This window comes from Plasmodium relictum (genome assembly GCF_900005765.1).
Source record: "Plasmodium relictum strain SGS1 genome assembly, chromosome: 9".
Taxonomy (NCBI): Eukaryota; Apicomplexa; class Aconoidasida; order Haemosporida; family Plasmodiidae; genus Plasmodium; species Plasmodium relictum.
The window spans coordinates 998438-1262302 of NC_041687.1; the positions used below are offsets into that span (position 1 = coordinate 998438).

The 263865-nt window shown below is 18.1% G+C and overlaps 66 protein-coding genes and 1 non-coding gene across 67 annotated transcripts; 34 read left to right on the top strand and 33 right to left on the bottom strand.

The window, feature by feature from the left end:
• Window positions 1-2306: 2306 nt before the first annotated feature.
• Window positions 2307-10676, top strand: PRELSG_0929000 (conserved Plasmodium protein, unknown function; the record flags this gene model as incomplete). Its single annotated transcript, XM_028676731.1, has 1 exon — window positions 2307-10676. The coding sequence occupies one exon, from the start codon at window positions 2307-2309 to the stop codon at window positions 10674-10676; it is 8370 nt and encodes a 2789-aa protein (XP_028533191.1).
• A 1444-nt stretch (window positions 10677-12120) lies between these two features.
• Window positions 12121-12914, bottom strand: PRELSG_0929100 (conserved Plasmodium protein, unknown function; the record flags this gene model as incomplete). Its single annotated transcript, XM_028676732.1, has 5 exons — window positions 12121-12252; window positions 12375-12443; window positions 12505-12555; window positions 12612-12774; window positions 12862-12914. The coding sequence occupies 5 exons, from the start codon at window positions 12912-12914 to the stop codon at window positions 12121-12123; spliced, it is 468 nt and encodes a 155-aa protein (XP_028533192.1).
• Window positions 12915-13844: 930 nt separating this feature from the next.
• Window positions 13845-17534, bottom strand: PRELSG_0929200 (oxysterol-binding protein-related protein 2; the record flags this gene model as incomplete). Its single annotated transcript, XM_028676733.1, has 1 exon — window positions 13845-17534. One exon carries the CDS (start codon window positions 17532-17534, stop codon window positions 13845-13847), a length of 3690 nt encoding a protein of 1229 aa, XP_028533193.1.
• A 2160-nt stretch (window positions 17535-19694) lies between these two features.
• On the bottom strand, window positions 19695-21626 carry PRELSG_0929300 (conserved Plasmodium protein, unknown function; the record flags this gene model as incomplete). The annotated part of the gene is made up of 1 exon (XM_028676735.1): window positions 19695-21626. One exon carries the CDS (start codon window positions 21624-21626, stop codon window positions 19695-19697), a length of 1932 nt encoding a protein of 643 aa, XP_028533194.1.
• Window positions 21627-24979: 3353 nt separating this feature from the next.
• PRELSG_0929400 (ubiquitin-like protein, putative) lies at window positions 24980-27601 on the top strand (the record flags this gene model as incomplete). The annotated part of the gene is made up of 1 exon (XM_028676736.1): window positions 24980-27601. The coding sequence occupies one exon, from the start codon at window positions 24980-24982 to the stop codon at window positions 27599-27601; it is 2622 nt and encodes an 873-aa protein (XP_028533195.1).
• A 1647-nt stretch (window positions 27602-29248) lies between these two features.
• On the bottom strand, window positions 29249-32524 carry PRELSG_0929500 (conserved Plasmodium protein, unknown function; the record flags this gene model as incomplete). The annotated part of the gene is made up of 1 exon (XM_028676737.1): window positions 29249-32524. One exon carries the CDS (start codon window positions 32522-32524, stop codon window positions 29249-29251), a length of 3276 nt encoding a protein of 1091 aa, XP_028533196.1.
• Window positions 32525-37327: 4803 nt separating this feature from the next.
• On the top strand, window positions 37328-39373 carry PRELSG_0929600 (formin 2, putative; the record flags this gene model as incomplete). The annotated part of the gene is made up of 1 exon (XM_028676738.1): window positions 37328-39373. The coding sequence occupies one exon, from the start codon at window positions 37328-37330 to the stop codon at window positions 39371-39373; it is 2046 nt and encodes a 681-aa protein (XP_028533197.1).
• A 1413-nt stretch (window positions 39374-40786) lies between these two features.
• Window positions 40787-42613, bottom strand: TCP1 (T-complex protein 1 subunit alpha, putative; the record flags this gene model as incomplete). The annotated part of the gene is made up of 2 exons (XM_028676739.1): window positions 40787-42360; window positions 42556-42613. The coding sequence occupies 2 exons, from the start codon at window positions 42611-42613 to the stop codon at window positions 40787-40789; spliced, it is 1632 nt and encodes a 543-aa protein (XP_028533198.1).
• A 2718-nt stretch (window positions 42614-45331) lies between these two features.
• PRELSG_0929800 (nucleic acid binding protein, putative) lies at window positions 45332-46150 on the top strand (the record flags this gene model as incomplete). The annotated part of the gene is made up of 1 exon (XM_028676740.1): window positions 45332-46150. One exon carries the CDS (start codon window positions 45332-45334, stop codon window positions 46148-46150), a length of 819 nt encoding a protein of 272 aa, XP_028533199.1.
• A 726-nt stretch (window positions 46151-46876) lies between these two features.
• PRELSG_0929900 (conserved Plasmodium protein, unknown function) lies at window positions 46877-50056 on the bottom strand (the record flags this gene model as incomplete). The annotated part of the gene is made up of 1 exon (XM_028676741.1): window positions 46877-50056. The coding sequence occupies one exon, from the start codon at window positions 50054-50056 to the stop codon at window positions 46877-46879; it is 3180 nt and encodes a 1059-aa protein (XP_028533200.1).
• Window positions 50057-52201: 2145 nt separating this feature from the next.
• On the top strand, window positions 52202-56524 carry PRELSG_0930000 (amino acid transporter, putative; the record flags this gene model as incomplete). The annotated part of the gene is made up of 1 exon (XM_028676742.1): window positions 52202-56524. The coding sequence occupies one exon, from the start codon at window positions 52202-52204 to the stop codon at window positions 56522-56524; it is 4323 nt and encodes a 1440-aa protein (XP_028533201.1).
• A 550-nt stretch (window positions 56525-57074) lies between these two features.
• Window positions 57075-58429, bottom strand: PRP38A (pre-mRNA-splicing factor 38A, putative; the record flags this gene model as incomplete). Its single annotated transcript, XM_028676743.1, has 2 exons — window positions 57075-58186; window positions 58300-58429. 2 exons carry the CDS (start codon window positions 58427-58429, stop codon window positions 57075-57077), a joined length of 1242 nt encoding a protein of 413 aa, XP_028533202.1.
• A 714-nt stretch (window positions 58430-59143) lies between these two features.
• PRELSG_0930200 (mitochondrial ribosomal protein L2 precursor, putative) lies at window positions 59144-60145 on the top strand (the record flags this gene model as incomplete). The annotated part of the gene is made up of 1 exon (XM_028676744.1): window positions 59144-60145. The coding sequence occupies one exon, from the start codon at window positions 59144-59146 to the stop codon at window positions 60143-60145; it is 1002 nt and encodes a 333-aa protein (XP_028533203.1).
• Window positions 60146-61974: 1829 nt separating this feature from the next.
• Window positions 61975-62751, top strand: AQP (aquaglyceroporin, putative; the record flags this gene model as incomplete). Its single annotated transcript, XM_028676746.1, has 1 exon — window positions 61975-62751. The coding sequence occupies one exon, from the start codon at window positions 61975-61977 to the stop codon at window positions 62749-62751; it is 777 nt and encodes a 258-aa protein (XP_028533204.1).
• A 1292-nt stretch (window positions 62752-64043) lies between these two features.
• Window positions 64044-64640, top strand: GCVH (glycine cleavage H protein, putative; the record flags this gene model as incomplete). The annotated part of the gene is made up of 1 exon (XM_028676747.1): window positions 64044-64640. One exon carries the CDS (start codon window positions 64044-64046, stop codon window positions 64638-64640), a length of 597 nt encoding a protein of 198 aa, XP_028533205.1.
• Window positions 64641-65832: 1192 nt separating this feature from the next.
• PRELSG_0930500 (conserved Plasmodium protein, unknown function) lies at window positions 65833-65922 on the top strand (the record flags this gene model as incomplete). Its single annotated transcript, XM_028676748.1, has 1 exon — window positions 65833-65922. The coding sequence occupies one exon, from the start codon at window positions 65833-65835 to the stop codon at window positions 65920-65922; it is 90 nt and encodes a 29-aa protein (XP_028533206.1).
• Window positions 65923-67062: 1140 nt separating this feature from the next.
• Window positions 67063-70662, top strand: PRELSG_0930600 (conserved Plasmodium protein, unknown function; the record flags this gene model as incomplete). The annotated part of the gene is made up of 2 exons (XM_028676749.1): window positions 67063-70311; window positions 70513-70662. The coding sequence occupies 2 exons, from the start codon at window positions 67063-67065 to the stop codon at window positions 70660-70662; spliced, it is 3399 nt and encodes a 1132-aa protein (XP_028533207.1).
• Window positions 70663-71297: 635 nt separating this feature from the next.
• On the bottom strand, window positions 71298-75734 carry PRELSG_0930700 (conserved Plasmodium protein, unknown function; the record flags this gene model as incomplete). The annotated part of the gene is made up of 2 exons (XM_028676750.1): window positions 71298-71617; window positions 71723-75734. The coding sequence occupies 2 exons, from the start codon at window positions 75732-75734 to the stop codon at window positions 71298-71300; spliced, it is 4332 nt and encodes a 1443-aa protein (XP_028533208.1).
• A 2507-nt stretch (window positions 75735-78241) lies between these two features.
• Window positions 78242-79339, top strand: PRELSG_0930800 (LEM3/CDC50 family protein, putative; the record flags this gene model as incomplete). Its single annotated transcript, XM_028676751.1, has 1 exon — window positions 78242-79339. The coding sequence occupies one exon, from the start codon at window positions 78242-78244 to the stop codon at window positions 79337-79339; it is 1098 nt and encodes a 365-aa protein (XP_028533209.1).
• A 2745-nt stretch (window positions 79340-82084) lies between these two features.
• AMA1 (apical membrane antigen 1, putative) lies at window positions 82085-83755 on the top strand (the record flags this gene model as incomplete). The annotated part of the gene is made up of 1 exon (XM_028676752.1): window positions 82085-83755. The coding sequence occupies one exon, from the start codon at window positions 82085-82087 to the stop codon at window positions 83753-83755; it is 1671 nt and encodes a 556-aa protein (XP_028533210.1).
• Window positions 83756-85121: 1366 nt separating this feature from the next.
• PRELSG_0931000 (conserved Plasmodium protein, unknown function) lies at window positions 85122-86481 on the top strand (the record flags this gene model as incomplete). Its single annotated transcript, XM_028676753.1, has 2 exons — window positions 85122-85877; window positions 85963-86481. 2 exons carry the CDS (start codon window positions 85122-85124, stop codon window positions 86479-86481), a joined length of 1275 nt encoding a protein of 424 aa, XP_028533211.1.
• A 177-nt stretch (window positions 86482-86658) lies between these two features.
• On the bottom strand, window positions 86659-88326 carry PRELSG_0931100 (conserved Plasmodium protein, unknown function; the record flags this gene model as incomplete). The annotated part of the gene is made up of 1 exon (XM_028676754.1): window positions 86659-88326. The coding sequence occupies one exon, from the start codon at window positions 88324-88326 to the stop codon at window positions 86659-86661; it is 1668 nt and encodes a 555-aa protein (XP_028533212.1).
• Window positions 88327-88819: 493 nt separating this feature from the next.
• PRELSG_0931200 (conserved Plasmodium protein, unknown function) lies at window positions 88820-91122 on the top strand (the record flags this gene model as incomplete). The annotated part of the gene is made up of 2 exons (XM_028676755.1): window positions 88820-89251; window positions 89395-91122. 2 exons carry the CDS (start codon window positions 88820-88822, stop codon window positions 91120-91122), a joined length of 2160 nt encoding a protein of 719 aa, XP_028533213.1.
• Window positions 91123-92743: 1621 nt separating this feature from the next.
• On the top strand, window positions 92744-95139 carry PRELSG_0931300 (RNA (uracil-5-)methyltransferase, putative; the record flags this gene model as incomplete). The annotated part of the gene is made up of 2 exons (XM_028676757.1): window positions 92744-94172; window positions 94289-95139. 2 exons carry the CDS (start codon window positions 92744-92746, stop codon window positions 95137-95139), a joined length of 2280 nt encoding a protein of 759 aa, XP_028533214.1.
• Window positions 95140-96003: 864 nt separating this feature from the next.
• PRELSG_0931400 (conserved Plasmodium protein, unknown function) lies at window positions 96004-99778 on the top strand (the record flags this gene model as incomplete). Its single annotated transcript, XM_028676758.1, has 2 exons — window positions 96004-96292; window positions 96456-99778. 2 exons carry the CDS (start codon window positions 96004-96006, stop codon window positions 99776-99778), a joined length of 3612 nt encoding a protein of 1203 aa, XP_028533215.1.
• Window positions 99779-102186: 2408 nt separating this feature from the next.
• On the top strand, window positions 102187-104178 carry HSP70-3 (heat shock protein 70, putative; the record flags this gene model as incomplete). The annotated part of the gene is made up of 1 exon (XM_028676759.1): window positions 102187-104178. The coding sequence occupies one exon, from the start codon at window positions 102187-102189 to the stop codon at window positions 104176-104178; it is 1992 nt and encodes a 663-aa protein (XP_028533216.1).
• A 1403-nt stretch (window positions 104179-105581) lies between these two features.
• On the bottom strand, window positions 105582-106847 carry PDI-11 (protein disulfide isomerase, putative; the record flags this gene model as incomplete). The annotated part of the gene is made up of 1 exon (XM_028676760.1): window positions 105582-106847. The coding sequence occupies one exon, from the start codon at window positions 106845-106847 to the stop codon at window positions 105582-105584; it is 1266 nt and encodes a 421-aa protein (XP_028533217.1).
• Window positions 106848-109103: 2256 nt separating this feature from the next.
• On the top strand, window positions 109104-114416 carry PRELSG_0931700 (conserved Plasmodium protein, unknown function; the record flags this gene model as incomplete). The annotated part of the gene is made up of 1 exon (XM_028676761.1): window positions 109104-114416. One exon carries the CDS (start codon window positions 109104-109106, stop codon window positions 114414-114416), a length of 5313 nt encoding a protein of 1770 aa, XP_028533218.1.
• A 1214-nt stretch (window positions 114417-115630) lies between these two features.
• PRELSG_0931800 (conserved Plasmodium protein, unknown function) lies at window positions 115631-121639 on the top strand (the record flags this gene model as incomplete). Its single annotated transcript, XM_028676762.1, has 1 exon — window positions 115631-121639. The coding sequence occupies one exon, from the start codon at window positions 115631-115633 to the stop codon at window positions 121637-121639; it is 6009 nt and encodes a 2002-aa protein (XP_028533219.1).
• A 373-nt stretch (window positions 121640-122012) lies between these two features.
• PRELSG_0931900 (conserved Plasmodium protein, unknown function) lies at window positions 122013-123117 on the bottom strand (the record flags this gene model as incomplete). Its single annotated transcript, XM_028676763.1, has 6 exons — window positions 122013-122150; window positions 122279-122338; window positions 122420-122524; window positions 122604-122696; window positions 122842-122906; window positions 123054-123117. The coding sequence occupies 6 exons, from the start codon at window positions 123115-123117 to the stop codon at window positions 122013-122015; spliced, it is 525 nt and encodes a 174-aa protein (XP_028533220.1).
• A 3037-nt stretch (window positions 123118-126154) lies between these two features.
• Window positions 126155-130517, top strand: PRELSG_0932000 (alpha/beta hydrolase, putative; the record flags this gene model as incomplete). The annotated part of the gene is made up of 2 exons (XM_028676764.1): window positions 126155-130079; window positions 130348-130517. The coding sequence occupies 2 exons, from the start codon at window positions 126155-126157 to the stop codon at window positions 130515-130517; spliced, it is 4095 nt and encodes a 1364-aa protein (XP_028533221.1).
• A 1467-nt stretch (window positions 130518-131984) lies between these two features.
• On the bottom strand, window positions 131985-136571 carry PRELSG_0932100 (zinc finger protein, putative; the record flags this gene model as incomplete). Its single annotated transcript, XM_028676765.1, has 1 exon — window positions 131985-136571. The coding sequence occupies one exon, from the start codon at window positions 136569-136571 to the stop codon at window positions 131985-131987; it is 4587 nt and encodes a 1528-aa protein (XP_028533222.1).
• Window positions 136572-140776: 4205 nt separating this feature from the next.
• RPA2 (DNA-directed RNA polymerase I subunit RPA2, putative) lies at window positions 140777-145293 on the bottom strand (the record flags this gene model as incomplete). The annotated part of the gene is made up of 2 exons (XM_028676766.1): window positions 140777-143682; window positions 143775-145293. 2 exons carry the CDS (start codon window positions 145291-145293, stop codon window positions 140777-140779), a joined length of 4425 nt encoding a protein of 1474 aa, XP_028533223.1.
• Window positions 145294-147542: 2249 nt separating this feature from the next.
• PRELSG_0932300 (coatomer delta subunit, putative) lies at window positions 147543-149076 on the top strand (the record flags this gene model as incomplete). The annotated part of the gene is made up of 2 exons (XM_028676768.1): window positions 147543-148913; window positions 148987-149076. 2 exons carry the CDS (start codon window positions 147543-147545, stop codon window positions 149074-149076), a joined length of 1461 nt encoding a protein of 486 aa, XP_028533224.1.
• Window positions 149077-150401: 1325 nt separating this feature from the next.
• Window positions 150402-152249, top strand: PRELSG_0932400 (conserved Plasmodium protein, unknown function; the record flags this gene model as incomplete). Its single annotated transcript, XM_028676769.1, has 1 exon — window positions 150402-152249. The coding sequence occupies one exon, from the start codon at window positions 150402-150404 to the stop codon at window positions 152247-152249; it is 1848 nt and encodes a 615-aa protein (XP_028533225.1).
• A 474-nt stretch (window positions 152250-152723) lies between these two features.
• On the top strand, window positions 152724-154016 carry PRELSG_0932500 (conserved Plasmodium protein, unknown function; the record flags this gene model as incomplete). The annotated part of the gene is made up of 6 exons (XM_028676770.1): window positions 152724-152786; window positions 152890-153015; window positions 153170-153251; window positions 153391-153558; window positions 153705-153853; window positions 153960-154016. 6 exons carry the CDS (start codon window positions 152724-152726, stop codon window positions 154014-154016), a joined length of 645 nt encoding a protein of 214 aa, XP_028533226.1.
• A 176-nt stretch (window positions 154017-154192) lies between these two features.
• PRELSG_0932600 (major facilitator superfamily protein, putative) lies at window positions 154193-157809 on the bottom strand (the record flags this gene model as incomplete). Its single annotated transcript, XM_028676771.1, has 7 exons — window positions 154193-154273; window positions 154508-154569; window positions 154665-154754; window positions 154850-154945; window positions 155013-155129; window positions 155277-155440; window positions 155543-157809. 7 exons carry the CDS (start codon window positions 157807-157809, stop codon window positions 154193-154195), a joined length of 2877 nt encoding a protein of 958 aa, XP_028533227.1.
• Window positions 157810-159469: 1660 nt separating this feature from the next.
• On the bottom strand, window positions 159470-161176 carry PPM8 (protein phosphatase PPM8, putative; the record flags this gene model as incomplete). Its single annotated transcript, XM_028676772.1, has 1 exon — window positions 159470-161176. One exon carries the CDS (start codon window positions 161174-161176, stop codon window positions 159470-159472), a length of 1707 nt encoding a protein of 568 aa, XP_028533228.1.
• Window positions 161177-162156: 980 nt separating this feature from the next.
• Window positions 162157-165412, bottom strand: PRELSG_0932800 (regulator of chromosome condensation, putative; the record flags this gene model as incomplete). Its single annotated transcript, XM_028676773.1, has 2 exons — window positions 162157-165012; window positions 165365-165412. 2 exons carry the CDS (start codon window positions 165410-165412, stop codon window positions 162157-162159), a joined length of 2904 nt encoding a protein of 967 aa, XP_028533229.1.
• A 916-nt stretch (window positions 165413-166328) lies between these two features.
• PRELSG_0932900 (conserved Plasmodium protein, unknown function) lies at window positions 166329-167507 on the bottom strand (the record flags this gene model as incomplete). Its single annotated transcript, XM_028676774.1, has 1 exon — window positions 166329-167507. The coding sequence occupies one exon, from the start codon at window positions 167505-167507 to the stop codon at window positions 166329-166331; it is 1179 nt and encodes a 392-aa protein (XP_028533230.1).
• Window positions 167508-168659: 1152 nt separating this feature from the next.
• Window positions 168660-169361, bottom strand: PRELSG_0933000 (conserved Plasmodium protein, unknown function; the record flags this gene model as incomplete). Its single annotated transcript, XM_028676775.1, has 1 exon — window positions 168660-169361. The coding sequence occupies one exon, from the start codon at window positions 169359-169361 to the stop codon at window positions 168660-168662; it is 702 nt and encodes a 233-aa protein (XP_028533231.1).
• A 670-nt stretch (window positions 169362-170031) lies between these two features.
• PRELSG_0933100 (conserved Plasmodium protein, unknown function) lies at window positions 170032-171757 on the bottom strand (the record flags this gene model as incomplete). Its single annotated transcript, XM_028676776.1, has 5 exons — window positions 170032-170059; window positions 170263-170322; window positions 170395-170481; window positions 170788-171477; window positions 171591-171757. The coding sequence occupies 5 exons, from the start codon at window positions 171755-171757 to the stop codon at window positions 170032-170034; spliced, it is 1032 nt and encodes a 343-aa protein (XP_028533232.1).
• Window positions 171758-172686: 929 nt separating this feature from the next.
• On the top strand, window positions 172687-178517 carry PRELSG_0933200 (conserved Plasmodium protein, unknown function; the record flags this gene model as incomplete). The annotated part of the gene is made up of 5 exons (XM_028676777.1): window positions 172687-173100; window positions 173434-173613; window positions 173705-173849; window positions 173992-174549; window positions 174718-178517. 5 exons carry the CDS (start codon window positions 172687-172689, stop codon window positions 178515-178517), a joined length of 5097 nt encoding a protein of 1698 aa, XP_028533233.1.
• Window positions 178518-178631: 114 nt separating this feature from the next.
• PRELSG_0933300 (conserved Plasmodium protein, unknown function) lies at window positions 178632-178976 on the bottom strand (the record flags this gene model as incomplete). The annotated part of the gene is made up of 2 exons (XM_028676780.1): window positions 178632-178736; window positions 178863-178976. The coding sequence occupies 2 exons, from the start codon at window positions 178974-178976 to the stop codon at window positions 178632-178634; spliced, it is 219 nt and encodes a 72-aa protein (XP_028533234.1).
• A 416-nt stretch (window positions 178977-179392) lies between these two features.
• Window positions 179393-179833, top strand: PRELSG_0933400 (conserved Plasmodium protein, unknown function; the record flags this gene model as incomplete). Its single annotated transcript, XM_028676781.1, has 1 exon — window positions 179393-179833. One exon carries the CDS (start codon window positions 179393-179395, stop codon window positions 179831-179833), a length of 441 nt encoding a protein of 146 aa, XP_028533235.1.
• Window positions 179834-180754: 921 nt separating this feature from the next.
• On the bottom strand, window positions 180755-182833 carry PRELSG_0933500 (3-oxo-5-alpha-steroid 4-dehydrogenase, putative; the record flags this gene model as incomplete). The annotated part of the gene is made up of 10 exons (XM_028676782.1): window positions 180755-180788; window positions 180867-180960; window positions 181071-181187; window positions 181287-181344; window positions 181509-181617; window positions 181718-181840; window positions 181932-182061; window positions 182159-182239; window positions 182564-182605; window positions 182731-182833. 10 exons carry the CDS (start codon window positions 182831-182833, stop codon window positions 180755-180757), a joined length of 891 nt encoding a protein of 296 aa, XP_028533236.1.
• A 3019-nt stretch (window positions 182834-185852) lies between these two features.
• PRELSG_0933600 (conserved Plasmodium protein, unknown function) lies at window positions 185853-194390 on the top strand (the record flags this gene model as incomplete). Its single annotated transcript, XM_028676783.1, has 2 exons — window positions 185853-186006; window positions 186121-194390. The coding sequence occupies 2 exons, from the start codon at window positions 185853-185855 to the stop codon at window positions 194388-194390; spliced, it is 8424 nt and encodes a 2807-aa protein (XP_028533237.1).
• A 1107-nt stretch (window positions 194391-195497) lies between these two features.
• On the top strand, window positions 195498-197144 carry PRELSG_0933700 (conserved Plasmodium protein, unknown function; the record flags this gene model as incomplete). Its single annotated transcript, XM_028676784.1, has 1 exon — window positions 195498-197144. The coding sequence occupies one exon, from the start codon at window positions 195498-195500 to the stop codon at window positions 197142-197144; it is 1647 nt and encodes a 548-aa protein (XP_028533238.1).
• Window positions 197145-197464: 320 nt separating this feature from the next.
• Window positions 197465-199869, bottom strand: PRELSG_0933800 (conserved Plasmodium protein, unknown function; the record flags this gene model as incomplete). The annotated part of the gene is made up of 5 exons (XM_028676785.1): window positions 197465-197834; window positions 197928-198174; window positions 198339-198462; window positions 198567-198694; window positions 198783-199869. 5 exons carry the CDS (start codon window positions 199867-199869, stop codon window positions 197465-197467), a joined length of 1956 nt encoding a protein of 651 aa, XP_028533239.1.
• Window positions 199870-201792: 1923 nt separating this feature from the next.
• TSN (tudor staphylococcal nuclease, putative) lies at window positions 201793-205143 on the top strand (the record flags this gene model as incomplete). Its single annotated transcript, XM_028676786.1, has 2 exons — window positions 201793-201865; window positions 202217-205143. The coding sequence occupies 2 exons, from the start codon at window positions 201793-201795 to the stop codon at window positions 205141-205143; spliced, it is 3000 nt and encodes a 999-aa protein (XP_028533240.1).
• A 701-nt stretch (window positions 205144-205844) lies between these two features.
• PRELSG_0934000 (conserved Plasmodium protein, unknown function) lies at window positions 205845-207983 on the bottom strand (the record flags this gene model as incomplete). Its single annotated transcript, XM_028676787.1, has 1 exon — window positions 205845-207983. The coding sequence occupies one exon, from the start codon at window positions 207981-207983 to the stop codon at window positions 205845-205847; it is 2139 nt and encodes a 712-aa protein (XP_028533241.1).
• A 2417-nt stretch (window positions 207984-210400) lies between these two features.
• PRELSG_0934100 (casein kinase 1, putative) lies at window positions 210401-212390 on the bottom strand (the record flags this gene model as incomplete). The annotated part of the gene is made up of 9 exons (XM_028676788.1): window positions 210401-210536; window positions 210649-210748; window positions 210984-211160; window positions 211272-211421; window positions 211497-211569; window positions 211668-211816; window positions 211959-212028; window positions 212146-212186; window positions 212315-212390. The coding sequence occupies 9 exons, from the start codon at window positions 212388-212390 to the stop codon at window positions 210401-210403; spliced, it is 972 nt and encodes a 323-aa protein (XP_028533242.1).
• Window positions 212391-216388: 3998 nt separating this feature from the next.
• PRELSG_0934200 (conserved Plasmodium protein, unknown function) lies at window positions 216389-220387 on the top strand (the record flags this gene model as incomplete). The annotated part of the gene is made up of 1 exon (XM_028676789.1): window positions 216389-220387. The coding sequence occupies one exon, from the start codon at window positions 216389-216391 to the stop codon at window positions 220385-220387; it is 3999 nt and encodes a 1332-aa protein (XP_028533243.1).
• A 644-nt stretch (window positions 220388-221031) lies between these two features.
• On the top strand, window positions 221032-223028 carry PRELSG_0934300 (conserved Plasmodium protein, unknown function; the record flags this gene model as incomplete). Its single annotated transcript, XM_028676791.1, has 7 exons — window positions 221032-221089; window positions 221172-221418; window positions 221543-221599; window positions 221786-221886; window positions 222012-222098; window positions 222281-222359; window positions 222437-223028. 7 exons carry the CDS (start codon window positions 221032-221034, stop codon window positions 223026-223028), a joined length of 1221 nt encoding a protein of 406 aa, XP_028533244.1.
• A 1130-nt stretch (window positions 223029-224158) lies between these two features.
• On the bottom strand, window positions 224159-225775 carry PRELSG_0934400 (DnaJ protein, putative; the record flags this gene model as incomplete). Its single annotated transcript, XM_028676792.1, has 5 exons — window positions 224159-224200; window positions 224317-224375; window positions 224483-224579; window positions 224661-224789; window positions 225017-225775. The coding sequence occupies 5 exons, from the start codon at window positions 225773-225775 to the stop codon at window positions 224159-224161; spliced, it is 1086 nt and encodes a 361-aa protein (XP_028533245.1).
• Window positions 225776-229242: 3467 nt separating this feature from the next.
• On the top strand, window positions 229243-232577 carry SUB2 (subtilisin-like protease 2, putative; the record flags this gene model as incomplete). Its single annotated transcript, XM_028676793.1, has 2 exons — window positions 229243-231380; window positions 231533-232577. The coding sequence occupies 2 exons, from the start codon at window positions 229243-229245 to the stop codon at window positions 232575-232577; spliced, it is 3183 nt and encodes a 1060-aa protein (XP_028533246.1).
• Window positions 232578-233363: 786 nt separating this feature from the next.
• Window positions 233364-233564, bottom strand: PRELSG_0934600. Its single transcript, XR_003699270.1, has one exon. It is a non-coding gene; the product is annotated as a U2 spliceosomal RNA (small nuclear RNA).
• Window positions 233565-234134: 570 nt separating this feature from the next.
• On the top strand, window positions 234135-235013 carry PRELSG_0934700 (mitochondrial ribosomal protein S9 precursor, putative; the record flags this gene model as incomplete). Its single annotated transcript, XM_028676794.1, has 1 exon — window positions 234135-235013. One exon carries the CDS (start codon window positions 234135-234137, stop codon window positions 235011-235013), a length of 879 nt encoding a protein of 292 aa, XP_028533247.1.
• A 511-nt stretch (window positions 235014-235524) lies between these two features.
• PRELSG_0934800 (conserved Plasmodium protein, unknown function) lies at window positions 235525-236796 on the bottom strand (the record flags this gene model as incomplete). The annotated part of the gene is made up of 1 exon (XM_028676795.1): window positions 235525-236796. One exon carries the CDS (start codon window positions 236794-236796, stop codon window positions 235525-235527), a length of 1272 nt encoding a protein of 423 aa, XP_028533248.1.
• A 722-nt stretch (window positions 236797-237518) lies between these two features.
• On the bottom strand, window positions 237519-242986 carry PRELSG_0934900 (hypothetical protein; the record flags this gene model as incomplete). Its single annotated transcript, XM_028676796.1, has 2 exons — window positions 237519-241129; window positions 241249-242986. 2 exons carry the CDS (start codon window positions 242984-242986, stop codon window positions 237519-237521), a joined length of 5349 nt encoding a protein of 1782 aa, XP_028533249.1.
• A 2169-nt stretch (window positions 242987-245155) lies between these two features.
• Window positions 245156-247099, bottom strand: PRELSG_0935000 (conserved Plasmodium protein, unknown function; the record flags this gene model as incomplete). Its single annotated transcript, XM_028676797.1, has 1 exon — window positions 245156-247099. One exon carries the CDS (start codon window positions 247097-247099, stop codon window positions 245156-245158), a length of 1944 nt encoding a protein of 647 aa, XP_028533250.1.
• Window positions 247100-249378: 2279 nt separating this feature from the next.
• On the bottom strand, window positions 249379-250647 carry PRELSG_0935100 (UVB-resistance protein UVR8 homologue, putative; the record flags this gene model as incomplete). The annotated part of the gene is made up of 1 exon (XM_028676798.1): window positions 249379-250647. One exon carries the CDS (start codon window positions 250645-250647, stop codon window positions 249379-249381), a length of 1269 nt encoding a protein of 422 aa, XP_028533251.1.
• Window positions 250648-251654: 1007 nt separating this feature from the next.
• Window positions 251655-252282, bottom strand: PRELSG_0935200 (apicoplast ribosomal protein S14p/S29e precursor, putative; the record flags this gene model as incomplete). Its single annotated transcript, XM_028676799.1, has 2 exons — window positions 251655-251758; window positions 251877-252282. The coding sequence occupies 2 exons, from the start codon at window positions 252280-252282 to the stop codon at window positions 251655-251657; spliced, it is 510 nt and encodes a 169-aa protein (XP_028533252.1).
• A 560-nt stretch (window positions 252283-252842) lies between these two features.
• PRELSG_0935300 (conserved Plasmodium protein, unknown function) lies at window positions 252843-254441 on the bottom strand (the record flags this gene model as incomplete). Its single annotated transcript, XM_028676800.1, has 2 exons — window positions 252843-253952; window positions 254115-254441. The coding sequence occupies 2 exons, from the start codon at window positions 254439-254441 to the stop codon at window positions 252843-252845; spliced, it is 1437 nt and encodes a 478-aa protein (XP_028533253.1).
• Window positions 254442-254923: 482 nt separating this feature from the next.
• Window positions 254924-257014, top strand: PRELSG_0935400 (conserved Plasmodium protein, unknown function; the record flags this gene model as incomplete). The annotated part of the gene is made up of 1 exon (XM_028676802.1): window positions 254924-257014. One exon carries the CDS (start codon window positions 254924-254926, stop codon window positions 257012-257014), a length of 2091 nt encoding a protein of 696 aa, XP_028533254.1.
• A 1085-nt stretch (window positions 257015-258099) lies between these two features.
• Window positions 258100-258842, bottom strand: PRELSG_0935500 (conserved Plasmodium protein, unknown function; the record flags this gene model as incomplete). Its single annotated transcript, XM_028676803.1, has 2 exons — window positions 258100-258458; window positions 258782-258842. The coding sequence occupies 2 exons, from the start codon at window positions 258840-258842 to the stop codon at window positions 258100-258102; spliced, it is 420 nt and encodes a 139-aa protein (XP_028533255.1).
• Window positions 258843-260590: 1748 nt separating this feature from the next.
• PRELSG_0935600 (conserved Plasmodium protein, unknown function) lies at window positions 260591-263009 on the top strand (the record flags this gene model as incomplete). Its single annotated transcript, XM_028676804.1, has 2 exons — window positions 260591-262449; window positions 262706-263009. The coding sequence occupies 2 exons, from the start codon at window positions 260591-260593 to the stop codon at window positions 263007-263009; spliced, it is 2163 nt and encodes a 720-aa protein (XP_028533256.1).
• Between the last annotated feature and the right edge of the window lie 856 nt (window positions 263010-263865).

Below are 263865 nucleotides of genomic sequence, written 5' to 3' on the forward strand. Positions count from 1 at the left end.
AGAAAAAAAAATTTATTATTTTTTCATTATTTGAATGAAAAACATAACGAAGATATGTTAAAAAAATAAAAATCTATGTTTACACTGAATGTAAAATATAAAATAAGATAGAAAAATGAATTCCTTTATAGTGAATTTATTTTATAACTTTTTTTATTTAATTTGTATCTACTTTATTTCTTTTATTTTTTCTCAATATCAAAGTTATGTAAATATTATCTATATTACATTATGTAAAAAAATTAGTGTTGTTTAAGATATTTAAATTCTAAAAAAAATTTATAATTAACTTTAAAATGCATACACATTTATAAAAATTTTTTTCTTAAATTACCATACATATTTATAATTTTATATATATATATATATTTATTTATTTATGTGTTCAGTATTAATGTTACTTATATATTGTTTTTCTTTCTTTTTTATTTTTCTCCCGTTATATTTATTTGTCAAAATGAATATATTTTAACATAAAATTATACATACAAATATTTTTATTATAAAAAGAAAAAAAAATATTTACACATTTTCATTTTCTTTTTACATAAATTTTTTTTTTAATTTCCATATAAAATTTACCCAAAATAATTTTATTTTGGAGTTTATTACATCACCAAAGCACTCCTAACTTCATTTGAATATAAATACAAATTGAAATTTTTATATTATTATCTATTTGATAATTCACTGAAAATATTCTTGTAGAATATAGAAAAAAAAAAAAAAAAAGATAAGTTTATAATCTAAACATGTGTATAGAGGAGTATTTATGTTGAAAATTTTTCATGTTATATAATGAGAATATTATTTCGTTTCTTTACTCTTTTTCTCTAAAAAATTTAATTATATAGATAATAGTTTATACATTTTTTAGTAATTACACTATGCACATATTAACATAAGTTTGATAGTTATCTTAAGGTGCGCTTAATTTTTTTTTTTTACCCGTTTCTAATATTAATAGCTATTTATTTTTTTTTTTTTATTTTACTTTAATTATTTATTTAATTTTATTTTATTTTTATTTTATTTTTATTTTTTATTTTTTATTTTTTATTTTTTTTTTTTTTTTTTTTTGTTAAATTACCTTCACATCTATTATATTTTGATTTTATGATAAATCATTATGAATAAGAATATTCTTTCATTTTTATGAAATGATGTTATAAAAAAAAATTATAGAAAAGAGATATAAGAAAATAAAATACATTCCTTTATATATAATAACTTATAAATTAGGAAATACATATATATATTTTTTTTTTATATTAGTACTTTTATATATATATATATAAACTTACATATTACGTAAAATGATTTAAGCCTATATTATACATAAAACTATATTTGTAACATTTGAAATGTAAATTTATTATTTGTTTGATATAAATAACCATAATTTTGAATTTACGTAAAGCTTTTTTTCTTTATATTATTAAATGTGTAATAATAAAAAAGAAAAAAATACATAATAGATTTAATGTTAATCAGAAATAAACAGAAGTCTACTAGACTTTTAACAAAATAGTTATTTTATTTTTATATATCTATTTTTTTTTTTTTTTTCTAAAATAACTAATATTCATGAATTATATAATAATCTTTACAAACAAAAAAAAAAAAAAATAGAAGAAAAAAAAACATATTTATTTTTCATTCTAAACATTGCGTTTGAACAATTAATTTTCTATATTTTTTGTTAAATTTTTGTATATAGAATTATTCATATAAAAATTTTTTTTTATTATCATTATTTTATATCCTTTTTTTTTACGAAAAACTTAGAAAAAATGATTAGAAGCAAATTATTTATATAGATATTGAAATTCAAAATTTAAAGTTTATTTTGCTGAATTTCATATTTCTAATTCTTTGTAAAAATAAACATCTGTTTAAGAAAATTTAGAAAATAAAATGAAATATTTTATATGTTAAAAAGAAAAGATACATATTTATACAATAAAAGTTAAACTTAAAAATCATTATTAGTATATGTATTGTAAATTTAAAAAAAAAAATTAAATATTTACAAAAAAAGTAATAAATATATAATTATAAGTAAATATATATATTATTTGATATTAAACATTTGATATACCTTCATATATTGCATTATAGCATTAAATTTTATTAAAAGACAAAAAAAAAAGTAAAAAAAATTAACAAAAAAAGTTAAAAAAAAAAGCATATATATTTTATTATACAATACATATATATATATATGTATACTTTTAATTAAAAATTTTTATAGAATCAAAAATTAAAATAATATTTTTTTTAATATAAAAAATTCTGTTAATAAAATGAGTTACATTGAAAATTTTTCTAAAAATGAAAATGCTAGTTTAAGTTATATAAATATTTTAAGAAATAATACAAATACTTCAAATAATATTTTATATAAAAATTATTCAAATAATAAAAATAAAAATAAATCTAAAAATATTCCAGAAAATTGTAAAATAAAATATAAAAATATTTTATTAAGTAATACTATAAATGATAATAAAGTCAGCAATCAGAGTAATACAAAAAATACAGTAGATCAAAAAAAGGATTCATTTAATAAAAATGAAGAGGTTATTTCATTCACGCAAGAAAAAAATTTTGCTGACATAAATGAAAATCCAAATAATACATTTATTAATGAAAAAGAAGATTCTTTAATAAATGATAAAAGTATAAATTTTTACTCTGAATTTACAAGAGGATCAAGTCTTTTATCTAATGAAAATTATAAGGAAGAAAAAAGTGATGCTTCTATAAAATCGAAAAATAATAATTTAAATGAAAATAAAATATCTCTTAGTAAAATTTCCAAAAATAGTTCATGCTATTCAACTGATTTTATAAATCAACCTCAAGAATCAAATGAAATGATAAATAAAAAAAAAAGTAGTAGTTCTTATTTAAATATTTTAAACAATGAAAATTGTAACGATTACATGGCACATTCAGAATATAATCAATCAAATAAAAATATTAATTTGGCCTTTGATAAAAAAAAAAAGACAAATGAAATTGTTAAGAATGAAAATAATGAAGAAGAAAAAAGCAAAATTAATGCTTTGAATTATTTCTTTAATACACACTTAGCATCTGATAAAAAAAAAATAGATGACTTTTCTCTCAATCCTAATGAAAACATGAATATTAATTTAATGCAAAATAAAAAACAGAACTATGATGATGTAAATAAGGAAGATAATTATGATAAACTGAATGAAAAAAAGCAAAGTGATAATTTAAATTATTCTACAAACATGTTAAATTTTCATTCAGAAAACAATAAAAAAAATAATATGAATCAAAATAAAAATTTTGCAAATATTTTCTATCATGAAAATATAGAAGATTTAACAGATATTACAAAAAATAATGAATTTTCAATTTTTAATATTGATGATAATGCAGAAGATGATTCAACAAAAAAACAAACTATATTAAGCAATAAGGATATGTATTTAAATAAAATAAGTGATGATTTATGCATAAATAAGTTCAATACTATGTGCGGCAGGGAGAATAATAATACATCCGTTGAAAAAAGCCCTAATAATAATGAAAACTATGACATATACAATGATGAAAGAAAAAGGAATATTGTTAACAATATAAATAATTATATTATGTCTATAACTGACGTTAATTATATGAATAACTTTATTAATATGACTAATGGGACTTCTATAAATAATATTAATAATATAAATGGTACCAATTGTTGTACTGATAATAAGAAGATTTATAATAAAATTGAATTAAAACTTAGTGAAGATAATAAAGATTTAAATAAATATATGAACCATGATTATAATTTTGTGCATCATATAAATAATGATAAAGATATAAATTGTAATATAGTAAAAGAAGAGAAAAAAACATATTCTTCTTTAAAAAACAAACAAATTAACCTTAATGATAAAAGTGATATTAGTATTAATTGTAATAATATCAGCAGTTACAACACATATATCACTGATACAACGAAAGACGATTTTTATGCATCACAAATTGGAAGCATTAAGAAAATAAATAGTCCTATTATTGATAATAATAGTAATAAACACAATGATGTAAAAAATATCAATAATGATATAAATAATTTTGATTATAATAATTCAAATAGATCAGACTATTTTTCAAATAAAGAAAAAAGTTCTAAGGATTTTGAAAGTATCCATCATGACTTAGATAAAAAATATATTGAAAACGATAAATATAATTATATTTTTAAAAAATGTATGTCTAATATAATAAAAAATGATAATTTTAATAATATTATGATTGAAATAAATAATGATAAGAACATAAATGAAATTAATAATATAAATCATATATATGAAACTCAAAATGTTCATAATGAAAATAATGTAAAGGACGTAGATATAATAAGAGATGCATGCAAAAATAGTATTGATAAGGAAATAAATTGCATAAACAATAAAAAATATATTAATAATTTAAATAATGTAAACGAAACTAATCCTACAAATGATTTTAGTTACATAAAAGATGATAATAATATAAATGATATAAAAAATGTAGATAATATAAAAAATAATTTAAATGGAATAAGTGCATTAAATGAATTAGATAGTGTAAATGATATAGGGTGTATAAATAATGTAAATAGTAACTTTATTAATGATATAACTTGTATAGAAAATGGAAATACTATAAATAATATGAATGATAACTATATGAAAGAGGTCAGTTTAATAGATAAAATAAGTAAAATAAACGATAAAAATTCTAATGAAATAAACAATAACATAAAATATTGCGATACTAAAAATATTTTAAGCATGAATATAAATAATAAGTCTAATAATTGCATTGATTTTTACAATAAAAATCTCTATCATGATTTAGAATGTGAAAATGGTGACATGAATATGAATAAAAATATCACAAAAGAAAATGAAATTTTTAATAACAAAAAATGGTTAAAATTTTTCAGTGAAAGGACAAATAAGACATACTTTGAAGAAATCGTAAATGGAAATGAATCATTTAGTAAAAATACTGAAAACGATAAAAAAAAAAATTGCTTAAATTTTTCTAACAATGAAAATATGAAACTACCCAATTGCTGTAACAATGATAACTTTTTAAATAATTGGAATGATAATATGAAAGATATAAAGATTAATGAAAAAAAAGAATTTATAATAAAAGATATTAATAATGAAAATTTACTTAGTTTAAATTTAAAAAATGATATAATTAATGAAGTAGAACCTCAAAATGAGAATAAAGACTTAAAAAATAATGATACAAAAACGGATTCAAATACATCATTTGATATATGTGAAGAAAAAATATTCCTAAAAAAAGAAAAGGATAAAACTAATGATTTCAATGAAATGAATTTTGTAAATTTTCCTTTAGATAAAAAAGAGAAATTATCCCAAATAAATGAAGTAAAAAATTTAATTGATAACATTAATAATAAAACAAACAATGAAAAAATGTTAAAAAAGGAAAATATTTATAATAGCAATTTTAATATTCATATAAATGGAAATATAAAAAATAATGAAAATGTAAGTGGTGAAAAAATGGAAAGTTTATATAAATGGTTATCAGAAAAAAATATTTCTGAAAGAGATTTGTATTTTAAAGAAGGATACTCACTACAAGATCATGAAATGGAGTTTAAAAAAATGAGTAAAGAAACCTTAAATAAAAATCCAAATGATCATTTAGGTAATATAATAAAATTTAAATGTGATATTAATAAATATTCAGTAGATAAAAATGTTGAAATGAAAAAAGTAAATGAATATTTTTATAATATTAATAATAATAACAATCAAAATAGTAACTATAACAATGACAATAATAATTGTGTAGATAATGATAATAAAAATATAAATAATACCTGTAGTAGTAATAAAGTAAATAATAGCAAAAATGTATGCAATATTGATATGAATAACTTTGGTGGTAGTAATAATAATATTGATATTTACAAAAATAGTGATAATAAAAATAATAATATTAACAATAATGTCTATAGTGATATAAATAACATTGATAATAATAATAATAATGTTTCCAGTGACGATAATAGTGATAAAGAAGAAATGGAGAATAATAGTGAGATTCATGATATTCAAAACAATAGATATAGTACTACCAAAAAGCATAATGAAAATGAACAAGTTAATTTTTCTACTAATAAGAATTTTAATAATATTAAAAAATTTTATAAAAATATTCATACTAATAAAAATTCTATAATAAATAATAGGTATAATTATTATTATGATAATTTAAATAATATCAATATTTGTTATGATGAAAGTACATATTATATTGAAAAAACAAACCAATGCAATATAGAAGGCAGCATAGGCGATTTTCCTACATCGTATGATAAATTAAAAGAAATGAATCCATTATATTGTAATGTAAATGTAGAAAAAATAAATATGAATACTAATATTAATACTGATTTCATAGAAAATGAAGAAAATGATGAGAAAAAGATAAAAACTAAAGATATAAGTTATTTGAGAAATAATTACAAATGGAGTTATTTGGAATTAAATTATCCCAAGAATATAAATTTTAAAAAGGCTTTTTTTTTTAGTTATAAAAATGATATTTATATTTTTGGTGCAAAACAAAATAATTTTATAATTCCAGATAAAATTTTTAAAATAAATAAAAATGAAATCGAAACAATACGTACTAAAGGAGTACAACCTCAAATATATTTAAAAATTTATTTTTTATATGACGTAGGTGATAATTCATTATGGGATTTTAAATTAACTAATAATTACACGAATGACAATTTATATAAATATAATAATGATGAAGAGAGAGAAGACAAAAATAAATATGATAATAATTTGATAAACTTAATTCATAAAAATAAATATTTTTTATTTTCAGATCAACATAATTATAATAAAGATAATAATTTATGTAGTAATTTAATAGAAGGAATTGACAATGAATATGATAAGGAAAAAAAATATTTTTATATTTTAGGATGTAAAGAACAAAGAACAGTTGATTTTTATACTATATATAAATTGGATATGAATAATTTCCAATGGGAAGAAATAAAAATTACATATAATAGATTACTAAATCTATCAAGAGAAGACTTTTCAATTATCTTAATAAATAATTGTTTGTATTTATTTGGAGGAGTAATATTATCAAATGATAAATGGAATTGCTGTAATGAATTCTGGAAATGCAACATAAAAAAGAGAAAATGGAAACTTTTGAAACTAAATAAAAAAAAAAAAAAAGAGGATGATTTATATTACAATTTTAATACACCATATTCATTAAAATACCTAATAAATTTAAAAAAAATAAACGAAGATCAAATTGATAGTAATAATCAAATTGAAAATGAAAACAAAGACATAATGAAAAATGGAAATGAAAATAATAGTTCAAGTCCTAATGATAATAAAAATTTTATTGAAAAATGGCCAACTAGTAGAGCATGCCATTTATGTGCTTTTTATAACAATAAAATTTTTATTCATGGTGGTACAAATTTAATAGAAGAAAAAGGTGACTTTTATTTCTTCGATTTAAAAAAAAAAAAATGGTATGAAATTTTATGTAATAGTCAGGATTATCCTTCAAACAGATATGGACATTCAGGATTTTTTATAAAAAATAAATTATATATTTATGGTGGATATACAAAGTATATGAATTATGGTGTTCTTAAAAATGATTTCTTTGAATATGATTTTGAAGAAAACAAATGGAAACAAATATTTACCATTGATGATTTACTTTATTTAAAAATTGATTTAATTAAAAAAAAAAAAAGTTATATTAAATTTTTACAACTATTAATTTTAAAAAATTACTATAAAAGTCAATTAGTAAATAGTTTTAACTTAAGTAATGATCAATATGACAAAAGTACTATTGATAATGACATAAACTTCAAAGAAAATATTTCTAATAATGATAATAGTAATAATCACAAAACTAAATTAAACACTTACATAATAGATGATACTAAAATAAATGATGAAGCAAAAAAAAGTGAATGTATAAAAATAATGAATGAGAAAGAAACTTATGAAAAAAATTCCTTTGAAAGTTATTTACCAAACAATGGCATTTTAATAAAATATAATTATAACCCATTTTTTCAAGAAATTGCATCAAAAACAAGTTTTAATAATTCTTTTTTATTTAGTGATTATTTTTGTGCCAATAATTTATATGCATCAAAAGAATTTGATATATTTTTCAAAAACAATAAAATACAAAGAAATTTATATTGCAATTTTTTATGTATAGAGGAATCAGAATTATGGAAAAAGATTATAATACCATATAATAATTTTAGAAATAATTGTCTTTATTTTAACAATTCTTTATATTTTTTTGGTGGTTGTGGTTTAGATAATAATACCCAAGAAAATACATATAACAGTTTTATTTATTATGATAATATTTTAAAAATTCAAATAAATAAATCATATATTGATTTTATATTACACTATTTATTTTATGTTGACAACTTTTTTTTTGAATTTATTGAAAATTTAAAAAATAATATTTTAAAAGATATAAGAATTGGTAAAAAAAATGAAATACAACATGTAGATGAAAGAAGTAAGATAAGTTGTGATTATAAAACAAATGCAACTTATAAAAAAAATGATGTAAACATAGGAAATTGTGAATTAAAAAAAGATCAAAATACTTATGAGGTATATATGAATATTAAAATAATTGATGATGAATTACATAACACGTATATGAATATATATGAAAAAGGAGATTACAATGAGAAAAATGAAAGAAATTCTTGTGAAAATCAAATAGTGGAGCAAAATTATACAGAAGATAAAAATATATCAAAGTTAGAAAATCAAAAATTAGGGAATATTTTTCTATCTGTTCAAAAAAAAAAGATGTATGAACTTTTAACTTTTTTATTTGATTTATATGAAAATATTTATTCTAAAAATATGATACCAGAAAGATATCATGATCAAAATGAAAAGATAAATATTCACAGTAAAAATGATCTCTATGATGATTTATATGAAAAAACATATATAGAGCAAAACGATCTTAATTATAATATTAGTCATGGTATGTTCACAAAAAAAAATGTAGAGATTAAAATAAATGACGATAAATTATCAGAAGAGGTAGAAAAAAATAAAAGCTTACTTTTCCAAACAAGTAAAAGCGAAGATCAAGAAAAAAATATATTCCAAGGAAATAGAGAATATGAAATAGACAATTATAATAAAAATGAAAATTCTTTTAAAAATATTTATGATATCAGTGGGATACAGTATTCTAATGAAATAAAAAAATATCAAAATGAAAATAAAAGTTATAATATACTAGAAAAAGATGCCTTTAATAATATTGAGAGTAATAATAAAAATGTAAATTCAATTATGAATGATAACAATGTGAGTAATAATTTAAATTATGAGGAGATTCGTAGTGAAAACTACAATGAAAGTTTTAATGTAATAAGTAATGAGAACTATAAAACAAATTATAATGAAGTAAACAATGAAAATTACAATGATAATTACGATATAAATGGTTATTATAATGAAAACTATAACAATAATTATAATCAAGATTTTAATAAAAGTTATTATGAAAATAACGGTGATGTTTTATACACAAATCATTTGCCTTTAAATGAATCATCCATTACAAATAATAATATTATTATTAAAAATTATGAAAATATTAATTTAAATGATAATATAAATGAAATCAACAATTTCAAAGAATATGAACACTTTAGTTCATCTGAAATGGAAAATATTTACAATAGTAATATTTATAGTAATATGAATAAAACCAATGTTTATGGATATAACAAAAAAAATTTTAATTACAACGAGGAAAATATAAATAAGAATAATTTCACTTCTTATTGTAATAGTTCAAATATAGAAAGTAGAAGAATGCATAATGAACAAAGAAACTGTGAAGATTTTTATAATTGTTATGAAAGTAACGAAAATAATTTTATAATACAAAAATACTTCAACAATAATCAGATAAACTTAAATATTGATAAGTCAATAATATACAATTATTTAGAAAATTTTCATGAGTTAAATGATGAAAAATATGCAATTAAAATGAAAATAAAAAGAAACGATATATATAAATTGATTTATACATATACAAAAAATGTAGAAATAGAAAACAGTATTTATTTTAGAAAAATTGAAAAATTAGAAGCGCAAGTTAAAGATTTATTGGAAGAAAAAAATTCCTTAGATAAAAGTAACAAAATGAAGGAAACAGAAAATACTGAATATCCTTTTAATGAAGTACATTTTGACAAATTAAAAAATGAAGTTACTTATTTGAAAAAAAAATTAAATCATTTTTATGACATCATAAATATATATAGTATAAAATTACAAAAACAAAATTTATATATCAAAATTATTGAAAATAAGTATGAATATTTAATGAACTATTTATTAAAACTTAAATCAGTTTTATATAAGGAAAGTATTAGTAATGACATTTGTAAGTTTTTCTATGAAGACAACTTTTTTATTCATGAAAAAAATAATGCATACACCGAAAATAGCAAAAACGTTACTTTTAATAATAGTAAAATTAGAGATAGTTCTAATTTTAACGAAGTAGATTATATAAGTCATATATAAAAAAATATTCAGAAAAATGCATATATTGAAAATATATTAAAAATATGAGTATTAAATATATATAATATTATAAAATATAATAGTATATATAGCAGTATATTTTCTAAATTATCATAAAGAATGTTTTTAATATATAACCAAATGAAACAGTATATTTAAAAAAAAAAAATACAATAAAAATATATATAATATATATATAAAATAAAAAGAATAATATAAAAAAATGAGCTTATTGCTATTATTTTATAACATATTTAAACACATGATTATATTTATGAATATGATTTTTATTCTTTTAATTATACATATCACATATAAATAAATATTTGTAAAAATGTTTTTCGGTAATTCGTAATATTTTGAATATTAAAACTTATAGAGAATTGTGTAATAATTTCCTATTAGTTAATATTAAAATTATTTATTTATTTTATTTTTTCATTTGTATTTTTTCCTTTTCTTTAAATAAGCAGAAATATCTATGAAACTATTTTGAAGAGTTATTCTCTTTATAAAAGTGTTTAGAATTCATATATATATTTGTCATGTGCTACAAAAATTTTATTTTTAATAAAATTATCTATATTAATATATATTATTTCCATAATTAAATTATTTGTGATATTATTTTAATATTATAATTTTTTGTTTAATATAAAATCCTATATTTTTGTTAATTAAAAACTTGCATAATTAAAAAAATGTAATTTTATGTACAATCATAAATTGGTTTTTTTTTCTTTTTTACACTTTTTATTTTATACAGTGATAATTCTACATTTTTATATTGATATATAATAATTAAGACTAATTTATTTATACATCTTTTAATTATTATGTTGCATATAAAATATAAAATAAGAAATTTTCTTCAACTATTGAACATTTTTTTTCTATGTTATATATTAACATTAAACAATAATTACAATTCATATATTTAAAAATAATAATATAATATAATATAAAAAAAATTTTTAAAGATAAAATGGTATTTTAAATTTATCATAAAAATCAGTATTTATATATCACATTAATGAAAAGATATTTAAAACTTTAAAAAATAAAATGAACTTAAACAAATATAATCATTACAAGTATAACTTATACACATAATATATTATCAAGTAAAAAAAAAAAAAGTTGAATTTTGGTTTTTTAAAAAATATATTTCCTTTTATATAAATAAATAAAATATGAAAAATCATGTTAATTAAAAATTTCAAGTAAAATTAAAATTTATAATATGCAACTTTGCTAAAAGTTGTAAGAATCTTATTTTCAGTAGAATATTTTTAAAAAAAAACCTAATTATGAATTAATTACTATGAAGATTATTTATAAATATAATTTTTTTTCCTAATTCTTTGTCTATCTGTATAATTACTATAAATAAATGGGGAAAAAAAAGATATAAAATAATTATAAGAATATTGTAAATTTTTATTTATTTTATTATTTCTATTTTTTCTTTTTTTTTTGACGTCGAATATGTTGTCTTATGATCATGAATCCACAACATTGGAATTTTGTGGCATTTCTCTTGGTCTTTATAATTTAAAAAGTTTTTGAAATCATGCTATAAAATATATAAAATAAAAAAAAGAAAAAACCATGTTTTATTCATATTAATATTTTTAATTAAAACCTTTTAATAAAAAAAAAGAATAAATGTTTCTTTTATTCTTGTTTCATTTTTACTTTTGCGATTAGATTTAGCTTGCTTTGTAAAAAGTTTAATGAGTAAAAAACAGTTAATTCTTCTTTATTCTGTATAGAAAAAGAAAAAATAAATAAGTTTAAATATGCATAATATAAAAATTTATTTGACTCTTATATTTAATAAATCAATATAGAATTTATTGCATTTAGTTGAAAGTTTCTAAAATTTTTTTAAAAAAGGGAAAAAATGATAGAAAATAATATTTTTGTTTTTACTTGTAATTTTATTAAACTATCGTAATTAAATTCTATTTTATCTTTAGAAGACCACTTATCCAATTTGCTTTTCCCATTTAAACTTTTATGAGACTGAAAATCTAAAGTTCTTTTTCTAACAAGCTCTTCTGAATAATCATAACAGAAGTTTTTATAATTTATCCTAAATGTAAAATTTTGACACAGAGATAATGAAAAAACAAAATAATAATATTATATGTATATTTGTCAGTTTTTTTTTTTTTTATACTCATTTTCTCCTTCGAACAATATAAAACTTTTGGATTTTGATTTATTTATCATTTTAGAATTTTTAATTTCTTAATTCTATAAGGAAATAATACTTTAGCTTTAGGCATATTATTATCTTAGTATTTTAGTTCTTTTATATTTGATGATAAATTTTATTTTATATAAATGTAAAGAAATTTTTTTAATATTTAGATAAAGATAGAAATTTCAAAAAATTTTCTTTTTTTTTTTTCTTAAATAAATTACATAGTTTATTTTATTTTGATCAATTGTAATAAAATGACATAAATGTTACCCCCAAAAGTTGATTTATGGAAATATCTATAACAATATTTTAAAGAAATTAAAATTTTGATAGAGCAATAAAAATTAGACAAAAAAACAAAAAAAGACTTTAAATTTTAAATTTTCATAAAGGTTAAATTTAATCAGCACAAATTATGAATAAATTTCTTTTTATTATGTATATATAATATAGATAAAATTTTGTTTACAGATATATTAAGGAAAAATATATATATTAAAAAATTTATGATAAAATATATAAATTTTTTTTTTTTTTTACAACATTATGTAAGGCAGATAATATAGGCAAAAAAAAAAAAAAAAAATAATAAAACTTAGAATCCATAAATTTTATATGAATTACTTCTTTAAAAATAAATAGTTATTAAAGAGATTGATAAAAAAAAAAAAAAAAATTATATAAATATATATATCAAAAAAATATATTTTCATTTTTTTTTTTTTTAATTTAAAAAATTTAAACAAAGATTATATTTATCTTTTAATTCTGGAAATACATATGTTATTTAACAAGTTATATTTTTTAAATAATCATAAATTATGAATCCATCATAAATAAGATATATTGTTTTTAAGATATTGCACACAAACAAATAAAACAAATATTTGAGAATGTTCTAAAAATTGGGATCAGAAAATATGCATATATATATATTATTAATTATGAATTTCCACTTAAAATATATCAGGTGAATCTGAAAACTCCTTATTTTTTTTGGCAAGCCAATATTTATGATTAAATAAATAAATATCATTGTCTTTATATATTGGGTCTTTATGCTTATAAAACCATTTTGGCTTATAAGAATCATTTGTTCCATAATTTTTCCAGTTCTGTCTTTGTTTATTTTCAAGTCTCTGTTTTTCATGCATAGCAATTTCTATGTTTCCATTTTCATAATTTCTCTGATCTGGACGAAATCTGCTGTCTGTACATGCTATGGATGCGCCAGATGACCTGTCATATTCAGGTGTTATTTCATTTAATTCTACTGTCATATAATTAAATCCATAATACATATCACTATTTTTAGGTCTTTTTTGTGCTCTCCATACGCACACACCTTTTAAATTTTCTATATTACTCTCATAAAATTGCCAGTCAAAATTGTTAATAAAATCATTTAGAGTATTTCTATTAAAGTATTGTGTATTTTCTGTCCCATCTTCGTTAAAGAAATACGTATCATATTGCTGTTTTTTCAAATTTTTTACGTAAGCTATGTAAATTTCTTGGGACCATTTCCCATAAAGAAAAAAAATAACATTTTTAAATCTGTCACATACAATTCCTTGTACCTTGTGTATTTCTTTATCAAACCATCCTTTTCTTATATAACGAACTATAGAAAAATCTCCGTTATTATGATTTCTTATTAATATATTTCCATGCAATTCTACCCATAATTTTCCAAATATAATATTGTGAATAATCATATTTGCTCTTTGATAGGTATAGTGCTCATAACCATATTCATTTTTTCCTCCACTATTATAATTCTTTGTTTTTTTCTTCTCTTTTCCTCCTTCCTTTTTTTTTTTTTTTATATATTCACTACTTTCTATTTCATTTTCTATTATGCTATTTTTATTTAATAAATTTACTTCTTTGATGTTATCTTCATTTAATTTATTCATATTTTGTGTACTAGGGAAATTATTATCACAATCATTATATTCACAATTCTTATTTTCATTCATATCATTATTTCCATAATTTTTTATTTCATTTTTATTTTGTTGCTTCGATAAAGAAATTTTATTATTTTCTTCAACACTTTCCTCTGATTTATATTTTTTATCTGTTGTATTTTCATGATTTTCTATATATTTCTCGAATAGATAATTTTTATTTAAATCTTCTTTTTTTTCAATCGGACAAAAATTAGACTTTTGAACATAATTTTTTACATTATTGTTATTATTAGAAGTTTCATTACAAATATGATTATCATTTATTTCAATATGGGATTTTGTGTTAACTTCTTTTTTGATTAAGTTTTTTTCATGATGTTCTATTTCGTTTTGATAGTAAATATTTTTATCAGAACTACTTTTATTTGGTTTCAATTTTGTAACTTTGTTCAAACTTTTTCTATTGCTACATTTTTTTTTATATTTTAATATAAGATGATTTGACCCAGGTATAGTTACTTCTATAGATTTTCCTAATATTTGTACATTTACTATTATGCTAGCAAAGTTTTCCATATAATCATTATGGCAATGATAAGCAGTAATAGGTGGATGATGAACAACTTGTTCTGATATAAAATAAAATTTCCGGTGAGTCAATTCATATGTTTCACCTAATAATGGATTAAAGGGTTTGAATGTTCGGCCAATTACTGATGCATAAGGTGATATAGTAAATGCCGTTACAAATGCTAGTCGGCTTGTACTTTCTACCTGTTTTGATGCATATTTTAACAAATAAATATACTGAAAATCTTCAGCAAGCCTTTGAAGAAATGAAGATGGTTCATTCAGATAAATGGGCATACCTATACGGGAAAGATCTTTACCTATACAATCTTTTAGTAAAGACCACAAGCTTATTTTTATTTCAGTTCTGGGGCTTGGTAATTTTTTTCTTCTTTTAATTGTTTTATCCGTATAAACATCTATTTTACCAAAATTTATTGATTTGTTTTCTTCTGTACTGCATAAACGGATAAGACTATAATCATTTTTCTCATTATCGTTATCATTACTATGAATATCAGATTCATGACTATTTTGAGAGTAAATATCTGTTTTATCTTCATCTTTATTATTATAATCTACAATGCCATCATTTTTATTCTTAACAATAGATACATTATTTTTTTTTTTATTACTTTGGTAATCATTTATGTTCTCTTCTTCCTCTCTTTGAATGCTATTATATTTATTTTCTAAGTTTTCTGGAGTGTTATTAAACATTTTATTCTTTTTTTGTGTTTTATATGCCCTTTCTAAACCTTGATCATCAAAACTTTCATGAGCATTAATTTTTTTTTTATATCCAATGTCATTATTTACAGAATCACCACTTAATTCCAATTTACCTTTTAAAGCATTTATATTTTTTTCTTTTTTTTTCTTTTTATTTATTGCATGTTTTTTCATATTTTCTTCAGTATCACCTATATCAATCGAGCTTCTTGAAGAGTCATTTTCAATAGAGAAATTTGATTTAATATTTTTATCAGAAAATTCTTCATCGCAATCAAAAAACAAATCTTCACTTTCCTGATCACTTTCGTAAATATTTAATTTTTCCAATTTATTTTTTACTTTTATGTCCAAATCACCAAATATTTTCTTTTCTTGAGATTTTTCAAGGAAATAATTTTGTTTAGCTAATAGTTTTAATGATTTGTTCATACATTTTGATTGAATATTTTCTTCTTTAAGTAGCATTTCACTACAACCGATATACTTTTCTATTATTATATCAATATATTCTATAGAACTAGTTAATTGAGATAGTAATGAACTCATGTAATTAAAACTTATTTTATCTGGGTCAGATAATTTTATTTTATTTAAAATTGATTTAGCTTGATTATATTGAGAATTTTTTATGATATCTCTAGTTATTTCTTTTAAAGATACAATATTTTCCATTAAACATAAAGTAGGGCTTTTATCTTCAAAATCAGTACAGCATATAAAAATTTCGTCTAAATTTAATTTTTTACTACTATCTGTTTTTAAAATGCTATTAGAATGATCAAAAGTAGATCCTGAAGCTTCTTTATCAAATTTCTCCACCTTCTGTATGCCATTATTTTGTATCATGTCACCAAAAGTGCTGTTACTTTTACTTTCATTAAAATCATTTGTATTTTTTATAATGCTAGTTAAAAATGAAGAATTTTTTGACATACTATTATTAAAATTATTAATGTCTATGTAACTTTTTTTATAACCCCCATGCAAATAATTTAACTGAGCCTTTTTAAATGAAATATACCACTTATGTTTTTGTTCAGGTAAATCTGCTTTTAAATATAAAATTCCTTGTTCACTTGTTTCAATTTCAAAATGCAATGGGTCATCAGGGCATACTCGAATTTTACAGTGAGATAAAACAAAAGTTTCTTTAGTTGGTGCATATTTGTCTATAGAATATCTTAAAATTCCATTTTCTAAAACAAAATATCTGGGTCTATAGCTACCAATAATATTTGTCCATTTATTTAACCATCCCTCATGTATAATTCTTTTATCTCTATAATTTTTTGTTTTTTCTTCATGATTTTCAAATTTGTTTTCATTTTGCAAACTATTGTTTATTGTATTTTCCAAAATATTATTTGTGAGGGAGTTTTTTTTTTCACTGAAAAGTCTTAAATTTAAATATTTTCCTCCTAACATAGTTTTAAGCTATTTACATCTGTTCATTATTTTTTTTTTGTATTCTAATATATATATATATATTAATTATGTATATTTAATTATTCAAAAAAATCTTTAAACAAATATTTGATTTGTAAATTAAAAGAAAAAAGTATTTAACAAAACAATTATATGCTTCTTTATTGGATTATTAAAAGAATTACAAAGCCACTAATATATTTTTTGTATTCAAAATAATTTTAATTTATCTTCAGTAAATTTTTTATGAAACTACAGTACCTTTTTTAAGATTTAAAAAAAAAATAATAAGAATGCAAGAAGAAAAAAAGATGTAATATGCAGCTTTATAAAAATAAGGGTGGAGTAAAAATAATGTTAAATGTATAAGGGAATATGTAAGAGTCAAAAAAAGATAAATATGAATAAGATATAAAGATATATAAAAAGAAAATATAGGCACAGATAATTTTAAATCAAATTCTTTGTAATTTCATTTAAAATTCAATGTCTCAATTAATTAACCTACAAATATTAATTATATATATTCCTAAACTATTAGATTTAAAGAAGAAAAAAAAAAAAAAAAATCATAAAAATCATAAAAAAAAATTTTTTTTAATATAAAAACAAACTAAAAAGTATATTAAATATAAAAATAGTTTCTTCTAAATTACTTCATATATATATTAAAAAAACTTGTTTATACACTATTTTAATTATAAATTTATATGAAAAGTATACCTTTATTATTTTTTACATTTTTTTTAATGGTCATTATTATTGCTGTATACAGGATGAACTCATATTTTTTAAGAAATGCATATATATATCATAATTTTTTAAAAAAACTGTAATGTCTATATTTTTTGTTCATAATAAAAATTAATGCTATGAGAAAATGAAATGATCAAAAAAATATTTACTTTATTTTAAAATTACGTAAAAAATTTATATCATATATTATTAAAAAAAAAAAAAAAAAAGTACACCAATTTTTTTTTTTTTTTGATAACAAAAAAGAAATTTCTATTTCAATATCAAAATTTTGTTATTCAAATGATAATTTTTTCCCATTCAAATGTGAAAAAAATAATAAAAAAAAAAATATATATATATATTAATAATAATATACTAATATATATATATATCTTTCTAAAAATTTTATCTCAAATTTGAAAAATTAAAATAAATTTATTTTCTTTTGAATTTAATAAAAAAATTATGAGTTTAAAAAAAAAAAAAATAAAACTAATTAAAATAATTAAAATTTTAAAGTTAAACGAAAAACAAAGAAAAGAAAAAATAATGAAATGCAAAAATAATAAGATAGATAAGCAATAAAAACATTATTAATGAAAAATATTAATAAAAATAAGCATAAATCTTTAAAATTTGAATTATAATTTTTATTGATTTATTAATTCTTTTATTTTAAAGGGGTAGTTCTGTAAGAAAAAAGGGATTCAAAATAAAATAAGCATTAGAAAGTGCATCTATTTCTATCAAACTTTTTTATACATACATTTTATTTTATTTTATTTTACTTTATTTTATTTTTCGTTTTAAGACAATTATAGATATCAAATTTTGTAAATAATTAAAATAAAATTAAATAAAAATAACATATACATAAATATATTTGATAATATAAATGCGTCGTAATAGGAAATTCATTTTTAACATATATCTTTTTTTTTAAATTTTCTCTATACAAGAATAAATGAAAGTATATAAAAAAAATGTAATTATGTTTTAAAAACAATAATTTATTCTTTTTTTTTCTAATGATATATCTTCGAAAATTCTTTTATTTACCATATTATGTGGTATTAACAAAAAAAATTATATAATTTAATAAAAGATATATAGTTTTTAAGTAGATACTATTATTTAATCTTTTATCTCAGTTTTATGTATTTTTTATTATTTTTCTTTTATATAATGCATATTATTTCTTTCAAAAAGTGTAAACATATATACCTTTTTTTTAGTCTATATTATATTATTTTCAATTATTTGTAGGTTTAATCTAAGCAGTTTCACTTTAATATTATTTTTTTCTTTTTTTCCATTTAAGGATATTTTTTTTTTCAAAATTTTTTTTAAATTTATCACAAGTATATATAGATATACATGTATATAATATACGCATTTATAGTATTTTTAATTTATTTAATATTAAGAGATAATACTGTTCTTACTAGATAAGCTTTTAGAAAATTTTTTACTGTAATAGGTTTTATAATTATTTTTAAATCCATTTTTCAAAACTGATCTTGCATGCTTAGAACTCAATTTCTTTCTGTATTTTCTGTTTAATCTTATATAATGATTTGAAGATGTTTTAACATAAAATAGTCTAGGATACGTTCGAGAAAAATTTTTTAAACAAGTATTTTTAGAATTTTTGTTTTTTGTTATTTTAAAGTAATAAATAATATAAAATAATATAAAAATAATTAAAGAAGGAACAACTGCAGCAATTAAAAGTGTTATATAATGATATTTTTGATATCTGCAAGCTTTGCAGTTTACCGGTTTAGGGATTTCCCTTGTACTGTCTACCAAATAATATATGACATAAAAATAATTGGAATTATTTAATTGGTTTTTTATTTCTTTTGTAGATACATAATGTAAATCATTTTTTTCTTTTTTTTTTGAATATATTTTTACATGTGCAATTATTTCATTTGGTTTCATTTTAATAATTACATTATTAATTAAATTATTATCAATACCTTCACCAAATTGTCCAATAAGTTTAATCATATCTGTATGTTTATATTTTACACAAGCTCCATAAAAATGAATATTATATAAATAACTAATATGCTTCGTATTTTTTAAAAGAGCTTTTTGAACTGAACTATATGTAAATTTTATCTTCTTATTAATTTTTAAAAACATGTGCAACGATAAATCTTCATATTTTTTTTCTTCCTCCTCAGATTTATTATTTTTTTGGTCCCCAAATATATATTTGGATGAATAAAAAGAGAGATCTTCATATGATAAAAAATTATCATTATAATGAAAATAATTAATTAAAATATTGTAAATATACTCTATAGTAAAATAAATATCATACTTATCTTGTATTTTTTCTTCACTTTCATATGAATGAGATAATAAAATTTGAATAATCATTTTATTTTTATTTTCATCTATTTTGAAGTAATTAGAAAAAAAATATTTTTTGTTATTTTCAAAGTGATATAATTTATATTCTTTTTTTGTTTGATAACCTATAACTTTTAATTCTGGGATATATACTTTAGTAAGATCATTAATTATAAAAGCAGAGTCTCCATTACCTATATATTTAGGATATAATTTATATATAAAATCATTTAATATATTTTTAAATGCTGTCTCAATATTCTTTATTTCTTCTTCAGTTGTTGTCTCTATGCCATTTTTTCTTTTTAATGATATATATAATAATATTTTATCTTTATTTAAGGATAATTTATATTTCATTATTTTTCTTAAAAAGTTTAAACTCATCCATTGATTTATTGTATTTTGATACATTAACATTAACATATCTCTCTTTGTTGCTTCATCTAGAACTTGATAACTTGTTATTATTGATACATATAATATATCTAAAATTAAATGAGTTTTTTTATAACTATCATTAGAATTAAAAATTTGTTTCTCTGAAAAAGGGACTAGAGACAATAATGTTTTTTTATGGATGCTATTTAATGTAAGCTTTTCTATTTCTATATCTATTTGATTTTTTTCATGCAAGTCTTTATATTGTTTGAGTGATATATCTTTTAGTTCATCGTATAATGTCATATATATATTGTCACTTTTTTGATTAACACCAAATTTTATTTTCTCTAATGTTTTAACTATATCATCTAATGTGTTATATTTATTTAAAAATTTTACTTTGATAAGAAACTTTAAAAATATTAAACGGAAAAAATGATAATCTTCTTTTTGAAATATTTTTGATAATTTATTATTATAAAATTTAGTTATAAAAAAATTGTTTTCTTTTAAATTACTTTTCATTAAAACATATTCATCCTTAAAAATTACCATAATTATGATATATATGCTATAGAAAAAATAGCATATATCCATTTTCATTTATATTAAGTTATATAACGTTGGATATGTAAAAAATATAATAGTGAAATTAACAGTAATTACATCATACTTATTTTTATTATTTTTTTTTTTTTAAAGAATCACAAAGTCTTTTCTTTTCTTTCATAATTTAATGATAAATGACAAAGACAAAAGAAAAGTTTTACATAATGTAAATTTAATTATTTATGATATTGTTCTTTCACTAATCCATATTCATAAATTATAATAAATTATAAAATTTTACTAGTATTTTCATTTTTTATAAATTTTTTTTTATTATCTTACCTTTTTTTATTTTTTCTATTTTTTTTTTTTTTTTTTGAATACTATTAAGTTAAAAATTTTATAAAATAAACATAAAATTTATAAGGAGAAAAAAAAAAGAAGAAAAATAAAAAAATTAAGTAACATCAAAATATTAGACATTATTAAATTAAGTAAATTATACTTAATAATAAAAAACATTTGCATGCAAAACTGTTCATTTTTATATATTTAATAACTTTTACTATTTTAAGAACTATTCTTTTCATACACTTAATAATTTTCTCATTTTAATTAACGGTGTAATTTAAAAAATATTATATAAATTATTCACATATGTTTAAGAATAAAAAAAAAATTTTTTCCTTGTTATTTTTTACTTTTTTTGTTTTTTTAATTTATAAATGATCTTTGTTCTTTTTAATTCTTAAATTTTCTATTAAATGTTTAAGAAAACACATCACTTTAAAAATTTTTTTAAATTACATACACTTTATTTTATTCATTTACATGAAAAGGGAAAAAAAAATTATTCATTAAATAACTTAATATTGATACAATCAATATCAAAAGATAAATCATAAAGGAGAAAAAAAGGTTTAAATTTTAAAGGAAAAAAATCTTCTATATAATATCATTCAAAGATTCTTGGGAATTAGTAGGAAACAATTTTGCTAATGAAAAAAAATTAAATTAAAAAAAATTTTTAATGAAAAATGAAAACGTAATATTTTTTATAAACTTCCGAAATTTAAAAAGATATTTGTAAATTTTGCACTTTATATTTCATTAAGTAAAAGCAGAAAAAAAATTTGAAGTAACATCATGTATATATAAAATGTAAATATTCTCTTAAAATTAAAATTTTTTTTTTGTTTATATTTACCCAGTTCTTTTGATATAACCTAATCTTAAAATATATACATTTGTGAAAGTGGCTTAAAAAGACGAAAAACTTAAGATGTTGAGTTTATTTCCTCTATATATCTTTTTTTTTTAATGATTTTAATTAATAAAATTAGAGTACTTTATTTAAATATAAAACATTATTATTTTAGTTTTATTTTATCAATAATATAAATAGAAGACTATTTTTTTTTTTTTTTATTCACATTTTTTATTTAAAATTTTATAAAATATTAAATTTAGGAATACACAAAGTTTCATAAAAGAAGGAAGTTTTATATTTTTGAGCTTCTACATACTTAAAATATAAATATCAAGACTAAAGTCTTCAAAAAAGGAAAACACATATAATTATAAAAAAAAAATATAGTAATATTTTATTATACTAAAAAAGTGAAATAATGAACGCTATTTTAATTGTGTATTACTTTTGTATTATTTAGATATAAAATTCAATTTCCTGTTAGATATTATTTATTACACAAGGTACAATATTATTATTAAATATCTGAATGCTTATTAATTCTTATGAACCTTAAAAAAAACTTAAAGTTGTATTTGCATTTGTATAAACAAGACAAATCTAATAATCGTAAAAAAAAAAAAAAATTAATAAATAAAAAAAAAAAAAAGGAAAAAAAAAGAGATGAGCCAAAGTAATAATATTGTAAAAAAGTAGAAAATCAAAAAGGGTAAAAATTCTTTAAAGGGAAAGATAGTATTTTATTTAAAAAATATATTTATTTGTTCATTTTATTATTTATCTAATTTCTAAATGTTTTCATCAAGTATATAAATCTATAATTAATATTTTAATATAAACTAAAAATATACAAATATATATGTATATATCTAAAGCATATTAATTTAAAATAAAATAAATAATTGCAATTTCATTTGTCTCTTTTTTTTTTTTTTTTTTGAATTATAATTTACTAAATCACACATCTTATTTGAACAGAAAAAAATAGTGCGCCATCATTTGCATGTAAAAAAAAAAAAAAAAAAAAAAACTTTGCTTATTGTTCAGATAATAAATGCTTTAAGATTTTATATATAAACTTTTATGTTATTTATAACAATTTTTTAACTTTATAATTTTCTGTTTTTTTTTCTTTTGTAATTTGTTACTTGTTTCATTTTTCACTTTTCGTTATTTTTTGTTTGTTTCTTTTTTTTTTTTAGTTTTTTTTATTGTTTTTATTTAATATTATTTGTTTCATGGCCATTGTTCTTTGATCTGTGTTATATTTTCTGTTTCTTTGTTCGCTAAAATTTTTTTTTTCATTATATATATTTAACTCTATTTACATAATATAAATGAAACGTTTCGTTTTTCTTTATAAAATATACTTCAATTACTTTTAAAAAACATACATAACTTTTTCCGTTATTTTTTTCTACCTTGAGTTTTATATAAGAAAAAAATAATTTTAATTAAAGGACATTTTCTATATTCACGTATTTTTTAAATGCATATGAATATTTTCTAATAGAAGTTTTAAATAATCAAAGATAAAATGCACAGAGAATTAAAATACCTCTAAAATTTTTATTTTATACAATTTAATATATGTACAATAAATAATAAACGAAATGTTTATAATTTATCTATTTAATCCTAATTTTTTTTTTTTTTTCCATTAAATTATTAGAATTTTTTTACTTTTAAATATCAAATAATTATCAATTTAATATTTAACTGTGTGAGCATAGCTTTTTTAGAAACATTTAAATTAAATAAGAATATTTTATTTGTATTTCCGATATAGGCTTTTATTCATATGAATAAAAAAATAAAAAAAAAAAAAAAATTCAACACACACAATTTTTAAGAATATATAAAATACAAATTCGTTTAAATAAAAATTAAAGAAGTCATGTGAAAAAAAAAAAAAAATTATATATTTATATGTTTGCATAATATACATACATAAAATTAAGGATACAAAATTTAAATAAAAAAAAAAAAATATATTTGGTAAATAATCTTTATTAATATTTGATTTAATTTTCATAGCTATATATAAATTGACATGCAAGTTTTTAATTGAAGAAAAATTATATAATAAATCTCATTTTAGAAATATTTTTTTCATTTATTTTTTCATAATTTTATATTTTTGTTAAATATAAATATATATATATATATATTTATATTTTTATTCAAAAATTTAAATATGGAAGAGTATAGAAATAATAGTGAAGAAAGAAAAAAATCAGAAGATATTTATAAAAAAAAATCAAGTGATTCAAAAAGTAATTTTTTTATTGATTATAAAAACTCTAAGCATGAGTTTACTTTTTTAAAAGAAAACGAAAATAAAAAAAGAGAGATTGATGAAGATAATTTTTATGTTGAAAAAAAAATGAAAGATAATAAAATGACTGATACAATAAATAATAAAGAAAAAAATGAGTCATTTAATGACTTCGATAATATTGATGTTAGTGAATACAAAAATATTATAAGTAATTCATTTAGTTCAGATGAATGTGATGATCACTTAGATGATATAAGTCAAGATGGAGATCTATTTGAAAGTTATAGCAAAAATAAATCAAATATTTTTCATGTACATAGTAATAATGCTAAAGATATATTTGATATGAATTCTCAAAATATATATATCAATAATAAGGAAAATAGTGAAACACATAATTTAAGTAATGAAAAAAAGAAAAATAATCAATGTGAAAATATAAAAATATTTGAAAAAGACGAAAAAATGAAAATAGATGATGTGAATAATGAAAATAATAAAATAAACTTAAATACATATATATATGTTAGATTAAAAACCAACGATTCCACGAATAATATTTATAAATGTAGGATAGATAAAAATATAACAGTAAAAAAATTAAAAAAGTGCTTGAAAAAGATGTTGAATAATGAAAACGAGTACAGGATTATATATAGAGGTAGATTATTAAAAGATATGGAAAATTTGTCAAAGTATAATATAAAATTTAATGATATTATATATGTAATAAAACTTAATAAAAAAAAAAATGGAAATGATGTTGCTTTAGATTCGGGAATCACAAGTTCACAGTTAAGTACAATAAAAGATGAATATAATGATTTAGGAAAATTTTCTGATAATGATAACATATCTAAATTAATTTCTTATATGTTTGATCATAGTGACTTTATTAAATCGATAATGGATTCAAATAAACAACTTCAAAAGTTAAGAGAAAAAAATCCGGATTTAAATCATATGTTAAATGATTCACAAGCTTTAAAACAGTCATTTGAAATGATTAAAAATCCATCCTTAATGAAAGAATTAATGAGAAATACTGATAGAGCAATAAGTAATATTGAAGCTATACCTGGTGGATTTAATACATTGAGAAGAATGTATCATAATATTCAAGAGCCAATGTATTCATCAAGTGATAGGTCAAATGAAAAAAAAATGAATAAAGTTAAGCATTATGATTTAAACTCTTCTTCACCTCCTACGAGTGAAGCTTTTCCAAATCCATGGGCTTCAAAAGAAAAAATTTCTAAGAATCAAAATAACTATAATAATTTGGAAAAATGCTTTCTTATGAATAATAATCCTTTTAATAATAGTAATGATATGCTTAAAATTAATAATAAAAATAACGAATATAATTTGAATAATAATATTTTTAAAAATAATATTATGGATATATTACAGAAGTATCAAGATTCTCCAAATAAATCAAATAAAATAATATACGATAAAAAGAATAATTTAAAGAACAATAAGGTTGAGAATAATAAAAATATTCCCAATAACAAAAATTATCAGAATAATTTAAACTTATTTAATAATGCACTTTTCAATAATAATCTTATAAATAACCTAATGGAACAAAATAAGAAAAATGAAAATGTAAACACTAATAAACCTAACGATTCTAAACAACAAACGACGAATGCAACAAATTTATTAAATCAAATAATATTAAATTTAAATAAAAATTTGAATATAAATAATTCAAGATTTAATATGAATTCATATAATAATGTAAACAACCTGAATATATTTAATTCTCCAAATAATAATGCTAATTCTATTTTTGCTAACATTAGTAATAATAAAAATGATATTATTAACGAAAATGACAATAATGGTGATAATAAGAATGATAATAAGATTGATAATACTACTTTTACGAATAATAATAATGATTCTGGGGAAAATGTTGCTACATTAGATCAAAAAATTTTATATGATTCAATGAATTTTTCAACAGATGATAATAATATACATAATCAAAATATTATGCCGTTTATGAATAAAATTCACAATAAAGATGACAAAAATAAGGGTAAAAAAAACTTTGGTAATTATGAAGATATATTAAATGAAAATGTGAATGTAAATAATGTTAATGAAAGTATAAATACTACTAATGAAAATTATAAAAATGAAAAATCAGTAAATGAAAATAAATCTGATTTAAAAACCAATGATATGAATAATGAAAACTCAAAAGATGAAATTTCTAAGAATTCTAATTTAATTGAAAGTAAGGATAATGAAGGCAATAAAAATTTATGTGATTTAAGTTTAGTTAATCAAATGAATAATATTGACCTAAAAGATATTGCCGAAACTATAAAATTATTAAGATATGGTAATAATAACATGAATGAACAAAATATTTATAAATTATATTCTGAAGAATTGAATTCATTAAAATTAATGGGATTTACAGACACACAAAAATGTATAAAGGCATTAGTTGATACAAAAGGAAATATAGAAAGGGCTATTGATTTATTATTAGACGATATTAATACAAATAAAAATTAGAAATTTTTTTTTTTTTTTTTTTTTGTATAATTCATTTTAAAAAATTATATTTTTAAGATAAGTGTTTAAATAAAATTATTTGTTTTGGAGAACGTAAGTTATTTTTTATTTGACATATACATTATTTTTTTTTCAAAGTAGATATTACACATTTCTATAAAAATTAAAGGATTAACGATTAAGATAATCATTTTAGTGAATCTTATATATGATATCACTTAACATTTTTTCTTAAATGCATAAAATATACCTATTCGAGTACAAAGATAGAAAAAGTATGCATCTGCATTAAAAGAATTTTTTTTAATTTAATTGATTTTGAGATATAATTCCAAAAGTTGATTTTTAAAAGTAAAAAATCCATTAAATTTTATTAATATTTATTTTTTACAAATATAGGGCTTGTTTTTTTCATTTATTTTAAAAAAAAAAAAATTTTTTAAAGAAAGAAAAGCTACATTCATAAATTTGATTTTTCATTATTTGTTCTATTATATTTTATTCATATAAATTTTTATAATTAAGTTTTATGTACTTTTAATTTTTCTAATTTTATAAAATATTTAATATTTTAAAATTGATTTTTATTTTCAGATTAAAAAGATAATATACATGCATAAATATATACATATTTCTTTTTTTAAGACGTTGTTTTTATTATATTTACAAAAGAATTACACTATTTTTTTTATGAAAAGAGCATCCTTATATTTATTAAAAAAAAAATAAACTTAGAATAAATATAGTTTATATAATTATATTATTGAAGTATAAGAAATATAACACTATTAAAAAATAAAGAATTGAGTAAGACTTTTTTTTTCTCATTTTATTTTGAAATTATATCTAAAGAAAAAGTATCATTACTTAAAATAAGTGGTTTTAATTCGTAAGTTTTAAAAATTGCAAACTGTAAAATATTGTTAATTTTTTTTAAGAATTAAAAAAAAAAAAATAGAAAATAATGTGTAATTTTATATCAAATTAAAAATAATGAAAAATACTGAAAAAAAAGGAAATAAAATTTAAAAGTAGAAAAAAAAAAATATTTTTATGATTGAAGACACCAAAAAAAAAAAAAAATCAAAAATCAAAAAAGAGTATAAAAAAAAAAGAAAACAAGTTGCAAAAAAAAATTTTTTTTTTCAAAAGACCTAAGGTTATTATGAATAACATATGTGTATTTAATTTTAAGATATTTCTAAATATTTGAGAATGAAATTTTTTTATAATTAAAAGCGTTAAAAATATGAATTCTTAAGAAATAAAAATAAAAAAGAATTATTTAATTACTTTTGTAATTATACAAGGTGTTTTAAAATAGGAGATGATGTATTAAAAAAAATATTAAATTAATTTGATTTTATAACATATATAGATAAAATTAATTACTGTTTATTTTATGGTAAATCATCTCCTTTATAATAATGAAATGTTTATTCCTTTGCATAATTACAAAAATGATATAGATTTTATTGAATTAAAAAGTTATATAAAATATTAATTTTTAATTTAATAATTTTTCATTACATTAATGTATTACTCATTTTATAAAATAATTTTTATTTTATTTTATTTTTTTTTTTTTGAGAAAGTGTAACATAACAAATTGGAACAAAATTATTTTATGATAATGGGATATATATATTATGTTTGATTAAACTTGCATGAAAGGATATGATTTAAATACTGATATTGAAAACCAATCCATTTGCAACATTCATTTGGACACCTGACTTTAATATTACAGTGAAATTTATATAATAATGCCATTGCACCTTTTGAATTTTTATCGATTTTAATAATTCTCTCAGAAAAGGATAAAGAACAGTTAGGACATTTTATATTTTCTTGATTTTCTTCATTCATAATATAACTTCTTAAACAATCAGAGCAGCATGAAGCGTAACAACAAGGAAATAATCTAGGTTCATATGATAAATTGGTTTTACAAATAGAACAAATAAATTCTTCTACATTTATAATAAGAATAGAAGAAGGTATTTTAAAGGTAGTTTCTTTTTCTCTTTTTGAGTAAGAATCTTTTTTTGCCCAAGTGGCTCTAACTCTACTGCCTCTAATTCTAACTAAACCTGAAGTAGTTGCATTTAAAGTTCTTTGTGCTTCTAAATTGGTAGCGAAACGAACAAATGCATATCCTGATGTTGCTGTCCATTCTTTATTAGGATGTCTTGATTGTTTATCACATACAACCATAGTTAAATCAACGTTTCCAAATTTACTGAAAACTGCCATTAAATCTTTTCTTGTAGTATTAGGTGGAACATTAACTATTAATGTAAATTTAGCTAAAGAATTTCTACTTTTACTATCTGTATCTTTGGAGTTTGTTTCTTCAATATTATCATGGCTATTAATATTATTATTATTTACTGAGTAATCAAAATATTTCATTATATCCTCATATTTGTCGTTTTTTTCGTCTATAAAATTATCTGAAAAAAAGTAATCATCATAAAATTTATTTTTAAAATTAAATTTGCTATTTGTATATGAATTTATGAAATCATCATTTTTACTGCTCAAACTTGAAAGTATATTATTATATGAATTCAAATCTTCAGATATAAATAATTTCTCATTAGATATATGTTTGTTGTGATTGATATTATATATATCCATTATATCTTTATCTAAATTTTTATCACTTAAATCTTTTGAATTCATTTTGTTATCTAAAAATATGTTTTCATCTGTATTATCCATAAATATCAATTTCTTTTTATTCATTGTCTCAGGGTTACTTAAATTATCTATTACAGTAAAAGAATTATAATTTTCATTATTCATAATAGACGAATTGTTATTTCCTTTATCATTTAACAATTCCGATATATATAAATTTTTATTGCTTTTTAATGTTCTTTTAGTACTTATTTTATCTATACTGCTTAACTTGTCAAAGTTCTCATTATTATTATATATACTATTCAGCATTTTCTCTTGTATAAAAATGTTATTATTTTCTTTACAATTTTGATAATTATTATAATTAGATCCCCCATCTATATTGAGTTCTACACATTCATTAGTTTTATTAAAAGGAAAATTATTATACAAAATATTTTCTTTTAACAAATTTTTTTCTAAAAGTTTAAAATTTACTTTGCTTATCATCAAATTATTTTCATGCTCATAAGTATAATTATTTTTATGTTCATTATCATATTCACTAAAGTTAACGGATGCTTCACTGCAATTGTTAGTATTATTTATTATTACACCACTTAAATATTTAAAATTTTCTTCTATATTAGAATTAAAAATTTTGTTATCTCTCTCTTTTTCAAAAAATAGAATTTCGTTGCTTTTTAAATCATAAAAATAATTTTCATCAAAGCTTTCCATTTCCTTTGTTTCGTTCATATCCGTAATTGTATTATCAAATGTATTGTTAAAGTAATTTTGTTCTGAAAGTTTGTTCACTGTTGTATCGGAAATATTATAAGAATTTTTATTTACTTTTTTCAAATTAATAAATGGAAGTTTAATTTTACTTATGTCACTTTCAATAATTTCCTCATCTCTCTTATTTGATTTCATGCAATTATTTATGTTATTTTTGTCAATATAATTTGAATTTTCGTTTTCCACTTTTTCAAAGAATTCCTTTAAGTTATTTTTAAATGAAGAATCTTTTATATTACGGGATACATTTATTAAATTATCACTCATTTTAAAGTTAAAATTATCATTACTATCTTTATTTATACTCTGTTCATTTGTTATTTTTTCTGTAGCATTAAAAAGAATACTATTTTTGTTGCAATTAAATTTAAATTTATTATTTTTAGGAATATTTTCACTATTATTAATACTTAATACTTCATTTTCATGTTTCTCCAGTAATACGTTGTAATTATTATAATTACCATTATTATTCTCACCAATGTCAACTTTATTATTATAACTGTCTTCATTATTATTAATATTATAACTTCCTTCATCTTTATTACTATTATTATAATTATTTTTATTCTCATTATTAGCAACATTATTATTATAAATGTCTTCATCAACAGTAACATTTACTACATTTTCATCAAATGTATCACTTATATTATTATTAGTTATATTTTTAATAAGCTTATTCTCAATATCTTGATTAGTATTTACTAATTTTTTTTCTTTTTTCTTTTCCATTGTATCTTTCACATTAATTTTTTTGATATTATTATTATTATTATTTTTCATATTTTCGGATACCTTAATCATGTTATTATATACATTATTACTTATACTAAATGAATTAATTTGTACTTCATCAGAATTTTGTTCGTTTATTTTTTCAAAGTAAGGTAATAATTTTACTTTACTATTAATTGGAATATTTTCATATATGTTGTTCTCATTACATAGGTTATGTTTAATTTCATTTTTTTCAAATGTATACAAATTTAATTTATTTGTATCAGGGCATACTGATAAATATTTTTGTTCATCATCATTTTTCGTATTACTTACTAAAATATTATTTTCGTTATTTTTATCTTTTTCTTGACTAAAAAGATATGTCTCCCCATTTATATTTTGTTCAGTTATTTTATTATCATATATTATACTGCATGGCTTTAAATTAAGTAAAGAAGAATTACTTTTAAAATCTTTGTTTGTTTTATAATTATTACCTAATTCTTTTAAAGCATTTAATATATAATCATTCTCACTGTAACTTGTAGATGAAAAATTAATGTTGTAATTATTAATATTATTTGAATTTAACATATTTGAAAGAGAATTAGTTGAACATCTATGAGAGTCTGCTTCTGTCGAAACACTAAGTATTTTCAACCTATTACAGTGTTTCATATTTTTATCAAAAAATGCACTATTATCTAAAGAATTTTTATTTAGATTATTATTTGTTGAAAATATATCATTATTACGTTCTTTACCCTGCATTTTTTGTAAACTTTAATTAAAAAAATAAAACAAACTCAAAACAAATAAAAGGTTGGAACATAAAAAAAAATTTATTCGAAAATTATTCAATTTTCTCTTAATATTCAATAGAGTTAAAAGAAAATTTGCAAGCATGCCTTTATAATATTAATTCGTCTTTATTTTATTATAAAAAATATGATATTCCTGGTGTATTTGAATTAACAAAAAAAAAAAAAAAAAAGGAATCCCAAAAAACATATATATTATAAAATTAAATATTAAAATAATAAATTACTTTGAAAAATTAAAAGTTGTCTAGAATAAATTTTTTTTTTTTATAAATTGATAAAATAATGTTTAAATATATTTGCTAAAACAAAAAAAAAAAAAGTGAAATAAAATAAACATATGTAGTAAACAATTTATAAATTAATATTATATTGTGAAAAACGAAAAAAAAAATAAAACAAAATAAAAGGCTGGACATAAGCAAACATTATTATAGAAAAGTAGAAAGGATTTATATTAAAAATTAAAATATGTACATATGTAAAAATAATGCATTGAATTAAATAAAAGAATCAATAAAAAAATAAAATAAAACAGCTGAAAATTTTAATAATTTCTAAAATGTCTATTATAAATGAAGTAAGGAAAATTCTATATATCATGAGTGAAAAAAAGAAAAATAGGTTAATAAATATATGAATCTAATGAAGAAAAAAAAAATTATAAAGATATATATCTAATATTAAAATAATTATCCTTTTTATTTTTTATTAGATTTTTTTTGTCATTATTTCGTTAATTTATCTTTCAAAAAAGTTAAAAGACATGAAATAATAAAAATAAATATAACAAAGTATCATATCATGTGAAACAAATAGAATGTATTGAGATTTTTATTATAGTGTAAATAAGAAAAAAAAAAAAAAAATCAAAATGGTTTGAATTTAATTAAACATATATACTTTAAAATATCTTTTCTAAATATATATATTACACAAAAAAAAAATAATAATGAGGGGAAAAAAAAAGTAGATCTAGTTGAAAACAAAACAGAATAGACAACATAAAAAAAAAAAAAAAAAAAAAAAAGACTTAAAAATGGGGCATTATAATATTACAAGAATATAATAAAGACATAAACATAAATATAAAAAGAAGTATTATATAAATAAAAAATTAATGAAATTATATACTTATATATGCACACATAAAGAATAATATTAGTACGTTAAAAATTCTATTAAAAAATTTTTTTTTCATTAATTAAAAGAGATACTAAACAACATCAAATAAAATTCCACATTGTGCACACATTAATTTCATCAAATAAAAAACAATATATTTTTTTAATAACAGAAAAAAAAAAAATAATAAAATAGAAGATTTTAATTATGCTGTACAATGATATGCAACTATATATATTAAAATGAACTTTTTATTTTATATTTTTAAATAAAATTAAAATTAAATAATTGTTTTTGTAGACTTTCATTAATGAATAGTTGAAGGCAGATTAAATAAAAAATAATAATTTCACCTTACTTTAATTAAATGTATCATTTCTGTATATTTTTTTAAAAATAAAATAAGAAATATACTTACATCCATTTTAATTGTTTATATGTAATTATAAAAATCAAAATTGTTAGTATTTTTTACTAATCTAATAATTTACAAACTATAACCAAGTAATTTTAATTAATCATACAAAAGGAAAAAAAATAAAAGTCATTTATATTTACATATATATATATATAACCAAAAAAAAAAAAAAAAATTAAAAGTACTACACAAAATTAATAAGCATGTATAAGATTTTAATTTATGTAATTTTTTTTAGATTTAATTATAGTTAAAGATGTTTTATAAATATATATATCTTAACAAAAAATAAATCAACAAAAAAAAAAAATGTTTAGTAGTGTCGTTTGCTCATGTAATTAATGTTGAAAAGAGGAGCAAACAAAAAAATTTTACATGCTCTCAAAAATGTTGTTAATCTTATTTTTAATTAAGAAACATTTTACTTTATTTTGAGGAAAAATAAAAATATACTAATATATTTCAAGATATTTACAAAATTAAATTCTTTTTTTAAGGTAAGAACTCAGATATATATTTTAAAAAAATGTATTTAAAAAAAAAAAAAAAGATGAAAAGAAAGATTCTAGATATAATTAATTATATGATATTAAAAAAAAAAGAAAGTATTTCATTATAAATAAACAAAATAATTACACTTGTAATATTATAGAATTAAGGGAAACTATATTTTTATTTTTAAACTTTCATAAACTAATTTGTGAATAACTTATTGCAATAAAAAGTATAAAAAATAATAAAAACATTTGGAACATTTTATTCTTTTGTGAACTAAAAAAAAATTAAAATAAAAGATACATTTTGGGGATTGAAAATGAATAAATAGAAATAAAAATAATGTATTAAATGATTAGATTTTTTTTCAAAATGTAAAATCTTTTTATAGATATTTATATTGTACTAAAAAAATATTATGAACAGTTCATAAATTTATAAGATTTTATCTAAAACACAAAGGGAATTCCAAGATTTTTATAAAAAATTCCTATTTTTTTATTAATTGCTTTCTTTATTTTATTTGTTATAACAAAAAAATACTAAAGCATATATACATCTAAACACTTAGAATAAAAACAAATAAATAAAAAATAGCTAAATGCGAAATAGATACTTTTAATGAGCATGTAAAATTAATAAAAAAAAGTGAACGATCTTAAATTTTCAAAAACATTTAGTGGCACATGCGATTATTACACTTTCATAATCCACTAAGAAACCTGTTTAATTAAAAAAAAAAAAAAAAAAAATTAATAATAAACTTATAATGTAGAAAGTTTAATCATTTTTATTATGAATTTTTTATATTTTTGTAATTGTGTTTCAAACGAATTTTATTTTTTTTATATTTACTTCTAGTAATAGAAAATATATTTCTCTATTCGTTTAAAATTATAGGATTGCACAAAATATATTTTTTATTCCATTTTTATAATTATTATCTATATTGTGATATTTTAGAATATTATTTTCGCTTAGATATCATCAAGAAATTACATTTTAAATCCTACAGCTTTGAAAATTAATATTGTGATTTATTTATAATTTACATCAATTTATATTTTTAATACCATTATTTCTAAATAAATTCCTTTATATAGCTACCTAAAGGTAATGGTATTTATATTTTTTTCAATATATCTTTATATGAAAATTCACTGAAATTTCATTTATACAATTTTTGAAGATTATATTTATACATATGTATAATATATTTTTTAAAAGGAAGACTATAAATTTAAATAATAAATAATTTACAATTTAATAATTTATGTGAATAATTTAAAGAAAATTTCATATCAAAAAAGAAAACATTTATGGAAAAAATTAATTTAATAGTAGTTTTGAACTAATATATTTATTTTATTTTTTTTAATAAAAGTGTAATCTTATAAAATTGAAAAATATAGTTATAATAAAACATTTTTTTAAATAAAAATTTATATTCATAAACTAAAACTTTATGTTAAATAAATAAGTGAACAAATAGATGAAAAAAAAAATGAAATATGAATATAAAATATTTATAGGGTTCAAAATTTTCAGAAAATGTGCCACTAAACAACAAAAAAAAATGTGTGCTATAAATGATTTACAATATGAAGTATAGAAAAAAAAATTATGTATGAACATTACAAATTCGTAAGATTTTCTTTAGTATTATTTAACATTTGTTTCTAAAGAGCAATGCATTATTTAAAAAAAATATAACACATGGAATATAATATATTTAAAAAGATGTGTAGAGAGATGTGTGCACATTTCTTTTTAATGAATTATCCTTAAAAAAAAATTTTGGGATATTATATAATATTTAGAAATTAGAGAATTATTATTAGAATTGAAAGACAATTTTTTTTATAAAAATCTAATTGTAACACCAATTGTTCTTAATTTCCAGATAAATTTATGGTACTCATTTTCAGAGAAAATAGAATCATATAACGTTAACATTTATATTTTTTATCTTTTAAAATTTTATTTTATTTTATTTTTTCATATTTTTAAAACAAAATGCATCTATATTGCTAATTATTTTGTTAAATATTTAATTAGTATAATAATTTTGAATGAAAAAAAAAAATAAAATAAAATAAAATGAGCAAGCAAAGTAAAATATATTTAAAAAATGTTGCACATATAATTGAAAAGGAAAGCACATTCGACATTTTTAATAATTTATTGAATAATCTATCCCGCGAAATTTTCAAATAATTAAAAGAGTAAATTAAATAAACTTTTAGTTATACAAATTCAATAAAAATTAAAATTTGTTTTTATTTGAACAAAGCTAATTAAGTGAAACTACATTGAACAAAATATAATTAAAGAAAATCTTATATTAAAAGGAAAATAAAAATTTTATGATTTTTAATTATGAAAAATTATTTTATAAAATAATAAATAGCAAAAACTTGTGTATAATTTTAATATATAGTATTAAATAAGTAGGGATTAATGAGAAAAAAAAAAAATTAAATAAATCCATGTAATAAAATAATTTAAAAAAATAAAATAAAATAACATTTAAAAATTATGTGAAATATATACATATATAATAAAATCAAATATAAGAATTTATATGATAAAACATGTAGTAATATCGAATTTCCCATATGTGTTGATAGAAGTAAAAGATATAAATAAAAAAAAAAAAAAATTATAAAAAATAAAAAATTATTAATTAAAAAATTTTGAAAAAATGAAATAAATATGAATTACAGTAATGAATGTTTTTCAAACTTAGATAAAAATAATGAAAATACACTATTGGAACAAATAAAATTAAAAAGTATATATAAAGACAGGGAAAAAAAAGAAATAATTCAGAAAACACGTTTAACGACATTTGAAGAGACTAGTTGTAAAACAGAAAAAAAGGAAATAAATCATAAAAAAATTATTAATAATTATGATAATGTTTTAAATAGTGAAAATAACAGTTCTTCTAATAAGAAAGATAATAGTGTAAAAGAAGAAAAAAATTTCAGTAAAATTAATGATGAAAATAGTATTAACACAATGATAGAAAAAATAATACAAGATGAAAATAAACAAATTGATTTAAAAATGACTGATGAAAATAAAAATTTTTATAATAATGTCTTAAATAATAAACTAAATAGTAATTTATTTACACAATTAAAAAAAGAGATTATTCAAATAAAAATTAAGAAAGAACAAGAAAAAAATAACAATAGCATTAATATTTATAATAATGTTTTAAGTGAAATTAATGATAAAAAAGAAACTTCAAATGAAGAAGTTAATATTAACAAAGAATTAAAAAAAAATGACTTTTTTTCTCTTACTCATGAAAGTAAGGATATAGAAGAAAATAAAGAATTATATATGTTAAAGGATGAAATAAAAAGAATTGGAGAAAATGATATTATTTTAAATAAAATTTACATGAAATCATTAAATTTAAATAATAAGAGTAATGTAAATGATACATTAAAACAAAAACCGGGTAAAAGATCAATAGGAATAAAAAGTTTACATTCATCCTTATTTAAAGAATCTATTTTTGAAAAAATATTTGAAAACCATTATGAACTAAAAAAATTTGATTTCCTAAAAGATAAAAATACTTATTTAAAGCTATTTGAATCAACAAAAAGTGGTATTAAAAAAAAAAGCTCTTTTTTAAAAAGAATTAATAGGGAATGTAATGATAGAGATGAGATAAAAATATTTGATGAAAATACATATAAAAATATATTTATAGTTATGAAAAAATTAAAAATATCTATGCAAGATTTGCATTATATCCTTTATAACATGAAAGAAAATAAAATATTTCAAGAAGAATTTGAATATATTGAAAATTTAATACCAAATGATAAATATATAAATGAATTAAAAAATCTACAAAATAAATCAAATTGGAGAGAAATTGAATTAAAGTTAAGAAACACAGAAAAGATATTACTGCCTATATGTAATATTAGTAGAATAAAAAATAGAATCAGAATTTTTAAATTTCATTACACTATTGAAAAATTAAAAAATAAACTACTCGAAATATTTAGTTTATTTGATAAAGTATGTTATGAATTAAAAAATAGCAAATTATTAATAGAAATATTTCAAGCAATTTTGATGTGGGTAAATTTCGTAAATAATGGTGATACGGAACATTTGGAAATTAAAAGTTTTGATTTGATTCATTTAAGCAAATTAAAATATTTTAAAACAACAGGAGGTAAATTTAATGCTTTAGATTATATTATAGTTAATATGATCTCTTTTAATTCGATAAGTAATATTAACGATATAATATATTTGCGTGAAATATTAAAAAAAATACATATAATAAAAGGTTGTGAAATAGTAGAAGAAATAAATTATATTGAGAAAGAAATAAATCACATAAATGAAGAAATAAAAAATTATAAAAATGAGTATTCCAATGTAATCGTTGTTTTAATGAAAATAATAGATAAAAGTAATAATATACTGAAGAAAATAAATAGTTCTTTAAAAAATTCCAAAGAAAATATATTATCACTTTCTTCGTATTATGGATTAGAGAAAACTCTATTAAATAAAGATATAATGAAATTTCCATCATCTGAGTTATTATTTAAAGAATTGTTTGTTTTCATTGATGATGTTTACAATATAATGAATGAAATTATTCGAAACCCAATTAAAATGAATATTTTATTAATAGATGAAAAAAGGAAATTAGGAAATTTTAAAAATATTGAATTTTATAAAGATAAAAAAATTTATCATAGTTCAACATTTTAAAAAAAACGATTTTGCTTTTTTTTTTTTTTAATCATTTTAAAATGTTAAAAGAAATAATATATTAAAACTCTTTAAAGTAGTCTGGAATATTTTTATTTTAAAGATTATATTATCCTTATTTATATATCTATCTATCTTTTAAATACTTAATTATTTCAATTTTATTTGATTAAATTATGAATATTAGCATTAGGGACATATTCCCTTTATTTTTGGTAAAAATGCAATGTTTTAATTTTCTTTTTTTGGTAATAATACTTTAGTTTTTTTTTAATTTACTAGTCGCTAATTGTTTATAATATATAGAATTACACATATTTTTAATTTAATTTTTTAAATAAATTTTAGTATTCTGTAAAGATATTTATCACTTGAATTTTTTCTTATTTGGTAAAATAAAATATTAAATATTTGTTTATCTTCTTAATAATTCTTAAAACATCTATAGGTTGTAACAAAAATGAATGTGAAAATATTTATAATAAGAAAATCTTACTATTCTCTTTTCTTTTTTTTATTATATGATAATGTAAAAAATTGATAAATAATTATTTTCTTGCTTAGGAAACCAAGTTTTTAATTTATATATGAAAAAAAAAAAAAAATACATATATGTGTAATTTCAAGTTAAATAGAAAAAATGTTTGAATGAAAATGCATTAGTCTCTTATTAAATAGGTGTTTTAAATATTAAAAATATAAAATAAAGTAAAATAAATAAATAACAGTAAAATACTTAAGTTTATTATAAATAATATAGAATGAATTTATTTCATAAATAAATTTTTATATAAATTATTTATATCGTAAATTATTTTTATATGCAATTTAATATTTCAATATATCAAAGAATTAATGTTCTTATAAAAAAAATATATATATACATATAAAATAGAGCAATTTAATTATAATTGAGAATTCATTATGAATAAAATAAAATAAAAAAAAAAAACATATAAATAAGGTATATTAAAATTCATAGAAGCAAAAACTTTATTTCTCTATGCTTTCATTACAAATAATTATCATTTCACAGGAATGTATACATTTAAATGCTTGTTATATTTAAATTTTTTTACTTTTCTACATATATAAAGTTTATATAATTTTTATTATATTTTTTTAATTTTATAACTCTGATTTCTGAATATGAGATTTATGTAATTAAAATACTTTGTATAGAATATGCAATGCTATAAATATGAATTATTTTAGCATATAAAGCATATATCTGTAATTGTTTTCTAATACGGTGTACTTTAAATTATTAAATTATAAATTTGAAATATAAATTTTTACAGCATTATTTTCTATTTATTTAGTTATAAACGTATATTTTTTACCTTATCAAGAAATGTGTATTTTTAATTAATTATTTATAATTTCATTTTATTATTTTTTTTTAAAATAATTTTAGTTTTGTTCCTCTTTGCGTTCTTCAGGAGATAATTTAATGAGATCATCAATTCTTAAAATAGTAATTGTTGCTTCTGTTGCAAATCTAATAGACTTAATCTTACTAATCATAGCTTCTAATACTCCATTTTTTAAATTATTAGCTACCTTTCCATTAACTAAATCTAATCCATACCATTTATAATCTTTTGAATCTTCTGTATTCATTACTTGAGATTTTGTATGATACGCACGTAATTTACAAACTAAATCAATAGAATCATATGAAGCATTTAAAGCTAAAATTTTAGGTATTACTAATAATGATTCAGCAAATTCTGCAATAGCTAGCTGCTCTCTTGAGCCTAATGTTTTTGCAAAATCTTCGAGGTAAACTGACAGGGCAACTTCAACACAGCCTCCACCTACTACTACATAATTACTTTCTAATGCTCTACTGACTGAGCACAAGGAATCATGAATAGATCTTTTCATTTCATCTAAAACAAAGTCATTAGCTCCTCTTAATAATATTGTGTTACATTTAGATGTTTTACATCCCTTAAAAAAAATAAGATCCCAATCCCCAACTTTTTCTTCATATACTTCATCACAGTATCCTAAAGACGATGCTTCAAATTTTTCTGTTCCATCAATAGATGATAATGTCAGACGTATTTGTCCATTTGTCAATTTTGCTATTCTTCTTAAATCATCCTTATTTACTCTTCTAACTGCTATAGCTCCAGCTTCTACGAAATATTTAAGTGGCATGTCATCTATACCTTGAGTAGTTAATATAACATTTGCACCTGATTCTAATATTTTATTAACTCTTTCTTTTGTTATATCTTTTTCTCTCTGTCTTATCTTTTCTAATTCGGTTGGATCATTTATATTTACTTGAACTCCTAAATGTAATCTATATTGTTTCAAAGGAAAATCCAGAAATGCGATTTTAGCATTTTTAATAGCAGATGGCATTGATTGTGATGCTCTACCACTCATAATTGCATAACCATCAATTAACTTTGAATCTAATGAGCTCATTCCATGTACTTTTATAACATTAACTGATGAAACTGGATATTTTACTTTACCTGCCTCGTTAATAATTTTCACAGATTGTATGGCATTAGCTACCATTTTGGCAAAATATTCGGATTCGTAACTAATAAATTTGGAAGATAAGGTAGTTTTTGCTATATTTATAATTACATCTTTTCCTAAATTATTTACTTTTTCACTTAATTTCTCCTTTATATATTTAACTGATTCTTTCATTGCTAATTTATAACCGCAAATAACTGTAGTTGGGTGAATATCCATTTTAATTAATTCATTTCCTCTCCTTAACAATTCAGAAGCCAATAAAACTACTGAAGTAGTTCCATCTCCAACTTCTTGATCTTGCAATTCGGATAAATTTACTAAAATTTTGGCAGCAGGATGTTGAACTTCTAATTGTTTTAAAATTGTTGCACCGTCATTTGTTATTGTAACATCTCCTATATTATCCACTAACATTTTATCTAATCCTTGTGGCCCTAAACTAGATTTCAATATATTTGACAAAGCTTGAACAGCAGTAACTAAAAAAAAAAATATATATACACATTGTATAAGATATATTACATACATAAATTATTACAAAAAATTCGTTAAGGAAAATATTCTACTAGAGATATACAATATCAAATAAATATTATGAAATTCTACATAAAAAAAAATAAATTATTAAGCATATATATATCAATAATAAAAAATTTTCTTTTTTCCTTTTTTACCATTCGCTGTTCTTACATCTTGGCCACTTTCTCTATTTCCATATATACTTAAAGACATTTTTACTTTACTACTTTTATTTCTTTATTATTTTAGTTTTTTTCAATATATTAGTTTAAATTTCTTTTTTTTTTATTGATTGTATATTATTTTACTAATATATTTTTCTTCATATATTTCTATTAATATATTTTTTTAATTTTAATAATATATATTTATTTATATATTTTTAATAGTATATCCTTATTTTTATATTTTAAGTATTCTTTTATACTCATATATGTATTTTTATTTATTTTTAACAGCAAGGTTTTATTGTATGTTTTTATATATATATATAAAATAAAAAAGATATAAAAAAAATTCAGTTTTTTTTTTTTTTTTAATTTATCTAAACAAAAAATTAATATAAATTTAGTGTAATATTATTTTTATGTTTTCTTTTAGGATGTTTTTATATTTTTTTTAATATTAATATATATATGTAAAAATACATATATAGTTTTAATATATTTTTTTTTTTTTTCATATATTTTTATACTTTAATATATTTATACATATTAAATGAAAAACAATATCTACATGAAAACAAAATTATTTTTTCTCTTTTTTTCTCATTTTGATATTTGTTGTTTCATTTCGTAGTGCATTTGAAGAACATTCATTTGGCATTATTTGAAAATTTTTTATCTCTTAAATGATTATAATTTCCGTTAAAAATATAGTTTTTTTTTTTATTCCTTTTTTCTTTTTTCTTTTTTTCTTTTATTTTTTTGTACGAAAAATCCTTTTAAAGTATATATTATCCAGTGAACATGATAAATGTGAAAATGCATATTTTTCATATGCATTTCGAAGATAGTTGAATTTTTTTATTTTTTTTTACTTTTAAGCCAGTTTTATTAGTAAAGAATAAAAGAAATGCTTAATTTTTTTTATAATAAAAGGATTCTCTAAATATGATATTAATATTTTAAAATTTATTTAAATTAAAAAGATTTCTTAAAATTGCGTTTATTATAAAATGCTGAGCACTTTTAAATGTATAATAATATATATGCAAAGCCATATATATGTATTTTTTTTTTGCATCCTATTACTTTATAAATGAAAATTTCAATAGTTTACCTTATTTTTAATTTGTTTTTAAGTTATTTTGAAAAATATATTATATATATTTTGATAATAAATAAATATTAGAATTTCTTAAGGTTATATATAGAAAATTAATATTAATTGATGGATATTGAAGAATATGAAAATAATAAAATAGTAGTTGTAGACTTTTAATTTTTCTTAAAGTTCATAAAAAATAAAAGTTTCTAAATACAATGTAAAAATTAAAGATTATATCTTATTAAAAAAAACTTTTAGTATATTAAATATATAAAATTTCTTTTTTTATGCTATTTTTTTCAAATATATGTAAATGTATTATCAATTAAGATTTATGCAAAAATAAAAAAGAATACATATAATCCTTATAGATAAAAATAAATAAATATAAAAAGGTATTAAAGTAATATACCTGTAATGCTTATTATTTACATAACATTTTATAAGGACAAGATACGATATCATAAAAATATGCGAATATGCAAATATGCAAATATGAAAATATAAACATTTATTTTATTTTTTCCTTAAACTTCAGTTATGAATTATTATATATGAGCATCTGTCTTTATAATTTATATTATATATAGTTTCTAGATATTTAAAATTTTTATAACATACATAATAAGAAGACTGTTTTTATTGCAATTTATATTACCATTAGAAAATAGTTAAATTTTTTAATGTTATGGCAAGTACATATTTCCTTTTTTACTTTTTTTTTTAAAATTTTTTTTTAAAATTTCCAAAAAATAATATTTATAAAAAAAAGAGAAAAAACAGCTAGTTTCATTGTCTTTTTTTTATTTTGTAAAATTAAAAAAATATATATAAAATTTAGAAAAAAGTAAAATTCAGACATAATTAAAAATTTGTTAGCTCGTAGAAGGCTATTAAAAATTTTTGGCTTATGATAAAACTTTTTTTTTTAAATATAGTTAACTTAAATTTCCGTTTGTAACAAATTTACATAAACATTTTAAAGTGTTTAACTTAATCATAATATGCATTTTAAGAGATAATAAAAATATTAAAAAAGCTTGAAATCTTCGAATTTTTTTATTTTATATTAATAATTTATAAAAATGACTAAAAAGTAAAAAAATAATTAAGTTTAAATACAAAAAAAGAGAAAAAAAAAAAAAAAATTTGATATATAACTTAAAACATTAAAGATTATTTAAATCTTTGTTTACCAAAAAAAAAAAAAAAATTCAATTTAGTTTTATAATCTTTTAAATATATTTTTATTATTAAAAATCTCTTATTTTTTAATTAGATAATATACACATATTAAATTTAGAAGTTTTGCATAAAATTGAAATATGTTATATTGAAGAGTTATAAAAATAAAGAATAAAAATTTAAAATGAATAAAAAAGTGAAATCAGTATCTATTTATATTTTATTTGAAAAAAAAAAAAAAAAATAAATATATAAAGGATATATATATCTTAAAAATAAAAAATTATAATAAAGTGATGATATATATCACTATATTAAAAAAATGTAAACAGTACTTATATTAACATATAAATATATATATATTAATTTTTGAAAAAAAAATAAAATACATATATATATATATATATATATATATATTTTTGTTTTAAAAACATAATTATATATTTATATATATTTTCTTAACATATAAATGTTAAAATGGATATGAATTTCGGTTTTTGTGATGATACATTCTTTGAGCAAGGGAATAAATCAACAGATAAAGAGATAGAAGAAATAAAAAAAAATGAGTCAATAGAAACAATAACAAAAAACAAAGAAATAGAAGAAGAAAAAGCATTACCCAAAGAATTATGTGTACCTGTTACTATTAAATTATTATTAAATAAAATGAAGAATAGTGAAGAATTTAAAATTCACGATTTTCAAATTAGCGGTATTATTGTATTTGGAAAAGTGTGTAAAATTAAGGAATTAGCTAGTGCAATTATCTTTGAAATTTGTGATTACACAGGTAATATTGAAGCAAAATATAATAAAGACGCAAAAAATGAAAAAGTTCAAAATCATATAGAAAATATAAAAGTAAATGATCATATTAAAGTAGTTGGTGTTGTTTATTCTCCTGAAAGTAAAAGTGAATCTATACAAATTAGCGTTTCATATATAAACAAAGTAGATGATTGGCTCTCTTATTTTTCATATTTCACCTCTGATGTAATATATTGTTACTTAAAACTATTAAAATTAAAAAATATTTACACTCCTAATGGAATTAACAATGAGGAAAAGCCGTGGTCTCATATAACTTTAGATTCTTACTATAACCATTTAGATGACATTGATACTGATATTATAAAATATTTACATACAAGAGATGAGAAATATGCAAATCAGCAAGATATTTTTAATAATCTTCAAAAATATCATTCAGAAATTAATATAAAAAAATCATTAACAAAACTTATTGAGCAGTACGATTTAGCTCAATATGAAGATATCATAAGTATACCATAAAGTGATAATAATAAAATAAAATAAATAAGTAAAGAAAAAAATAATGTAAGAAAAAAAGACATCCATAAAATGAAGTGATAAGTAGAAATCTCAAAAAAAAGAAGAAAAAAAAATGTATAATATATAAATGAAAATTGAAACATACGAAAGTAAAAAAATAAATAAAAATATAAATATCAAAAGTAAAAACATTTCTAAAATAGAAATATATTTACTTATTGATAACCAAATATTTGTCAATTATTATTTTATTTTTTTTTTTTTCTCAAATCTTTTTATAAAAATTATTTTATTATTTATTTGAAACAGTAATTTTAAATAACAATATATAACTTTATTTTTATTTTTATGATTTTTTTTTTATTCGTATATTTTAATGTAAAATTAAAATATATTTTCTCAATATTTAGTTTTTAAAAAGTGCGTTTTTTTTTTTTTTTTTAAATAAAATTGTATATTTTCTTTAGAACTATATTTTATTATTTATTATTTCTAAAGAAATTAAAAAAGAGTTTACAATAAATGATTTTGACAAATTAAAGAATTATATTTAAAAAGTATGTGTGAATATATATGGAAATGTGTATAAATATAATTATTAAAAAAAATACTATAAAAATTATGCATTTTTTTTTTAAGTTATATACTTAAAATTTTATTTTATTATTTCAAAGACTATTGCTTTTAGGCACATAAAACTTTGTATATATTATACATGATAATTATCTAAGGCATTTTTTTTTTTTCTGATAATATAGTTTGATAAAAAAAGTAACATACTCCGGTAAAAACAACTACTATACTAATAACAAAATAAATAGAAAAATATTTATCATTATCTGTGATAAATGGGAAATTAAAAAAATATAAAACTAATAGAGTAATAGGAGTAGACGATTTTAAAATTAAAAAACATTCTGCAGAAGAGTAATTGCTGTAAAATGAAGTGACACTTATATTAAATAATGAATTTATAATTATATAAAGAGCATAAACAACGAATGCATATTTACAACTTTGATTATTTTCAGTTACATATCCTGAAAAACACTTGAGGCTATCCTTTATATATAATAAATATGACACATTTTGATTTTTATTAAATAACAACTGAAAATATATAATTAATGGTAGCAAAATAATTTGAATAAAAGAAACATTAAATGATAATAATATAACACTTATTTTATTATCTGTATTATTATATCCTTTATTTGCTTTTAGGTTTTCTTTATAAGGAAAATTATTTTCTGTTTTTTTATCTTTTGAATTATATGTAAATTTTGACGAATGAAATTTATAGAAAATGTTATCATCACAATAATTACATGTATCATTTATATCTGTTGATAGAATTCCTGTTTTTTTATCACTATTTAATGTATTTAATTTGTTTGAATATTTAACTTGGCTTTCTTCATTTATAAAAAAAATATTTTCAATATTATTTGAGATATATTCATTTTTTTTGTTTACTTCTATGTCTGTATCTGAGAAATACATATTTTTAATTGCTTCTTTTTCTTTGCCAAGGCAACTATTTTCTATTTTATTTTTTTCCATTTTTTTTTTATTAATTTGCTTTTTTCCATTGATTTGTATTGATGCAAGTTTATTATTGTTCATATCATAATAATTTTTCTGTGACCCTAAATCTGATATATCACATGAATTATCTATTTCCATGCACTCCTTTCTTATGGAATCCTTGATCATTTGTCGTTTTTTTATATATTCAGAAAAAAATAATTCTCTCAATATTCCACCAAAAGAAGTTAAAAAAATAGATAAAATGCAAAAAATAATAGATAGTATTAAGCCAAATGGTGCTGCACACACAGGTTCATTGCAAAGATGAAAATTATTAAAATAATTATAATCATATACATAATTTAAATTTATATAAAAAGTTAAATTCATATAATAATTAACAACATTTTGCTTTAATGTACTTATAGTTTCTTTATATATAAATGGTACATAAAAAAAAAGGAAGCCTACTAAAACAATTATAACAGAAATTACATGATGGATATTATATTTCCTTTTTAAAACTAAGTATGATAATATAATTGAGAAAATAAAATTTAATTGATTTAACAATAACAGTATCGTTAAAGGAATAGCTAACTGTGATACAAAATATAGAGTATTGGATATAATATCAAGTAAAGCTATCATAATAACATACTTATAAGCTCCCATATTTTCCCATCTACTTTTTATAGTAGTAAACTTTTTGTGTTCTGTATATTTATCATTATTCTTATTATGTTTTATTCCTTGAATTTTTTTTTTTTGAAAAACACTTTTGATTTCGTTGGAGAAATTTTTTTTCTCATAAAATTTATAATTTCCTATAATTTCTTTTAATTCTTGTTCATCAAATGAATTTACTTCCTGATCTGAGATTTCTTCATTAATATAATCATAATTGCTGCAGGTTTTTAGGGATGCTTTCTTATTGTTATTGTTAATCAAAAAACTTTCACTCCTATTTTTATTTAAACAAAATTTTTTTACTTTCTGATTATTCTCCAAAGAATAGTTGCTGCAACTATTATATAAGTTGCACTTCTCTTTGTCTAAAGTATTTTCATTTTTACTAGATAAATTATTACAATTAAAATTCATGACATTTGTATCTTCCGTCAATAATGGTTCATATATTTTTTTTTTGTGTATATAATAAAATTTCAAAAGTTTTTTTTTTTTTTTTTCTGAGTTTTTAGATTTGGTATCAATTGCATAATTATTCCCTGAGTCTTCTTCATTTTTATTGTTTTTATTTTTTGATTTAAAAAAATTATTTATACATGGATATATATAGCACCAATGAATCTTTTTTATATATTTTGATTTACTATAAATAATGCATAAAATTAAATAAATCGTTACATATGCTATAGCATTATATGAAGCAGTTAAACTGTCAAAATTTTTGAGAACTCTATTTCTCATTCTACCACAAATATTGTTACTAACCCCTAAAAAAACAACTAAACATCCATTACATAAAATCAAAAAAAATTTCTTTTTTTTGCTAACATTTGATGAATTATTTAATATACTTTTACTATCTGAATTTTTTTCTAATATATCATTATTGTTAAAAAAATCATTATCTATATAAATATTATTTAAATCATTCTTACTTCTAAAATTATCATTTCTTTCATTTATGCTACTAAAAACTTTTAATTTTTTATTTTTCTTCATAAAACTATTATTCATATTATTTAAATTATATTTTTCATTTTCCATTATCATGTAAATCTTTTTATGATTCTCTTTTTCCCTTTTTTTTTTTATTTCATTGAATTGTTTTTCCTTAGATATTCCTCTCTGAAATTTATATATATCTCTTTTTTTTTTTAAAAAATTTTCATCACATATTATTTTTCTATAATCTATAAATTTTGATATATCATTATCATCTTTTATTTTATTTTCTATTTTAAAATTTTCTTTGTTTCCATACTCAAATTCCCATTTTTCACATCCAATTATTTTTTTTTGAGAGTTAATTTTTTTTTTTTTCTCAATACATTCTCTTTTTTCCTCAACTTTTTTCTTTCCTTCTTTAACAGTGTTTTTTGTTTCTTGCATATATATTTTTTCTTCTCCAGCATGCATTTTTTTTTCCTTTGCATTATTTTTCTGTACTTCGATATCTTGTACATCTATCATATTCTTTTTTTTTTCACTTGAATTGCCACTTATTCCATTACTATTTTCACTTTCATTTAATAATTTTTTTTTGTTTTCATGTTTTTCTTCTTCATTATTATTAACTTTTACAAAAGATAAGTCTTCTTTATTATTTGAATTACTTACATCATTTTTAACATTTGCAACTTCACATCTCTCAACTAGTTCTGAATTTTTTGAATTATCCACATCCATTTTATTTTCTACCTTTAAATTAAAAAAAAAATTCTTTTCTTAATTATAAAGAAATAAATTAAAATATTTTTTTTTTGTAGATATTGATATTCAAAATTTTACGAGATTTATCTTATTTTGCTCAATAAAAATAAACTAATTCTTTTAAAAAATAGTGATTTTTAACCACAGATCATAAAATCTATCAAAGTTTATTTTTGTATTAAAAAAAAAAAAATATTAAAAGATAATGTAAAACACAATACAATTATTAAAAGCATTCTCCAAATATATTTAGAAAAAAAAAGTATAAAAAAGGAAAATTGATAAATCCCCTCGTGTTGTAAAGAAATATGCTAAAATAATGCTTTATATTAAGAATAAAAAATGTTTTAAAATATTATTTTCATTCTTGATTTCTTTTTAAATAGTTTTAAAATGATTTTAAAGTATATAAAGCTTTACAACATGCTAAAATGTTTTTATTAAAAAATTGATAATTAAGATGTCATAAAAAAAAATTAAACGCAACTCTTTTCCTTATACATATATATATATATATATTTTTACCAGCTCTTTCATTAATTATATGTTAATAATATTTTTTTTTTAATTATAAAAAAAAAAAAAGTGCATACTCTCTAAATTGAAAAAGGATGATTAATTTACAGAAAATATGAAAATGCGTAATTCTAATAATAGCATATTTTTTAAAGGAAAATTTTTCATAAATATAATTTTTTAGAAAAAAAAAAAGGAAACAATCAGTATCTTACATTAAATACCCTAGATCTAATAAAAAAAAATTTTTATTTTTATAAAATTATAAAAAAAAAAAAATATATATATATATACTTATTTTTTCACATTACTCCATAGCATTGAATCTACGTGGAAATAAATTTTTATAACACTATTTTATATTTATATAGTCTTAATCATTCTCTAATAAATTATTTTTCTTTATTATTTTATTTACACACTATTTTATTATATATTAAATAAAAAATTGATACTGGTTTTTTAAATTTAGTTTTAAATTTATAATTAAAATAAAAGAAAAAAAGGAAATTTGAATAATCTATAAAATAATGTAATGATATGTTATCTTTATGAAAAGAATCATATAAAAATTTTAATCAATATTAATTTTTTAAAAGAAAATTATACATGTACAAAAGGGAACTTAGTATACAACATAGCCCAACTTTTTTCTTTTTTTACAAGTTGCAACTTTAATATATTTCTCAAAAAAAAATTATAGAAATACAGAAAAATGACTTTTAGTAAAATAATTAAAAAGATTTTTATTATAAAGTAATTATTTATATAAATAAATGTAAATATTTTTTTAAATAAAAATGTGTAAAAAATTTTAAATTTTACTATGAAGGAAAAAAAAAAAGAATTTAGTTGTATATTAAATCTTTTTGTTTGTAATTTATTTCATTTTTTTTTTAAGGATTTTTTTTTGAACTATATTTTATAATTCTATTATTTACTTCAAGTCTTTATTTTATTTAATTATGTAAGTTTCATTTAATATATTATTATTGCTTATTTTAGATTGTTTTTTTATGTTGCTAATTCATTATTAAAGTTATTGAATGAAAAAAAGTTAGATATCTCTAATTTTAGTTTTATAAAGAAATTTAAATTATTTTTTCAATAATTCTGTTTTCTTTTTTGTTTAGTTCTTCTAAATTTAATTTTCATTTTAATATAAAAAATGTAAAAAATAAACATAAGAAGAAAAAAATATTTCTTATAGATTAATGAATGTATAAAGAAGATAAGTCTCAAAAACTAAGGAATAAAAATATTGAGAACTAAAAATATAAAAAATTTAACAAAAATACAGAATTTTAAAACTTTGAAGTGTAATTAATAGAATATTAAAAAAAGAAAATAGAAAATTACAATTATATTCACTTTGTAATTTCACAAGAAAGTAAATAAGTAAAAAAAAATTTATTTATGCTACTATTTCTGCAAGAATTAATCTTTATATACGCAATTTTAATTAGTTATATTAAATATAAATTTATTGAAAAGAAAAAGAAAATGTCTAAATATTAAAATCTTATATGAAATTAATCAAAAAAAAAAAATAAAAAATAAAAAATAAAAAAAAAGTATGTATATATAATATGCATTTATAAAAAAATGTTAAAATATTATCCAGAAAAATATGAGAGTAATGCAAAAGAATATGATTACATTGAAAGAAAAAAAAAAAAACTGAAAAAGTTAAATACACCTTATACTAAGCAACCTAATGATTTAAGAACATGTTTATATAATGCTTGTATTAATTTTTCATATACTGATATTTATCAAGAATATATAAGAAGATTTAACCTTAATTCATATAACAATTGTGATTATGATCAAATAAGAAGAAATTCTTTTATATCTAAAGAGGAATTTTTAAAATATTACAACTTCAATTACTATAATAAAAACTTTGAATTAGAATCAGAAGTAGCTTATGATGAAGAATTTTCTGAAGATTCAGATGGAGACAGTGGCATAGAAGAAATAGGAAACTATATGATAAAAAAATATAAAAATAAAACAAAAAATAAAATAAAAAATATATTATTATTGAAAAGAGAATATAAAAATGTAAGTTCAATTGAAAAAATAGAAGAGGACAAAAAATCAATAGAAAAATGGAGCAATAAAGAAATAGAATCAAAAAAGGAATATAATGATTTCCTTTCAAAATCTTATACTTCTAAAATGTTATCAATAATTAGCCATGAAAACCTCAGTAATAGTTCTGATGAATTATTAAGAACAAATAAAAAGAAGAAAAATATTTTCTATACTGAGAATTATGTAAGAAAAAATTTTTTTTTGAATTTATTCAAAGATTCAGAAGAATCTTCTTTTGCTTCTAATTTTAATTTTCCCTTTTTAAATTGTAACGATATTAATAAAAGAAAAATAAAAAATTCAGGAAACGAAGATTATTTTTACATGTTAAATAATTTGATAGAAGCTCAGAACGATCCATTTTTTGAAAAGTATCATAAGGATATTAATAAAATATTAGCAAACAAAAACTTAATTATTTCAAAGAAAGAAAAAGTAAAATACGAGGAAGAAATACATGGACAAATAAAAAATCAAGGTGAAAAAAAAAAGGTAAAAAATAACTTAAGATTAACAAGTGATAAAAATAAAAGAGAAGAAAAAAAGGATGAACAATTAAAAATAAAAGAAAAAAGTGAAAAAATAAAAGATGAAAGATTGCAAAGTAAGGAACAAAAGAGTGAACAATTAAAAAGTAAAGAAAGAAAAGGTGAAAGATTAAGAAGTAAAGAGCATAAGAGTGAACAATTAAAAAGTAAAGAAAGAAAAGGTGAAAGATTAAGAAGTAAAGAGCAAAAGATTGAACAATTAAAAAATAAAGAAAGAAAAGGTGAAAGATTAAAAAGTAAAGAGCAAAAGATTGAACAGTTAAAAAATAAAGAAAGAAAAGGTGAACCAAGAAAAGACAAAATTTTAAAAATTGAAGATAAAAAGGATAATATACACATAAAGGAAGAAGAAAAATGTGAAAGGCTAGCAAATGAAGAAATTAATACATATTATGATGATACAATGAATAAAAAACAAATGAAGGAATCAAAGATTTTAAAACATGATACATATAAAAGCATAGAACCTCTAACTCCTGAAAACATGCATATATATTTAAAAAAAATTTTTAAAAATGAAAATATAAATTTTAATCAAAAGAGGATTAATAAAAGAGACAGATGGAATTCCTTATCTCAATTTATTTGTGCATGTATAGGTGCATCTTTGAGTGTTCATTGTTATTTAGATATGCCAGAACTAAAATCCGAATCTGACATTATTATAATTTCTCTACTTTTTTTATTTTGCTATTTATTTATTGGGTGGCCATTACTTCAATTAGAATTTGCTTTAGGTCAAATATCACAAAGTTGCATAGTAAACAGCTTAAGTTTTTTAAAAAAGACATTTAGGGGTATTGGTCTTATTTCTTTAATAATATCATTTTACATTTTATCAAAAAATATTAATAATAGTGTTGATACATTCATAATTGTTACAAATACATTTTGGAATCCTTTACCATGGAATTTAAAAGAATGTGAAAAAATAAATGATAAAATGAAATGCATTAATAATAATAAATGTAAGTGGGTAACTAATAATGATATTGATAATAAAATTAATAATTTATTTAATGAAAATAAAAATTCAAGTGCGAATATGAAAAATTCAAATAAAAGAGAAATAAGTAATAATAACACTTTTATAAATGATAATGAAAATATTGATAATAAAGAAGTTTGTGCATCTATTGGAGTTTTAGAAGTGATAAATTTTTTTTCTGAAAAAGTAAAATTTTTATGGAAATTTGGGTCCCTATTTTTTATTATATTAATAATATATTTTTTATTAAGAATAGAAGATATGTCATTAAACCAAAGCTTACATTATTCCTTTTTATTTTTTTTTATGGTTATTTTATTTCAAATATTTATATTATATTACGAATTACAGCCGAAAATTATGAAGAATATATTCATTAAATATAACCAAAACATCTTGTTTAATAAAGATTTTTTTCTTTACATTAACTCTCCTTTAATAGCAAAAATAATTACAATTGTATTAATTTCTATTAATTGTTCAACTGGACTGAATTATATGTTTTCGTCTTATACGAATATAGGAGAAAATATAATTTTTCCTTCTTTTTATGTTATTTTAGGTTCATTTATAGGAATATTAATGTATTTAGTGTATTATTACTTATGTATTCAAAGCATAAGTAATTATCCCTTTATTTATGATAAAATAGCACTAAACATCTTATTGGATAATTTTAAAACAATGACTATCAATTATTCTTCTATTCAGGAATTTTTAAAAAAGAAGAATTCAATAAATCATTACATCATTTATGTAGTAGCACTATCAAGGATAAAGTTTCCAAATATTATGAGTTTTATATTTTTTCTTTCTTGTATTTTGGTCATTATTACTTCTTCTGCTATATATTTAAAAGGAGTAATATTAATATTAAAAGAAAGTAGAAAATTTAAAATTCTAAAGAAAAAAACAATTACCCTATTTATAATCACTCTATATTTATTTATAGGAATTTTCAATTTATTCAATTTTGGACATAACATCATTTTGTTGATAAATTTCGTTACATCAAACTATATTTATTTATTTACTGCTATTCTTCAAATTATTTGTATAACATGGGTATATGGTTGTACACATGTAGGAAAAATAATAAATCATAAAAAATTATATTTTTATTTTTCTCTAAATTTTTTTATTACAATTTCAATTATACCTATGATACTATATTTTTATAAGCATGTTGTTCAAAACATTTTTTTTATATTATTATTGTTTTTGTTTCTGTTTATAGTATTCATTTCGATTAATGTAATTTTATTGTATTTAATTAAAGGGGATATTGTGTTAAAAGAAAAAATGTATTTTTTATATATATTTAACATTGATTTATTAAGGAGAAAGTTAAATAATATAATATATGGAAAGAGAAGGACCTACGATTTAAAGATAAAAAAATTTAAGTGTGTCTTATTTAGGAAATTTACATTAACATGGTGTTATATAGTGAAGTATTTTATTCCTTTTATTTTAATTTTTATATTTTTAACTAACATTTTATATTATATTCATTTCTTTATATCCATCAGAAATCATGGAAGCAGAGACCCTTCTTATTATAAATCTCTTAATAAAGCAAATGGGCATTCATATTTAAGAAAAACTATTAATAAAAATGGGTATACGAAGGATAAATGGGGAAGAGCAATAGGATTTAATAGTGTAGATGACACTTATAACAATGATAATTATAATTATAATACTTTTCGTTTATACAATAATATCAAGGATAATATTGGTAGTACCAATTATAATAATTTGAATAATGATGAAAATGGAATACATGCTCAACTAGGAACAAGGAATGAAAATAAAGATATTAACATACAAAAAAATGAATCTCCATATTTATTTAGTTTATATATATTTTTTTTTATAACAGTAATATTATTATTGTTCGTTGCAGTTATTGCATTAATCTCTTTTATACAACCAAGTAGATTGAGAATTTTTATTTATCCTCCAACTTACATGTGGAATATTAATGATGTTCATTATAAAAAAAAAAATCCTATGAATTTTTTATATACAAGATATATATTCTTTTTTGAAGAAATTTTTCCTATTGAAAAAATTATGCCTTTTTATATATGGAATCATATTAAGAAACATATAAAAAAGGAAAGCTTCACAAATTCTCTACAAGAAGATAATGAAGATAATGAAACCATTTATGACAAGAAATTTACTTATATGAGTAAATTTGATTATGAGAATTACATTTTTAGATTAATTGACCACGGTTCAAAACTTTATGATTTAAATGAAATGAAAAACTATAATTTATAATTTCTTTGTGTTGACATATAATGCTAAATCATTTTTTTTTTTTTCAAAGATAAAAACTTAGCTAATAAAAAAAAAAATAATAATAATAATAGTTAAAATTATATAAAATGAAAACTTCAAATTAATTCTTCTAATTATAAAATAGTTAATATTTTAAGAGTATGATTTGAACTATTTAAAAAAGAATTTTTGAAATATATTGTTTACAAATGCTAATAAGTTTATTTTACTTTTTTATATATATATATCTTTACTTATTTTTTACTTTATTATGTTTTTTTTTTTTAATTAATAAAATAAAACAATATTTTTTCATTCTTTTTATTTAAAATATATATATATATATACAAAATAAGTTTAGTTTTTTAAGAATATAAAAAGAAATAAATATAGACATATACATAAATTATTATATATATATTATTAATTTTTTGATGTTTTTCAGAACGATATGCTTTATAAAATAAGATAAATTAAAAATACTATACTAAAAAATTAAATACATAAAAAAAAAAAAAAATGTTTTTTTTTATCTCTTGTTTCTTATATTCTACTTAAGTGGCTTCATACCTAAATCTTTCCTAATTTTGTTCCATTGGCCAATGGACATATCTTCCTTTTTATTTTCATCATAAATAGATACATTTTTGTTATTTTCTTTTTTTTTTATGTATTTTTCATATGATGTATCACTTTCTCTATATGATTCTATATCTTTATCTTTTTTTAGACTAAGATATTTGCTTTTTTCTCTTTTTTTTTCATCTTTTTTTACTTTTAAAATTTTTTCTTTTTTTTCCTTTTTTTCCTTTTTTTTTTTATGAGAATCCTTAAATGAATAATATTTTTCCTTCTTTTTAAAATATTCGCATGAATCAGAAGTACTATATGAATCTTGATTTCCAGATGAATATTTTTTTTTCTTACCATGGTAATAAGTATGATTATTTTTCTTTTTACTTATAATCTTTCTTCTTTTTTCTTTTTCTTTTTCTTTTTCTCTTTTACTTCTTCTTTCTTCTTTTTTTCTTAGTTCCTTTCTATTATATCTTTCTTTTTCCTTCCCTTTTTCTGTTTTATTTTCATTTTCATTTTCATCATCTGTACAAATTTTATTAAATGTATGACTACAGTTTGAATCACTTTCTTGGTTATCACTTTGCAGCAAATTTTTTTTTTCCTTATCCTTTTCATTTTCTAATAGTTCATTATCTGAAGAAATATTTAATAATTCTTTATAATATTCTAAATTTCTTTTTTCTAATAAATCATTTTCTTCTAAAATTTGCCTTTTTGTTAATGTTGGAAAATCTACATCTAAAAAGTTATTTAGAATTAAGCAATTATCAACAAATTCATCCATATATATTTTTTGAAATGTTCCATCTTGAAGTCTTATTCTAATTTTTCTATAATCATATAAAATAGGTTCTAAGTTCTTGTAAATTTCTAAACTTTTTCCTATCAATCTTAAATAAAAAATTCCCAAAGCTCTTAAATAAATGAACTCTTCATTTTTTATATATTCATATACTATATCTTTATCAGGTTGAATTTGTAACAATTTTAAAATCAAGCATAAGAAACGAGTTGGTTTTCTATTACCCCCATATGTTCCTCCTACATATTTTAAATTTATTGCTTGATCTATAATTGATTCAGCTAAATAATAAAAAGAAAAAAGAAAAAAATTTATATGTATTTTTTTTTTAAATAAAAGAAGATAATTTATTTAAAAATGTATAATAGTAAAACGATATTTTTCTTAAATATACATGTTAAAGCAAAACATTTTTCTTTCCAGTATTGGCTTTCATATATTTTGCTTCTTATAATATTTGAAATTAAATATTGAGGATTAGAACCAAAAATTTTTATAGCAGTCACGTCTGTACGATTAGCCATGTTTTAAGTTCCTTAATCATTATTTATTTGTTCTTTTAAATATATATAAAACAAGAAAAATAATAAAAAGTATATATATAACTAAAAACTCGTAAAATGAAATTTTAATTTTTTTTACTTCATATTGTATAGTTGTTAATTAAAAATCTTTTTTGTATTTTATTTTAAAGTATCTTTTGCTTAATTTGATGCTCATTTTAGTATATTAGTACTTTCATTTATGTTTTTTTTTTTTTTTATTTCCATTTTTATTTATATTTTTTATGTATTTTATTTATTTTATTTTTTTTTTTTTCTTGTTATACATCTTATTTTTTAATTTATTTTATTTTATTATTTTTTTTTTTTTTCATTATGACGTAAACTTTTTATATTGTTTTATTTTTTTTATTTTAATATTTTTGGTAGTAAATATTTTTTTTAATAAAAAAATATCTATATAAATTTGTGACACATCAGCTATGGTTAAATTATAAAATGCAGACTATCCATTATATGAAATTTTTTTTTTTCAAAATCATAACAAAGTGAATTTAAAGAAAATGCCTTAAAATTAATATATTCTTTTTTTTATATTTATTGATTAAAAGTTTGAAAATTTTATGCTTTTCTTTTTTTTGTAATATGTGCATACACTTTTCTTTTTTTAATAATTAAAGGTGTACATATATACTTGAAATATAAAAGTAAATTTGTTAATTTTTAATTTATATAATGAATAAATTAATTTGGGGGTTAAAAAATAATTTATTAGTTAAAAGATTTTTCTCTAATCATTACTCTCCTAATATTAAAAGAAATGTACCTGAATATATAGATTTTGAAACATTTTTCCCAAAAAGGGATATAAAACCAGATGTTTTATCAGCATTTACAATGGCAAAACAACAAAGATTAGAAAAACTTTTAGAAAACAATCCGTTAGTGTTATATAAAGGAAGAGTAATAAAAAAACTATCTTGCCCTAAGATTAAAAATTCAGGAAGAAATAATGTAGGAAAAATTACTACTCGTCATAGAGGAGGAGGCCATGTGCAAAGGTTGAGATTTATTGATTTCAAAAGATCTAGAAAAGATATTTATAGCACTGTATTAAGAATAGAATACGACCCATCTAGAAGTGCACACATAGCTTTAATTCAATATGAAGATGGTGTATTATCGTATATTTTGGCTCCTCTTTTATTGAGACCAGGAGATAAGGTTATTGCAAGTAAATATGCTAATATTAACCCAGGAAATTGTTTACCTTTAAAAAATATTCCTGTTGGTAGTATAATTCACAATATTGAATTAAGACCAGGGGCAGGGGGCCAATTAATAAGAGCAGCAGGAACATATGCAACAGTATTAAGTAAAGACAATCAATATGCAACCATTAAATTAAAATCTACGGAAATTCGAAAATTTCCTTTGGAATGTTGGGCTACTATTGGGCAAGTTTCCAATTTACAAAGGCATATGAGAATTTTGGGGAAAGCGGGAGTTAACAGATGGTTAGGTAAGAGGCCGGTAGTTAGAGGAGTGGCCATGAACCCTTCAAAGCATCCTCATGGAGGAGGTACTAGTAAGAAGCATACTAAAAGACCAAAATGTTCTCTATGGGGAAAATGCAGAGATGGATTTAAAACAAGAAGCAAAAAAAAACCACTTGGATTAATTATTAGAAGAAATATATGTGGTCGTTTACAAAAAAAATATGGTGTTACTGCTTAGTCTTAAATCTTTTCATTTTATTAACAAGAAAAAAACTATTTCATATAACAAAAATAAAAGAAGAAATAAGTATATAAATTTATATAAAGACACCAATATATATATATATATATATATATATATATAATGTCAAATAAATAGGTATAGGATTAATTACATGAATAAATGAATAATAAATTTTAAATAATTAAAAAAAAATTTATAAAAATTTAGGAAAATATATTAATCTATTTCAAAAAAAAGTAACTAAATGGAAAATTTATCCCTTTTAATTAAAATATTGAGATAATTATTATGAGAAAGAACAGTATATTATATATTTGAAAAAGGAAAAAAATACTAAGAAAATAATGAGACAAAATAATAGAATTTATCCTTTAATTATAAAAAAAGGTATTATTTTAGTTAATTATTATTAAATATACATATATATATTTATTCTTTTCATTAAAAGAAAAAAAATAGCGTAAAAAGAACGTAAAACCTTAATTTTATAATGGATACAAAATACTATTTGGAAATTATTTTTACTTAAAAATTATCACTAATATTCAAACAAACATATGTATTAAAATTTTGATAAGATATATATTCCACTAAATTTCGAATATTTGTTTTTTAAATTTCAGTATGCAACATTTAGCACAATATGACTACATGGTTTTTTTTTTAAGAATTATTAGATAATTTTATGTTATATATTATGTTATTTAATACTATTTACTTTTTGAATTTTTTTGTATAAATTTTCCTTCTTTTACCCTCTTTTTAATATATATGTTTTTATAGTTTTAATATTTTTTTAAATTTCGACACTATAAAATTATTCAGGTAAAATAATTTTATCTTTTTAATGATAATAATTTTTTTCAGTTTTTTAAAATATTCCATTACATTATAATGTCGCTGCTAAAAAGCTTGATATAGATTTAAAATAATAATGCACTAATTTTAATTTTTAAATAAAAAAAGTTAATAGATTTTAAATATATTACAAATATTTTATGAAATTTCTTTTATTAATATAAAATTATGTTGAAAATTTAATATAGTGAATTTTTTACGACTCACATAAATACTGTATTTTTAATAAAAAAAGAAGAAATTATATATATATATATATATATATATATATATATATATATATATATACATAAATTTTAATATTTCACTTCCTATTAAAATTCTTTTCATATATTCATTTTATTAAAATTAGCTATTTTTATTTTTTATTTTTATTTTTATTTTTTGAATCGCATTTGAATATATTTTCATAGGTATTTTAATACATTTATTTGTTTATAATAATTTTATATTAAAAATTCATATATTCTAATTTTTTTGTTTCAAGAGAAAAAATTAAAATTTTTTTTTTTTTAAATATCATAACATTTAAGATATTTCGTAAACTTTTTTTTTATTTGATTGATAATTTTTTTTTTCTTTATATTGCTATATTTATGATTAATTTATATCTTTTTTCTTTTTTTTCTGTGTTTTTTTTGCAAACTGTATTATTAATAGTTTTGTAGCATAAGCCCTAAAAAGGTGATTATCTTTATTTTCTGTCATTTTAAATCTCCTGCATGTAAATTTTTTCTATAATCTAAGCTTTTATATTGATGTATTTTATTTTTTCTACTTGCTATATTAAATATCTATATATTCTATTTATTTAATTTTATTTTGGCATACATTTTTACCTTATCTCTAATTTAAAAAATTTTTTTTTTATTTCTAATTTATTTGCTTTTTTTCTCTGATTTTCGTTTTTCTCTTGTTTTTTGTTCCTTTTATTTTTAATAATATTTCACCTTAATTTATTAAAGATGCAAATACAGCCTTACAAAGTACCTCTTAAAGAATTCTTAGGCGAATTTTTGGGAACTTTTGTACTTATGTTTTTTGGTGAAGGTGCAACAGCTAACTATTATACAGTAGGTGCCTCAAATGATTGGCTTAAATTATGTTTGGGTTGGAGTTTGGGTGTGTTCTTTGGAATATTAGTATCAGCAAAATTAAGTGGTGCACATTTAAATTTGGCTGTTACTTTAGGTTTATCTTCTATTAAAAAATTTGAATATAAAAAGGTTCCTATATATTTTTTGGGGCAAATTTTAGGAGCATTATTAGGAACATTTACTGTCTATAGATTATTCTATGGATTTGTTAATGCCAATCAAATTCCTAAATTTGCTTGGGAAACTGGTAGAAACAAATTACTTAGTTTGCAATGTGCTTTTATGAATGAATTTTTACTAACAGGATTATTACTTCTTGTAATATTAGTAGTAATAGATGAAAACATATGTGGGAAATTTCATGTATTAAAAGTTAGTACTATAGTTGGATTAACTATTTTATGTATTGGTATAAGTTTCGGTGGAAATACAGGATTTGCTCTTAACCCTTCAAGAGATTTAGGCGCTAGAATTCTCTCCTTTTTGGCATATGGAAGCCAAGCTTTTTCAGGAGATCATTTTTATTTTTGGATTCCTTTTATAGCTCCCATTTTAGGTGCTACTGTTTTCTGTCAATTTTATGATAAAATAATTTGCCCATTACTTGATATTCCATCAAGCGAAAAAGATGTTATAGATGTGTGATTTTAAAAAGAGTAATGATTTCTAATTATTCATAGTGATTAAAGATATATTTATTAAAACAGTATATTATTATAATATCTTCTTATATTTATATATATTTTTATATCTTAATTTTTTAAATTTATGCTTTTATAATGTAATTTTTTTTTAATGTGGCATTTATTATTTTTTACTGCTGTCTTTTTTTTTTATTCTTTAAAAGAACCTTCATAGTTACAGAAGTATTTATAATTTAATTAGTTGATATGAAAAAGAGAAATAAAAAAAAGTGTTCTGAATTTTTTTTGATGTATATGATTATAAAAATTTTTTAAGTACGAAAAAACTAAAAGAAAATATTTATTTTAATTCTTAATTGTACCTATGAACAATTACTTTTCAGTATATTTATTTTTTATAACTATTTAGTTACATATTCATTTAAAAAGACATATATCGAATATTTTAGGAAAAAGGTATATATAAAAAAAAAATTCCTTAAGGTAGATGCAATAATACTTATATTTTGAACTTGAGATTTTTCATGATGATTAATTTAATTATTATAAAAAAGAAATACAATAAAAAGGTATATTTTGCCACAAAAAGGCTAATTAAAATAAAAAAAAAAATATAAAAAATTATATATATTTAAATAAAATTTAGGGTGAACTAAAAAAAAAAAAGAAAAGAAAAATAATTTCTTTGTTTCATTTTATTTAATCTAGTTATAAAAAGATCTTTTTGGAAATTATTTATATAAATTTTTGTAGGATAAAATTAATATTTCGATCAATTTTTAGTAATTTTTATTTAGGGAATATTTTTTATATATTGAATGATTCATAAAATTAATATTTTCTTCATTAAAAATAATCCAATTTAATCCTTAAAAATTATTGCCCTCAAATTTATAAATTTAATGGAATTTTTTTTTTTATCATTAGCTTGTATTATTGAATTTATTTTTTCTGTTTTTTTTTTTTGTTATGTTTTATTATTTCTTCCCCTTCTATCTTTAATTTTTTATTTAAATTTAATATAAGAAAATATATACCAGTGATTTTATTGTATCGAAATTAAAAAAAATAAAAAAAAATGAAAAATATTTAAAGAATTATTATTAATATTTTTAATAAATATGAATATTTTCTTAATTTTTTAATGTAAAAGAAAAAAATTCTTTTGTATTTTCTTGTTTTGTGTCCGAATAATTTTTTACTTAAATTTATATAAATTTAAAATTTTATTATAAAATTTTTCATTTTTAATTCTTTTTTGTTTCCAAAACAGAAATAATTTTAAAACAAAAAATGTTAAAGTTTTATAGAGGATTTCCTCATAATCGTTTTAATTCGTTTTATGTTCAAAAAATTTTTAAAAAATTTTTGACATATTACACGAAAACTCATGAGTATATTAAAATAAGTGAAGAAAATTTAAAAGATTTAAAAAATAAAAGTGGTATAAAGTGCAAAATAGGTATAAGCAACTATGCAACTGAAAAATTAGGAGAAATTGTATATATAGATATAATATATAACATAAATGATTATGTAAAAAAAGGAGATTGCATAGCAACTATTGAAAGTGTTAAAAGTGTAGGTGATGTTTATACCCCAATAAGTGGTAAAATTACTAATATTAATAATAAAATAATAGAAAATGTTAATTTAATGAACAAAAGTTCTGAATCAGAAGGATGGGTTATGGAATTATTAACAAATGATATAGATGAAAAAGAAATATTGAACATTTCTGAATATAAAAAAATATGTGATGAAGAAGAGAAAAAGGAGGAAACAAAAATGCAACAAAATGAAATTAATTCTCTAGAAGAAAAAAACAAGAATAAGATATTTGATATAAATGATATTAAAAACATTGAAGATAAGGGAAAATATGATTAAAAATAATGCATACACGAAAATGTCATTAATATATAGTACTATTTGTTTATCAAATTTCATATAAGGGAATAATATATAAAAAACTTCAAGAATTAATCAAGATACAAAAAAAAATTATGGATTATTTTATTTTAAAAATATGTAGAACAAAAAAGAAAAAATCATTTTTTTTTTTTTTTACTTTTAGTTTTTTTCTTATAAAAAAAAGAAAGACTTTTGAATATAATATCTTATTAAAGAGAAACAACAGAAATTAAATATGAAATATAATTTCATATTAGTCTAGAAAAAATTCCTTTTTTACTTAACTTTTAAAAAGTATATATATTATATTTTCGTAATTCAATAAATAAGAACAAAAAAACAAAAAATGAAAGTAAAATATAAATATTACTAATAAATTTTGCATGAGGCTATTGCTAAAATTATAACTAGAAGTATAATATAAAATTATTTTATTTTTTTTTTTTTCAGGTTTCAGTTGATGCAACACCTTTTTATGCTATTTTTCAGAGTTGAAATTTTATTTACTTTTTAAGTAAAAATAGGGAAATATAACAATCTCATTTCAAATAAAGAAAAAAACAATCTTTTACTATAATAGGAAGTTATTTCATCAGTAAATCGTTTTATATATATAAATTAAAAATTTTTTCCTTATATGTGCAAATTATGTTTTTTATTGTATGAACAATTAAGAATTTTTAAAAGAATTGTTGCGAGCATTAACAGAAATAAATAAAAAAAAACATGCATATGCAAAATAACTTTCTGATTATAATTTTCACTTATTGTTCAATTTTGTATAAGAAAAAAAAATTTTTTTTTTTTTTTATATTGTTAATAATTTATTTTGAATAGCAAAATTGAGAGTGATTGATAAATAATCTTTTAAAACTTTATCTATTATTATAGTACATTATTTTTTTTAAAAAAAAAAAAAAAAAAAAAAAGATAAAAAATATAGTATCCAGAGAATATATATTAAAAAATTAAAATATTTTTATTTTATTTTATATTAACTGAAAAGAAAAGATTTCTTTAAAGTTATTAAGGTAAAAAAAACATATAAAAAAAAACTAAAAAAATAAAAAGAAAATTTAATAATTATAAATTTATATTTATATTTATAATTATGATATTGTTTTAATTTTTTCAGACAAGTATTAAAACAGTTTCTTAAAGGATCAAAATGTGTTGCTGTATTTGTGGTTTCCTATTTTTAGCATTAGTTGCTGTAATTGTTTTGTTAATTATAAAAGGAATTATAAAATTATCTTAAAAATGCATGGAAATATAAAAAAGGCAAATATTTATATGAAATCAATTTCTTCATTTCTTTCCATAGAGCAAATTTATATAAGCTTATCATATTTTTAATTTTACAAAGAACTATTATGTGAATAAATTTTTTTTTTCTCAAACATTATAAAAATAGAAGATATATTTATCTCTTTAAACATAATTTGGAAATAGACCAAAAAAATATTAAATAGCTTTTATAAAATATTTAGAATCACAAAAAAAATATTATATCACATGGAATTGTTTTTTTTTTTTTTGTAGAATTCATTTTTTTAGCAACTTTATTATATATTTTTGTGCTATATTTTTCTTTATCCTATTCATTATTATTTTATTTTAACTTATATATATATATTTTAATTATTTGCATTTTAATAAAGATAATTCTATTAAAAGAAGGCTTACGTATAATTTATGTAGCAAATTTATATTATTAAAAAATTTAAACATTTTTTTAAAAAGAAAAATTAGTAATAAAGTTTTAAGAATATAGAAAAAAATAAAATAAAATATTAATAAATATTTAAGTAAAATTTTTATTAATTTTTAAACAATTTTAATTATTCGAATTTAGAGATCAGCATGAATTATTAGCATAACTTTATTTTGTAGAAAGAATGAAATTAAAAAAAATTTTATAGAAAAGTAAAAACTCCTTTTAATACAATTATTTATAATTTTTTTTTTTTTTTATATGCATATAGAAAAAAGTTCTGTTAACATTATTAAATTTTTTTTTTTATTATTTAAATAAAAAGCACTGCAAAATCTGAAAATTATGAACTATATTTTTTTATCCATATAATTTGTGTTTGAATATAAAAATATTTTATTTTAAATTTCACCATAAATTTTTTTATAAAATTTAAATGGTATAACTGTGAGCAGAAAAATTCAAAATTCTTTTTTTGTTTTGTATAAAGGAAATATATAAGTTGTTTTTTACTTAAAACTAAAAACAACATAAAACTATTAAATATTTTTTTTTAATTTATTTGTTAAAAAAATTACAATGAAATACGATTGAATACATCTGAAATAAAAGTATATTTAATAAACAAACATAAAAAAAATATATAATAGAAAATAATATTGAAGAATTAACTTTTACATTAAAATGAAAACAAACACATTTGAAACAAAAGCAAAGAGTAATAAAAAGAGGAATATTATAAGAGCAAAAAAATATAAAATAAATTTACCTCCAGATTCCAATAATAGATATGAAAATATTTTAAATTATTATAAAAATGAAAAAAAAACAAACAAATTTATTGATAAAAGAAAAAATAAAAGTTTTTTTAAAAATAGAAAATATGAAAAAAATATTTTTAATTTAAATGATGACGTCTCTTTAAAAGATAATCATTTAAGTACAAATGATATACATTCAGAAAATGTTAATTATGCCAATTCAGAAATTAATGATGGGAAGTTAAAGGATAATTCAAACTACATGAAGAAAAGTAATATAAAAAATTTAATACAAGAGAGAATAGAGCAAAAAGAATTAAAGAAAATAAAAAAATACGAAATAAAAGAAAAATTACGTAAAATAGATGAGAATTTTGAAGATATTAAAAAAAGAATTCTTTGTTTAAATAACAAAAGTGATCATATAAAAAATGGACATTCAGAAAATATAGAAAAAAAATCAAATGATATTTTACATAAATCAGAAGAACGAAAAAAACCTTTAGAAAAGGAAAAAGAAAATTATGATGAAAATAATATTAATGCATATATAAAGAACAAAGAAGATCAATTAAAATATTCAAATAATAAATATATGGAAAAAAGAATTCACAAAATTGAAAAGGAAGAAAATAAAAAGGACTTTGAGAATTTAAAAAAAAATGAGAAAAGGATAAATATTAATGAATATAAAAAAAGAAAAGTGCAAAATAAGGAAGAAGAAGAGGAGAAAAAAGAAGAAAAAGTAGAGGAAGAGGAAGAGAAAAAAGAAGAGGAAGAGAAAAAAGAAGAGGAAGAGAAAAAAGAAGAGGAAGAGAAAAAAGAAGAGGAAGAGAAAAAAGAAGAGGAGGAAGAAGAGGAAGAGAAAAAAGAAGAGGAGGAAGAAGTAGAAGAGGAAGAAGAGAAAAGAGAAGAAAAGGAAGAAAAAGAAAAACAAGAAAATAAAGAGGAAGGAGAAAAAGAAGATAAAAATGAAGATACTGAGAAATATAAATATGAAGAAGGAAGTGCAACAAAGAATTATAAAGAAGAAAAAAAAGAGAAAGAGGATGGAAAAATAAAGGATAATAAATACTTCAAATATAAAAAACAATTACAAGTGAATGAATTGTTTAATAATAAAAATAATAATGATGATTTACATATGTATGATAATCAGAATGATATGAATAAAGAATCAAGCTTATTTTCTGAAGAAAAAAAAGAATTGAAAGATTCACATGATTATGATTCTGTTTATTATTTTTCTGATGAAAGCGATAATGAAATTATAAATGATATATTTAAAAAAGAATTGTTGATAACTAAAAAAGAAGCAAAAAATATATCAAGAGATAAAATAGAAAAAATATTAGGGAAATTTTTGAGTGATTATAATAAGAATATTTGTAACTATTTTTTTAATGATTTAGATGAAGAAACGAATAACTTACCTATATATATATCTATACAAAATAAAGAATATGAACTGAAAGACATTATACATTTGCTAGATTCTCACAGCTTTAGCTCACAAAAAAAATTATTATATAGAATATACTATATAAATATATTTAACAATAAAAATAAAGAGAACTTGTTTCTTTCGTTCTTTTTTTTTTCTCTAATGGATTACTTCATACTAAATATATACAAATGTTTAAAATATAATTTGAAATTATTAGATTTAATTAGAAATTATAAAGATATAATTTTAGATTTTTCTCGCGAAATAAAAATAGAGTTACATTTATATATTTCCTTTTTATTATTAATTCTTTTTTGTAAAACTCAAAAAAAAATTAAAACAAGTGAATTTTATAAGAATAAAAAAAAAATTTTAGAAGATTATATAGAATTAAATAAATACAACCAAGACAAGGAATATAATGTTAAAGTATATTCACGAATATTGAAAAGTGTTGAACTATTTAATTGCATATTTGAAAAAGAAAGTGAAACTCATAATATATCATATATTCACTTTTCTATTATTTTTTTAACATTAACCATATACCCAATAAATAAGTATAATGTTATTTTTTCTAATAATCAAAATGATTCCATGAATACTATGAATAATGATTATTTATTAAATATAAATAAAAACAATGTAGGAGATGAGAAAATTTTGAATAAATGTCTTAATTTGAAAGAGAATGATTATGCGGAGTATGATGAAAAGCATCCTTTCATTACTTATATTATTGAATTAATTGAATTTATGTTTTTTAATTATTTTTACTCATATAATACCAACTTAGCTCATGTAAACGTTTTTCAAAATTATGACTATTTATTTAATGATGCCACATATTTTAATATTAATAATATTGAAGAATGTATAAAAAATATTGAAAAAAATTTTTCATATAAATGCTTTGAAAATGAAGTAAGCAATATTGGAGATGAAGAAAAAGAAGAAATGAAAAGGGAAAAGGAAATAATAAATCACCTAGGGATATTTAATAAAAAAAAAGTATTAAAGAACGCAGTTATTTTATTAAACATTTATAATATAGTTATAGAAAATAGTAAAAAATACAGTCAGAGTTTTTTTTATTTATCATTTAAAATTTTAAATACCCTTCTATATAATATTATATATGAAAAGAAAAAAAAAAATGAAAGTATAGAGAAGGAAGAGAAATGCGATATAAAAAAAAAAAAATACAAGAAGAATAAAAATTATTTATATAACCTATCCTTTTTTACTTTAAGAAATTTAATTTTCTTTTTAAAAATATTTATAGATAATGAAATTAATATTTACATTTTAATAAATCATATAATTATTCCATGTTTATTCTATTTGTATATTAATTTTCTAAATTTTACAATCAAATTTAATATAAAAATTGATTTTATAAAGACAATTAATAAATTTAAAAGTGTGAGTACTACAGAAGATTTATTTGAAAGTAATGATTTTATCAAATGCAAAAATAATCAAAAATATTTTATGTTGTTATTATATTTATATAAATTAATTCAGTATTCTCACATTTACGATATTAAGCCAATAATATACAAAGATAATAGTCGAAATATTATATCGTTATTTACTCCAAAATATGTCAACAATAAAAATCAAAAAGATTTCATGTTTATGCATAACAACCAAACAAAGTTGGCAGAAATGAAATCTTTAAAAAAAAAGATGAAACAACAAAAAAAATTAGATTACAATGAAGTAATATATGAGAATTACATATTACTTATAAGAGAGATCTTTTTATTCCTTTTATTTATTTTTTTTATTTTTGATAGTTTATATATTCCTATGTTTTTGCATTATTTATATTTATTTTGATATGAGAAGATATATACACATATATTTGTATGTTTTATTCTTATTTATTTAATTTATTAATTTTTTTTTTTTTTTTTTCAGTTAAGGAAGGAAAATAGTTTTATAATAAGCTTAAAAGCAAAAGAAGAATATGAAAGAAAAAGAAGAAATAAGGAAAGATATAAAAAAGTAAAATCGATAGCACAGCAAGATGTTGAAGAATATAATAAAATGAAAACTTACACCCATTAAAAGGAAAAAGAATTTAAAAAGCATTTTTAAGTATATTAAATAATTAAAATATTCACTTTTTTTTTATTTTTTATATTTTTATTACTTAGATTAATTTTTTAATTATTTTCATATCCACGAGATTTAATAATAAATATTAAGTCTGTTTTAGTAAACTTTAAATTTTAAAATAAAAAAAATAAAAAAATTAAACATATATGCATATATATTTGCTTAATTAATTATATGCAATATTAAAATTAACAATAAATGGAGATTTTTAATACATTTAAAAAAGTAAAACAAATTACAACTTTAATCATTGACATAATAAAATTTTGTTTTTGTCTAATACGAATAAATTTAAAGGAAAATAAAAATATGATGCAAATTTATAATAAAAATTCTTAGGAATAAAAAAAAAAAAAAAAAATGTTATATTTAATAATATAATTTTTAATAATTGAAGTGATATTTTTTAACTAATTATTCTGTTATTATATTTTATATGCTCACTTTTAAAAAATTGTATCATATACATATATATTTTATAATTTTTTTTTTTTTTTTTTTTTTAAATCATCTTTTAAAGTGATTTTTTCTTATATATATACATACTTTTCAAAAATATTTTTATTAATTTGTCAAAATAATTTTTATTTTTTTTTTGGTGATTCAAAATTGAAATCTTCGTTAATCATATTACGTATGTCTTTTAATTTTAATCCACACCATTCATATTTATTTATATAACTTGATGTATAATGTTTTTCATATATTTTATTTTGCATAGAAATGTGATCATATAAATTATTTATATTAGTTCTAATTTTTATTATACTAGAAATATTTTCTTTTATATCCTCATAAAATGTATTTGAAATTAAGTCCCTCCAACCTCTTCTTTTTAGTAATCCCAAACTTTCTCTTTCTTCTTTCTTAGGAATCATGTAATACATATATAATTCACTACAACCTGTTAAAAGATAAAAAAAAAAATATTCATATGACATTCCAAGTTATTTATTTATTCTGTTTATTTCTTTTTTTTTCTTTTTTCTTTTAATTTTTGAAAACATACCTATAATGCGCTCACAAGATTCCTCCAAAATGGATTCACAATTTTTGATAGAAGTGCATGGACAATTATTGGATAACTCAGTAGTTTTTCCTATATTTTCTTTTTGAATATTTTTTAAATTTATATCATAATGAATAAAATAATTATCCGTATCATAATGCATGTTTAAACACATATATTTATATGAACATAGTAATAAATAGCACTGTCTTGGAAATATGTCAATATCACTAAAAATTATATATAAAAACTTATAAGAGTTTTTATTATTATCTTTATTTTCATTTACTTCATTATTTTTTTTACTATTTCTATATATGTTATCACCATTAATCTCTTTAATATCATTAGTAATTTTATTGGTATCATCATGGATATTACTAACGTCATTGGAAGAACTGTTTAACAATGAAGCGCATTTTTTGTTGAAATTTAAAAAAAAAGTAGAAGGATATTGATATGCTGCAAAATTACTAAAATAATCATCTTCTGGATTTTTATTATAATCCTGAATTTGATCTAGTTTATCATAGAAACTAATTTTTTTCTTTTTCTTTTGCTTATCTATTTCCTTAATTTCATTAATTACATTTTTTTGAATTACATGTTCCTTATGGTTAGATGGATTCATTAATTCATTGTATACAATTTTATTTTCAGAGCATATATTATTATTTAAAAATGCTTCTAAAATAACTCTTGGCAAAAATGCACATAAAATATAGTAAGTTGATTTTGCACTTAAAAATGGATGAGCCCAAATCGATTTTATGTTCAGTTCAGATGTATTTAAATATTCGATTAAGCAGCCACATATTATTTTTGATATATGAATTGAATTACCATCAACAGCTGTAGCAAATGAATTAGTATTTAAAGTAATTATAATTCCTGAAAAATCATCTAATAATATATCATCATAACTATTTTGTATATTTTCTAATAGTCTTTTGTCTAATTCCAATAACTGAAAAGGTAAATTTCTATTTCTAATATCATTTTTTTTATTAATTAAATTTTCTACATAGCTCCAATTAATTAACATTTTTTCATGTAAAAAATGACGATGCCTATATATATTTGAATATTTAAAAAAATTTAAACTACTACTTAAAATTACATCAATTTTCTTTTCTTTTATTTTAATTTCTGTTATTACCTCTTTTAATTTTTTATATCTTAATTCTTCATTTTTTATTTTTTTGTATTTTATATAATTTTCTTCTTCATTATTATTTGCTGTTAAATCATTTATAAGATTATGTATGAACGTGCTCTTAGAATTTTTTTTTTGATTCTTAGTATTATTATCTACATTGTCATTTGTGTAGTTTTTCACTTTATCATTAGTGTTATTATTTATAATATAATTTTCTCCTTTATCATTTATTTCATCCTTGTTATCATTACATTTATTTTCACTAATGTCTTCGGTTTTAAGATCTTCGTTATTTTCATTCTGATTCATTTTTTCAAATAAATTCAAAAATTTTTTATGTTCTTTTTCTAAAACATCCTTAGTGCTATCACTTAAGTAATTTAAATTGTCGTAGCACTTGTTTTTTTCATATTTTTTTTCAATTTTTCTTTTTCTTTTTAATGGATTTTTATCATTTTTTTTTTCATTTTCCCCTTCAAAATTATCATGTAAGTAATTTATCTCATTATTTATAAAATTACTCTTTTCCTCTGAAATGAATGATAATTCGTTCTCATCAATAACTGTCTCACAGTTATTTATATCATAATCTCTTTTTTTATCTATTTCACTTATATTATCACTTTTAATATCATTGCTTTTATAATAATTTAAGTTAATATCATTTACTGTATTACTGTAGTTTTCTAATATGTTTATTCCCTCAATATCATTTTTATTTTCATTTTTATTTATATCTGTTTCAATTTTTGCATTAAAAGATTTTGTTTGTTCTTCATCTACAATCTCTTCTTTTGGTATTCCATTTTCATTTTTATTGTTTAATTTGATATTTTTTTCTTCTTTTTTTGAGTTTTCCTTTTTTAACTTTATTTCATTTTTGTAGTCATTAATTATATTTACAATTTTTTTTTTTTTTTGAATAAGTAGCTTTAAATCATTAGGAATATTAATAGGCAAATGCTCTATTTTAAGATTCAAATTATACCTTTTAAAAAACTCGTTTGTTTCATTAATTAATTTTTTTCTTTGATCAATTGCAAAATCAGGGAGTTTTAATCTCAAATCATTCATATAATTTTCATTTTTAATATCACTCATTTCAATCTCATTAGTCATTTTGTCGTTTTTTTTTACACTTTTATTTGTTTCACTATCATAATTTCTATTTTTTTTAATACTATTTTCAAAATTTAAATTTTTCATATCATTTTCCTCTTCGACATGGTTTGCATTAATTGATACATCGTTTTTGTTATTGGATTCTTTTACTTTAATATTATTTTTAATTGGACTTTTTATATAGTTGTGTGAATTTGAATTCGAATTGTGCTTATTTGGTGAATATTTGTGTATTTCATCTAAATCATTCTTCATTATTTTATTATTACTATTATCATGATTATCGTTACTTTTGATTTTATTATTATCACTATCATGGATTTCATAACCATTATAATTATTATCATTATTTAAATTTGTTTCTTCATTATTTTTATCCTCTTTAATATCCAATAATTCTTCACTTGAAGTTATATCTTCTTTGTTGCTTGCACCATTCTTTATATACTCAAGTTTATGTTGATTTTGTTCATTTCTAATGCTTTTATTTAAAGTATTGTTTTCTTTGTTTGATTTATGTGATTTATGGTTGCAACTATCATTTTCGTTGATTTTTTCATCTGAAATTTTATAAATATTATTATCAAAAAGTTCATTTCCTTTAATTTTATTATTATGTTTAACAATATATTTGTTTACAGTATGATCAAATGTTTTTTGATTTTTATTTAATTTATTTTTACTTAAGTTACTATTAAATTTCTCATTGTGCTCCTGTTCTTTATCATATTTTCCTATAATATTGTTTTCACTTCTTTCATCATTATTATCAATTTGATCTTTCTTATTTTCATCACTACTATCTTTTTCAATAGATGTATTTATGCTTTTATTGAAATTATCATATCTCTTTTCTTTTTTTTCATTTTTCTCTATTAAACTTTTAAAAATTTCATCAATTCTATTTACCTTTCTATCATTTTCATTGTTTTTTAAAATATTTAAATTATCTTTATCATTAATTATTTTATTATTCATTTTTTGTTTTTTTGATTTCTTTTTTTCACTCATTCCTTTTAATTTCTTTCTTGTGTTACTATCTACTTTTGCAGTGGAGTCTTTTTCATCTTCTTTATATTCCTCATAATCATTAGTATTATTCTTTATTTTTTCGCTCATATTATTTTTTTTTGCATCAATTAAATTATATCTTTTTCCCTTTTTTATACTTTCTGTTGGCCCGTATTTTTTATTAAATTCGTTATTTGATTTTTTTTCAAATATATTTAAGTTTTTTTCTTTGCCATTAAGCATGTAATCATCTAATGTTTTGTTTTTTTTTTCTTTCTGCTCTTTACTATTTGATATGAAATCACATATGTTGGGAGTATTTGAAGAATTTATATTTAAGGTATTACTATCTTTCTTTAAATGTTTTTTGTTTGCATAATTCATATCACAATTCTTTTTAATTTTAATGTAATTATCAATTAAATAAACATTTTCTTTATTGTGTAATTTTATTAATTTTCTTTTTTTATTAGAATTTTTATCATTATTCTGATCTAAACATTTATCATCATTTTTTATAATAATCTGTTTATAACTATTTGAATCTTCATTTACTTTTTTGTTATCATTATGGAAACAATTTAACACATCTTTATCCTTTTCTTTCGTATATTTATTAAGTTTATTATTCTCTATTAAATTTAATTTTTTTTCTTTAATATTATCTTTATTCAAAATTGCAAAAACATCCTTTACTTTTTTTTTAAAATAGTTTTCCATTATTATATGTTAATAAATTTTTTATTAGGTTTAATTTTTATTATTTGATAAAAATAAAAAATGATAATATTAGCATACTTTTCAATTAAAAAAATTTTTTTAATAAATAAAATTTTTTACAAAATTTTATAACTATTTATATATCTTATTTTTCGTATGATTCATTTACAATACATATATATAAGTGAATATAAAAAAAAAAAAAATATATATATATATATATATGTATGCTTGTTACATGATAAAATTTGTGTAAGAAAAAAATAAAAAATACATTAAAATAAAAAAAAAAAAATAAAATAAGGATAAGTGAAAAAAGATATGAAAAATATATTTATAATTAAAAATTAAAAATACATTTATGGTTATGCAATTTTTAAAGTTTTTTCATAATTAAACTACATATAGTTCTATAAAAAAAAAAAATAAAAAAAAAAATTAAATATGAATCCTTTTTATTTATTTCAAAAAAAAAATTTTAAATAAAAATTAAAATGAAAAACAATTAAAAATAATTGAATATGTGTAATGTAATTTTTAAATATTATTCTTAAAAATACATAAATACAATAAAAAAAAAAAAATCTGAAAATTGTGGTTAAATGTATTTTAAAAGTTCAAGAGTTTTATTCTAGTTTTTTCATTATTATTCTTCGCATTTATATAAACCTTTTTATTGTTCACAATTATGTATTTATAAAAATTTTAATAACAAACAAAATTTTAAGAAATTTGAAAACTCTATTTATTTGTATTAAAAAGAAAAAATGTAAGGATATAAAATATTATTTTAAATTATAAAATAATTTAGATTATAATAAAATTAACCTAATTTAATAATTTTATTAACACTTTTAATACGTATAAAATAATTAAATTATATAAATTAATATTAAATTATTTCTTATTCATTTAATATGTATATAAAAATATAGATACCGTTAAAGATAAAAAAAAAGAAAAGGAAATAATAGAAAAAAAAATTGTGTAATAATTTTTTGAATTTATGTATTCTAATAATAACAGTGATATTTCTTCTATAGGTACTATTATAAAAACTTCTTTCAAAATCTGTATATTTTTTTTTTCAGCATATAATTGCTGTTATTAAATAAAATAAAACAAAATATTTTAAATATTTTTAAAATATATATTTTATATTAAAAAAATAAAATAAGAACTAAATATAATAAATTCTCTTAAAATTATAAAAGTATCATTATCTTCATACATATATATGTATTATCATTTATATGTTTCTCAAATAAATATATATTAATTTTAAGAAATAACATAACATTTTTTTTTTTCTTAGTTATTAAATATATACTTCTTCATATACGAATTAACCTATAAAGTATTGTAAACATATATAAATCATATTTCATTTCATAAATATATTTCTTTTCATTAAAAATTATTTTGAAAGTGTATATAAAAAATTGTAATTAATTTAGTTTTACTATACGTATGATAATTTTTTCTTTTTTTTTCTTTTTTCTTTTGTTTATATATTTATTTATTTGTTCACTGAATGTATTATTAGTATTCCATTTAAAAACAAAAATAAATAAATAAAATATATAATTCTTCAAAATGCTTTAAAAAAAATATATATAATATGTTTATTTCAAGTTATATTTAATAAAAAAAAATTGAAAGAAAACATTGAATAAATCATCTATTCTAAAATAAAAATTTTTAAATATGTTAATAAAATAAATTTTAATAGAAAAAAATAATATAAATTAAATAAGACAATACATATAAGGAATTACAGCATAAAAAGAAAAAAAAAAAAAAATAAATAAATAAATAATTTTACTATAAATATACTGTTTTACATCTCGTCTGTTTCATTGAATAAAAAGTTATTAAAAATATATATATTAAGTATTTTTTATATTATAATAGACTAAAAAAAGGAAATACTTTGATATATGGAACTAATTAAAAAAAAAAAAGAATGAGGAAAAAGAATTCGTAGATCAAAATTTTTTTTAGATCAATTGCATTTTATTTTTTCTAATAATTTTTTCAGGATTTTGTTTATTTTTATAATTTTTTTTTTTTTTTGTTTTGTGAAAAATAAATAGTGCATTAATAATTTTTATACAAAAAATTTTTCAATAGTATGTTAAAAATGAAAATTATATATAATAAAAAAAGAAGAAAAAAAATATTTAAAAAAAAAAAATAAAAAGTATAATGTTCCTTAAAATATCAAGTAAATTTTGTTGAAAAATAATGGAAAAAAAATTAATGAAAACGTTTACAATTCTAGAATAAATTGAAATATAAACAAGAAAATTTAAAAAAAATTGCTGATTATAATTTATTTTTTCTTTGCTTAAAATTATTGGGATAAATATATTTTATTGTCTTTTATAAGGAGAACGAATTTTTTTTTAATTCATATATACTTGTATATATATATTATATATAAGTTTATATATAATGGATTTAGTTAAAGAAAATAGAAGAAAAAGGGAATAAAAAAGAAAAAGATGAATATTCTAAAAAAAAAAAATGAGAACTCTAAAAAGAAGAGAAATTTATATTATAAAAAATCTTCAAAATTTATAGGATTTTTATATAAATTTGTGAAATGGTATAGAATGGAAGAAGCATTTGGCCCCATACAGGCATATAAATATTCTTCAGTGATCATATTTTTAATATTTTTATTTTTATTTAATCTGATCGTTGGTATTTTAGTATTATTAATAAGTACTCAATATATAGAATGCAGAATTCCATATGAATATAAAAGCCAATCATATACAAAATATTCAATTGTTAGAGTAACTCCAGAACATTGTAAGGGTATAGGTAGCATGAAAGAACTTATAGGAACAATAAATGTTCATTATGAAATTCATGGATTACAACAAAATCATTACAGATTTGTAAGTAGCTTTAAAAAAGAACAATTAAGTGGACAAGTATTTTTAAAAAAAGAAGATGTTAGTGAATGCCATCCTTTTATTACATTTTCAGAAGGTGGAGTAAACAAAATACTACATCCCTGTGGTATATTCCCATGGAACGTTTTTAGTGACAGTTATATTTTTTATGATAAAGAACCAGATGAATCCCCATATCCTTCCCCTATACCAATAAAACAAAAAGTAGAAGATATAACAATAAAATATTATAGAAAATTTTTTAAAAATCCATCTAGTGATATTATTAATTCTAATAAAGAAAAAGTATATTTTTGGATGGACGAAGAATTACAATCTAAATCTTTACAGGAAAATAAAGAAACTAATGAAAAATTAGTTATTTTACCTCAAACCTTAAAATATGATGAAGCTGGAAAAGCTATAGAAAATAGTCATTTTATAAATTGGATGATTCCATCAGCACTTAATTATATTAAACGTTTATATGCTAAAATAGATGGGCCATTAGTGTTTCCTTTCTATATTTATATTGAAAATAGATTAAAAATTAATGACACTAAGATAGTTGTTATTTCTAATTCTACTCCTTATCCTGGAACTACTTTTATTGGATTCCTTTTTATTGTAATATCTCTTATTGCTTTTATTTTATCCATTCTATACCTAATAAGAATGAGGAAATATCAATTTACATAAGATAATTATATGCACATCTTATACCCAAATATTCATATATATATATATATATATACTCAATATAATGTGGAAAATAGAAAATATATAGTTATTAAATAATTGATATAAGGAACTTTAAAAAAGTAAAAAATGTTATAGAAGTGCTTAAAAAAAAGTGCTTTGTACTAAAAAATATGTATATATACATAACTTCATTCTTGTTTTTTCTAGTTTAAATATTAATTTTATTTTTTTAATTGTCAATACTAATTATTTATTTTTTTTTTTTTTTGAATTATTTTTTATGTCATTAAAATTTAATATTATAATTGATTTATACTAAATAAAATATTATGAAATTTTAAAAAAATAATTCTTTTTTAATTATATATTTAGAATTTTTCTAGTTTAAGCAATCACAATTTTTTTTTTTTTTCAGTATACAACTTTTTTAAAAAAAAATATTCATATTTATACTTTTATAATAAAATATTTTTAAAATAAATCTAATAAGAACGTTATATTTCTGAAAGAACAAACTTTTTTGTTTTTAATTTATTGAAAGGCAATTTAAAGTACCAAAAATTAAAGTATAAAAATATATATATATATATATATATATATATATATATATATATATATATATATATATATATGCTGTTACATTAACGACTTTAATATTTTTTTCTTTTTAATTATAAGAATTATTGATATTACATTATGTATTTCCATGATATTTTTATTAATTTCATATTTAAGCATTTTCTCAATTATTTTAATGAACATTTTTAAACTTATTGAAGTAAAAATATTATTCTTTTAAAATATATTTTAGTCTCTCTCTAAAAATACACTTCATTATTATATTAATTATTACAACAAATTCTCTTAAATATTTTCATTTGGATGCTTATGTTTCTTCTATACTTTTGATATTATTTTTTTATTTTTATTTTTTTTTTTTCCATCTACGTGTTTAATTTTCAAAAAAATTTATAAATATTTTTTTTTTTTTTATCTTTGTTTACATGAATTTAATCTTATAATATTTTTACGATACCTTTATTTTGTGTTATTTTTCCATAAAATTTTTAAATATTGATTAGAAAAAAAACAACTAAAAAAGTTTTTTTAATTAAAAGAATATGATAAAAAATAGATGATAAAGTGATAAAACTTTAAATAAATGAGAAAAAAACAATGACTGAATAAAGTAGGAATGACATAATTATATAAATGATTAAATTAAAAAAGAATTTCTCATTTTTTATTACACTTTTGAATTTATAATTTACTCTTTGTTCCTTAATTTGTTAGCTATAATGCTTGTTTAATTGATATATATACATATATATATTGACAATAAATTATTGTTTCTTGTAAAACCTTGCTTATAATGGTTTTTCTTTTTAATAAAAAAAAAAAAAAAGTAAATACTATTTAATATATTATTTTTTTATTTTTGGTCCTTTTTGATATTTAAAACTTTTTATTAAAGAATAAAAAAAAAAAAAAGAGCTAATTTATAAATCTTAATATTATGTTTTTTTTTCTGCATGTTCAATTTAAAGAATTTAAAAAAATATAACAAAATTTATAAGACCTCAAAAAAAAAATAGTGGAAAAATTTAATTATAATAAATATTTTTAAAATAAATCGAAATAAAAATGGATGTGTAAGAATTTATTTATATTTTTGAGTAAATATTTTATCTACACATTATATTACAGAGACTTAAAAAATTTTGTTATATTTAACACATTGCATATTGATTTATTTTTTTCACATACTTCATCATATTTTATAGATGTTCTAAATTATATCATATATTATAATTTTTAAATATTATTAATATTAATTTTTTTATTTTTGATTTTTGTGAAATTTTCTCTAATAGTTAAGATTTTTTCTATTTAAAAAAAAAAAAGTTACATAAGAAACAATACAGCCTAACAACATTTTTATTAAAAAAAATTCGTAAGTGTTAAAACATAAGATTATGTTTTTTTAAAAGTTTTATGTGAATATATTTTTATTTTATCTTTTAATTGGAATATTTTTTTTTTTTTAATTTTTCTTTTAATTATAAAGAATATTCAATGAACTTTTGTTTGATTTTGTTTTTTTTTTTTTTGTTTTTGGTGATTTAACGCTCACTCTAGCATGCAGAAGTTGAAAAAAAACAGAATCATTTTATTTTTTGTTTCTTGTGTATTATCCGTAAAAAAATATAATTTTTTTTTTTCTCTTTAAATATAACAATTAAAAAAAAAAAAAAAAAGAAAAAATTACATAAAAAAACTTAACACTAAACTTAAAAATTTAATTTTATATGAAAAGAGTTTTTTTCTTTTTTTCGAGCCTCTTATTGAGAATTATAAAAAATAAGAGAATAATTAACGGATCCATTTTTTGATTGTAATGCACAAAAAAAGAAATTTTACTTTTTATGATTTGTATATATTCTAGTACAGAAAAAATATATATACACATTATTTTACATAAAATAGTTTACGTATGTATATAAATAAATAAAATTATAAATTTGAAAAAATTTTATTTATTTTTACTTGTTTTTATATTTCTTATTTTTTTTTTTGTTATCATCATTGTCAAATCGAAAAGTATAATATATACTAATTAAAAAGTGATATATATATATATATATATTGTATGTATATACATGTATATATATGCATACTAAATTTATTATAGTTAAATTTATTAATATACATGCATATTTATTAAATTATAATTTACAAAATATGAGGAAATTATATTATATTCTAATTTTAAGTGCTCAACATTTTATATACCTAAGTAAATGTGGGAAACTTACAAAAAAGGGAGCAAATCCCCAGGATAATTTATTAGATAATGGAAAAGCAGTAGAACGAAGTCAAACTATACAAAACCCTTGGAGAGAGTACATGAAAAAATATGATATACAAAATAATCATGCTTCAGGTATAAGAGTTGATTTAGGTGGAGATGCAGAATTTAAAGATAAAACATATAGATTACCTATAGGAAAATGCCCAGTTTTCGGAAAAGGTATAACTATAGAGAATTCTAATAAAAGCTTTCTAGATAGTGTAGCTGTTGGGAATGAAAAAGTAAAATCAGGAGGATTTGCTTTTCCAAAATTTCCAAATGGTGAACATATTTCTCCCTTATCTTTAGAAGTATTAAGGGTACAATACAATCATATTGATGAACTTAAAAATTTAAATCCAATATCTTTATGTTCTAAGCATGCATCTAATATTCGTCCAGATGGTGATTTAAATTCAGAATATAGATATCCATCTGTTTATGATATTGAAAACAATATTTGTTATGTATTGTATATATCAGCGCAAGAAAATATGGGTCCTAGATATTGTGATAGTAATAAAAATAATGAAAATGCTTTGTTTTGTTTCAAACCGGAAAAGTTAGAAAAATATAAAAACTTGGTATACTTAACCAGGGACTTGAGAGATGATTGGGAAGAGTATTGTCCTCGTAAAAGTTTAGGAAACTCTAAATTTGGTTTATGGGTAGATGGAATATGTGAAGAAATACCCTTAACACATTCATATGACGCCGATAATATCATGAAATGTAATGAACTTGTTTTTCAATCTAGTGCTTGTGATCAGCCGAGAATTTATGAAGAAGAATTTAGTGATTACGAAAAATTATCACAAGGAATAAAAAACGGAAATGTAAATGCTATTCGTAATGTATTTTTTCCAAAAGGAGCTTTTGAATCTGATAGATATAAAAGTAACGGAAAAGGTTATAATTGGGCTAATTATGATACAGTAAATAAGAAGTGTTATATTTTTAATGTAAAACCTACATGCTTAATTAACGATAAAAATTATATCGCTACTACTGCTTTATCTCATCCAACTGAAATGGAAAATAATTTTCCTTGTGAAATTTATAAAGAAGCAATAGAAAAAGAAATAGGAATTCAATCTAAAAAGATGGAATTACAAAGTAATGAAAAATTAATTTTACCAAGAATATTTATATCTAATGATAAAGAAAGCTTAAAATGTCCATGCACTCCTGAAGAAGTAGTTAATTCAACTTGTAGATTCTTTGTCTGCAGATGTATTGAAAGAATGGAAGAATTAACAAAAAATAATGAGACGAAATTAAAAGATGAATATGTCACTAGCGATCCTAGTAGTGGAAATAAAAAAACGATGTTTATCATTGCAACTATTGTAGCTCTTGTCTTATTAGCAGCAGCATTTCTCATTTACTTTTATAGAAAAAAAAAATCAGATGACAAATTTGAAAAAATGGAGCAAACAGACGCTTACGGTAAATCAAATGAAAGGAAAGATGAACTGTTAGATCCTGAAGCATCCTTCTGGGGAGAAGAAAAAAGAGGATCTCATACTACTCCAGTTTTAATGGAAAAACCATATTATTAAAGATAATGAAATAAAATAGTTTGTAAATTAAATAAAATGAATTAGAATATTAATTGAATTGGATTATGTTCAATAAGATAAAATAAAAATTAATTAAAAATTATTGGTTTTTATAATTAATATACAAATTATGTAAGCATATAGTGTTTAATTAAAGTATAAATGAATTGTTTTTCAAAAAATATATATATATAAAAAAAAAAAATACATCTAAAATTATCTCCCAGGGGCATTTAAAAATATAAATATTATTTCTATAAATTGATTTATTTGTATTATTGTTATAATAACATATTTGAAAGAATATTCTCTTTTATATACGTTTTAAATATATTTAATACCTTTGTGCTATCTTATTTTTCTCCTTTTCTATTATTTTGTTTTAATTTTAAAATATATTTCATTAAATATTATTTTGGAAATATATATATAAATTTAACTTTCATATTTGAAAGGAATAAGGAATCAAAATTAAAAATTTTCTTTTTTATTTTTTTGAAAATAAATGATGATGGTACATTTAATTGTTCATCATATATCTGACATACTATATATTTTATAATTCATAATTTGCTGATGTTTCTTTAAAATTTTATATTTTTTTTCTTAAATTCATAATTTCTTTTAAATTGCATTTTTTTTAGTATAAATATTTTTCAACTATTTATTTTTTACCTTTATGTGATATTGTTTTATATGTATGCCAAATCATATTACTTTTTTTTTTTCAATTCTATATTACTAAAAACTTTTATTTTTATTATATTTTATTATTATTTTTTTTATTTCCTTTAGCCTTTTTAACATTATTTTCTATTATATATTATGAATTGTTCCTTTTTTTTTTTTGTTTTTCATTTTGATTTGTTTTATTATTTCTTACTTTATTTTATTTTATTTTATTTTTTTTTTAATAAAAAAAGTATATTATTTAAAGAAGATAAAAAAACCTTATGTTTAAACTTAAAATATTATATTACAATATATAAAGAATATTATATTGTTTCTGTTAAATTACAAGGAAAATATGATCCTACATTAATTATTATGTTATAAAAAAAAAATTAGAAAAATATTTTACTTTTACCTTAAAAATATTATAATTTTTTTATAAAAGTTTTTTTTATTTGTTCTTATTTATTTTTTTTTTAAAGTAACGGTCTTATAATTTTTAAATCTTAAAATACAATAAATAAACGAGAGTAAAAATGAAAAATTATAAAAAAGGAAAATTTGTATGATCCCAAATATTAATATTTTTATTAACATTTTTTCATATATGAAGCCAAAAGTAAATAACAACAAAAAAAAAAAAAAAAAAAATTAAAAGAATAGAAGAATATGATTTATGCTCATAAATGAAAAAATGCTTGCAAATTATAATGAAATAAAAAAATTATTTAATTATTATATTAGAGAATATTATTATCAAAAATCAAAAGGTACATATTTTGTTTATATTAAGAAACCAGGATTATTGTTTACTTCTTTAAAGTTTTATAAAAGAAAAAAAACATATTTTCCAAATATATATGATTGGTATTTTGATAATTTAAGTGATTTAAAACAAAACAAAGACATATTAAATTATGAAAATTATTACAATATAAAAAATATATATTCTTATAAAATAAATAAAGAAAAAATTAAAACAGAAAATTATGTTGAAACTAATAATATATATATAAATGATTCAGAGGAAAATTTAAAAAACATATATAAAACTAGTAATTTATACTTTAATATAAATCCAGTTTATTTATCTAAAATATGTTTATATGACTTAAATGATTATAATATTTTATTTTCAAATAATTATTATGATGCATTTATACACTTTTATTATAGTATTATATCATATAAAATTAATCTAAATGATATTCGAATTTTTCCAAATCTAAAAATATTAATTGGACATATTAAAAATTTAAGCAACATAATAAATGATGAATTAATAAAGAATACTTATTTCTATTTAATTAAACAAAAAAAAGTTTATGATGAAAAATATCTTTACAATATTTTTTTAAGTATATATACTATTATGCTAGACAATTCCCCTTTTTACTTATTTGTAGATAATAAAGAACAATTTATAAATATTCTTAATTTCATAAATAAAGTAAAATAAAAAAATTTATATATATAAAGAAATAATAATAATTATAATAAAGAAATTTTAAAAAAATATATATTTTTTTTTATAGGATGATATTAAAAATATGTTTGAAAGCGTCATACCTTTTCCATATTATTTAGTTGTAGATAATAGTGTAAATATATATAATTTACAAAGTTTTAATATTTTTTTAAAAAAAATTTTAAACGAAAATAAGAAAAACATTTTTTCTAGTGAAAAAAAAAGAAATATTTTTGTTTGTCCTGAAAACAACTTAAATCCATTTAGCTATAATACTAACAATAATAGTTATATTAATAGTAATACTATAAGTTGTAATAACATTAGCGGTAATCATATTAATAGTAATAACATCAGTAGTAGTCATATTAATAGAAATAATATCAATAATAGTAATGTCAGTAGTAATAATATTAATAGTAATAATAAAGATAAATATATTCATGAACAAACTAAATATAATTGTGAAAATGAAAAAATTTCAGAAAGAAGAATGTCAAATGCAAAAAATGAAAAAATATATTTTTTTAAATTAATAAAAATTTTTGTTACGAAGCCAAATTATCGTTTTAAAGAAAAAAAATAGAAAAAAAAAAAATTACATATTTTTTAATATTATTTTATATATCTTATATGTAATGTGCTTATGTATACATTTTTAATTTGCTTTAAATGAATTATATATATAAACAATATTTTAAATAAATCAATTCAAGAATTTAAAAAAATATATATTGTTTTTTTTATAATTTGTATCATACATTCAATATTTAATTTGTAAATGTTTCTCTAACTGGTTTATTTCATAATTAGAATACTGATCTATATCTTTAACAGTTTGAGCATATATAATATTTTTCGTCTCATTATAAATTATATCATAATTTGATAAAGAGTTGAGGAAATAAAATATTTGATATTTGTTTAATAAGCATAAACTATTATTTATTTGATTGAAAATATATGAAAACAATTTTTTGTTATATTTTATATAAGAAAATATTTCTAACACTTGTAGCAGATGATTATTATTCATTATTTCTTTATTTAGTAATAAATAATTTATTATCTGTTCAATTAATGAATATATTTTTTCCTGTAAAATATTCATAGTACTCTTTTCTCCAATCAATTTGTTATCTCTATCAGAATTTATATGAATATAAAAAGAATTAAAATTAGTTAAAAACGATTTGCCTTTCAAAAAAAAAATACAAGAATTTAATAAAATAATTAATGTACTAATATCTTTATACATTTTATTTTTCAAAAATAGAACTGGGAAATATGTAAAGAAATCAGTCACGAAGTGATTTGACATACTATATAAGTGAATTAGTAAACAATAGTTACTAAAACTCATTTTTTCAACATTATATTTATTTAATATTATATTTAAAAAATAATTTAAAAATGATTCACTTATATTGTATGACAATAAAATATTTTCTTTAGTATCAACGATATAAGTAGTTTTTTTACTTTCTTCTTCAAATTTGTGTATATAATCATATTCTTCTACATTACCCCTTTTATTATATATATGATAGTCCTCTTTTTCATAATTACTTAGATAGTGTATAACAAAAGAAATATCGCGTTCTTTTTCAAAAATGTTGTTTTCTTTAATATTCATTAAATAATCGTTTATTAATTTAAAGTTCAGGTTGCTAATGTTTACTTTTTTTTTAATTTTATATAAACTTAATCCATTTAAAAAATGTACAATATATTTGTAACCATATTTTAATTGAAAAAAATTATGAAAAATATTTGATATTAATAAAACAGATATCATTTCGTAACCACCTTTTTCTTCTTGATTCAAATTATTTAACATTTTAAAATTATATATGTATAAACAAATATTCTTTAAAATGTTTTCTAATATAAAACTATTGTAATTAATTGTTAAATCAAATATTTTAAAATTTTTATTACTGAGTTCATAAGAATTGTCAATATCTAAATTTGATTTTGATTCTAGTTCTTTTTTTTCATAACTTGTGTTAATTGGGATTTTCTTGTTTAGATTTCTTTTACTTCTCCCGTATATTTTTCTAACATTTTCTTGAGTTTTTATTAAACTTTCATTTAATTTGTTATTTTTATATTCTTTAAATTCATATATTTGTAAATTCTTATTATTTACTATTGTCCGAAGTAATAAATGATTGAAGTAAATTTTTTTTTTCAAAGATTTCAAATCTTCCTTTATCCTTACATTATTGCATATATTTCTTATAATTTTTTGTGGATCTATATGACTTATATTATTAATTATTTGTATATTTATATTATCCAAATCATCTTTCTTTACTTCTTTATTTTTATTTAGCAATTTAATTATTTCTGGAATTTTCAATCGATGCACATTTATTTTTCTTTCATTTTGTAACAAAAAATATAACGATTTTGTTAAATTAATCATTCAAAACAAATATTTATTTTTAATTAAAGAAATGGTAACTTAAAATTAAAAAAATATGATTTAAGTAATAGAAGTTAAATCTTATTATGATAATTATAATAAAATTTTGTCATATTGTTTTAATGAATATTAATTTTAATCCATATTTTTAAACTAATTAAAAATATAAATATATATATGTTTTTAATTTATAAATATACAAATAAATAATTCTTAAAAACTACTGTTTTGTTTTAATAATTATAAAAAAAAAAAAAAAAAATAGAATAAAAATAAAAATAAATTCGAATATATTTTTATATCTACAAAAATAATTTTCGGAATTTATAATTTTTTACTTTATTAATTTAAAAAAAAAAAAAAAATAGAAAAAATAAAATTTTATTTATATATTTGCAAAAAATCCTAGATGGTTTATTTAAAAAAAAAAAAAAAATAAGAGATATGGCTATATTAGAGAACTATGAATTAAAAAAATTAATTATAAAAAAAAATGAATAAAGTAGTCGAAAGTAATTTACCTGAAGATAATGAATATAAAGAAGAATGTATATTTACATCAATTGATATTTTTAGTGGCCCATATAATTATTTAAATTTTTATTTCATATGTGAAATACTATTTAATGATTTTAGTTTTATTTCTCCTTATCACTGCTATTTTTTTTTAAGAAATCAATTTGATAATCTAAAAGATGTTGAAACTAATTTTCTGAAAAATACAAATTGTAACACTTGTGAAAGTGATCCTTTAAATATAATAAATGAAAAAAAGGCAATTGAATTATTTCAAAATGAAAATGTAATTTATTATTGTGAAAATGAAATGACAGATTTAAAGAGAAAAGAATTTGAGAATATTATTGATATTATAAATAAATTAACTATACCTGATTTAATTGAGATATCTGTATATTTTAATGAGGTAGATTATAAATAAATTTACTAAGAATATATTTTTTTTTTTTTTTTTTTCAATAGCAATTTCATTCTTTTAATTTTGTCTATTTTTTGTGATATTTTCCATTTTTATTGTAATTTTTTTTTTTCTTTTTTTGTTATTTGTAGAATCCCAATTGGTCAAAGAATAAGTTGATATGGATGGATATGATACAAAGAGATAAATTTAGAAGATACGAAAAAATGAGAGAAAATTTAAAAGAGACAGGTAAACGTGAAATCATTTATAAGGTAAATACTGAAGAAATAGAAAGAATGAAAAATAAGAAGATGATAAAAGATTTTTTATTTTTTGGTGTTTATGAAAATAAAGGGCAAAATAATTTAGGTAGAATTTATATGAATATACGAAATGATTTATTAAAAAATAATGAAATTTATACATGGCTTTTAACTAATTGTAATATGCAAACAGATGAAAATTTACTAGCAGACATATTTATTGAAGAAACATATTTAGAAAAAAAATTAATTGATAGTAGTGTTATATATAATGATAAACTAATTGAAAAAACCAAAAAAGAGCTTTCAGGAAATATAAATTATACAAGTAATTGCTATTCAGTTGAGGAAAAAACAAAAAAATATTGCTTCGAAAAAAAGGAATTTATATCATTTGGTAAAAATGAAAAAAATGATATTATTTGTTTGAATCCGTCTATTTCAAGATTTCATTGTGTATTATATATTTGTAAAGATTATCATGTTTATCTAATAGATGTTGGTTCTAAATCTAAAACAAAATTAAACGATAATGTTTGCGAAATTCACAAAAAATATAAAATTTCAAATAATGATATGATTAGTCTAGGGGTATCCAAGAGAACGTATAAAATAAACATAAATATTGAAAAAGTTTTATCATATTTAGATAAAAAAAAAAGTGAAATAAATAAAAAAATGAAAATTATAAATGAAGAAATTGAAAATCCCTTAAAATGTAAAAATTTTTTAAAATTAAAAGTTTCTAATATATATTACAAATGCAATGAAAACGATATCTTGGATTTTTTTAAAAACTGTGGTCAAATAAAAAAAATACAAATGTATAATGTGCATTCTAAGAATTATTTTAATAATTCAAAAAAACCTAGATTTTTAAAAGAAGCATTAATAGAAGTTTACGACAAAGAAACTTCTTCGAAAATTATGCAAAATAATGAATGTTTTTTATATGGAAGAAAAATTTACATAACTTATCAGCCTATACAAAGTAATGATCATGATTCAACTTTTAAAAAAAATCCAAATTATAGCATTGAAATAACATGTAAAAATAGTAAATATAAAGGAGAAAAAATTATCATACCTAATGAAAAATATAATCATAGTAAAAATAAAAATGAAAAAATTTATGATGAAAAAAATAAGGACAAAAAAATAAATAGAGAAAAGAGTCAGTATAAAAAATTTAGAAGTGAAAGATATTATAAAAATAAGATAAAAAATAATAAAACATATAAAAAAAGAAGTGCATCTAGGAAAACCTTAAACAGTGAAAATGAAAGTAGAAGTGAAAGTATGAGTAAAAGAGAAAGTGAAAGTAAAAGCGAAAATGAAATAAGTGAAAAAGAAAGTGAACATTTTATAAATGTTCAAAAATATAAAAAAAAATATATGGATAAAAAAAATCAAAACATTAGTGTTAATAAAAGAAAGGAAAATAGATATTCAACCTCTAGTTCTCTTAGGACTTTTTATAGTGAAAGTAGTAGCTCTTATGAGAAATGCATAAAGAGCAAAAAAGAAAAACAAAAAAAAGGTAAAAAATATAAGAGAAATAATTCTGAAAGTAGAGAAATAAAAAAGAGAAAAAAAGCTGAAATCTCATTTTAATGCCTATGATGGATTCATAGAACTGTAATAGCATGAATAATCTAAGAAAAACTAGAAATGAATATACATAAAAAAAAAAAAAAATTTAATCAAAAATATAATCTTAGCAGATATTTAATTATTATGTAAATTAAAGTATTTAATATTTTATATATATATATATATATTTAAATCAGAAAAATAATTACAGTGATATTAAAAATTACTCTATTAAATGTATATGAGAAAAAATCAATTATTAAAATAAAGAAAAAAAAAAATAAATACATTATTAAATATAGTTTACTTACTATGAAGTAAAAGATAGATCAATGAAGTTGTATCATTATAGACAATATTAAAAAAAAATTAAAGTTCATTTATATATATTTATATATTCTTTTATTCACATTTATTGTTTTGTTTAAGATACAAATGTAATTTTACAAGAAAATTTTCATAAAATATACAAATCTTTTTGTAAATAAAAAATATAATAGATCAATGGATTTCAATTTAGTGCATGATATCTATTATTTTATTAAGATAATTATTGACCAAAAATTGTTAAATGATCAGATTAACAAAGAATATAGCAATATGTTATAGAAATAAAATTTTTATAGTATTTATATAATTGTTTGGTAGAAATAAGGGAAAATAATATTCCTTATATTTTTATTTCACAACTATGAATAATACATTATTATTTCGAAGAAATTATTTTATGATTATATATGAAAAAACTTTTTTTTTTAGTTGTAAAAATATTTGCTACTTTTTTTAATAAAAATATGAAGGTGTAATGAACTAATTTTTTAATTTAAATAAATATTAAATAAGTCATTGTAAGAATAAATTTTAATATAATCATTTGAAATTTCTCAAAATTTTTATATAAGTTTTATATTTAATGAATTATGAAATTTTAAATTTTTAAAAATGTCTTATTAGAAGTACAATAAAGTTAATGTGCTGATAATTGTTTTTTTCTTTTTTTTTTATATAATTTTAATGTTTCAATTAATGATAAAAATATAAATGAAATACATTTGTATTTTTATTTTTTTTATTTTATTATTATATTTTTTTTTCTTAAAATAAAGGTTATTTTAATTGCTATTATTTTTTCATTCCTTAGAGGTATTAGAAAATAAAAAAAATATAAAATAATCAAAAGAGTATGTCTTAAAGAAAATAAAGAAATATCTCGTTAAAAATTTAGAAAAAAAAAATATTTAAAAAATTTACTGTAACTGTTATATTCCAACTTTTTGCATATGGACTTGAAAAAATTTACAACTATATAAATGTTTTAATAAAGAATATTTAGTGCATTAGTAAAAAAAAAAAAAAAAATAAAATAATTTGTACATTATTTGTATACATATTTATGAGAATTATCAGAATACTAGAGCAGGGATCTATTTTATTATATTTTTTCTTTTTTCTTTTTTTTTTTTTTATTTTAATATTTTTTATAATTTTTATTTTTTTTTTTTTTTTTTTTTTTTTTATGCATGTGAGATATATTGTTTGAAAAAAGAGAAAGATTAAGGTATATTTGTATTAATTTTATTAATGTAAAATTTTCTTTCATATATATATTTAAATATCAATACAAATTTGTTTTTAATTTTGGATGAATAAATTATTATTTTTTTATATATTTTCTTTTGTTTTTTTTCACAAAAAAATTTTTTGTTCATACCGCATACGTAAAATAAAGAGTAAATCTTTCTGCACATTAAAAGAACTAATATTTTTAAAAATAATGAATTCCAATGATAAAAAAGTAATTATTGAAATGGCTTCAAAAAGCACAACAAAAAATAATAATGTTTATTTATCATTAAATAATTATGCTAAAAAATTAAAAGAAGAATATTCTAGTACAAAATTGATAAAGAATAATGTTTTAAGCATTTTCAGTTATTCTTTAAAATATATGGATAAAAAAGGTTTAAACAAATGGTTGAGAAATAATATAAAGGCCCCATTTTACGATACATTTATTCCTAAAAATAAACCATTTGCATATATCAGATTTAAAAGCTTTGAAGATTTAAAAATATTTGAAAAAATGATAGAAAATAAGCATTTTCATAAGAATGACAGCATGTCAATTATTAAAATAAATAAATCATCAAAATATTCGCAGAAAAGAAAATTCAATGAAAATATTGATTATATGAATGAAACAAAGAAATTAAAAATTGAAAACCTTCATGAAAATGATAAAAGGGAAGATGAAAAAGAATTATTAGATTTACAGAGTATTATAAAAATAAACAAAGCACAAAAAAGTAAAAGTGTTGAAAATTATGTAACTCCTTTTTATAAATATTCATATGAAGACCAAATTAACATAAAACATAAATTTTTAAAAAAATGTAAAGATCAAATTTTAAATAATTTAAAGAGTAAATTTATGAAACAGAACTTATTATTTGGAGAAATTGAAACAGGTCTGCTTGATGAAGAAATGAATATGAGTTATAATAAAAATATTATTGATAATAATGATAATTTAGAAAAAAAAAATAAAAAAAATGAGACAAGCAGTGATAGTTGCTTTAATAAAACTATATTGAGTAATATAAAATCAAATAATAATAAAAATAGAGAAATAACAATTGATGAAAAAATGAAGTATTATGAATTTGAAATAGATAAACCATTATATCCTAATGAAAAAGGAACAAATGGCTATAGAAATAAGTGTGAATTTACTATAGCTCACGACGAAAACAATAATATAGAAATAGGTTTTGTTGTTGGAAAAATGAAAACAGATTTAAATGAGAACAATATAGATAAAAATGCAAATGAGGATAATAGTTGTAATTTTAGTGAAAATAACATAAGTAATAATGCATCTCCAATCAATGAATCACAAAGTACTAGACTTAGAAATAAAAAGCAAAAGCAGTCATACTATTTAAATCCTGTTGTTAATGGTGTTGATGATTGTATTCATATTCATCCTTGTATGAAAAAAGTTGTTCATGAAATGAAAAATATCATAAAAGATTCAAATTATCCAGTTTTTGATAGAGTTTATAAGACAGGTGAGAGAAATAACTATAAAAAAAAAAAAAAAATAATAAATAATATTTAAATATTTCTATATAACAAAAAGTTATAAATATTAAAATATATATGTATATTTTTTTTTTATTTCTAGGTATATGGAGATTACTTATAGTACGTTTAAATAGCAAGAAAGAGTTGATGATTACGGTCCAGACTTATACATTAGATCAAAAAAAAAAAAAAGAAATAAAGAAATTATTAATAAATAGATTAACTAAAAAAAAAGATGAACAATTCATGAGTTTTTGTGATTTTAAAGTAGTTTCTTTATATTTACAAGAACATGATAATTCAAATGATTCTACTGATCAGTCATTAAATGAACATTTGTGGGGGGAAGAATATTTAGAGGAAATTATTTTAAATAATCGTTTTTTATTAACACCATCTTGTTTTTTTCAAGTGAATCACTCTAGCTGCGAATTATTATATAAAAAAGTTATTGATTATATAAATATAAATAAAAAAAAAAAAAATTACATATTTGATTTATGTTGTGGAACAGGTACTATTAGCATTTGTGCTTCTAATGAAATAAAAGAAGAAGTAAATATTATTGGTATAGATATATGTGAAGGTAGTATTATTTGTGCGAATAAAAATGCAGAAATAAATAAAATTAAAAATTATAAATTTATTCAAGGAAGAGTTGAAGAATTGTTTGCAAATGAAATTAAGAATGTGAAAGAAGACGATTCCAATATAATAGTCATAGTAGACCCTCCTAGGAGTGGCTTGGCTAATAGTGTTATTAATATTTTAAGTGCACACCATTTTATAAATCAAATAATTTATGTTTCATGTAACCCTATAACTTTAATAAATAATGTAACAAATATCTTATTTCAAAATGAAAATTTAAAAATTAAAAATTTGGCTTTTGTTGATATGTTTCCTCATACATTCCATGTTGAATGTATCACAAATATTATAAAAATGTAAAAATAGTTGTAATATTGTAAAAAACAAAAAATTATTAAGCTTTAACTTATAATCATTAAAATTTTTACTGTTTTCGTAAACAATATTTTTTTATGAAAGTTTATTTTAAGTAATAATTTAAAAAAAAATTAAAAAAAAAAAAATATAAAAAATAAAAACAAAAAAATAATTGTAAAAAATATTTAAATATTCATCTTTTTAAAAACATTCATATAAATTTTTTGTTTAAAATTTATTTTATAAATAGAAATATTGTAGAAATTTTATTAAATATTATGCTTGGTCATTTATTTTTTTTTTTTTCTTGACACATTTATATTTTTTTTTATTTTTTTTTTTTTTTTCACAAATCAATAGAAATTTTTTTTTTTTTTTTTTTTTTTTTTTTTTAAAAATTAATAAAAATTTTTTTTTTTTTATTTTTTTTTTTTTTTTTTTTTTAATATTGTTCAAATAATGCATCAATAAAAAAAAATGTTTGTTCATCAAATTCAAAATTTTAACACAATTTTAATTTTAATATGTTTGCATATACATATATATATATATTCATTTTTTATTTGTATAACATATTACATAATAAACATCTAGGCAATGAATAAAAGGCCAAAAAAAAAAAAAAAAATTAATATTAAGTATTTATAGTGATTTTTTTTAAATGTTTTTTTAGAGTAATAAACTTTTTAGATATAAATAATTTCAAATCTTAAAAATTATTTAGTTTTATGTATGTTTTTCAAGTATGAATTTGTTTAATATTTTTTAAAATAAAAAAAAAAGTAATTAAAATTAAAATTTTATGAATTTAATAACTTACAACTATGTATTTTTGTCTTATATTTCTTTTCTACATTTTTTAATAAAATGAAAATATTAAGAATTCTTATATTGTATGTTTTCTTTTTTTTTTGCAATTCTGAGGATACATCAGTAAATAACTCAGATAAATTTTTAAATAAGAGTCTTATAGATGCTTTAAATTATAAATTTAATATAAATGATGTAATGGATATTTTTGAAAAAATATTCAAGGACAATTTTGATGATTTCAAAATTGAAGAACAAAATAATGACACAAAAAATTTAGAATTTAAAAAATTTCTTTTTAATAAATCTAATTATGATTTTTCATATGAGTCATTTAAAGAATACTGTAATTTTTTTTTTTTATTATTTAATTGAACAATTAAGATTGTATTGATTTTATGAGTTATATATATAATATACAATTTTCGTTACTTAGGTTTATGCATATGAAATTACGAAATGACGATTATTTTACCAACGATTTCACTTTTTTTTTTTTTTTTTTTTAGGTTTAAATGAAGTTATAAATAATGATAGATGTAAAAAATTAAATAAGCACAATATAGCTCAAATAACTAGTAAAATTAGTAGTAAATTTCAATCAAAATTCTACAAAGAAGTAAATGAAATAAAATATTACATCTTTGAGATTATAAAATTACTAAATAAAAATGACGAATTAAATAACAATATTAAAACTACATTTGATAAAATAAAAAATTCTAAAAGTGGAATAAATAAAGTTATGAGTAAAAAATACAATAATACAAGTTCAATAGTTAAATATTTTGAAGAAATTTCTTATAATTTTAAACATGAAAACAAAAATTTAAGCCTCTATGAAATGCTGGTAGAATATGGAAAAGAATTAAATAAAGTAGTTAAGGATGCACTGATTGAATATGTGCATAGGTATAGAAAAACAAAAAAATATCAAAAAAAAATTGAAGGTGATATAAATAGGAATGCTAAAATGTTATCAAAACTGCATAGAAAGATTATTTTAAGTATTTATTATATGATTTCAGATATGAATAAAACTAATAAAAAAATTAGTAAGTTCATAGATAAAAAGGTTAAAGAATATCATGAATGGGTAAATGAAGAAAATGCTAATTATGCTAAAAATATAAATAATTTGAAGCTACATGCAGATTTTAACTTGGAGGAACTTAATAAAGTTATTAATATTTCAAAAGAAAAACTTAAAAAAAATAATATATCCTTCATTAATATGAGTAAATATTTAACTTTTCAAGATACAAGCAAAACTATTATGTCTATTATGCACTTTCTGAATAATAAATACTCCAAAGATGTTAAAATTATTCTTTTATACAATGAAGAATACAATAATTTTAAGTTTAGTAATATTATGAAAACCCCAAAACAATGTTCATGTGAAATAAACACTAAATCAGTAGATAATTACAATTTTGATCATTTAAATTATATTGAATCTAATAAATATGAAAAGATATTAAAGTCTAATATCAACGAAAAAAATGATTTTAAACATATAGACAAAAAAAAAATAGAAAATATTATGAATGAAATATTTTTTTTAGATAAAGAAAATGATAATTGTTGGATAAAAGAAAAAGAGTTAATATATGATAAAGACAATATTTCATATAGTGACTTAAATACAAAAATACAAAAATATACTAATACGATGGAGGAGAATATTAATACAGTTAAAGATGATTTTCTTTTTAAACCCACTATAAAAAGACACGTACTTAGTTTAAGAAACTTGCTTAATAGTATCATTTTTAATTTTAATAAATATATATATTCATTCGAAAAAAAATTCGATGTACATAGTATATATGATAAATACGATGAAATAGCCAAAAATAAATTAAAAACTGATGAAAAGGATTCTAGTGAAAATGAAAACGAAGATGAAAACAAAAATAAAAAAAAAGATGAGAATGAAACTGAAAAAAAGACCGAAAATGAAAATGAAAAGAAAGAGGAAGGTGAAACTGAAAAAAAGATCGAAAATGAAAATGAAAATGATAATGAAAAAAAAGAGGAAGGTGAAACTGAAAAAAAGACCGAAAATGAAAATGAAAATGAAAATGCAAAGAAAGAGGAAGGTGAAACTGAAAAAAAGACTGAAAATGAAAATGAAAATGAAAAGAAAGAGGGAGGTGAAACTGAAAAAAAGACCGAAAATGAAAATGAAAAGAAAGAGGAAGGTGAAACTGAAAAAAATACCGAAAATGAAAATGAAAATGAAAAGAAAGAGGAAGGTGAAACTGAAAAAAAGATCGAAAATGAAAATGAAAATGAAAAGAAAGAGGGAGGTGAAACTGAAAAAAAGATCGAAAATGAAAATGAAAATGAAAAGAAAGAGGGAGGTGAAACTGAAAAAAAGACCGAAAATGAAAATGAAAATGAAAAGAAAGATGAAGGTGAAAATGAAAAAGAAGGTGAAGGTGAAAGTGAAAGTGAAAAAGAAATTTCAGGTGAAAATGAAGATGATGATGATGATGACGATGATGGTGATGACGATGATAGTGATGAAAATGATTATGAAGAAAATAAGGGTCGCAATAAATATAAAAATAATACATCAAAACGTGGGATTGGAATCATAAAGCATCTATGGAGAATACCAATTCTTAAAAATTTATATAATAATTATTATAAAAAAAAGGTTCAGAAATATACTAAAGATATAAAAGAAGTTCATATATGTGAAAAAAAAAATTTTAATTTAGGAAAATCATATAATAAATTCAATACATTAAATTATGAAGAATTAATAAAAGAAATTAGTGAAAATTTATTATATGCCGTACCGGATGTTGATTATATATTAGAAGCTTTAGAAATATTTAACAAAAAAAAAAAGTCAAAAAAAAAAAGAAACGTTTTCTATGAAGCATTTTATGGGGATAATTATTTTGTTACAAAATCAAAAGGATTTCATATTGAATCGTTTATTTATCCTTACTTTGAAGCTTTAAATATACAATTAAAAAAATTGAAAACTTGCTTTATGGAGAATTATTATGAATGCATGAAAAAATATGTTAGAGAAAATCTTTCAAAAAAAAAGTTAGATCAAAAAATTTTAATTGTTTATTTAGGAAAGTTTAAGGAAGAAATATTCAAACTACCAACATCAACAATTTCAGAAGATTTAAAAAAAGAGCATTTGAAACTATTCTTAGAAAATGAAGAAGAACATAATTGCTTTAATAATTTTTTAATTAAAAAATATAGAGACGAATATACTTTTTTTGAAAGTATCAAAGCTTACGTACTATTACATTCTAAATACAAAGATTTAAATAAGAATAATATTAATTTTAATTTTTATGTTTCTTATATTTTTAAAAAGGAAATACAGTTTATGCCCTTATCTTATTATTACGATTCAATAATTTACTGTAAAGTAGTTCTTGCTACATCTAAATACGGAAATCAAGAGATTGTTCCAATTGACGATGAAATAATAAAAGTTATTTTACTTCTTTCATTAGATAATAAAGAAAAAAATGTTCATTACTTAATTTTGTCAGAAGTTACAAGTGATACAAATTTTCCCTTATTAAAAAATAAAAGAGGAATTATTAAACTTTATAGAGTATCTTTTGAAAAACCTCATTTGCATTTAATAAACAAAAGATATAAAATTAAAACAACAAAAAAAATGAAAGTTATTTTAGAAAAAGAAGTAATTCTTAATAATAATACAAAAAAAGTAAAAGATTATATAGATACATTTTATGAAATTATGAATAAAATAATGGAAAATAATATCAACTTAGAATTAGTAGGTAAATCTTTTTTTGTTCATTTAAATACAATATGAGGAAAACATATCATAAACAATTTTATTTTTTTATTTTTGTTTGTGTTTAAAAAAAAAAAAAATTTTTTTTGTTAATGATTTTTATTAAGCTAATTCATTATATTATTTGCTATTTGAATTTATTATATTATTGGCTATTTGATAAGTGCAATATCAAATTTTTATGTTGCATTTCCCCCTTTTTTTACATTTGCTAATTTTTTTTAATAAAAATATTTCTTTTTAATTAAATTAAAGAAATATCATTTAAAATTTTACTTTTTTTTTTTTTTTTTTTTAAATACCTATATATATAATAATTATTTTGGTGTTTCACTTTTTTATTTTTTTCATATTATTTAAATATGATTATATAAAGAAATAAAAAATATATATAATGTTCTCATTAATTTAAAAACATTTAATTTGTAGACAATTCTTTTATAAAACATTTTTATCTTACAATTTAAAAAAAACAAAATTAAATAAATATATTTATTAAAATATCTTAAAAATCAATTTATTTTTATAAGAAACTTTTGCTACTTGTATGCTAATTATTCTTTTTTTATAAAGTTTATTAATCTTATGAAAATAAAAGGAATAGAAAAAAAATATATCAAAAATTATACTACTTCTAAATTAAATTAAACATAATATTAAAAATACTATTCAACGCGTTATTTACATATACATAGAAAAGAAAAATTAGAAAAAGGGTTTCCTATTACTTTATGAAATTTAGTCAATACTACATTATTTTATATACCTATTTAATTTGGAAAAATAAAATAAAATATTATGTATCTTTAAGTGATAATTATTTTATATATGCATATGTTTTTTATTATTAAAATTTACATAAGTATATCTCTTGTAAAAGAAATTATGGAAATATAGAAGAGGGTGAGAATATTTAGAATTTAAACATTTTTATTTTCATTGTTTTATGTATAAAAAATTTCAATTTATGAATTTATTTAGACTTTTTTATTTTTATTATTTTATTTTATTTATTTTTTTTTTTCTTTAAAATATATGATGCTCAGTTCATCTTTATCTTTTTTTATGATACATTTTTTTTTATTTTTTTTTGTACATATATATGGTGCTATAAATAATTGCATGCTGCAATTTTTTTGCTTTTCATAATGGATATTCTGATTTTTTTTTTTTTATTTAGAAAAAAATGTAAAATACAAAAAAAATTGATTAAAAAAAAAAAATATAATTTTTTATGATGTTGTATTAATCAAAAATTTATCATTTTTTCAAAAATTATCAAATATATGTTAAATAATTTAAATAATAATAGCGATTAAATTAAGGTAAATTGTATACACCCAATTTATTTTTTTTTTTTTTTTTAATGTAAAAAAAAAAAAAAATATATATTTTTAATATAGATAAAAATTTTGAATCTGTATAATTTATTTGTTTTTATTTATTTTTAATTTAATTTTTTCTTATTTTATCTTTTTATAATCAGTTATTATATTTATTCCATATTATTTTTATTTTTACTTTATATAATGTATTACATGAAAAAAAAGTTTTTTCATTTATGTAATTAGATAAAAAAATAATAAAAACCAGTGTCATTTAGCTTATTTTTTCTTTTCTTTTATTTTTTTTTTAAAAAGTATAAATATTTTTTGAAAACTCAAATTTATCTCACAAAATTTTTTTTTTTACAATAAAAGGTTTAAGCTTAAATTTACATAATTTATTCAAAAGAGGAATAAAAGAAATATATATATTTTTTTTTAATATAGATGTACATGCAATAAAACCCCCAAAAAAAAAAAGAGATTAAATATATTTTATATTATGTAAAAATAATAAAGAATTACAATAAAGAAACATTTTTCAAAATAAACTTAATTTCAGTTAATTTTTATACATTCTTGTTATAAAAGGATTTATATGTAAGTATATTAATAAAATATAATATGAAATAATAAAGTACATATAATAAGATATATATATATATATATATATATTATATAGAAATTTTTTTTTTTAAATTTATAAAAATATATAAATGAAAATACGTATTGAATGCATATAACAAAAAGATTAATATAAAAAAAAAAAAAAATAAATAAATAAATAAATAAATTCTTTTTGATACAAAAATATAGATAAGAAATATTATGAAATATTCTTTTTTATTTTAAAAGGTTTCATAATATACATATATATATAAATTTATTATAATTATTTAATTTTTTTTTTTATTAGTTAACTACAAATACTCATTTCCTTTTAAAAAGAGAAGATTAATTTTTTCATTTTTGAATATATAATGTTTGTAAATTTTGCATATTTAAAGATATTTATAAATATATATTAGTTCTATAATAAATTTAGATTATAAATTGTTTATATATATATGTACATATTTTCTTTTTTAGAGAATAGCAAAAATGGCGACATTTAATAAAAAAGGTATTGTAAAAATTTTTGAAAAATGTGTAAAGAATAATTTGTTAAAAGATAAAAGCCGTTATTTAAGTACAAGTAAAATAAATTACAATAGAGCATCAGGAGATATAATAGGTATCGATTTAGGTACAACAAATAGTTGTGTTGCAATAATGGAAGGAAAACAAGGTAAAGTTATTGAAAATTCAGAAGGTTTTAGAACAACTCCATCTGTCGTTGCTTTTACAAATGACAATCAAAGATTAGTTGGTATAGTCGCAAAAAGACAAGCAATAACTAATCCAGAAAATACCGTTTATGCAACAAAAAGGTTCATAGGAAGAAAATTTGATGAAGAAGCAACTAAAAAAGAACAAAAAAATTTACCATACAAAATTGTTAGAGCACCAAATGGAGATGCATGGATAGAAGCACAAGGAAAGAAATACTCACCAAGTCAAATAGGTGCATGTGTTTTAGAAAAAATGAAAGAAACTGCTGAAAATTACTTAGGAAGAAAAGTACACCAAGCTGTTATTACAGTTCCAGCTTATTTTAATGATTCACAAAGACAAGCAACTAAAGATGCAGGAAAAATTGCAGGGTTAGATGTTTTAAGAATTATAAATGAGCCAACAGCAGCTGCATTAGCTTTTGGTTTAGAAAAAAGTGATGGAAAAGTTATTGCTGTGTATGATTTAGGAGGAGGTACTTTTGATATCTCTATTTTAGAGATTTTAGGTGGTGTTTTTGAAGTAAAAGCTACTAATGGTAATACTTCATTAGGAGGAGAAGATTTTGACCAAAGAATATTAGAATATTTCATTTCAGAATTCAAAAAAAAAGAAAACATTGATTTAAAAAATGATAAATTAGCTCTACAAAGATTAAGAGAAGCAGCAGAAACAGCAAAAATAGAATTATCGAGTAAAACACAAACAGAGATTAATTTGCCATTTATAACAGCTAATCAAACAGGACCAAAGCATTTGCAAATTAAATTAACACGTGCTAAATTAGAAGAATTATGTCATGATTTATTAAAAGGGACTATAGAACCATGTGAAAAATGTATTAAAGATGCAAATGTAAAAAAAGATGAAATTAATGAAATAATTTTAGTTGGTGGTATGACAAGAATGCCAAAGGTATCTGAAACAGTAAAACAAATTTTTCAAACTAATCCATCAAAAAGTGTCAATCCAGATGAAGCAGTTGCTTTAGGTGCAGCGATACAAGGAGGTGTATTAAAGGGAGAAATAAAAGATTTGTTATTATTAGACGTTATTCCTTTATCTTTAGGAATAGAAACATTAGGAGGTGTTTTTACTAAATTAATTAACAGAAATACAACAATTCCAACAAAAAAATCACAAATATTTTCTACAGCAGCTGATAATCAAACGCAAGTTAGTATTAAAGTATATCAAGGAGAAAGAGAAATGGCTTGTGATAATAAGTTGTTAGGTTCTTTTGATTTAGTTGGTATTCCACCAGCTCCTAGGGGAGTTCCTCAAATTGAAGTTACATTTGATGTTGATGCTAATGCAATTATTAATATATCAGCTATTGATAAAATGACTAATAAAAAACAGCAAATCACTATTCAAAGTAGCGGTGGTTTAAGTAAGGAAGAAATTGAAAGAATGGTTCAAGAAGCTGAATTAAATAGAGAAAAAGATCAACAAAAGAAAAACTTAACTGATGCAAAAAATGAAGCAGAAACTTTAATATATAGTTCTGAAAAGCAACTAGATGATTTCAAAGATAAAATTTCAGATGCCGATAAAGATGACTTGAGACAAAAAATATCTACTTTAAGAGAAAAATTAGCTTCTGAAGATCTAGACGCAATTAAAGAGACAACTAAGCAATTACAAGAAAAATCATGGGCTATTTCACAAGAAATGTATAAAAATAATGCAAATCAAAATTCACAACAGGAACAACCAAAAAATGAAAATAAGACAGAAGAAAATAAAGACAATGCATAATAAAAAAGCGAAAAAAAAAAAAAAAAATAGAAATTTTATAAATATGTTTTTATAAATAAAAAATATAAGGAAATATATATAAAAAAAAAAAAAACTAATAAAATAGATAGTATGTACAATATAATTGAAAAGATAAATTTTAAAATTTGCACGTTTGTATTTATATTTTTAAGGATAGATATAACAATTATGAAAATGTAAAAAAAAAAAAAAAAATATATATATATATATATATATTTATATTTGCAAATATTGTATATAATATAAATTATATTAAATTAATGAATCTACATAAAAATTAGAAGAAATTAATTTATAAAAAGAACTTATAAATTATTTTTTAATTCTGTGAATTAATGATTTAATGCTATAAATTAATGTTTAATTAAATTTTAATTAAAATTTATATATATATATAGGAAAAAAAAAAAAAAAGTAAAAAACAATATATTTTTAATTATATATTTTATTTTATTTTTTTAAGGCATATTGCAAAATAAATTATATGTAAAATTGTATATAATTATTGCTTTCAAAAATATTAAGCATAATGCTTATTGTTAAAAAAAAGAAATGTATATTTTTTTTTAAATATTTACAACAAACGAAACTTTTTATTTTTTATTTATATATATATGTATATATACATTTTTATATAAAACATTTTATTACTTTACACTTTTTTTTTATTTTCCCTTTTAATTTATAAAATTCAAGATTCTTGAAATAAACAGAAAAGATGGTACATAAAACTAATGTGTTTTTTAAAAATTATTAAGTTCATTTTATTAGAAAATAACTGTACTAATTAGCGTTAAACGTTTTTTTTTTTTAAGTATTAATAAAATTTAACTTTTTTTTTAAGAAAAGCTTTTCTATAAAAAAGTTGCATATTTAAAATTAAAACAAACATTATTAATACATAATATATAACCTTATTGCTTTCCCCAATCTCATTTTTTACCATCTTAATAATTTTAAAATGTTGAGAAAGAATATGTTTAATTTCACTTTATCAAAATATATATTTTAAGTTGCACTTTTTAAATAAATATTTATTTTCATTTTTTAATAATAATAAAAAAAAATTCTTTTATTGCATATATTCCTTCATATAATGTATATGTATATGCATTAGATAAACAAGCAAAATAAAATTATATAAAAAAAAAAAAGAGTTAAAATTGTGTAAATTGTGTATATCCTATGATAACAATATAAAATTTAATAGAATTATATAAGTGAATTACAAGTATTGTAAGAAGAAACAAATGGAATTAACATAAGGATATTTTTCTTTTTATCTTATATGAAAAATCTTTTCTAATGTTACATTTCTACTAAACAGCTTTATCAATAAAAAAAAAAAATTTTTTTTTTCTTTTTTTTTTTATTTGAATATTTTATAATTCTGTATTAATTTCATTCATATTATCAAAAATAAATTTAGGAGCATTTTTTACAGTAAAGGCCACTAAATTTTCAACTGAAGATTTTCCCATCATCATTTGAGTAATAAAACTTTTTATAGACTGTTCAGAATAATTTCCTTTTAAAACGGAATAAACATTTTTTGAAAAATTTAAGGCAATAACAGTAGGAAATCCAAACATTAAATTTAATTTCTGAATAATGTCTAATTGATCACCAGCTTGTGTCCATAGTAGTGTTACTGGTAAATTGTTCATATCTTTAAGAACATTTTTTAAAATATCGATATAAGATTTAAAATATATTGGTTCTGTGTCTTCTTTATTTGGTAAAAATGCTAGAAGACAAACACCTTTTTCACAATATTCATCAAACACTTGCTGAGAAGTTAATTGAATAACCTCTTTTTTTTCTACATAATATTTTAAAAAAAATTGATAGAAATCTTCTACTGTTCTTGATTCATTATAATCTATTGCACTAAATGAATTTTTATTTCCAGATGGAAATAATCTAAAAGATGGGTAATGACTTATACGATAAGTTTGAGCTGTTCTCTGTTCTACTGTTGCATCTATTTTGGCTATTTTTGCATTTTTTAAATGAGATACTTTTTTTGCCAACTCATCAAACATTGGATGTATTGGTTTACTGTGACCACACCATGGTGCATAAAAAAAAACAAACCAAACATTATCGTCATTTTGTAAAACATTTTTATCAAAGTTGTTATCATTTAATACAATTACTTTTCCATCACTTTTATGTTTAGACTTTTTCTTATAAGAACTTTTATTTTTACTAGTATCTACATTTAACTCTCTTAAGCGATAATTTTTTATTGAATCATATATAAAGGTAACTACATCTTTAATTCTATAAGTTCCATCAAATTTTTCAACTTCTTTCTTATCCCCATTTACAAAAAAAAGTTGTAAACTTGGAAATGATTCAATTTTATATTTATTAGCTATATCTTCATCTTTTATAGCTATAAAAGTTACATTATCTTTTAATGTTTTAGCAATACTTATAAAATCGTTTGCGAATCCTCTTGATACCCTACACCAAGTTGCGTAAAACTGAACAACGCATATTTTTTTTGAAGCTAATAATTCTTCAAATTTTTTAGGGCAATCTACTGTTTTAATTTCTTCAATATCCTTATATAAACAAAAACTTACTCTCAAAAAAAGAGAAATGAAAAATAAGAAAAAAAATTGATGAGAAATTTTCATTCTTTACAAAAAGGATAAAAAAAAATAAAAGGAATGAAAGAAAAAGAAAATTAAACAAATAGAGCCTTTTATATATGAGAATTATTTATTTTTAAAAATAAACAAAAAAAATAAAAAAAACTAAAAATATACTACAAAAAGTTTTTATTTCGAATTTTTAACATGTATAAAATAATTAAAATGTTCTTTTTATTATAAAAAGAAAAAAATATATACAAATTGTTTAAAAAAAAAAAAAAAAAAGATATTTAAATAATATAAAAAAAAAAAATATTCTAATATCTTAAAATAAAATGAATATATATATATATTATTATACGCATATAAAACTTATGTGTAATAACTGCTAGAAGAAAAATAATTCTAACACTTAGAATAGTCCATGTTTTATACTACTTATTTTATCAGTTGAGATTATGAATTAAAATTAAAAAAAATATACACATTTAAAAAAGTTAAAAATTTACTAGTATATAGAATTATTAGAGAAGAAAAGAGATAAAAATATAAAATATAAAAGATAAAAAAAAAGGAACTATAAAAGAAACAAAGGAAAAAAAAAAAAAAAAGAAATAAAAAGTAAAATAGAGAAATAATACATAAAAAAAAAGGAGAAATAATACAATAAAAAAAAAGAAGAAAAAAGAAATAATTTAAGTTAGAATTAAGTAAAAAATAAAAAAGGACTAAAAGGTGAAAACTAAAGAGATATATAAAAAAAAAATAAAAGACAAAGATTCATGCAAATTTTTTTTTAAAAATTAGAAAAAGTACATTAATAAAATATTTAAAAAAATAATGAATTAAGCTAATATAATAGTATATTTCTAAAAATAAAAATTTTAGGAAAATTTTATTTCCAAAAACATAGTTACAACATACTTATAATTTTTATTGTTCTTCATTTCTAATATATACATATATATGTACATAAAAAGAAAAAAAATTGTTTAAATATTTTTTCAATTTTTAAGTGAATAAACTTATATAAATTTAAATTATTATAAAAAAATTTATAGATATTACTAATTTGTCCATATTTAAAAACTTTTATATTTTATTTTTTTATTTTTTTTTTATATTTGGAATATAAATCTTTATTTAAATTCAAAATACTCATAAATTTTTTACTATCTTTATTTCAATAGAAGAGAAAATACTATTTAAATATCTTTAACAACCAAAAAATAAATTAAAATAAAAAAGCTAAAAAAAATTAATGGATCTCCCAATGAATAAGCAGAAAATTAAAATTTGCTTTTTTAAACTAAAAAAATTTTAAAATTAAACATAAAAAAACAAAATATTACAAAAATAGTAGAAAATAAAAAAGTATATTTGGAGTTAGAATCAAATTAACAAGTTTTAGTCATATTTCATTTATTGAAATTTTTTAAAAAATATCTCTTCTATAAAACATTTAAAAAAATATTTCTAATTTTAATAAAAATAAAGGGAAAATGAATATATGAAACTAACTAGAATAAAAAAATAAAAATTTCATAACCAATTGTGAATGTTTTTACCGAATAAAATATAGAAACAATTTTTATAATAGAATATTATTTTACTTTTTATATATTTTTCCTTTTTTCTGCTAATTTAAAACTTCATTATATTATAATATGTAAAATGTTTAATCTCTTTAGGTATATATTTTTTATATTAAATTATTTTAAATATCATTTTTGTTTTTCCACTAAAATATTCTTATAAACTACAATTAAATAAAAAGAAATATTATTTTTAAGATAATTATTTGAATTGATATTTAAAAAAATTTAAAAAAAAAAAAAAAACCGAAAATAAAAAAAATAATAACTTTGATTTTACAGAATGCCATTTTTTTTTTTTTTTCGAGTAAATTCTTGGTTATGCGTTTTTTATATAATTTCAATCTTTAAATTTTTTTTTAATTATCAAATTTTTATCAACATTTTATTTTATAACAAAGTTATCTTTAATTTATCTCATAAAATTTACATAATATATTTTTATGGATTTATTTTGTTTTAATACAATACATCATAAACAGCGTTAAATTAATATTTTTTATAAGGTTTTTGTATGAACTATATATTAAAAAAAAAAAAAAAAAAAAAATTATACTATATTTTTATGATAAATACAATTAGAAACTTTTAAAATATATAAACTGCAGAAGTGTATTTTTAAGCACGTATTTTTATGTAAATATTTCGCATAAAAAAATATCTTTAAATAGTTTATCATATATTGGCATTTTGCTTGTATTAAATGGATAAGTTTAAAAAATGCAGAAAAAGAAACTTTAGAAGTTTGAAAAAAAGTAGATTTATTAAGAAAAGAAGTGGCAAATCAAATGAAACAAATAGTAATTCACAGAATGATTTCATTACAAATATTATTATAAAATATTTGAATAATGAGAAAAATGAAAAAAAAAATAATGTAGATAATGCAAATGAATTTATTACAGAAAATGTAACTGAAAATTTGAAAGAAAAATTATTTATGGGAAAGAAGATTGTAGAAACTGATTTGATAAATAACTGTTTAACTTACAATAAAAATGAAACACTGAAAAAAATTAGTTATAAAATTTTGTATCATGTTATGAAGACATGCATTGATCATGAGAATGTTTTAATGAAAATAGAAGAATTAGGTTTTACAGCTGAAAATATAAAAGATAAAAATGATGAGAAGATAAATATTTGTTCGAAATATAAAATTGATACCTTTTTTAATTATATTTATAAAAATTTACAAGTTATAAAAACCACAAAGAATTTTAACCTTTTATGTAAATTAATTAATCTTATAAAATCAGTTATTATTATTATTCCATATATATATAAAATAAAATTTTTGTTTTATTTTTGTTCCATCTTAAATATATATCAAAAACACTGTGAAGATAATGATAGTACAAAATCAGAAAATGTAAATACAAAAAGTAGAAATAATTCCATACCTTTTAATATGAATGAAGAGGAATTTTTGAATCTATTTTTTGATATAATTAACGAGTTAGTTAATTTAAAGGATAATTACAATAATTATGATGATAATTTTAGCATATTTAATTATTTTATTTTACGCTGGATATTAGTTTATTTTAAAAATAAATACCATTTTTTTTTAAAAAAAAAAATGAATTCTTTAATTAAATCAAAGTATATCATTTTACTATTTAGCATACTAAAACATTTGCATGAAAGTACCAATTTTAATTTAGAACAAGGTGATGAAAAAAGGAAAAATATGTATAATGATGAAAGCAAAATGGAAGAATCAGAACAAGAATTAAGTAAAATAGAAAATTTAAATGATGAAGTAAGTAATTTTTATAAAAATAAATATTGTGGTGAGAGAAATATTTTAGAAAATTTGTGCATTAATCAAAATCTAAAAAATGAAAAAATAATAAAAAATAGAGATTCAATAAAAAATATGATAGAAAATTTTTATAATAAAGTAGATATGAATATAGAAAAAAGTACGAAAGAAGTGAAAGATACTATGAACACTTTAACTCAAAATATATTTATAACAGTTTTTAATTTATTTCCGAAATGTCATATTTTACACAAACACATGGTGTTGTTATATTTCTCATTTCATTTTTTAAAATTATCAAAATACGATTATTCATATTTTATTATTTTCAATTCATTTCAATTTCTAAATAAATTATTAACAGTTCATAATTTTTTAATTCATTCATTAATATTTTTGGCTATTCAAGAAGTTCTGACCCTTTATGAAAATGTAATTATACACTTATATAAAGAAAAAAATGATTTAAGTGAAGAATTTTATCAATTTTTTGATAAGTTTAATAATAAACATCAAAATTTGTATATGAATATTTTAACAAGAGTTTGGAACTTGTACATGTTATTAATTTCTGATGAATATATGAAAAAAGAAACAAGTAAACTTGATGAAAAAAAATATCCGAATATTAACACTATAAAAGAACAAATGAATACAACTAATACTAATAAATTAATATCTGTAATAAAAATTAATAATTTAGAATTTTCAAATGAATATAAAGAATTTTTGTTAAATAATATAGATGAGACATATAAAAATAATTTAACAAATTGCTTATCTAAATCTTTTCGTATTATAGGTTTAGGCTTTTTCTTGGAAGAATATTATTTTTTTTGTAGTAAAGAATTATTATCAAAAGATATATTTATCTTAAATAGAATCTTTAAGGATTCTAACAAAACATATTATGGTGGTAATTTTAAATTTTTAATGAACTTTTTTTATCCATTATTAATTTGTTATATTGATTTATATGAAAAAGAAGAGTATGCTATAAAAAAACAGCAATTTTTAACTTATATTAAAAATTTATTAATTCATTTTTCTTGCTCTTTAAATGATTGTATAAATTTATACTATTTCTTATCCACCAATATTGAAGATTTTTATGTATTAGCTACAAAGTTCATTAACTGTAATGATTTTAATTTGTTGCCTCTTTTTATTAATTTTTTCGAAAGATTTTATTTATCTACTATGAAAATAAAACAGGAACATAGCTTCTTACCAAATTTTTCAGACAATAAAATGAAAGATATAAAATGTAAATATACAAATATAAGTATAAAAAAAAATTATTTTTTTTTAGAGCAAGTTACGGATAATTTATTGAAAATTTTATTACCAAGATTTATTTCTATTCTATCAGTTAGTTTTGAAAAAAAGTTTTCATTTAATAAGGAGAAAGATAACAACACAAATATACACGCGACTATCGAAAATTTTTCAAATCTCATACATTTGTGTTTGCATTTTTCATCAAATACAAATTTTGATGAAATTTTAACTATAGTAGAGCAACTTATATCAAGAAATGAAATTGAAAAAGAAATATTTTCATTAATTAGCATGTTGACTGTCATGAAAATTTTTATTCCTTTTTTTTCATTCGATCAAATTAACATGTGCTCATTTTATTTTATAAAATTAATTCAATTAATAAACTTTATTTTGAATAATAAACTCTCTAATTTTAGTTTTATAAATACAGAAGAAATTTTCAGTAAAATAAATAACAATCAAAGTAAATGCTGGAATAATACAAACATAGATCAAATGAATACTGTAACAGATATAAATTATAATATAAATGATGTGAATCATATAAGTGATAACAATGTAAATAAATTAAATTGTTTGAATGGAAGTATAAATAATATTAATACATTAAATAATAATAATGTAAATAAATTAATTCATATAAATAATGACATAAATGATATTAATCAGTCAAATAATAATAATAATAATAATAATAACAATTTAGGTAATATAAACAGTAGTGTAGATTATAATATAAGTAACTTAAACAATTTTAATGTAAATAATTTAAATAATATAAATACAAATATAAATGATTTAAACCAATTTAATAACCAAGATAAATATTTAAATGAAGCAAACAAATGTAACATTAATAATGTAAATAATTTAAAAAATAAATATAAGCTTAATGATAAAAAAAATAAAAATTCGAAAAAAGAAAAGAGTAAAAATATAAATATTGGTATTAAAAGTAATTTTATAAAGAATAAAAAAAAGGATTCGTTAAAAAAAGAAAAATTAAGAAAAATGAAAATTAAGAAAAATATTAAAGAAGACATAGAAAAATTGAAATTTACTAGAATTTTAATATTTGACAATGTTTCTGTTTTATATAAATATTTTGGTAATATATTTTTAAAAAAAAAAAAGATGCTTTTTATCGATAATAATACTAAAAGAAGAAATAATTCAAGAAATGAACTATTCTATTTAAGTAACAATGAACAAAATATTTTGAATAATATATACGTTGATAACAAAATAATCGAAAATAAATTACCCCTAATGATGCAAAAAGAAAGTATTTTCCTTTTTTTTGAGAATATACCTAATTATAATATAAATAAATATATTAAAAAGTTTTATTTATATATAAATAGCTTAACATTTTATTTGAAGGAATGTAAAAATATAGATATTTCTTATTGCAGTAATTTGTTTTTTGAAATTTTACCAGTTATAATGAAGTCTTTATTTTACATAAATAAAAAATTTACATCAAAATTAAGAAAAAATTGTTTATTTGAAAATATAATTGAAATAGGAATGACAGATATTAAAAAATTATTTTTTCACATAACTCCTGGTTTGCTATTAGAAGAAAACAATTGCAAAAAAATAGCAATGTACATTTTATATTTATTAATAAAAAATTATAAAATTGAATATGATGATCAAGTAAAATTATTTGACATATGTTTAGCTTTATCAAATACAAATGAAAATAATTTATTAAAAACATATTTAAAATTTCTTTTATCTTGTATGCATATTTTTAATAACAACATTATTTTAAATAACATAAATGATATAATAAAACTTATAAATGATATATCATATAATAAATCATTTAGATTTTTAGTTGAGAAATTTCTTTTAAAATTAAATGGCATATTTGAAACAGACGTTTTAAAAAATTATTTGTCAAAGTTAAGTAGAAAATTTTTTAATAAATTAATAAAGAAAAAAAATGATGAAAATAATAAGGAAAATAAAAATAAAAGAGGAAGAATAGATAAGAAAAAAACAAAAATTCAAAATGGTTATATGTCTTCTTCATCAGAAGCTCCATCTTTTTTATCGTACTCTTCATCTCCATTTAGTTCAGATGAATCAGATAAAGAATGTAATTTAGATGATATTAAGGAAGAACACACTATAGATGAAACTTTAAAAAAGAAAGATAAAAAAAATATATTAATAAATAAAAACAAGAGAACAATTAAATCAAACAGCAAATCAAAGAATAATAAAAAAAAAAAAAATGAAAATAAAAATTTAAAAAACTTTTTTGAAACATTAAAAAAATCAAGAGGGGAAAAAGAGACAGATTATATAAAATCTATCTTAAAACAAATTCTAACAAATAAAAAAAGGGAGAGAAAAAATAAGAACTATAAACTAAAATATAATCAAAATATTAGTAATATACTTAACAATTTGCAAAAAAATGTTTTAAAAAAAAATAAAAATTTAGATTTATCTTTAACTAAGCAAAAAGAAATAAATGATTTATTTGGAGAACAATATTTTATTAAACAAAATAAAAATAAAGTAAAAAAAAATATAAAAGAAAATGTTAGCGATTCCTATGATGAAGATAACTTTGAAATAAATAATGAAGGAAAAATAGTTATACCTTTGGAAAATTCATCTTCATACTTAAAGAATAAAAAAAGAGATGAATTACTTAATAAAAAATATAAAGACATGAATGAAAAACAAAATATACATTCTAAATTTAAGTTAAATAGAAAATCAAAAAATCATAAGAAAAAAGATATTTTTGTTACAGCAGACAAAAACCTATATAAATCAAAGAAAGGAGAAGGTGATATTATAAAAAAAAATAAATTATTACCATATTCTTATGTCGCTTTAAAACCAATTATGACAAAAGATAAATTTAGAGCCAAAACATTACATGCTTTTCGATCAATTAAAAATAGTTCAAAAAGGAAAAATAAAAAAAAAAATTAAAGAAGAATTGGATAAATGAAAAAAGGGAAATATTTATTTTTCTCTTTTTTTTTTTTTTAAATCGAAAAAAAAGATACATATATATATATTTGACTGTATATAAAAAATTAAGTTACAAAATAAGCAAAGGAATATATTTAAATAGTTTATTATTTATTATTATTTTGTTATATCATATACAATTGTACTTTTATATTATTTTTATTTATAATTTTTTTCTTGTAATATAAATGTTTTAAGATTAATAAAAAAAATTTCTCAAATAATTGTAAAAGTTGTAAAATTTTTATTTTTATTTGTTTATTTATCTAATGATGGATATTTAATTTAAAATGGAACATTCTTTTATATTATTAATCTGTTTTGTTAAATTTAAAAATTTAAAGCAAAAGTAAGAAAAATAATTTATTATAATATTTTAATATGAAATGAAATAAATTTTTGATCGTACACATTTAATTAAAGACTTAAATTTTTTTTTTTTTTTTATTTCTTCATATAATTTGTGTAACAGTTTCTTAAATAATTAACTATATAATTATAATTAGTATTTTTATTAAAATTAATTTTGATATATTAATTTATTAATGAAATTTTTTTTTTATTAAAAAGTAGTATGATTTATTGCATTTTAGTATTCATTTCAATATGTGTATTTTTTTTTAAATGCAAAATACAATTTTTCCAATTTATATTTTTTTAAAACTAAAAAAAAAAAAAAAAATTAAAGTATATTAAAGTAAAACAAAACAAAAAAAAAAAAAAGATAAGAAAATAAATAATATAAAGTATAATGAAAAACTTTAAGTAATAAGAATACAATTTTTTTTAGAAAAAAAAAAAGAAAAAATATGGAAAAATTGTTTATTATATCATAAATTGATTAAATCTAAAAACTTGGAAAAAGAGAATGTAATAAATAATATTATTAGGAGTATTCATATTAAATAATGAAGACTATTTCTTTTTATTTAATATGAATAAAAATAAAAACTTGTATGAATATATATTTGTATGTTTATTATGTATTTTTTTCTTTTTTTTCTTATGTATTGTGAAAAATACATAAACATACATCCTAATAATAAAGAAATGTGTTTTTTTTTTTTTTTTTTATAAAGATTAAATTACATTAAAATAGAACTATTATATTTTTATTGTATTATTCTTTTATTTATAATATAAAAATAAAAAAAGAAAAATTAGATGAAAAAATGTTAGATAAAGTATCTCATGAAAAATCTAAGAAATGTGCACATAATAAAGTACGCTCTAAATCTATTTCTTTTTTGTTATTTTTTAAAAAAAATAAAAAAAAAAAAGATTCACCTAATTATGTGAGTGCTATCGATAGAAAATCTTATTTTCAAAATTCAGAGGAAGATGAAAAAAAAGAGATTAGTGAAAAGTCAAGCATAAAAATAATGGAAAATAGGAATAATGAAAGGCCATTACAAACAATACAAAAAAGTGAAAGTTTACTAAAAAATGAAATTAATGAGAATATAAATGATCATAATGAATTTCAAAAGAAAGATTTTCATTTAAAAAAGAAAAGAGAAAGTTTTTTTAAAAAAATTAATATATTACAAAAATTTAAGAATTACAAGATAAAAAAGACTACTAGTACATTCCACACATTTAATGATAAAATCTCTTATTCTGAAAATTATAATAAAAATGGAAAATCAAATAATTTAGAATATAAAGAGAATAATAATATGACTTCTGAATTTTACAATAACTTAAATAAGAGCAAGAGTTATAGTATAAAGCATGAATTTAACAGTATAAAATCTAAAGCACAAAGATTAAAAAAAAAAATTAATTTAAAAAAAAAATCAAAAAGCAAATTAATGTTTAACAAGGATTACAATAGTGAAATAATTCACAATGATAATATGGTAATTATGTTAAATGAAGCACACTCAATAAAAAATAATTTTAAAAGAGAAAATTCATTGGAATACGATGAAAAATCAAATAATTATGAATTTAAAGGAAATACCTTTTCTGATAAAAATAACATTAGTAATAGTAATGAAACCATTGATAAAAGTAAAAACAATGAAATGTGTAGTGATCTTTTATACAAGAAAACGATAGAAAATAATAATGAATATATTATGAATTCTAACAAAAATTCAATAGATATCAATGAACATTCTAGCAAAGTAAAAAGAGAAGATTTTATAATTTCTTATGATAATAAAAGTTCCCAAAATTCCATTGATAAAGCAAATGCCAATTTAAATTATAAATTCAACTGTATGAATGATAAAAATAGTGAAAAATACAAAAGAATAAAAGAAGATAGTTCGAAAAAAAATAATGATCAAATGATAAGAAATATAAAACATAATATTAGTAATAATCTAAATAGTATTAATAATTTCTTAATATATAAAAATAATGAAAATATCCATCTAAATGTTAATGAAAAAATAAATAAAATAGGAGATAAAAAAAATGAGGAATTTAACTGTAAAAAAGAAAGAAATATAGTTGATTTTCCTAATAAAAAAAAAGATATATTCGAATACGAAAATATAGAAAGGACATATAATGATTCTGTTTATAATTTAAATAAAACAAATAATGTTGATGAAAAAAATTTCTTCATATGTAATAAATTTGATAAAGAACAAACTAATGAAAAAGAAATTATATTAAAATTGATGTATAATAATAATGGTATTTATTTTAATAAAGATGAGCACATGAATAGTTCACTTTATTTTGAGGATAAAAAACCCAATTATGAATGTATCGAAAAAAATAAAAATGTAGCTTCATCTGAAAATATTAATAAGAATAAAGATATATATAAAAATACAAAAACAACTTTCCAAAAAAAATTACCTAAAAACACAAATAACAATTTTAACAAAAAATTTCATAGTGTTAATAATTTCCATAGAGATAAAATACAAGGAATAAATACAATCACAAATAATAGTGGGCTAAATAAAAATATTAATTTAAATATATTAAGCAAAAGTTATAATAAAAATATGAATAGACATTTTATTCAAAGTGTTAATAACGATAGTAATACAAACGAAATAAAAAATAATTTGCATAATGATTTTTTAAACTTAAAATATAAAAATAGCAGTAGTAGTAATATAATAAAAAAAAATAATCAAAATGACATAAGTAAGAATGAAAATTTAGGTGAAGAAAAAAGCAGTATAATTAGTAAGTATTTTATTAATCCTTTATATAATTTATTCCTACAATCAAGAGAAGATGTAGTAGATAATTCAAATATTAAAGAAAGTGAAAAAATTGATTCTTTTAAAATAACAAAAAATTATACTAATGAATTACAAAAAACATATAAAACAATGTATGATATATGTGATTCATCATATGCAAATAATCAATGTTACGGGATTAATAATAGGAAGTCAAATGAATTACAATACATTAATTCATACAATAACTATAATTTAAATTCTTGTATGACAAATAATAATTTAAAATCAAAAAATTACCTTTTTATCAATAATAAAATAAAAGATGAAAATGATAAAAGAATAAATTATTTAAGTAATTTTAATAAAAATATTGTTGAAAACAAAATCATACAAAATGATCATGTTAAAAATATTCCTACAAGTGATATAAATTATCTAAACAAAAATGCTCAAATTGTTTATTTAGATAATACATATTATAACAATGATAATTTTAATTCAAAAATTTTAAAGGAAGAGTATCTTAAATGTGTTGAAAATAGAAATTACAGTTGTATTAATACAGGAAATATAAATCATTTTAATACACCAATAAAAAACAATTCTATAATACTATATGATAATTCATCCATAAATAATGGTAATAAAAATTGTTATATTAAAAATAATATTACTGATAAAAGTAGTATTTTTAATAATATATTTACAAATAATAATAATTCAACAAATAATAAGGTAATCAATAATTATGAAAGTAATGGATTAAAAAAAGAATGTGCATCTGACTGGCATTTTAGTAATGAAAAAAGAAATTATAGTGGGAATAAAAATTCACATATATACAATATGAAAAATTGTAGCAATCATACTAATAGTATTTTAATAAATCATATAGATAATTTTAACGATGACAATCAGAAAAATTTTTATGTTAATGATTTTAACTTTCAAAAACCTTTTAATAATTTAAGAAAAGAAAATGATATTAATGAAAATATTAATTATAATAATAACATAATTGGGTATAATGGTAAAGTAAATGATAAAATGCCAGAAAATGATGAATACTTAAAAAAATTCGTATATTTACAAAAAAATAGACAATTATTAAATAAAAATTACTCAAATTATAATTGTGTTTATTCATCAGATCTTGAATCAAACCAAAGGTATGATAATAATATTATTCATAAATCAAGAAATGAATATATGAAAAATAATTTCAGTTCTGACTTAAATGATTTAAAGAATGAGAACAATTTAACAAAATTTCATAGTTTTTCAATAGATCATAGTAGTATTTGCCTATCAAAAGATAAAATGAAAACGGAAATATCAAGTGTATTTAAAAATAATCATAAGCATAATACTAAAAGAACAAAAAGCTTAAATCAAATAAGAATGTCTAATTTTAATCCTAATAGCTTAGATATTTATCAAGAATCATATATAAAAAGCAAAAATGAAAATAATAACTATATTAATTGTAATAATTGTAATGAAAGCAGTTATCACATAAATCACGAAAATATGATAAGAAGAGATGGAAAATTTTTTATAAATAATAGTAATAATGAATTAAAAGATTTCTCACAAAAAGATATTATAGTTTATTCTAAAGATAATATAATTAGTAAAAATTTTAAAAATGAGAATAAATATACTCAACAAAGAAATAAAAGTTGTAAATTATTCATTAAAAATAGAGATAGTGACGACAGTAATAGTAGTAATATTAAAAATGACAACAATTATAACAATGAGACTATTATAAAAAATGATAACATTCCATATGAAACTTATGAAGAGGGAGAAGCCTTATGGTTGAATAATTATACTCATATAGAAGAAGATTTATATGGTGAAAAAAATAACATGATTGCTAAAGATGCTGCTGCAGAAAAATACAATTATTTTAATTCATTAAATATAAAAAAAAATTCAGATTTTATAAATAATAAGATAATATTAGAAAAAAATAAAGAAAATGGGCTCTATAATATTGTAAGTGGCTTATCTGATAATTTAAAAAATGTAAAAGAAAATCAAGAAGATATTTTTATATCTCATCAGTATAATTTATCTAACGATAATGAAAAAGCAACAAGTGAAAATGATTATCTTAGAAATGAAATAATTAGATATTATAATAAAATAAAGAAGAAAAAAAATTATTATAGTTCACTAGAAATTAATACATATAGTGATATATCTCAATGTGAAAAATTGTATAGAAGTGATTACATTTCACAAAAAAAAAAAAAAAATACAAAATTAAAGAAAAAACATGCTCATGAAGAAAAAAGAATAAATAATAATACAAATATAAAATGTAATATGGTTAAAAAAGAAAATTGCACCCATGATAAATTAAAAAAAATGGAAATGAAAGAAAAAGAGAATAAAAAAATTAAGAATACAACCTTAAAAAAAAATATATCTATTGAAAATAATATAGTTGAAAAGAGGATTGATACAAAGAGTATGTTCCGAAGCTCTTCTCCTTTTAAAATTGGTAAGAATAATTTTATTTATAATAGCATAATTGATAATAATAAAAATAGAAATATAAAAAATTTAAATATAAATAAAATGAAATCAATAAAAAATAGTTGTAATTTTAAGGAGGAAATGGATTATAAAAAGGGTAACATCAATCCTGGTAATTCTAAACAAATTTATGATTCATCAAAATCAAAACAAACATGTTCAGAAGTAAATAAAAGTATTACAAAAGAAAAAAATGGAAACAATGAAATTAGAAAGCACGAAAGTTATTCTATATTAGTAAAAAAAGGAAATTATAATTCTGAAAATGGGTCTATAGCCAAATTTCATGAACAACTAAAGGAATATAATGAATTAAGAAATTCTACTAAAAAAGAGAATACGAGAAATATTATAAAAAAAAAAAAGAAAAAAAAAGAGATAAACCAAAAAATTATAGAAAAAATTGTTCTAACAAATTCTTCTAAATCTAATAAAATCGAAAAAAAGAAAAAAAAGAGAAAAGGAATTTTATACAAACAAATAAATGAATCAAATGCTAATTTAAAAGATAAAAGTGAAATAAATTTTTCTGATCAGAATGACTCTATTTTATCAAATAAATGTGTAAAGGATAAGTTAAATACAAATAGTTCTTTTTTAAATGAAAAATCAAGGGATTCAATACATGAGTGTAGTAATAGAAATAACAATAATTTGACAAACATAGAAGAAGATAGTATGTTGTATAAAAATTGTAATAAAAGAATTATTTACTTAAAAAATGAAAAGATAAACTCTGCTTTAAAGAAAAATGAATTATTAAATTTACCTGAAATTTCCTTTTTATATAAAGAAGTTAAAATAATGAATCATATATTAAGTAACATTAACAATTTTAATTTTTTAAACTCACTTAAAATAAGTGATTTAATTTATATTGAAAAGAATTTTATCAATAATAACATATACATTAATAAGCAAATAATTACTTCTAATACTAAAAATAATAAATTGAATGAAACTAGTGAGGATGACATAATGTATGATAATAATTTTAGTATAATTCATTTAAAGCAAGATATAATATATTTAAAAAAAAATTATCTCAAAATAATTTTAAATGTATTAATAAATAACATTTCTTCTTTTTATGAAATCAAAGCAGCAATTATATTATTAAAATTTTTTATCTCTATTGAAGATAGTTGTAAAGTTTTTCCAAGTTTATATCCACTTTCACTAATTAATGCATTAATACAAAAGTTCAGATTGAAAATACATAAAAAAAATAGAAAAAAAGATGATATTAGTAACGTTAACTTAGAATATAATTCAAAAAAGTTGCCTTTTAATTATCTTTTTATATGTGATGGTAAAAATTATTTATGCATAAATGACGATTCTTTAAAAAGTAAAACATATAAAAGTAAAATTAAACTAAACAATTTAATTGGTTATTACCATTATATCAATTTAAATAGATTAACATATTACCTTGAAAAAACAAACGACAATATAACCATTCAGTAAATCATTGTAGTAGATATATTTCCAATTTTAATAAAAAATTTAAGTTAATTTTTCAGAAACTATAATTTTCTTATATACTTTTTTTTTTTTTTTTAAATGATTAGAGCCATTTCTATATCGTGTATTATCGAATTATAAAAGAAAAAAAAAAAAAAAAAAGTTTATTAAAAAAAATGATTCTTATCCTGTTAAATATTATAGTATGTAATTACATTAAAATATATTTTTATATTATTAAATTTTTTTTTCTTTCTCAATATGAAAAAATTGATAAATTTATTATTAGAGAAAAAATTATAAACTAAAAATTTACTTTTTTTTTTTTCAAATAAAACATAAAAAAAAAAATTTATTTATAAAATGAATAAAAAGGTCATGTTTTTCTCTGTCTAAATACTCCTTTTTTCATTCCCCATGAATTATGTTCTCCCTTTTTTACTCTCTGCATACCGTACGTCTTGTTTAAATTATATTTTAACATTAAACCAAACTTCGTATCTAGATAGTTACTCTAAAAAAAAAAAAAAAAAAGGAAAAAAAAGTTATATATTTATTTAATTACCTTCTTGATTAAAACTTTTAATATATAGTAATATCAAATATAAATGTTTTTTTATGAATTTTATAAAAAAAATGAACCTTGTCTAATTGTTCTTCAATTCTTCTAAATCCTTCTTTTATTTTATCCATATTTGCTTGCTGTAATATTAAATTTTTATATAAATATTTTTATTTTTAATTTATAAAGTATATTTTATATTTTATTTTTTTTTTTTTAACCAATATTTTAAAATCTAAATAGTTTAAAAACATTAATGGCCTTTTTGCAAAATCACAAACACATAAAACAGTTTCTGAAGGAATTTTTTCATTATTTGAATTCATCTGGAAAAAAAAAAAAAAAGGTATCAAATAAAATAAAATCCAAATGTAAAATATAAAAAAAATAAAATTAAATATTAACCAATGGTGTAACAGTATTTGAAATTTCATTGTCAAATTTATTGTCTCTTTTAAAGGCATTAAAAATAAAAAATTGTTTTCCATACGGTTCTATCTAATATATATTAAAAAAAAAAAGTAAGAATAAAAACGGATTATCATAAATTCAATTATAATTAATATTACTAATAATGATCTTAATAATATATTATATAGTTAAACTAATAATTAAATAAATATAAAGTATATTTTTCTTTTACCGGATGTATAGTTGAACATTCTTTAGGTGGCCAATTAAATCTTCTCATACGATTATAAATAATCTCTGTTACAAAAAAAAAAAAAAAAATTTTAAATCATTATATCTATATTGTCAGAAATCATTTAATTTATTTATTATTATAATAAATATATCCCTTTTATATTTTTCATTTTATTTTATACTATATTATTTTCTTTTGCTTTATATTACTTTTATGTGCATTTAAACGAAAAACATTGTGTCTAACACCCGTTGCATTTTTTATAGAAGACATTTTTTTTTTTTCTAATTTGTATTTAAATTGATATAGAATAATATTAACGAAAATAATGTTTCATTTTTATTATAACTTAAATAGAGTATACAATAATATTATTTTTTTTTTTATGAATAAAAAAAAATAAAATAAAATTTAAAAGATAAAACTATAAATTATATTTTATTAACATTCTTAATTATGAAATCAATATGTAATATGGTTTTTAAAAAAATTTATTTAAAACGAAAAAAAAAAAAAGATAAAATTATAAGAAAATATATTAATAGATATAACTAGGTAAGCAAAACTTACATATTACTTGAAAATAATTGTATAAATGAATTAACGTATCTATTTTATTACAACAAAAATAACGTAAAAAAAAAAAAAATTTATACATGTATTATTTATTCAAAAATTTTATAATCATATTTATATATAATATTATGTAGTTCTATTAATTATTCATTTTTTTCTTATTTTTAATAATTATAATCAAAAAAAAAAAAAAAAGAATACATTTGAATTGCAAAAATATATAAAATAAAAAAAAGTAAATTAAAAAAATAGTTACAATTTAAAAAAAGTATAAAAGAACATTTATTTTTTATAAGAACGAAAAAATATCATGTAATATTTCGAAACTTATAATATTTTCTAACAATAACACAAAATTTGAAAAAAAAAATTTTTCATAATTCCAATATTTGTATTCATGATATTTTCGTTTTTGAAAAGAATTAAAAATAATTACATATGCCGCTTTTTTATTTTTTAATTTATTATATCATGTTATTTTTAACTTGAAATAAGTGAATTGTTAAAAGATTCTATAGATATATATCTTTTAATAAAAAAAAAAGAGACATATTTTATGCTTTTTAATTTTATAACAAAAAATATATCGATACTAGAAAAGTAAATCATAAAATAAAGTAATTATATTAATTCATTAAATTTATACTCATACACATAAAATGATAAAATAAAATTTTTTTTTTTATATTTCGTTGAAGATAATATTTTATTCTCAAAGATTTATAGATAGTACTGCAATGAAAACTAGAATAAATACATTTTAACATTATAAATGTTTTTTTTAATTATATCTTATGAATTATTAAGAAATTTTATTTATTAGCCTTTTAAATATATAATTTTTTTTTAATTTATCGTTTTTTTTTTTTTTTTTTTTTTCTGTTATTTAATACAATATACACATTATTTATTTAAAATGAATTATCTAATATATAAAAAAAATAAATAAATAATTTAAATTTTCTAAAATTTAAGTTAAAATTAATATATAAATTAGAAAAGAAATAAATTAATATTAATTATAGACACTTTTTTAATAAATACTTAAATTTTCTTTCATATGAGATAAATATATGTTTCTGATATATACCACTTCTATTCACGCATATTAAAGATCTTTTTTTTATCTTTAGAAAAATTCATAGACATATAAAATAATTAAAATGTAAAGGTAATAAAAGAAAATACATTATCTACTTTAAAACATCTTACCATTTCTAAAATTGAATTATTAAGTACTATATTTTCTTACATTTTTTTTAACGTAACGGTTGTTTATCGTATATTGATATTTTTTTTATAAAGAAAATTCAAGGTTATTTTCAAAATTAAAAAGAAAAAAAAAAAAAAAGAAGCAAGTTTTTTAAATATGTTAGAAATGGATACATAGACTAATTGTACTGTTAAAAAATTTAAATAATATATACAAATATATATTATATGTACAAACTTTTTTTAAATAGAAATATATCTTTATTATTGGCAAGAAAACTACATATTCTAATTATGTAAACTGAAAAAAATAAAATTATTACAATTATATGGCAAATAAAGGTTTTTTATAGTAACTTAGTCTTATTTATTAGCTTATATATTTTTAACAATCTGTTACTAAAATATGTTTAAAAAAAAAAAATGAAACATTTTCATTACTGTAATAAGAAAAATGAGATATTTTTTCATAAATAGCAAAAATAAAAAATTAAATATATGTTTAATAATTTATTTTATTATATATTTTTTAAGGTATCTTATTTTGCCTTTTATATAATGTAGCATTTTTATTAATAGAACATTTTGCAAGTGCATAATCCTGTTTAAATTTATAAAATAAGCATTTAATAATTTTATTTTATGTTTATTACTATAATTTTATTATAATCTTTTAATTAAATATTTTTATAAGTCTATTTTTAATTAAATATATATATTTTTTTTTTTTAAATTTTTTTTATATAAATAGAATTAAGTTTAAAAAAATGTATCCATGAAAAATGGAAAAAAATAAATGAATTGGAAATTTAAAATATAATATTTAGTTAGTAGAATTCATATATTTTTATAAAATAAATGAAAAAAAAAAATTATGATATACAAGCATATAAATATCCTATTTTCATTTCATACATGAAAATTAAAAAAGCATATCATTAAAATAAGAAGGGTTTACTGCATATATACAAAAAAAAAAAAAAAAAAACAGAATTATTATAAAAATTCTTTAACTCATAAGATGGCTTTTATCTTATAATAATGTTACAGTTATCTATTTAATTTTTTTTTATGCATTTACTAATTTGTTTATGTATTCATACATTTAATTTATTATCTTATTGTTTTACACAAAAATTACAAATTCTGAAATTATGAACATGTATAGTTTATTTTTTAATTTAAACCTTTAAAGGGTGAAATAGTGATTAATTTAATTTTGTTACCAAGTTTTTTTTTTCTTTATTTCTTATTTTATTTCATTTTATATATATGATACTTAAAATATCCTGAAAAGATAATTGTAAAAATTAGTTTATTTAATTTTTAGATTTAATAGTGTAAATTTTTTGTTCATATATTTTTTACATAATTTTTTTTTTTCTACTCATTACAATTTTTATTTAATCACTGCATAATTTTTTTTTTTAAATATATTTATATATAACTATAAAATGTAAAAAATATAGTAGAATCAAAAAATTAAAAAAAAAAAAAAAAACATGATAATTGAGTAATAAAAATGTTTGATAGAATACTGGATAAAATTAGTATTGCATCAGTTAATTTACTAGCAAATAATAATCTTGAAAATACTAAAAATATTGAAGAATTAAAAAAAAAAAAAGATAAGAAAGTTATTGGTTTCCCTTTATTATTAAATATTCAAGACAATAAAAAAAAGAGTATTCTATACTATTACAGTGCCAAAAAACAAGATGCATTCTTATATTTGTTGAAGAAAAAAAAATATTGGAAAATTAAACTTTTAATTAAGGATATTATTAACACATATAAGGATAAAGAGTTTTTAAGTGATTTTTCATTAAATTTCATTTATGAGCATATTAAAAATAAGAATAGTATTAAATTATTGAAAAATAGTGATGTGTTTAATTTATTATTAATTTTAAGTCAAGAACTTTTAAAATATAGTTATGATGATAATTCTATCATTAACGATAAAAATACAAAAATTTTAAAAATGAGCTGTTTTTTACTAAGATATATATGCTTGAATGAAACTAAAAGTACAATGTTAGATGACTGCTTTATTTTAATCTTTTTAATGAAATTGAATTATATTTTGAATAAAAAAAAAGTACAGAATAAATATATAAAAGGAAATCACAATTTTCATTTTTATCTTTTGTTACTATATTACTACATATATGTTTACAATAATACAAAAAGTATTGTTTTATTACCAAGCAAATTGATATTTAGGTGTGAATTTAACGATATAAATGAATTATCTTTAGTTTATAAAAAATATGACTTTTTAAAAAATAATCTTTATAACGTAAATAGATATGGCACTTATGCAATTAATGATTATAATAATTTTAGTATATTTGATAATTATATTAAGAAAAAGAAACATATTTTCTTTTTAAAAACAAATTACTTAATTAATTTTAATTGTTTAAAAGAAAATTTTAATGTATTTTTTAAATTTAATGATATTTCTAATGTACATTTTATAATTGATTTGAGCAAATTGAAAATTTTACAAATGAATTTACACGAGCATTCAGTAAAAAGTAAATTTGACGTAATAAATGAGTCTTTAAATAATTTTATGCAATTTTCTTTAAATACATTATTTAAACTAAATAATTACAATACTAAAGATAATGAAAAGTTCATATATGAAGAATCTAAAAAAAATAAAATCAATATTGTAAGAAATAATGATGATTCATTAAATAAAGCAATTAATAAAAGCAACAAGTTACGTAAAAATATTTTATTAAAAAATATAAATAATAAAAAGAAAAATGGGAATAACAAAATAATATTAACAGAATTAGTATATCAGCTATTAGATTATGTAACATTAAATGAGAAGATGTATTATAATAACAAAAACAACATAATTGAAAATTCATTAAATGAAATAATAAATTATATTGAGAAGAAGTATAAGTTAAAATATGTTAGTAATGCAAAAGACACTGGTATTTCTCATAATGAAAATAAAAAATACAAAGATGGAAAGAATTTAGATAATGAAGAAAATATACTATTCAATATAATTAATACAGAAAACAAATTAAAAAATAAGAATAATTTAAATTTAGAAAATTTACTAAAAAAAATAAATGAGTTATTGAATATAATTCAAAATTCATCCATTTTTATAAACACAGGTCTTCATATAATTTTAAGAAATATATTTATAAATAATTTAAACTCTTTAAATATGGATTTATTATTTCTTATAAATATGTATTCAAATAATAATTTTAAGAGAAAATTTTTTCATTATGATTTGAAATATGTAGAGGCCGAGGATAATTCATATGGAAATATTACCGAAAAGGAAGGAAAAGATTCTTATAAAAATGAAAATATAAAAAATGAACTGGAGAAAGATAATGAAAAGTTTAATACTACCTTAAATACACCATCTTTGAACCTGCCTTCATTAAATTTACCTTCATTAAATAAATCAGAAGAAGAAAATGATTTTAATTTAGAAATTAAAAAAAAATTGCATATTAAAAAAAGGCAAAATAGCAACATCTATAATGAATTAGCAATTATTATAAAAATTTTTGCTAATTGCTTCTCTGCAAGGGATTTATGTTTTAACTCTTTTTCTCTTTTATATTTTATGTATAAAAATTTACTTCAGAATGTATTGAGTATATCATTTAATTTTACATATTTTATTAGTGCTGAATTTTTCTTTTTTAATGATAGTATAAACTTTCACTCTTTGATAAATTTAAAAAAGGAATTAATACCAAGTTCTTTGTATTTTGATAGTATAAGAGCATTCACAAACATAAAATCTCATTATAAATATTTTATAAATGAAATAAAAAAAAGGAAAAGAAAAGATAAAAGGAAGAAGATCATTTTGTTAGAGAACTTAAATAGAGGAAATGAAGAAATGAAAATTTTGTGTGAAAATGAAAAAAAAAAAAAAAAAAATAAAAAAACATTTGAATCATTTTTAGAAGATGTAGATAAAATGTTGAAAGAAGAAATTTTAGAAAAAAAAATAAATGATAAAAATATACTATATAGTGAGGGAAAAAAAAAAAAAAAAAATGTTCTATTAGATGAACATATGTATATGATAAGTAAATATAATCATCATTTTTATAATTTACATGATAGATTTTTGCCTATATATACTTACTCAAAAAAATATAATATATATAAAAATAAAATATGGATTAAAAATAAGAAAAAAAAAAAAAAAAAAAAATGTGAGAAAAATGATGAAAAAAAAAAAAAAAAAATTGATATAGTTTTTGTTCATGGATTAAGAGGTAGTGCTCTACGTACTTGGAGATTTTCAAATTTGTATGACAATGGTTCATCATATTATTTTTATAATAAAAATAATAAATTAAAAAAAATAAATAATGAAAAAAATGTTATATATAATAATAATATAAAATTAAATGAAATTAATAGTAAAAATAGATTTAATTTTTTTGAGAACCTGAAAAAAGAAAATAAAAACTCAAATGAAACATATACTAATTCATTAAAAGAAAAGATAGAGAAAGGTAAAATAGAAATAAAAAAGAAAGATGAATTCTTCAATGTTAAAAATAATAATATGAGTAAGTTGAAAGAAAAAGAAAATGTAATTATTTTTGATGAAACAAGAAAGAAGATAAGACAATGTTTAAAAGTAAAAAATAATTTTCATTTCATAATAAATAAAAATATAATAAATAAATTAATGCTAAATTACAAGCATAACCAAAATATATTGCCAATGTATACCAATACTAATGTAATAAATAAAAATGTTTTTAAGTGTGTATTTTTACGTAATCAAAAATTAAAAAATGATCTTGACCTTTATAGTGATTTATTATCATATCAACTTTGGCCTATATATTTATTATATCCTCATAAAAAAAATTCAAATATATACATTTTTGATTACTATTCACCACTATATCCAGATAATACCTTTTATACTAAAAAATATTTAAAAAAAAAAGAAGAAAAAAAGAATAGGTATTCTTATGTAAATATATTAAACTATTTTTTTAATAAAAAAAGTGATGAGTATAATAAAAAAAAATACTTTTATACAGATAGGATGAATTTAGAAGAATTATCCAATTTTCTTCTAAAAAAATTAAAAAATATAAATCTAGGAAAAAATAATGATATCATATTTATAGCTCATTCCATGGGTGGTCTATTAACGCAATATGTACTTTTGAAAAATGATGATATTTTAAATAAAACAAAATTCATTTTTTTTTATGCATCTCCACATTTTGGCTCACCTTTATCTTCAACTGCACTTTTATTCAAAACATTTTTATCTCCATATGTGTATCAACTAAATGACTATGATTCAACATTAAGTTATTTACAATATTGTTTTCGAGAAAGAATAAAAAATAGAGGTATAAAAGTTTACTCCTTTTCAGAGTCAGAAAAAACTCCTTTGCCAATTATAGGTAACATATAATTTATTATATATTAAAAAAAAAAAAAAAAAAAAAAATTTTTTTTTTTTTTTTTATATTATTTTATTTTCAAAATCTTAAAAATGTGATTATTTTTAACAATTTTTGTTTTTATTTCTGTCTTTATTATTTTTTCTTACATTCCTTTAAAGATATTGATAAATATATATTTAAAAAATTATATCGTAAATTGGTGTTATTTGCCTATTCCAATTCTAATTTTTTTTTAACTTTACTGAATTTTTTTATTTTTTATTAGGTTTACATACAATGATAGTACCTAGTATGTTTGCTTACTTAAATTATTCTCAAATTTTTGCAATTATAAAGAACTGTAATCACGTAGAAATCAGTAAATTAAATAGTGAAGAAGATATAAAATATTATTATTTAAATAAAGCAATCAAAAAATTATTAAAGAAAGATTAAGAAGGATTATTATAAATATATTTCTTTTTAAAAATTCTTTCTTTAAAAATATTAAAGATTTGTAATTCAAATTAAATTATTGTTCTGTTTTGTTTTGTTTTATTATTTTTAAACCTTTTTAAATTAGTATTTTTTGTTTATATTTTCAAGAATTTTTTATATTTGTTATGAAAATATACATTTTGTACGACTGTCTTTTTTATTTTATAGTTTTTGTTAATACAACGCATTAATCTTTTTTTTAATTAACTTTATAGATTTTTATTTTTTTTTTTTTTTGTAACTTCTCTTTAATATTTTAATTTTGATTATTATTATTTTTCATTAAAATTTTAAAAATAAAATTAACGCTAGAAAAATATGTTATTCATTTTTTTTTTAGTTCATTGGATTAAAAGTAGACATAAATTTTTTTTTAAATATATTTTATATATGAATACTTCTATTTTTATATAAATAAGACATTTCAATTACAATTACAATAGAACAAGTATTATGATAATGAATCTTCAATTTCAGTAATATATTATTATAAATCATTATATATATATGGAATATTACTAATGATTTTTGAAAAATTTATCATTTTTCTTAGGAAAGATATATTCTCTACAAATTTTCTATAAATTCACATGAAAAAGCACAATTCTAAATCGTTATAAATTTTTTTTAAAGTGTTTATAAATGCTGAATGCCATATAAGCTAAATTACTTTTAAAATTGAAAAATGAATTTTTATACTATTAAAAGTTGAGATAATGTATAAAATGAAATAAATAAATATTTTATGTGTTTATTTTATTATTTATAGATATTGTAACTTTCTCTAATAATAATAAAAAATTAATTAAAAAAAAAAATAATAAAGACAATTGTTATTTATATATATTTTTAATAATATAAATTGTATAAATTTATAAAATAATAAAAAAAAAAAAAATTCCTGAAAATTCAGTTTAAATTCAGCTTTTAAGTAAAAATTTTTTTATATAAATCGTAAATAATTTAAATAAAATTTTTGAAAAAAAATAAGATATATACAAAATAAAAAAAAATATAAATAAACTTAGAAATGAAATTTAACAAAAATTTTATAGTAGTGTACCTACTTTTAAATAATTAATTCTTATTATTTTTAACTATAAAATGTATTTAATATTATTATCGCTTCTTTTTTTCAACTCTACACATTTAAATGTTTTATTAATTTTAGTTTAAATATTTTTAAGTATATATAAAATATTAAAATTATTTTAATTTTAATATATTTTTTTCTTTTCTAAAAATATATGAATATTATATTTTAATTCAAAACTTTTTTTTTAATCTTGAAATTCTACAAGATTATGCATAACAGCTGATTGTACTTCTTCAGGTGAAAATGTTTTCATTCTATCGATATAAGATGTTTTGCTCTTATAAGCAAAGCTGTGATTATTGCCGTTTTCATTATTATCATTACTATTATTAATCACTATCATTATCATTATTATTATCATAATTATTATTATTATTATTATTATTATTATTATTACTATCAGTATTGTTATTATCATAATTATTATTATTATTTATATTATTATTATCATTATTATTATTATTATTTATATTATTATTATCATTATTATTATTATTATTTATATTATTATTATCATTATTATTATTATTATCATTATTATTATTATTATTATTAGTAGTAGTAGTAGTAGTAGTAGTAGTATTAATATCAGTATTATTATCACTAATATCAATATTATTATCATTAATATCAGTATTGTTATTATCATAATAATTATTATTATTTATATTATTATTATTATTATTATCATTATTATTATTTATATTATTATTATTATTATTATTATTATTATTATTATTATTATTATTATTATTATTATTATTATTATTATTATTATTATTATTTTTTTTTTTTTTTTTATTGTCATATGTAATATTATTATTTTTATTATTTTTAATATTACTATTATTAATATTATTATTATCATTATTGATAGTATTATTTTTATTTATATCATTTTGCGCATTATTTTGATAATGCTTACAACTTAAGTTATTCATTTTTCTATCATAATTTTTATTTGATGAATTTGATGGCATATAATTTTGTTTCTTTATATCTTTTTTGTTGTTTTCAATGGCTAGTATTTCCCTTTGGATAGAGTTATCATAATTAATGTTAGAGTTATGTAATCCACCCATACTATCATTATTATTGCATAAATTATTTGAAGCATTTGATCTAATATTATTAAATACATGTGTTTGTGATTGTTGTGAATCTCTTTGATTTATTGGTAGTGTACTATTGAAATTGCTACTTAAAAAAGAATTATTTTTATTATTATTATTTGTAACTATATTTGCAGACATAGTATTTTGTTCATTTCCATTATACTTTGCCATATTAATATATTGATTTACATTGTATACATTAGAATCATTTATATTATGATTATTAAAATTTTTTTTTTGACAAGGATTTGCATAATGTTGTGATTGAATAGATTTATGTGATAAAATGTTAGAATGCAATAAGTTATTTGATGGTAATATATTAAAAATTTGCTGATAGTTTGAATTTGGTGAATTTAAAGGAAAATTAGAATGATGATTATTATTAATGGTTGATGCTTGATTCAATATATTTATATTATTCATTTCAAAATTTAAATAATTATAATAATCATTTCCATTTGAATAAATATTATTTACATTATAATTATAATAATTAACACTATTTATCAAAGTATTTATTGGAAATATTCCATGATTTATTAACATATCATTATTTATATTAGTAGAATTTTTTTCATAATTTAAATTTGATCTAAAAGTAGTGTTATGAAAAAAATTATTACAATTACTTAATCTTGTTAAATGATTATGCATATAAAGTGGACTTGTATTATTATAATTGGTAAAAAAGAACCTTGAAGAATCTTCGAAATTATAATTTGGTGAATTATGATGAGAGATTAAATACATATTATTAAATGATTTATTGAAATATTTGCAACTTAAATTATTTTGAATTGTATTGGAATCCTTTTTTTCTTCTTTAATTTTTAAATTATTATTAATATTCATATTCTGCTTAGTATTAACCTTTGCCAACGTATCCAGTACACTATTTTTATCACTTAACTCTTTAACCTTTGCATTGTCTTTATCAGGACTCTTAAAATTTTTCATAAATTTATTTATATTATGTTTTTTATATTTATAATTAAAAATTTTCGAATTATAATTACTAGATGTGGTAGTCGTTGTACAGTTAGAAGAATTATTTGTTGAGTGATTTTTAGTTATATTATTTTCTTTTCTATGTTTATTTTTTGATATAGAATTATTATCATTTTCAAAATTCCTATTTTCATTTAAATTTTTAATTTTAGAATATTTTTCATTTTTCTTTATATAACTATTTAAATAATAATTTCCATTATACCTCTTAACATAATCTTTCTCCAAATATTTATCATCTACTTCTTTCACTAATTTTGTATATGCAATTTCATTTTTAATATTATTATTTGATTTATTATCATTTTCATATTTGCTTAATTTTTTTTTAATAATGAGATTGTAACTTTTTTTTTTTTTTTCTTTTTCATTAGCTTCTAATTTCTTCTGTACACTAGAAGCTATATTTTCATTATCATATTGATTTTCTTCTATTTTTCTGAAAGTATCACCAATTTTTTCTTTTTCTCCCTCTTGTTCATTCTCACAATTTGTATTTTTCTCTGTTGTAAATATTTGTTCACATTCCTTTTCTTCCACTTTAGTTTTTCGTTTATAATTTTTTTCACTTCTTTTATTTTCATTGTCGACAAAATCACCTTTGGTATCTACTGCTTCTACTATTCTTAATTCCTTATTATCACTTAATTTTATTTCTTCATTTATATTTTCTCTATTACTCTTCTCTTCTTTATATTTTATGATTTGTTCATATTTTTTTTTTTTAATCACAGTTTCGTTTTTATCTTTTTCCTTTTTTATTTGTCTTTTATTAAAATCCTTACTTACATTATTACAATCAGTACTCAAAGCATGTAAGTTTAATTCATCGACCTTTCCTCTTTTTTCTTTTTCCTCTTTTAGATTTAAGATGCTGTCATCAATTATATTAATTCGTTCATGTGAATAATTGTAATTGGAGTTACTAATATTATTTCCTTCCTTTATATCTTCTATAATTTGCTCATTTACCTCATTAAAACTAGAAGAGTTATTATTTTCTTTTTCTTGGGAATTGAAATCAGACGAATGAAAGTTTTGTGTTTCTCTTTTATACTCATTATTTATAGTTTTTAATTCTTCATTTGAAACTATTTCTCTTTTTTCATTATTTGTTTTAAATTCTCTGCTATCATTAGAACTAAATAAATGGTTTTTGTCTTCACTTTGTTTATTGAGATTATATGAAATATATTCAGAAATATCCTTTTTATTTTTTACTTCATTATATAAAAATTTCACATTTATTTTATTTTTTAAAGCATATTTCTCTAATTCTGTTCTTCTATAATTTCTTTTTCTTAATTCTTCTTGTCCATGAGCATGTCTACATTTGTCTCCAGAAGGGCATTTTCCTTCTTTATCAAAATATTTACATAACTTTGTTTTGAAATAATCAGGTGTTGCTCTTAGTTCTAATTCTCCATGAGCATATACACAATTATCATTTTCACATTCATTTTTTATCCACAATTCACAAATTTTTGTTTTTGTTAAATTAATGGAACTTCTTAATTTATCAGTTGAATGTGCATAGGAACAGTTGTCTCCTTTTTGGCATAATCCCTTTTTTAAAAAGGGGCATAGCTTTATTCTGTAGTATTGATCATGTATTTTTTCCTTCATTTTCGTATATACGTAATTTTGTTGATATTTTGTGTTTCTCATAGATCCCTCTTTATTGGGGGTATTATTTATTGTGTTTATAGTTAAATTTTTAGGATTCATGTCAGTTAGATGAATATTATTAATGTGATTGTGTGTTGATATATGTGAAAGTGGTAAAGCAGAATGCTTCGAATTATTATAAGATTTTTGCTGCTCATAATGATTTATATTTTGATTATTTATTGTATTGTGAATTTGTTGGTGATTTAAATAACAGTAATCGTTGCAGTTATATGAATAAGGATTATTAAAATTATATATATCTCTTGCTATATTATTATCTAAATAATTTTTATTATAGGGGTAATATTTAAAATTATAAAAATGATTTCTATTCATTCCTTGATTAAAAAAATTTTCATCAATATAAGGCTTTTTTATATATATACTACTATTATCTACCTTTTTTTTATCATTATACATACAATTAGTAAATCTTTGATTGTAATATAAATTTTTATCATTTATTAAAAATTTTTTTTCCTTGTTTTGATTTTTAAAAGATTTATAATTTTGAAGCATTTTTCTTTCCTCTTTTTTATCACCATGTTTTATATATTCATTATTTTTTTCTTGTTTTGTAACATTTTCATTTATATCAGAAATACAATTAGTTGCTTGGTCTTTTATACATTTCTTATTTTTATTTTTTTCTATACTATTAATGTCACTAATATTCGAATATTTATGATTTATATTATTTGATTTATAATTTTCAACAATCATTCCATTCATGTTATATTCGCCAAAAAGATTTTTTTTTTTTTTTTTTTTTTTTATCTCTGTCAATTGATGCTCTAATACTTGTTCATTCTCATTTCCTAGAATTTGATCATTCTTAACCACTTCCTCCTTTGTGATCTCTGTCATATCATCTTTGACTTCTTTTTTATCTTCATCCATTTTTTTTTTATTTATTTTTTTTTTTTTTTTTTCATTTATACAATGATTAAAGTTTTCATTTTTATAGAAATTTTTCTCTTGAATATATTTTTTATTATCTATATTTAATTTATTAGATTTCATCAATTCTAAGTTAATTTCTGAGTAACGTACTACATTCTTTACCTCTGTTGAAGAATTACTGTTTTCATTTTTTTCATTTGAATTTATTTCAGTCATTTTAATTTTTTTACTTTTTTTTTAGTAAATATAATCAATGTGGTTAAATAAATATGCTTATATATATACTAGAACATGTATATATGCATAAATATGTATTTTTTCTAAAATTCAAATATTCTTACACATTTAGAAATATTCCTGTTATTTCCCATATATTCTTATTATAATTCGTTTTTTATTTAATTAAAAAAAAAAATAATTATAATAATAAATAAATAATAATGAAAATGAAATGATAATGATAATGATAATAATGATAAATATAGTGAACAATAATAAGAATGGTTATATTAAATAATAATTAAAAAAATATAAATATATATTTTATATTTGATAAATAACAAAAAGTATTTAGTAGATTAATAATAACAATTTCTTATTAGATAATATAATATTATTTAGAAACAGAGAGCATGTATGAAAACAAAATAAAATAAAGTAACTACGATAAAAATACTACATTATTAATAATAAAACTTATAAAATTAATAGACTGCTATGTTATTTTTCTATTTCTTTGGTAAATAACAAATAGAAGATTTATAATATTAATAAAAGATAAGAACAATTTATATTCTTTAGCTAATATGCAGGTGCCATATTTATTTATTTACATTTTTTTTTTTTTTTTTTGTATATATATTATTTACTTATTCTTTATTTTATTATTTTTATTTATTTATTTTTTTTTTATATAGAAATAAAAACATAATAAAAGATATTAATTTACAAAATCAATAACAATGAAATTCATAAATAAGTCATATATTATATATAAAAAAAAAAAAATAATAAATATATTTTATATAGTATATATAATATTAGTTTTTAAAAAAATACATTTTTTTAATATATCAAGATAAGTAATTTTTTATACGTAAGTCAAAGCATAAGACTTAAATAGAAATACGTAAAAAAAAAATTTATTATTATTAAGAAATCATAAGTAATTTATCATTAATATCACAAAACAATCTATTTATAATTACATACTTATATATTAAATGATAAGTAAAAAAAAAAAAAAAAAATAGGTGTATTGTATTAAATACCTTTTAATTATTATTTCTAAAGTCATAACTATTTTAATTCTTTTTTTTTTATTGACATAAAATTAAATATACATGTATAATATGTTATTATATAATAAACTTTATTATTATTTCTATATTTATAAATATACTTATGTTTCTAATATAGCAAAATATATATATATATATATATATATTCACATAAACATTATTATTTTTTATTCTTTTTTTTATATTGCTTCTAATTGAAAAATGTAAAATTAAAAGATACTACAAATAATCTTAAATAAATAAAGAAATAAATAAAATAAAAAAATAACAATAATATAATCGAACAAATATAAAAAGAACATATAAATACAAATTTATATGCAAAATCGATATGCATTTATGATTGGTGTAATATTAGTTCATGATGACATTTTAGGATATCAAAGAATATAAAATATTTTTCATAAACAAGATTAATATTTTTTATTTCTAAATATAAAATTTTAATTATCTTTTATTTTCATTTTATGAAAATTTTAAAGCCATTTATTAGTCCTTAAATATTATTTTTTTATATAAAAGTTTCTTCTATAAATATTTTATTTTTTTATATCTAATTTTTTTTGTCTTCTCTTTTCTTTTTCTTTTTTTTTTTTATTCTGTATACGTAAATTTATAAAGTATGCGTTTTTTTTAATATTTTTAGTTGGCACTCAAGTAAAAATAAATATTTGAAATATTAAATATAACTATAAAAATAAATAAAATAGAAATGCTACTAAAATGTTATTTTTAGAATAATTAAAATACATGTTATCTTCAAGTCTATTTTTTTTTTTATTTTTAAATATATGCTTTAATAATAATATATACATAATATATTATATATTTTTAAAATGGGAAAATAATAAAAATATATAAAAAAAAAAAGTATCTACATATATAACTTTTATTTCATTACCTTTAGATGTATCTTTGACGGTATCATTATTTTTTTTTTTAGTAAAGTTTTACTTTATCTTTTACTTTATTTCTAATTAAAATTTTTTTTGACAAAAGTAAAAATATAAATAAAATAGAATAAAAATACTAGATATATATATATACACAATTAAAATAAAATAATGAGATAAAAAAAAAAAATAAAATAAAAAATAAAAAAGTATATCAAAAGAAAAAAAAATAACTATTGAGTAAACTAACTCTTAAAGTGGATAAATAAAATCATTATCTTTTAGATACAAAAGTATTGAGGAAAATTTTAAACATTGCATAAGTAAGATGTATATATTAATTTCTTTAATTAATAGGTTTTTCTTTTTTTTTTTTCTTCTTATTTTTTTGGATTAGCATTAAAAAAAAATGTATTTTTATTATATATATATATATATATGTTTTTAATAATTGTATATATTTTGCGTGTAAAAAAAAAAAAATTAAAAGGTACACATTTTTCTTTATCTCACAGTAATATTTCTAAATTATGTAGAAAATAACGGAACACTTTTTAAATAATATTGTATGATATAATTTTTTTATTTATATATTTTTAATAAATTAATTATAATATTCTATAAAAGATTCTAAAAAGAAATATATAAATATTTCATTCAAAAAACATTTATATATTAGAAAAAAAAAAAAATAATTATATAAAAACATAAATACTTTAACAAAATGAATTTAATAGCCTAATAGTATAAATATAAAATAAAAACAAAATATTATAACATTTTTATGTGCATATACTTTTATTAAAAAAAAAAATAGAAAAAAAAAATTGATATGATAAAAAAAATATATACTTTGAAATTCATTAAAAACTTATTTTAATTTTGGATAACTTTAAAGTGAAATGAAAAATCATTGATAAAGAAATAAAATTTTAATCACAAAAAAACATTTTATTTTAGTATTTGCTATTAGAACTATATAATATTAAAATGAAAAAAAAAAAAAAAAACATAAAAAAAACCACATTTCTTATACCTTTATATTAATTATATTAAAATGTTTATTTCTTTTAAAAAATAAAGCAGGACAAAAATATGCATGCTTATTAAGAAATACATAATTTGTATCTATGTATTTTAGTATATTTATTTGTGTGTGCATATATAAATATACGTGTATTCACATATTTTAATTGTTTTTCTATTTTTTAAATGTATGCTTATTTTTTTATTTAATCCTATTTATTAGAACAGATCTTTTGTGATAGCAAAAAAAGAAATGTGTTTTTAATAAATATTTTTAATTTTTGCATTTATTATTGAATACTAAAATCAATCTTAAATATTTGTATTTTAGTTATAGTATATTTACTATAGGAAAATAAAATAATATATGAATTAATTATAAAAAACTAATTAATGTATTGAAATGCACATATGAAGTTCTTACTATAATTTTTTTTCTTATATTTTTAGAATAAATTTATTGTTTTTTTTGTTTATATAACTAAAAATACAACACTTTTATATATAATAATTTAAAAAAAAAAAAATAGCTCTTAATTTATTTTTAAAAATAAATTTTTATGCATTTAATATAACATTTAAATAAATACACAAATTTATATTTTATTTTATTCCTTTTAAACAAATAAAAGAGAATAAAATTACTACCTCTTTTCTTTTATAATAAAAAGTTTTTTTTTATACAGATTACTATTTTCAACATGGTTTTTTCCTTATTATTTATTTTTCAAATTGAATTTTTATATAATTAATTATGCTATTGAATAAATATAGAAATGTTAAAGCTATTTTTAATTATCAAATACTAGTTTAAAAAATTGCACAAGTTTATAAAAAAAAAAAAAATTAAAATACTTTTTTTTTTTGTAATTTCTATATATATTTTATTAACAAATAAAAGTGTATGCAAATTAATTTTTCTTTATTTTATTAATAATATTATAGTTAAAAAATATATGTATATATATATATATATATATATATATTGTTTTAATGATATTTTTATTGTATCTAAAGTATTTTTATATATTTAACATTGCAAATATAAAAACAAAATAATATTATTTCTTTTTAATTTTTATAAATTATTTTCAAAGGCATTTCACAAGAAGTACACTTGTACTATATTTGCTTTATCTAGTGCACTATGCATCATTATCTAAATTTTATTTATATATTAATATTTATAATTTTTTTTTCCTTATTTCAAATTAAACATACTTTCAACTGATTTTATATTTAATCTTATAGTTACATTTAAGCAAATTAATTCATTCAATAAATATCTTATAACATAAGGAATAAAAATAATTTTACATGATACATCACAGGATTTACAAATAGCCATTTTATTTTTTCCTCCAATAGATCTACCTTTTATTATTTTCCCACTCGCATTAAATTGTAAAATGGGTGATAAAATTAGTCCACATTTGGGGCACACAAAACATTCATGTCCATCTGAATTCATTAAAAATCTTTCATTAATTACAAAACTACAACCATGAGATATTATTCCATCTCTTTCCATTTCTCCTAATCTTATACCACCATGTTTTCTTTTACCTTTTAATGGTTGATGAGTTAAATTACAAACAGGTCCTGATCGTCTTACCTGAGCTTTATCATAAGCCATATGTCTTAATCTTTGATAATAAATTACACCAATAAATATATGAGCTTGTAATGGAACACCATATATACCACTATACAATAATTCAGTTCCATAATAATCATATCCCTTGTTTAATAATAATTTTGCAAAATAATCAATTTTATCATCATATGTTATATCTGAATATTTTTTCTTTTTTTTGCTTTGTTGAAAATTCAAATCTTTTGTATTATCTTCACTGTCATTTGATTTATTATGGATATAATTTTTTTTTTCTTTGCTCTCCTGTAAATATCCCTTAATACCACAATTATCAATCCATTGATTATTAAAACTTTTTTGTTGGGTATATTTTCTGAATGGTGTAGCATCAATTCTTTTACCATATACAGAAGCAACTTTTCCACATATACTTTCGATAAGCATCCCAATAGTCATACGTGATGGAATACCATGAGGATTAAAAATTATATCAGGAACTATTCCACTTTCTGAAAAAGGCATGTCCTCATGAGGAAATAATAAGGAAACAACTCCTTTTTGTCCATGTCTTGAAGCAAATTTGTCTCCTACTTGAGGTTTTCTTGTCGATCGTAATTTGACAATTGCAATTTGATTTGAATTATTTTTTGCAATACTTACAAAGTCTACATAATATTCTCCATGCCTTTTAAAATTTTCATATGTTGTTAATTCATTTTTTTTATTAATATATGAATATAAAGGTGTAGACTCTTTAATTTTTTGTTGTATACTAGGCAAACCATCATTATTTAGCTTTTTACCTATGTGGTCATGCTTAATATTATTGCTTTTGTAATTATTAGTATACCTAATGTTATTTCCAAATACAAAATCACCCGATCCTGCAACTTTCTCTAAATCTATTAATTCTGTTTTATATATATGTGTTTGAAAAATACCCCTATCTACACTTCCCTTATTTAATATTAAGGCATCTTCCATATCGTACCCTGTATATGATAATATTGCAACCACTGCATTTGTTCCACTTGGATAATTATCTACTCCATAAAATTCGTAATCTCTTGTTACAACTAAAGGAAGTTGAGGAGTTATCATTCTATATATTTTATTTGTAAATGTATACAATATATTTAAGCTTTGTATTCCCATTGTTTGTTTCAACATTTGACATTGATAAATATTACGTGGGCTTTGATTGTGATCAGAAAAAGGAGTTAAAGATGCTAAAAAAGATAAAAAGGATGTTTCCTTTAATTCCATATATTCAAATTTTTGTGGCATTTGCTCATAAATATCAATATTAACATTTTCATCACTATCAATAAAAGTTGTTGATGACATGTTATCGTTTTCTGAATCTATACCAGAATCACTACTAGTTTCATAATCAGAACTACTAACATAACCATCTGTACTGTTTTTACGATTATTTTCCGTCAAAATTTTAAATACATTTTTATTAATTTTTGATTCATCTAATTTGCAATTAGATGAATTATTGTTACATTTTTTTTTCATTTTAGAATTAATGTTTTTATCATTCATGTGAAATAAATACTGTTGCTTTAATGTGAACTTTTGTTCATTTTTCTTTTTAGAATTAACTACTTCTTCTCTTTTTTTTAAAAGCTTCCTTGCTAAATTATTCTTTTTAATATCTGCATAGTTTATGGCAATAGATACATATGGTTGATAAGAAGGGGAAATGTATTCAATTGATTTCATTTTCAAATTAAATAAAGGTCTAATTATCCTTCCTGGAAATGTATTAATTACTATACTATCCATTATTGAGGGTTCATCAAGATAAGCATTTATTTCGAAATATGACTTTAAATTATACAAATTGTGATTTTTTGCATATTTTAATTTATAAACAGTTCTGTTAAAATCTTTGTTAGCAATATATGTAATAGGAATTGAATCAACAATAATAGGAATATTTTCATCTTCATAAATAGTGTGTATCCCACTTGTTTCATCTAAATTAACACTAATACCAATTTTTTTTAAATACAATTTTATATTCATTTTATGTGAATCATTGTTAGCTAAATTATGAATATAACAAAATTGAGATAAATGATTTAGCAAACCACAAGGAGAACCGTCAGGTGTATGAACAGGACATATAAATCCCCATGATTCTCCTAATAATTTTCTAGGTGTTAATACTTTAACATCTTGGAAAAAGCAACCTCTATGTATAGCTCTAAAATTTGTAAGTAATCTTAAATTGTTAATTTCATCAGCTGAAATAACCCAGCCACTTTTTTGTTGATAATGTAAATTGTCTGATGAAATATTTCCTGTTTTAAAGAAGTATATTATTGCCAAACTTATTGTTGAAAATGTCTTTGCTTTTTCCATGAATATGATATTATCATTATACAATTCTTCTATATAACTTTCTATACTTGTAAATAATTTTTCTTTTTCATCTATGAATATTGATCTCAATTTTTTCTTTGACTCATTTTTATGATTTAAAATATTTGAATTATCTAAAAAGAAAAATAAGTTATATATATGTATATATAAAGTTATAATGGAAAAAAAAAAAAAAAATATGATTATAATATATGTAGGTAATTACCTTGATAGTTTAATTTTATATCTTTGTTCATATCTACTTCTAAAGGAATATGATTTAAATGGTCTTCATTCATCTCATTTGATATCATTTCTTTGTATCTTAAATATATTTGCTTTATACTTATTTTAAATGTATCATATTTTTTTTCTAATAATCTATAAAAGGTTCTAGAGTATTGATAATGAAAGCGATTTAAAGAAGTCATTATTTGATCTTTTAACATATTTGCTAATAAATGACTACATGTAGTAACAGCATGGTATTCTAAAGAATCTTTATTTGCACAATTAATTAATTTAAATTTGCTTAAAACTAATTTTTTAAACATTAAACACAATGTTTCGAATTTTTCTGTGTTATTTTGTATATGAGGAAGCACACAATACTTCAAAATATGTTTTCCTTTCTTTTCATGGGATACTTGATAAACTCTAAAAATGCCTCTTTTAAAATAAGAACTCTTTCCTAAATAACTTAAATTATATTTTTCAAAAATTTCTTTTTCATTAACGTCATTTTTTAAAAAGATAGAATTGATAAATTGCTCTACATATTTAATAGCATTTTCATTTTTTATTCCAATTTTTATTTTATTAAATATGTAATTTTTTTTTTTTATTGGGCTTAATAGTACTATTAAAATGTGAAAGGGTATAGTAATTACAGAATTTTGAAATTTAACACCATATGAATAAAAATTCTGTTTATAATAAGTTAAAAAATTAATAAAAACTGTATTATCATTCAATAAACAATTTATGTGGACTTTATTTTCTTCATTAAGAAGTAGAGTGTTATACTTTGGATATATTACAAATCTAATAACTTTCAAATGCCCTGATATAATAAAAAAGCCACCTAATAAATTTTCATCTTCTCCTTTTTTAATCAATTCTTTTTTACTTAAATTGCTTAAATTACAAAGATTTGATAAAACCATAATAGGAATATGACCGGCACTAACAACAGTGCTAGTTATTTCATCATTATATTGTTTATTTATTTTTATAAATATTTCCCCTTCATAATTTCTTGAGGATAATTTACATAAATAAGGATAATCGTTTCTTAATTCTCCTTTTTCATTTTTTATTACTGGATTTCTTATTTCTATATCACTTACATAAAATTTAACACATTTTGCTGAATTTCCGAAATTATTTAAGACAGAATAATTATTTAGTTGTGGTGAAAATTCCATCACGGGTATTGTTTCAGGCATATTTTTTATATATACGTTTATAAAAGAATTAAAATCATCTAAATGGGATTGTACTAAAAACTTTGTAAAAATATTATAACTACCATTAATTAATTTACCAATTTTTAATTTAAAATTAGGATATAAAGATTCTATAATTTTTAAATGTAATTTTATTTCTTCATCAGTAATTTTTAAATTTATATTTTTTAATGTATTTTGTTCTACACTGTTGTTATTAAAAATATATTTATTACTGTATCTCTTTACATTTTTTTCCTCATTTTCATGCTTAATTATGCATTTATCTGCTATCATTTTATTATTTATTTTCATTAAATTCTCAATTAAACTGATCAATGGTATTTACAATATTATACAATTTTTCCTTTTCTTTTTATTTTATATTTATAAAATTTTTAATTAAATAATATATACATACACATATATTTATAAAAGTTTAAGTTTTTTAATCCTTTAAATATTATAATTTTCATACCATTTTTTATTATCTTGACATAATTGTGCTTCTACTTTTTATGTGAAAGAAAAAAAAAAAAGGATTGTCATCCTAAAGGATTTTTCAAACACAATAAAAATTATTTTATTAAAACAAGCATAAGCTTAAATAAGAAGTTAAAGGCTTTTTTTTCATCCAATTTTTTTTAAGAGAGTAAAAAGAGCTTAATCATAAAAATTTGAATTCATCGTTAATAAAAAAAAAAAAATTTATAATTGCATTAAATTAATTTAATGAACAAATATATATTTGAAAACATAATAATTTAAAAAATATTATCAAAGAAAAGTTAATGCATGAAAAATTTATAAAAGATGTTGATAAATAGCTATCTGTTATGTAAAAATATATAACAATAATTCCAAAAATAATTGTTACATAAAAATATAACAGAAAATAAATTTTTTTTTTTTTTTTATTAAAATATTTTTAATACATCTTTGAAATAATACAAAGACTAAATTAAATTTATCTTATATATATTAATTCATTTTTATTTCTATTATAGTAAATTTCTGTTTTTTTTTTTAATATATGTTTAATTTTAATAGTTGTACTTTATAATTTAACTATTGCTTCAATATTTTTTTTTTTTTTTTTTTGTTATAAATTTTAATATAAATATTTCTTAACATATATCTAATGAAATTAATACTAATTTTTATACATCTTAAAACCTCAAAAAATCCTCTAACAATTTCTACATACAAGAAAATAGTCGAAAAATAAAAATGTAAATTTTTATTCAAATTGAAAAATGACATGTTTGATGGTTAGAATTTTATTTTCATATTATTTAGGAAAAAATTTAATAAATAAAGTATACTAAATATTTTATATTATTAATTCTAAAAAAAATTAGAATTAGTAATATATTTTTATATAAAAATAATTTTTTTTTTTCGGTATTATATTATGTATAAACAAATATAATCCTTAAAAATATTAAGTATAATAGTAAAAATAAAAACAAAATAAGTATATAAGGTTTAATAGCTTTAATTAATCATATATTTATCGGCATCTTTTAATTTTTATCATATAGAAAAAAAAAAGAAAAAAAAAAAGTTGATGTATTATTAGGACAAATATTAATACAAATTGTAAAAAGGCTTTTTATAGTAATTGAAACAATAATAACCATTTGTTAGATTTTAAATAATAATTAAATTAATATTATTAATAATTTAACTAATAGTATTAATATTATTTTTAATGATAGTTATAATAATTGTAGTAATAACCGTAACAGTATGATATTTTTTAAAATACAACAAAATAATACAATTTATAACAACTCATAGATTTAAATAATTAAATTAGAATAATTAAAAAAAATATTTCAAATTTAATTTTAAGAGGAAAAAGAAAAAAAAAATTAGTAATTGTGTTAATAAAATAGTTGAAAATGTTATTACCTTGTTATAAACAGGTGTTTTAAATATATAAAATATTTAACTGTAACAATATATAAATATTTTAGTTTATTTTCATATAGTTAAAGTAATTTATGAAAATAAACAAAATGTAAAAATGATATACTAGTAACCATATACACTCGTATATATGTCTATTACTTTTGTAATATATATCCTATTTTAATAAATTTTTTTTCAATTTTTTATGAATAATTTTATTTTTTTTCCTTATTTTACTTCGAACTATATATATTTATTTTATTTGGAATGAAATTAAATTTTATCTTTTTTTTTTTTTTTTTTTGACATGTTTTTTTTTATTATTTTTTTTTTTTACATATATATATATATATATTTTTATTGATAATGATAATTTTTTTTTTTTTTTTTAAATTATATGTACACATATTTTTATTGAAAAATTTTTTTTTTTCGATTATTTTTACATGTATTAGATTTTGTATGCATATTTTGATTAATTTCATATTTTTTAAATAATATTTACATTTTCATTATAAGTATATAATTTTTTTTATAATTATAAATTTTAATTATATGCATAATTTTTTTCTTCTTGGGTAATCATTCTTTTTTTTGTTTTATAATTAAAAGAAAAAAAAAAAAGGAAAATGACAGTTCTAAGTGCAGTAATAAGTACAAAAAGCAAGATACTTGTTTCCCGTCAATTTCGAAATATTAGTAAATGTGATTTAGATTCTTTAACTATTCCATTTCATAATCTAATTGAAAGAGAAAGAAGTGATCATACATATATAGAGACAGATAAAGTGAGATATGTATATCAACCTTTAGATAGCATATATATATTTTTAATAACAAATATAAATTCTAATATAATAGAAGATTTAGAAATAATAAAAGTACTAAGTCAAATAATACAAGATATATGTCAAGGAAATATTAATGAAAGCACAATTTTAAAGAAATGTTTTACTATAATTTTTTACATAGATGAATTAATTAAAAATGGAGTTAGAGAAATAGTGAACAGTAATCAAATAAAAACATATATTGAAATGGAATCCCACGAGGAAAAATTGCAAACAATAATTAGAGAAAACAAAGAAAAAGAAGAAAAAGAAAGAAGAAAATTTATTGCTTCAAAATTAGAAAAGAATAGGCAAAAACAAAATAAAGTTAGTAGCAACAGCTTTCTTTCAAATGACTTAATTAGCAATATAGATTATAATAGTAATATTGATATATATAAAAATGAAGAGATTAATATGATAGATGAAAATTTTAATTCTTATAAAGGAATGCAGTTATCTAATAAAAAAGAGAATGTTAGAATATTAAATGTTGTAGAGAATAAAGTAGAAAGTAAGCCAACTATAAATGTGAATTCTATTTTTGATAAATCAGTTAATGTAATTATAACGGAAAATATAATATGTACATTAAGTTCTGAAGGAACATTATGTGATTTAGATATTCAAGGTGCTTTTAATTTGCAAATAAATAATAATAAATATTCTAAGGTTATAGTAGAATTAGAAAATGATTATTCAGAAAAAGCAAAAATACATCCAATATTAGATAAAAATAAATATAATTCTAATATACTAGAACTAAAAGATAAAAGTAAAAGTTTTAGAACTAACACTATATATCCATTATTGAAATGGAAAATAAATCATTTAAACGATTCTTATATACCTTTGAATATAAGTTGTTGGCCATGTGAAGACAATGAAACAACATTATTAAATTTAGAAATTGAAAATAAAAGAAAAGGCAGTGATGAAATTATGTATGACTTAAATGTTAATATAATGTGTCCTTCTTCTAGCCAACCTCAAATTATAAGTAAAGATAAAGGTATAATTGAACATGATGGCATTTTATTAGCATGGAAAGTTGGTACTTTAAAGAATAATCAAAATTGTCAAATAGAAATCTCTATTCAGTCAAAATCCGAAAGTGTATTTCCCTTTTCTGTTGAAGCTAAATCAAATATTTTAGCTCACAAATTAAATGTAAAAATATATATATATACTTAATTCTTTTCACATATATATATATATATATATTTTATTTTCTCTTTTTTAGGTTTTAAAGATCTATGATGAAGATACAAAAGAAGATATAGAATATGAAGTAAAAAAAAATATAACTTATCTCTTTACTATAAACAAATAATTTTATATTATAATAATTTAAAAAAAAAGTTGTAAACGTATTTTTTCCTTTTTTTGTTACATTAAATAATTTTAATTTGTTTAAAAATGGCAAAATGTGCAAACTTAAAATTAGAGGTTATTTTGGTAAATTATTTGTAATTTAATATTTCTGTTCTCTCTCTTTTTTTTTATTTATCCAAAAATATAATGAAAAAGGTGGTTAAGAAGAATACTTTTATTTTAATATAAGTAAGAATATTATGTATATTACATCTTTAGAATTTTTATCAAAAAAAAGAAATAAATAAAAAAGAGGAAAATTATATATGGGATTTAAACAAATATAATACAAAATTTGAAATTTATAATGATTTTTTATTTAGATAATATGAATGTAGAACTGTATATAAATTGACATCCTATAGATAAATAAGCTTATATACTTAGAAATATAATTTTAATATAATTTTTATTTTTTTTTATTTTATTTATTTTTCCTATTTCATTTAATTTTTTAATATTTATTTTTTGTCGTTTCTTTTTTCACTAGTTTTTGTGCCTTTTTTTACATATTTTTTATATACAGATTTATATATGTAAAATTAAATGTATTTTACTTAAATAAATCTATTGATAGACATTCTATTCGATATATGTATATATATATATATATATATATATATATATATATATATATGTTTTTTAAAACGATGAATTCTTGTAATTAATTTTTAAAGAAAAAAAAAAATTGTATTTTTAAGATAAAAACAATTATTAATATATTCATTTTGATAATAAAATCAATGAATCTCAAAATTAAAATTAATTGAGGAAAGAATCAAAATCTTCGTAGAAAAATAGAATTCAAATATTATACATTTATGACTATTAATTATTGGTGAATAAATTAATATATATATATATATATATATATATATATATATATATATATGAAATAGTTTCAGACATAATATCTTTGTTCTTTTTTTATCATATAATATTATTTTATTAACCGAAGTATCTTATACTTTATTATATAAATTATTTAATAAAACTTTTAATATCATTTTACATTTATAGAAATATCTTTTTTTTTTTTTCCTTGTCTTTCACTTTTTCTAATATTAAAACATCTATTATAAAGTAGGAAATTTAATATTTTTATATTTTTTTTTAAAAAAATAAATTAAAATAAAGAAAGCATTATTAGCACATATAAATACATGCTAATTAAAAAGTTAAAAAAACAATGTTAGATAATCATTAAGAATAAAAGAATATCAATATAAAATAATAATAAAAGTATAAAATTTTTAAAATTAAAATTTTTTTTTAATTTCATAAATGTGTGAAAAGGTAGAAAGCGGTTTATTTTATAAAGATTGCAATTTATATATTGGTGAATATATTCTACAAGATAAAATACAGAAGGAAGATAATTTAGAAAAGAGTAAAGATGATATTAGTAAAAAGAAAAATGATTTACCAAAAGAAATTTCAAAAAATATATATGATGAAAAAGATTTATATAAATCAAATAAAAAAAATGAAGAAATTGATAAGGAAAAAAATAACAATGACAATAAAAATGATAGTAATATAATTTTTCATGGTTATGGAAAATATATTAAGAAAAATGAAATTTTTGTGGGAGTTTTTGAAAAAAATGCATATAGAAAAGGCATATGGATAAAATATAAAAATATTCATAATTTGTTTTTTTATATGAATATACATGAGATGATTTTAAAAGAAGAAAAGAACATAAATATAGAAAACTTCAAAAATTTATTATATTTACCTTTAAAAGAAATAAATATATACATTGGAGAATTTGATGATAATATGTTTAATGGATTTTCTTTATATTATTTCTATCCTTTTTTATATGTTGGTTATTTCATAAATAATTCAATGACTGGATATGGTTATATATTTCATATTTCATCCCTAAATGAAATTAATTACTCAAAAAAAAATAATATTTTTTCTTACAGTAATTTATTCAATTATTTGTTTGTAAGGGAAATGAAAAGTGAGAAAAGTACAAACGTAAAAGACAGTAAAAAGAAAAATGAGAAAAACAAATTGGAGGAAGAAAGTGTAGCAGAAATAAAAAGTGTAAATGAGAGAAAAAATGAAAAAATAGATATACAAAACAACAAAAATAGTGATGATATTAAGGATTCTGAAGATGATAATTTACAAAGAAAATTATTATTCGACAGAATATACGAACAATTAGAAAAAATGGTAAAAGAAATAAACTACAAAGAAAGTAATGATAATAAAAGTGAAAAAGAAAAAAATAAAGATAAGAATAATTTAATAGACAAAATTGAGAAAGACATATATAAAAATTTGAAATTAAATATTAAAAAAAAAAACAGAATAAATAAAATAAAAAAAATTTTGCAAGAAAATAAAAAAGAAAACTTCTTTGACATTTTTAATTATATTACTTATGATAATTTATTTTTTAAAGGTTTTTTTTATAAAAATAAATTTTCTAATAATGATAAGGAACAAACAATATACAAAAATATGTTTATTCAGTTGTATAAAGATAATATTATTAGTAAAATAGAAATGATTAGAAATAATATATTGAATGATTTAAAGCCTGATGATATACACATTAGTGAGCATAATGATTTGTACGTATTCGAAAAAAAAAGAAAAATTATCCTTAAAAAAAAAAAAACTGATATTAAAAATGAAGTAAGATATGATATCAGAAATAATATAAATGAAGATATAAAAGAAAATTTAATATATGAAAACTTAAAGAATCTCGTTGACTGGACTATATTAAAAAATATTTTTGAATTGACGTTAAAAAATAATATTGAATATTTTATAGATGTAATTACCGATGAAAAAATTTTTAAATATAAAAATAAATTTAGAGAATTAAATATTGAAGAAAAATACTTAAATAAGGCTACATTAAATTTAAATGGATATTTTCAATTAGTTATATTAAATTTTAAGTGTAAAGGTGAAATACTTTTTAATTTAAATACAAGTAAATGTAATTTTCAAAATATATATAAAATAAAGATATTTTTAGTCTCTTCTGATAAATCGTCTATTATTAAATATAACACATTTAACTTATATTATATCTTTGTTTATGTGAGAAACTTAGATAAAAAAAACAAAAATAAAATAAAAAAAAAAAAAAATTAATTATTTTTTTTCATTTTTGTTTTATTCTAATAAACTAATAAAGTTATGTGCAAACAGAAAAAAATAAAATAAAATTAAATAAAATAAAAATAAGAAAATAAATAAACAACGAAATGCTATAAAATAGAGAAAAATTGAAAATATTAGAAAAATAAAAAGAACTGAAAACTATTTTTACATATTTTTTACTTAAACTTATTTTTATAATTATATATATTATCAATAATAAATATATATATGAATAATTTATTTAATTAATATATTTCTTTTAAAATTTTAGAAAATTATATAACTAAAAAGAATAATTTTGAGATGTATTTTTTTTTTTTTTTTTAAATACAATGTAAATTTTATAACAAGATATTGGAAAATCATTTGAATTATAATATATTTTCAATGAAATATATATAATTTTTAAAAAATTTATTTTATATAGTTATTTTTTCCTTTTTAAATTATTTTATAAAATTTAAGATGAAAAACTTAAATCATAAAGTTGTTTCAGAAGATTTTTACGACAAACAAAATACAATTTCTGTTAGAAAAAAAAAAACAAAAAGTTTAAATTTTTTTATAAATACACATAATTAATGAAAAAAGAGTTATTTTTATATATATTTTTTTTTTATAATATTTTAAGGTGCTCAATAATATATTTATATACTCAATTATTGTTGGGTCTTGTTTAATAAAGTTTCCTCAAATAATAAAAATTATTAATAACAAAAACGTTGTTGGTATATCATTTGTAACGATATATTTAGAGGTAGTATTTAAAAAAGAAATATATATATATATATATATAATTATTATGAAAAGAATAAAAGTAAAATAAATGTAAAAAAATTTTTTGCTACAAATTATTTGATATTATAATAATAAATATCTAAATATAACAAATTTTTATCATAATTTTTTAGTTATTTATAGCAAGTTCGTTAATAGCATTTTCCATAAAAGAAAATATAAATATTAAATTATTCCTTGATGTTATTCTAATAAGTTAAATATATCGATAGATATGAATATAGATGATTAATAAAAATAATAAAAACTATAAATGAATGAAAAAAAAGTGAAAATTACTTAGACATTTATCTTTTTTCTTTCTTTTTTTCTTTTTTTGCATATATCTTTGTAGACACACAAAATATCTTTATAGTATTATTAATGTGGAGATATAGCAATAAATATTCAAAATTTACTAAATTCATTAAAATTTGTTTTTATGTATTCTTGAATTTATACTTGATTTTTGGTTTACCAAATGTGCTTGTTCCTTTTTTAGGCCTTGTATCAGCTCCAATAAGTAATTTATTAAAAAAAAAAAAAATAGTATTTTTAAGTATCATACTAGCTAAATAAATGTAAAATAAAAAATTCATGTTCCAATATGTTTAATTTATAATTTCTGTAAAAAGAGTAATTGTGTAAATATATTAATTTTATTTTTAGGTTGTTTTTCAAAAATACCACAAATTTATTTAAATCATAAAAATAAAAATACAGGAAATTTATCTCTTATAACATTTTTTTTTGTTTTTTTGGGAAACTTAGCAAGAATATTTACTATATTTTTTAGCTCAAATAACAAAATTTATTTAGTATCAATAAAAAAAAAAAAAAACTATAAAAATTTATTAGTATTATAATTATTTATAAACTTCCTTTTTTTTGCTTAATTATAATTTGTAATAATTCTTTTTTAAGGTTAACTGTATTTTTATCTGCACTTTAAATTTGACAATTTTGCTTCAAGTAAGATAACTGAATTAAATGTAATAATATATCAAAAAAACTTTTTTCATTTTTCTTTTTTTTTATAGATTGTTTATTATTGGAAGAATACAAAAAAGGTTTTAATTCAAATTAAAAAGGAAAAAAATATATGAATAGCTAATATTTTTTTTCCCCTAAGTAAAAACAATAACATTGGACAATTATTAATAAATTTCTTTTTTCTTTGCAAATAAAGTGGCAATACATAAGTTTATTAAACCAAAAAATGACCATAGATAAACAACCTTTAAAAAAAAAAATTTTATTATTATTTATTTTGTAAATTTTTTATTTTAATATTAATTTTTTTATTATTTATGTAAAAAAAATATATGATTGTTTATTAAATTTTAATGTTTCCTCTTTAAATATTTATTTATTTTTTTTTTTTTTTTTATTCTTTCTGTTAATTTATACTTATATACATTTATTAGTTTATTAACATATATATATATATGTTTTATTTTTTTCTATTATACCTTGATACTGACAACTTCGCTAACCCTGAAAAAATCAACAATGAATCCTGGAAAGAACGTTCCTAATAAAAATATAATCATATATTTATTTATATACACATATATATATGTTAATAAATACATTTTGAGTTTTCAAAAGTGGGCAATTTAATTTTACCTAATGCATATCCAAAAATATTGTACAAAAACATCGAAAAGGCTGAGGCAAAAGATCTTATTTCAGATTTAACAGTTGATAATATTATTCCTACAAAATAAAAAATAATACAATAAGACATATAAAAAAAAAAAAATGCATATTTTATTTTTAAATAAAAAAAAATAATATATTTTATATTAAACCTGTTATAGGTGGCAATAACATTGCACCAAATAACAAAATTATCCATGTAAACATTAACGTGAATTTATAGTTGTCAAAAATACAAATCATCAAAGCTAAAAAGAAAAATATATACATATAATTGTGCTTATTAATTCTTAAATTTTAAACTTATATATTTACCTAAAAGAAATGTTAAAAAAGAATTGAAAATACAAAAATATAAAGTTCTTAATCTATTTTTGTATTCTTTATATCCACCAATAAATTTATCTACAATTTTACTTCCTATTAATATTCCTAAAAGTGCATGCCATAAAAACCATTGTAAAAAATTATAATAATATTCTTTTGAAAGTTTGTAACACTATGCATATTATTTTTTAAATGTAAAAATTTTTTTTTTCTTTTTATGATTTTTATTTCATTTCATTTTTTTTCTTATACCTATAACTGGGGCGGTCAAAGAAGTACCAATAAAATAAAACATAGCTTCTAATGAACCAATATTTAAATAATTAATAAAAAAATTAGTTGACCAAAAAAATATTCCGATAACAACAAAAAAAAGGTTACATAATGAGAAAACTAGCCAAATATATAATGGACACCTAAAAAAAAAAAAAAAATTATATACATATAAATAAGAATACAGAAAAATAAATGTATTTTTAAAAAATATATATATAAATAATTATATAAATATAATTTACTTAAATATTGCTACAATGGATGAAAAAAAGTAAGTTTTTTTTATTTTATAGTAAACTCTTTTTAAGTAATTTAATTTCTGATTATTCATTATGCTTTTTTCATAATTCACATTTTCTGAAAAATTAATATTTTGCTCATTATATAAACTATTAAAATCACTATTATTTTTTGATACATAAATAATAATAGTATCATTATCGTATATATCTGTAGTTGTATCATTATCATTATTATTGAAAATACTATATTTAGAAATATTGTTTAATTTATGATTTTTTGATATATTAGATATGTTAATAAATTTTTTTGGTATAGTAAATAAAAGTATAGAAAAAAGAATTAAAAAAAAAGCTTGAATTAAAAGGGAATACATCCATGAAAAATTAAAAAAAATTAATAATCCAGTACATAAATATCCTACTGTTATTCCTATAATTGTTGATATATGAATTAGACCCAACCAAAAAGTTAAATTTAAAGATGGTGCATATTCATGAGTCCAAACAGGAAAGTAAATTATTAAAACAGAATGTGTAATTCCATATATAAATCTTAAAAAAATGAAAAAAAATTTATTAGTACAAAAAAAGCTTAATAATATATTTATGGTATTTAATAGCATTGATTTTAAAATAATTTTTTTTTGATCATATTTTTGTAATATAGTTGCTAAAAAAAAACTTGCTATGGTTAATCCTATATAAGGCATAGAACCTAATAAACCCTGTAATGTTATACTTAAATCAAAATCATCAGTAATTTTATTTAAGGATATTGGTAATATACCACTATCATAATTAATAAAAACATTTAAAAATAAGAAAATGACAAATGCAAAAACAAGAAGTTTCTTATTTTTTTTTTCATCTAAAGCTAATGCTTTTATAGTATGATATTTATTCCTCCATTTAAATAAATCTTCACTGTTATTTATACTTTTTAAAATACTCATCGATATTTTTTTCTTTTTTTTTTTTTCTTCCTTTTCATTGCTTTTACTTACATATCGTATTTTTTTTGCACTATTTATTATTTGATATTTTAAATTATTATTAAAACTATTCTTCCTATCATTTTTATTTTCATGTAATAATGAATTTATATTTTTATTCATGTGTCTTTTCTCTTTTTTAGTATTACAGAGAATGTAACTATAATTTTCTTTGTAATTATTATCAACAATCTCACAGCTACTATTTTTTTTTTTATGCTTTTTTTTTTTTTTTTTCTTTTTTAAAAAGTTATTTATTAAATCTATTTTCGATTTTCCATTATAATTATTTACATATATGCCAAGAATTTCATTTCTTTCATTTACATTACTATTATGTAAATCATTTATATTGATATTATTTAATATGTATGTATTACCATTTTGCTCATTAAAATCTTTAATATAACTTAAATTATTTTTTTCATTCTGTTTGCTATTCATTTCGTCATTATTTAAATTATTTTCTGTATCTTCATGCATTACATATTCAAAATTATTCATATTTTTTGTAGCAAACATTTTGTTAAATTTTTTTTTTTTATGACTATATTTATTATCATAACGATCATTATTACCGTTATTAATAATATTATTATTTTTATAATAATTATTATTACTACAGTAAGTGTTATCGCTATAATTGTTATCACTCATATCAAATATAGAAAGCTTTATATTTGTATTTTCTTTCTCAGATATGTTTTTATCTTTTTCTATACTTGTATTTCCATTATTAATGAATTCTGAACTTTTACTTTTTTTCACAAGTCTATGTACTTTAATGTTTTGGTTATATTTGTTATTTTTTATGCTTGACACAGATATATAATTTTTTTTTACAAAATTTGGAAAAACTTTCGAATTTTTTTTTTTTTTTTTTTTAATGCTTTCATTTTTATCACCTATGCTATTGTACTCGTTGAATTCATTACTTTTTAAAATTAAATCATCCTTCTTTATTATATTAAGAAAATTTTTTTTTTTTATATAACTATTATGTTTACTTTCTTTTGAAATTAATTCTTTTATATTTTCATAATTTTCATCTGATCTATATTCGTAATTTTTTTTATGGGATTCTTTATTTATTTCCTTTTTTAAATCATTTTTAATATCTTCAGAACATTCATCAATATTCACATTAAAAGTGTTTGATGATTTACTGTTATAATATTCTTCTCTAGTAATAAAATCGTCTACATTGTCTTTTATTAAACTTGAATAAACATTACCTTTATTTATCTTCAATTTTTTTTTTAAATTATCATTCATATTTTCATGAATAAAAAAAAAATTACTAAAGTATATTTTAATTTCAAAAAAAAAATGTTAAATTAATAAAAAAAAATGTAGAGAACAGTTGAGAATAACGAATTAAAATTAAATATGAGAAACGACAAAAAAAAGAAAAAAAAAATAATGAAATAAAAAAAATAAAAAATATATGAAAACGATAAATCATATTAAAATTAGTGTATTCATATATATGAATTATAATATTTATTTTAGACCATGAATAAAATAAAAAAAAGGAAAATAATGGATTTGTATTTAAGTAAAAATTATAACTTATAAAAAAAAAAAAATAATAATAAGGTGTAGACAACTAAAAAGTAATATTGTAGACTTGTTTTTTTGAATTTATTTTTGGATTTTAATTATAAAAAAAATTATAAAACAAGCAAATTAAAAAAAAAAATTTTTGGTGTATATTATAAAAATTAAAATTACTTTGTAATGAAAAAAAATATATTTATATAATTATTTCACAAAAAAAAGCCTTGCAAATATTTTTTTAAAAAAGAGTTTTTAAAATTTATATGGTGATGAAGCTCGTTTTTATTTCATTCTATGAGTATAGAAATTAATTTCAGAAATTTTCACTTAATAAATTCTTCACAAATAATATGAAAAAAAAAAAAAAAAATACAATATAAAAAGTTAAAGTGTATTATCAAGACTTCAAAATTTACTGCATATATTGATATAATAAAACATAGAATGAGTCTTTTTTTATTTTTATATATACTCTTTTATTTTTATTTTTATTTTTATTTTTTTTTTTTTTCGTGCTTGAAAAAAAAAGATTCCAAAATATTTGTGAAGTGTGCATTTTTTATTTTAAGAAAATAATTACCAAATAAAAATTGATTTCTTTTTTTTTTTTTATAATGAAAAATTAAAATAATTATCGGCACAAAAATAAACTCTATTTTTATTTTATTTTTTTTAGGGAGCTTTTCATAATATTTATTTTTATTTCTCTTTTGAAACATTAAATAATGCATAGATGTAAACTAAATTTTCTCAAAAAAACTTCACAGCTTTAATTTTTCAATGAAAATCAAACTTTTTGTAATTATAAAATAAATAATTTTTTTTTAAAATAAGTTATTGCTGTAACATACTATGCTTTGAAGATAATATCTTCATATATATGAAAAAGAAAATAAAAAAATATAAATAGGCTTTTTAACATACATTTTTATAGTTTTTTTTTTTAAGATTTAAAAACTTTTTTAACGTAAAAATTAAAAAAATAAAATAATATATTATACTATATTAAAAAATAATGAAAAAACATATTAGTATATTACATACACATAATAGAATATTTAATAATCTTAAAATTTTAATTATTAACGCAAAAAATTATGAAAAGTGTGTGTTAATTTATATTATATATTATTAATATAAATATTTATATATTTTTTTTTTTTTTTTTTGTAATTTTTCATATACATGATTCATTTTCTATAATTTTTTTGTATTTTTTTTTTTTTTTTTTTTATGAAGAATAATATTCACGAATGTAATGCTTTTGTGCGTAACCGTAGTTTTTTTTATTTTTGTTTTCATTAATCTAATAAGGAAATCGGAAAATCTTGTTTTATAAATAATTTACATATTGAAGATTTTCAACTTTTTTTTGCTAATCTTCGTTTAATTTAATAATAACTATAGACATATCATCATAAAGTCTTCTTTTATATTTCGGAAGAATATTTAAAAATTGTTCCATTGATAAATTAGCAGCATTTGCTGCTCTTTTTAAAACATTTTGAACAATTGCTTTTGAAGCTTTTTCAAGAGATGTTTTATTTTGTCTAACTATATTAACTATTTCTTTTTCTTTTAAAAAATCTCCAACTCCATCCGTCATCAAAATAATAAATTCATCAGAATCACTTTTCTTTATTTTTTGTATTTCCGGCTTTGCAGTAATATATGGAAAAGAATGAGGCTTATTAACAATGAATCTCTTGTGAATGTAATCATAAGCAAAATATTTATGTTTTAAATAGAAATCACCTAAATTTCTGGTTGGTTGTAATCTTCCTTTAACATAACAGTAATCATAATTATCTAATAAAAGTTTATTAATTTTATCTGATATGCTTAACATTTGAAAATTTTCTTCTTCTTTCTTCTTTATTTTTTTACATAATACTATATCATTTTCATTTGGATGATCTTCAAGTAACTTTTTTCTTTCACTTACTTGATTAGCATTGTGAATATTATTTAAAGGAATATAATCATCTTTTCTAACTAATAACCCTTTGGAATCACCTACATTACTTATATAATAATTGTTCTTATCTATTAGCACACTTAAACAACAAGCACCTATTCTTGAATATTTTATATAACCCTTAACAAAAAATTCTTTTACATTCTTTAAAATATCACTATCTAAATTTAAATATGCTTCCTCTAAACTTGATATAATGTCATTTTCATCTAGATTTTCTTTTTTTCCCTTTTTTATTTTTTCTATTAATTGCTTTTTTACATAATATCCTAATGATCTTTTTGCTATTTCTGCAATTGCACCTCCACCATGGCCATCAATAACACCAGCAAATAAAAAATCATTATTTAAATAATTGCTCATTTTAATAGATTTTGAATTATTTTCAAATATATCATTTATTAAATCATTTTTATTTTTATTGTAGGGAGTTCCTTCATCTTTCTTTTCATTTTCTACATTTTTGTTTAGCATTTCGTTATCGCAAGTTTCAATTTTTTGTTCCAAATCCGTTTCATTTTTTTCAATTATTAAACTAGTTTCAAATGAATCAACAAATTTTTCATCAAGTTCATTTCCTTTTTTGAGAGCAGTTTTTCTTTTTTCTAAATCTTTTGAATTAATATTTATATTATATATAAAGCATCTATCTTCTATTGGAGTATTAGCTGCATATTGAATCATATACATTTTTTCTTTATGTTTTAAAAAATAAAAGGCATCCACTTGATCAAGTTCTTCAAATTTTAATTCCAACTTATTTATATCCTCATCATTACTACTGGTAAAATCATTTACATTTTTTTTTGTAAATGCTGATTCATCACATGTTGCATATTTAACATCAACTGATATTGCCAATAAAGAAAAGGCTAAAATTATCAGAAATTTTCTTTTTCTCAATTCTCTTCCCAATATAAATGAAATATTATTTAGAAATTTCGTTTTTATTTTCACTTTCTTATATAAACTTAATGTATATACATTTTTTTCTTCTATATTTTGGTTATATTTTGGAATGCAAAAAAAAAAATTTCTTTTTTGCTTAAAAATATAGCTTCTTTTTAACAAGCATGGTACTGAAAAATAATTCTTGAAGTACATTTTAAATATATATTGTTTGTAAACAAAAAAATAAATAAAGACTAAATTGTATATATAAATTTGAAATAGTAATAATAAAAAAATTAAAAATAAAATAATATATTTAAATTCATTATTTAAAATTTTAACAAAAAAATGTCGTAAAAAAAAAAAAAAAAAATTCTAAATACTATCCAATACTATTTTATCATAAGGTGAAAAATAAAAAAAAAAAAAAAAAATACTATTTTTAACAATATCCTTGTATTTATGGATATTTTATTAAAATATAAGTGAGTATAGAAAAATATATGAAATCATTTTTTTAATTGATATATCTAATAATTTATTTTTCTATGAAACCACTATTATCTTAAAAGAAAAGTGTGCTAGAATGTACTATATATATAATCGAATAAGAGTAATTAAAAGAATAATTTTTTGTAACAAACTCTTTTTTATTTTTTAACATTTTCAACAAGTAGATAAATAAAAATAAAATATATTTGAAAAATAAATAATAAATAATAAATAATAAATAATAAATAATAAATATTATACATAACTTCCTGAAACAAAAAAGAATTTAAAAATATTTTATAAATTTTATTAATTTTTTTAAATATATTTATGAAAAATGTGTAATTAGAAATAAAAATCTTTATCCTCCATAGAATTCTTTTAATGAAATATTAAAAAAAATAAAAAAAGGGAAAAAAGAATAATTAAGAATGGTAGATAAAAAGAAAACATTTTTAATATTGTAATAAAAAAAAAAAAAATTTACTAGTCTTACAGTATAATAAAGAGAAATTATAATTAATCATATAAACTAATGATATAACATTTAAAAAAAAAAATTTTTTTTTTTTATATAAAAATTGATATGGACATTTACATTAAAAACTAATATATATATTTGTATAAATATATATTTTTAATGTTTATACTTACTGAATATACATATAAATACATAAAAACAATTATCAATATATTTCATTTTAATTATTTAAAAAAAAAATGGGTATACTATTTATTGTATTTTTATCCTCGTTTGTGTTACTAAACAAATCAGGGTTTAAATCATCTAAAACCAGTAAATTATTTGACTCTTTATGCACATTTTTCTTTTCTGTATTTATTAATTTATTAATGTTATTTAATGAAGACGTACTAATATTACTAGAACTACTTATATATTTACTATTTTTTTCTTGACAATTATAATCTCTGGGATTCAAGGATAAAGGAAATGTATACTTTTTTTTTAAACAAAAATTCAAGTTTTTTTTTTTTTTTTTTTCATATGCGTCTGTATTTTGTTTTGAATTATTAATTTTTAGTAAACAAGAAATTTTTTTTTTTAAATTTTTTTTTTCTTCTCTTAGGCAAATTGATTCATTTAAAAGTTTATTTAATAAATGATTATAAAAAATATTTATTTTTTTTTGTTTTTTTAATTCTTTTAATAACATAATGTTTAAATTGATATATTTATCACCTGAATTAGAACAAAAGCAATTCTGCTTCATATTTAAGTTATTGCATTTTCCAATTTGTTCATTGTTAATTGTTAAGTAATCTATATAATTTATATTACTATTAATGATTCCAGATGCTCTGTTTAGTAAGAAATTATTATCTATATAGATATCTTCAATATTTATCAAATCTAAATTGATATAATCTATGTTACTAATAAGATATTTTATATCCATTTTATTTTTCATACTTTTTTCAGTATCATTATGAATAAGAATGTTTTCTATTTGTTCGTCGCTACAAGATTTAATGCTTTTATTATTTATTTTTTTTCCTTCCCTTTTTTCTATATGTAGTCCATTATTAGAAAAAGAATGGAATTTTATATTTTCCTTTAAATCATTAGAATTCTCACATTCTTTTTTTAAATTATTTTTACTCCTTTTAAAATTATCATTTATATTTATATAATTTTTATTATTGTCGGAATTCGTTCTAAGCATATATAAATCAACATATTCTTCTTTTTCTATTTCTTCTTTTGCTCTTTCTTCCTTTGTTATTTCTTTTTCTTCTTTTTTTTTAATTTCTTGTTTTTCTTCTTCATTTTCTTTTATTAAATTTTTTTGTTTTTTTTCATCACATTTATTCTTAATGATCCATGGATTTTTTTCTACTTCTTTTATTTCTATTTTCTTATGAGTACCTTCTTTGAACTTCCCTTTTTCTTCTTCATTTATATCATTAATAATAGTCTTTAGATTTTGCATATCTTTATTCATATCATAATTTCTTAGTTCATTGTTATCTAGAAATAATGACGTTTCTTTTTCTACATTGATATTTTGTTTTGTTTCACGAGGATTAGAATTTGCATAATCTTTTTTATTTAAATTATTCATATTATTAATATCTTTATTTATGCTAATGTGAGCATATAAATAGTTATATCCATTTCCTATAAAATTATATTGAATATTGTTAATATTCTTTGCATCATTTGACAATTTTGTCTGTATTAATTTATTCAAATTTTGTATTTTTTTTAAGGAATCTAATAAAAATAACTTATGATCTTTTGTTAAAATTATAATATTATCTTCATTACAGCAGAAATCACTAATTTGAAGATTAGAAAAGTTAATTTTTTTCAATTTGAGAATATTATTTCCCCAAATGTAAAAATTATTATTCTTTGTTAAGCATGCAGAATATAATTTACTTAGACACACCTTTATAATTATATCATTTTCTAAATTTATTTTTTTTAATTTATGACTTGATATATTATTATTTATACCTAATTCTCCATTTTTATTATATCCCCATGTATATAATTTTCCATTTTTTGTTAATAAGGCATTGTGTTCGTAACTGGAATATATGCTACTTATTTTTAATTTTTTTTTTATCTCCATTTTTTTGGGAAAATATACATTTTCCTCACTTTTAAAACCTAATTTCCCATTTATACCTGAACCACATGAATAAATATTAAAATTTGATATTTTCCTATTTACAAATTTTTTTTTATTTGTTTTTATTATTTTTATTACATCGTTTACATAATTAATTTTGAAGTTTTTTTTATCATTTATTTCATTATTTTTTTCATGTTTATATTTCTCTTTATCTGCATCTTCATTTTCCTCTTCTTCCCCGTTGTTTTTTTCTTCTTCTTCTTCTTCTTCTTCCTCTTCTTCTTCTTCCTCTTCCTCTTCTTCTTCTTCCTCTTCACTTTCTTCTTTATTTTCCTTTCTAATGTTTTGCACTTCAAATTCAACACTGTAATCTTCAGTAAATTTGCTCTTCATTTTACTATCCATTTCATCATTAATATTTATTTCTAATTTGCTTAAGTAATTTTGCCTATCTTTTTTTTTTGTAACTGAATTATCTAGATTACCATTTTTTTTTATTTTAAAATTGTTGCAGTAATTATAATTTTCGCATTCTGATTCAGTTAAAAAAATAGAATGATTTTTTCCACAAGCAATATCAATAACTTTTTCATTAAAATAAATTAATAAAGGAGTATAAATTTCTACAGTATTTTCTCCTATACCTAGTTGACCATGATCATTATTTCCCCAAACAAAAATGTTGTGATTATACATTAAAGCAATTATATGTTCATATCCACATGATATTTTACTAATTTTTTGTTTTGATAAAATAGAATTAATTGTTAGTTTATTTCTATTTATTTTATCTCCTAAACCTAATTGGCCATAATTATTTAACCCCACTATTTCAAAATCATCATTTTCATAAATAATTATTATATTATTAGGGCCATTATATATATTCTTTATATTTATGGAATTCCTTATATTTAATAAACAAAATTCCTTTTTTTTATCTACTAAAAATTCCTATAAAAATATATACAACATAAATATTAAATAAAATTTACAATGTTTCTTTTTTTGTATATTAAATTAACTCATATAATTTATATTATTCTGTAACAAATTTTATGTAAAATTTAAATATGAATATGTATAACAGTTATATATCTTAAAATGAATTGAACTTAATTCATTAATGTTACATAAATTTTATAATATATATAGTATTTTAAATTTTTAATAAATTCATGTTGAACAAATAACTTTTAAAATTAAACTTTTAATTATGTTCAATAAAGGAATATTTTTATTATTTATTCAGTGAATATTATTTTTATTAATCTGCTTCAATTTTTTTTATTTTTTAATACCATACATTGGTTCCTTGAATAATAAGTTTATTTTTTCCATTTCCTTGCCCCATTTTATATAAAAAATATTTTTGTAACATTTTAAAAAAATTACGAATATTCAGGTATAATTTTTATATTTTATTTTTTATTCATGCATATATTTTCCACCTTATCTACTTAATAGTTCATAGTATTAATATAAGCTATTTATAATATTTTTTTTTCTTCTTTTTAATTTAATAAATCTACAATAGTTGCAAATAAAAGTATCTGCTTTATCTTTTATTTATACTCTCTTTAAATATGCATAAATAAAAAAAAAAAAAATGTGTATATTTTTTTTTGTGTAAATTTCAAAATATCCTATCCAAAGTAATATATTTTAAAATAAAATTAAAAATAATGTTTTCTATCATTATGCATTTTTATAAGTAATCATCTTTATATTAATTATACTATTTTTCAATACTTTTCTTTTTTTTTAGATACAATTATTAAAATATTTTCAATAAGTTCAAGCTTTTAGATAGAAAAGTAAAAAAAAAAAAAAAATGTGGATAAAATCTTGTACTTTTATTACATTTATATATATGTGTCATTAATAAAAATTATTACTTTAATTAAAATTAAAATTTTTAAAATTCTAAAATTTTTCACAGAAATCAATATTTATGTTTTACACTATTTTATTAAAATATAGTTTAATAAAAAAAAAAATGTAACAAAAAAAAAATAAATAAAATCATGCACTCTTTTGATACAGATTCATATTGTAATAATTGCAATATACATTCATATTAGACAAAAGAAATAATAAAATGATGACACTTATTTAATTCAAAAAAAATTAATTACATTTTAAATAATAGAAAAATAAAAAGTAAAATAATATAAGAAGATTATATAAAAAAAATTCAAACATATTTAAAAATTAAAGATACAAAAAAAAAAAGAGGAAAAAGGAAAAAAAAAAAGTTATAAATATTTTTAAGCAACTTTTGAAGAAAACTTCTTAGAAAATACCAGGTAAATTGAAACAAAAAAATCTACAACAAAAGCTAATAAGCTTGTAGTAATATTTGCAAAATATATATATAAAAAACTCTTTAAATTGCAAAACCATTTAGTTTCTATAATATCTGATGGTATATCCAGTGTACTCGAAGCTTTTTCTTTAAGGATTTTGCCGACTTCTATATACTCTTTATAAGAGCAGAAAAAAAAATTTTCTTCAAGTATATAAGTTGAAAAAAGTATTTGACTCAATATAACAATAATGGCACAAACGCTTATCAATACACCTACTAAAAGAAAAAATTTACACGCTTTTAAAATGGAGTACAAATCATAAAATCCAGATGCCCCGAAAAAAACTGCAGAGAAAAATGTACTAAATATGAGCAATTGAAAATAGTATAATTTTTGTTTTTGAGTAGCAAGTACTATAATTTTAATAGTTTCATTAAGATTTTCTAAGCTGAAATTACTATACTTTGAAAGTATATTATTAAAAAAATACTTGTTTTTTAAGTAAAAATAAAATAAAGCTAAAGAAATAAAAGCTGTTAATATTTTAATGTAGAATATAAAAAATTTCTTTCGAAAGGGTTTTTCCGTGTCAAGATATAATGCAAAAAACTCAACTAATAAAAACAATGAAAAACTTAAAGAAAAAAAATTTGCATATTTATGCATTATACATAAATTATTTCCTGAATTTATAAACAAACTAATTTTATTATTATAATTTTCAAACCAATATAAATATTCTTTTAAATTACAAAAGAATAGTTGATTATCAAAATTTTCCATAAAAATTAAAGAAATAACTAATATTTGTAAATTTAAATTTATCAATCTTACAATTTTTTTATATTTACTTAATTTTTTATTGATATTAAATAAAATATTAACTAAGCATAAAAAAATAAGAAAAGATCCGCACGTAAAATTTATTATATTAAATGACTTATTATAATTATGGAATATTTTATCATCTTTTAAAAGGTTTTCATTATCTATTTTATACAATTCTTTTTCTTCTGTACTTAATGATAAATTATTATCTGATATTACTTCCCAAAGTATCATATGTGCTATTGTAGTAATTATCCATAATACCCAAGGTCCGAAAGGAATAATTTTTGATTTCTTTAAGTGAGTCATCGTATATTTCAATGTAGTTAGATTCCCAATTATTTGTTTTTTTATTTTATTTTATTCTTTTTTTATTTATTTTACTAATATTTTAGATAATAATAAAATAAAATAAATGTCAATATATTTTAATTGTTTCTATTAAACAACTCACATTTTGTGAATATCATAATTTAAAAGCACTTTAATTTTTTATTTTCTTTTAAAAATAATAATCCATATTTTTTTAGTGCTTTATATTAACATTTTATTTTGATTAAAATAAGAAAATATATAATATTTTAATAAATGTGTGATTATAATTCTTTTTATACGAAATATAATTTAACTCAAAAATAAATAATTTTTTCTTTCTATAATATATATTTATATACTATACATAAAAGGTAAAAAAAAAAAAAAATTATTTTTAGAATATTTTTTTTAATGTTTTTTTTAATTTTTATTTTACTCTTTAGATATTATATATATATTTTAGCATTGAGCACAAAAAAGTTTTTTTTTTAAATATACCTATAGTAAATATATATTATTATGCATACAATACGAAACTATATATAATAATATGTTTGTATTATTTATTTTATACACTTCACATTTTTATTCAAAAACATAATGTTTCAAGTGTCACATTTTATAATTATAATATATATATATATATATATAATGAAATAAAAAAAAAATTAATTTAATATTGGGCATGCTTTTATACAATGCATACATATGAAACAAATACTTTTTTTTCTTTCATTGTTAGTACCTTTTTTTTTTTTTTATCTAATATAAAATGTCTTGAAAAAAAAAAAAAAAAAAGGGAATTAACTAACGTATATATTTCAAATAGTGAGAGCATTATAAATGTTTTTATGCTCCTATGGAATTACATCACTAATTTAAATTAAAAAGATTATCAGAAAGTTTTTAATGTTTTACAAAAAAAAAAGAAAATATATGAAATAATAAGGGATGAAATAAAAAATAAAAAAAAAAAGCTTGATTTTATTGTAGGTTTGAGTAGAAAATATAAAAATAATAATGTTGTGAACATAAAATCAGTAAGTTCAATTAAATTAAAATATCTACATCTAAAATGGAATTATTCCATGAAATATATAATAAATTTAAAAAAATGTGTGTATTTAATTTCTGAATAATTATTTTTTAACATAAAGCCTTAGCTAAATCTTCCACTTGTTCAACTTCCATTGGTAGATTTTCTTCCTTAAATTTAGATTTAATAGGTCTTTTTAATCCATTTTTATCTACTTTTACTAAAACATAATTAACTGAAAAATACACAACACAATTTTTCTCTTTTAATTTACTTATCTCTTGATTACTTAAATTAATTGAACTGCTATCATCATCTTCATCATAATTATCTAAAATTTTATGAATATTTTGTTCTTCATTTGCATCTGATTCTGAATTATTAAGCAATAAATTTGTAAAACTTGAGTTTTTGTTCATTTCATCACTACTTGATCCTACACCATATAAAGAAATCTTCATAGAGGTATTTCCATAATCAGTAATAGCACCAATTATTTTATATTTGTTGTTATATTTCAATACATTTTTATAAGTTATTTCTATATGTCTTACTACAAAGTTCATATGGAATATATCATTTGATGATAATTTAAGAAGATACTGAATAATTGAATTTCCGCAATGTTTCACATGGTTAGAATGATACATAACACTTAAAAGATCTAAATCAGAAAAGCTTACTTTTTTTTTAACATATAAAATAGTATGTAATTTTCCATCTATATTAAATTTTATATTTTTCGATTCTGCATTTTGTTGGTAAAAGAATAAAAAAGCTTGTATTAAAAGTAATATTGGAAATATCTTCATTTTTATATATATTTAAGATATATGAAAATATAATGTTTTAATTATTAAAAATTTGATATATTTAAATAATTTAAACAAATATATATTTTAAATAAACAACAAATTATGAAGAATTATGTTGACAAAAAATTATAATAATATCATTAATAAGAATAAAATTTTTATTACTCACTTTTTTAAAGATGAGTTTTAAAATATATATTGTATTTGTTATATATAATACATTATACTTTTATAAAAAGTACTAATTTAATTTTTTATAAATTTAAAGAAATAAAAGTATAAAATTTAAAAATAAAAAAAAAATTAAAAAAAAAGAAAAAAAAAATTTAATTTTTGGAATTTAAAAAAGAGAAAATTATTAAAAAAAAATTAATTTCTTTTCAGCATGCTTCACAAATGAGCGAATTTTCGATTGGAGTAACGAACAAAAAAAATATATAATATATATATATATATATATATAAATATATGTATATATATATATATAAAGATATTAATGCACTTTAACAACATACAAGGGTTACATGAAGTTATATATATATGAAGTAAAATAAATAAATCTTATGTGGATAAAAATAATTGATTAAATATAAAATATTTGTATGGTATTATAAAACAGATATTTTTCCTTATAACGTCAAAAAAAACTTATCTATTTCTTTACCTTTTATTTTTCATCTTTTTTTTTTAATAATCTAAAAAAAAAAAAGATATATGTAATATATATAAATAAATTAAATTTGCTTTTAAAATATATCTTTAAGAAAATATGTTTTAATTTTGGCTAATGAGAGCATATATTTAAAATTATTATATTACATAATTTTATTTTTATATATATTCATTTATTAAATATAAAAACAAAAATATATAAATAAAATGTTTTAATTCAGCTAACTTCTTTTCTTTTCGTTCTTTATTCAATTTTAATTTAAATAAGTGTCTCTCATCGTGAATTCTAAAAAAAATTAGAAAATTATAAATAAATGCATATTTGTGAATTTATTTATAATTTTCATTTTTTATTAACTTGTAAAAATCCTTGGTTTTCGATAAAAGTTGCAACTCTTCCTTTAGTTTTTTTGGATGATCGTTATTTATTCTATTTTCTATTTCCCTATTAAAAATAAAAAAGGAATTAAAATAATTTTTTTAGATTTTTTAAAATTTATTTTGTAATTATGTGTTAATGATTTTTTTTTTTTTTATGTAAGGATTCTTTAGATAGTATATATATATATATCTATTATCATTATTGAGTTATGTAAAAGATATCTATTTTTTTTTTTTTTTATGTAAGGATTCTCTATATTGTATATATATATTATTATTATTGAGCTATGTAGAAGATATCTATTTTTTTTTTTTTTGAATTTATATTCTTTTTAATTATATAATTATTTTATATTTATATAAATTATACTCAGGTAACTGTAAAGAATCGTTCCTCCAGTATTGAGAATTAGATAAATTTGTTTTTTTTTTTAATTCTATTAGTTTATTATTTAGATAAATACGTAAATTATGATCATCCATAATCTTTGCGCTTACAAAAATTTCATTATCTTTATTTATTTTCATAAATATATTATCAAAAAAATTAATAAAATTAATCCAATTATTAAATACTTTGTAAACTGATATTCCCGATGTAATGATTTTATGAGGATAAAAAGAATATTCGTATATATGCTTATAAATATTTTTTATATTTATAATACACTTATTAAATTGTAAATATTTAAATAAATTTAAAGCAACGTTTATAGAACTATAATTGTAATGTTCTTGTTTAAAAAAATAATTAAAATCATTAGTTTTATTAGTGTATAAACTTTTAAATTTTAATATTTTATATTGTAAGGATAATGGAAGCCTTATATTAACATTTCGTATACATTTATACATATCCTCCTTATTTAAAAAAGTAGCATAACATATATTATTATTTATATAAGGATCATTTTTATTGCTTAAACATCTAATAATTTTTAATCTTCCATATTTATTTAAACTTTTTCTCAATCTTTCTTGAATGTATTCATTAGTTTTATTATTAGGCAAATTTGTTATTTCTATTGTATTTTCACCATATATATACATATATTCATATCTAAGAAAATAAAAAAAATTATAAACATATTAAAAATAACAAAATATAAAATCTTTATACTAACTTTACAGTAAATTATCACAAAAAATTCATAAGTAATAATTCCAAATTACCCTGATTTAGGTGTGCAATATCTCCAATCAATGTAATTTTTAGAATATTTAGAATATAATGGTTGATGAAATAAACTAACATCTATCCTTTTTTTTTTTTTCTTTTCTATGTAACACTTTATTTTACTCCCACCTGGGTATTTATGAAAACATCTTTTAAAAATCATTCTTTTTTCATAAATTAAGGTCTTTTAAATATTTCATTATTTATATATATACATGAATTATTAAATCACATATAAATTATCATTGTGTATTTTAAAACATAATTATATAAGAATGTATTAATTTAAAAATTTTTTTTTTTCATATTTTTGTGTCAATAAATTTGTTCATTCTATTTAGAAAAAAAAATAAAAAAAGTTATGAAATAAAAGTTAGATATTGTTCCTTTAATTAAATTTTTTTTTTTTTTAATGTTTTAATTATTTTCACTAATAAAAGAGTTAATAAGAAAATAATTAAAGAAAAATTACTTTTTACAAATATAAAATAAATTAAAAAGCACTGCAAATGAAATTTTTTATTTTTTGCAAATTAATTCAAAATAAGAATAAAGAAAAAAAAAAAATAAATAAATAATTTGAGTTAAAAATGAAAAGGAAATTACTAAATATGAAAAAAAATGATTACAAAATAAAAGAAAAAAAATTCATATCTCTTAGAGACAACCTTATAATGATATAAAAAATTAAAAATGAATTTTCATGCTTATGAGCAGACATATATATGCCTATAAAAAAAAAAAATATATTATCTTAAAATCTGTGTGCATAAAAAAATTACTTTTTTAAATCCTTTAAAGAACAGATTTGATAATTTTTTATAAAATGAGAAATATATAATATAAAAAAAAGGAAAAAAATACTTATTTCTTATACCTTTTATATTATTTTCTTATTTAATTTATAAAAAAAAAAGAAAATGTAATATATATATATATATATCCATTTTTAATAAGAATTTATTTTTATGATGTTTCTATTTTATTTAGACAAAAAAATAATATTTATAAAAAAGTAAAAAATAAACATTTTTTTTTCTTTTTCTTTTTTATTCTATAAGACTTTTAAAATTAAATTCACAAATATAAAATATGGAGAAAATAGAAAGAAATAAAAGAAAACTAGATGATACTATTAACAAAGATGAATATGAAACTAATGAAAAAAAAAGGAAAAACAATAAGATGGAAAAGAAATCAATAAACGAAAAAATGGATAATAGTTTGCACATACAAAATAACATTTTCATAAAAAAAATAAAGGAAAATAAATTACAATTTGAGAAAAATGATAATATTGAAAGTATATATAGAAAACTAAAATCAAACATCATTTCATTAAATGTGTCATATATCAAAATGGAACATTACGATTCCTTTATTTTTTATGAAAAAAGCAAAATTGATTTCCTGTTGCCTGAATTAGATACAATACTGAATTCATCAAATATAGATATATTGAGGGAATTGTGTAATATATCATTTTATCCAATATATAATGAAACAGTTAAAAAAAAAAAAAAAAGAAAAAAAATATATTTAAATATTTAATGTATAAATTTATTAAAGTTTAAAGAAAGAGTTCAAATTATTGGTAGATCATTAGTTTAATTTTCTCAAAAATATTAAATTTTCAAAAGTATTTTTTAAAAGTTATGTATATGTATGCAAATATATATATTAATATGTATTAAAGAAAATTATAGTAATATAAAAAAAAAAAAAAAATATATTATTACTAATTTTTTTATATATATTTCTTATAATATTTATAATTGCTGTAAATAAAAATTTATAATCTTTAACAATTGATATATTCAAAAAAAAATTTCTTTGAAGCTAAGTAAAAGGATAATGGAATGGTTAATGAAAGATAGAAATAGAAATCAAAATAAAGAATATACTGGAAATATAAATATGTCCTATTTATTTAGTTTAAATATTATTCTAACTTATTTAATTTACAAAAATGATGATTATTCAAATTATTCTTGCTTGATTTACCTTAATATATTACAAGTAGAAAGAAGCATAATAAATTATATATATTATATTTATTTATTTATTTATTTTTATTTTTTTTTTTTAACAAATTTTCTAATATATATAGTGGATGCAAAATGAAAAAAAAGGTTTGAAATTTTGTCTTTTTATATTGAAGGGAATTCTTAAGAGATTTCTATTTTGTTCTTTTTATTTCAATGATAAAAAAATTAATAAATCCAAAAAAACTGATAATGAATATGAATTAAATGGTATAAATTTATAATGAATTTTGGGATGAAACTTTTTAATGTGCTTAAAAAAACTATGATTTTATATGTATAGACATATAAAAATTTATATATATATAAAATTTTTAACATTAATCTCTTTTTTTTTTTTTTTTTTTTCAAGAGGAAGCATTAGATGTTTTAAAAAGTATATTTGTTGCATTATATAATAGCTTAGAATATATAAATATAAGCAATTTGGTTAATATCAATGATAAAAATTGTATCTTTGAATTAATTAAATTTTTTATTGAATTAATTAAAAGGCCTTTAATTCATTCAGTTCATATATTATGTATTAACTACTTAATAAAAATTGTGAAAAAGTGTTATGATTTTCGATTTTATTATAATATAAATGTAGAATTGTACGATATTGGTCCGGAAGTAAATATTTTTGTTAAAATTGTAAATTTAATTTTTGCTAAAATTTTATCTATTTTTAAAGATACAAAAAATGAAGAAAATATATATTCTGCTGAAGAAATTAATAATATTAACAATTTAATTATTTTATTTTTTAAGAATATTCTAAATAGTTGTATTAGAATTATTATACCTCAAGTATTACTCAATAATAAATTAAAAAATAACTATTTATTAATTAATGAAAAGAAAAATAATACAGAGAAGAAAAATAAAGAAGAAATAAGTTTTGAAGATCAAATTGTTCTAAATGCATGTAATATAATTAATATTAGAAAAAAGAAGATAATAATATACAAGTCAATAAATTAAAATAATTTAAAAAAAAAAAAATTTTTTAAATTATATTACTGAGTATCAATTTTTAATTATCATTTCTTATTAATATTTCTGTTTTTTTCTTTTTTAATTTTGATTTTATTAGGTGATCCTATATTCTCCTTTATAGAAATATCGATAATTAATCATTGTGATAAATATGAAAAAAATATGTTCATAGATTTAATTAAAATATTAATTAAAGAATGCAGAAAAATTGAAAAAAAACATAATATAATGGAAATCATATGCGATGAGTTTATTCTATTTATCAAAGGAGATGATAATAAGAAAAAAGAGAAATTTTTAGATATAAATTATTTAAAAGTAAGAAAAATTAATAAGAAAAGAATTGATTCAAGTTTGTCATTTAATTTATCGGATGAATATAGCTCTTCAGTTTACTCTGAGACAGAAGAAGAAGAAAAAAATGATGATGAAGAAGAAGTTGAATGTGATAAAGAAGAAGATGAAGCAGAAAATGCATTAGAAAAAGAAATAGAAGGAAATGAATTAAACAAAAAAGGAAAGGAAAATGAAGAAGAGGAAAAAGAAGATATAGAAGAAAATAAGAGAATAAGGAAGAAAATAAAGAAAATAAAATTCATTAATAAGATAAAACATAAAAGAAAGTGCAGTTTAATTATTGATAACAAAAAATATCTAATTACTTATGAATCAGTTATGATTAGATATTTAAATTTATTACTAAAATACATGAATTGTGAAAGATATCAAATAAGAAATATAATACTTGATCTATTCTTAGCTTTAATTAAAAAAAAAAAAACAAATAAAAATGAATCAATTTTTCACAATTTATTTAAGTTATTTTTAGAAAGATTAGAGGATCCTAATATGATTGTAAAAGCAAAAGCTCTATCTATTTTAGTAATCTTAACTAATAGAAAATATCATGACAATTCACTAATACATAATTTTATATTTAATAAAACTAAGGAAAAAATAAATATGTATAAAATAATATCATCAAATGTATATAGTAATAGGAGTAATATAAGAAAATTAACTATACAATATATAGAAGCTATATTTGAAACATTAATAAATAAAAATTTAAATTACAAAATATTTTTAATTTTTATTTCTAATTATATTTATTCATTATCATTAGATTCTATGCCATCTGTACGCAGACAAGTTTTATTAACAGTTAATAATTTATTTATAAATGCTAATGCAAATACTCATATAACTAAAATATGGTTAACTATCATTTTTTCAGCTATAACTGATATAGAAGAAACAGTAAAAGATGAAGCTATTGGTATATTTTTAAATACATTTATTAAACCATCTTTTAATTGCTCTATTTTTAATGTAAAAGAAAAAAGAATTAAAGAGGTTTTAAAAAAAAATAATTTATCATATTTTAAAATAAGCGAATATCTAGATAAGACAGAAGAAAATTTTGTGAATAACAATAATGGTTTTTCTGATAGTAAATTGATCAATGAAATAACTAATGTTTCTAATAATGTAACAAATGTTGTAGAAACAAAACATAATAATGACAAAAACTTAGCTTTAAATAGGTTAATGTGTGATGATATCAATAATAGTGATAGCATTAATTTTATGAAAAAACCATCAATAAAAGAGAAAAACAAAAATGTAAAAAATAATATAGAAGAATATGATAGAAATAATGATGGTATTTTACATTTAATAAACATATGGGAATTATATTTTGAAAAAAATATAAATAATTATTTTCTTACTCTTTTAAAAGTTATGACTAAATATGATTTACTACATTTTAATCTTCTTATATTTTGTTTAAAAAAAAAGAAAAATAATACTCTTGAAGAATTTATAAATCTTTTGAATTCTTTTATTTATAACCTGAGATATTTTTCAATTAGAATGTGGAATACATTTATACTTGATTTTATAATTGAACTATCAAAACATTATCAAAATAAAATAAATATTGAAAATATTTTATTTCTTTTAAGTAGATGTTATAAAATTTATCTTATGAATCTGAGTGTGCAAGAAGATAAAAAAAATATAAATAATTTTGACAATAATAATAAAGAAGATAATAATGCAACAAATGATAATATAAATGAAAAGGGAGAGCATTTACAGAGAATAGTATCGATTAGAGATATGTCATTTAGTTGCAATTTTAGGGATGAATTATTAAATGATTATATTTTAAATAAAGATGATTTAATTGATGAAAAAAATAGTTGTTCTAGTGGAATTTTAAAAAATATTATGTTAAAACTATTTACTATAATTTACAATTTACTAGATAATATCAACGAATTGAGTGATGAATTTTTACAGAAAATGGAATATATGATTTTTCATTTCAATTGCCCCTTGTGCTTCATTTATATTATTTTAAATATATTAATTAAAAAAAAAAAAAATGTAAATGATTTCATAGAAAAATTAAAAAATAAAATAGTATATTTTTTTGAAAATATAGAATCTTTTTCCTACAATAATGTTTTTTGTAACATTTTAATAACATTTGTATTTTTAATAAATCATTTTAAAAAATGTGATACTTTTTTAACTTCAGTTTGTGAAAAATTAAAAAAAATTTATGACAATACAAGAAATAATGATATTAATAATATTATGATAAAAAACTGTATATATTTAACACAAAGTGTTTTACTAATTGATAAAGGCATTAATATTAAAAATGATTTATTTTCAAACATTGAAAAAGATTTGAAAAGTGGGAATATTTCTATGAGTATACTTAATAATTTAATTATATTAATATATTACATGGTTATTAATTTTGGTAGTTCATGTAATAAATTTGTCCTTATTCTTTTACGTTTTTTCAAACATGAAAATTCTTTTATTAGATATTTATCTTTTTATATTATATCTAAACTAATATCAGAAGACTATGTAAAATTTAACAATCAATTTTTTTTTGCCTTTTTATATTTACTAGCTGATAAGAATGAATTAATAAGAAAACAGTCATTATCAGTTTTTAAGCATATTCTTTTAATATATAATAAGACTAACTTAATAAACTACATAATAGAATTTATTTTTGTTTTAAATAATTTTTATAATTTCAAATTAGGCAAGCATTTAAGTAATATAGCAAATAGTTTTGAAATAAAAAATAAAGAAGATAGATATACAATTTATCGTTTTTTATTAGAAAATTTAACTAATAGTGAAAAATTTTCGTTGCAGCAAAAGTTAATTAATGAGTATTTAATTCAGTATGTATACAATTATGATAATTATTATTTTTCTGATGAAAACTTAAACGAAAAAAAAAATATAAAAAGCATTCTTCCTTTAAATGATGAAGATAATGAAGGATCTGTCTTACAAGATGTATTAAATATATTATGTTCGAAATTAATGAAAATAAAAATTAAAAAAGATTTTGCTAAATTAGAAGAAAAAAATAAAAACCTGAAAATAAAAAATGTAGAAAATAGTGTAAAAGTATTACATGATCTCATGAAAAATATTTTAAAAAAGAATACTCTTCCAATATTATTATCATTGCGTGCAATTATGCTAAAATCTAAATCCTTTTTTTTTAAATATATAAATAACCTAGTAATTTATTTGTGCTTAGATTACAAAGATTCTTTAGAAGATTTAATATCTGAAACACATGTTAAAAATGAAATTATAAGCGATATGCAAAATTTTATTTATGTAGATTTAATTCAGTTGCATACAGAACAAAGTGGTATATTTAATAAAAATATTAATATCAATTTTTTAGAATTTTCAGAAAAAGATATAAAAGATGACAATATAACAGATAATCAACTAGTTTATGAAAAAGATAGTTCAAGTGATTATGATGAGGTTACTAATGTTTTACATGGAATACATGATAGTGATGAGAAATCAAAGAAAAAAAAAAAAGCATAAAAAAACAGTGAGCAATGGAAAAAAAAAGAAAAAAAATAAATAAAAAAAAAAAAAAAATACTCAAATTTAAATTTATATATATATATATTTTGCCTTTAAAATCATAATTATATATTATTTATCAGCTTTTCCGTTTATAAATTTTAAATTATTATTAGTTGCTGAACATATTTTTTTCGCCATTTCTTCAATTTTATTAATTTTAACTAATTTGCTTTTCTATTAAAGAAAAAAAAATGTATTATTTTCATAGAAGACAATATATTAAAAATATGAAAGATTATACAATAAAAGAAAAAAAAAAAATTAACTACATAATATAGAATAAATATTAAATTATATTACCTTTCTTAAACTTTTCACTACTATTTTTTCTTTATTTTTTTTGGCCTTTTTTGACTTGTTCTTCCTTTCAGCAATTTTATTTTTTTTCACTTTAACTTTTAAATTTTGCACCATTTTTATATTATCTTTAAAAAAAATTTGAAAAGAAATATAATAAAATCTACCTTTAATTTATGAAAAATTATAAATTAAAAAAATCATAAATAGGAATGAATAAATAATAAAAGAATAAATTAAATAATTATTATGAAAAAAAATTAAAAAAATTAAATGAATAATCAAAGATATACAATAACAACGTTAATAAAAAAAAATATAAAAAAAAAATATATATATATATATATATATAAATAGATATACAGAAAAAAAGAAAAAAATTTTACAGCAAAAAAAAAAAATTTATAAATATTAAATGAAATAAGTAAATTTCAAAATTAAATATTAAATGAAAAATAAAAGTAAAAAATTTAATCTTTTTTTTTTTTTTTCTATTAAAGTAATAATAATTTTAAGAAAATTATAAAAAAATTATGAATGAGAATATTCCTGAATTAATATTAAAATATGAAAGGAAAGAAAAGGAAAGATTAAAAAAAAAAAAAAAAAAACGTAAAATATACAATATTAATTATAGTTTTATATATCTTATTTTTTTATATAATAAAAATAATTTAATCGAAATTACAACAAAAAATTTTGATTCATTAAAAGGTGAAATTATAGAAATTAAAAAGAATTCGAATAATAGCTTAAAAGGAATTGTTTTAATAAATGTAATAAAGAATAATCAGACTAATTTTTTATTTAAAAAATTATATATATCTTTGTTAAATATCTATACATGTATACCTATCAATAATTGTTTAAATAATAATATAAAAGAAAGAAATGTTTCCAAAGTTATTCTTAATGGATATAAAAATTTAATGCTTAATGAGATTTACGAAAAATTTAAAAAAATTGGGGGATAATTAAAAGAAAAAAAATAAATAATTAGAAGTTTTACCTATTAAAAAGAAAATCCAAATAGAAAAAAGATAATACATTCAAATTAAATGAAATATATTAGTTAATGATGTAAATTAGATAATATAGGATTGAATAAAATTTAATATAATACAAATCAAATATATATATTGTTATCATTTTTTTAATAATACAAAAAAAAAAAAAAATAAAATAAAAAAAAGACAATATATATAAGAATATTAAATATAAAATATAATTAAGATATAATTAAAATGTTGTAAAATTCATAAAACATACTTATTTTATTTTTTTGTATTGCATTATATATTCATTTTTAAAATACTTTTACTTTTTATAGTAATATTATAAAAAATTTAAAAAAATAAGGCAAATTTTATCAAGATTTGGTTGAATATTAAAAAGTAATATTCTATTTAACATTGCTAGCTAAATAAAATATATATTATTCCTAATTTTTAAATTTAGAATAGAAATTGATTACAGACAATTACAAATTAAAATATATATATTTTATAAGTTTATATAAATTAATTTATACAATTTTTTTAAAATTTCCATAATTTTATTTTAAAAATATTATTTTATTTTTATATTTTTTATTTTTTTTTTTTTTGATGTTTATTTTTTTATATGTATGAATTTTTTTTTTTTTTATCTTTTTAAAAAAATATATAAATATTAAAAAAAAGAAAAGAAAAGAAAAGATTAATTTTTATGGGTTATGAAAACAAAAGTATAACATAATTAATAAATTTTTTTTTTTTTCTTAACATTTATATTTTGTTTTTATGTTTTTAATTTTGTTGATTTAAGTTTAATAAACTTTTCTTTAAATAAATTCTATTTGATAATAAGTTAAAGAATATAAAACAACATTATAAATAGACAATTTTATTTTATGTTCATAAAATAAAAGGAAATATTGCTTTTCTTGATCTAAGAAAAAAAAAAAAAAAATGAATATGAAATAAGAAAAACAAAAACAAAAACAAAAAAAAATTATAAGGGAATTACTTTGGATAATTTGGAAATTCTCTTTTATAATTTTTGTGTTTTTTTATAGCCCATATTGCCATTTGTATGGTAGCAACTAAAGTAAAAATATAACCTTTAGTAAAAAAAAAAAATAACAATAAATTTTTAAAATAATATATATAAAAAAAAAAAATTCTCATAATTTTTTTTTTTATTATTAGTAATTTTTTTTTATTTCCTTACCTGTTAAAGTATTAGTTATGAGAGAAAATATAATCCAAATTAAAACTTCATAAAAATAATTTGCGCAAGAAATATAATTAAAACCATATCCATAAGGTATTCCTCTACTTTTTGTTCCTTTATAAAAAAAAAAAAAAAAAGTTAAAAGATAAAAAATTCAAGTAAATATTTAAAAATTATATGGAAAAAAAAGGGAAATTTTAAATTGTGCATTACCTCTTGGTCTTAAATTTCTTAATATCAAATGGCATTTTAAATTTAAAAATTCCAATATCTAAATAAAAAATAAATAAGCATATATTTTACAATAAAGTGAATATATAAAAATAAATGCACATATATAAAATAAAAATATATTTTAAAGTATTTAAAATAATAAAATACATAATACAAAGCTTTATCATGAAAAATTTGCAGTAACGTAAATATAGGCATTACTAGTAAAACAAAGAAAAGAGAATATACTAAAAATGGTTTTGATTCTATAGCATGAGGTTTATATAATGGATGAAATAAATAATATCCAATATTTACACCACATAATACCCTAAAAAAAAAAATATATATATATATATATACATAAATTTATATATAGGTAAATATATTGACAAATAGAGAAAAAAAGTAAGCATCAATTTTAAGGTTACCAGTAATGACCACAATTTATAGGAACCCTTATAATAGGCATTGTAGCATTACTAAAACGATGAACAAATAAAGATTCAAATTCTCTTTTTATAAAATGAAATAATAAAAACCACAATGATAATCTATATTCATTAAAAAAAAAAGATAAATCATTAAAAATATATTAGAATATTAATAAATTATTAAACTTAAAAAAAAAAAAAAAAAACATACATTTGTATTATATTTTTATTTTTATTTGTATGAGAATAAATATATTTATCGCAAAAATAAAAAAAAGGAAAAATTAAAATAGGTCCTAAATATTCTATAACATAAACTAATCTCCAAGATATTTGTACTCCTATAAAAAAAAAGAAACAATAATAAAATAAATAGAGTATTCAAAAAAAATACTAGTGTTTTTTTATTTAAAATAATTAAAAGAAAAAAAAAGTTACCAAGATCTTTAAATATTAGTATATCACTATCCTTGATTCCATTTTCTTCAAAAGTTCCACTTTTTAAAGTTTTTCCTGCGGCTTTAAAAAAAATAAAAATAAAACATTAATAAGTATTATAAAATTATTTGAATAAAAAGGAAATACATATATATATATATATATATATATATATATATATATATATATATATATATATATATATTAAATTGTGTTATTATAAAACAATATAATGTATTATAATTTTTTTATTATGCTTTATATTTAAATTATTTTTCTCTCTTCTCAAATGTTATATGCTCCTATTATTTAAATATCTACTAATATTTGCTAACATATTAATATATTTAATAATTTTTTTCTTTTTAAATATATATACTTCATTTGTATACATTTAATATTTACCACTATCTAAATTCCATTTTTGTCTTTCCGGATAATAATGATCTAAGAATAAAAAGGAAATTATTTCTATTTATAATTAATGATTTCTCATTTTCTTATTTAAAAGTTACAAATTTTTAATACATATATGCATAAACTATTATATTTCTTTTATTCTTTTTTTTAACATTTTTTATAAAAAATTTCTTTGAATTCTTCAACTGTTGTTAAAGGACTTGAATCAAAACAATCTATGAATTTTCCATTTCTTTTTTTTAAAATTACTTTCATTTTTTCTAACTTTTAAATTATCTTTCTTAAACTAAATAAAAAATATTTCTAAAATTATATTTTATTAATTCTATAGAGAATATTCATATATATTATAAACTTAAATAAATGTTTTATTTAGTTAGAATAAAAAGAGAAACATATATCTATTACATGAATTATATTATATATATACTTAAAAAATTCCATTAAGAATAAAAAACGGAAAAAAAATTTATGATAAATTAATATTTTGTAGTAAATATATATATAATATATATATGTATAATGCTATAAAATAAGTAAAAATATATTTAAATAAAAAAAAAATATTTTAATTACAAATGTATTTATGATTTGTTGCCTGTTTTTCTTACATCGCCAATTTTTTTTTTTTTTTCTCTTAGTATAAAGTTTTTTTTTTTTTAAAAGTGCAATGAAAAATATTAAAATATAAATTACATATCTTACGGAAATGCAAAAAAATATAAAAGATAATATAGGGTCAATATTTTTTTTTAATTTAATTTTAATTTAATAACTTCAAATGATAAATGTTTAAAAAAATATATATATATATATATTTATTTTTCGAAGTTTTTTTTTTGAATTTAATATAAACTAAAAAGATGTTTAATTTTCTATATAATTCATTAATTTATTTTATGTATTCTTTTTTTTTTTTTTAATATAAAATTAAGTATTAAAGAAATATTATTTTATTTTTACTTTATTATAATTTATTTTATTTATTTATTTTTATTTTTATTTTTATTTTTATTTTTTTTTAATTTTATATTACAAAAGTCTCTGTTTTTATCCATATGCTAAATTGATTGATTTTTTTTTTTTAGATTTTTATTCCAAATTTTTTTTTATTCCATGTATTTACTCATTCAGACTAACTTAAAATATAATTATTTTTTAAGCTTAGTATTGTTTTATAAAATTACTTATAATTCTTTTTTTTTTTTTTTACATTATTATGTTTTTTTTTCTTTATCTAGATTTTTGTCTTTTCTTTTTAAGAATTTATATTTATTAATTAAAAATAATATTGAACTTATAAAAACAGATAAAACTAGAATTATGATTTCTTTAAAAAGATGTGAAGCAATTAACATTTAGAAGCATTAAGAAATAACTCATTTTTTGATATTCTTAAGTAATCAAATGAGAAATAAGTTATTTCCAATAAATTTTAATAGAACATTACAATAAAAAATTATTTAAAAAAAAAAAATATATTTTGATTTTTTCTTTTAAGATAAATATTGAAATTTCATTACTATATTTTTTAAAAAACCTTTTTTTTTTTTTTTTTTACTTATACTCTTTTCTTTTTTAATAATACAAACAATTTATCGATAAAAAATAAAATATTAAAAAAGTATTAAATATTGGAATATAAATGTGAACTTAAAAATGAAGACATTTCTAGAATCATTTTATAATTTCTTATTTCTTTACACTAAATTAAAACAAGAAAAATTGAAATTATGTTTTAAATGACTTTATTTAACATAGAAATATAAAGGAAAAAGCCTTATAAATAGATAATTAGGAAAAAATTTAGATTGTAAAATATTTAATTTTTAACAAAGAAAAATCTTAGATATACATAAAAAAACATATATATACTTTTGTGAAAATTTACATATATTTTTTTTATAAATATATTTTTAAATATACTAAAAGCAACAAATATAAAATAAATGGAAAAATATATTTATAAATTGTTTTACACATTTTAAATTAAATATCTTGAATAAAGTTCTATTATTTTTTAATTTATTCATTTATGAACTTCTTTTTTATCTTTTTATTAAAAAAATAAAAAAAATGCTGTCTATTTTTATATTATCAATGTAACAAGCATACAGTTTAAATATAAATTTTATTTTATGATTGAGTAGTAATATTAGAATTTCATGAGAAACACACACTTTCTTTATATTCTTTTTTTGTCTTTTTATTATTTAAAATAAAAATTGAAGTTAGTATCAAAGCATAGAAAAAAAAAAGGAAATAGAAAACATATTCTAATATTATAAAAGAAAATATAAAAAATATTGATAATAGCATGCATAATAAAATTTTTTTTAAATAATTAAAAATCTTCAAAATAAATACACTTTTATTTTAAAACAAAATTTTTTTTAAAGTTATATTAGAAAAATAAATATTATATGCATATTCTAGTTAAAATTTTTTTTTAATTAATTAAAATATATTTTTCTAATGACTAAAAAGAAAAAAAATTGAAAATTGACGCATGTGAATAAAAGATTAAAAATAAATATTTTACTGTTAATATTAATAGAATTAGTTTTTTTTTTTTTTTACAATTATTAGGCATTATTAAAATATGTTTGTATATATATATATTATAAAAGAATATACATGAATGAAAACAGTGTATGTTTTTTTTTTAAAGGATTTACCATATTTATAGCATTACACATTAAAATTTAATATTCATTTTTAAGTAACGATCTTTTTTTAATTTTTCAATATTTTCAATAAAAAAAAAAAAAAATAAAATAAATAATCAAAAAATGTAATTCAAAAAAATATATAATAAAATAACAAAGTGAGGATAAAATACTACCTCACCATAAGTTTTAAAATCTTAAAGAAAATAATCAATTAAAAAGAAATTATATTTTAATAATTTATTTTTATAATTATATTTTTCCTTACATTTTTATGTTTGTATAGAGAAATACTTAATTTTAAATTTTTAAATATGTTTATCTTATTTTTTAGTTACAACGGATAATACTTAATTTTGTAATAAATACAAAATTATTTTAATAATTTTTTTTTTCTAGATATATTACTTCATGGTAAATTTTTTTTTCTTTTTTTTTTTACAATTTCTAATTATTATTTTTATTATTACTATTTTTTTTCTTTTTTTCAAATATTTTCTAACTTTTTTTTTAATATTTCTTTACACTTTTTTTGAATTTTTTTTTTTTTTTTTTTTTTTGTTTCATTAAATATTTTAACTGATGTTAAAAAAAAAATATAAAATATGGTGGATAGTGAATATCATGATGTTTTTGATACAACAGATGAAATAGAATCATTAAACGATTTAAATGATAATAAAGAATGCATAAATAAAAATTGTTCTAAAGATTACAACTTTATAAATGATTATGAAAAATTAAAAAACGAAAAAGATAGTATCGAAAAAAATAATGGTAAGATTAAAAAAAAAGAAAAAAAAAGCATATAATTAATTATAAATAAAAATAATTATAAGAAAAAAAAAATTTTTTTTTATGTAGGAAAAGAAGATATAAACATAAATCATTATTTTCCATTGAAAAGTAAAAGAACAAATAATGATGAAAATAAAAAGTATAATATAGAAATAAAAAATAAAAATTCAAAAAATGGGAGTATTAATTTGTACAACAACATAAATGATAGTTTATCTAAATTGAAAACAATAATAAAATATGAAAAGGCAAGTGAAAAAGATATAGAAAAAGAGGACATGCAAAAAAGAATAGATGAAAATTACAAAAGTAATTCCAATAAAAATATTTCCTATAATGAAACTGTTGACAAAAATTGTATTAAACTTGATGAAACCAACTTTGAGAAAAATAATAAAGTAGATGAAATATTAAAAAGTACTACAGAAATAAGTTCACTTAAAAACTTAGGAAAAAATAAAAGCTTTTTAATGAAATCGAATAATGAAAACATTTCTGAATTGAAAAAAAGCGGAAAAGAAAATATTAATTACAAAAATATAAATTTTAGTCATAATGATTCTATAAATTCAAAAAACTATATGAAAAATAGCAGTAATCATATTAACAAAAATTTTATGAATAGTAATGATAATGATAGTTCATATCCAGATAACAAAAAAGAATTCGATGAAATTTTAAATAATAAAAAGGAATACAAAAATATAGCAAATAATATAGAAGATAATTCAAATAAAATTAATTTAGATATATCGTTAATGTCTTCAGAAAGTTTGAGAAAAGAATTTAGTTTTTATTCATTTAATGAGAAAAATAATTCTAACAACTTTTCCATAAATGAAAATGATATTAAAGTTAGCAATTTTTCTAATTTAAACGATTCATTAATAAATGACAATATTTCTATTAGTGCATTTTCATTTAAAGGAAATATAAATAATTCATTTAATAAAAATTTGAATGTATCTACTGAGAATGAAAAAAATCAAATAGATAACAAATCAAATATAAAACATATTCATGAAAAGAATAATGATGATATAAAAAAGGAATGGGAAAATGAAGAAGAAAACTACATAATGAAAAGTAAAAAATCTGATATAAGTTTTGTTTCAAACAATAATTTTAATAATATTCATTATGAAAATGATTTAAAAAATAGTGATTATAAGAATAAGGTAGATAATAATGAATTATTATACTTTAATTCAAATAAAAATAAACGAAGAAATAATACTTTTTCTGATCATGTGTACTCTATTAGAAATAATACGATGTTGAACGAATCCATGAATACAAAAAAAAATAGAAATAATTCAAATAATTTTAATTTAAATAGTAGTATAAGTTTTAGTAAAACGAGTTACATAAGTAACGGAAAGGAAATGAATAAGAATTATATTAGTTTGAATGATAATTTAATAGAAAATACAAAAAATATTAACAAAGATATAGATTTATTAAAGAACAATAATAATTATAATCAAGGTAATTTTGATAATAAAAAAATAAAAAATAACATAATGTCAAATTGTGATGTTTCCAATAATATTTTCAAAATTTATAATAAAGGAACAATTTTAAAAAAACATGAAAAGGAAAATAATATGAATGAAACAAATAATTCAATTAAAGGTAATGTAATAAGTACCTCAGTTAATTTTATAAATGACATTAATGATAATAATAAAGAAAATCTTAATGAGAATTATAAAAAAACAAATTCAAATAAGATATTGAATGATTTAAGTTTAAATAAATTGGAAAGTTTAAATAGTAGCATAATTGATATTTATACGAAAAATAATAATGAGCACAAATTTCTTGATAATATTATATTAGATGATAGTATTTTTGTACAAGGAATGAATTTTAATAAAGAAAGTTTAGATTTAGATAATGATAGTATTGATAAGAGTCTAGATAAAAATTATAAAAAAGAATCATCTTTTTCTTCAGAAAATAATGGAGAAAACATTTTTAAAATATCTTTAAGTTGTAATGACATGTTATCACCACATTATAACGAAAGAGCAGAAAATAATAATACAGAAAAGAAAGAAGTAAACGAAAATTATCAAAAAAATGAAGATTACAGAATAAATGATAACGATAAAAATGATAAAATGAATTTCAAACAATCTTCTAGTAATATAAATGAAGAAAAAGATTTAAAAAATAATTTAGAAGAAAATTTACATAACAAAGAAAAAAATAACAATGAGACAAATTTAAGTAAATTTAATTCATTTCAATTTGAATTAGATAAGAATGTACTATTAAAAAATACTATGAGTCTTCAAAAAGATTATAATATAGAAAAAAGGAAATCAAAAACATCGATTATACAAACTTTTAATAAACATCATAATGATATATTGGAAGAAAATGATATTTTTATAAAAAATAGGAAATCAAGTATCAACAGAACCGATACTATAAATAACTTTTCAAAATATGAAACAAATAGTCTCCAAGGAAAATCAATAAATATTGATTTTGGAAAATTGCAAAATACCTTTCTTAATAGAGAACTTTCTAATGAGTTAAATAAAAAAGAATGTATAGAGTTTAGTCATTTTTTAAGTACAGATAAATCTCAAAATAATCCTAATAAAAAAAAAATAGATAATTATAAATCAGAAAACACACAATATTATATGAATGAAAGTACTATAAATAAATATAGTATAATTAACTCTAACCAGATGCACACATCAAATAATAAAGAGGATATAATGATAAATAATAATACATTATTAGAGGATAATTTAAAAAAAAAAGAGGATACAAGCATGATTGATAGTAACAGTGATTATATTATAAAGAAAAGATTAAATGATAATTTATGTAATGAGAATCAGGATATGAAAGATACAGATGTAAATTATAATAACAATACATACAATTTGGACAAATTGAAATCAGTAAATAATAATGATGAAGTTTTTGAAATGGGTAGTTATACTCAAGAAAGGAATAAATCACATGAGAATATTAATAATAAATATGAAAAATATAAACAATTTAACTATGACAATAATAATGCATTTTTAATTAATAATTCTAATTTAAAGGATAATTCAAATATTAATAAGATAAATGATAAAATTGATAATTATGAATGTAGCACAATTAAACGAAAAATCATTTATGAAGAAAAAAATAGGCAATTAGATCAAGATGATTTATCATCACATAAAAAAATTAATGAAAATTATGAAAAGTTAAATGTTGATATTAATACAAATAAAAACGAATTTTATGATACTAATATAGAGAATTATATAAATAATAGTCATACTAGTAATAAAAATTTTATAAATGAAAATAGCTTTTACATTAATAGAAGTAATGATAAAAATAATGATATGAATAAAAGTAAGAGCATGATAAATGAAAAAGAAATTAGTAACTTGAAAAATTGCAATATTATAGATATTGCAGAAAATAAAAACAATAATGAATTTAAGAAAATGCAATATAAATCAAATGAAAGTATAATAAAAAACAGTAACATGACAAGTATACCCGATATATTAAATTTAGGTATTAATAATAATTCTCCAGTTTTTTTTTTTGATAATATAAATAATTCAGTAGATTATGATAATAATAATAATAATTTTCAAAAATCAGTGCAAAATTCTGTTATTCTTAATGAATGGAAATTGTCTCAAGAAGAAATAGTGAATAGCAAAAACATGTTACAAAGTAACAATAGGAATAATTTTAATAGAATGTCCTTAAATGAAATCAAGGATATATCTGTTTTCACAACTACTAAAAATAATACTAATCATACCAATCATTATAATGAAAATAAATCAGAAAATAATTTCATATTTAATGACAAAATAAAAGAAAATATGAAAGATGTGCTTTTACATTGTAATACAGAGAAAGAAGAAAATAAAAATAACAAAAGTGATTTTTCTTACAATAAAGTATTAAGTGAAACCAATTTAATATTAAATGAAAAAAATAAAAATATAGGAGTTAATAATAATATATTTTCAATACGAAAAGAAAATAACACATATAAAAATTTATTTAATAATTATGTTAAATCTAGTAATGATGATTTAGATACACAGAAGAATTCAAAAGAAAAAAAAATGCATAAAAGGAAAACATTAAGCGAATCAGATATTGATAAATTAGTGACAATTAATACAAATTATTATGACGAAAAAAAAGATAAAATGTATGAAAAAAATGATAAACAATGTGGAAAAAATAATGAATTATTTAAAAATGATAATAATATGATCAAAAATAAGCATTTACTTAAAGAAAAAAGCACGATTAAACAAAATGATATAAATATAGAATGTGAGGATGAAATGTATATTCCTATCAACCATTTAATGAATGATAAGAAACATACTTTGATTGAATCCCTTAATGAAAATGATTCATTTTTAAGAAATGATACTGTAAGAAAAGAACTTACACCAAGTAGTGTTCAAAATACTAAAACTTTTATTCATTTAGATAAAAATAATATAAGTTACAATGAACAAGTATTTAGTAGAAAAAACATTATTGCAAATAATAATGTTCATAATGATAATCATAATGAAAATAATTCAAAAGAGAAAATTAATCAGAATTTTAAAATAAATGAATATAATGAAGATAAAATGATAGAAATAGAAGAAAATAATTATTATAAATTTAATAATAACAATTTTAATTATAATAATAGTATTAATTACAATAATTACGAACTAAGTTATGTAAACAAAAATTATAACAGTAATATGCATACTGAAAATGAATACAAAAACAGTTCAATTAATTTTAATTATGATGATAATATTTATAAATACAATAATGATTTTATTGGCAATAAAAGTAATAAAGGAGATGATAATTCTATTTATTACTTAGATAAATGTAATAATGTGAATAATTGTTATTTGGAAAAAAAAGAACAAGGTTATATAAAAAATAAGGAATTTAAAGATAAATATAATAAAAACAATTATTATTATAAGAAGGAAAATGAAAATAATAATTACGAAATGAATAAAGAAAAAAAGCATTTTTTTAATAATGTGATTTCTTCAAATGAAATTGAGTTAAGAAAAGATACAAAGACATTAAATGGCAATGATTACTTAGATAAGATAAATATATTTCATATGCATCAAATTGATTCTGAAAGTAAAATTGATAAAAATAAAATAGAACCAAATAAATATATGAAAAGTGATAACAAAAACATATCAAGAAATATTTACAATGAAGAAAATGATAAAAATTATTTAATAGATGTAAGTGATCATAAAATAAAAACATATAATAATAGAGATTTAGTTAATTTAGGAAATAATAAAAACCGAATTACGCATAAAGAACAAGTTGTTGAAGATTATTTGTATGACGATTATTCATATGAAATTAGAAATGAACCTATACTTAAATTAAAGGAAGAAAATAAAAGAAAAAATAATATTAAAGAAGTGAATGTCAAATATCCTTATCAAAAAAATGACAAGATAAAAATGGAATCAGGTTTGTTTATGAAAAAAAATGCAAATGTAAAATATAATAATGAAGAAATGAGTAATTGTGAAGAAGCCATTTTTAATGAGTCATTATATAATACAGTCAATAAAGAAAATATAAATGGTAATAGGAAATATAAAAATTTTACTAATTTTGATGTAAATTTAAATTATAAAGATAATAATTTAAACAAAGAAAATGAAAAATACTTAAAAGAAGAATATTTTAATGGTACCATTGAAGAAAGAAATAATGGAAAATATCATAAAGTGTATAATAGAAAGAGGCAATTAGAAAATAATAATTTTGATTATAAGAAAAACAATGAAAATTCTAAAATTTTTAATGAAGAAAATAATTATAATGAAAAATTTAATTATGATCATAATTATAACTATACAGACAATTATATGTCAGAAAATAATAAAAAAATTTTAGATAAAGATTTCAGAGGAAATGAAAAATATGATAAAAATGATGCTATTTATCCATTTGAGGAAGAAATAATAGAAAAGCAAAAAAATAATAAAAAAAAATATGATGATAAAAATTTTAATAATATGAGGCATGATGAATTTCATTTTACAGACATCAGAAAAAATTATAGTAATTTTAAAGAAATGAACGATTCTTATTTAGTAAAAAAGGATGAAAATAACTGGAATGAACAAAATGCGAAATCTTTAAGAAATAAAAAAATAGATGAAGAAAATTTAATTTTTTATAATGATAAAGATAACAATTATGTACTAAATAATAATAATAAAATTATTTCAAATATGCATAATGGATATTATATAGAAAAAAATAAAAATCTTTATAGTGATAGTAATTGTCTTGAGGAAGAATATAAACAAATATATATAAAAGATAATAATAACTGTATTAGTTATCATAAGGAAAATAATTATAATGATAAATTATGTTCTAATTATGATAAAAATTCCAAAAAATATATATCTGAAGATTATCATACAAATAATAATTATGATAAAAACAACTTTTATTATAAAATAGATGACAGATGCATTAATAATAATTGTAAATATAATATAAATGATTTAAATTATAAAGAAAATATTTCAAATTATAAAAATTATAATTCTAGTTATAATATGTGCAATGATTATGATCATTTCGAATGCAAAAAATTTGATGATAATAATAAAATATATTGCTACAATAAACAGTATTATGATGATTATAATTATGACGATGCGAATAATCATATAAATAACAATGATAATAATAATAATAATAATAATAATAATAATAATAATAATAATAATAATAATAATAATGAATTAGAAAGTAAAAAAAATGATATATATGATGAAAATAATAATTTTAAAAATGAAAAAGATTCTGATGTTTTAAATAAAATAATGAATGTAATGATGAATATACAAAGTGATTTGAAAGATGTAAAATATAAATTAATAAAAAAAGAAAAAAAAAGCATAAAAGAAGATGAAGAAATAGATAACAAATTAGAAAGAACTAATAGTGTATTGTGTATAAAAAACATAAATACAAAAAATGATAATAATGTAGAGAATTATTCAACATTCTTAAAAAAAGAAGAGAATAAGATAAATAAAAAGAATAGTGAAACACATTCAGATGAAAAATTAAAGAAAATTAAAAATAACGAATTAGAAAATAATAAGATGAAAAATTATAGCAGAATAAATCAGAATGAAGATGATACAAATATTAAAGAGGATAAATTATTGAATGATCAATATCCAGCCAACAATAATCTTGAAAATTTAAATGAAAATTTAATGAAATATAATGAAAATAAAAATGATGAAGAAAAAGATAGCAATAATGTAAATAGCATCATGGATAAAGAATTGTATAACTTAAATTTTGTTTTAAAAAATTTAAATTATGAAAATATTGAAGATTCAGATATTAGTAAATCAAATAGATTATATTTATTTAATAAATTTTTCACCTCATTGTTCTATGAAGATAATAGGAGAATACATAATTTTATTATGTTAAATATATACAACATTGAGCAAAAGAGACAAACACATAAGGTTTCATTGTTTTTAGAAAAAGATTATTCAGATATTTTTCATTTTTCTTACAATAATTTATTATTTTATGCTTTTGACTGTTATAATTTTTATAAATATATAAAAAATAAATTTAGAGGTAGTTATAAAATTTATGAAAATTCAACTATATGCTTATATATAAATAACAATTATGAAACTAATCTAATTAATAGAATTTTCATAGAACAAAATAATTTTAATGATGTTAAATATTCCTTAAATGAAAAGAGAATATTAAAGACATGCACTAAATATTTTCTAGACAATTTTTTATCTTTAATAGATAAAAAAATTAATATAAAAAATATAATTCCCATAATGAAAAAAATAAATTATGAATTTGACAAAAATAATTTATATTTTTTTATTTCAAAATTCAATTTAATGGATAAAATTTTTAGTGATTCTCATGGTTTTGATTGTAATAAAAAATTTTTTGAAAAAAATTCTTCTAACATTAAAAATTTTGCAATTTTTTTTAAGTTAATACATGACGCGACAAATTTTTATGATACTTACATTAATAATAATAAAATGAACGTGGATAATTATAGAATAATTATTGTAGCATTACATAAAGGGAAATCATTTAATTATAATAAATTATCTTTTAATGAGTTTATGAAAACATCAGAAAACCAAATTTATAATTATTACAATAATTATGATTCTATGCACTTTGATAATAATTCTGTAATACTTTTTAATTTATCTTATGCTGTTCCCTTTTATTATATAGAATACTACAGAAAATAATAATAATAATAATAATAATAGTATATATATATAAATTATTAAATTTTTTTTTTTTTATTGTTAAAAACGTGCATAAAAAATAATTATGCATAAAGCAACATTGATATGCATATATATAAAGAATTTATATATATAATGTATTATTTATATATAAATCTTTTAACAGTTTTAAATCATTTTTTTAAGTATAAATTTATTTTTCTCCTTTTTTTCTTTAAATGTCAAATTTTTTTTCTAATACCTTTTGACAATTTTTTTTGTAAAAGCTTAATATATATATATATATATATACATACTTTTTTTTTAATATATAATTTTTTTGAATCAACTTTCTCTTCTTTTTTATTTATTCTTTTTTTTTATTTGAAATTAAATTGTTCTAAAAGTTTTATAAATTAGAATATAAAAATAAATTAATAATTTTTTTTTTTTAATTCTTTTGTGTAATGTTGTTAAACACCTTAATATGCATTTTGTTCTTTTACACATTAAAGGCATTGCAGATTGTAATAAAAACAGGAATACCTACATTAATTAATAGACAAAAGATATTTTTTTATTAAATTTTATATGTTATACATTTTTTTTTTTTTTTTTTTTTTTGTATCTACACAGAAAATAATGAAGGAGAATAAAATAAGTTGTAATAATTTGTATATATTTCAATATATGTATATATATATCTTTATTAGATAAATAGATAAAATTAATAATGCTATTGAACATAAACTACTTTTCTTTTGAAAAAGTTCTAGAATACTTATGTATTTCTTACATATTAATATATTAACTTTTATTAAGTTAATAAAATTTCACATTTGAATTTTCTATAAAATATTAAACTTTTTTTTTTTTTCTGGAAACTTCTAATATATAACTACCTAATATTATTATGTAAAAAAGTATAATTTGTCTTCTTTTTATTAAAATTTATATTTTTTGTATTTCTTTTCTTTTTTTTTTTTTTTTTGTAAAAATCTTTGAAAAGTAATAGTTATATAAAAAAATTATTTTATTAATACTTGTTTTGCTAATTCCTTTTTTTTTTCTTGTTCTTTTTTCTTCTTGTATTTTTGTTCCTTTTTATTTTTATTTAATTGTTAAATTATGAAGAACGTAATTTTGACTAAATTTTTTTTATATCTTTTTGAATTTTTATTTTGTCTGAATAAAATATACAGTTGCAAAAATGCATTGGAAGATATTTTTCATAAAAATAATTTGCTAAATGTTAATGATAGTCTTACAAATTTATGTTTAAAAGTTAGTAATGGCTTAATTTATTATGAAGATTTATTAAAAAATTATAAGTATGATAACAATTGCTTAAAATATAATAAAATTGGCAATTATGTTTTAGAAAAACATAATATGAATAATTATAACTGCTATAAAGAAATTCAGAAGCTTTTATGCAAAATAAATTATATAAATATAGAAAATAAAATAATAAAAGACAAAAATATAAGTAATGAAAATAGTATGAAAGAATATATAGATGGGAATGATAGTAAAACTAATATGAATATTTCTGAAGAAAATGAAAAACATAATATAGATGAAGATGACATATATAACTCAAAAATAAAAAAATGTTACAAAACAAAATTTTTTTTTATTTCTTTAATAAAAAGATGTATTGAAAAAGGAGATCGAGACCCTTTAGTCCATTGTGCATCATTAAATTTTGAAAAAAAAATTATTTTAGATGCAAAACTTTTTTGTGAAAGTTCTTACGAAAGAAAAAGTATAGAAGAAAATGAGATAAGAAAATCAATTTACAATGATTTTTATAGGAAAGCTTTAATTAAAACATTTAATTTTAAAAAGGAAGAAATTAAGAACTGTATAGATATGGTTAATATTTTTAATAACTGTTCTATAGTTGAGCAAAATATATTTAATACAACTATTGATTCGTGCATATTAGAAAGAAGTAAGCATTTTTGTCATAAAAAAATTGAGGAAATGCATAATAAAAATTACATATATACCTGTTCAGATATTATATTACCATATTTATTAAGTTCAAAGGATGAAAATAAATCATACGATTATTTATGTAATAATATTAATATCTATTTAAATATTCTGAAAGAAAAAAAAAATTTTTATTTAATAGAGAAAAGAAAATTGGAAAAAAACACAAAAAACATTAAAATAACTCTAAAATTATATAAAATGATAGAAAGAATATTTCAATTATTAAAAGTGGAAACTCAGAAAGATAGCTTAGAAATTGACAATTTATTTTATAATTTAGAAAAATTAAAAAATAAAAGAATATTTACTGAAGAATATTTTCTAATGCTAAATAAAGTATATGAACAATTAGAAGAGTTAGAAGATATATTAGTTAAATTTGATTATCCTATACTGAATAAAAATTCTATAGAAGAAAATATCTCTTTGGTTAAAGAAATAAAAGCTTGTGTAGATATACTGATAAAAATACAAAAAGAAGTATCTACAACTTCAAAACTTATTAATGAATATATCAATAAAAAAAAAAATGATAAGCTAAAAGATAAGCACATTAATGAATTAAATTTTGATGAGATGAGAAAACTAAAAAAGAAATATGATAACATTAAAAATTTAATTGAAAATTATGCGGACAAAAATAACAACTCGATCTTTGAATATCAGAAATCCTATGAAAAAGATTTCATTGGAGATATTCAAAATTTTAGTGATTTAATTGAAATATATACTGATCAAATCTCTTTATTAATCAAAAACAATATTGTATAATATATGAAAAATGATATATTTATTTATAAACAGGAAAAGTATAGAAATAATAAAATAAACAGAGAAGTTAAATCTATTGTAACCAAAAGTTTCATATAAGAAACATAATAATTACATATATATATATATGTACATTGTTTTTTATTTAATTCATTAAAAAAATATATTTTTTTACAAGTAAAACAAAACTGAAGAAAAGTTAATATTTCTTAAAAAGTAAAATTTTATAAAAAAACAAAAGAACATATTAAAAGCACAAATTTAGATATTGAAATAAGAGACATTAAAATAAAAATCCTGATGTAAACAAATAAATAAAACTAACTTATAAAAGTAAAATAAAAAGTTATACAAATTAAAGAAATAAAATAACTTATAGCATTTTTATATGTGTATGAATGTTTTTTAAAATCATTTAAACTATCATTTTTTAGAATTTCGAAAGTTCCAATATTACTTGCATGTAAATTTTTTTCTTTTTCATTTTTATTATTCTCAACAGTAGCTTGTAAATTATATTGAGATGGTTCTGAATCTTTTACTTCCTTTTCTATTGCATCATTTGTTTTGGGACAATCAATCTTTGCATAAAAAAAGTAATTACTTACATTATATCCTTGATCATTTGTTATTTCAATACTTAAGTTTTTGCTGTCTATTGAAAGATTGGTTTCTGGAATAAATAAACGTCTGAAAAAAAAAAAAAAATTCATATATTTAAAAATTCACAAAGTTTAATATTTCTCTTCATCTTTATGATTTCATTTTATAATTATATATTACTGATAAAATACTAAAGATTGAGTTAAATGTATATTAAATGATGTGACATTAAAAATATTCAAAGGGCATGGCAAAACTGAGTTATATTCATTCTTTAAATGCTCAGTTTGCTTTAACGAATCGATGTTAATATTATTAAATTTAATAGTTATTTTTAAAGGATTAGAATTATTATCTTCTATTATCTTTGTAGCATATACATATAAATTAGCTAGTCTGAACAAATATTTTGATACTATATTTTTATCTAAACAAAATATAAAAAAAAATGAAAATTATTATTAGAAATAAAATAATCTTTTTAGATATAAAAAATAAAGACATATATTATACATATAAAAAAAAGTAGTTATCAATTTTAAATACATAAAATTATTGTATATAATTATGAATGATTTTAATATTAGAAACCTTTACTTAAAAATTGTTTAGAAGCTAGTTTGAATTTATTTACATCAGGTATACATTTAGAGAAGTCGAATAAAGGGTTAGACCAGTTAAAGGGTATATTTATTACATTATTTTTATTATATAACTATAAAAAAAAAGTTATATAAATATATATAATATTAAACGAAAAACTAAAATATATATATATTTTTTTATGAGAGACTAATATTTAATTTCTTCGATATTAACATTTGTTGAATCAATGAAACCTGAAGATATAAGAATATTTTCTGTGTTTAAATTTTTAATTTTATCACATTGTTCTTTGGGGCTATTTAAAATTATGCAATTACTGCAATATGCTATATTTGTGCAATCTAAAAACAAAAGAAAATTAAATGTAGTATTACATTTTTATAATTTAAATTAAAAATTTTCATATAATTTACAAATGTATATATATACCACTTAAAGATATTTTTTCATTAGCTGAGTTAGATAAGCCATTACAATTAATTGAATTACATATCATTTCATTTGTATTGAATTTAAGATTGTTACTTATTAATTTTGAATAATCAGAATTACTATTTCCTTCTAAGGGATCTGTCACTATAACTCCTGTTGCAACATTCCCATACATTTGGGAATTTGATTCATTTCCTTTATTGACATTATTACCATTACTTGCATAAGCAGCATTAATATTAGAAATGTCTTTATTATTACTGTTGTTGTTATTCATATTATTATTGTTATTCATATTATTGTTGTTATTCATATTATTGTTGTTATTCATATTATTGTTGTTATTCATATTATTGTTGTTATTCATATTATTATTGTTATTCATATTATTGTTGTTATTCATATTATTGTTGTTATTCATATTATTATTGTTATTCATATTATTATTGTTATTCATATTATTATTGTTATTCATATTATTATTGTTATTCATATAATTATTGTTATTCATATTATTATTGTTATTCATATTATTATTGTTATTCATGTTATTGTTGTTATTCATGTTATTATTGTTATTCATATTATTATTATTCATATTATTGTTATTATTTATTCCATTGCTGTTTCCATCATCTAAAATATAATTTTGAAATTTTTTTTTTCTATGTTTATGCTTTTTACTCCTTCTATGGTTATATTCACCATCGTCCTCATCTTCATTGTTATCATTATCATCATTATTATATAACTTATATTTTCTTAAAAAATTAAATGAAGAAAATTTTTTTTTTTTAGGAACACTTTCATACTCATCATCATTACTATTTTCGTCATATGAAGGACTGGAATCATAATCATTATTTTCATCATCATAATATTTTCTTTTTTTTTTTTTTTTTTTCTTACTTAATTCGAAAAAAGTTATTTTACTTTTATTTCCTAAAGAAATATCTGAATATTTACTAGAAATTATTTTATCATATTTATTTTTATGATTTATATTATTAAATTTATTAGTTAATTTACTATCAAAATCATTAAATCCTTCTGATAGAGTTGTATTAACAATAAAATTAAGCATATTTCTAAAAGTTATTATTTTAAAAAGTACAATGAAAATTTTGAATTTCATTTTATTATGATATATAACGCATCTTTCTATTCTAATTTATAATAAAAAGTAACACTTAAAAAAGAATTATGTCTATTGTTAGTCTATTAGAATACTATAAGGTATCTTTATACTTTAAAAATTTCATTATTTTATTTACACATTTTTTATTAAAGCAAATTAAAAATCAAAATATTATGAATTTTATATTTTCAAATAAATAATTAAAAAGAAATAAGACAATCTTAATAATAAAAAAAAATATAATATTTAATTGAAATATTAGAATAAAAAAAAAATATGTAGAATGAAATAAAAAAAATTTTAACACTTTTTAAAATAGCTATTTTAGATTAAACTAACAATTAATTATGTGCTTTTTGGTGCACATAATAAGAAATGATATATAAAATAAAAAATATCTATTTAATTAAAATTTTTTTTTTTTAAAAATTTTTTAATTTGACAATTTAGATACAATTTTTTTTTTTTTTTGTTTCTCTTCTACTTAATTTTAAGTATTTTATAATACTTAGGTGCAAGATTTCAGTTATAATAATGCCTTTATATATTAATACATATTCATTCAGTCCCATATACATAAAATTGATACAAAATAATATAGTTTATTTCAGTTTTTAAAATGCTGATTTATAAGATACAAACAATTTAGTTAAAAGTAAAAAAAAACATTTTAAGGATAAGATGGTGTAAGGATGCTAAAGGTAAAGTGAAAGTTTTATCAAATAACAAAATGTAAGTAAAAAAATATTATTAAAATATTTATATGATTATAGGATCTGTTAAATATTTTATATTTTTTATAAAGAAAAAAAATAGAAAAGAATCAAGCAAACTACGATATTCTAATTAAATTTCATTAATATAACTTCAAATTGTATTAATAATTTAAATACGAAATGTAATTATACAACAAAAAAGATGTTATATTCTTAACTGGAAGAAAAACAATCAGCTTTTAGAGGAATATGATAAAAAAAAAAAAAAAAGAATAAGGATATAAATTATAATTTTTTTCTTTCCATAAAAAATATATATATTTTAATACAAAGTTATTTAATAAAGTTTATTTATTTATTTTTATAGTACATGAAGTTAAATATATATTAAGATAAAAATTAAATGTAAATTACATTGAACTTATAAAAAAAATTAATCAACTTAATCAACTAAAGCATTCATATTCTTATGGAAATTTTAAAATACTTTTAAAATTAAAATTTTTATAATTTTAAATGGTGTACATACTTTAATAAAAATAACAATAACCCATTACAAGTTTACAATTTAATCAATTTTTTTTTTTTTTTTTCTTTTTATTATTACGTACATTGTATTTTCCATATATAATAATAAAATAGATAAAACTATTTACAATACAAATAAATTTTTATTAATTTTGGAATATTTGAAATAAAAACAAAAAAAAAAAAAAAAAGAGAGCATTTATGTATTTCTCTATTTTTTTTTATTATGCAACATTAAAATTTTATTTTACTCTTTGTAGTAAATAATGTTCTAAAAAAATATATATATATATATATATATAATATATACGAAGCATAAAAACTTGTTTCTAAGAAACAAAAAAAAAAAAAAAAAACCAAAGATAAAAGAGTGAATTAAAAATAAAAAGAATTATATCGAAAATAAAAAATTAAATTAAATTAAATTGAAATTAAAATTAAAAATAAAATCAAATTCAGTATATAAAAAAAAAAAAAATTAGGAATCATTTGAAGTTAATAAATAAAAAAAGTACATAATTAAATGTGTACTTTTTATTTAAAAAATATTTTAAATAAGAATAAAAATTATATTAAAAAAAAAAAATATATTTAGGTTTCATTTTTATAAACAAATTTTTTTTAAATGGAAAGATTGAATGGTATTGTAAAACAAGTCATATCTGCAGATACCTATATTTTAATAGGAGCCAAAAAAGGTGACAAGAAAAAAAAGTACTATATATTTATATTATATTCATATATAAGAAATACGTTGTGAATATAAATTCTTTTTTTTTTTTTTTTTTTTTAAATACATAAGTTTTATTATAATATTATACTTATGTATTCCCATTTATATTTATTATTTCAATAAGTTTTCAGAATTTAATTATTTTTGTATTATATTCTTTTTGATTTCGTATATTTAAATATGTATACTATTGTTTATGTTGTATTCCCCATTTATTTTGATTAGAATCTTTTTTTTTCTTTTATTATTTATTCATAAAATGTAAATGTGTATATTCATATTTTTTTTTTTAAATATTAATTTTTTTTTCATTTAGGTGGTATCGCTCAAGAAAGACAGATAAGTTTAGCATGTATACAAACTCCCAAATTGTTTATGAAAAGTCAGAATGCAGAAAAAAATGAAGAACCGTTTGCATGGGAGAGTAGGGAATTTATCAGAAAAATGATAATTGGAAAGAACGTTAGTTTTGTTGTTGAATATTCATATAATAATAGAACATATTGTAGCGTTTTTTTTGAAGAACAAAATTTATCAATTTTGTTATTAGAAAGAGGTTATGCAAATCTTGTATTGAATAAAAATGTTAAAACAAATGTTTATGCTGACTTAGAAAATTATTATAAGGAAGCAAAAGAAAAAAAAGTTGGTATTTTTGGAAATAACATTAATTACTATGTGAGAAATATCATCTACTCTTATAATGATAAAAATGAAAACAAAAAAATATATGATTTATTTGTAAACAAAAAAATGAAATGTGTAGTAGAACATATTAGAGATGGGTCTAATTTTCGTGTATATGCAGAATATAACAAAAATGAAAAAGAAGAAAAAAAAGAAAAGGAAAGTACAGAAAAAAATTCAGAGAAAAAAAAAAAAAATAATAATAAAAAAAAAAAAGATGAAGAAAATGAAGAACTTACTAAAAAAGATGAAAAATACTTAACTATGTATTATTTTTCTTTTTCTCTATGTGGCATTATTGTTGATATGTTTAAAAAGGAAATAGTAAATAATGTTGAAACAGTAAAAGAAGAATTATATGCAATGGAAACAAAAAAGTTCGTTGAGGCTAGATTATTAAATAGAGATATTGAAATTGAAATTAAGCATATAGATAACAATTGTAATTTGTATGCAAACGTTAATTATAAGTTAGGAAATATTTGTGTTTTATTATTAAGAAGTGGATATGCATACATTAATGAGTATACAGTGAAATATGTTGATAATCCTATTGAATATAAGAAGGCGTTAGATGAAGCTATACAACTAAGGAAGAAAAAATGGATTAATTACACTGAAAAAGAAATTGATTATGAAAAAGAATATTTTTGTACAGTTATAGAAGTTTTATATGGTGATGTTATTATTGTTGATTATAAAAATGAAGAAAGAAGATTGTATTTGGCTTCTATTAAGTGTGAAAAGCATAGTACAGATTTAAAATTGAATACATTATGCATATTAGCAAAAGATTACTTAAAAAATCAAATTGCTGGAGAGAAAATTAAAATTGTAACAGAATATGTGAAAACTCCACAGAGTAACAGTGATGGTTACATACCTCAATGTTCAGATGATAAAGGAAGAATGCATTTTGTTAGTGTTTATAAAATGGAGAAAAAAAAAAATGAAGAGAAGTCATCGAGTAAAACAAATTCTCCTAACAAGTGGGATGAAAAAAAAGGTAAAAAAAAGTCCAATAATAAAAATAAAGCAAAACTTATTAATAATGAAAAAGAAGAAAATAAAGGCGCTTTTGAAGAACAAGTCGTACTTAATGGAAATGCAGAATATATTAATTTAAATGAACAATTGGTTACAAAAGGATTAGCAAGAGTCATTAATCATAGGCAAGATGATGAAAAAGCCAGTAACTATTTTCATTTACAAGAACTAGAAAAAGATGCAGAAGAAAAAAAACTTGGAAGATTTAATCCTCATTTGGAAATAATTAAAATTAATAATATAAGTGGAAATGAAAATGCACTAAGAGCTAGATCTTTTGAAAATGTTTTAAATAAATATAATAATTTAAATGCTTGTGTTGATTTTATATATGGAGCAAATAAATTTAAGCTTTATATTCCTTCTCAAAATTTATTAATAAATTTTATATTACTTGGTATTACTGTACAAAAAATAAATTTAAAAGACTTGAATAGTACTGAAGTGAAACATAAAAAATTGAATGAAGAATATTTAAATGGAGAAATAAAATCAAGTAAAAAAGAGAAAAGTGAATATAAAGAAATAGCAGTCCAAGCCTATAAATATACTAGAAAAAAGTTGATGCAAAGAAATGTTCAAATAACTATAGTTACATGTGACAAAGGAGGAAATTTTATAGGAATATTGAAACATCAAAATAAAGATTTTTCAATTCACTTACTTTCATTAGGATATGGTATGTTAAATGAAATAGGATTAAATAATACAAACGAGAGAAATAATTATATTAAAGCAGCAGAAGAAGCTAAAAAGCAGAAAAAAAATATTTGGGCTATTGAAAAGGCAGACTATATTGACGGTATGCTAAAAGTAGAAAATGATTTGTCATCGTTGGATAATATTTATTACTGCTCATATTTAGATGATATTAATAACATTTCTATTCAATTAAAAAATAAACAAGAAGAGTTAAAAAAATTACAAGAAGAATTAAATAAAAGTAGTAATTTAGAATTATCTGCTCTAACCGAAGTAAATAAAAATTCTCTAGTTTTAGCAAAATATATTGACAATTATTATTATAGAGCTGTTGTTTTACAAGTAAATAAAAATAAAAAAAAAGCATTAGTTAAATATATCGATTTTGGTAATGAAGAAGAATTAGATTTTAATGATTTGAAAAAATTAAATGAAAAATTTAATTTAAAAAATTATTCTCCATACGCAATTAAAGCAGCATTAGCTGGATTAAAAATACCAAATGAAAACAAAAATGATTTAATAAGTTACATAAAGAAATTTTTGCTTGATAAATTTTTATATGTCAAATTTGAGAAAAAGGAATCAAATTTATTTCACGTTGTTTTTTATGATTATGAACAATTTAACACAAACAAAAATGTCAAAAGTGTAAACGAGGAAATTATTTTTAATGGTATTTGTTATGTTGACAATTCTAGTAATACAAAAATATTTGAAAAATTAAAAAAAGAAGAAGTACTTGCAAAAAAAAGTAAACTTTTTATTTGGTCATATGGAGATATAGATTATGATGATGAAAAATAATCTCTTTATTTTCTTAAAATTAAAATAGCATAAATGGTAAGGTACTGTCGATAAATAATGCATATATATATTTGCATCAAGGTATATAAGAAAGTAATAATATATAAGTGAATAATATTTTAATTCAAAAATTATAATTAAATTTTACTAACGCGTATGTAAATAATATATTTGATAGGAAAAAAAAAGAAAAATATATTTCAAAACATATACATAATATTACTAATTTTTTTTTAACATAAAATTATATTATATTATATTATATTATATTATATTATATTATATTATATTATATTATATTATATTATATTATATTATATTATATTATATTATATTATCATCTTATTCCATTTTATTTTATTTTTTTTAAATACAATTCCAATTTAATAAAAAAAAAAAAAAAAAAGGTAACTTTTACTAAAAAGTATCATTTTCACATGAAAATATTTTAGTTGTTTTTAATTTTTTTTATTTTATTCATAATATTTTATGAAACTTTTTTATTTATATTAGAATACATAACTTTTTCAAATATTTTATAAAAAATAAAAAATATAATAATATTTAAGTATATTCTCTTTTATAATTAGCAAACAATTTTTCGGAATAAAAAAGAAAAAAAAAATTATGTATTAATAAATTTAATTGTTATTTTATTTATTTATTAACTAAACCATCTATTGTTTAAAAAGAAAAGGCAACTATTTCTTTCTCCTTTTTTTCAATTTCTGCAATTTAGATTGGTTAATCTGATTTTTGTTTTCTTCTACAATTACAATTTTTGTATGAGTTGTTTCATTTTTTTTTTTTTTTTTTTTAAATTTTTTATATCCTGGTTTTTCATGTTTTGGTAGCCATTTGTCATGATCATAATTATAGTTTGCATCTGTATTCTTTTTCTTTTTTCGTTTACGTTTTTTTTTATTTTTTTCAGCAGATAATGAATTTATTTCATTATTAATAGTTAAATCAAATGTAAAACTTTTATTTTCTAATTCATCTACATCAATTAGGTATGTCTCACTTAAAACAGTTTTTTTTAATTTATCTTCATATTTATATGCATTGTTTAAATTGATATATGTAGAAATATATGTGAAACATGAAATAAAATTAAAGTCATTTTTAACTTCATTAGATAAATAATCAAAAATATCAATTAACAATTCTGATTTTTTATGATGTATTAAATATTTACTAACTAAAAATAATGTTTCATAGTTAACTATATTTATATTTTTTTTTATATTTTCTTTATATTTGTGAAATAAATCAATTACTAAATTTAAAGTATTAATGTTTTTACTACTATTTGATAGTTTAAAATTTTCTTTATATTTTATACATATATATATATAAAACATATTTGAAAAAAAAATACTATAATCTTTTACACTATTTTGAAAAATATCCTCATACTTAAAATATATTTTTAATATTTCTTTGTAACTTCTTTTTTCATAGCAAAGAGATACATATGCATTAATAAATCTTATTTTATTTTCTGGAGATTGCATGCTATCAATATTGTTAAGTATATAACATTTACATTTCATATAACTTTCATTTTTTAATGCTATTATATTTAGTTTGTCTAATAAAATTGAATTGTTGAATCTCATAGAAAAATTACTTAATTTTATTTTAAAATCATCTTTTTGATCAGGACTTAAATACAATAAGCATTCATTAAAACTTATTATACTGTTAATTACTTCATTAATATTATTATGTATGTCTTTATTCATAAAAATAAAGGATTTTATCTGATTTAATTTATCATAATTAATATTAAAAATAAGCTCACTATTTGATTTTTTATCAGTGTTTTTATTTATTTCATTATGCATTATCGCTAAGTAGTTATTATAAGCTAATAAAACTACAATATTATTAATATTTTCGTCATAATTGTTCAAAATATTTTCGTATATAATAATGGATTCCTTAATTTTATTTGTTTTCGAATATATATATGCCCTTGCTAATTGAACAAATATACGTCTAGAATTTATTTCTGCAATATGCGATGAACTTAAAATTTTCGAATTATTCGTATCTTCTATTAATATACTTTTGCAGAAATTTTCTAATAAATCAAGAAATTTTATTGATTCTGAATATTTTTTTTCTATAGTAAAAAATAAAGCGTAATTAAAAGGGAGCTCAAAATTGTCATTTTCGTCATATTTAAAATTTTTTGTAATTTTTTTAATTTTTTCTCTTAAGTTTTCTATATCTGTGTATTCAACAACTCTTGATAATTTATCTTTAGTTCTTAAAAAATTGTATTCATATGTTAATTGCATATATTCAGAAATATAGCTACTATATAAATTAGTTGTTGCAACTGCTTGCTTTCCCTTGTCATTCAGTAATAATTCATATGAATTAATACATGCCTCAAAATTACGTAATTTAAAATTTACTTGAGCTAATAAAACATTAATAAAATCATCATACTTATTTTCATTTTCTAAAAGGAATTTTAAGCATCCATTCAATTTTTTATATTTTCCTAATTTATATAAAGAATAAAACAATTCAAATAAAACGTTTTTATCTCTTATTATTGTGTAATTTTCTTGAAATATATTTTTAAAAGTTTTCTCTTTATCCTTATTTCTTATTAAACAATATGTTATTTCATGTATTACTCTAGTAAAGTTTTTTCTTTCCATAAGGCAATAAAATCTGGTCTTTAAAGCATATTCATCGCAGTCTTCATTATTAAAAATATTAGTAGTTAAAATAATTACATCGTTATAATTCTTTTTTTCAAAATTATATTTTATTTCTTCAAGAGGTACTTCTCTCAAACTTTTTCGTGTTCCATTCATTTTGGTAATAATTTATTTGACTAATTACTATTAATAATAAATAAAATATTATTTATTTTTTTTTATTTAACGAAAAATTTTATTACATTTAATATTTTTATGTATAACTAAAAAATATTTAATGTTAAATCATAGTAGAAACTTCAGTTTCACAGAAAATGCTTAAAAAATAAAAATGTATTTTTTTTGTAATTTTAGTAGCACATAAAACTGTTTCATTTCAAAAAAATTGGAAAAAATGAAAAATATATGTATATATATATATATATATATATAAAAGAAAAAAATACAAGAAAAAGTTTCTTTACAAAATAAAAAAAAAAAAATTTATTTAAAAAATAAACACTTTCAATATTAATTGGATAGCAATGTTATGATTTAAATTTTTTAATTAGATAACATAGATAATATTTATATTTATATAAATTTATAGTGCAGTAAGATATTTTTTCATTCATTTTATTATCTTTACTAAAGAAATATATGTATATTTATATAAAATAATAACAAAAAAATTTTCTTATAATTTTTTATAAATGATTTTTATAAATTCTTGTATATTTTTCTTTTTTCTTTTATAAATTAAAATTGTAAGTTATAAAATTCATTAAAATATAATAATAATAATAATACATACGCCTTCATAAATAAATAAATTAAAAAAATTTCCAAAAAAATATATTTAAATGAAATAAGATGCTGCATTGCTATTCATATACCTGGTGAAAGTTATTAAGAAACATATAAAAAAAAAAAAATAAATATTCCATGTATCTTCAATTGAAATAACCTAAAAATACTAATATTTATTTGTATTATATTATATTTTTCAAATAATTATTATTTAATTGATTTAAATTTAATATATAATATATTTTTAAAATTGTGTAGAACAAAAGTTTTAAGGCAATCTATGTATTTATAAGCATTGTTTTTTTTTTTTGGTAGATGCTCATTAACACAATTTATTGAAAACATTAAAAAATTAAATATGAAAAGACTTTTAAAATTATAAAAGTATTATTTTCTTTTTGTTAGTTATTGGTAATTAATAGAAGAAAAAAATAAAAAAGTATATGTATCATTTATTTTTACAAATTTTTTTATTTATTAACATCAAATAAAATGTATTATTTAGCTATATTTAAAAAAAAAAATATAATAAAATAGAATAATAAACAGTTTTTTTAATATATAATAATCTAAAAAAAAAATAAAAAAAAAATATATTTATGTAGTAACAAAAACATTTAAATCTTTAAAGAGAAATTTTGGTATAGGAATACACATATATATATATATATATGAAAATATATTGTGAATATTATTTTTTTTCTTTATTGTTCTTTAAAATAACTTATTTTAAAAACTTTTATGTTTATATTTGACTTCACATTTTTGTATTTAGAAAATAAAAATATAAATATAATTAAAAATCTTTGATAAAAATGAAAACGTTCAAGTTGACGGACTGACTTTGTAGCATTGAGTCAATTTTGTTTTTGTTCCTATTTTTAAAAAAAAATATAAAAACAAATATTACTTTTTTATTATAATAATAGTTATCCTTTTTAATAAATGTTTTATAAAGAAGTAAATATATAATTTATTAAATGTATCTTGATATGAACATGTATATATATATATATATATAAACTCTATAATCGAATGTATTAACAATTATGTAAAATCAATATTTTCTTTTTTTATAATTTTCAAAATAAATATCTTATATGTTAAAAATATTAGGAAAAAAAAAAAAAAAAATAAAGGCATATGGAAAATAGAAAAAGGAAAAAAAGATGTGTAAAAAAAAAAAAAAAAAAAAAACAAAGAACTACAATTTATAATGCAAAAAAAAAAAAAAAAGAGAAAAATAAATGTAAATATAAAATATAATAGAATCACATAATATTTTAAGAATTCCTAATTTTCTTTTTTTTTTTTTTTTACATCTATATTAAATTTATATTTTTATGTAGGTTTTAAAAAAAAATATTCAATTTTTACTAGAAACATATATATATTTTTACTTTATTGAAAAGAATATAATTATAAATATGTAAATAATTTATTATTTATTATTTAAAAAATAAAAAAAAGAAAGGAAAAAAAAAAAATATACATTAAGCAATAAAAATTATATTTATATATGGGATAAAAAATATAAAATATAATGAATTGTATAATGGTATTCTTACAAATTTAAATAATAAATTTTTATTAATATATTAATAACAATAAATTATGTTGAATAAAAAAAAAAAAAAATTTAAAATGTCTACAGTACAATAATAAGAAAATAACCACGTATTTTTATTCATTTAAATTATATTCTTCAATTAAAAAGGAAAAAAATAAAAATATATATAAAATATTGAATTTTCCTAAGATATATCTTAAAATTTTTTAATTTTTTAATTTTGCTTTACTCTTCCTTCCTGATCTGCAGTCTGATCAAATCGATTTTTATTTTCTAACATTTTTTTTTTGTCCTTTTCTGAGGCATAAACACATGTCCAATCAAACAAAAAGTCATAAGTAAATCCTTCTCTATAATAAAAAAAAAAAAGAGTTAGTAAATATCAAATATATTTCTTTTTTATATAATCCATTTATATTTTAAATTATTCTATTAAAATAACAGGTTTTCTATTGTTGTAACCTTATAAACAAATCTTTTAAAAGCCTTCTTAGATATGTATAATCAGGTCTATCTTCGAATCTTAATGATCTACAATAATTTAAATATGTTACAAATTCGACTGAACGAAAAAGAAAAAAAAAAAAATGATAAAACAAAATTATATTAAAATTATTTCAACTTTTTGAAATTAATGATAAATATGTATTTATTATTTTATTTTTATTTTTTAATTATTTATAATAAACTTTGTAAAATATAAAGACTTCTTAATATGTTTCTTTTATTATATATATTTTATTTTCCCTAAATATGTATAGAAACATATAAATCTTTTAATGTCTATTATATATTACAGCTTGCATTTCTACACAAGACTTCAACGGATGTTGATATTTTTTTTTCCATAATTTTATCATATTTATCCTTTTTTGATATAGCTTTAAGGCCTTGCCATGGCAAGCTTCCCCTAAGGAAATACATAAGAACATATCCGAGGGCTTCAATATCATCCCTACGAGATTGTTCAATTCCTATTTGAAAAAAAAAAAAAATAAAAATAAAAAAGGAGATTAAATATATTAATAAAATAATATAGAAAATATGAAAACACACAAAAACTACGATTTCATATGTAGTATTACCTAAATGTGTATTTATACTAGCATATCTTGCTGTTCCTGTTAAATTTTTTCCTTCTTTATAAGGTATGTGTGTGTGTGATCTCGAATCTCTATATTTTTTTGCAAGACCAAAATCAATAATGTGAATTAAAGTAACTTTTTTACCTCTACCTATGAATATAAAAAAAAAAAAAAATTATATATATACATTATGCTTTTATTAAATTAATATATAAAAAAATATACCTATTAAAAAATTATCTGGCTTGATATCTCTGTGAATGAAATTTTTTGAATGGACGTATTCAATTCTATTTAACTATAAAATATAAAAATTAAAAGGAAAAAATAAATTACATTATAATCTTTATTAAATAAATAAATAATGATAATAATATAACATATTTATAATCTAACCATTTGATCTGCTGTCATAAGGACAGTTTTTAAAGAAAATTTTCTATTACATAAAGTAAAAAGATCTTCTAAAGATGGTCCTAATAAATCAAGGACCATGATAGTAAAGTCACCTTCTATTCCATACCAATAAACTTTAGGTACACCAACTAAAGGAAAAAGGATATGAATACAAAATTTTATTTTTTATTTGACTTTTTTTTTTTTTTTTTTTAACATGGAAATTTTATTTTTTCTTTATTTTATATTTTTTATTATTTATAATTTGAATTTTTTATAAAGCATTCATACTTCCCCCCCCAAGTATTTTATACAATTTTGATTCATATAACAGTTGAGGATGCTTTGACCTAGTTGATTCCTAGGAAAAAAACAGAAATTTCACATATTAATATATATATATAATTCTATATAGTTGGGAAAAGAAATTAACATTTATAATTTTAAGGGATTTTTTTTTCTTCTTTTTTCAACTTACTAATTTTACTGCAAATTCTTCCATAGTTACAATATCTTTGGCTATAAAAATTAAAATTCAATTAAATTTTTTTTTATAAACATACATAAATATTTGATTTAATTTATGGCATATTCTATAATGTGAAAATGAGTGAAATTAAAGTAAAATAATTGTTTAAATTTATTACCAACATATATGTCCCCAAAAGAACCACTTCCTAATTTTTTCCCTAACGCATATTTATTCGCTACTCTTATTTCCATGATTAATATTTTGTATTATAGCTACATTAGGGAAATAAAAAAAATAAAATTAATTAAAAAAATGAATTAGTAAAAATGTAATAGATCAATGTAAATATATATATAAATATAGAAAATAAAGCTTATTTATATATTTTTTATTATGTATTAATTTGTATACTCATTAGATAAATATTCATAAATAGCGTAAATAATACATATGAATAAAAGTATGTTTGTTATCACATAAATAAATTATAATATTTCTTTTGTCTACATAAATTTTTTTCAAAATAATAGATTTATCATAGTACATAATTAAAAAATTTTAAAAGTTTTAAATAAAAATATGTGTATAAAATTTATTTTGCTTTTTTTTTAATTTTATTTTAATGTGAATATATAAAATAATTATGAAGTATCAATTTAAAAAAAAAAATATTGCTTATATGAAATAATAATAATAATAATTTCGATCATAAAAATTTACATGAATCGTTTGAATATGTAGTTTAATAGTAATTTAAGTACAAAATAATAAAAATGTCTTTTTTGTAAAAAAAAAAATAATCATGTATACTAAATATATAATAAAAGCTTTTTGCACAAATACGTATTTAAAAAAATTCGAATTATAATAATAAAAAAAAAATATTTACATTACAGAACGTTTTCAACGTATAAAAATATATATATTAATTTTAGATACATTATTAATTTGAATAAATACATATATTTTTTATCTTCTATGATTACATTAACATTATAATATTATTCCATTAGTGATTTTTAAATGATGTGTGCATATTTTTAATTTTATTTTTTGATAATTTCATATATACTTTTTTCTTTATTGAAAAGATAAAATGTTATATCATTAAAAGAAATATATTCACAAAATTTCGATAATTTAATAATATAAAAATGCATATAAATTAAATATATGTATATGCATACGCATATATATATAAAGAGCAATTACATAAATATATATTTATGAAAACAAAAAATATAATAAATTAACTTTGTTAAAATAAAAAACCGTTTAATAATTATATAGCATAAATAAATATTTAATGTATATTCAAAAGTATTATTATGTTATAAAGAATTAATTACCAAATAAAAAAAATAAAATTCGTTCCTTTTTTGTATTTTACATTAACATACTTTCAAATATGTATATTGTTTTTAACAATTACTTTAATTTTTCGTTGTTCCCCCTTTTTTATGATTTTTATTTTGTATATTTTTTTTTTTTTTTGGAATTATTTATTAATTTTTTTTTCATTAAGTCAGGCGTTCTTACAAATCTTTAATTAAAAACTTATTTTCAATCTTACTCAGGTAATAGTGCATGACATTTAATAAAAAAGTATGTGTATATATATATATATTTTTAAAATATAAATAAGCGTTTTCTTTTTTTAAAGATAAAAATTAATGTATAACTGAAAATTTTTTATGAACATTCCATTTTAACAATTAAAAGTTAAGTAAAATTTATAAACTATCACATGCAAAATATTTCCTATTATGTAGTACAAAAGAAAAAAAAAAAAAAAATATTTGTGCTTCGTGAATAGTTGTTAATATTTAATTTTTTTTTTTTTTTTTTTTTTTTTTTTTAAATACATACGAAAAGCTATTCATTAAAAAAATATTTTTAAAAAAGAATGAAATTTAGAATGAATTTATTTGTAAAAATTAATTTTAATGAGTATGATAATTTTATGTTTTTTATTTTGTGGTGTGTGTGATTTATGAAAAAAAATTTCTCATGATTTTTAATTAAAATTGTAAGATATATTTTTATGTATATGTTTGTAATTTTAAAAGATTTTTTTTTAGGTTATAGATGACTCAATTTTTAGCTGTACATAAATTTTCTATTATTTAATTTTCTGCATTATTCTCCTAATTTTTTTTTTTTTTTTTACATTAATAGAATGCTTCATCTTTAGATTTCTAGGTTTAAATGTATGTGTTACCTTTCATATAGTTATTTACTTGTATTGTTCATACATATCTAATAACTTTGATAAAATTTTTTTTTTTGATGTATCAATTTTTTTTCATTAAAATTTTTTGTTTCTTTAATTAGGTTTTTTATTTTTCCTTTAGATCCTAAAAATTTATTTCTTACATTAATGAATATCTGCTATAAGTTTCTTTTATATCTTCTTAACCTTCCCTTTACTTACCTATTCCTTAGACAATTTATTATATTATTGCACACATGAATTTATTGAAATTTTTATGAAAATATTTTATTGTTTTCATTTTTGTATTATTATGATTATATTAATTTAAAAAAATACAATTTCTAATTTGTTAAAATTAGATAACTATAAAATTTATTGCTAGTTATATTTTTAATAATTTTTTTTTCTTTTTCATTATTTCAGTTTATAAAATTTTAAAGAATTAAATGAAATAAATAATATAAAAAATGATACGTAATAATTTAGGAAATTATTAATATTTATTTTCATTTTTATATGCTTTTATTTTATTTAATTTATCCTTGTAATGCATTTATTTATTTAATAATTAAAGCATATGAATAATTAAAATAACGAAAAAATATTGTTTAAGCCTAACTATTCTAAAAAAAATTAGGTTTAATACACAAAATAGGAAGGAGGAAAGGAAATAAATATTCATTAAGTATAATTTGGAAATCTTCTAAAATATAAAAATTTTAATGTTTAAAGTAGAAATTGAAATTATATTTTGAGTAATAGTTAAAAAATATATTAAAAAAATTATGTATTTTAATATTTTTATAATATAAATTTAAAAAAAATGCACTTTATATGATTTTCGGAAAGAAAAAAAAAATTCTATAACAAAGAATTTTATTTGTATCAAATTTCATAAAAATGTGGATTAAATATAAATAGATATAGATAAGTCTCATTTTTCTTAAAACAAGTCCTTATAATAAATTTTAAAAATATAAAAAAAATTAAAAAAAAAAGTTTACTAATTTTAAAAATAGAACTTGTAGATCTTTTCAATATTTAACATATTTTAATTGAATAATAGTTGTAAATAATTTTTTAATTAATTATTTTTGTAATATTAATTTTTTTTTTTTCTAACTTAAGAAATACAATAGAATTACGTTATTTAGGTTAACTATATAGAAGGCATTGAACAATTTTTAAAATAAGCTTCATTAAATAATAAATAAAATATGATATAGGATTTCATTACTTCATATAATGTTCAATAAATTAATTTCTTAATTGTATTAATAGTTGTTCCAAAAATACAAAAATTACATAAAATTACTTAAGAAATAATTTAAAAAAAAGAATATAAAATACGAAAATTTTTAACTATTTTCTTTTAAAGAATTCAACTTCATTTTTAAGTAAATTATAGAAAAATTACATTTTATATATTTTTAACATATTAATTTAAAAAAATTATATATATACTAAAATATTGCTTTTTTATTAAAAAAAAAAATTTAAATATAAAAAAAAAAATTTTCATTTTATATTTCTTTTTCTTATAATTGAATATTATGGATAAGTAGTTTTAAAAGAAAAAATAATATAAAATAAAATAAATATAACGCCTATTTATATTTCCTTTTTTTTTTATATATATATAAATAATTTATATATTTTAAAATTTTTTGAAAAGCAAAAATAAATATAAGAAAATAAAAAAAAACTAAAATATTTATGGTAATATACTCAAAAAAAAAAAAAAAAAAAATGAAATTTTAGTTAGAGTATTTTTTTTTTTAATTTGAAAAATTAAAAAAAATATAAAAAAAACATCATCTTCATAAATCGCTTTATCTATAAAATTTTAAAAAAATATTTAATCTTATATTAATTGTATTTTTACTTGTATTATTTTGTATGTGGCGAAAAGCATAAATGGTTTTATCTTAATTTTGAGAATTGTTTTAAATGATCTATTATTGTTTTAAAATTGTTGATATATTGGGAGTAAAAAAAAAAAAAATTGTTAATAAAAATAAATAAAAATAAAAAATGGATTACAATGGAGACATTTTAGATATAGGAAGAAATGATTTATTAGTTAATCAAATAACTAAACATGGTAGAAAAATTGATTACAACCTCTTTCTTTTTAAAATGAGATCGAAAAGTGACAAATTGAGACATTATGAAATAAATAATTCTATTACATCAGAAAACTTTATAAAAGCATATTTAACAAAAGAATCAAACTTTATATTACTTTCAAATAACCGATTTTATATGTATGATAATGAAAATAAAAAGAAACGGTGTTTAATGAATTTAAACGACTCAGAACCTATTGATTTTATATATTTCAAAGAACACATAATTTTTATTCAAAAAAATAATTTTTCATTGTTTCAATCAAAAACGAATGGAAAATGTAAAGTTATGCTAAATTTAAAAGATACTCCTTTAAAGGTAAATTTTTGTTCATACAAAAATATGTTATATTTAAGTACATGTAGAAGATTATATTTTTTAAAATTAATATATTTAAAAGATAAAACATTGAAAGTAGAAAATACAAATATGAGTCTTCCATTTAAAAGTAAAAAAGAAAAATATGTATATCACTCCTACAAAAACAAATTTTATAAAATTAATAAGGAATATAAAGAAGTCATACATGTTTGCGGTTACTCAGATAAAGACATAACTGTATATAAATTTGTAAAAGGAAAATATAAGAATAAAAAAAAATGTTTAATGAAATTTTCAGTAAATGAATTAAAAAATGAAATAATAAAAGGAGGCTTTTTTTTTAAAATTAATGTGTCGGACAAAAAAAATAAAGTAAGTGAAAACTTTGGTAATTTAAATAATGACAAAACAGAAAATATTTCAGATAAATATCATTTAATAAATGGGAAAAATTTTAAAAATGAAAATGTGTGTATGCTATTATCATCAAATAATTTATTTTTAGATGACAAAAGAAAAGAAAAAGAAAGAGAAAATAACTCAAATGATTCTTCAAACTCTTTAAATGTATGTGAACATAAGGAAAATGAACAAAACAATATTCCTTTGGATTTAAATATATATAATAAAGAAAATGAAAATAATAATATGAAAGAACAAGGAAATATGTATAATTTAGAAATTAAGGAAGATATTATTAAATTATACTTATTAATTTATACTGAAAATGGAAAAATATTAATATATTTTGTCGATTATTTAAATCAGTCACAGTTTAAATTTGGTTTTTCAAATATAAAGAAAAATCCCATTATATATATGCAACTACCTTTTAAAACTTCTTTTATATATAATGTTTCTGATATATTTTCAGAAAGAGTAATAAAACAAAAAAGTATAATACACAAAAAAAAAAGAAAATCACAAAATTATAATAAATACATAGAGCATATGATTAATAAAGAAATTTATATTAATAGCAACTTTTTCTTTGATGCAATTGTAATGAATGATAAAATTGCAAAAATATATACAATTCAAATTCATCATGATTTTTTATATATTTCTCAAAATGTGACAGAACCAGTAGCATTGAATGTGATTGACTCTAATAATAAAATCATAGCAATAAAAAATGTAAGCGATAATGAGCAAAAAAAAAATTTAATAGAAAAAGTTGTAAATGAGTCAAAATTTTCTTGTTATTCGGATAGTGATTCATATATAGATAGTGAAATAACATGGGAAGATAGTGATCATAGTAATGAAAAATATTTTTACAGCGAAAGTGATTCTTTAATGGAAAATGATTCAACAAATGATAAACATAAAAATAAATTAAATAGTATTAATAATTTTACTAATAATATAAATATGGAAAAAGAACAAATTCCCTTAGATGTTCATCTTAATGGAAGTATAAAAAATGAACAAAATGATAATAATAATGAAAAAATGAAAGAAATTGAATCGAGTTTAGAAGATAAACAAAGTGTTAATTCTTCCTTAAATAAAAGTAATGTAGAAATTTTTTCTGAAGAATATAGTTTCATTGATAATAAAATTCATTGTTTTAAAGAAGAAAAAATAGATGAAGATTATGCATTAGAATTGAAAAACTCTGTTCTATCTATAGACGAAAAAAAAAAAAAAAAAATTAATAATAGTGAAAACATAGGGAATTGCACAACAGCAAACAATAATGAGAAAGACATATACACTGAAGATGTTTCTTTTTTAAATGAAAAAATTAACAGATGCACAAAAAATAAAGATGAAAAGTTGTTAAACGATAAAACTGATGATTCAAAAATTTATTATAATGAAAAAAAATTAGAAGATTCTTCAGAACTTGATATAAATAAAAATATCTTGAAAAATCAAATTATGCTTTATTCAACAAATTTTAAAAATTCAAACGATAATTTATCCATATCTTCATCATCATTATTAAATGACAAAAATTTAAATCCAAATAAATATATAAATGAGAAAAAAGAAGCAAAATGTGACGATGGACTATTGTACGATAAAAAAGGAAAGAATAAAAAAGAAAATATAAATGATAAAAACTCCAAAGATGAAAATAAAAAAGAAGAAAAATTATTAGGATTAAAGAAAGTTGAAGAAATAATTTCATACAGTGAAAGTCAAGAAATGATAGTAAGTAAAGAAGGAGAAAGCAATATGGAAATAAAAGAAATAGTCATTAATAATGAGAATAGAATTAATTATAAAGAAGACATAACAAAAACATGTGAAGAAATAGAACAAAAAGAAAATGAAAATGGAATAATAATGGAATTAAAGGAAATAAAAAAAAAAATAATTGAAAAAAAAGGGGAATCAGAAAAGAGGATTAATGGTATAGACAAAGGATATGAAAATGAAGAAATAAAAAATAAAAATAAAACTGAAATAGAATTAGACAATAAAAAAGTGAGAGAAAATAAAGGAAAAAAAAATACAAAAATTGAAGAAAAGAAAAATGTAGAAAATATAGAGGTAAATGAAACAGAAGGAAAAGGATATGATAATATAGAAGATGAAGATGAAAATGATAAAAAAAAATTATATACAGATATAATTAAAACGGAAATAAAAGCAGGTAAAGAAAGTAAAAATACGAAGGAAGAAAAAATTAAAAAGAACAAGAAAATAAAAGAAATTGATGAAATAAATATATTAGATGAAAAAAGGGGAAAAAATGTAAATACAGAAGAAGAAAAAGAAATGAATAAGAAAAATAAAAATATAGGTGAAGAAAAAGGAATTACTGAAAATGAAAAAATAAATGAACAAAATGAGAATATAAATGAAGAAAAAGAAATTAATGAAAATATTGAATTGAATGGAGAAAATACAGACAAAGAGGAAGAAATTAATAAAAATGAAGATATGAATAAAGAAAATAAAAGTGCATATAAAGAAAAAGAAAAAAGTAAAAAAAAGAAAAAAAGAAAAAAAGATAAGGTAGAAAAGGTAGTAGAGGAAGATATAAAAGAGAATATTGAAGAAAAAAGTAAAAAGAGAAAAACAGAAGATGAATATTCAAATGACAAAAAGGATTTAGATAATAATTTTAATGGTTTAGAAAATAATTCCAATGACGTAAATAATAAATTAGATAAGGATTTAGTTAATTCAAATGATAAATTTTTAATAATTTCATCAATGATTAAGCTGAATATATCATTAAAAAGATATAGTAACGTAATTGATTTAATTAATACTAAAGACACAAAATTAATTAAAAATACAATTAATAATTTAGGAAAAAAACATTCAATAAAACTTTTAGAATTCCTTTTAAATTGTTTAACAAAAAGCAAATTTTTTATTAACACATTTTATATGTGGATTAAAACCATATGTAAAGTACATAAAAACTTACTAAAAGGGAGAAAATATCGTAGATTAGTAACTAAAATTTCAGGTATTGCATTGAATAATTTGAAGAATGAAAATATGGTAAAACATGTTGTAGAAAAAATAAATTATACTATTGATAACATTATAAAAAATCAAGTTTTTGATAATGTAGAAATTCTTAATTATAGAGATGGAACTATAATAAAATAAAAAATAAAAAAAAAACCGTTCTAATTAATTACCATTGTGTAAAAGCATTACCTTTAAAATTTTTCTTTTAATTTTTATATAAATTTATATATTTGATAATTAAAGTCAATTTTTAATTATTTTTATTTTCCTTTTTTTCATATGCACACCTATAAAGGTATTATTTAAGTTAAATTATTTTTTTATAATTATTAATAAAATTTTGTAAAATTTTTAATATTTGAATAAAATATAGTTATTAATAATGTTTGTTGAAAACAAATTATAAAGGGGAAAAAAAAAAAAAAAAAATTTGCCTTAAATTCATTTTTAATTATTATGCACGATTTAAAAATGAATGAAAAAAAAAAATATTTATCTTTTATGTGAATTGCTTATGTGTAAATTTGTTATATATAAAGACATTTAAAATAAATATTTTTTATATAAATTTAATACATGAGTATATATGAACCTTTTTTTTTTTTCTTTAATATATGTCTTAACAATCTTTTGAAAAAACAGACATTTTAAAAAATATTAAAATAAAACGCTGATTCAGTAATATTAATTATTTTACTAATTTTAAAATATATTCTAATTATATATATATTTATAATTTCTTTTTTTTTTTTTTTTTGTTTTACCTGTTGCAAAAAATATTAATGGATGAGTTAATAAATGAAAATATGAAGGAAATTTTTTTTTCCTACAATGATATGAGTAAATAATTCTTGTAACTGTGCATGACAACAATTGTAATTTTCTTATTTATTTATGAATATTAATTTATTTAAATTTATAGTACAAGATGATCAAAGTGAAACAAGTATGGAATCGTACAAAGATGTAAACAAATTTTTAGAAAGTTCTGATGATGAATCATATTTGGAATATTCAAATGAAAGTGAAAGTTCCAGTATTTGTGACTCTAATACTACAGATGAAAAAAATATTCAAATTTATTCATATATTAGTAAAAGTTTTATACCAAAAAAGGATAAAAAATATAAAAGGTTTTATACAGCTAGCTATGTAAATAATATGAATAGGTAATATAAAAAATATAATAAATTTTTTTTTCTAATTTAAATAAAAATTTAAAGTGAAATATTTATCTATATTCTTAACTATTTTGTTTTTTTTATTAATTTTTTTATTTTATGTTTATAAAAGTATTATTAATTTTCCATTTAAAAATTATGGTGACACATCCTCTTCAGATAAAATAAGGTGAGTTATTTTTTTACGTTTTCTTATTATACTTATTTATTTAGAATTTATACATATAAAGGAAAACATACTTATAAAATAAAATAATTGAAAAAACTCCCTTTTTATTTTTATGTGTCTTAACTTTTACTAAAAATATACATATTAATATTAAAAATAAAAATAAAAATTATATACTTATATTAGAAAGATAAAAAGTTACCAGTGGAAGCCTTCGGGTAAAAATATTCCACCCATATCTTTGATAAAATTATCTCATAAGAAAGCTTGGGATATAGGAAAAGAAGGCATAAAAAAAAATATATATATATAAATAACTTATTTCACAAAATAATTTTATATTTCATCCATAATAATTTAAAATGATAAAGTATATTAAGTAAAAGATTTTTTTTTCTTTTTTATCTAATAGGATGCAATGGATTGCTTATTGAAAATTTATTTGAAAGTTATAAAAAGAAAAAATTGAACTACATTGTATTAGATGGAACAAATATAGGTATTATAAAATATATATATATATTAGAAAAACATATTTATCCTTTTAAATAAATGTATAAATTATTTCAAATAAATTTATCAAATTTTTATTTTAGTCAATTTTTTTTTTTATTTAGATTTATAATTTAAATATTATTATTTATATATATATATATATTATGTAATAATATATTATTTCAGAGAACTTTTTAACTGTGTATTCTCATTCATATCAAGACACTATTAAAGGTGTAAACCCAAGTATATTGAAAATTTTCAGGTAAATATAATAAAAATTCTTTTTATAAATAAATAAATATATATATATTATATGTTTCATTTAAAATAAAAAATTAGTTTTTATGATCTAGAAGATGCTTATTTCCTTTATGATATTAAGAGTATTCATATATATATGGATGTGGGAAAAAAAAAAAAAAAAAAAACTGTTATATTAAAAGATTTAAATGATAATTTTTTCAACGCTATATTGCTTTGTATGAATGAAATAATAATTTATTTAAAAATACATAACTTAAAAAGAAGCTTGCTAAATAAATCAAATAAAAAAAAGAAAAAAAAAGTAGAATTAGATGAAGAAATTTACTTTGTTAAATCTGTTAAAAATGAAAATAACCTATATAAAAATAGAATAAAAGATGTTATATATGCAAATAAAACAAAAAATATAAAACATAATTTTACTGATGTAAAAAATCTAGAAAAGGAAAGTGTAAATAATTTAATTTGTTTCGATGAGAATAATGATGATATTAAGGAAAAATTGAAATCAAAAGAATTACCATCCAATAACTCTGAACAATTTTTTTATAAATATTTAAATGATATATTGAAAAAAGAAGAAGATGAATTAAAAGAAGTTAATGAAAATTACGATATTACCAAAAATGAATATACATCTCATACGTCGGATAGCATTGAACAATAAACCTTAATATGAAATTTATATATAATTACAATAATAAATTTTATGGCTATCTTGAAAACATTCATAATGATTTCAAAAAGTAGTGGAATAATTTTAATTATAATCAAAAATTTAAATAAATAAATATACAAATAATAAAAATGGAATTAATGATATTAACAATAATAACAATAATCCTATTTATAATAAACAAATAATTATAATATAGAAATAATAAATATAGTATAAAGAATACTACAAAAACAGAATAGTCAACAATTGTTAAAATATTTTTCACAATCATAACACTTGAAATCTCTAAATTTTTATTATAAAAAATGACGTATAGCTAAAAATTAATAATGAATTATATTTTTCCATTATTATTAATATATAAATTAATATAAGAAATTATACTATAAATATATTATTTTAAGTTAGCAAAAATAATTAAAAAAAAAAAAACTTAGATATCTGAAAAAATTATATGATATTAACGATTTTAAAAAAATAATTTTTAATTTTTATATATACAACAAGTTTTACAAAATTTTACAATATATATATTTGTAAACAAAATATATAAGTAAAAATAAAAAGAATTATAAAAAATATAAATAAAAAAAATTGCATTATAAAAAGAAGAAAATAATATGCTTCTTAAGTATTCTAAAATATTTTTAACATATACATGCATATATATATATATATATATATATATATATATATATATATATATATATATATATATATAGAATTTTTTTAAACATACTCATAATTATGTTGAATTTAAAAAATTTATGATACTGAAATTACAAATATATATACGAAAAAAGCAAAAAGGAAAGATGCAGAATAAAAAAGAGATAAAATAAGTAAAATATTGTGAACAATAAAATCAATAAATATAAGTTAATATATATTAATTATTTTTTAAATATATTTACATAACAATTAAAACATAAATATATATATATAATGATAATAAAATTGAATAAGATCAAATTTGCATCATTTTAAAATATTCATAAAAAATTTATTAAAAACATAAAATTATGATAAAATAAAATATTAAAAAAAATTTTTAGTTTATTTTTAAATTATGTATTTCACATTTAAAAAAATTAGTTTATTAATGTAAATTGGTTCTGTTATCGCTTTTTTAATTTTAAAATATAATTATTATATTGAGCCTAAGAAATAAAAAAAATATATTTATAAAATATAAAAATAAATAGAAATGTATGAGTAAAATTATGTAAAAAAGTATAAAATTATATATTAGTATTTAATGAAAAAAAAAAATTACTTCCAATGTTTTTAGCTTTATGCAACTTTCCGGAATCTCTTGATAATTTAATTTTTGATCTATAAAAAATATGAAAATAGAATAATAGGAAAAAAAGAATAATATTAATACATAATAAAAGTATATTAAAATAAATAATGTACTAAAAAAATAAATAAAAAATTACGATATTGGGATTTTTCTCTGTAGTAATCATTTTTTATTTTTTTTGACAAAATGAAGCACTCATGCTCATAATACTTATATTCCACTTCATATTCAATCTAAAAAAAAAGGAGAAATAAAATTATAATAAATTTAGAGAAAAATATATATATCAAAAGCAAAATAAGAAAAAGACTTACTTGAAAACGTGAATCACTATTTCTAGGATAGGTATAATTAAAAGTTTTCTTTGTATAAAAACGAATTTTATTTAATGTAGTGTAATTTATTGTGTCAAAATAACTTGTTTTTTGAAGAGAATAAACTGCCTATTTATAAAGTGGAAAAAAAAATGTTTTTATTGAATTACTAAGTATTCATATAATCAATTTTTTTTTTTTTTTCAAATAAATTTAATTTATTTTTATATAAAAGAATAATTTGAATATAGGCATAAATATGTGTGCATATAAGTACAAAAATTCGTTTTATCAATAATTTCAAAATTCATAAATGATAAAAATAAAATTAAATTAAAATATTTTAATTTTTTTACTTTAGGTTGTTCAAAATGGCTCGATAAAAAAAAAATAATAAACATTATTAAAAATATTAAAATCTGAACTAATGAATAATTTCTTTGACTATTACTGACATTATTATTATTAGTATTATAATTTCTATTTAAGTTGATATTGGTTCTGAAAGTTCTATTGTTACATGTAGCAAAATTTATTCCAAAAAAATTACGAAAAAGGTCTTCAGGTGTAAATGAATCATCATTATAATAATAATGAGCTGTTCTAAAACTTTGTTGCAGATCTTCCTCTGAATTATTATCATATTCATATCTTTTTTCTTTATTTATTAAATGTTGAAATGCTTTTGAAACTTTTTTAAAAGCTTCTTCTGCTCCTTTTTCTTTATTTTTGTCTGGATGATATAACTTAGCTAATTTTTTATATGCGCTTCTAATAGTTTCATCAGTGCTATTTTTTGGTATACCTAAAATTTCATAATAATTATTTGACTTTAAAATTTTTTCCATTAAATCATCTTTTTTTTTATGACGCTCATGTAATTTATTTTGATTTTCTCCATATATATTATTGTTATATGTTACTTTTTCCGTTCCTATATTTTCAGTTTTTTTTAATTCTTCTTCACATATTTTTAGTTTATCATTTATTTCTATATCCGGAAACATTCTTTTTGCCTTTAGAAATAATTTTTTTGCATGATTATAATTTCCTATATTCATGTATTTCAAAGCTAAATTGAAGCATTCAAAAGCTTCCTCCTTGTTTCCTATCATTTTTACTCTTATATATGTTTTTTTTTTTTTTTTTTTTTTCTAAATTTTATACTATATTTTTCTACTTTTCACTCTTATAAATATTTATTTATAAACATAACAGAATATAGTTTAAGTTTTATTTTCCTCTCTTGAAAATTTATAATAATAATGTAATACAAAACATGGCATATCTTTAATTACAATATATGTTATATTAAGAAAAATTGATAAACATACCTAGAAATAAATTATTAATTATTTTTTTGTTCTATTTTTTTTATTATATCAATCTAGAAAATATTTATTATTTAAAATTTTTTTTTTTGTATGTATTTTTAAATATTTATTTCATTCTTCTAATAACTAAATCTTCTGTTTTAAACATATATGTTTACATATGATTGATATTTTTTGAAAAATGTGTAAACATAAAAAGAAACAAAGTCTCTGTATTAAACAAAATAAAAATAAAATACCTGTAAATTGAAAATGTTTTTGTGAAAAAATTATAATACTTATTTAAAACCAAAATAATCCTTTTAATAATAAAAGTTATACGCCTCAATTTCTAAAATGGACAATAATTTTAACACCATTTAATTTACTATTGTAAGATTCCTTTTTATTTATTTAAAAAAATTTTATATATATAAAAATATTAATAAAACATACAACAAAAAAAAAAAAAAAATACATATATGTTTCCATAGATATATGTATATATAAAGAACGAAAAAATTTGAATTAATTTTAAATGAGCTATTTTACTATTTAAACTTTTATCTCTTTGATGAATTTTTATTTTTTTCACATTTTTTGTAAATATTTTTTTTTTTATTTTCAAATATCTTTATATGAAACCTATTTAATTTAAAAAAAAAAAATTTTTATTATCTGAATTTCTTTTTCTTTTTTTCTTTTTTATTTTTTCTTATTTTTTTCTTTTTTTCTTTTTTTCTTTTTTTCTTTTTTTTTTTTTTTTTTTTCTTTCAATATAAATAATATAAAATAAAAAAATAATAATTCATAAAATTATATAAAAAAAAAAAATTAAAATATTTCAGAAGTGAAGAAGTATTTATATGTTAAATATTTGTAATTTTAGAAAATATACATATATGTATAATACTGCGCAGGAGTGATTCATTTCTATTATTCACTATAACATTAAAATAAAAGAAGTTAAATATTATTAGCACTAAAAATATGGACAGTATCAATTATTAAAAAAATTATAAAAATACTAAATATATATTTATAGAGAGAGAGAGTTTACTATGCTAAAAGCATTATTTAATTTTATAATATTTATAAGATTAAAACTTCTTGGTAATCTTTTTTTTTCTTATATAAGAAATAAAAAACAAAAAAAAATGGTAAATAGTAAGAGAGATTTAAGCTTAAATATGTACAGATTTGTGAATTTTGAAAATTGAACATTCTTAAAATAGCAATTATAAGTGCATGAAAAAAAAAATAAATAACTTTTTAATTTTTTTTTTTTAATATCTATTTTTTTATGATATTTATGATGTTTTCATTGTTTTACACATTTATATACTATCGTGATTTTATTAAAATTTATATGCTAAAATAAATTGCTTTAGCTTTATACATTAATAAAAGTATAAAATATACAAATCCTCCATATAAAAGGAGGTAAACTATTTTCTTTAAAATTCTATTTGGCTTAATATCATTTGAAATTAAATATTAATAATATAAAATGATACAAGTTTATTAAAATATATTGTTTTTTTAACAAAAATTTATTGTCTCTTTTTTCTCTCCAAGCCTTTGGCATTTTCTTTCCTTCTTAAAAGAAACAAAAAATAATGTTATTTTTTTTAAAAAATGGATTAAATTAAAAAGGACAAGTAAAAATCAACAAAATGAATATGCATGTATAAAATTATATGTATCAATCAATAATTAAAAATTAAAATACATAATATTTAATCAGAGATATAAAACGTTACTTACACTTCTACAAACTGTGATCCTTAAAAATATGAGAACACCAAAAAAAAGTTAATTTTTCTCAAATATTTATTTTTATACTTACACAATAATAAATTTTTTTTACACTTTCAAAAGAACTAATTTACTTTTTTATTTATATTTAATATCAATGTGCTTTAGTCATGCAAGTCAAAAAATAAATCTAAACAGTTAAAAATTTTTAAGAAAAAATATTTGAATCATTGAATTTCTTATTTTCATGGTGAAATTTACACATTTTTAATTTTTATTTATTTGAAGATTTACAAGAGTAAGGATAATTAGCATAATTTTATTTACTATGCTATTGCTTCTAGTGTAAAGGTAATGATAGCTAAATATTATTCATTATTCATTCCCTTGGAGAAAAAAAATGATTAAAAAAAATCAAAAAAATTAAAAAATGAAGAAGTAAAAAAGAAAAGAAGCAAAAATGCATAAAACATTAAATTGTAATTTTTTAATTTGTTTTTCTATATATTTATTTTTTTTTTACTTTTCAATGTAAATTTTAATCGTATTATGTAATATATAAGATAGAGTATTTAATAATTTGTTCATTAAAATGAGAAAAGCTAAACAACTTTCTATTTCAGATATTTATAAGAACCATTTTTTTTTTATTATATATATATGAAATGAAGAAATATTTTCTGAAAAAGTAAATAAAATTTAAATCTTTTTTTTTCCTCAAAAAAGTTTTTGATGAATTCTTTTTTTTTTTTTGTTCTTCAAGGTTATGAGAAAGTTCAATGTTTCCATAAAAATCTTATAAAAAAAAAAAAATAGAAATTATATTTATAATTATTCATAGAAAAAAAAAAAAAAAAAAAAATTTAAGCACTTAAAGATATGATGTTACATATTTATTATAAAATAAGTTAATTTCTTATTATTAAAAAATAGATTACACACTCTATTACAAAGAAGTGATTTCCATATAAAATAGTTTATGTTACACACAACAGAGAAAATATATCTATATTTAAATATAAACGTATACCCTGTAAATACAAGAAAATTATTATTATGATATTATAATTATAATTTTTATAAAAAAAATTGTTTGATAAAAATTATATATAAGCTTAATATATTTTTTACTTTTGTTTTTTTTGTTTTATATTTTCATTTTAAGAAATTGCTTTTTTTTTAAATGTATTAATTTATGTATATTAATATAAAAAGCAATAATCTTAACTTTATATAATGCTTTTAAAGTTATATTTAAAATATTATGTTTTTTTTTTTTTTCATAAAATGTTTAAAATGTGTATTCATAAGTATATAAAAATTTAAAATTTTCTACATTTATTTGATGTTATTTAAAAGAAAATAATGCTAAATGTACTTATTTTTATTTTTACATTTTTTAGCGTAAAGGTTAATTTACATGGAAAATAATGAATTTTAAAATGTAATTTCCCTATTACTTTTGCCTTTTTTTTTTATGTATTTTTTTTTTTTTATTTATTTTTAAAAAGATGCAGTATGTTTTATATGTGTTTTCCTTAATTTTTTTTAAATTTCAATATTATAAAGATATTAGTAGCCCTAGGTTTTTAAATAAATTTCAGATTGATAATACTAAAGTAATAAGGAAAAAATATAGAATTTTATCTAAATCCTCAGTAAATAAGACAATTAATTTTGATGAATTAGCAAGTAATTATAGACCCCTGTTTGATGCTTATGAAATATCAGAAAATTTTAAAAATCAAATAAATGGAAAAAATATTTCAGAAAAAAATAAAAATGCTAATCATAATATAATTCCATCATTTTTGAACTCTGGCATCAACTCAAGATTTAGTTTAAACAAAGAAAAGAAAACAGATAAAAAAGATAATTTAATAAAGAAAAATTTTGATCATTACTCAATTGTAACAAATTCTCTTGAATTATTGAACGATATCAAAGTAGATGCATCCGATTTATCTAAACTTAGCATAAACAATTTAAGCATACCATACAATGAACAAACAAAAGAGTTATTTACTCATCAAAGAAATATAGTCATCAGTAATAAAGGAAATAGGAAATATAAAATAGTTTTAATGACAAAAAATCCCAAATTTGTTCGTGCAAATAATAAATATTCGAATGAAAAAAAAACTTTTATTGAAAAAGAGGAAAATATTGAAGATTTATCTGATAAAAATACTAATTTATATAGTGGATCTGGAACATTATATTTTGATAATACTTCTAATGACGAAAATATATATAACTCTATTAAGGAGAAACATAATCAAGAAAAAGTAATTGATAATAAAAAAAATACTGGAAGAAGTGTCTTAAAAAGAATATTAAATTTTCTAAGTTTTAGAAGTGATCCTCATGATAATGTTAGTCTTTTAGATGAAACGATAAATAAAAATAATGATAATAAAGAGAATTTAAATAAAGAATCAAATGCTTTAAATAATGATAACAACAATGAAAATTTTAATAAAAGTCCAAATGATAATCTTGATAATAATAACAAAAACGCGGACATTAGCAAATTAGCAGATCAGTACTTATTAAATTTAAAAAATATAGATTCTTCATGGCAAGAGTTAATACTTGTTCTTAGAGGAGAATTGGATTTACATTCTTCACATATGAAAAATCTTATAGTAGAAACAAAAAATAAACTAGAAAGCTACATTAAGAAGAATTTTAATCAAGTAGATAAAATTTCTTATGATGTATCATCCCCAATAAATTTCATATGTTTTTTTTTCCCGAATGTTTTTAATATGGATAATTTGAGTTTATTAAAAGAAGCTTTAACTATAATTTATGATGAATTAAAAGATTATACTGAAAGTTGGAATTTTTCTAATTCATATGTTGTAGATGAAGTAAAAGAAGAAAATTTTAATAAAGAAACGAAGGAAAAAAAATATAAAAAAAAAAAAAAAAAGTTATATAATGTAAAATATTCCTTCTTACGTAAATATATGAGTATGGATTCATTATTATCACTATTTAGTAGGAATAAAAAAAAAACTGAAGATATTGAAAATGAAATATTCAATTTTTTACCCAAGGAATTAAGAAATTATTCTACATGGAATTTATCTGTAATAAGAGTATTTAATGCTTGGTTTTTGGCAGGTTATGGAAACAAGAACATAAAAGTGTGTATAATAGATTCAGGTGTTGATTTAAAGCATACTGATTTAATTAAAAATCTCTATGTTCCTGAATATGATGAAAAATATGAAATGTCAGAAGATTTTTATGATTTCATGGTTAAAAACCCAATGGATTCATCAGGTCATGGAACACATGTTACTGGAATTATTGGTGGATCAGCAAATGATTTTGGTGTAGTTGGTGTATCTCCCAATGTTAAATTAATTTCTTTACGTTTTATTGATGGTAAAAAATTTGGAGATAGTTTTCATATAATTAAAGCTTTAAATGTGTGTATAATAAATAAAGCACCAATTATTAATGCAAGTTGGGGTTCTAGTAGATATGATTCAAGTGTTCATTTAGCTGTTAAAAGATTAAAAAATACTCTAAATGGGAAAGGAAGTATTTTTGTAGCAGCAGCAGGAAACAAATCTAAAGATAATGATATTTTTCCTTTATATCCTTCTAGTTTTAAGTTACCTCACATGCTAAGGTATATTCTTTTTTTTTTCAAATTTACATTATTTATATTTTTCTTCCATAATTATACTTTTATTTTTCTATATTATACTTCTTTTTTTTTTAATGTCTCCTTTGAAATTTTATTTATTTCTTTATTATTTTTATTATTATTTTTTTTTTTAGTGTTGCATCGATAAGTAAAAATCTAGAATTATCTTTATTTTCTAATTATGGAGCAAATAGTGTACATATAATGGCTCCAGGGCATCATATATATTCTACTATACCTAATAATTCCTACAGAATGAGTACAGGTACGTCTATGGCAGCTCCTCATGTATGTGGTGTTAGTGCTTTAATATACTCCGTATGTCACAATCAAGGTTTTATACCAGAAGCAGAAGATGTCATAGATATTTTAATTAGAACATCTATTAGAATTTTGTCAAAAGAAAAGAAAACAATTCATGAAAGTCTAGTAAATGCAGAGGCAGCTGTATTAACTACTTTATTAGGGGGTTTGTGGATGCAAATTGATTGTCATTTTGTGAAATTTTATTTAGATAAGGGGAAAAAAAAGCATATACCTATAGTATTTTCAGCTTATAAGGAAGGGATATATGAAACCGATATAGTTATAGCAATTATGCCCACTGATAAATCCTCTAATGTTTATGGAGAAGTTCATATTCCTATTAAAATAGTAACAAATACCAAATTGCCAAATTTTAAAGAATCACCAAGATTTGGAAAGAATTATGTTATTGGTGAAGATGAAGCAACGAATGATGAACTGTTATCTTTCATTTGTGAAAATGCTATATATAATTTGCAAGAATATGACATCAATTTGATTATTATATCATTAGTTTTATTGTCAGTTGTATTTATATTCGTATTAATAGGAACTATTTATTTTTTTAAAAGAAAAAAAAAAAATAATGCAAATGATAAAAACAATGAAGATTTTTATAAGGATCAAAAAGATCTAAATGAATTTTTAAAAGCAAATAATAAAGAGGATAAAGGAATTACAGACAAATTAGCAAACAGTATCAACTTTATAAATAAAAAATCAAAAAATAATCAAAATAAAGACGATGGTAATCAAAACGAAATTTTTCATTTCTTTCAGGAAGTGAGACCTTTGATTGAAGGTAAAGAAATAAAAGAGTCACCTGATGAAAGTATTAATTCAATTGATATTTCAAATATGTTTGTTGAATAAGACCATGTAATAAAAAAAATAATGATAAAAAATATATATAAAAAAAAAAAAAAAACTTTTTAAAGTACTGAATTTTTATTCATATTTTTTATTTTATAATTACAATATAATACTTCATGATATTTCTCCATTTCAAAATAAGTTTTACATAATTTTATTCATTTTTTTTCATATATTTTTTGTTTACAACTTTTTATATTATTTATATTTTATTTTAATATTATTTGTATTATTTCCTCTATAATTTTTTTTTTTAGTAACAGTTCCATTTTAATATTTTTAAAATTTGATATTTTTCTTTTTTGTTAGAATACTACACTTTTATTCTTTTCATATGTTTTTTTTTTTTTTTAAATTTAAGAAAAAAAAAAATCATAAATATATATAATTTTTTAATTTTTTTAAAATAATAGAAATATCTGTTACAAAGCTTTAAAATAAAGAATATTTTCAATATAAAAACATTAAAAAAATTAAGTATACAAGTACAGATATATTTAACTTTATAATACAATATACCTTTGTGAATATAAATTTATTCAATATACTAAAATATATTTTCAAAAAAAAATAACTAAATACATGACTTTTTTTTTTGTTAAAATATAAAATAACTCTTAACTTATATCCTTCTCTAAAGTATTTACACGGTTAACTTCATTTGAATTAATATTAATATATATTTACAATGCAAAAAAAAAAAAAAAAGAGCGTAAGTACAAAATTTATAATACAATTTTAATTATATTTTAAAAAAAAAATGCAAATTAATTGATAACTTAAGATTGTAAGGGTGCACTGTACAAACCTTTTGTGCAAGGGTAAGGCAACGCGCGAAAGGTTATAAGAAGCAAGCTTCAAATTATCCTTTCCCCTATCAAAAATTTATGTGAAATTGATAAGGTCTCTATTGAGACCATATCAGCTATCACGCTGATAAGAACAGGTACTACAAATTGATCTTAGCCAAGAGGCCGAGAAGGGGTGAATAATAGTAAGAGTAATTTGTCATAATGTATATTTTTCCCTATGAAAATTGTACTTATTCATGATTTATTTTTTTTTTTTCTTCTTTCGATAAAAAATAAAAGATAATTTATATATATATTAAATAAAAAAAAACTATCTATTAATATTAAAATTAAAAATATTAAAAAATTATAATGTCAAGTTTTATAAAATTATTAATCATATTCTTAATTTCTTTTTATTTTAATTCAAACAAGTTTTTTTTTTTTAACATTTTTTTCTGCTCCAGTTAAAAAAAAATACATAACTAAAAATACAAAAGAAAAAAATTAACAAATTTAAAATAATAAAAGAAAAAAAAATAAAATAAAATGGGAAAAAAAGAACTTTAAAAAAAATAAAAGATTATAAACTTAAAATAATGCAACGCATTTTTCCCTTTAAAAAAAAAAGTTTAATATCACACACTATATAAAAAATGAAAAAAAAAAATATATATATATGTATATAAAATAAGTTCATAATACCATAAATTTATTTTACAAAAATAACATAATTTTTTATTGTATAAATGTGCCTTTATTTAATATGAAATGGGTAAGTAGGTTCACGAGTAAACTAAAAAGATATAATAATAATGTAAAAAGGAATATTTTTATTATAAATATGTATCAGTATAGCTCAAAAAATGAAATAAATAATAAAAAGAAAAATGATTATATTTTATCACTAGATGAAGCATTATATTTGTCAAAAGAAATGGGTATTAAGACAACCACAGAGATACAAAAAATCATTATGAGATCACCTCCTTTTTCCTCAGATGCAAGCCCCTTTGTTATTGAAAATTTTTTAAGTAATATAAAAAAGGATGATGATTTAAATGAAATAATAAAAATTGATAGAAAAATTAAAGATTTAGAGGAAGAAAAAGAAGAAAAAAAAAAGGAAGATGCATTGAATACTCCTCACATAAATGAAAACGAAAAGAAAGGTAATAATATTATAAATAAATTTCTGATTAGTAATTTTAACAAAAAAAGAAACAAGACATTTTTCCATGATAATAAAGAGTGGTTAGAAGAATCAGAAGGAATAGGTACAAATAAAAGATCTTGTGCATATGTATATATAAAAAGAGGTTCTGGAGTTGTCAAAATAAATAATCAAGAAGATTTATATATTAGATGGCCTTATTTCTATAACAGAATTGATGTATTGGAACCTTTTTATTTAACAAATACAGAATGCATATATGATGTATTTATAAAATTAAAAGGAGGGGGAATAAGTGGCCAATCTAAAGCTGCTAGATTAGCTATAGGAAGAGCCTTATTAAATGCTTGCCCACTTATTTATAATGATCTAGTACAACATGATATTTTATATGAAGATATGAGACAAAAATTCCCTAAAATGCCAGGAAGAAAAAAATCAAGGTCCATGAAGCAGTGGTCAAAAAGATAAATATTTTTAATTTTTTTTTTTCGTATAGTAGTTCATTTTTCATAATACATACATAAAAAAAAAGGAAGAGGAAACAAATATAATTACTGTAAAAGTTAAGGTTATAAGATAAAATTAAAGTATAATTTTAAAAATTATATAATTAACACTTTATATATATTATTATTATTTTTTATTTTTTTAATACCAAAAAACAATGAAAAATGGGCACAAATTTAGATAGAACGAGCTCAAAAAATGAGAAAAAAAAAATTTTAATCTAATTATATTTTTTAAATAAAAGAGATATGAAATTGTAAATTAAACAAAAGTACAAGGCACATAGACAAATAACAATAAAAAAAAATTAATAAATATAAATATTAGGGAAAAAAAAAAAATTGTAATTTTATTCATAAATTTTTACTTTTTTTTTTTTTTTTAATTAGAATTTTCATTCTAATACAACTTTTAATTTTTATAATTGTCCAAATATATTCACATAAAATAATAATATATTTGTTTCTTTTTTTTATATCATATATCTACCGTTACATACACTTTTATTTACTCTCTCTGTTTTTTGTATTTCAAGATTTAAAGAAATTTTTAAATTTTTATCATTTTCATTTTCTTCATTTTTTAATAAATTTTTCAACTTCTCATTAGACTTTTCTAACTGTTCTTTTGTTACGAAATAGATATCTTTTTTATATCCTTTTTTAATTTTTTCAGTTTTTAATTTCTTTATATTATCATTTTCATTTGTTTTCCAATATTTGCCTAATTCTGCATCTATAGCATTATGAATGTATGGGCATACAAGTAAGTCTTCTAAAAATTTAGCATAAGTATTTAAACGACTAAAAGGAATAGTACAATTTTTAGGATGCTTTGTTTTTCTGTTATTAACAGGCAAAATAATATCAGGAATGTATCCATTTAATAATTCTTTTTTTTTAATTTCAGACAAATTTTTATCACATATAATATTTTTATTTTTTGTATAAAAAGTGTGTATTCCTAAATTGTGCATTTCATTTTCTTTTATTTTTAACATAAAAGTTTTATCTTTATCATTTAATTTTTCATATTTTTTTTCTAATGATTCCTCTTTTTTTTTTTTTTTTTCTAAATTAGTTTCCACCTTTTTTTTTGGTCTTTCATTTAATAGCATTCTTTTCAGAAAATATTCATCATCATATCCGTAGTATTTTCTATATATATCTTCGTCTTCTTCCATCTCCATTTTTTTCCCATAAAAATAATATTTTCCTCTTTCATCTTTTCTTTTTATTTCATAAGGTTTTTTAAAAAAATACTCATAATCCCTTGCAGCTACATATTCTATATAATCTTCATAAAACATCACTTCTCCATCATATATTTTTTTCCTTAAACTTTTTTTTTTTTTCTTTTTATCATTCTGTAATTTATTAGGTACAAAAATCTTTAAGTCACTATTGTAATAATTTATATCATCTTTCTTTTCTCCATTTTTTTTATTTATGTTATCATATATTAATTCCTTTTTTAATTCATCAAGTTTATCAATTTTATTATCTTGAGAATACTTGTATGCACATACAGGTAATTTGCTATACAATTTAACGTAATTGTTTTCTTTATATTTTTTATATAATTCTGAGTAACTTGTTGCATCTTTATAATATCTCAAATGTAGTTCATCTAATACAGATTCAGATGAATCTAAAATAAATTTTTTTTTTTCTGTTAATGGAGTTTCAATATCATTATAATTTAAATTTTTATTTAAAATTTTACAGTTGTACAACTTTTCCATTTTTATATGTAAAGAAAAAAAAAAAAAGAAAAAATATTAACATGAAACAATTTTTTTTTTTTAATTATTAGACAAATAAAAACAAATGACATAATTTAAAATAAAAACAATGTTCCATTTTAACATTAATTATTTTTTTTTTTTTCTTCATTTTTTATTATTCATACAAAGTATGATACAATTTTTTTGCAATAAAAATAATACGCTGTTTTAAATAAAAAAAATATCAAAATATGTAAAATATACACTTATATTAGTACAATTATAATAATTAAAATTAAAATATTAAGTTCTAAAAAAAAAAAAAAATATACTAATCTAAATATATATTCTTAATTTTTAAATGGGGCATTAAAAAATATATGAAATAAAAAATAATAAAGAATCAAACAATTTTATATTTATATTAATTTTAAATAAAACAGAGAGAAAAAATTTTAACAACAAATATGCATCCAGTGCATTTTTCTATAAAATATACACACAATTTTTTATAGTTATTTTTATGTGACTAATATAAAAAAAAAAAATTTCATTTTTTTGCATTTCATCTTTTTATAATTTCTTAAAAAAAAAAGTAAAGGCTTCTATTAAGATATTGGCATGATACTATATATTTTATTCTATCCCTCTTTAATTTTAACACTTTTTTGTTAATTTGTTTGTTTTTTTTTCCTTCTCGTTTTATTTTTTTATTATTTTTTTTTTATTGAAAAAAGGAGTCAAATCTCAATATCAGTAAAATCTATACTAATTCTATAGTTATTTAATGTATTAATGTCATTATAAAAATGTGAATATGGTAAGATAACATATTTTTGCATATTGGAATTTTTTCTATTTGTTAGTTTATTGGAGTTTTCTTCTTTATTAATAATATTCTTCGAAAGAGTAAATAACTGATCATTATTTGCATCTATATCAGATAAAGATTCATTTTCATAAGAACTTGAATCATCAAAAATATTAATATTAATATGAAAATGATTAAATTCATTTTTTTTTAAAGTTTTAAAATAAAGTAAGAAACATTTTTCGTCCAGAATACTATAATTTTTTGTACTTTCATTAAATAAATTTTTAGCTTCACGTAAAATCTTCTTTGCACAAACATAAAAAAATATAGGGAATATTAATAACCCTAAAGTATTCCGAGGTATTGAAATTTCGTTCAATGTAAGATACATGTAGACAAACTTTTCTTCATTTGAATCACACTTTTCAAATTCGAAGTATTCATTATTTTCTAATTTTATTTTCATTTTATATAATTGTGTTAAAGGTAGAGGTATGCATATTTTTGATCGTAAAGAAATATTTTTTATCACAGGAGAATATATCCAAACTCGTGATAATTGAGCATTGTTCTTTTTTATAAAATAATTGGAATTATCATTTTGATTTACATTATTTACATGAATTGGGCAAATACCAAAAAATGGTAATGAACCAATAGATATATAATTACCTATAAACTCTATTGAATTGCTATTACAAGTTTTAAAAAAATATTTTTTTTCATTATTTTTATTTTCACTGTTTGTATTTAATTTCTGTAAATTATTTAATTCATCTTCTTTATATACTATATCTTTCTTAAGATCACTGGTCTTTTGACTAAAATCATTATCTTTATGAAAATAATTTATGGATGAATGAAAGTACTTAAAAAAACGACAGCCATAATAACATTCATATTCTAAATTGAAATATAAATATATATTTGGATTATTTTTAAGTTGATATAGTTGTAAATAATCATAATTATTTATAAAGTTTTTAAACAAGTAACTATTACGCTTACTATATGTATTAACTATATCTTTACATAAGTAAAGAGAAAAGTCATTTTGCAATTTAAAAAGTACTTCACTGAAATTTGCTTTTAATTTTTTGTTGACGAAATCTTTATATTTATTAATGTTGCTAAAGTTATATTTTAGAATAGGTATATCAGCAAATATGTTTTCTAACTTTTTTTTTATCAATTTAAGATTTTCATGGTAATTAAATTTTAGTGCGCACATAAAAGAATTCACAAAACTTTCTCCGAATGGTATAGAAGAATTTTCCTCACAAAAAATATTTTCTGCTTTATTATTATTTTCCTTTTTCTCATTTTCCATTTTATTTAAATGTGGAAAGTTAACAATACTTTTATTTCTAAATTTTCTTATAAATATCTCATATTCCTTTAAGTTATAATTTTTTTCTCTCTTCTCATTTAAAATTAAATCCTCTATAAAAAGGAATATCAATGCATTTTTTAAGAACTCTAAAAAGTTGTTATCAATAAAATATTTGTCAATTACTTCTTTAGCTTTATTTAAAGCAAAATAAATATAAGGATAAAAATTCTTTATAGTATTTAGAAATAACTCATGCTCGTGTAAAATGAAAAATCCTTTGTTCAACAAAAAAATTAGAAATATTTCAATTATATCTAATAAATTATATATTAGCTCATGATTTTTTAAGTAATGAGGTAAAGAAATATAACATTTATGTAATAAATAGTATATATATTCCATCGTTTTAGAATAATCTATATTCTTATATTCTAAAGAAGAGTTGTCATTTACTTCTTTCAAATCTTTCTTTTTTAGATAATCCAAGTCATTTTCAATACAGTTAAAGTTGCATGGATCGTTATAATTAAATAGAAGAATTACTTCATGATTTTTTTTTTTATTGTAAGTAATATTATTATTTCTATCACCGTCAATATTATAACTGTTATCATTACCAATATTACTATTGTTATCATTATCAATATTATTATTATTATTATTGTTATCATCACTGTTCTTAGAATTGTTCGTAAAGGTGAAATTCGTATAATTTGAAATAATACCTTTTCTAGGAGTTTCTTTTCTTTCATTATTATGTATGAGTAAATTTTTTTCATTTAGTATATGAATTTTTCCAATTTTATTTTTTATTTCTGTTTTCATTATATTATTTTCGCAATGCTTTCTATTATCTATATTCGTATCATTGAATTTATTTACATTTTTCATATTGTTATTTTTTTCGTGAATACTATTTAAAGAAATAACTTTATGAACTATATTTTTAGATTTCTTAAAATTAACTAAATAATTACCATTCATTGAAGGATTATTATCAAAGTTATTGGATGCAACGTTTCTTATGTTTACTTCAAATTTTTCATTTTCTAAAGATTTGCATTTGTATAAAATATCATATACTGATATATATACTATTAAATCATTTATTAAACTATTAAAACACTGAAGTTCTATAACCCATTTATAAAAAAAACTATTATGGGAAATTTTTATATCGTTTTTCTTTACATTATCATTAAAAGTATCGGATTTTTTATAATCTTTTCTTAATTCACTATTTATCTTATTAGTAGTTTCACCTTTATAATTATTTTCATTAATTTTATTTCTATCGTAATTATTATTGTTAAAATTATCGTTCATATTATTCCTATTAACAGCATAATTATTAATAAAAAATTTATTATTATTTGTTCTATTATTGTTAAAACAACAGTAATATTCAGAATATGAATAATTCATATTAAAATATTCGTCATTTAAGGAATTATTCACATTTTCAGCATCAGAATATGAAAAAAAAATTTCATTTTTATAAAGTAAACGAAATATTTTCTTATTGAATAGGTCTAAGGAGAATGTAGGGTGTATATAATTGAAATTTGATACATTATATTTATCGTTATAGTATATGTTATTGAATACTTCAGCATACAAGGAACTTGATTTTTTCTTAAGACAATATGAGCATGTAAAATTATTTTTAGTGCAAAAGCAATACTTTAAATTCTTTTTTTTTTTTTTTTTTTTTTTTTTTTGATATTTACAAATATTATATTTAAAAAAGGGAAAATATTCTAATTTGATTTTGTTATTCTCTTCAAAATATTTATAGGGATTATTCTTTTTAAAATCTCTATTTAATACAATTGTTACTAAATCATTTTGATGACAAAATAAGTTATTTTTCTGAATATTTTCCATAATATTATTTTCTATCACGTTTTCCAATTTTGATATTTTTTTTTTTTCTACAATATCATAATTTTTGTAAACATAATTTAATATAATTTTTTCACAATCATCACTATAATATTTATCACTTTTTGATGGAAATTTGCTTGTACTGTTAGAATCTGATTCTTTATAAATATATGCATCTGATATATTTCCATTTTTTTTATTTTTTTTTCCACTTTTTTTTTTCATCCTTTTTACTTTGTTTTCATATTTACTATACTTACTTATTATATCATGTGTATCTTCATCAATATAAACAAAATGGAGTTCAGTTTTAACTTCTAAAAAAAAAAAAAAAATTATATATATATAAATATACTTATTTAATAATAAAAAGAAAAAAACTACAAGATTATAATATATATATATATATATAAATTATTATTATTTGAAGTTTTACTTTTGCTGTTAAAGTGAGATCCACACTTATAAATAAACTTCAGAAATTTTTCAAAAAAAAAATCTATAGACGAATGAAAAGATACAATTGTTTTTTGAATATAAAAAACAAAATCACTCATGTAAAATAAAAAAGCGTAAATTTTATAAAACGTATATTCTCTCTGATTTTTTATTTCTTGAATATTGAAGTCTCCGCATTCATTTGTTTTTTTTTTATCAATATAATGTAACATGAAATGATGTTTAGGTAATTGTTCAAAGATATTACATGAAGTATTCATTTCATTTTCAGAATTTATATCTTTAAAACTATGCTTATTTTTGTAAAATAAATGATGTGAATTTACAATTTTATCATCTCTCTTCAATAATTTATTATATAAATTTTTAATTATATCGTAGTTATTGAAAACATAATCTTTATTTTTATTTCCGTTATTTTCACTTAATTTATTCATTTTATTATTATTATTAATTTTTAAAAAATCATTTTCATTTAAATTATTTTTGTCAGTATCTTTTGAAAATTCATTTTTTTTATCATCTTTTTTTTTTTTAATTATTTCGTCTAATTTATTGTCATTTATATTTTCATCAGAATTATCTATTTTTAATATATTTTGGTAATAGATATTAGAAGAAATAATATAATCATAAAAATAATCTGCATAATTTATTATTTTATCAGTTTTTTCATTTATATAATTATATTGTTTTAATCCAAAGTAAGAATCATGTATTTTTTGACTAAATGAATTATAAGAATCAACAGAAGCAAAAAGTATATTTTCTTTTTTAAAATAAATATAATTATATGCAAAAAGCATATTTCCAAATGTATAAGAAAAAAAATTTAACTTATCATGTGGAAATATATTAATTAAAAAATAATGATCTATTAAATTATTATTTTCATCATAAATATTAATGTTTTTATTGATTATATAATTTAGTTTTTCTATAAGAGATATCCCATAATAATATCTATATTTTTTTTTTTTTTTTCTCTGTTTCCTATTTATCTTATTTTTATTTTTTATGTAATTTTTCGTAAAATCATTTAATTCTATTAACTGATTTCTTTCATGAAATAGTAAATTAATAAAATGTAAAATTATTGAATCTGAATGTTCTTCATCATGTTGCTCAGTAAAAGGTATTAGGCCAATAATTTTACATTTTTTTAAGTTAATAAAGAAATTATAGAATTCCAAAAAATTTACTTTATATTTGATATCTCTATTTTCTTTTATAATTTCTTTTATAATAAGTTGAAAACAAAATATATTTTCATAATCTAATGCATTAATAACAGTTCTTTTCTCTGTAATGGGATCAGTAGCGCAGTGACTACTATTATGTTCATTTGTATAATTATCATTAATTAATATTTCACCATTTTTTTCTAATTCCATATATTCAATGAAATTAGTATCAGAAATATTACTTGTGTTTGTATTTTGATTATTTTCATTATTTTTAATTTTAGTTTTTTTCGATGAATTATTATACATCTCATTAGAAAAAACATTTGTTTTAACCTCATTTTTATATTTCTTCTTATATTCAAAAAAATTGTAATTATTCATAAAATAATTTTTATACGCAAATGCCTCATCCATAAAGTCTAATTTGTGTAATTTGTTTTTAATTTTATATATTCCACATTCTTGTACCTTTTCTTCACATAACTTTTCTCCTTTTAATGGAGATTCCTCTTCAATATCTTTTTCCATTTTTATAAATAAATTTGAAATATCTTTTTTTTACTAACATTTCACATTTTTTTCTTTTCCTTTTTATATTTTTTCATTTATACCTTAAAAAAAATTATAATAATATTTTAGCTTCTTTGCTTTTCTATAGTTTTTGTTTTATTATTTTTTTTTTTTATTTTCTCTGCATTCTATTTCAAAAAGTTTATACCTTGTTATATTTTAAATCTTTTTTTTTAATACCTTACAAAATATAAATAAAAAAAATAAATGAAAATTAAAAGTATAAAAAATAACAAAAAAAAATATTAAGTAAATCTCCGTATTTTTAATTAAAAAAAAAATGTTTAACGAACTAAATTGTTCAATTCATATATTAATAAAATTCACAAATATTTGGAGCTTTTATTTTTATATATATTTAAATAATTTTTTTTTTTTCTTAAAATTATATATATTTCTTAATTTTTAGTTTTAGCCTATTAAATAGAAAAAAATTTGTGGAATAATTTTTTTGATGTTCTTTTTAAATAATAAATGAAGTATGAAGTGAAAAAAAAAAAAAAAATTAAATATAAAATTAATAACTACAAAAAAAAAAAATTGCTCAAACATCTATCATAAGAAAAGATAAAATTTAAGTGAAATTTATTAGGAAGAGATAAAAATTAATTAAAATTTTATTAAAAAAAAAAAAGAAAAGAAATTGATAAAAACTAATTTTTTCATTATAAAAAAAGAAGTATAACCTTTTTTTCTCTTCTCATTAATAGTGAATATATATTAATTAATAGTATATATTAGAACAAAGCTACAAGGATTAAATAGTTAATTTTTTCTTATGATTTACTACAAATTTATAATATATAAATTTTTTTTTTGTCTATTTTTTTCTGCAATGCAGTTTATTTATAAAAAAAAGAATATATTCGTAAATATATAAGTAAAAAAGAAAATTTAATTATAGAAAAACTCAAGAAAAAAAATAAATGCTATATTTTATTAAATAATGTATGTAGAAATGGCAAAATTTTAAAATCTATAAAAAGGTAAAATAATGTGATAAATAACACGATTAAAAATAATGAAAAGAAAAGATAATAAAAAACACAAATTGTTAAATCTCAAAATAAATTGACTTTTAGAATGAAAATACATTATTAAAGGTAATGTAAGGATAATTTGAAAATATTGATATCTATATTTCAAAATGAGTAGTATTTATATATATTATCTAAATAATAACATTTTTAAGAATATTTAAATTTTAAAAAAAATATATGTGAACAAAAAACTCATAATACTCATTAAGGAATAATGTAATTTTGTTTGATTACTTTTAGTTGTTTATCAGATAAAGTAAAAAAAAAAAAAAATATACATATATATAGATGTATAATAAGTGATTTTTTAAATATATAATTTAAGATAAAAAATTAATATATAAGTATATATAAATGCGTACATAAGATAAATTATAAATAAAAAGAAATAAAAAATGTGTACCATTATTTTTTTTTTTTACTTTAGTTTTTAAAAATATTATTTAATATAATATATAACAACATTTAATATTTTTGAAAAGTGCTCCATCTCTATATATAGACTATTTAATTATAAAATAGCATGAATATTCTAATCAAAATTAATTTTTATATGTTAAACGAAATATATAATTTTACTGAAATGATAAAAGTTATTTTAATTTTTTAAAATACATTTTTTCATATGTTATAAGGTTAATAAATAAAAATTTCTTTTTATTTAGGACATTTATTTTCCTAAACTTATTTATTTTTAATAAAATTACAGTTAGCATACATATTTTTTTATTTACTTATTCTTTTTAATTCATAAAAAATTTCACTTCCTATAGTATTTTTATTTTTATACATCAAGTTAAATACTTAATTATTTTTTTCTTATTGTATAATTCAATTAACTACATATTTATTTATTCCATATAAATATATATATTATTTTTTTTTAATCATATGTTATCTTTTTTTTTTTTTTTTTGGATCTTGCTAATCATCCTCTTTACTTCATAACAATTTTGTTTAAACATTATCTAAATAGTTAATTATTTATATCTTTAATAATTTATAGTGTATTTTAGTTAATGGATTAATAAAAATATAATGAACTTTCTTATTTACTCTTTATTTATATATTTTTTTCTAAATAAATTTAATCATTTTTTTTGTCACATTTAATATTACTTTGAAAATTGGACAATTCCCTTGTCTGAGTATGCTTATCTGAAATTTCATTTTGTTCTTGTTCCTGATTTTGAGACAACCTTTGATTTCTATTTTTATCTACTTTATAAATACATCTTTGATAAATATAACACAAGAATATAATATCATCACGGAAGCATGATAATTTATGCATCCAAGGCATATCAATTAAAAAAAAAGCAATATCATCAATAAAAGTATTTAATGATTTATATATTAATGCTTTCCATGGTAAATGTTCAACTGATTTTAATTTATAGTTAATATAAAGTTGAGGTGTCATCATAATAAAACCAAATGTATAAACAGTTCCAGCTAATACTGAAATAATATAAGAGTACCATGACTTATATTTATAATGAAAAAGAGAATATATAGCATAACCAATAAGGCAAGGTATTAAAACAATTCCCACATATTTTACAGCAATTTTATCATATTTTTTAGTCATAGATTCAGTATAATTTTTTTTATCTTTTATAATTATATATGGATAATTTTTACTCAAAGAAATGTGAATTGCTTTTGTTACTTTCCAGGCTGATAATACAACGCCTACAAACATTTCAAACAATAATAACCACGAAGTATTCTCTGAATCATATAAATATAAGGCTAATATAATATCACACACAAAAGTAGTTATTACACTAAGTGCTGATAACCCTTCCATAGATTCGTTTTTATACCAAAATTGCATATCATTTTTGAAAGCAAAAAAAGAGAAAATGGAATGAAGTAGTATAAATAAAAATGAAAATATCAACATGTAAATATTAGTAGTCATAAAAATTTTTTTCATCATATTAATTTCTTTAGTTGCTGTTGTGTTTGTTATGCTTTGAAAAGAAAAACCATTATTTTGTTCCAAGTTTGTTATAGAACTACTCATTTGTTTTGTAAACATATAATACATAAAACTGCATGTACTATAATTAATTACAATATTTAATTTTTTATTTTCATCTGTATTTCTTTCTATTACAAAATTATATTCATTATTTTGTATTACATAAGGATTATAGTCACAAACGTAATTTGTTCTTTTATCTTTATCTTTTAATAATTGATTGTCTAATACATAATAATCATTTTCTATTAACCAGAAATCTGATAAGTAAATTGGAGGAGTATATGTTTGTGTGTTTAAGTTGATTTTCCAATTTTTCATATGAGGCATATTAAAATCATTAATTCGATGTTTTCCTTGATCATATATAATATTAATATCAATTCTTTTTTTTATATGATAAAACTCTTTTTTTATTTTTTTTTCTTTAGGTTTCTTATAATCCTTTGTAATCAAATTATATTTTTCATCTTCTTCAGATTCAAATGGAAGCATCTTTATAGTCAAAGGTATATTATCCACTAAAACTTGATTTTTAAATTCATTTTTTATAGTGCTATCAAACAAGGGATAATTACGTTTTTCATAAAAATATATAGGTACTATGGCGACGCTTAAATATTTTTCACCATTCCATGAATCATTTAAATAAAAGCTATAATCAATCTTTTCATATTTATTAAACTTTTTATAGATATATAATTCTTTTTCTTTTACATGAATTAATTTACTATTTCTTTTTAAATAATCAAAGTCTAGAGAATGATTATTACTTAAAAATATAAATACGTCAAATATATCACCGTTTTCAAAACTATTTTTTAAAAATAAATTATTTCCTTCTATTTTTCCACCTCTTTGCATTATTTTATTTTTTCCTCCTGATATAAAATACATCACTAAATGCATAATTAACATTTGAACAATAATTGATATTAATTTCTGAAAAAAAGGTACCCTTTGATTTTCATTGCCATTAGGATTGTTATTCGAATTAACCTCGTTATTTGTAGGACTTGGAATGCTTAACATAGAACCCATTTTTTCTTATTTTTCTTCTTTTCCTTTTTTTTTTTTTAAATTATTTTATATATATATATATATATATAATTATAAATATTAAAAAATTTTGCAATATTTAATCTATTATATATTTTAATTATTCTTTATTATATTTTTTTGTTGAAAAATTAGAATCCATATATAAATAAATGTATTACATTAAAAATTTATTTGTAATATATTTATATAATAATATATATACTTATGTCTCTTTTTTGTTCTCATATTTTACTTAATTATTTTTATATAAAATTTTACATATATGTAGTATATTCAACATTGATAATGTTACATATAATTTTTATATGTTAATAATTAATATTTAAAATAACCACTTAATAATTTTTATGTCATAGTGAAACTTAATATTAAATACATATTCATTATTTTTTTAAAACAAATATTAAAGATGTAATATACTATTTTTACAAATTAAGAAAAATTTCAGAATTTTTATTAGTTATCTATACATTTAAAAGATAAATTTTAAAAATAAATATATATATTTATATATATTTTAAGTTATTAAATTTTGTTACATCCTTAAGAATATATCTATAGAATAATTAATGTATCATCTTGTTTACATATAACTTTTTTTTTTTAATTTTAATTTTTTTACATAATACCATTAAACAAAAATACCACCTAAATTTTATATTTTTTTTTTAAATTTAAATATGAATTTAAAAAAATGAAAAAATAAAAAATATGTGAGGAGAAATATATATTTTTTTTCTTATATTAATTTCTTAAATATAATGCATTATTTTTAAATTTAAAGATAAAAAAAAAAAAAATTCATATGCACGTACATTGGGTAAAATAGAAAAAAAAAAATTTAATAAAAAATTTCATTAAAGATATGTATAATCCTACTTTAATAAATGTACATTTAAGGAAATTATTTTATTACAAAAAAAGATTATTTTAAGATAATTTGGTGAATGATGTAATAAATATTAAAAAGGAATTTTTAGTTTTAATTTCTGGCAAATATGTACTTTTTTATTTTTGTAAAGAAATATTTTTTAAATAGCAATAAGGTGAATGAGAAACTTTTTTTTAAAAAATAATAGGAAAAATATATTTAAATTAATAAATATTTAATTTTTAAATTAATTTTTTTTTAATGCTTTTTTCTATATCTTTAATATTATATTTATGCAAAATGATTTTAAAGAAAGTGTATTTTAGATAACCATTTTTTAAGTCTTAAAATGGAAAATTAAAATTTAAAAAAAAAATAGTGTAATAATGTTAACAATTTTTTTCCCCATTTCCAAACATAAATATTTTTATATAATAATATAAACTTCAAATTATTCCTATTTTTTTTTTTTCTTATAAGGTTATTTTTATTAATATTATTTATTTTTTCTATTACCAAGCAATAAATAAAATTTAGTAATAATGTATTCTTTTTTCGTATGCTTATGTGTAATTTGAACAGATAATCTCTAAATTTAAATTATTTTATTAATAATAAGGAAAAACTATGAAAAGGAAACATTGCATATACATTTATTTCATATATTTATTATAGTTTCCATATAAATTATTTTAAAAAAGTATGCATATTTATACATAAGGACTTTATCTATTTAATAAATAAATAATGTATTTCTTATATAGAAAAAAATTTATAAGAATTAAAGCTCCTTTTAAAGATTGCATGTAAATCTTATATAGTAAAAGAATAAAATTAATTTCAAATAAAAAAGTTTTCAAGAAAGAATATATTTAATTTATATTTTTAAGAAGCTGTCCAAATAATAAGTTAAACATTAGTTGAATTTTTTCAAATTTTTTATTAAAAAAATTGTAAAAAAAATTAAAAAAATAAAAATTTTGAATTAGAATCTATATATTTAAACTAATATATAAATCACATAGTTTCTCTTTTCTTTTTTTTTAACAAAACTAATATAAAGACATATATTTTCAAAAATATAAATAGTATTATTAATAATATATACATATATATATAAAAAAAAAGAAAAAAAATTTAAATATATTTATTAAAAAATAAAATATATTTATGCATATATATATATAATTCTTTAATAAAAACAAAAAAAAGAAAAAAAAAAAGAATGAATTAATGAAAAATGAAAAAGTGGAATATACTTATATAAAAAAATGTAGAATAAATACATTAAATGAATATAATAATTAAATATATTATAAAATTGTTATTTAAAAAAAGTGACGTAGTGGAATATAATTTTTTTTGTTCTTTTTGTCTTATGCGTGAATTAATTGTTTGCCAAAGTTTTAGCTAGCACTCTTCCTCTTCCACAAGAAATATCACAAACTATCTCATTATTAAATAATTTAGAATCCACTAATGTTGGTTCATTATGATTTTTTTTGTCACCTAAAGCTAAACATGAAGAATTATATTTTCCCCAAGAATACAATTTATTATCAGATAAAAGCATTGAATAATAGTAAGAACTTCCTCCTGCATCTATTTTTTCAATATCATTTTTAATCACGCTATTTTCATATTTAGGATTTAATGTTATAGCCTTTGGTTCTAACCATGCTCTTGCCCCCCAAAAATATATAATATTATTTTCTGAACAAGCAATCATATGATTATCTCCACAAGCTATAGATTTTATTTTAATATTTTCAATCTCAAAATATTTGACTTTATTTGGGTATACTTCGTGAGAATATAAATCCCCGATACTATTTTCAATACCCAATTGCCCATAGTCGTTTCTTCCCCAAACATAAAGTTCTCCATTTATTGATAAGGCTGCAGAAAAACTATGACCACAACAAATATCCTTGATAATAATATTGTTGCTAGTAAAGAATTCAATTTCTTCAAAAAATAATTGATCTCCATGGTTTCCCCTCCCTAATCTTCCAAACTCTCCTCTCCCACATCCATACACTTTTCCATTTTTTGTCAGAGCAAGACTATGCTGATCACCACAGCAAATATTCACAAACTCTGTATCTTCATTTTTAAATGATTCTACTTTTTTGGGGGAAGTAACATTTTCTTTATTACCTTGACCTAATCCATTTGCACCTTTAAAAAAATTTCCTCCCCATCCCCAACTGTATAAATCATTATTCTCATCAATAGCTAAAGTATGTTTAAATCCACATGAAACATTCTTAAATTTCACATTATTTGATATATCAACTTCTTTTGGGATTAAGGAATAATTTTTTTGCTTTTCATTTTCATCCAATTGTCTACCTAATTGTCCTTTATCATTTAACCCATATGTGAATATCTTGCCGTCTACTATAAAAGCTGCATGATTGCAACCAGCAGATAACTTCTCTATATTTGCATTTTCAAAATTTGGTATTTTCACAGGCATCTTGTTTATTTCTCCAACTTTTACTGAAGAAAATATACTATCACCAGTACACCCCCATCTCCATAAGTTATATTTCTTCTCCTTTTTATCCACATTTGTTTTATTACTAAAAAATTTTACATTACATTTTAAATAACAATTTTTTTTGTTTAATCTTTTACAAATATTTAACATTTTAGAATTTTATTTTTTAAATTAAAAAAAAGGAAATATATATTTACTCCTGCAAAATTATTAAGATATCATATGCTCTTTTTAATTTTTGTTATTTTTTTTTAATGTTTTTATAAAACAACAAAGAAAATTTAAATTACCATTTCGTTTATAAAAATAGTATTTATGTCGTTTAATATCTATTGAATCTTATATGACATATAAATAATTAAATTTCAGTATACCAATGATAAGAAATATTATTAAAAAATTACAAATACATGTTTATATATATATTTATATTAAAAAATGAAACAAAATAAAAAAAATCTCAAAAAAAAAAAAAAATATTGAATAGAAAAAAATGTTCCTACAATTTTTTTTTTTAAAAATTCATAAACAATAAAAAAAAATATCCTAATTTAAAATTGAATTAATTCTTATATATCTCTTTTTATTAAAATAAAAATAGAAAATATTAGAGAAATATTAATAATGAAATTTTTCTATTTTTATAATGTTAAAAAGGCATATATATATAATTTCAGTGTTTTTTTTTTTTCAATTAGAGCAAAATTAGTAAAGGAAAAATTTTATCCTTAGGAAATAAACAGAAAATAATGAAAAGTTTAATTATATAAAAAAATTAATAAATTTATGAATATAATATTATTTTTATTTTATTTTATTTTTTTTTTATCATCTCTTTTTTAAAAAAAGAAATAATTATATAATAACAAAATTAAAGTATATTCAACTATATAAATTGTCAAAAAAGGGAATATAAGTAGGCAAATTATTTTTATGATGTAACTATTTCTTTAAATTATACAAAAAAAAAATGTAAATTTTTACCTATACAAATATATTAAGCGAAATGCAAAGTTTAAAAAATAAAATAAAAACAAAAAAATGTATGAGAAAAAATTTGTTTTAATATTATGCACCCATTTTTCTAATTATGTTTACAATATTAATAATTTACTTATTAACTTTTTTAACAAAAGTTCTGATAAAATCTGAAAATATTACCAACTAGCTTTTACAAAACCAGGAAAGAACATTTTTTGTATCAGTGCACGTGCTTGATGTCTACACAAACCGAAAAATGAGTAATAACCTCTTGCTCTTCCTATAAATTTAATTATAATTTAATAAAAAAGATATAGGCTTTATTAATAAATATATATATATATATATATAATTTCTTCTTCCAGTTAATTTTAAATATATATATATTTTTTTTTAACCTGTTATTGCACATCGATTTCTATATCTAACTGGGCAAGAATCTCTTGGTAAAGTGGAAAGTTTATATTTCCAGAAAACATATTCAATGGGCGATGATGCTTCAGATACATATTTTTTTAATAATTCTCTCTTTTCTTTATATTGTTCAATAAGGTATTTCCTCTTTAAATTCCTTTGAACTTTTGCTTCATGCCTTTTTATCACTGTGTATTTATTACTTGGGTCTAATCTTTTTTTTAAATTTAAATAGGTTATTCTTTTTAAATAATTTTTCCTTATACTTTTATCCTTATAAAATTTGTAATTATTTATAAAAAATTGACAAGCGTATTGGTCTTTGATGCACAGAAATTTTGTATTGAATAATATTAAATAAGTAAGAAAAAATTTTATAAAGTTCAACATTTCACATTCTCATAAATATAATATATATTGAGATAAAGAACTTGTTTATAAAAGATTTTTTTTAATAAAATAATACATTAAACTTGAGATAATTTTTATTATTTAAAAGGATAAATTGTCATTTATTAATAGAATAAAAAAAAAAAATTCCAAAATACGTTAAAAAATCTTTAAATCTTGTATTTTTTTTTTTTTTTCTTTATATACTTATTTATAAATTTAAAATTTTTTTCTCAATGCTTTTGTAAAAAATATAGTAATAATTCTTCAGATTATGTTTATTTGAAGATCACTATTAATGTTTTATTAAAAATTTATACTTATAACTATTTTTATAAAAAAAAATTATATTTTTTTTTTTTTTTTATTATTAAAAAATAAAAGGAAAAAAAGAAAAAAATGAAAAAAAAAAGAAAAACTTGAAAATAACAAAAAGTTATTTAAAAAAAGAATTAAATAATTTTATTATTCTAAATTTATTAGTAGAATAATTTATAGTTACAATAATAATTCATGATAAAATAAAATATAATCACACATTATATTCAGAAAAATAAATTTTATAAACAAATAATATGGTCTATTGAACTCTTGCTTTGACTAAAAAATTTTTGGCGAGGGTTCATAATTTCACGATGAATAGTATTAAATTTAACATATTTAGGCTTATTATTATTTATTTCTTCTAAACAAGTAATATTCAATTTATTATTTAAGATATCTATTAAATTATTGTTTGAATTCATTGTTTTACAAAAATTATTGAAAATATTTTTATTAGAATCGTTACTGGTCAAATTATCTTTCTTTTTATTACCGTCTATATACATATCTTCGAGCAAATTATTTAATCTATTTTTTATATCAATATTATAATCTATTATTTTGTTTAACTTTTTATGTGCTTCTATTTTACTTCCTTCAACTGTTTTGCTTAATGTAGTGTCTTCTAATAGTTTTTCTTCTGATATTTTATTTTCAGCTAAGTTAGGATTTTGTTCATTTTCTTCTATTTTTATATTTTTCTTCTTTTCAAATTCTAAACATGAAGAATTGTTCAGGGAATCATCCAATTTTGTAATATATTTGGAATAAATAGAACAATTTTTCTCTTTACTTAAATCCCTGTTTTTAAAATGTAATAATTCATTATCAATATTTTTAATTGATTCACTCAAACTCTTTATTTTTTCAACATTTTTATACATATCTTCTTTATTTTTATTTATATCTTTTCTCGTTGATGAATGATTTAAATTATCTGATAATTTTTTTTGTAATTTTATTTTATTTAAATTATCAGAAATATCACTTTCTAAGTAATTCTGTTTTTTGTTATTTAATTTTTCGTTAATAGTCTCATCTTTATTTTTCTTTTTTAAAATTTGGCTATTTTTTTCTTCTATATCTTTATTATCAAAATAGGAAGCATTAGAAATAGACGAAGAAGAGAATATATTATTTTTTATCTTACTGTCTAGATATGTTTCTTCATTATTTTTAATTTTAAGGGAACTAGAATTAGAAGAGCTTCCATAAGTAGTACTGCAATTCTTGTCTTTGTCATGTGATATAATTAAATTTATATTCTTATTTAAGTTTATAAAAAAATTTTTAAAGTATTTTTCTTGTTCTTCAATAAGTCTATTATATTCATTTTCTTTATCTTTCTATTAATAAAAAAAAAAAGGTAAAAAGAAAAATTGTATAAATACATACATTTTTATGTAACTTTTTTTTATTTCATTTTTTTTTTTATTATAAGTTTTTTTTATGAAAATTTATAGGAGTTAAAAAAATTATGCTGATGCCACTTTTTCGTTATGACTTACTATATAGTTTGTTAGTATACTTATTTGGTTTTTTAAATCATTTAACTTTTTTTTATACTTTTTTATATAACTTATTTTATTTTGATTAAATTGTTCATTATAATTTTTTGTTAACTTTTCTAGATTTTTAACTCTAACACTTAAGATATTTATTTTTTTTAAAGACTCTATATTCATAGAATGTAATCTTTTGTTTTCATTATTCAAGAAAGTAACTAAATTTTTTAATTCTTCTATTGTTTCACAATCATTTTCTTTTAGAATATCCAAAATACATTTTTTTTCAATTTTTATTTTCCTATCAAAAGTTTCTTTATTCTTTCTCATCTTTTATATTTTTTTTTTTTTTTAAATCTATTTAATATCACAAAATGGTAAAGAATTGTATATGTAAAAAAATAAAAAACTTAAAGGTATTAAAAGAACAATATTGTATATGTACACATTTATAATTAATGTATAAGTTTTACAAAATAATAGTTTTCACCTTTTATATATACAAAATACAATTTATATTATATGTATATATTTTTAATGCACTATTCAAAAAAAAAAAAAAAAAACTAAATAAAAAAAGACAATTAATTTTACCATAATTTTAATATAATTATACACTATATTTTAATTATAAGAAATTAATTATACTTATTTATTTTTTTTCTTTTATTATATGTTTATATTATTTTATATAAGATATACTTCCATTTCTTATTTTTACACACTTTTAACTACATTTTTTTAATGTATCATAATCCCTTATGCTATAGAAAAAAAAAATTTATTTAATTATTTATCCATTCATATAATAAATGGCAACAAAAAAAAAAGAAAGATATCATAAAACGGGAAAGTCAAACAGAAAAAATTATTTTAATTTATCTGACTATGAAAATTCTATTAATATTTTAAAAGTTTTTGACAATGGTAAATATACTAGCAATATTAATGCTTTAAAAGATAATGAATTGGAAATAAACTTTGAAGTTAATAAGTCCTATAGTGATGAAGAAAAAAATAGAAATATAAAATTTCGTAAAAGTTTATTTTCTGAAATAAATAAAGCCAGCAAAGAAAGATTACAAAAACTCAATATTGAGAAAGATAAAATAAAATGGAATAATATAGAATTAATTGAACTTCATAAAAAAAAAGAAAATGATGAAAATTATATTTATTCTAAGGGAGATCCTTGTAAATTTAAAAAAAATAAATGTAAAAAAAAAATAGATGTAAGTAACTTAAATAATGAACATAAAATAAAAGAAAAAGTAAATAAAGAGTATAATGCAAGTGAGCTATGGAATTATTTAAACTTTATACACAAGTCAGAAGACAGTAGATTAAAATACAAAATAGAAGAAATAATTGAAAAAAAAAATAGAAAAGATGAAGAAAAGAATACTAGCAAAAAACATATATTTAATGAAATAAATGATAAAAGTTTAAAAAAAGAAAAGAAATTTAATTATGATGAATACAAAAATATTATTAAATATATATTACCAAGTATGGCTAATGGTAAAATAAAATATTCATGGCTTGTTTTAAAAAATAATTTAAAATGCCAGAATGAAGAAATAAATTATAATGAGTTTTTTAATTTCATAAATGAAAAATGTGGGAATGATGAAAGTGAATATGTAAATAAAATTGTATGCAGTAAATTAAAAAATAAAATATTAAAACATAATTTTACCCCTTCCGATGTTCAACTGAAAACAATTAATTATGTTGATAATATTAGGTCTAAAGCATCAGAATTTTCTCGAGATTTTAAGGAATTAATAACAGAAAAAGAATTGGAAGATTTATTTAAAGATAAAGAAAAAATAAAAAAAGAAGAATTAGAGAAGCATATTATAGATATTATTGGCAAAAAAACGAAGGATACAAAGTATAAAGAAATAGATAAAACAATTTCAAATAAAGAGGAACTAAAAGAATTAGAAAAAAAAAATTTTAAGAGAAAAGAAGGTTTAACAAATTTTAATATAAAAGCATATATCTCTACTTTATTAACAAATAAAAATGATGAAGTATTTGTAAAACATTTCATAGAAAATTTGAATATTGATTATGATTCATTAAATAATAAAAATATAAATATAAAAGATGCTTATGATTTTTATTCAAGAAATATTCCCCCTACAGAAAATATTGATGAATCTTACACTAACGAATTAAATGAAGAAGAAATAAAAAGAGCTAAATTTTTAATTGAAGAAATAGATTATTCAGTTCGAAATAACTTTAAGCCAAATTACGTAAGCGCAAACTCTGATAAAAAAGATTCTAAAAAATCCTATTTATCACTTTATGAAATTTTTAAACATTTAGATATAGATAAAGATAGTTATATAACTAGAGAGGATTTAGATAAATGTTTCAACAAATTGAAAATGAAAAATGTAAATAATAAAGATGTAAATATACTTTTAAAATATATAGATACACAAAGAAAAGGATATATAAACATAAATGATTTTTTAAGAAATTATCAAATTGAAGAAAAATCAATGATAAATTGGATAAAAAACACAAACAAACCTTATTTTGAATTTATAAAAAATTTAAAGCAAACAAGTAGCCGCGAAAGATGTATTAGTGAAAATATTCTAAATAATAAAAATGCTACTAATGCTAAAAAATATGAAGATGTAGTAAATAGTTACAACTTAGAATTAGATAAATATTGCCCTTCATATGTCATAAGAGAAAGAATTCGTGATAATTTCATGGCAAAAAAAGAAGATTTCTTGGATAAGCACATAAAAGCTGCTAGATTTCATTTAACAGGATATAAAAATACAAGCAATTTAACAGAGCCAGTGCAAAATTCAGACTTATATATGAATGATTCTTTAAGGTTTAGAACGACTTACAATTTAAACTATACTTAATGTAAAAAAAGTTATTTTCATTTAGGGATATATATATATACTAACCATTTTTCTATAACATAATATTTTCTCATTGAATTGTGCATTTGCTTTTTAAGGGTTATGAAATTCAGAATTACATTATTAATGCTAATTTGTTTAAAACATTTTTGATTTTTTTTAGTAAATATTTTAAATTAATACCTTTCATATTAAGTAAAAACTATAAATTAAGAAAAAAAAGAAAAAATGAATATAGATAATTGATTATATCCTTATTTATTAAAATTAGGTATTAGATTTTTTTTTTTTGTATTTGATGTAAAATTAATTAAAGTAATACCTTTTTATTTTCTTTCATAGACAAGATTATTATTGTTAAAATTAATAAAATAAAATAATACTGATCATAACAAATTATAAAATGTAATATATTTTTTTTTATACTTATTTTATATATCATATAACTTTTAAAAAACTTTGAATATTACTCTTTTAAAATTTTAAATGATCATATTTAAAAGTTAAATAATTGAATTTCTTCAATATTTTTTTTCTTTTAATTTTTTTTTATTTTTTTCTATATTAAATTAAAATATATTCTTGAATATTCTTTAATTACTTTTTAATGAAAATTCAAAGTAAAAAGAATTTATTATTAAATCTAATTTAAATAATTTCTTTATTGATTATAGAAGGTATAGTAGCGCAAAAGTTTTCTTATAAACTAATAAGACAAATGTGAAATTTATTTAAAATATAAAAGTAAATTAAAAAATATCATAGAAAAATTAATCCTCTAAAAAAAAAAATAAAAAATAAAACCCCAAAATAAAAATTTCCAAAAAAAAAATAACAAAGAAAAAAGCATTAAAAAGAATACCAAAAATTACAAGCTAGAAAGTCTAAAAATAAAAATACTATACCGAAATATAAAAATTTTTTAAAAAATAATAAAATTAAAATAAAAGAATTACAATTTAAAATGTAAATAAAAAAAAAAACATTAAATTTCCCATAAATTATAATATAAAAAATAAACTAAAACTAATAAATATACATAAATAACAAAAAATTTATATGCTTTAATTTTATTTAAAAAAAAATTATGGAACAATAATAGTGGGTGGTATATAAATAGCTCTTTTGGGAACATAGGAAGATTCTACAGACAAATGATTATGTGTACATTTATCTCTATCAATATATTCATACTTTTTTTTTTTTTCTGAGTTATTTTTTTCTTTTTCTTCGCTATTATCTTCATTATAGGAATAATCAGATGAATAAGAATAAGTTGTAGTGTATGCAGGATAATAATAATAATAAGGGTAAAAATAACTCGTTGGGTGTAAAGAGTATTTTTTAGTAGAACTGCAACATCCTCCTGTCTTTGAACTTAAAAGATATTCCCCTGTCACAGCTAAAGGATAATAAAAAGGGCTGCTTATTGTTTTTTTAGGCTCTGAAAAAAAAAAAAAAAATTAGAGGAAATGAAATTTGAACATAAGTTTAATTATTAGTAAACAACCACTAAAGATAAATGTACAATTAAAGAAAAAAATTTTAACTAATAGTTATTAACTCATTGATTTGTTCTTTTTTTCCAATTTGGTAAAACAAACATAATTATTAGAGTTTCATATCAAAAAATTAAAAACACAAAATATATAAAGACGAAAATAAAAAGAAAGAAGATATTACTACACACAAAAGTTAATTTTATGAAATATAATATTAAAAGAAATTAAAAAATGAAGAATGAAAGTGTTATATACGATTAATTACTCAGATAAACGCAGTTATAGGTGTTGTAGATTACTGGCTCAACGGAATATGTTCTATACATTTTGATTGATTTAATATATCAGATATTAAAATTTCATAAAAGCTAAATTTTTTCAAGTTTTGTTTTAATTTAATACGTTTGTTTAAAATTTTTATGTTAACGTTAAAAAAAATTTCAAAAAATTTAATTTTAATTGACTTATTTCACTTTTTTTTTTTTTTTATAAAAGAATTATATTTCATATTTTTAAAATTGTGGACTTTCATAATAATTTTTTATGCACACTTTTTTTTTTTTTATTTATAAGAACGAGCCTTATAATATCGCTACAAATATTAACATGTTCATAACAAATTCTCAAAAAAAATATGGTGCATTCATTTTTCCTATATTCTTATGGTTTTTGAGAATATTTCAATGTATTTTTCTTATACTTTATTATTTTTTTATTATTTTACTTATTTACTTTTTAACTTTTTTTTTTTTTTTTGTCTTTTTCTTGCATATTTATTGGGTTTTTAATCTTTTCCATTTACTTTTTTATTAATTCTTTTTTTATTTTGGCTAACTAAAAATATTTATTTTCATTAATAAAAAAATGCATGCAGACTTTTAAAAAATACACATTCCGATGTTTAATAAAAAAAAAAAAAATGTGGCAACTTTTCTATGTTTGTCTTAGATAAGAATTAAAAAAATTTTTTTTTTTTTGAAATTAAATTATATTTAATTTTATATTAATATTTTTTGTAAGATGTGAGAAAAAAGATCTAAAATTATAAGTATTTAGGACTTTATAAAATTATGCAAAATTGTTTTTAATACAAAGCAACGAACAAAACAGGAATATTAAGTACTACGGTTACAATAAAATATTTTCTCATTAAAAATTTATTTTCATAGAAAAATGAATTAATATTTCTTATATTTTTAATTTTGTTTGTAAAAAAAAAAAATTTGAAGGAAAAACTATTTCTTTAAACAGTAGTATTGATAATATACACATTTTCAAAAAGTAAATTTGAAAGAAATATAAAAATAAAATACCCATTTAATATATGCAGGGGGTTTTGTAAAGTGAAAATTAATAGGAATATGGTATAAGTTGATAAAATATTTAGTGCATTAAATAATACAAAATTTTTTATTAATTTTTTATTTTTATGCTATTACTTTTTTTTTTTTAATTTTAAAATGAATATGCAAGAAAAAAAATATAGTAATGATATTGTATTAATTATTACAATAGTTTTAATAATAATTATCATAAAAATAATAATTAATAATGCTAATTATAAATATAGCAATTACACTCATTTTGTTTTTATTGTATGAAATATATTAAAAAAAAAAAAAAAAAATTAATTCGCATTTATGTATATTATAATAAAAAAATTTATTTACCTCTTTTATTTCAAGCATGCTTGGAAAAGACTTAATTTTATAATTATTATAATTTTTGTGTTTTTTTTATAAATGTATAGAAAATTCTATATTTCTAAATCACATTGTATCACTTGAAGTAATTTTAAAATATAGAGATAATATTCACTTTTTTTTTTTTTCTCTCTGCAAGATTTTTCATTAAAAATTCATAATTTTTAAAATATATATATTTTTTTTTTAAATATAAATATTCTATTTAATATAAAAATGAAAATAATAACTCTTCACTAAAATAAATAAAATCCCCTGCTTTTATTTTCTCAGAAATACTGATAAGAAAAAATCATGAAAAATACTATTTAAATATAATTAATTTTTTAGTAATTAAAAAAAAAAAATTTTGTCTATTTCTGTTGAATATAATGCTAATTGAGAGTAAGAAAAAAGTAAAAAACCTTATATATGAATGTAATGAAAAATTAAAATTATACATAAAAATAAAGCAAACTTTTAAGAAAAGTATTATAGACAAAAACACAAAAGAGTTAGATGACATTTATAATCAATGTGTAGAATCAAAATTAAATAATTTTAGTGAAATTAAATATTTTGATGATGATTTTACTGGTGAAAAAAAATTAATTACGGATATAATTGATAGTCTTTTAAATAATTATGTGGAGAACAATGATGGGTGTGTTATATCCTTTAATAAATATGAAAATCTTAAAACTATTAGCAATGACATAGAATATGAAAAAAAAAATGATTGTATAAATGATAATTACCTAGGTAATTTAATAGAACACTTTTTTGTTAAAATAAAAAAATTATCAGCTAAAGAAAATGAAAATAAAATATATAAATTACGATTTGGTGCTTTTAATTTTTCTAATATATATGATTTATTAGAAGAATATGGTGAAAATAAAGAATATTACAAAAAAATAAAAAGTTGCACTTTTAAATATGAAAAAGAAAAAATATACGTCAGTAATCATACCAATGTACAACCAAAAAATGAATTAAAAAAATTTAATGAAAAAACAAAAGCAATTGAATTTTCAGATCTAGAAAAATTAAAAGACATAATGAATTTTGCAGAAAAAAAGAAGAGATTATTAGAAAAAAAATTAAAAATGAATGAACCGTTTTTTTACACATTAATAACGATAGATATCATTGGAGCAAAAAAAGATAACCTTGTGAAAACCTCCATGAGTAATAATTATAATAAATATATTTTAGATAGATTTTATTTTCTTAACATTTCTTATTGCAACTCCGATGATGAAAAAGAAGATATTAACACGGATGAACTAAGAAAATCAGTTTATGAAATTATAAATTTAATTAAGTATTACTTATATGGAAATTTAAAAATTGATATTTCTAATTTTAATTACGTATCAAAAATAGCTAATGAAATATGCAGTGATTTAAAGAAAATTCATTTGAAGATTGTTTTGTATTTGCCATGCAATTATAATAAAATTGATGAAAATATTTTGAATTTTCTTTATTCACTTGATTTAAAATTAAAAGATTATTTAAATTTGTTTGGTAATAATTTAACCAAATTAGAAAATGCTAATTACAATTTAAGAGATGATAAAGATTTTATTATATCAAATAGTGAAAAATATCAAAAATTAGATAGAATTTTATTTGAAAATATTGATTTAGATGAAAATTTGAAATATAGTATAATGAAAGAAGCTTTAAATTTCCCTGAGGAATCTTTTGACTGTTTATCACTGTTAAATAAAACATTTCAACATAATTATAATTTTTATAAAGAGAAAGAAAAAGAATTCCATAGAAATATTTTAAATTTAGTTGAAAAACAAAATGAAATTATTAAAAGTTATGAAGAGAAGGAAAATAAGAAGAAAGATGAGATAAATAATATACTTAAAGAAATATATTGCATTAATGAAAAAAATTTAGAAATAGAAAATGAAATACAAAGGCATCAGAATTTAAATATGAAATATTTACAAAAAGAAGAGAATAATGAGTTACAAAATTTGAAAAGGCTTTATACTGTTGATAGAATATTAGATAAGGAATATGAAAATTTTTTAGAATTTCGTAATGAATCAATAAACAACCAAGAAAAAGCAATAAAAAAAGAAAAAACGTTTCAAAAAATCCAAGACAATAATACTTCAAATGATATACTTGATATCTGTGAAAAACAAAAAGAAGAATATGCAAATAATTTAAATGAAGCATTAAAGTATGGAGAACAATATTTTCAACAAACTCATAATTTAAAGTAATTATTAGAATAAATTTATTATTAGTTTAAATATATTTAATATTATAACATAATATTTTTAATTTAATTTGATTTATTTACTGAAAGATAATGCAAAAAATAAAAAAAAATAGAATAAAAAAGAAAAAAAAATATAACAAAATAAAATAAAATAAAAAAGAAAAGAAAACATAAAGAATAGAATATCTTAATAATTCAATATTATATATTTAGATTTTTTTTTTTTTTGTTGTTTTTCAATTTTTTATTTCAGAAAAAAATGTGATGATGCTATACGTAAAAAAATTGAACTTTTCAAAATTTTAAAAACCACATTAATAAATTTAAATGAAAAGACGAATTCATTAAAGGACAATTTTAAAGTTACAAAAGAATTGAAATTTATTTACCCTATAGATGACAATTACATTAGTTTTAATGAAAAATATAGAAATTATTCAAGAAGTAATAGCTTAAAAGAATATAATGAATTATTAGAAGAATTAACGAAAAATGATTTTAATGAAAAACAGATAAAGTGGATATACAAAATGAACTCTATATCTAAAAAACTTTAATAAAAAAAAATAAATAAATAAATCAAAATATTATGTTTTTACTTAATAAGAAATCCATATTAGCTATTTATAAAAAAATGAGATGATTTATTAATACTTTAAAACTACCAAAAAATATTGGATTATTTTTAAATATATTCATTTTAGAGATAAAAAAAAAAAAGTAATACATTTGAAAGAATTTATTTTTAAAAATTATTAAAATTATCTTAAAATAATTAAATATGAATAAGAAATTAAGAAAAAAATATCTTAATAAAGAACAATCTAAAATAAAAAGATAAATTAAAATAAAATCTATCATAATCCTATAATTAAGAAAAAATCTAATACGTTAAATATTTTTTGTATTTTTATATAATTTTTTAGTGCATTTTTTTTTTTTTTTCTTTAAAGCATGTAGTGCATTTTAATATATCAACTACTATATTTGAAATAACTCACTTTTTAAAAAGAAAAATATTTATAAAATGAATTTTGTTTAAACTAAAATATTTTATAAAAATTAGAATGCAGAAATAAATATGCTAGGAAAATTTCATTCTATTTTAAAAATATTTTTTTTTGCATACAAAAAAAAAAAAAAAAACGTATTAAATTTTTAATTATAAGAAATACGTTTGTACTTTTTACAATGCATGTGTATTTTTTTTTTTTTTATATTTCATTTTATTTGATAAATGCGTGTGATTATAAAAGCTCCTTTTTATATTTTGTTTGTTTTAATTTTTTTTTTTTTTATGTATTTTCTTACACATATTAAAATCGAAAAATGGGGGAAAAAAAATTAGATTAATTCATGAAAAAATTTAAACAATGATCTAAATAATCTTTTAAATTTTTTATAGTATGAAAA